Here is a 275940-nt window from a genome sequence, read left to right as displayed (position 1 = left end):
GGGACTGGGGCATCTGTGCATCTATACTAGTGCTATTACTGTACATATGCATTTTTTATATGAATACTGCCTGTCCTAAATCTATTATAAGGCGCATTATAAGGAAAAATGCTCCAAACACCCACAATGTCTATTCCAGCTGAGTGATCCATGGCATTGATTATCTGATACATAATGCCCTTGCAGAATGGAAGGCGTCCAGGCCTGCATGCTGGTTGCTATATTCACAAAGAAGCTCTTCTTTCTGCCTCAGTGGAAAATCTCTGGCTAGAGTTGCACAGGAGCTATTTTTGCTTGTTCTCTCTGAAGTAACACAAGGGTTGAACTAGGTGAAGATCTGTTTTTATCCTGGCTAAGTATGTAACATTGTAACCTAATAAGATGATAGGATTAAGGGTACTCTAATATTCCGAGAGATCGGCGTACACATGACCAGCTAATACTAAACTTCATTTAAAGACGTTTGCGCCAAAAGTCATTGGGACATAATGTGAAATATTTCCAAGTCCATACGATCAGAGTAGGATTGACCTTGCTGTGGATGGTGTCGAATTTGGGTGGTTTGGGTGGTGCCCTGTTCTTAATAATAATTCTTTATAAATTACATGTTTCCTAACTTCCTACTGTAACATACATGCACAGAATACAACATCACTACAGTAGCTAGTCAGCTTACACAATACAATGACAGGTCCGTTTTTTTTGCTGTTACAGCAAATATCTATTTTATGTGGAAAGTTTCTATGGAAAACAATTTTAGGCAATGCCCCATCAAAACAATTACTATGGCAAATAAGTGACATACTAGAGCCAAGTCCAAGGAAAGTGCATAGTACTATAGCATGCCACTGAGAAGAATGTGAGTGAGACCTTTGGTCGGAGGGGTGTTCAGGGCCTGAAGAAGAGAGGGGCCTGTGCTTTCCAGAATCCCAGTATCCCACCCAGGGTCATGACAGTAGTTTGTGTGCTGGCACAGCCTCTGCTGCAGAACCAGCCTTCATTTTCAATGATCTATTTTTACTGCAGTAGTGGAAGAGTGAGGGCACAACAGGAGATCATGCCAGCTCAGTGTACCGGAAGAGGAAGCAGAGCAAATTGTTTATTCCAGCTCAGGTCCGCCAGAGTTCATCTTCTTCTTCCTGGTGCATGTAAGTGCATTGTCTTGCAACACAATTTTAAATTTAAATCCCGCGCTCAGTACGAATCCATCAGATTGTCCGACAGCCCTCCCCCCATTTCTGTCACATGAAATCCAGCACAATTGCGCCAAAATCTGATTGCGTGCGCCACAATCCCCTTCTAAATATCTGTCCCAGCCGTGCAATACCTGAAAACATCCGGAAGTCAGATGGAAATGTGATCCACGGACCCTTAGTAAACAAGCCCCAATATATACACACTACACATACAAATACACACACATCCAGGGGCAGACTGACAATTTAAAGTGGTCCTGGAAAAAAATTGAAAAGTGGCCCCATTCTGTGGGCGGGGTCAAAACAAGTAGGCGTGACCATGTGATGGTTGGAGTTACTAAACTCCACACGCTCTGTTTATAGATGGTCTAAATTAACATGTACAGCGCAGCGAAAGAGACTCATACTTCCAGGAATAAAGCTTCTTTTTTAAAACAACACAGCTTAATACTGACTTATATATATATATATATAAAAAACTACTACAATACCTTCTCCAATAAACAAGAATGTAACTACGATAATACTGCCCCTAAGTAAAATATATTATAATACTACATTTTATTTACAAGAATATAACTACTATAATACTGCCCCCTATGTACAATAATATAACTACTATAATACTGCCCCATGTGTACAAGAATATACACTCACCGGCCACTTTATTAGGTACACCTGTCCAACTGCTCGTTAACACTTAATTTCTAATCAGCCAATCACATGGCGGCAACTCAGTGCATTTAGGCATGTAGACATGGTCAAGACAATCTCCTGCAGTTCAAACCAAGCATCAGTATGGGAAAGAAAGGTGATTTGAGTGCCTTTGAACGTGGCATGGTTGTTGGTATTTCAGAAACTGCTGATCTACTGGGATTTTCACGCACAACCATCTCTAGGGTTTACAGAGAATGGTCCGAAAAAGAAAAAACATCCAGTGAGCGGCAGTTCAGTGGGCGGAAATGCCTTGTTGATGCCAGAGGTCAGAGGAGAATGGGCAGACTGGTTCGAGCTGATAGAAAGGCAACAGTGACTCAAATCGCCACCCGTTACAACCAACGTAGGCAGAAGAGCATCTCTGAATGCACAGTACGTTGAAATTTGAGGCAGATGGGCTACAGCAGCAGAAGACCACACCGGGTGCCACTCCTTTCAGCTAAGAACAGGAAACTGAGGCTACAATTTGCACAAGCTCATCGAAATTGGACAGTAGAAGATTGGAAAACGTTGCCTGGTCTGAAGAGTCTCGATTTCTGCTGCGACATTCGGATGGTAGGGTCAGAATTTGGCGTCAACAACATGAAAGCATGGATCCATCTTGCCTTCAACAGTTCAGGCTGGTGGTGGTGGTGTCATGGTGTGGGGAATATTTTCTTGCCACTCTTTGGGCCCCTTGGTACCAATTGAGCATCGTTGCAACGCCACAGCCTACCTGAGTATTGTTGCTGACCATGTCCATCCCTTTATGACCACAATGTACCCAACATCTGATGGCTACTTTCAGCAGGATAATGCGCCATGTCATAAAGCTGGAATCATCTCAGACTGGTTTCTTGAACATGACAATGAGTTCACTGTACTCAAATGGCCTCCACAGTCACCAGATCTCAATCCAATAGAGCATCTTTGGGATGTGGTGGAATGGGAGATTCGCATCATGGATGTGCAGCCGACAAATCTGTGGCAACTGTGTGATGCCATCATGTCAATATGGACCAAAATCTCTGAGGAATGCTTCCAGCACCTTGTTGAATCTATACCACGAAGAATTGAGGCAGTTCTGAAGGCAAAAGGGGGTCCAACCCGTTACTAGCATGGTGTACCTAATAAAGTGTCCGGTGAGTGTAAGTACTACAATACTGCCCCCTATGTACAGGAATATAACTACTATAATACGGCCCCCTATGTACAAGAATATAACTACTATAAAACTGCCCCCTATGTACGAGAATATAATTACTATAATACTGCCCCCTTTGTACAGGAATATAACTACTATAATACTGTTCCGTATGTAGTACCCGAGTATATAGGCAGCCTGGTTACTGGGCTGGCCACTACTTTACAGATGGAATACCCGCTGCCTGCTTCTTCCCTAAATAGTTCATGCTTAATTTGTAGGTGCTTTGGGTCATTGTCCTGTTGTAGGATGAAATTGGCTCCAAACGCTGTGCACAGGGTAGGGCAGGCTTTGCAAAATTGAGTGATAGCCTTCCTTATTCAAAATCCTTTTGACCTTGTACAAATCTCCCGCCAAAGCAACCCCAGACCATCACATTACCTCCACCATGATTGACAGATGCTTCAGGCATATTCCAGCGTCTTTTCAGTTGCTCTACATCCCACAAATGTTCTTCTGTGTGTTCCAAACACCTCAAACTTAGATTTGTCTGTCCATAATCCTTTTTTTTCAATCTTCCATTGTCCAATGTCTGTGTTCTTTTGCCCATATTAATCTTTTTCTTTTACTAGCCAGTCTCAGATTTGGCTTTTTCTTTGCTAATCTGCCCCGAGGGCAGCATCCTGGAGTTGAGGACTTGTGAGGCGTCAGTTTCTCAAAATAGGGACTCTAATGTACTTGTCTTGTTGCTTAGTTGTGCAGCAGGGCCTCACACTTCTTTTTCTACTCTGGTTAGAGTTTCCTTTTTTCTGGCCATTGTGAGAGTTCCATAGGAGAAACAAATGTGAAGATCCAGATTCTCAACCAGCTCAAAGGAAGGTCATTTTTTATAGCTTCTCTAATCAGTCAAATGGTTTTCAGCTATACTGGCATACTCGAACAAGGGTTTTATAAACATCCATTAGCCTTCTTACACAGTTAGGAAACAGAATGTACCATTAACCCCTTAAGGATGCAGCCTGTTTGTACGTCAAGGCTCAGTCCTTTTTTTTAAAAATTTGACCAATGTCTCTTCCTGTGGTAATAACTTTTCAACACTTTAAGAAATCCCTGTGATTTTGAGATTGTTTTTTCGCAAGACATTGTAGTTTATGTTAATAGTATCATTTTGGTGATCAGTTTCATTTTTGGGGGTTGAAATTCAATAATTTGAATATCTGAAAGAACAACAGTTTTCAAAGTTTTAAATGTTCTACTTTTTAGACCAAAAATCACACCACAATTTTTTATTTTTTTTTGGTAGAAACCTTTTGCCATTGGTTTTCTTTTTATTTCCATAATTTGTTTAACATTTCCATTTTTTTACGGATTTGAGAAGGTTTCAAGTTTTAGTAGCAACTTCTCAGATTTTCAAGAGATTTGAAAAATGCTAAATTTTTGGCGACCAATTCAGTTTGGAAGTGCTCTATAAAGGTTTATGTACTATATACCCCCACAAGTAACATCTCAAACTTTTCAAATCAGTATTTGAGAAGTCTATTAACCCTTTAATTCTTTCTCTGGAAGCAAACAAAAATGGATTGGAAACTTTGAAATTTCAAGTTTGGAATAAGATTATTCTCATTTAGCCCTAAAATTGCCACATTTTGGACACATCAGAAGGAATTTGAGGTAAATATACATCCCCAAATTTTTGCCCTGCTTCTTCAGAGTACGGCAATACCAGATATGTGGATGTCAACTGCTGTTTCGTCACACACTGAGTTATTGCTATTGGGTTTTTGGAAGGCCAATTTGACTGCAAATGTTTTGTGGTGGCACAGTGTACTTGAAGAGCCCTTGAAGTAACAGTACAATAGAAAACCCCCAAAGATGTCACCATTTAGGAATCTAGACCCCTCAAAGAAGTTATCTGGGGTTGTGGTGAGCATTTTAACCCCCAACATGCTGGCTAAAATCTAATGAAAAGTAAATGGCGCAGAGTAAAAATTGCATTTTTATCTAAAAAATGAAATTTTAGTGCCTGATATATTGTGCCAAACCCATGCCACGTTAGACAAACATCCCAAAAATAATTCTGCGGATTGTCCTGAGTACAGCAATAGCATACATGTGCCAATAATTGACAGGCTGGGCACACAGCAGGGCTGAGAAGGGAAGGAGCAAAATTTTGCTTTTGGATCTCAGTTTTCACACGTTTGGATTTGGAGAGCCATGTCATGTTCGCAGGGCCCGTGAGGTACCATTACAATAGAAACCCACGAGAAATTATAACATTTTGGAAACTAGACGCCTCAAAAAATTTATCTGGAGTTGTGGTGAGCGTTTTAACCCCCAACATGCTGGCCAAAATCTAATGCAAATCAAATAGTGCAGAGTAAAAATTGCATTTTTATCTCAAAAATGTCATTTTTGTGCCTAATATATTGTGCTCAACCCACGCATCTTTATACAAACACCCCAAAAATCATTCTGCGGCTTGTCCTGAGTAGGGCAATACCACACATGTGCCAATAATGGATGGACCAAAATTTAGCTTTTGGAGCAGATTGGTGTTTGGGGTAACCATGAGGTACCAGTAAAATAGAAACGCCTGAGTAGTGACCCGTTTTAGGAAAGGGCACACCTCAAGGAATTTATCTATCGTTGTATGAGCTTTTTAACCCCTGAGATGCTGGCTCAAATGTAATATAAAGTGAATGGGGCAGTGTAGAAATTGCATTGTTTTCTCAAATGTGCCATTGTAGTGACAAATGAAATCAGACCAACTCATGCCACTGTGGATAAACACCCCAAAAATGATTCTGTGGGTTATTACGGGTATGGCAATACCCCTGTGTGGCGATAGGATACAAGATGGAGACACGGCAGGGCTCGGAAGAGAATGGCATTTGGAGCACAGACATTTACATTTTTTTTGGCATCATGAAACATTTGTAGATGCCCTTATGGATCAGTACAGTAGAAACCCCTTAGAACTGACCCTATTTGAAAACTACACTGGCCTCAGGTTTGCCCAGTGCTGGCACCGGTCCTGTTTGTATCAGTTCTAGGGAAGGGGAGGTTTTTTTAATTTAATTTTTTTCTACTTTTTTTTTATTTATTTTTTTTTACTATTTTTCAGACCCCCTAGGGCAGTGATGGCGAACCTTTTAGAGACCGAGTGCCCAAACTACAACAAAGACCCACTTATTTATCGCAAAGTGCCAACACAGAAATGTAATTTGTGATTTATACTCCCTTCTCTGTCACAGTTTTCATTGATACCAGCACCTGAGGACAACAATAAAGCAGAAAATAGTCACAGGCAGCGCTGTCACTTTAAAATAGCTCTGTACACAGCAAGTCCTGGGCTGTCTGGGACTGCAGGAAGATACCTGGAGTCATCTCTGGTGATGACCTGAGTGCCCACAGAAAGGGCTCCGAGTGCCACCTTTGGCACCAGTGCCATAGGTTAGCCATCACTGCCCTAGGGTACTTTAACACTAGGTTGTCATATTGATCCTACCATATACTGCCATACTACAGTATGGCAGTATATGGGGATTTTACACATCATGTGTGACCGGTGCTCCTGCGACCCATATCTCAGGTCGTGGGCTTACCCGTGCCCGTCTGTACATGCCAGCGTGCCGCCATGCTGCTTACTTTTACCGTGCACACTCCCTAGGAAATGAGGACGCCACATGGCCCCAGGAGTGGGGAAAGGTATGCAGCACGGGTCGGCTGCAAGAAATTTAAAGGGCCAGCGCACTGTTAATTGGAGCTGGCCATTTCCCAGAATTGTATATAAACCTGCCTCTCCCTGCACAAAACTTTGTTCCTATGCCCTGCACGGTTGTGATTTCCTGTTGTGACCTCGTTTCCAGATTATGATTATACTGGGGGGGCTGTATATATTTATATGGGGTCAGATTCTGATTGTACTGGGGGGAACTGTATTTATATGAGGCCAGAATCTTTTTTTCCTGGGGGGGGGGGGGGCTGTATATTTTTATATGGGGCTGGATACTGATATACTAGGGGAGGGGGTCTGTATATATTTATATGGGGCTGGATATTGTTTATACTGGGGGGCCTATATACATTTATATGGGGCTGGATACAGTTTATACTGGGTGGGTGGGTGGATCTGTATATATTTATATGGGGCTGGATACAGTTTATACTGGGCGGTTGTTATCCAGGAGACTTTATACTGTAAGTGACTGTGGTATTTTTAGGGACACCGGGTGGAGATGTGTTGCACAAAGCTGAAGATATCTGGTCGCGAATTCACCTGTGATACGTCATGGATTGGAGAACCCGGAATAAAGTCCTACTGATGGAAGAGATTGTCATCTATAAGGTACTAGATACCACTAATGTCTCTCAGAACCTGTAGTCAGTCACACAGTGTCAGGGAGCTGCCTGTGGGGATGTTAATTGTTAGTCTTCAGCATTTACTTAACAGAGAGCGGGCAATGGAACAGGAGTAGGCTGCTGAAGGGGAAGGGGCAGCAATTTAATATTCGCCTCAGGCAGCAAATATGCTAGAATTGGCCCTAGATAACACTAAAGTGGTTGCTGGCTGCTTTGCCATTTTGGCTCTGTGATACAGCTTACTTAAAATATCTGGCATACTTTATCATATGCTTAGACTGGACTTGGACCTGAACTATATATATATGATCATAACTCATTACACATCTAATCCCTCTAGTAGAGATGGGCAAATCGATTCTAACGATTCTAAATTCATTTAGAATTTCAGGAAAACTTCCCACGAATCCGAAGTTTATGGTGCTTCGTGGGAACAAATATTTTCCCCCCTTTAATAGCAAAATGGCCACGAGTAAAATGTGTTACATGGGGCAGAGAACTCTGGGAAGAAGAAAGGAACATGGCTGTACTGTCCCTCCCTGTATGGTGGTAGTGTCCCTCACTGTATGGCTGTATTCTTCACTGTATGGAGGTAGTGTTCCTCACTGTATGGCTGTCTTCTTTACTGTATGGAGGTAGTGTTCCTCACTGTATGGAGGTAGTGTTCCTCACTGTATTGGAGTAGTGTTCCTCACTGTATGGGGGTAGTGTTCCTCACTGTATGGGGGTAGTGTCCCTCACTGTATGGCGGTAGTATTCCTCACTGTATGGCGGTAGTGTCCCTCACTGTATGGCGGTAGTGTTCCTCACTGTATGGCGGTAGTGTCCCTCACTGTATGGCGGTAGTGTTCCTCACTGTATGGTGGTAGTGTCCCTCACTGTATGGCTGTATTCTTCACTGTATTGCGGTAGTGTCCCTCACTGTATGGCTGTATTCCTTACTGTATGGAGGTAGTGTTCCTCGCTGTATGGGGGTAGTGTCCCTCACTGTATGGCTGTATTTGTCACTGTATGGAGGTAGTGTTCCTCACTGTATGGTGGTAGTGTTCCTCACTGTATGGGGGTAGTGTTCCTCACTGTATGGGGGTAGTGTCCCTCACTGTATGGCTGTATTCGTCACTGTATGGAGGTAGTGTTCCTCACTGTATGGTGGTAGTGTTCCTCACTGTATGGGGGTAGTGTTCCTCACTGTATGGTGGTAGTGTCCCTCACTGTATGGCTGTATTCGTCACTGTATGGAGGTAGTGTTCCTCACTGTATGGTGGTAGTGTTCCTCACTGTATGGGGGTAGTGTCCCTCACTGTATGGGGGTAGTGTCCCTCACTGTATGGGGGTAGTGTTCCTCACTGTATGGCAGTATTCCTCACTGTATGGCGGTAGTGTTCCTCACTGTATGGGGGTAGTGTTCCTCACTGTATGGGGGTAGTGTCCCTCACTGTATGGCTGTATTCGTCACTGTATGGAGGTAGTGTTCCTCACTGTATGGTGGTAGTGTTCCTCACTGTATGGGGGTAGTGTTCCTCACTGTATGGGGGTAGTGTCCCTCACTGTATGGGGGTAGTGTCCCTCACTGAATGGCGGTAGTGTCCCTCACTGTATCACTGTATTCTTCACTGTATGGAGGTAGTGTTCCTCACTGTATGGCGGTAATGTTCCTCACTGTATGGGGGTAGTGTTCCTCACTGTATGGGGGTAGTGTTCCTCACTGTATGGGGGTAGTGTTCCTCACTGTATGGGGGTAGTGTCCCTCACTGTATGGAGGTAGTGTCCCTCACTGTATGGGGGTAGTGTCCCTCACTGTATGGCTGTATTCTTCACTGTATGGCGGTAGTGTTCCTCACTGTATGGGGGTAGTGTTCCTCACTGTATGGCGGTAGTGTTCCTCACTGTATGGCGGTAGTGTTCCTCACTGTATGGAGTTAGTTTTCCTTACTGTATGGGTGTAGTGTTCCTCACCGTATGGGGGTAGTGTTCCTCACTGTATGGAGGTAGTGTTCCTCACTGTATGGAGGTAGTGATCCTCACTGTATTGGGGTAGTGTCCCTCACTGTATGGGGGTAGTGTCCCTCACTGTATGGCTGTATTCTTCACTGTATGGCGGTAGTGTTCCTCACTGTATGGGGGTAGTGTTCCTCACTGTATGGAGTTAGTTTTCCTTACTGTATGGGTGTAGTGTTCCTCACCGTATGGGGGTAGTGTTCCTCACTGTATGGGGACAGTGTTCCTCACTGTATGGAGGTAGTGATCCTCACTGTATTGGGGTAGTGTTCCTCACTGTATTGGGGTAGTGTTCCTCCCTGTATGGGGGTAGTATTCTTCAGTGTATGGGGGTAGTGTTTCTCACTGTATGGAGGTAGTGTTCCTCACTGTATGTCTGTATTCTTCCCTGTATGGAGGTAGTGTTCCTCACTGTATGGAGGTAGTGTTCCTCACTGTGTGGGGGTAGTGTCCCTCACTGTATGGTGGTAGTGTCCCTCACAGTATGGGGTAGGGTCCCTCACTGTATGGCGGTAGTGTTCCTCACTGTGTGGCGGTAGTGTTCCTCACTGTATGTCTGTATTCTTCCCTGTATGGAGGTAGTGTTCCTCACTGTATGGTGGTAGTGTCCCTCACAGTATGGGGGTAGAGTTCCTCACTGTATGGAGGTAGTGTCCCTCACTGTATGGGGGTAGTGTCCCTCACTTTATGAGGGTAGTGTTCCTCACTGTATGGGGGTAGTGTCCCTCACTGTGTGGCGGTAGTATCCCTCACTGTGTGGCCGTAGTGTTCCTCACTGTGTGGCCGTATTCCTCCTCACTGTATTTTTATTTTGCCATCTTCTGGCACTAATAACTTTTTTATACTTTGGTGTACGAAGCTGTGGGTGGTGTAATTTTTTATGCGACCTTTGATGACGTATTCATTGCTATCATTTTAAAGACTGTACGACCTTTTGATCACTTTTTATTGAATTTTTTATACTTTTCAAAAAGGCATTTTTTCGTTCTCCGGCTATGGAGAGGGTTCAGCCCATGAGCCCTCTTCATGCACCCGCACCGCACGTATCATTCCGTCACATGCCGTGATGCGATTCGGCGAAAATATGGCGAACCAGACCGAATTGAATTTACATAAATTTGCCCATCTCTTCCCTCTAGACATTTAGAATCTTGAGTCCTTTAACTTCTTGATAATATTTGCTAGAAATTCCAGTTGCTCTCTTAATTATTCACACACAGTAAATATTTTCACATAGTCTGGCTTGTGGCTATGCACATAATACATGATACAGAAACTATGTCATTAATTTCCACTGCTATCTGTCTGCCAGTTGGATCTGTTCACCAGACAGCCAATACTTTTTATGAAATTATTTTTGTGTTTTGTGACAGCTTTTTTAAGGTTTACTGTCACTATAACTATTTTGGCTAAACATACAGTGGTTTCCAGGTTAAGATGTAAAGCAAGCATCCATGACATATCCTGTTTAGATTGACTGCAATGTCACAGTATAGAGCAGTGATGGCGAACCTTTAAGAGACTGAGTGCCCAAACTATAACCAAAATCCACTTGATTACCGCAAAGTGCCAACATTGAATTTTAAGCAGTAACTTATTGCTACCTGCTCTTCAACATCTATCAATCGTATCGGCCCCTTGAGGCCACTAATGCAGTTGAACGAAGGAGGGCACACTAGTTTCTCTCCAGGGTCTCTCTGTAAAGTAAGAATGTAGGGTCCAGTAGGATGACCTACAAAGATACTGCAGTTCTATCAACACATTCTCACTTTTACAGTAGTTCCAAACATCCAATGAAGTATCATTTTAAAATGGCACTGATTGTAGCATCTCTTAAATTGCCTGGGTCTGCAGGAAGATTTGGTGAATTTGGTCCTGTTTGGTGAGCTCTCTCTTGGGATCAATGGCCTGAGTGCCCACAGAAAGGGCTCTGAGTGCCACCTCTGGCACCCGTGCCATAGGTTCGCCACCACTGGTATAGAGACTTACAGACAATATTATGGAGGTATACAGGCTGGCATAATGAAAACTGTGAACCACACTTTATCTGCCTTTGGCAGTAATGTCTCCTCTAATAAGCTTCAGAGGCAGAAGTGGTGCCCAGGTCCAAGATGACAGAGAAAGGGAAGCAGCTGTCACAATGCCTTCTGGATGCAGACCTCTGAAGACTGAGAGACGTAGTACAAGCACATCCTGACAGGGACATCCAGCTCCATTTTGTAGAATTACAGTAGATACCTAAATGACAAGTATTCACAACACTTCATAATCCTTTTTAAATGACAAGCTGTCCATCTTCAATACAAGATGATACCGGCAGACATTGCTATTAGCTATATTAAAGGCTTCTACAGCTGAACACTGGAGCTTACAGGCATATGATATCATACTCTGATCATTTCCCCATTTAATAGTGGTCCTGCCTGTGCCAATATGCAGATTGGATGAAGATGATCCTATTATTGAATGTATTTACAATGACTGTGTGAAATGTGGTTGACAAGTTCTGACCGGCACACCAATAATGGCACTCATAAGTGACAGTGTATAAAAATTATTACTTACAGTTTTGATGTTGGGACCTCAAAGCCTTTCTACATGGATAGTTTTCATACCCCATTCAAATATTAATTTACCTTAAAGGAGTTGTCCATGTCATTCAGTTTTATATTTGTTGTGTAAAAAGCAAAGGAACAAATTGATACCTTTATACCTGCCCTTTGATGGTGTGATGAATATACAGAAATACACAACGGAGGTGGTGGTGGGGGGCACATTTCAGGTTTTGTCTTGTTCATCAGTGCATTACCCATGTTCCTTCAATCAACGATCCCTGCTTTATATTAAATAGCCTAAATGAAAAACAAAAACACACAAAAATAAGACGTTAGGTGTAGATGGGTGCGCACCTGGCCACCTTTTGGTTTGGTTCTTGTAACCCCTAATGGGATAATAATGGAGATGCATCCTTGTTCAAATCCAAATGCTCCATAGAGTGGAAAGAATGCCAGAAAACACCCCATCGCCCCAAAACTGTAGCACCCAAAGGCCAATAGAGATGGTCAATTATGTATGCATGAAAGAAAGAAAGATCTGCCGATAATGACGGTGCTGATATTAAGCGGTTAGAGGCAAATCCAACGAGTGATTTATTGAAACATTAAAACAATAGTAAAAGATGTTTAAAGTTTTTTAAACATGAAGGCATGTAGCCCAAACTAAAAGTATGGCGCATTTTGGGTCCACATTGACCCTTCCTCAGATACACAGATTATGGCATATTTGTAGTCTTGATCTACATGATTGAATTTGGATTAGAACCCCTTAATATCATTGTCGCCAAATTTTTCTTCCTTTCGTGCTGTCATGGGCGCTCCTGAGACCCACGTCCTGGGTCGCAGGCGCACCCATGCCCCTCTTCACTAGCCCGGACCCTTACCCAGGCCCGGCTCCAGCACCCGGCTGTCGGGGGCCCACACACATGCTGTGCATATCTTCACTTCCTTTGATGAGGAGCTGTGTCCTGCACTGTTCCTCCCCACTCGGACAAACACAGCACAGGTAGAGGCTACAGAGCTGCCTGTGTGATGCAGCACATTATGGGTTAACCTTCCCCCCTCCCCCCTATCAGCTCTTCACACGGAGCTGCAGTACAGCTGAAATCCGGCAGCTCAGAGATCGGGACGAAGAGGTGGAGGAGGAGGAGAAGCCTGAAGACTCCTCTGTGTGATGCCAGGGCTTATGCAGATACCACAGTGTGTGTGATGGTATGTGACATGTATGGATGTGAATATAGTCAGTGTATGGTATGTGTGATGATGTGTTTGCCTGCATGTGTATCTGTTTGCATGTATCTGTCTGTCAGTGTGTGTGTGTTTGCCTCCATGCTTGGCTATCTTTATGCATGTACCTGCAGCTGTATGCATGTATCTATCTGCCTGTATATATGAGAAGCAGAGAGGGTTCAGTGTAAGCAGTGATGTGTATTATGAGGTTCCGCAGAAGCTCAGAAGTGTATTAGGAGTTTCCGCAGCAGCTCAGGTGTGTATTAGGAGTTTCCGAGCAGCTCAGGTGTGTATAAGGAGGTTCCGCAGGAGCTCAGGTGTGTACTATGAGGTTCCGCGGCAGCTCAAGTGTGTATTATGAGGTTCCGCAGCAGCTCAGGTGTGTATTATGAGGTTCCGCAGCAGCTCAGGTGTGTATTATGAGGTTCCGCAGCATCTCAGGTGTGTATTATGAGGTTCCGCAGCAGCTCAGGTGTGTATTATGAGGTTCCGCAGCAGCTCAGGTGTGTATTATGAGGTTCCACAGCAGCTCTGGTGTGTATTATGAGGTTCCGCAGCAGCTCAGGTGTGTATTATGAGTTTCCACAGCAGCTCTGGTTTGTATTATGAGGTTCCGCAGCAGCTGAGTTGAAGTTTCAGTTTTATTACTTGGCAGAGTGGAGAGGTACACATTTTTAGGTTCGCCCTGTTGGTTAAATGACCTAAAAACTGCCCTGACCGTGACACAGCTGTTTGGGATGATAAATTGTGGAATATTTCAGGGAACAGGAGACAGTTTTTTAGTTTTTGAATTTTTAATGCTGGCACTGGTGAAAACCGGGTACCACTTGGACTCCGGTCCCAGGTGTCGGCTAACGCCATAGTCCGCGATGGTCCAGTGGGTCCACTATCTCTGGTGTTTGACACATGCATTAACTTGATTAGCTTAATTGACTTTGGAAGCTATAAGCTTCAAATGCCTAGGAGATGAAGCGGCACCAAGGGTATTCATTGAATTCCCCCATTCTATACAAAAGGCCACAAACCCAATAACTTTATATGCTAGTTAGGAATTTATGGCCCATCCCAGCCAGAAGTCAAATACATAGCTAGAATCAGGACAGTGGGGCAAATGCATAACTGGGTCTTAGTATGTTCTGGAGGTTCTTTGATGGGCAGATATATACCGTATATTCCGGCGTATAAGACGACCTGGTGTATAAGACGACCCCCCTACTTTCCTGTTAAAAATATAGAGTTTAAGATATATTCGCCGTATAAGACTACCCCTTTTCCAACAGCCAGCTCCCCCTGTATATTGCCAGCCTGTACCCCCAGTATACAGCCAGCCCCCCTGTATATAGCCAAACTGCCCCCCCTAGTATACTGCCAGCCTGTACCCCCAGTATACAGCCAGCTATTATACAGTCTGGTGGCCCCCCAATTGTGCAGAATGCCGGCCCCCCCAGTTTGCATCCTGCCGCCTCCCCCTCTATATAGCCAGCCTGCTTGGCACACTAATAATAAAACAGCTTCTCACCTTTCCCGCGATCCACCGAAGCTCCGCTGCTACACTCCGGCCGGCGGTGACAGCTCATTGAGCGCTGGCGGCTCACAGAATATGACGTCAGCTGCGTGCCGACGTCATATTCTCTGCGACGCCGGCACCCACGTAGCTGTCACCGGCGGCCGGAGAGTAGCAGCGGAGCTTCGGTGGATCGCGGAAAAGGTGAGAAGAAACATTACCGGCTTATAAGACGACCCCAGACCAGACTGAAGATTTTTCTGTCTTCAAAAGTCGTCTTATACGCCGGTATATACGGTACCTCTTAAATAGGTCATTCCCCATGGCCATTGTTCTTTGCCTAGGAGATATTTTATCAGCACAAGACTACATCAAGAAGCAGAAACAACCTTAAAGTGTGGGCCATCTATCTCCATTGACCAGCACAAGGTAACTGACTAAGTGAATTGCTTAGACTTGTAGTACTCCACTTGTAATATTTACTCTGTAAACTATAAATATTCTATAGTCTGTATTGTGTTGTTAGGTGTGCCATTAAGGCAATTAAATATATGTATTCAACCTGCATTGTTCTTTATTTCGACCCACAAAGCTCCACATCTGTCTCTCACTTCTAAATACGCTAATTAGATTGACTTCTGGCCTGATATAAGCCCGTTACAGACTGGGCTTTTATCAAACGAGAGTTGGTGGCAGTCTATCATGTTGAAAAGGTTCTGTTTCACTGAGGCTAATGAAAGGGGACTTTAAATTTTTCAAGGTTGTCCGTGAGTGTTGTGCCGTACCAGAATCTCAATTCTTGTGCCTCCAGGAAGTGTCTATGAAAAACAATAACTATTTGACCCTCGTAAGGGGGACTGGAAAGTCACAGATACATGTACTGTGGCAATGTGCACCCGCTGCAGCCTAATACAGAATTCAACTGCATGCTGTAGCAGGTGTGCGCTGTTGAGATGACATCACTCTAAACCTCTGTATAGTAATAGAGGCTGGCATTGACAGGAGAAGCCCGAATCGGAAAGGGAGATCCTTTTAAAAGGGAACCTGTCATCAGGATTTTATAATTAGCTTTTATAATCAACATTACTGGTTCCACTACCTTTCAAAAGTATATAAAAGTTTTCATGACTTCCTGCCAGCAAACTGGATCAAGTCATGGGGGCGTCTGTTGGAAGGTTGTGAGTCACATAGTTATCATTATCTCCACTACTTCCCCCTCCCTTATGTCAACATAAGGTGACCGAAATTTGCTTGCAGCACAGAGTCAGCTCACTGGCAATTTGCTGGCAGGGAATCAGGTACAATTTTATCTACTTTCAATAGTGAATGGAAGCAGTCATAATGATTCTAAAAGCATATTGGGAATTAGTATTAAAAAAAGTTATGGGAACCTGTCATCAGGTGAAAATGTGAAGTGACAGGTTCCAAATAAGTGAGCAGTATAATCATGCACCATTTGAATATAGATAATTTGACAGTCTATTTTACATATGTCTTAGCATTTGTTTTTTTAAACTATTTAGTGTATGGTGTAAAATAAAAAGTAAAACATAAAAATTACTACATCAAACATAATATACTAACTGCCTCTTATTTGTTATGGTGTTATTTTCTGTTAAAATCAACATGTATAAGGTAAAGGATCCATTGAATCATATTGCATCGATGCGATGATCTCATTGGTCCATGACAGGCACTGTTCAGGGGCTCAATATGGAAGGTAACTAGAGTATCTTAATATATCTCTGAGTATGTATTCTGTGCAAACTATTCCTCACAGCTATCACCAACCCCCCAATAAACATGCATGTATGGAGAGGGAGGACTATGCTTTGTGGATGCAAGTGGACTGCAAGACTTTCATAGTTTATTGATTATAAGTCTGTGTGGGCATCTTCCAACTGGATTGGAATTGTTGCTGTGAGGAACAGTTCACAGTACTGCACAATGGACTGTTCTTTATAAAGGACTATGTTGCGATTGTCTAAGCTGTGTTCATTTACAAAAACATGCAACCAAAAATTGTGCCCTCGTGAAAGACTTTCAGGAATCAGGATACTAGTTCTTCCTCAATAGATCCTATAGAGCTCAAATTGCAACCGTGAAACAAAAGTGGCGCAAACTATAAATACATGTGGGAGATCCAAAAACACTTTTTTTTAGTGTAAAGAAGATGGCGCAGACACAGTGATATATCTGGGCCATTGCCTCACAGGCTCCTCCCTGGATGAGCCCTATTTCAGTGATACCAATCAATACTTGCAAATATGGAGAAAAGATACTGTTAAAAATGTAAAACATTAATGCAGTTGAAAAGACAATACGGATGTGAATTTAGGATTTTATCATTATACAAATCTATCATATCATTGCAGTTCGGTAGGTTTCATTATGGTGAATTACTTCTTTTAGGCTGTGATATAGAAAGTGTACCTTATTCTATTGGCACTTAACATTGCATAGATAGAAGCTGTCTACACTGCACTTATTGTATGAATGTCAACATCAGTAAATGTCTCAGAATAGAAATGGCTTACAATTGTATTACCAATGTATAGAGTACAATACACATAAGTCATGTATCCTGCCAGAGGCACAGAGCAGCTTTTGTCCCTGCAATTGGTTTTATTACTACTTCAGGCTTATATAAAAGTTTTACAACTGAAAGGCTGAGAACAAAGACTGATGTCTGCCACATCAAAACCAGCTAATGGAAGGCTTGTATTCAGTATAATGCAATTATTTTTAGTTAGTAAAGACAGTTTCCTGACTTGTTTCTTGATCTGTAAGTATTGAGAACATATTAAACATACATTACTTGGCCTGACCTCAGACTCTACCCTGACAATGTCTCTTTCTGTCCTTTGGTGCCAAATATGACACCTCTTGAGCCACCTGGATTATCTCTCACTGAATACTGACATATCTAGAAGGAAAAGTTTACCTGTATTAAGAGTTAATTGGTGAAAACTAGGGGGGCCCTTGTATTAAATTCTGAAGAGAAGCTTCAAGTCAAATTTATTTAGTAACACAGATGGTCCTCATCAATGGCAGATTAAAAAGGGGTGATTGGGGCCAAAAGCTCACAAGGGACCCAGAGCAGCCAAAATCACTAGATTTCCATAAAGGTAAGAGCTTGTAATGTGGATACTTCAGCTGTGCCACCAATGACTGGCTTAAGAGAGGCCTGGGGAGGGGTGAGTGGTAGCATCAGCTCGGTCAGGTGCAGCCTTCCTGTGCTTCTGCTAGCTGAGACACTAACTGGCATTAGGACTCTTTCCCACACGTCAACTTGCATCAAACTCCCATTGTGTGCTTAACCCCTTTCTGCACCTTGACGTGATACTACGTCATAGGATGCGGGTCGTTCCCACACCCTGTTGTAGTATCACGTCATGGCGATCACCCGGGCTCAGAAGCTGAGCCCATGCGATCGCCGCGAGATCCCGGCGGTGCGCCGTAGTCGGGATCCCGCAGTAACAGCCGGGATCGTGACTATCGCGATCCCGGCTGTATAACCCTTGTGACCGCAGCATCTATGGTGAATCGCTGATCGTTGCCATGGCAACCCTGAAGCCCGATAAAGGACTCCAGGGCTGCCTTCACTAGAAGCCTGTTAGGATCGTGCTTACAGCACGATCTAACAGTGCAGCTGTCAGCCTATGCAGAATGCGTAGGCTGACTATGTAATATGCTGCAATATATTAGTATTGCAGTATATTACAATGAACAAGTGATCAATTGATTACTTGTTCATATCCCACCCTGGGACAAAATAAAAACAGTAAAAAAAAGTTTAAAAAAAAGTGCAATTAAAAAAAATTATTAAAAAAGAATAAAAGTCCCTTGAAGTCCCATCCCATGCAATAATCCAATAAAACATAAAAAAGTAATCAAAAAGTAAAATTTACCCCAACATGATACCATGAAAAACTACAGCCTGTCCCGCAAAAAATAAGCTCTAAAACATCTCTGTAAACAAAAAAATATAAATGTTCTGCCCATTGTTACACGGCGATACAAAACCAAGCAAATTTCTCACAAAATTAGTTCTTTATTCTGCAAAACAAGTTAACCATAAAAAAGCCATATAAATGGGGTTGCGGTAATCGTGATGACCCATAGAATGAAGATAACACATTATTTTTATGGTACGGTGAAGTCCAGCAAAAAAAGTGCTAAAAACCATAAACAAGAATTAATGATTTTTTTAACCACCAAGAAAGAGTTACCATATATACTCTAGTATAAGCCTAGTTTTTCAGCACACAAAAATGTGCTGAAAACCCAAACTCGGCTTATGCCCGAGTAAAAAAAAAAAATGTTTTACCAGGTTTTTTTGTTAAATTTAGGGGCTTCGGCTTATACTTGGGTCGGCTTATACTCGAGTATATACGGTAATAAAATCTGATTATTAGCTATTGAGCCCCCCCGTAAATGATGTACCTGAAAAGTGGATCTCATCCACAAAAAAAATAATCTCCCATATGTTCAAATTACAAAAAATAAACATTTTATAGCCTGTAAAATGTGACATTGCAGACCTGCTCTGAATGGCGCAGCTTCCCTTCTATGCCCGGCCGTGTGCGCGTACAGCAGTTACCACCACATATGGGGCATCCTCACACTCGGGAGAAATTCGGTATCAAACTTTGTGGAGTTTTTTGTGATTTAATACTTTGTAATGGTTTAATTTTTGGCCCAAATTTATACATTGTCTCAAAAAAATTACAGCTTGTAAATTACACCTCCATTTTGTTTTAACCCATGTGAAGCATCTAAAGGGTTAACACACTTCTTAAAGTTAAAGAAAAGAAGTAGAGGGAGCAGCACAATGAAAAGCGAATTGAAATTCGTAGTGGGTGCAAGCTTCTACGAAAATGGCTGCATAGAGACAGCTGAAACGTTGCATCTGCCCACTGGCAAAATAAAACACTGAATATTTCACGGAGTGCTGCTTCCCTGTCTTGAATTTTGACACTTCTTAAAGTTGATTTTTTACACATTGAGGGGTGTGGTTTCTAAAATAGCATGATTTATGGGGTTTTACGGCTGTTTAGGCCTCTCAAGGTCAGTTAAAGCTGAGGAGGTGCCTCTAAATAACGGTTTTGGCAATTTTCATAAAAATTTGAAAAATTGCACCCAAAATTCTGAACCTCCTAACAACCTAGAAAAAACCTATGCCAATATAAAGCAGACATTTGGAAAATGTTAGTTATAAAGTTACTTGGGTGCTATGACTATCTGCCTGAAAAGCAGAAAATTTTGAACTTTGAAAATGAATAATTTTAAGAAATTTTTGCCAAATTAAAATTTTTTTCAGAACTAAACACAAAAGATATAATCAAAATGTTTCGATTACTTTGAAGTACAATGTGTGACGGTAAAACAATCTCAAAATCCCCTGAATATGTTAAAGCGCCACGAAGTTATAACCTCCTATACACAGGGCAAATTTTAAAAATCAGGCCTGGTCCTAAAGGTCTAAAATGGCTTAGACACAAAGGGGTTAATGCAACGTCTGACCCTAACATTCAGAAACCGGAACTGAACTCAACATTTCAGCATCTTAAACTGGACAATTTTAGCAATTTCTTTAAGCAAAGGTGTTTAACAAAATTCGGGGAGATTACTGGGAAACTATCACATTCCATTTCCAAAGAAACATAAGGGTTTCAACCTTCAACCAAGAATAAGATGTGATTGGTTCAAACTGTCATTTCTACCGGCAGCTATAACACTTAGGTGTTACATGGCAGCTCTGGATGAACCGGAGTTAAAGGTAACCTGTCACCACATTTTTCACAAATACAGCTAGTGACAGGTACCCATAGAGCCCTATTAATTATCTGAGACCCTTCTTTTAGCTAAAAATTGTTTCCCTCACATCCCCATAAAATCGATTTCTTCTCTTACCTGGCATACAGCAGCCAGTCAAAAGAGGCATAAAATCCTCAGCTGAGTCCAGAGGCTCCTATCCTTTACCCCCTAACATTTGCAAAATCTATCCCATGTATGCATCTAAGCACTTGAAATTACATCATGCCATAGACTTCTAGTTCTCCCCAACCTCCATGGTAGATTTTGCAAATGTTAGGGGTAAAGGACCTCAGATTACATCACCTTGGTCACTTGACATGAAGTGCTGAACGATGTTCCAGCAAAGCACTGTATTAAACATTTATCCCTTATCCCTTCAAGGATAAGGGCAATGCTTTTTAAATCATTGTTTTTTAAGAAGTATTTGTATTGGGTGTGTTAATTTAAACGGCACATTCCCTTTAACAGTCTCAATGTGTGGTAATCTGGTTTTAATGCATGCCTTTTCATGAAGTCTGTAAAGTGATCTTTTTTTATTTATGTAAAATATGTTATTGGATCTGATGTGGCCAAAATAATTTCCCCTACAGATTATTATAAAGGGGATTGCCCCTGAAAGAAAATGTTCAAATTTCAATCTCCTAGTATCTGACACATGATGAGACAGATCAGAGATGAGGAGATCCATTAGATGCATTTAAATAGAAGAAAGAACTTCTGACGTGGGTGGTGTCAGTGCGGATCATGCGTCCTGTAATATACTATACTGGCTGAATGTAGACATGATCCAATCTAAGCTCAATAAAATCAATGTGTACAAGGCTCCTAGACCAGATGGGTTACACCCCAGAGTTCTTAAAGAACTCAATTTTGTTATTGCTGTAACACTGTCTAAAATCTTCAGGGATTCCGTAATGTCTGGTGTGGTGCCAAGTGACTGGCACAAGGCAAATGTGGTGCCAATATATAAAAGGGCTCTAGAACTTCGTCAGGCAATTACAGGCCTTTAAATATTGGAGGGGTTAGTAAAAGACTTTATACTGGAGTATGTGACATCAAATAGTATAAGAAGTGACAGCCAGCATGGGTTTACTAAGAATAGAAGTTGTCAAACTAACCTGATCTGCTTCTATGAAGAGGTGAGCAGGTGCCTGGATGGAGGAGCAGCTGTGGATATTGTGTTCTTGGACATTGCAAAGGCCCTTGACGCTGTCTCTCATAGACGCCTGATGGGTAAAATTAGGGCTATTGGTTTGGCAGAAATCATTTGCAATTGGATTGAGAACTGCCTGAAGGATCGTATCCAGAGAGTTGTGGTCAATGATTCCTACTCAGAATGGTCACCAGTTATAAGTGGTGTACCCCCGGGTTCTGTGCTAGACAGGTTCCATTTTCTAACTCAAAGCACCAAAGGCTGGGTTTTCACACTTTTTTAAAGTGCAACTTCAAATTTTTTTCCCCCACAAATCATTAGCTCTTGGGATATAGAACAATATTACTAGAGATGAGCGAGCACTAAAATGCTCGGGTGCTCGTTACTCGAACCGAACATTTCCCGATGCTCGAGTGCTCGTTTCGAGTAACGAGCCCCATTGAAATCAATGGGAGACCCGAGCATTTTTCGGTAAAATTAAAAACTAACCGAGCACAGTGAAATAACACAGTGCAGAATAGATTGCAGATGTTCGGGAACATCTGCGATCTGTTCCGGAGACACGCGTGCAGAACGGTGTTCTCCACAATAGTATTTGAAGAACAATATGTGTAGAGAACAACTTGCAGATGTTTGGAAACATCTGCAAGTTGTTCTTCACACATATTGTTCTTCAAATACTATTGCGGAGAACACCGTTCTGCACGCGTGTCTCCGGAACAGATCGCAGATGTTCCCGAACATCTGCAATCTATTCTGCACTGTGTTATTTCACTGTTTTCTTCAATTAAACGATTAAATTTAATGTTTTAATTGTATTTTTTTTATTGTTCTTCACTTCTTTTTTTTTTAATTAAATGCTCGTTATCGAGCAGGGCAAATACTCGTCCGAGCAACGAGCCGGTCCGAGTATGCTAATACTCGACCGAGCATCAAGCTCGGACGAGTATACTCGCTCATCACTAAATATTACCTATTATCTTACCTACAATACATGCATCAGTTTCTGTTACATCCTCCTCAGCGTCTCCTATCTGCTGTGATTCGATAAAGTTGTTCTGAGTTATGGTTTTGCAGAGAAGAGGGAGAGATCATGTGACAGTACTCTGTGTGTAGCTGAATGTGTTCTCCACAGAATAGTGAGGTAACATATCTACTCAGTCCCTCTATCCCAGTCTGTGATTCTGAAGAGCTTTCTCTGTGACTCGTTTTGTACCTCATGCTGAGTAATCGACTCCTCAGTAGCTCCTCCCACATGCTGCACATTTCAGAGAATCCATTAATATTTTGCTCACACAGCACTTCATGTAATGTTTCACTGCTGGTTGATAGTACTTATTACATGCTGCATGCACCTTCATGTGATAAAAGCTGCCAGGCTAATCACCGTGTAGATCCTGTATGTACACTATACAGTGTTAAGTGGATTGAGCACAGATACACATTGACATTTTTCTTTTTACATAGATTTTCCACTGAAGTCATATTGACTTCTGAACACATACAGATTTGCTTTCTCTTCCTGGTTTCAGTGTTTTTTTTACTGATGCCTTACTGAAGCACACTTTTCATTTTGTGCTTCAGTTTTTTTCCCGCTGATCAAATGTTTTCGGTGACCACTAAAAGAACAGTTTCTAATTTTTTTCCCACATACCATTGATTAGTGGAAAAAAGAAAAGGAGAGAAGGGGAGGTTGGAGGACACAGGTAAAAAACTCTTTAAAATACCGTATATACTCGAGTATAAGCCGACCCGAGTATAAGCCGAGACCCCTAATTTTACCACCGAAAACTGGGAAAACCTATTGACTCGAGTATAAGCCGAGGGTGTAGTATACAGCCAGCCCTCATGTAGTATACAGCCAACCAGCCCCCATGTAGTATACAGCCAGCCCCAGTAGTATACAGCTTGCCCCCAGTAGTATACAGCTTGCCCCCAGTAGTATACAGCTTGTCCCCAGTAGTATACAGCCTGCCCCCAGTAGTATACAGCTTGTCCCCAGTAGTATACAGCCTGCCCCCAGTAGTATACAGCTTGTCCCCTTGCAGTATACAGCTTGCCCCCAGTAGTATACAGCTTGCCCCCTGTAGTATACAGCCAGCACCCAGTAGTATACAGCCTGCCCCCAGTAGTATACAGCTTGCCCCCAGTAGTATACAGCCTGCCCCCAGTAGTATACAGCCTGCCCCCAGTAGTATACAGCCTGTCCCCAGTAGTATACAGCCTGCCCCCAGTAGTACACAGCACAGCCCCCAGTAGTATACAGCTTGTCCTCAGTAGTATACACCCTCCCCCCATCAGTATACAGTCTGCCCTCAGTAGTATACAGCAGCCCCTATACAGATAAAGAAATAAACTTAATACTCACCCTTCGTTGTCCCGATGTTCGATGTTCGGGCGGCTTCCGATCCCCATCGCGGCTCCCGGCGGCTTCTTCACTCTTCTCTGGCCGGGAGATCGCACTGGCCGTCGCACACTGTGATGCCGCGCTGTCGCCGCTGATGACGTCATCCGCAGCGACAGCGTCGCATCACAGTGTGCGACGGCCAGCGCGATCTCCCGGCCAGTGAAGAGTGAAGAAGCCGCCGGGAGCCGCGACAGGGATCGGGAGCCGCGAGGAACATCGGGGACACCGGAGGGTGAGTATTAATGTATTTATTTTTATCATTGACTCGTGTATAAGCCGAGGCGAGGTTTTTCAGCACATTTTTTGTGCTGAAAATCTCGGCTTATACACGAGTATATACGGTAAGTGCTTCTTATACAGTTGCAGAGTGAACGCAAGTGTGCATCAAAACCTTCTTCAACAACACATGGTTCCTTCCTTGCATTCATTATTCAATTAGCCTAAAATTTTTGTGCAGGAAAATACCCCTGGTCACACAGTGAAACTGGTAAGGCATCTCCTTGAAACAGAAAACATTGAAACAATGAAATTACCAGCCCAGAGTCCTGATTTTAACCTAATAGAAAACCTCTGGGGTATCCTTGGTAACAAAATTATGCCCACGAAACCCACAACAGTCACAGAACTGTGGAAGAGACTGGTAGAAGACTGTACGACAATTCCACCAGAGCAATGTGAGAGACTTGTGATTTCCTAGTGATTAGTGATTCAAAGCAAAGGCCTGTGCACTTCCTACCAATTGGTGACTGTTGTAACCTTCAAAAAATTTTATTACACAATTTCTCTGTGCTATGTTATTGCAAAATAAAGTTTTTTTTGTTGATCTACTTTGTTAACTTTGTAAAACACATTTCTAGTGGCATGGTGTACCCCTTAAAAAATTAAATGTTGATGAATGGAGATTATATACTCGAGTATAAGCCTAGTTTTTCAGCACAAAAAAAATGTGCTGAAAAACCAAACTCGGCTTATACTACAGTAAAAAAATATATCAAAACTCACCTTTCTGGCTTCCCCCGCTGCTGGATATATACTGGGAGGCTGTAACCAATCATTTCCCACCCTCAGCTTATTCTCGAGTCAATAGGTTTTCCCAGGTTTTTTTGGTAAAATTAGGGGCTTCTGCTTATTCTTGGGTCAGCTTATACTCGAGTATATACGGGTACATAATTTCTGAATAAAAAAAATCAAGTGATCATACATAGTTCTCCAAGTTTCATCTACAGTGTATATGAGTATTTATAAAAAGAGGTTACATGCTATTAGTATTATAAATGGAATATAAATACAAAGTTGCAAAGAAAGTAGAAAGCAAAAGCTGCCAACTCCCTTCAAAGATGGTAAATCCTGCATAGAACAGTAGTGTTGGAGCCTAAGCGGAAACATTTTGGTCAATGATAGGAGTCACAGGAGAGACCCTGGAGAGATGATGCAGTCTGTATACATTATTAATTGTATTTTACTAGACTAACAGGAAATAGAAGGCAGGCAATCCTTTGCTTACCTCACCGTTTCACTCTAAAAGCCTGGGTCCTGCATGAACCAGCCAAATGGAAAGCTATAATTTCATCTGGTGCATATCTAATGTGTAATGGGATATCTGGGATTCAATTAGCATTAGGCCAGAGTTCAAGGGTAAATTTCCAAGGCATAAGTCAAAATCAATGAGTCTAAAAATGCTACAAAAATTTATAACAGTGGCTGTTGCTTGATGGTAAATTGGATGTATCTTTAGACTGTGTGGCTGTACTATATCCTGTCTATAACATTTTTGACTCAACTTTCCTCTAACCACCTTACTACTTTTTCTATTTTACCAGTTGTGTTTTTTTCTCCTTCTTTACCTCACTTTTCATTTTCTTTTCTAGCTACTTCTAGCTACTTTATTTTAGTTAACAAATGCAACTTTCTCCAGTAAATGAAAGCAATAGTCAATGGTACCTGCTATTTTATTGTGACAGCTGTTATGATGTACTTTGTGTCATATGTTAGAAGTTTCTTCTTCAACCAGTTGGCAAACTTTAGTTCAGCAGAGCACTTCAACTCTGAGCTTATGGGAAAAGAGTCAGTGCTCTCCCACTTTGCAGGATACTGTGCAGGAGATTCATTATGCCTTCACCAGTTTTCTGGGGTTTAAAACACCCATTTTAATATATTCCATTACATTTCATTTACTTCTGTTGGAATGTGATTGTCAAACATGGGCCAACACAAGTTTTTTGTGGTGCTTTATTTACTCAGTAGACATTGTTGGACCTGTCTGGAGCCATGGCATCACCACTGCAAGACATTAACCCTCCTCTCTGCTTACAATGTCATGTTCAAGTCAATAGTGTAGATTATAATGGTGAACTCTGTAATATAGTCTACAAAATTAATTTGTTCTTGCATCCTTTTTCTATTGCTTTTCTTCCATATTAAAGCAGTTTGTATTAATCAGTTTTCTCTCTCCATACACCATAGAAAGCCAGAGAAAAAGAACCTTGATAAAATGTGTAATGTGTTTATCCCTTACCAACATGTGATATATTAGTATGTTACATGTTGGCTGCGGGTGTAAGAAAAGGGCTTATGGGCTTAGCCCACTCTAAATAAGGTGGATGTTTGCTGCATGTGGAGGTGAATAGTTCACACTGCATCCTGCAGATAGGAGAAGCTATTAATTAGGCGAATCTGCCCTGCCTGACCATAAAAGATTTACAGTTGGATCCCAGAGCAACCAAAATTGTATACTCCAGAACTGATAGAGACAGGTTGGAATTATATCTGTGAAATGCTGTATTATCGTTAACAGTGAATTAGAGTATGTTTTATTTTGTTGTCCTGAGTATATTTAAAAATCTTGTCTTCGTGGGAATACCCATTTAAAGGAAATCTACCATCTGATTCAGACCTTATAAAGAAGTATCACTGACAATCCACTTTGCACCCTGATGCTGGATCTGGCATTGTTTTTTTTCTGGTCTCCTTTTCCTAAAATGCTAATGAGATGCAAGTGCTCCAGGGGGCATCACCAGAGCAGCTCTGGATAGTCTCTGGCAGGTTCGTTCACCCCAGAGAGCTGAATTATGAATGGAAACATTCTCTAGGAATTTATATGCTTGGCCACATTTATTAAAAGTAGTGCAAAAAGTTGCGCACAGTCTTTATTAATATGGTGCAATCTGCACTGTTTGGGAAGTCTGCACCAACTTATTTTTGATGCACCTCTAACATAGAGCGTGTGACACAATTCTGTCGAATCGCTGTAATAAATGTGGTGAATGGTCTGACACTTTATAAATATATGTGCAAGCAGTTTACACATTCTTTTAAGTGCAAAGGCAGATCAAAAACTGGCACAAATGCTTCAATAAATGTGGCCCACTGTACTTGTGTATAAGCTGAGTTTTCGGAGTATAAAAGCAAAAAACAACTTTTATACTTACTCCAAGTCGCTTCCCGCAGCTCCACTTTTAATAGAACTGGTAAAGACGCGTCAATGCACTCTGTTCATGCCCACTATATGTCATCATCAGTGGTCCTAGCGTGTGTTTGTGGGCAGAGCACATGGACATGTCTCTGCCCGCTCTATTACACATGAAAACGAGAGAAGATGAGCTGTGGGGAGGACCAAGTCAAATACTGAATTTTTATATAACGAGGGCTTGGTGAAGGACATTTTATTTCTGGGGAGGCTGCTGGGTATTACATTTCTGGGGGAGGCTGCATGGACATTTTATAACATATCTGCAGATTTCATCTGTAAAAACATGCAGCATTTCAGTCTTGCACTTTAACCTTTATTGACAATAACCTTAAGATATTGCATTGAATTGCATGTCATGTTTGTGAACAACATATTTTGGATCTCGTGTGCAGTTGGATGACTTTCATATGGCTGATTATATCAGGATTACTGAACAACACAAATAAAGGAGACTGATGCAGCAGATATTAAAAACATGTAAGCAGAACTGTGCATACCCTTCAGTAAGCCAAATCTGCATTATTAGAGCAGAAATAATGGGCGGTTACTAAACAGAAGGGTCTCAGATAGGATGGGTGAATAATTGTCTATGTAGTAATATTATTTGGAAGTCTCTATTGAGCTTTCCATTGCGGTGTGTAATTAAAAAGGCGGCCGTTTAAACAGCAAACCAACCTGAGGCTGAGTTCACACAATGCGTTTGCATGGAAAAAGAATTGGTCAAAACACATATGTTTTTTAAGTAACATTAATTTTGGGATGTGTTTTGACCGATGCAATTTGTAACCACAGCCCTATAAGGAGAGTGAGCAGATCATTTGTAAGTCCAACACTCTATCTCCACATCCATCCTAGACTGTAAGCTCTTGGGAGCAGGGCCCTTACTCCTATTGTTTCTTATGACCATGTTATTACTCTGTAATGATTTGTCCATATATGTAATCCTTGATTTATAAAGCGCAGTGAAATTTGATTGCTAATGATATAAAGATTTATTATTCACAACAGATAGAGTTAAATGTTAACCTTTGTCTGCAAGGTAGAGCTTAAAGCGTAACTCCAAAGTTGATGATTTTACCAAATTCTCACATGTGATTAAACAACAGAACAATCCCCATGTTGTGCTGCTTACACTTCTCTTTCCAAAGTTATAGCATTTTCTGTTCTGAAAGTGGTTGACAAAAACTTTTCACAAGAGGTGAAGTGTATGGAGACTAACCTCTTCCTGTATCTGCCCTGAAGCGGAGTCCATTTTACTTTGTCCACAGATCCCATATGTTGTCTCATTGAGTCATTTAGCAGCAAATCCAGTGGAGACTCCTACAAGTAAATGCACTAAACACTGAATAGTGTACATACATGATTGTATGTAGTAATTAGCCTGGCGACTTTGATCACATGGAGGAGCATGGAACATGTAATATGTGGTAGAAATAAGTAAAGGTGGTGGCAGCATCATGCTATAGGGGTATTTTTCAGTTGCAGGGACAGAACGACTGGTTGCAATTGAAAGATTAATATCGCCGAGTACATTGCTATTCTGGATGAAAACCTCTTCCAGAAGGAGGAGGAGCATAACAAGAGCTTGAATTTGCCCTCATTGAGGGTACTGCTATCAGAACATAAAATAATCCACACCTCCACTACAGTATATAGATGAGACATTCTTAGCCCCAATAAAACATGTTTTTTTCTCTTTTGGAAGCTTAAAAGAAATTTAAAAAAATGTAATGATGCTTAGCATCAAAGGCCCCAGGAACCTTGTACGATGACACAAATAAAGTTCCTTTCTGTGCTTCTTAAAGTGTAGGGCAGTGGTCTGTACCCTGCTACTCATGCAGTCCCCCTATAGCCTCTCTTTACACAGCTTTTATTATAAGGTGACTAATGCAGTTACAGGGAAAAAAAAGGCCATCGTTTTTCAGAGGAAACATAATAAATCCAAAGCAACTTTTTAGTGTACGATAACCTTTGATTATAATCTACATGAACCAACAACGGAAAAAGCAGGCAATGCTGAAAAATTGCTGAACCTGTATACAACCCGAGTTATAGCAGAAGATAATTAAACTGATTGTTGGAAAAATAAAATAGGGAAAATGTTATTTATACAGTAGTGCTAAAAAAAACAAAAACAAAAAAACACAATCTGTTTTTGCATCCCCATCTGCTTAAAAAGACCTTTTCCCATTGAAACAAAACAATTTTTCCATTGACTGAGTCAACTTATTTGAAATGACGTGCTCTACTTTTAAAATACTATTTTGGTGTACGCAAGTCTCTTGCATCGCATGGTAATATTATCGGAGGTAAGGGGACAAAAAACATAAATGTTTTCTTTTTTTTTTTTCAGTGTTCACTGATCAGGTTAAATAACTTACATTTCCATGTCCTTAGAGAAGCAACAATAGCAAATAGTTAACTTTAAATGTTCTTCTTTTTTAAAGTGTGTATTAAAGGTGAAAAAGTGTGATTTAGTTTTATATTTTTGATCACCATCCTTAACCCTTTTTTTTGGGACTAGAAGGTGCCATGGGACAAGAAGATACACGGTGTACATAAAATGCTGTAATATTAACTTAACCATAACTATAATCTAGTCTTTAGAGATTAATTGACCATACAAATGGTATCTATGAATCCAGCAAACATATAAATTATGAAAATTAAGCAGTAAAAAATTTCTTAAAGGACACCTGTCATCAGGTCTGTGTCACTAGTCCTGTCACCTCTACCTGTTGGAGCAGCTCAGAAGGATTCCATCCCAGCCTTTATCTAGTTATTTCATACATTAATCATTGCAAAATAATCTTTTCTTTATTATGTAAATGAGGCTGGTCACATGGCAGTGATGTCACCCCTGTTACCCCTGCTCATGTCTGTATGTAATGTATAGTAAAGCTTTGCTAGTGTGTGCACTGCTTCTGCTAAGATGCTGCATCCTCCTAATACACAGACATCAGCTACACAAGTACCTGACATGTTCTGCTATAACATGGCTGCCTGGAGCTGTTGTATCTCTCCTATACACACACAGGCTGCAGGGGGCGCCAGCACCAGGAAGCACAAGGAGTAGCCATTACACCATTATACCTCACATCATTATACAAGCTGTCAGTCATGTGTATAGGAGTATCTCCTATACACAGGCTGCAGGGGGTATGGCCGCCAGCACCAGCAAGCACATGGAGGAACCATTACACTATTATACCTCACACCATTATACAGGCTGTCAGTCAAGCATTGGGGGGGGGGTGGCTGTACCTCCCACTCATGAATAAGCTGGACAGCTTGAATATGTTAATGACTCATTGGACATTTCACAGGTCATTTGCATACAGCTTTAGGACCTCATTGCTTAGGTTTACAGGCATGTAGAGGGACAATGAAGGGATAGAGGCAATGCTCTCTAATGGCAGTTTATGAAAATATATTTAGATTAGGGGGTTATTTTGCATGACGGGTTCTCTTTAAGGTCATAGGCAGACATAACTCGAAAAGCTGGTAAGAAGGGGAGACATTTTATCAACTTTCTGCAGGATAATTTTAAGGTGCAGCTTGTAGAAGATTCCACAAGTGATGCATTGTTGGACCTTGTGATTTCTAACAATGCGGAAATTGTCCTAAATGTCAGTGTCCGGGAAACCCTTGGGAACAGCGATCATAATATAATTATTTTCCTCTTAAACTGTAAAAAAACAAAAAACAGGTGGAAAAATCGAAAACTTAGAATTTTAGTCTAATTTCCAGAAATTTATGGCTGCACTACAGGATATAGACTGGGATCAAATACTATCACATGATGATACTAATGTTAAAGGGGTTATCCGGGTATAAAATTTAGGGCCGGACTGGGGCGGGCTATTTAAAAATAACAAACATGTACTTACCCCCTCCGGCGCTGATGTCCCGCACATCGGTCCGTCTCATCTGTGCGTTGATTTGTTTACAGGGACACACAGGGAGGTCTTCCTGCCGGCAGCTCCCATCCGACACCATCTCCCAGCGCTTACAACGCTGAGAGATAGGGACGGATGGGAGGAGCCAGCCACATCGCAGACCGAAAGTTCCCTGTGCGTGGCTCCTGTGCCCCTGTAAAAAACTTGGGCACAGATCGAAGGGACCGCGGCGCGGGACGAGGTAAGTTCACATTTATTATTTTTAAATAATAGGAGCTTGTCATGTATCAAAAGCGGTATGGACTCTCGGGATAGGGATGTAATATTACCACTGTACAAGGCATTGGTTCGGCCTCACCCGGAATATGCCGTCCAGTTCTGGGCACCGGTCCATAAAAAGGATGCCCTGGAGCTGGAGAGGGTTCAACGTAGAGCCACAAAAATGATAAGGAGTATGGAGGGTCTCAGTTATGAGGAAAGATTAAAACAACTAGATTTATTTAGTCTGGAAAAGAGACGACTACGAGGGGACATGATTAATTCATATAAATATATGAATGGTCCACACACAAAATATAGTGGCAAGTCATTTCAGATTAAATCAAAAGACGAGGGGCACTGTTTCCATCTGGAGAAAACAAGGTTTAATCACTAGCGACGATAGGGCTTCTTTACTATGAGAACTGTCAATCTGTGGAATAGCCTGCCTCAGGCGCTGGTCACAGCAGGGACAGCAGAGACCTTCAAGAAGGGTCTAGATGCCTTTTTACACCTAAGTAACATTGATGGTTATGTTATATAGAATTGTTTCCCATAAGTCCCTTCCTCCTCCAATCCCTTCGCTTCCTTGGTTGAACATGATGGACAAGTGTCTTTTTTCAACCCTATAAACTATGATGATACTATGAAGTTCTGACCATAGAGTTCATGTTTCTCAGAAAATGCTTCAACAATGAGCATAAAAATAGAAAATAAAAACTTCTGGAACTTACAGCATACAATATTAGATAGATTTGCAAGTGTATAATTAACTAAATCCAAAATAATAATTTACTAAAAGAAAAAAATAATTACAGATAGACATTATTACAGTGGCATGCAATCACTGCTGATGATTTACAATGCATTTTCTTCCTAGCACTGAAAACAGTAAGTACATCAGAAAATGAGGCAGGCTAGAATGCAGCCAGTACTGCCACCTGCTGTAAGGATCAAGTACTGAAGACACAAATAATTACTTATTACTAATCATTTCACCTCATCAAAATCTAACGTTTCATCATCTAACTCTGTGGTAGAAAAGAGGGATTTACAAGTCATTGGAGTCTTAATGACGGGTGGATCTAGCTGGAAACATTTCCTTTTACCCACAGTGCTCTGGTTCTCAGCTGGCTTTGGGGCAGCAGGTACTTCCGTAGTCCTGTTTTCAGGTGCCGAGGTGAAGGAAAATTGTGCGAGCTTGGCGAGAGTACTAGAGGACACCTTTCTACAACTTGCTGCCTCTGTTGCATTATTTTCCTCTCCTGGACACAGAGGTATCCTACTACTTCTGGTACCGGCTATGTTTTGGGTTCTCTCTTGGGTGGGGGTAGAGCCGGACAGATCCTTATGTTCTGCAGTGATGGACCCCCCCAGCAATCTCTGTAGCTTCCCTGCAGGAGCAGGTCTGCACTCTGACTGGTCAAGGCCTTCACTCCTGGTTTCTTTATGTACATTAGAAGTTTGTATCTTTTCACTTTCTTTTTCATGACAGGAGGTCAGTTTCGCCTTCTGTTTAAATGTAAACTTGGCTAGTTGGGCTAACCTGGCCTGCATCTCTGGATCCAGTGCACCCGATTTACCTTCTGCTGAATCAACCGGAGCAAGCCTTCTTTTTGCCCCACGTGCAGGAGTACTATGGAGAGGTCCAGTGGATGCAGAATTGTCTGTTTCGGAGACAACACCCATTTCTCCACATACCTTTGTACTCAGTGCACTTTTCAGAGACTTTTTATTTAACTTCTGCCATTTCTTTGAGACATGCTCTGTAATGATTTCATTGGGTAAATGATTTACTTGTGTGTGACTAGGACATTTTGCTTCCTCATCTAGAACCACACCTTTACTACTATCACTTATATCTCCACCTCCCGGCTGAGGTTTTATACTTGTGTAACCTTCTGCAGCTCTAGGAATGGGAGACATCTCTAGAGGCTGCTGCTCGGATGACAGAGAGTCAAACCAGCCAAGACTTGAATTGCTACCCTGGCTGGTTTGGTTTGCAGATTGGTTCAATGTAGGTTCATTGGTGTGAGTTTTGGATGGTCCTGCTTTCGGTTCATCTTCTATGCGATTTTTTGGTAATGTATCAGAAGTATCATGACACTGGTTATCACAACTCATTGATACATCCTTTAGGGCCTGAATGACTGAATGTTTTGCAGTTTCAGGGCAGGTTTTTCCAATCAAGTTGCCAGGCTGCAAACTATGAGGATGTACGTTATCCTTCTCCATAGGAAAGCGGCCAATATTCGTGCCATTACTTCCATACTGTCCAGACTCCTGGTTCCGTTGCCTGTACAGAAAAAGTACAAGTAAGATATGTTATGGATAATTTTCACAACCTCCACCGCATACATTTAGACTTGTGAATTTATTCACATGAATGACAAGTCTACAGGATGCACAACCACCTTTCAATTCACCACAGCCAAAAGATGAGGGTCGGTAACACAACCTAGAGGACAAACCCACCCCTATAAGAAACTTATGGCTGTCATAAAGGCCCAAAATGGTAATACCCTCAAAGTTCTCAGCAGCTATTACTGCCCTGTGCAGGTAAAGGCACTATGCTGTAAGCGGCAATATCATGAATCCATGGCTTTAACTAGCATAACTGTCAGTCTTATTACCAAATATTTTAGGTTTAAAGCCCCCTACATTTTCACGCTAATCCAGTGCCAGGAGTCCAAGGGGTGTCTGGACTTTATGGAGTTACTAGAACTAACAAAGCAATTTGTTACACAGAAAACAAGCCCTCACACAGTTCTTTATATGGAAACATTAAAAAGTTATGGATTTTTAGGTGGGGAGTGAAAAATGAAAACTTAAAAATGAAGAAGGGCCTCGGTGTTAAGGTGTAAAGTCTTTTAGACAGTTCTGAGAGAATTTTAAAACTTAAACAAAAAGGTAGCTTGTCTTCACAGAAAGGTAGAAATAAAGGCAAATGACCACAATAAATGATTTCCTTTAAAAGTATCTTTACTTTATATAATTTTTGTCAAAACATCAGTTACAAAAAAGACATCACATAGAAAAAGTATTATTTTCATACACAACTTCTGAGGATACCTCTCGATGCAGTCCTTTGTTTTTTTAGAAGGGTTGCATAAATGCAATTTCCATATGCACGTGTGCACATTTTTCTTGCAATGTGTCATACCTTTCTGTGAATGTATAAATATTAAATGGCAACAATTTGAAGAGTAGTGGAACACACTGGACTCCCTGAATTGTCCAGGAATATCGATATAAATAAAGGCAATAAATGCAATTTCCATATTGAGTTTCACTGTACCGTGGCTTATAGAGACATCTCACAGGTAATATTTCGGCAGAAAGTCAGGTCATCAGTCACTTCTTTAGCAGAGATGGCGCTCGCATAATTATTGTGATCTTGTGTTAACAAAATGTATACACACCTATATGCAGTTATGCTTCCGGCGATTTATGTATAAATAAGAAGGAGAGACAGAGATGCGCATGTCTGAGGAAGGAGGCGTGACCTCCGAAACGTCACATAAAATCATGCGAGCGCCATCTCTGCTAAAGAAGTGACTGATGACCTGACTTTCTGCCGAAATATTACCTGTGAGATGTCTCTCAATATGGAAATTGCATTTATTGCCTTTATTTATATCGATATTCCTGGACAATTCAGGGAGTCCAGTGTGTTCCACTACTCTTCAAATTGTTGCCATTTAATATTTATACATTCACAGAAAGGTATGACACATTGCAAGAAAAATGTGCACACGTGCATTGTTTCCATGAACTTTGCCAACAAATACACTGTAGAAGGTGCAAAGCAAGTCTTAAAGACATATGTATTTCCTGGAAGACATGAATACGGCTCATTATAAGACTTTCTGGTCTACCTAAAATTTTAGATGGCATTAGTAGATCTGCTACACTATGTAGTGAATAAATTAGCAGCACCTAAAAAAAACCCATCCTTGAGGCCGCGGTCACATGATTCAGGGAATCATATGTGATCGGTAACCAGGCCCTGCTGTCTTGCATTTAAAAAATACAAGACACCGGAGTCTACTTAACTATCTCATGTGTTTCCCTGGAAATGCAGATGCAATTGGGCCGAAACCCACCCCCTGTGCGTTAGCATTATGCTATGAAAACATAACACTAGCGGAACGTGTGACCATGGCCTGAGGCTGTATAACCATTAACGCCTTAACCCTTTCACGACCCGTGACATAATAGCATGTCACATGTCGACTGCAGGTACATGAAGAGGGCTCACGGGTATGTCTTTCCTGCATATTGCACATCGCTGCATGGGCGCCGCCATCTTGTTGGAGATAGTTGCTCCCCATGACGTCATCTGGGAGCGGCGATCTGTTGCCACGACAGCCTCAGGTCGGTCTTGTTTTAACCCTTTCACTACAATGTGCTATCAGCACATTGAAATTAATGAGGAGGAAAATACCCATATACTGCCATACTATAGTATGAACAAAGGTTCGTGTTCACACAATATAATATACACTCACAATGTACACCACCTGTAAGATCTAGTTACTTTGTTAGGGAAAAGAAAGATGAGGGAAGGGAAAAGTTGTGAGTGTGTACGCTAAAATATAGCTTTTATTAATTCTTATAAAATGGTTTATATATTTATTTGTGAAGTAGATCTAAAAAACTAGTATGGCTTCACTAGTATCACCATACTTTATGATAGCCAGAGAGGACGTCAGATGCCAGCCCGGGGCAACAACTATACAAGAGTGGATCCCCTAATTCTTCCTGTTACTTCTCCTGTAAAGATATATAACGCCCCCTACAATATTCTTATATAAGGGGGTATTTGGGAGACAGAGTATTATATGCAGCAGCGAGATGTCACTGCACAATCTGCTCTCACATGGTAGTAAATACATTCTAGTGCTACTGTTGTATATGCACCAAAACACCTTGGCTAGCAGTACAATAATTTACTTGTGTAGCAGCGTGGTTTCACTATATAGTTCAAAATCGCTGCCTCAGGGACACAATAGGGCGCTGCTCTTATGTGTATACAATAGTGCAGTTACTCCCCCTGCAACTACACACTGCCACTCAGTCTGATTACTTGCTAAGAAGGGTATAGAGATGCCGTGCTCCCAGCTGCAGGCTCCCAGCCAGTTCACACTATGTGGATGAATTTACATGCTCTCATTGTTCCACGCTGTATCGCAGAACTTCTAGTTTCTATAGTTAGTCAGAAATATAGTAACATCCATCAAAATGCGAATCAAGTATTATTTGTGATTGACTGTGAGCGCCTTGATTTAAAGAGGACATATCACCCTAACAATCTATTACTAGAGTAAGCAACTTACTAGCTCTACCCCAGGTGTAGCAGTGTTAAATTTCCAATAAAGCTAACAAACACTGCACTTCATAGCGCTGTGAACCCCGGACCAAGCTTACAGTGGTCTGGCATATTCATTCCCACACTATATGCTAGCGGAGACTGCAAGGCTTCATGCAGCAGTCACCACCTCCTCACGAATATGCCGCACTGCTGTAAGTTTGGTCCGGCGTTCTGAGGACTACACTGTGCAGTGTTTGCTAGCTTTATCAGAGGGTTCTGATAAAGCTACAAATTTGACACTGCTATTACTGGGGTAGGGCTAGGAAGCTTTTGTACAGAATGTGAAGTCTATGTCATCACCAAAAACAGATTTAGAAGGGGAACATTTCCTTTGATATGATACAAGGAGCTTACTCACCACTCCAGCCTTTGCAGTTCTTCTTGTAAAATGTTTTGTAGACCAAGCCTAGCCAAAAGGAGCTCACACTGCATTTGATACTGTTCCTGGGGATTTTCTGGGAATGCTGTGTGCAAAGCATTGACCCCTCCAAGAAGAGCACCTCCCTAAAAAGAGGCAAAATTAAGACGCCATTATCTTCTCTGAATATATGATGGGGAACTCTTCAATTCATTATCCATTATTGGATAGAGTATGGCATGACTGCTAACCTTCCACTACATGGACATCCACCTACACTGACAGCCCCAGTGTAGGACTCATCAAATGAACAGCCAAGAACCCAAAAGGTTCACTCTGGAGGAGTGATAGATCCAGAGCTCAGGTGGAAGAATCTACTCCACGAATATGGCTTTTAAGGAAGAGTGACAAGAAAGACTTTTAGGATGACAGGCTAGTGAAATAATTTTCCAGTCTTCCATTTTATTTGCAGATTCGCATAAACAGATGAAATATGGATGACACAAGGATCGTTTTTGGGAAAATACAGCTAAGTTATGGATTACACACCAGAGAAGAGAAGGGTGTGGGCCCTGTACAGCCAATATGCACCGGTTATTTTATAGACACATTTTTGTGTCTATAAAACAACCGGTTTCTTCTTGTATACAATTGCTGGATTACACACCAGTGACATATGGACCACAAACACAGAACAGATGCTCTAGAAAAGCAGACATTACAACAGAATAATATTGTAAAGAGACTGATAAATATACCCCATTTTGTCTAAAGTAAACATTTCTAACTTGGTGATTGGAATCCTTCCTTGTACAAAAGTATGAACAAATTGTGGACCATGAGTTTTAGTCTCTATTTCTGACCCATTTTCTCTGCATTAGTTTGCATCTGAAGAAGGATGTCCATCTTCCACAACTTTGATGGCTATAGACTGAAAGAATGCAGATTTTCCTCTTTGGTTACCCTAAATCAACTGCTATAAATGTATTAAAATTCCTCTGTTTATAAGTGGTAAGATAAGTTTGTGATTAAAATAAAATGCCTATATCAATACCATTTTTGGCACCAAAAAGGTGAGGTCTTACCCCTTACCGCTAACCATTTTCCTCTGGGGCTGCCAAGAATAAATAAGACTTACCCATCCGGCGCACTGGAGAGGAGGAGGTATCACCTCTCCCCTCTCCATAAAGAGATAATATATATATTATATACACTCACCGGCCACTTTATTAGGTACACCATGATAGTAATGGGTTGGACCCCCTTTTTCCTTCAGAACTGCCTCAATTCTTCATGGCATAGATTCAACAAGGTGCTGGAAGCATTCCTCAGAGATTTTGGTCCATATTGACATGATGGCATCACACAGTTGCCGCAGATTTGTCAGCTGCACATCCATGATGCGAATCTCCCGTTCCACCACATCCCAAAGATGCTCTATTGGATTGAGATCTGGTGACTGTGGAGGCCATTTGAGTACAGTGAACTCATTGTCATGTTCAAGAAACCAGTCTGAGATGATTCCAGCTTTATGACATGGCGCATTATCCTGCTGAAAGTAGCCATCAGATGTTGGGTACATTGTGGTCATAAAGGGATGGACATGGTCAGCAACAATACTCAGGTAGGCTGTGGCGTTGCAACAATGCTCAATTGGTACCAAGGGGCCCAAAGAGTGCCAAGAAAATATTCCCCACACCATGACACCACCACCACCAGCCTGAACCGTTGATACAAGGCAGGATGGATCCATGCTTTCATGTTGTTGACACCAATTTTTGACCCTACCATCCGAATGTCGCAGCAGAAATCGAGACTCATCAGACCAGGCAACGTTTTTCCAATCTTCTACTGTCCAATTTCGATGAGCTTGTGCAAATTGTAGCCTCAGTTTCCTGTTCTTAGCTGAAAGGAGTGGCACCCGGTGTGGCCTTCTGCTGCTGTAGCCCATCTGCCTCAAAGTTTGACGTACTGTGCGTTCAGAGATGCTCTTCTGTCTACCTTGGTTGTAACGGGTGGCGATTTGAGTCACTGTTGCCTTTCTACCAGCTCGAACCAGTCTGCCCATTCTCCTCTGACCTCTGGCATCAACAAGGCATTTCCGCCCACAGAACTGCCGCTCACTGGATGTTTTTCTTTTTCGGACCATTCTCTGTAAACCCTAGAGATGGTTGTGCGTGAAAATCCCAGTAGATCAGCAGTTTCTGAAATACTCAGACCAGCGCTTCTGGCACCAACAACCATGCCACGTTCAAAGGCCTCAAATCACCTTTCTTCCCCATACTGATGCTCGGTTTGAACTGCAGGAGATTGTCTTGATTATGTCTACATGCCTAAATGCACTGAGTTGCCGCCATGTGATTGGTTGATTAGAAATTAAGTGTTAACGAGCAGTTGGACAGGTGTACCTAATAAAGTGGCCGGTGAGTGTATATATATATATCAGCAAAAAAATGGCAACACTCCGAGATTTGTGGAAATCAGAAAAACGTACTCATTTATTCACACATGTGTCAAGGCTAAGTTTCGGCTCCTTGCATCTGGAGCCTTTCTCAAAGGCTCCAGATGCAAGGAGCCGAAACGTAGCCTTGACACGTGTGAATAAATGAGTACGTTTTTCTGATTTCCACAAATCTCGGAGTGCTGCCATTTTTTTGCTGTTCTATGTTTGGATGGACCTTGGTTCAGGTCCTGGGAATTGCACCCGAGTTCATAACTTTTCCTGAGTGCTGCCTCACCTCTTTGTGTGTATACATATTATATATATATATATATATGTATACACACTCACCGGCCACTTTATTAGGTACACTTGTCCAACTGCTTGTTAACACTTAATTTCTAATCAGCCAATCACATGGCGGCAGCTCAGTGCATTTAGACATGTAGACATGGTCAAGACAATCTCCTGCAGTTCAAACCGAGCATCAGTATGGGGAAGAAAGGTGATTTGAGTGCCTTTGAACGTGGCATGGTTGTTGGTGCCAGAAGGGCTGGTCTGGTTTCAGAAACTGCTGATCTACTGGGATTTTCACGCACAACCATCTCTAGGGTTTACAGAGAATGGTCCGAAAAAGAAAAAACATCCAGTGAGCGGCAGTTCTGTGGGCGGAAATGCCTTGTTGATGCCAGAGGAGAATGGGCACACTGGTTCGAGCTGGCAACAGTGACTCAAATCGCCACCCGTTACAACCAAGGTAGGCAGAAGAGCATCTCTGAACGCACAGTGGGGGTCATTTACTAAGGGCCTGATTCGCGTTTTCCCGACGTGTTACCCGAATATTTCCGATTTGCGCCGCTTGTACATGAATTGCCCCGGGTTTTTGGCGCACGCGATCGGATTGTGGCGCATCGGGGCCGGCATGCGCGCGACAGAAATCGGGGGGGGCGTGGCCGAACGAAAACCCGACGTATTCGGAAAAACCGCCGCATTTAAAAACCGAAAATGTGTCGCTTGGGGAGCGCTCACCTTCACCTTCTATGGGATGGTGCATTCCGGGGCGTTAAGATTATTTTCGGCGCTGCAGCGCCACCTGGTGGACGGCGGAGGAACTACCATCTTAAATCCCAGCCGGACCCGAATCCTGTGCAGAGAACGCGCCGCTGGATCGCGAATGGGCCGGGTAAGTAAATGTGCCCCAGTATGTCAAACTTTGAGGCAGATGGGCTACAGCAGCAGAAGACCACACCGTGTGCCACTCCTTTCAGCTAAGAACAGGAAACTGAGGCTACAGTTTGCACAAGCTCATCGAAATTGGACAGTAGAAGATTGGAAAAACGTTGCCTGGTCTGATGAGTCTCGATTTCTGCTGCGACATTCGGATGGTAGGGTCAGAATTTGGCGTCAACAACATGAAAGCATGGATCCATCCTGCCTTGTATCAACGGTTCAGGCTGGTGGTGGTGGTGTCATGGTGTGGGGAATATTTTCTTGGCACTCTTTGGGCCTCTTGGTACCAATTGAGCATCGTTGCAACGCCACAGCCTACCTGAGTATTGTTGCTGACCATGTCCATCCCTTTATGACCACAATGTACCCAACATCTGATGGCTACTTTCAGCAGGATAATGCGCCATGCCATAAAGCTGGAATCATCTCAGACTGGTTTCTTGAACATGACAATGAGTTCACTGTACTCAAATAGCCTCTAGTCACCACATCTCAATCCAATAGAGCATCTTTGGGATGTGGTGGAACGGGAGATTCGCATCATGGATGTGCAGCCGACAAATCTGCGGCAACAGTGTGATGCCATCATGTCAATATGGACCAAAATCTCTGAGGAATGCTTCCAGCACCTTGTTGAATCTATGCCACGAAGAATTGAGGCAGTTCTGAAGGCAAAAGGGGGTCCAACCCGATACTAGCATGGTGTACCTAATAAAGTGGCCGGTGAATGCATACATACATATACATACATACATTCACATACATACCTCCCCCAGACATCCATTTGAGTGTAGCCTTAGACTTTAATTACAGGAAGGATCGGTTTCCTTGAGAAAAGCAACATATTTTCTGTGTAACCTTTTCTGTGCTCTGCATTTAATAAAACACATATTCTTACCTGCATTGATGATTCCATTACAGAAACAACTGTGATAGCATCTTCAACAGTGACAATATCCCGGTACATTAATCGAGCATGTGCTAGAAATAAATACATAAATAAAAAGCAGTTTATAAAATGCATAGTAATCCAAAACTGCATTCACAAATTAGAGAGGAGATCTGGAAGTTTATGGAAGATACTATACTAACCCTCTGCAAGTCGTATCAAACTTTCTAAAAGGCGAATAGTAGTACGTGCTGCATTCCTACTATCACTTTGTCTCTGAAGTTGATAGTAACGCACCAAAATCAGGTTAGCTCCTTCAGACATCTTAGGCTGGAGGTTCTTTATCAGGCAAAAATAAGTTTTCATTTTTTCCATACTCCACAGCTTGCCAGATTTAGGAGGACTTCCTAAGAGAGAAATAAGGCAACGGCGTCAGTGACTATTCACTCAACAATATGTAAACAAACATCATGGCCCCAGTTCGTAATCCCCACAGAATTGATCTAATTTGATGAAATCCATTTATTTAATTTTTCATATAACTATATATTTGGGCATACAAATGTATTTTATATTTCAATGCACAGCAGGCTTCAGAATGAAGATTTGCAAGACATTGGGCAGCTTGATCTACATTGGCTTCTAAGAACCTGTGACTGGTAATCCAAGCTCATTTATCATCAAATCAGCTAAAGCTTTGTCAGAATCAATTTTTCCAACTAAGGTTGCACAATACATGGACATTTCAATACTTAGGTACTTGGAAGCTGAGAACAGTACAATAACAGGTTTATGTAACTTTCGATCCTGGCTTGCTTGAATTGTGCAACTGGTGGGGCTCTATGCACTTCTATAGAAAAGCTTTGGATTAGATTTCGGGCTGCTCTGGATTTCATAAGCAGAGAAGGAACCAGCTGCTAGTACAGCCCTGTGGAAATCCTACCATTTGACCATACTAGGTTAATCCTAATCCTGATTTATTATCTAATTATTTAAAGGACATCTACCATCCTACTATATATACAGTACAGACCTTCTCATTCAAAGTGTTTTCTATATTTTTCTATAAACATTGTAGATTCACACTGAAGGCATCAAAAGTATGAATTAACACAAGTGGAATTATATACAAAAAAGTGTGAAACAACTGAAAATATATGTCTTATATTCTTATAGTCTTATATTTTCTTCAAAGTAGCCATTGTTTGCTTTGATTACTGCTTTGCAGCTCTTGATGAGCTTCAGGAAGTAGTCACCTGAAATGGTCTTCCAACTGTCTTGAAGGAGTTCCCAGAGATGCTTAGCGCTTGTTGGCCTATTTGCTCTCACTGCGGTCCAGCTCACCCCAAACCATCTTGATTGGGTTCAGGTCTGGTGACTGTGGAGGCCAGGTTATCTGGTGTTGCACCACATCAGTCTCCCTCTTGGACAAATAGCCCTTACACAGCCTGGAGGTGTGTTTGGGGTCATTGACCGGTTGAAAAATAAATGAAAACTAAACGCAAACCGGATGGAATAGCATGCCACTTCAAGATGCTGTGGTAACCATGCTGGTTCAGTATACCTTCAATTCTGAATAAATCCGCAACAGTGTCACCAGCAAAGCACCCCCACACTGGTAGTTGGAATCAAAGATCTCAAATTTGGACTCATCAGACCAAAGCACAGGTTTCCACTGGTCTAATGTCCATTTCTTGTGTTCTTTAGCCCAAACAAATCTCTTCTGCTTGTTGCCTGTCCTTAGCAGTGGTTTCCTAGCAGTTATTTTACCATGAAGGCTGCTGCACACAGTCTCCTCTTAACAGTTGTTGTAGAGATGTGTCTGCTGCTAGAACTCTACGTTAATAGGTGGTGCACACCGTGAGTGCTCTATTATTTGAACACACCGCGTGTATTCATGCTGCTAGAACTCTGATCTAAGCTGGTGTTAACCTGCAATTTCTCAGGCTGGTGACTCGGATGAACTTATCCTCTGCAGCAGAGGTGACACTTAGTCTTCCTTTCCTGGGGCGGTCCTCACGTGAACCAGTTCTTTGAAGCGCTTGATGGTCTTTGCAACTGAACTTGGGGACACTTTCAATGTTTTCCAAATTTTTCAGACTGACTGACCTTCATAACTTAAAGTAATGCCGGCCACTCGTTTTTCTTTACTTAGCTTGTTTCTAGCCATAATACAGCCTTAATTCAAATAGCAGTCTATTCAGTAGGACTATCAGCTGTGTATCCACCTGACCACACTATAACTCACATGTCCGCCGTTTTCCTAGATTTCTAAAACACTTTTTCTTAGTGACAGGATTATCCTTAACCTCTTCCTGCCGAGGCCCTTTTTTGTTTTTGTGTTTTCATTTTTCAATCCCCACCTTCAAAAATCGATATCTTTTTTATTTTTCCATGTATAGAGCTTTGTGATGGCTTGTTTTCTGTGAAACAAATATCACTTCATAGTGACTGCATTTAATATTCCATGCTGTACTGGGAAGTGGGAAAAAATTCCAAATCCAGTAAAAAAAAACGCATTTTATTGTGGACTTGGATTTTTTATGGCTATCACTCTATGCCCCAAATTACATGTCTCCTATATTGTTTGGGTTGGTTCGATCACAGGGATACCAAATTTGTATAGGTTTTAAAATGTTTTCATACATTTACAAAGATTGAAACCTCCTGTACAAATTTTTTTTATTGTTTTTTTTTTAAATTTTGCCATCTTCTGGCACTAATAACTTTTTCATACTTCAGTGTACGGAGCTGTGGATGGTGTCATTTTATGCAACTTTTGATGATGTTTTCAATACTACTACTACTACTATTTGGGACCGTACAACCTTTTGATCACTTTTTATTGAATTTTTTAGATTTTTCAAAATGGCAAAAAAGTGTCATTTTCGACTTTGGGTGCTATTTTCAGTTACGGGATTAAACACAGTGAAAAAACGTAATTATATTTTGATAGGTCGGGGATTTTCGGACACCTATTGTGTTTATGATTTTTACTGTTTATTTAAATAATTTCTAGGGAAAGGGGGGTGATTTTAATTTTTAGGCTTTTTTATTATAATTTTTTTTTAACTTTCCGTATTTTTCAGACCCCCCCTAGGGTACTTTAGGTTGCCTAATTGATCCTACCATTTACTGCCATACTACAGTACAGTATCTTGCCGAGGATCGTCGTTCCCCGTGACGTCATCGGGGAGCGGCGGTCCGTCCCCATGACAGCCTCCGGTCTTCTGAAAAATACGTTTTTTAACCAGGGGAGGGAGGCACTGTGCACATGTGGGAGCTGAGATGCAGCAGAGAGGAGAGAGTGTTATTGTGTGTTATAGCCATCTCAAGGATCTCATTTCTGATCTGCCTCATCTCTCTTTTTCTGTGTGTCAGATACTAGTTGAATGTTCAGCAGCTTAATAAAGATTTAGATAAACCCTGGACCCTGATAATCTAAGGACTTTGTCAGCACACACCATCTCACAGCTCTGAAGAGATCATGAAGTGTCTGCTTACTGAGTCCCGCTCACACTCTGTTATTTTATTGCTGTTTTAGCTCCTGGGGGGGTTGTATATAGTGAATACAGGGGAGGCTGTATATAGTTATTGCTGGGGAGCAGTATATAGTGATTGCTGTTCCCTGTCTGGACGACATTCAATGAAGGACCCCACCAATCTTAATCTGGCCCTAATAGGCAGACAAACAATGCTGTAATGAGGTAATGTAATTATATTAGGAAAATGTATGTTTTCAGCTATCACAGCTATAGAAAAAAAATAACTTTTCAAATTATTATAACATAGTAAGGAAATACCTTTTACAATTTACCTTTGTTTTCCAGTATAAATGAAGAAATGATCCTGTCCCAGTCTTCATTTTTTGTGTCCAACAATACCAAAACCAGGTCAAATCTGCTAAGAAGAGGACTTGCAAGGGCCACATTTACAGAAATGGATTCCTCTGGGTCATATGCTCCCTTTGGGTTTGTAGCAGCCAGTATGGTGGTTCTTGTGTTTAGTTTACATACCAGCCTAAAACAGTAACAAAATGACAGCATATTGAATCCTGATAAGATATTACAACTAAAAAATAGAAAGATGCACTAACTTTTCATCCACTTATCTTACAGTAGATGTAACTTCTACAAGTTACAACAGCATAAAAAGTTTCATGTGTTTAAGTAACTGGAATCCCCATAATATACAGTGGATACGGAAATTATTCAGACATTAACTCCTCTCGGACCGCCCACTAACTTTAGACGTCAGCGGGCACAGGTCCCGAGTTTGCAGCGACGTCTTTAGACATTTCTGCAGTTTTCTACTGCTCCCATGTTAGGGACACCTGAAGACCCTAAAGAGAAGGGAGATGTGGTTCCTTACGCTTCTCACTTCTCCGCTCACAGCATCTTGCTGAAGGAGTGCGATGAAAGAAGGAGCAAAGCCGGCGATGCCGTCGGCAACATAGACTCGGCGGTCACGTGACTGCCGGCTCCATAGAATCGTGACCGCCAGGTCTGAAAAAGTCTTTTATGACTTCATGGGGGACATATAAAGGAAAAACACACAAAATATTAATAAACCCGCTACACTACAAAAAAACCACCGCCATAGTCACCCAGTTTTCCCAAGACTATATATGTTATATAGCAAAACGACCAAAACAAAATGGGGAATTCATTAATAATCTTCATTTTGAGTTAATTAAAAAAAAAAAGTACTATAAATTACAAAAAGACTTTTGTTCCATTTTTAACCCCAAATAAAAATGAAAAAAAAAAAGTTTAAACTTATTACCTTTTTAACTATCTGTGTCCCCCCCCCCCCCAAAAAAAACACATGCAAAAAAGAAAAAAAAAAGTTATGGCCCTTAAGAAATTTAGCTAAAAATGCCCAGTCACTAGAGCCTTTTCAGGCCGCGTCACTAAGGTACCTTCTCATTCTTTATTTACAGCCAATTGGTAAGATGAAAATAGCTCTTTTTTGCCCATTAATGTACACTTTGCACTCCATCTTGACATAAAAAAAAACATATGTAGATATTTTTGTTATTTATTAAACAAGAAAAACAAACATCATATGGTCATTAGTATTCAGACTCTTTGCTGTGACACTCACATGCTGTTTATTTCCTTCTGATCCTTCTTGAGATGGTTCTACCCTTACATTGGAGTCCAGCTGTGTTTAAATGCAGTTAAATGAACTGATTGAACTTAATAAGGAAAGGCAAACACCTGTCTTTACAAGACCTCACAGGTCACAGTGCATGTCAGACCACATGAAAATCACGTGGTCTAAAAAACTGCTCAAGTAGCTCAGAGACAGAATAATGGCAAGGCACAGATTTGGCCGAGGTTACAAAATAATTTTTTTGCAGCACCCAAGGTCCCTAAGGGCAGAGTGGCCTCCATAATCCTGAAATTAAAGACATTTGGGACAACCACAACGCTTCCTTGACCCGGCCGTCCTATCAAACTAACCCCACCAGCCGGAGCATTATGGAAGAGTGTGACGATGGAGGCTTCTCCTCCGTGCAAGACATAGGAAAGCCCACAGTTTGCAACAACAGCAAGAAAAAAAAAAAAACACGAGGGACTCCCAGACTAACATGAAATAAAATTCTTTGGTCTGATGAGACGAAGATTGGACTTTTTGGTGTTAATTCTAAGCAGTGTGGAGAAAACCAGGCACTGCTCATCACCTGCCAAATACACTCCCAACAGTGAAACATGGTGGTGGCAGCATCATGCTATGGAGTGTTATTTAGCTGCAGGGACAGGATGACTGGTTGCAATTGAAGGAAAGATGGATGTACAGAGAAAGTACAGAGTGCACTGGATCTCAGACTGGGCTGAAGGTTCACCTTCCAAAAAGACAATGACCCTAAACACACAGCTAAAACAACAAAGCAGTGGCTTCAGAACAACTCTGTGACCATTCTTAACTGGCCCAGCCAGAACCCTGACCTAAAGCATCTCTGGAGAGACTAGAAAATGGCCGTCCCCCAACGTTCACCATCCAAATTCAGGGAACTGGAGAGGATCTGCAAGGAAGAGTGGCAGAGGATCCACAAATTCTGGTGTGGAATACTTTATGTACTAGTTCAAAAGGTGCTTCTAATACTGAGAAAAGGGTCTAAATACTTATGATCATATGATGTTTGAGTTTTTCTTGTTTAATAAAACAGCAAAAATATCTACATTTGTTTTTTTGTCAAGACGGGGTGCAGAGTGTACATTTTTTCATCTTACCAATTGGCTGCATAGAAACAGAATGAAAAATGCAAAAGAGCTCTGAATACTTTGCATACACATTGTATAAATTCTGAAGCATGTTTGCGTCATGGGTTGTTCCTCCTATAAACTTATTGATAAATTGACTGTTCTTTCAATTCCCTTCTATGCACCCTTACTCAAATGAAATGCTGCAGTAGTTCTAAATCTACATTTTAGTTTCTGTACTGTAAAACAATAATTCCAGTGTGAATTCAATGGTACTATATTACACTACAGATTTTTTAAAAAAAAATATGTGTGTTCTATACAAACATGTACCCATCACCAAGGAACAAACAACTAATGCTATAAAAAAACTGCTTTGGAATTATTTCAGGGTTAATACAAGTATCAATATAATTGTCAGGCGTGCGGATCCATAATCTTTGAATGAGTAAAAATTCAAAAATACCCTTATTAGCAAGTTTTACTACTACTTTTGCAATTGTTTATTTTATAGTTTTTACCCAGCTTTGGCCACACTTATTGTCTGTTGTTCCATTGCCTCGTGGATACTTGTCCTGTCGTGCTCTTTAATACTGTTGAATTCATCAATGCAGCATAGACCTCCATCTGCCAGAACCAGGGCTCCAGCTTCTAGGTTCCACTCTCCAGAATCCTTCACTGCAGTGACAGTCAGTCCTAATATGAAAACAAATGATATCTGCAGGCTAAGCATCAAAATTGTGTCAGATTGTTCCTCAATGAGTAAATGGATGACATACAAAACTAAACAAAAATACCTCTATATGATACATTTATAGAATAAATGCAATCATTAGGAAAACTAGATAAAGACTAGATAGAAAAATTTCACCCCAAGTCGAAAAAGACACAGAATTAAAGGGATCCTGTCACCAGGAACCTAATTTTTCATTAAAGACAGGTTGCAAAAGCCCATGACACCTGCAGTGCAAAAATGCCTGTCTGCCTTTCCTAAGTATTTTCATTACAATATAATTGTGTGTTGTAACTTACTCTTGCACCCTGACAAAATCCTGTGGTAGTCACAGGGGCTGGACTTTGGTTTGGATGCATTTCAAAAAACAACATGTGACTTGCCTGAGCTGCAAGCTGCCTTCATCTTTGTGCTCCTGTACAGCTTGTCCCTCCCCCACTGATGTCAGGCTGACCAGGCTGTGACCTCTGAGAAGAAGCAGGAGGTGGAGCTAGACAGGAGCACAAAGGTGGGGGCCAAGCTCTGAGGAGTGGGTAACACAGACAAGCCACATGTTGTTTTTTGAATTGCATCTAAAACAAAGTCCAGCCCATGTGAGTACCCCAGGAATATGTCATGGTGCAAGATAAGTTATAACACACAAATATATTGTAATGCAAATGCTTATTAAAGGCAGACCGGCATTTTTGCACTGCAGGAGTCATGGGCTTTTACAATCTGTCTTTAGTGAAAAATGAGGTCCCTGGTGACAGGTTCCCTTTAAGTCTCCTACACACAATCATATGCAGTCAGTGGAACACGGCCGTATGTCAGGCGGGCTGCATGGACTGCACATTCTGCAGAGGATGGGAGTCCCTGCATTATATCAAAATATGATGCAAGGACTTCTCATCTGCTGACGAGAGTGAAGCACTGGTGCTGGATTAACGGTTACAGTGCTGAGCTGCAGGCCAGCCAGCAGACGAAAGTCCTTGTATTATAATATAATGCAAGGATGAACACCGATACAAGTAATAGGGGGCACAGGCACAATGTACCCCCATCAGATCAAACAGATTGTTCCCAAAAATCAAACACCCCCAGAAAAAAAAGAGGAAACCAAAATGTAGAAAGCATAAAATAACACTTTATTAGAACAATTAAAAAAAAAACATTTAAAAAGAAACCATACTCAGAAAAAGTCCACCAATGTACTACATAATTAATAAATCACAGTAAGCCTTTGTGGAGGAATATAAGGTATAGTCCTCAGAACTAGTCAAGGTATTTGCTTACACCTGACACCTGTTTCGCCTTTCTTTGTGAGGGGTATGATATCATACCCCAGATGAAGCAAGGTGAAACATGTGTCAGGTGGGGTCCATCCTTGGTCTGGTTATACCTGTGTATGTGTCCCTTGTCCTCTGTTATTCCTCTGGATAATGTGCAATACTTGTTTGCAAGCAAATTCATTGGTAGGTTCTGAGGACTAGACCTTCTATACACGTTATTGTGATCTATTTAGTATGTATATTTAGTTATTTTGACCATTGGTGGACTTTTTCTGTGTATGTTGTCTTTTTAAATAGATTTGTTTTAATTGTTCTAATAAAGTGTTATTTTATCTAGTCTTTACCTAAAGAAAATGTAAAGCCTGAGAATGCATTATTTTTTATAGGTGTCCCACTGTGACAGAGTTATGGTAGGTGTGTGAAAGCTTATAGTCAGAGAATAGGGTCATACAAGGAATCATCCATAAATCATTATAATGTGGCCGACGTGTAGCTTCATGTAACAGTAATAATAATGGGTGTGGTGGTTAGTGTGAGCATTAATAAAGTGACACAATGTCATGGGTGTATCACACATACGTGTCATGAGTCACATGTGGGGTAAAAGTAAAGTAAAAACAGCAGCCTTCACTTCTTTTAAGTGTTTTGCATCCTACTGTACATTGGTCCATTTTGGGCATGTCATACATGGACACCATCCATATTACAGGGAATAGAATAAAATACAATCCACATTTATGACTTGCACATAAGGGGTCATGCTTCTACAACTTTGTGAGTGTAATGTCATGAGCTGTAGTAGGCTGGCTGTATGGTGTGTGACTTGCTCCTCAGGTGCAGTGGAGAGCAGGTGAGAGATCCGTCAGCCAGCAGGGGGCGCAGGCGCTGAACCCTCCCAGCTGCACTGGTCATGAGGAGCCCGTCTTTTCCCTTTCGCGTAGCTTTTAGCGACAGGGGAGGGCCCGGGAGCAGCCAATCCGGTGACACGCAGCTCTAGCAACAGAGCAGAATGTGCAGGAGTGCAGTGAGGGGCAGAACAAGAGCTAAACTGGCCGCCTCAGCTCCCGGGGAATGACTGCACTGGAGTGACGGGGCGGCAGCGAGGCTGCTTCCAAAACCATGGCAAAGGTTCAGGTGAACAATGTAGTGGTGCTGGACAACCCCTCCCCCTTCTACAACCCCTTCCAGTTTGAAATCACCTTCGAGTGCATAGAGGACCTGTCTGAAGGTGAGTCCCCGGCACACAGCGGGTTACGCGGCAGGTGGCACAGGCCCTGGAGGGGGCATAGAAAGTTCTGTGCCGGAGAATGCGGCCAGCGCCGGGAAAGTTTCTGTAGTAGAGGGATGCCATGGTGGCAGCGGGAGCCATGATGCGTGCCTGCCATCTGCACCATCACTAAGCTCATGCTTGTAGATAGGAGGAGATGTCAGCTAAGGTCAGGATACACATGGCCTTCCCTCCCTGTGTACCATTACTTGCATCATGCACATCTAGAATATAAAAAGTATGTATCAAATTCTAACCTTTCATTATTCCGCCTTCACATCTGTGCTGTAATGGAGTCCCTGAGGACAACCCCGGCTCCCCACCACATCTGGAGAGGGGGCAGAAGAATGAACTGCACTTCCATAGATGTAGACATATAGTACCAGGCTGCAGCCTAGGGAAATTTATTTGCCATTTGTACAGGTACATGCACTGGAGGTCTTAAGACAAAAAGCAGCCATTATATTGTACCTAACTAATCTGGCTGCCTTGATGCCAATAGCTGAGGATTAATCCAGGAAGTAATATTCTAGATATTCCTCTCTAAAAGTGCATGTCTTATGCTATTCAGAGCTGCAGCAATAAATTTGGAAGTCATCCCCATATTCCAGCATGACATGATACAAAGCGCAATGACAGCTGTACGCCCAGAATTACAAAATTCACACAGCATTAAAAGCACTATACAACAATAGTTTATTTCCCTCATCGCTACTTTTGAAAGGAAACCTCCCAGCCTTGCTTTTATCATTTTTAGTTTATATAGAACATCCCACATTTTTCTAATTTACACGTATTTTACCATGTTACCGCCATTCTTGGTAAAGTTCATGTAACAGTCAGTCCTGTGTAATGCATCCGTGCCATAACAGGGCGGTTACTCTTAGGCCATGTTCATATGATACGTTATGAGACGCAATCCAAAAGACACCAACCGTGTTCTGATATGTTGGGAACATTGTGTTTTCATCGGGTTTACTAAACAAGATGAAAACACAGGTGCTAATTTACTAAGGGTCCATGGATCGCATTTCCGTCAGACTTACCGACATTTTTGGGATTTGGGCGTTGGACAATTCGACTGATTCGGACTGAGTGCAGAATTTAAGATGAAAATTGTGCCGCGACCAATGCATTTACATACACCGGGAAGAAGATGGTGAACTCCGACAGACCTGAGCATGGCAGCGACACATGCAGGATATCCGGTGCAAGATGATAGTGAATCGCGGCACAGTGCATTCCGGTGTGACAATGCACATCGGGGAACGCGCCAGGGATGCGCAAGTAAATTTGCCCCACAGTGTTACCTTAGCTTGTGATCACGGTTGGAGCCTTTGGATTGCGTCTCAAAAACGCATCGTGTGAACTTGGCCATAGGCTTCCTGCACAAGAACGCAATGATTGTCAGTTGTGGAAAAACAAGATTTTCCCAGGCAAATTTGCATCAGTTTAGCAACTGTTTTTAACAAATCCTTAGAAACCATGATCGATTTGTTGAAAAAATTTCTGAGTAGCACAGCATGTCCTTTTTAACAGATCGGTCACATGGCACGTTAAAAGATCATCAATGGGCATTTTTCTATTGAAAGGTATTTGAAGTGCATCCTTGTAATATCCATTCCAATTTTTGGGTGCATTTAGCCTTACATTCATCAGCCACTTTTTGCCCTTTCATGAAATTCTATTTACCTGTGAGATATTTTCAGATCTCTATTGTCAGATGGGTGGAGCCTGGCTGTCTCTTCCAGTTTAGGACAAACTATGCTAATGAGGAATTTTTCCAATTACTTCTAATTGACACTGAGAGGCCTAAATAATAGCGAGACTCATAAATTACCCCATTATGGAAACTACACCCCTCAACGTATGAAAAACCACTTTTAAGAAGTTTGTTAACCCTTGAGGTGTTGTAATATTTTTGACAATACATACATTTTGGATGGAAAATTAAACATTTGCAATAGTTTAAATCAAAAAAGGCTCCACAAAGTTTGATACCTAATTTCTCCCGAATGCACAAATACCCTATATGTGGTGGTAACCTGCTGTATGGGCACACGGCCGGGTATAGAATGAAAGGAGGCGCCATCCAGAGCAGATTTGCATTGCCAAATTGTACAGGCTATAGGTTTTTTTTTTTTAATGTGGACCTATAGGGGCTTATTTCTTTTACCACATGAGATGCACTTTTCTGTTACATAATTTTGGGCCATCTATAGCTAATTGGAGAGATGTTAATTAACTCTTTGTTGGAGGAAGAAATGAAAATCATAAATTTTTAGGAAGATTTTTTTTTTTTTTGGCCGTTAACCATACCATAAAAATAGTATATTATTTTTTATTCTATGGGTAACCACGATTACAAATACCTCATTTATATATATTTTTTTTAAAAAATTCCCCATTTTTACTGAATAAAATAATTTGGCAAAAATGTTGTTCATTTTAGCATCACCATCTTTCATATGCATAACTTTTTTATTTTTCTTTGAGAAATCTGGTTAGGGGCTTCTTTTTTGCAAGAAGAGTTGTTCTTTTTAGTGGTCTTATTTTGCGGAACATTTTTTAAATCACTTTTTAGAGCATTTTTTATAGGGTATTAATTAAAAATCTTTTTCTGAACTTTTTTGTGGGTTTTTCTCCAGCGTTTACCGTGCAGGTCCAGTAACGATTCTGTTTTATTATACAGATTGTTACGGACACGTCAATACCAAATATGTGGTGTTTTTTTTTGTTTTTTTATACTTTATTAAGTGTTTTTATGGGAAAGTGACATTTTAGGAGATTATATTTTGTATTTATGTATTTATTTTTAATTTATTCTAATGTATCAACTTTAGTGTTTTTACACTTTTTTTTACTTTTCCATACTTGAACCAGCGATCAGAGCATCACTGGTTCAAGTCCAATACACTGCTCTACAATACTAATTCATTGTATAGCAGTGTAAACTGTCTGAGCATGCAGACCTGGGGCAGTCGGCAGATCTCTGAGCTGCCCAGAAGTGAATCGAATCCCCCGGTAACATCCTGTACTATAACGTCCTGGTGCGCCTAGGGGTTAATGCTAATGTTTTTACCATAAAAAGTTATACAACTTTACCATATACTTTCTGTATCAATTACTCACAGTTTTCTAGATCTCTGCTTAACGTCACTCTGTAGAAAGCCATGTTTACTTCTAGTTGACAGAAATCTGACCATGGTCACACATGTGCGTGGCCACAACTTTGATAGCTCTCTGATACTAATAAGCTGTGCACCTGTGTGACCATGGTCAGATTTCTGTCCACGGGACGTAAACATTGAAGCTTTCTACTGAGTGACTGCAAGCAGAGATCTAGAAAATTGTGAGGAATTGATACTGAAAGTATATTGGCAAATCATATAACTTTTTATAATACAATAACATAAATTTGCTGAAATGGGAATACCCCTTCACGAGAGCTCTCCATAAACATATTCCCATAATATAAATAAGCCAAAATTTCTCCAGAACAACGTGAGAGTCATACAGAAAATGAATATTGATGTCAAAGCTTCTACAAGTAATTGATCCATTGGGTGCACTTAGTCTGTCACACATGGCTTTTTCTTTTTAGCTCTCTCTGTCTCAATAAATGAGGTCATGATGATGATACTAATAATAATCTTTATATAGCGCCATCAAATTCAGCTATTCTTTATAAGTGAACAGTATAAAATTTGATAAATAAAAAATCTGCTGCTTGAACCAGCCATCAGATATATATAAATAATCAAGGTGAAAACGACTGCAGGAAAGCCTGGAGCTTGCTTTATATCGGATGTTTGCTGGATAACAGACGGGAGGACAACACAGGGTGGGTTAGTAAAGAGAGAGTTGAAATATCATGCAGGTAGCGACTGATGGCTTGCCTAAAAAGATGGGTTTTAAGAGTATGTTTAAACCTTTGAAGCTTGGGCATTAGTCTGGGGAATCTGTTTTGCACGGTTGTATTCACCATTTATGACATTCTAAGGGTCTGATCGTGTTAAAAAATGGATCATGTTTTATATGTTGTAAAGCACAATTTTGTTGTGTGGGCAAAAAATGGTACATTGTGATGACCGATTTTCTTTTACCTTTTCTTCCTGCCAAAAAGTTAAAGGTTGTTAGAGTGTAAAAAAAAATATATACAGGTGGTCTAAAGGGGCTGTAAAAAAAAAAAACCCATTCTCCTGCACTGCCTGTCATTGCTGTGCCCCTGTTTGCCCTGGGCAGAAGTTGGGGGAGCGTAGAGTGCCTGGGGCTTAGCACCAATGGGCAGAAGCATGGGGCAGGGTAAGTACTTTTGGGTCTTTTTTTTATAGCTCCAAGCCTCCCCTCTCCCCCCCTCCAGGACACCTGTAGATTTTTTAACACACTTGGACAACCCCTTTTCATCAATGAGTTTTGCATTTCCCAAAACTGTGCCATTGCCACATCTTGTAGTGTTACAGGGGTATCGATAGCCTATCACATGGATTAGATACAGGTGACAAAATGATTCGGCAGATATGTCACTGAAAATGATCCCTAGAACTAGCACCAGGATTCCCTGGGCTCCTTGAGCTACAAACCTTTGACAACATTTTTATAGGTCAACAGTGCTGATGATAGTAGTACTATAGTTTATTAAAGGGGTTGTCTGGAGGTTGAAAAACATGGTTGCTTTCTTTGAAAAACAGTGTCACACCTGACCTTGGGTTGGACTGGTATTGCAAAACTTTACAAGGGTAAGTATAAGACCCTAACAGCGTCACCTATATTATACTTACTAAAAATATTATATCTGCAATACCACCAATGGCAAATACAGTGTCTTCTATATTTATTTGCAATAATAGACAATATAAAATGTTGCCCTCAAAGTGTTTCCCTGAGGCACTCTCAGTTCTAGACAACAACAAATGAATGATTGTACTAAGGCTACGTTCACAGTCACGTATGCAGCCTAAACATACTGCGGCATGCCGGAGAAGAGTAAATATAGTAAATGGCACTGCACGGCCATAGAACGGCTGTGTGAATGCGGCCTAATAAAACACATGGACAAAATACAGGCAGTCCCCGGGTTACATACAAGATAGGTTCTGTAGGTTTGTTCTTAAGTTGAGTTTGTATGCAAGTCAGAACCGTATACTTTATTATTGTAACCCCAGTCAAATTTTTTTTGGTCAATTGGATTTTAAAAATGTTGAACCAGGATAAACAATAAATCTGTATTACAGGCACCTGTAATAACTGTTAAAGCTGTTTATTGTAGCCTAGGACTAAAGTACAGTAAATTACCAAAATCCAGAGGTCCGTTTGTAACTAGGGGTCGTATTTATGTTTTCAAAATAAAATAACACCAAAATGTTTAAATATATCCAGTAGGTAGAATTAAAATACGTCCAATAGGCTCTCCAGATATACAGGGTTGTAGCATTCAATCAGATAGATCACTTGATATATATACGTGTATAGTCGTGTATAAGCAGAGTTTTTCAGCACAACAAAAATGTGCTGAAAAACGTCCCCTCGGCTTATACACGAGTCTATTACAAAAAAAATTACCCACTTAAAAAAAAAAACTTAAATACTCACCCTCCGATGTCAGTGTGTTCAGTCTTCTTTCTTCTCCGCGGCTCCTCTTCTCTCTTCTGTCATGGACGCGGTCATAGTATGCGCATGCTAGAAGAAAACATGGCCGCGTCCATGCCGGAAGAAAGAAGAGGAGCCGCGGAGAAGAAAGAAGACGGGACGTGCTGACATCGGGGACATCGGTAAGCCGCGCCAACATCGGAGGGTATCATAGTATCATAGTATATAAGGCTGGAAGGAGACGCAAGTCCATCAAGTCCAACCTTTAAGAATTAAATAAATGTTTTATCCCCATAACCCGTGATATTTTTTCTCTCCAGAAAGGCATCCAGGCCTCTCTTGAACATGTACATGTTGTCCGCCATAACAACCTCCTGCGGCAGAGAGTTCCACAGTCTCACTGCTCTTACAGTAAAGAACCTTTGTCTATGGTGATGGTAAAATCGCCTCTCCTCTAGGCGCAGAGGATGCCCCCTTGTCCTGGTCACCGGCCTAGGTATAAAAAGATCTTTGGAGAGATCCTTGTACTGTCCGTTCAGGTATTTGTACATTGTAATGAGGTCTCCCCTCAGCCGTCTTTTTTCTAAACTGAATAATCCCAAATTTTTTAATCTGTCCGTGTATTCTAGTTCCCCCATTCCCCTAATAATCCTGGTTGCTCTCCTCTGCACCCGTTCCAGCTCTACTATATCCTTTTTATACACTGGTGCCCAAAACTGTACACAATATTCCATGTGTGGTCTGACCAGGGATTTGTATAAGGGCAAAACTATGTCTTTATCATGAGAATCTATTCCTCAATGAGAATCTATTCCTCAATGGGATCTATACATCCACCAATACCCCCAAGTCCTTTTCAGCTTCAGTTTTACTAAGTAATTGCCCGTTTAGAACATAATTATACTTTTTGTTTCCATGGCCCAAGTGCATAACTTTACATTTATCTACATTAAAACTCATCAACCATTTCTCTGCCCATCCCTCAAGCTTCCACAAATCCCTCTGTAATGCTAAACTATCGACCTCAGTATTTATTACTTTACACAGCTTAGTATCATCTGCAAATATTGAAACTTGACTGTGTAAACCCACTACCAGGTCATTAATAAAAATATTAAAAAGAAGTGGCCCCAATACTGACCCCTGTGGCACTCCACTGGTAACATCAACCCAATCTGAGAATGTGCCATTAATGACCACCCTCTGTTTTCTATCACTAAGCCAATTACTTACCCAAATACACAGATTTTCTCCTATTCCCAGCAGTCTCATTTTATATACCAACCTTTTATGTGGCATGGTGTCAAATGCCTTTGAAAAGTCCAAATATACAACATCTACAGCGTCCCCCAGATCCAGTCTTGAACTTACCTCCTCGTAGAAACCAATCAGCTTAGTCTGACAGGACCGATCTCTCATAAACCCATGCTGACGCTGGGTTATAAGGTTGTGCACAGTGAGATACTCCAGGATAGCATCTCTAATAAACCCCTCAAATATTTTCCCCACCACAGCAGTTAGACTCACGGGTCTGTAGTTTCCAGGATCACTATTTGATCCTTTTTTGTATATTGGTACCACATTTGCTATGCGCCATTCCTGTGGAAGTATTTAAGTTTATTTTTTAAGGGCCGTGGTGGCAGGCTGCTGTATACTTCTAGGGGCTTGCTGTATACTACTAAGGGCTTGCTGTATTCCCACCCTCGGCTTATACTCGAGTCAGTAGTTTTTTTTTTTTGTTAAAATTAGGGGTCTCGGCTTATACTCAGGTCCGTTTATACTCAAGTATATACGGTATGTATCTCAAACAAAGACAATCATGGTAATATCCATAGATGTAGAAAATCACAATCTATATAATCACTTTCTACCATCATCAGAAAGGTATATATACTTTATAATTATCTAGTAATGTATTTGATTAAATATTACAACCCTGATTATATATGGAGAGCCTATTGGACTTATCTCTACCTTCTGGATATATTTTTCCTTTTTATTGTCATTTTACGTTGTAAAAATATTGATAGGAAGACTTTCATGTATTTTATACATGTCATTTATTAGTACAAATCAATTTGTTGTTGTCTTGAACTATCTGCAAGGGACCCTCAGAAATACTTTGTCATACAGCATGTTTTATTGTGTATTATTATTGCAAATAAATATAAAATAATATTTATTTGCCATTGTGAAATTGTGTGGCATTGTGATACCAGGGAACTATATTATACTTACCCCAGGAAAGTCTGCAGTAAGACTCGGGACTTACTGTGATGCCTGGGGGGTTCCAGCGGCTAGGGAGGGCATGCAGTCATTACTGTCTGCAATAGGATCGCACCGATACCAGAATTTTGAGTGCGATACGATACCCAGAAAAGTATTGCAATACTCGATACCGATACATTCAAGAAAAGAAAAACAGTATTATGTGATTGTTTTTAGGGTGCGGTCACATGGGGTGTTTACATTGCATTTAGGAATGCAATGCAAATGTCTGGTGGTGGGGCTCAGCCTGATCACATTTGCATTTCTATTGAAATGCATGCGATTAGTAATGGTCACCAGTGATTTGCCAGGAGAAGCTTTAGTGCTTTATGACAGTGTAGTATGTGTGTTGCAAAGGTTGTCCTGGTAATGATAATATAAAATAGTATATGGGTGTTTTTGATGTCCATATGCTATCTTTTTTTGCGGATAGGAAACAGACCAAGTATTTCCTATGGTCCTGTTCACATGTCCATTTTTTTCATGCATGTGCAGTGAGAAAAAAATTACACCATGCATTATTTTGTCTTGCATGCGGATTGAGTACATCCATAAAAGTCAATGGATCCACAAAAAAAAATGGACGGCACATGCATGACATCTGTATGCAGAGTGTTTTCTTTCTTCAAATGTTGCAACCAACTGGGCAGGGCAAGAAGTAGATTAGAAACCCAGCAGCTTTTTTTCATATGTGAAAAACAAAAATTAATTGAATTAAATACAGACCTTGTGTCTGGGGAAGCCCTGGGAGATGTAGACGCCATATATGGACACAAGGTGATATCTCCCTGATGACCTGGTCTCTGCTCTGCCGCTAACCAGACACATCTCTCAAAAGGATTCCCTGCTCGATGTCTGCTCTGCAGACAGATACAAGGAGTAACAGAAACCTGGTATGGAACCATTCTGGCTTTGAAAGCAGGGCCGGCTCCAGGTTTCAGTGGGCCCCTGGGCGACAGCGCCTAACTGGGCCCCTTAGCAGTGAACTCATGTGGTGGCATTAAAAACGCAGAACCTTAAGATACCAATATTCATATACAGCCCCCCCCCATGCTCCGTTAATATACATCCCCCCAGGCTCCATTAAATTAATATACACCCCCCTCCCCCCCAGGCCCCATTGATTAATATACACCCCCCTCCCCCCAGGCTCCATTAATTAATATACCCCCCACACACACACCCCATTAATATACCACCCAGACAGGCTCCATTAATTAATAAAATACACATTAGTGTCTACTGTGCAGCAGCAGGGACGCTGCCGGCGTGACATCACTTGCCTGGGTAAGCCAGGTGCTGGCGCCGGCCATGTTTGAAAGTATTGTATAAGTACCGATGCATCGAGCAACCCTAGTCTGCACATGCCCTCAGTAATAACTGCTCCCATATCAGTGGTTGTAGTGGAGTACCAAGAACACCTACATGCCCCTCTAATCATGGTTATGGATGTGGGATAAGTGCCTAATATCTGGGGGAAGAGAAAGTCTCCTGAAATACCTGCAGATTATAGCTATGCATCATTAACTTTTATGGCAACTCTGGGACAGAGGTCCCACAGAACTGGATGGTATGCAAATTGAGCATGCATATTTGTACTCTATAACCTATAAAACTGTTCAGGGAACTTGCAGTCCCCTTTTCTGTTTTTGTGGAAAAGAGGATGCAGCTTACAGGAAATCCATTTGATTTCATGCACTATGAACCAAAACCTACCTCGAGAATGCTGTAGCTACACTGATTCAACAGCATATCTTGTTTAATCCCGGAGTTGAATGGTTTTGCTGAAAAAACAATTATGAAATTCTGGATTACATGCTTCTGGCAGTACATAAACACATTACGAGGTTCCTGAACTTTCCAGACAGGACTAATCAACCTGAGCCTGATCACTGCTGGGGATGGTGCAGCGATTGATTACTTCTACCCGTCAGTGATTACATCATTCTCCTGAGCAGTGTAAGAAGAGAAGCACTGAGCCAGGCAAAGGAGCAACAAAAGACTCCTTATCCAGAACTTTATAATTGTTATTTCAGCAAAACCACTCAGCTCAGGGATTAAACGAGATATGATTCTGCATAAGTGTAGCTACAGCAGTCTCATGGTATGTTTTGTCCATAATGCATCAAATTAAATGGTAGATTTTCTTTAAAGTTGCTTATCTGGGGTTCAAAAAACATTGTTGCTTCCATCTAAAAACAGCTCCACCGTGTACCATGGGTGGTGCCTGCAACTCAGCTTCAAACAGCACAATCCATAGTCAGGTGTGGCACTGGTTTGAAAGAAAGGAGCTATGTCCTAGTAGTCTACGGCATTGCCAATAGGGGAAAATGCTGAATACAGCTACAGAAGTTAATCCTGATAGAACATTTCTTACATGTTCATAGTTGGGTCCAGAATTGAAGTGTTTAATATGAAGGGCTTAAATACAATAAAAAAATTTCTTCTTTAGATTTGGAATGGAAAATAATATATGTGGGATCTGCTGAAAGTGAAGAATATGACCAGGTACTGGACTCTGTGTTAGTGGGCCCTGTACCCGCAGGACGGCACATGTTTGTATTTCAGGTGAGATTCCTTGTATTAAATATAGCAATCTTTTCCAAGTACAAGAAGACATTCATGGATTACAATTGTGTCTGTGCTCATTGACATTTGCAGATAGTCTGCTCCAATTATATAGGGGGACACATGGAAAACCTGGAACTGGCACACACAAATAAATTGCCACTAAATAACTTCCACAGAAGCTTTTCCAGGCTAAAAACATTAAATCCTCCTGCATTAAAAGTTGTGTAAAGGCCATTATTTGCAGTCATTTTTATTGATACCACTTTGGGAAATGTACAACCTTTTACTCACTAAATATTTTCATGGGAGGCGAAAAAGTGGCAATTATTTCCCTTATGTCATTTACCATATTGGATATTGATTAATAAACAGGGTATTTCTGGGTACAGGGAAACCCAATGTTATTTTTGTTCTAGGATTTTATTTATATTATATTAACCTGTTTTATTGGAGCTTGCCACCCCCCATTCCAGGTAGTTTAAAACTATAAAACTGACACAAACCTTAACTTAACATTCAATGTCCATAAATCTAGATTCAATTCTGCTTTTACAGTGTGCAAAGGGGCAATCTAGTAAGATGCACATGTTCAGAAAGCTACTAAGAATATTAGTAAGAATTTTTTCAATATATTAGTAGCCAGTTGAATACACAGTGACTACCTGGCCAGCTTTAGTATTCATTTGCACCACTTTAGTCAGTGCCTCTGTTATTTGATACAGAAAAAAAATACCTCCGTTCCCATCAAATTTTCCAATCAAACAAGGGAAGTGCTAATAGAAGCCATTAAAAGTCTATTGAACTAAACAGACATTTTAATGGGTCTATTGTAGTATTGATATTATTGCTTTAGTGACAAATTAGCAGGTGTGAACTGGGCCTCACATTGGCAAAGACTAAATTCCAGCTAATAAAAATAAATATGATTGCTTTAAGACCTTGGTTATGTTGACCGGAGAGCCGGTCCTTTAAATTTCTGGTCAAGAGATCACAAGTGACTAAATACATTACATGTATTACATTGCATTATATAACTGGTGACATGACAGCTAAAAATATCTATTTTTAGATACCAATGTCCTGAATCACATATGATTTACACTTTAAAAGGAAATCTACCACATCCTTTGTGATAGATCAACTATTATGACTGATGGGTAGATTCCCAGCAGTGTGATATAGTTGAAACCAGAAGTTTCTTCTATATAAAAATACATATCCATTTTATTTCTCACAATCAGACATGAAATCAGAATAAACCTTTCCCTTGTTTATTCAATTAGGATTACCAAAGTTATTTATATTTGCCAAATGCCAGAATAATGAGAGAGAAATTTTTAAGGCATTTTACAGCTTATTCATGAAAGTTTACATAAATTTAATTAGTATTTGGTTGGTTCAAACTTTTTGGATACCCTTCCACAAGCTTTCCACAAGACTTTGTGATGGCCATTGACTTTGTTTAGCCATTTTATAACAGTAACTTTAGGTAATTGTCCATTTGGATGACCACATTTGCTCCCAAGCTTTAACTTTCTGGCTGATGTCTTGAGATGTTGCTGCAGTATTACCACTGTATGTTCTTTCCTCATGGTGCCATCTATTTTGTGAAGTGCACCAGTCCATCCTGCAGCAAAACAACCCCACAACATAATGCTGCTGTCAGACCAGAGGACAAGTCTCCAAAGATTAAGGTCTTATTTCCTGTCCATTTGCAAAAATTAATCTGACTTTATATTTCTTCTGGAATAATGTTCTTCTTTTTACTAGCAGAGTGGCCTTTCAGCCCATTGATTCAATACTCGTTTCACTGTTGACAATGGCACACTCTTACCAGCTTCAGCCAGCATCTTCACAAGGTCTTTTGATATTGGGCTGATATGCATGTTTTGGACCAAGGCATGTTAATCTCTGGAACACAGAATCAGTCTAATTCCTGACCGGTATGATGGCTGGACATTTCCATCCTGTTTGTACTTATGTAGAATTCTTTATACAGATGAACGAGTAACTTTCAGGTATCTGGAAATTGCACCAAAAGATAAACCAGTCTTATTTCTTTAGACTTTCCCATGATTGCACACAAAAAAAGCAGTGTTTCAAGTGTCTTCAAATATTTTAAAAGTGTGTCTCAAAAGATTCCAAAAACATGACATCCCAAATTGTTTAAAGGCATAGTAATCTTAGTGTATGTAAACTTCTGACCTTGCAGAAAGTCATTAAAATGACATATAACACGAAAGCTTTTTTTCTGATTTCATGTCAGATTAAAAAAAACATGCATTTTTTACATATAGTGTTATGTTAATTTCTGGTTTCAACTGTATATGTGTATTAGGAGCCGTGCTTCTTTATTTATGAAACAATCTTTATGTAGATGAATTGCAAATGTGCCAGGGCATCAATAGAGCTGCTCTGGATATTACGCAGTCCCCCCAAAGCACTAGCCAGCAGTATTAATCTACCAGAAAGGAAGTCTCTTTCTCCCACCCTCTCCACTTACATATACACATTTCTAACCTTTAAAGGCTGCTTTCATATGTATATGAGCCCAATCCCACAGACAACACACCTTGCATAGGAGTCCTTGTATTATACAAAAATATGATGCAAGGATTTCACGTCTGATGCAGAGCTGCACACGATTGTGCGGAACCAGTCTAACAATGGAGGAAAATAGACCATTTGGGAGCAAGCTGTTGCTTATAACCTTTGGTCTTGGGCTCATGCTTGAACAGCGAGTGGTTTTGGACTATGTAATTTGTCTATTGTGAGTAGATCCACAAGAGGGCAGCAGATCACAAAATAATACAGGATAATGTAATTGAGACTAGTTCTAAGTTTGCTAAAAAAGTGTCATTATTTCACCAGGCGGATGCCCCAAACCCTGGACTTATCCCAGATGCAGATGCTGTTGGTGTCACAGTAGTGTTAATAACCTGTACATACCGGAGACAAGAGTTTATCAGAGTTGGATACTATGTTAATAATGAATACACTGAAACAGAGTTACGGGAAAATCCACCTGTGAAACCAGACTTTTCTAAGGTAAGAGCTGCTTCAACAACAAGTCCCCAACGGTGTGCTGAACGAACAAACAGTTTGTCCAAGATTTTAGCATATACTGTTATTCTGCAAAAATAAGATATACCGCTAAAATAAGCCATAGCACATTTCTTTTTAGCCTTTTCTGAGCAGGGTTTAAATAGAAGACCTCCCCTTAAATAACACCTAGTTAGAGGGTGCCAACATCTATTTTCTGAACCATGTCATAGAAACACATTTTTTGTGTCATTTAACGACGAGAATCACCCTTTAAATTAAAACATTAATTTTTTAGGAGCAGAATTGGATATATTCACTGTTAAAGTTATAATTAGTAGTGCGACTTTCATATACCGTATTTTTCGGCCTATAAGGCGCACTGGCGTATAAGGCACACCTCTAATAAATTGCCTGCTCAGACATCTAGGTTCATATATAAGGCGCACTGGAGTACAAGGCGCAGGATCAAATGCAGCACCTAAAAATGACCAGCAGGTGGCAGACCTGTGCACAGTTCAAGCCAGCTACACTTCCCGGGAAACTTGTCTTCAGCGTGTCAGAGAGCTCCGATCTCAGAGGTATGGGCTGCTGGGGGTTAATGCAGGGTGATGCAGCAGGGGTTAAGCGGTCTCCCTCTGCCCCTTCTCCTTCCCTCCTCAGCCAGGGTGTTATTCCTGTGGGGTTCCCTGTGGCTCCTTCTCTTTCCCCTGTTACAGGGCTGTCAGGTATGCGGGATTGTTTACGGATGATGAGGATTGCCTCGTGGTCAGCTCCGGTCTCTCCGTGCTAGGGGAGGGCAGGATGGGCACAATGTTAGTTGTGCCAGGGCACTTCCGGAGCCAGGAACCCTGTATACTGTGTGGGAAGGTGAAGGAATTTCTGGGGATGGAGCTATTAAACACTGGTAAATGTACAGTACATCTTGTCTGTAGTACATTTCTGTATAAGTTCATATATAAGGCGCACCTTTGATTTCTGAGAAAATTAAAGGATTTTTTGGTGGGCCTTATAGGCCGAAAAATACGGTAAGCTACCTCTCCTGACTATATTAAATATGCATTTTTCTGGTTTTGTGGCACCTAAAAACACAATCCTGGTGCAAGATCATCTTTAATGCTGTTTAAAATGTGCCCTGGAATTGTGAATATTTCAGAACTTGTGCAAGCCCTGATACATGTTCCCTGTTGCCTTTATTCTACATATTGCTACAAACAAACAAAAATGAAATGACTTTTTTTCTATGTGTGCGTTTAACCCCCCCCCTTTTTTTTTTCTTTTTAGTGTCCACCTTTACATTATTTTCAATAAATATTTTTTTTACTTGATTTAGCTGTATTTTAACTGTTATATGATGCCCAGTTGATGGAGCTTTACCTGAATACCATAAGTCTTTTTTTTTTTTTTTTTGCAGCTTCAAAGAAACATATTGGCATCAAACCCTAGAGTAACAAGATTTCATATAAACTGGGACGACAACACTGAAAAGCTTGATGAACTAGAAAACAGTAGCCCTAACCTACAGTCTATGCTATCCGCAGACACTATGCCTTCTGCATCAAAAGTCTGGCCAAACTCTGAGAACTCGCTCAACATCATGTTAGAATCCCACATGGACTGTATGTGACAAACATGACTGCATTATGGAATTCCGATTTTCTAAACATTCAATAGAGAAACCATCTGCTTCAGACGGAAAGACAAACTTTGAAAACTATTTTTTAAGTGTCAAAACCAGAGCAGGACAGGTGGAGTGAAATCACAGAAGTTTTGTATTTATTTTAAAGTGTTTAAGTTCCTTTAATTTGTTCTTCATTAGTTCTTTGAAATAAACCAACTCTGTTACACCTCTTTGATCATCAGCTACTTATAGGGATACACATGCTTTGTCTTTAGTGCACAAGTAGCAGCTTCTTGTGCTGAAAGGCTTGACATTCCAAAAAAACATACATAAGCAGATATTTCAAAGTTGGGTCAAAGTTAGATGGACAGTTTTACTGCGCCAAAAAAAAAGGAATAATCCTAGTCCAAAAAATATCCTAGTCCTTTGATTTGAGGAGCCTTTGACCATGCCAGGACCAAACAGCTTTGATTCACCCAAATAAACAAACAGTCTACTATTGTTCCAAATAAAAAAGACAATAACAGGACATTTAATTTAATCACTGGTTTTAATGCTCCTCACTCTCAAACAAAGAAAATTCTGACTTCAAATAGGAATATCCTTAAGGCTGACCCATATCTCTCTGATCTCCCCACATAAACCCAATATATCACTTTTTGATGTGGTTAAAATCTAAAATGAAACTCTGCACCCAGGTATTGCCTATCCATCCTAAGCCCCAGAGACTATACAAATGGCTCTATTTTTGAGATATAAGTACTGGAATGCAAATGTGGCCACCAGTATATTGGCTGCACTAAGCAATGCCTTAGACAGAGAATAAACAAACATTGACACAATGCAAAAATAGGGGTTTTCAAAGAGCGTTTCCAAACATCTCACTGTAAAACACAGAAAAGATTTTTCCAATGTTAACCACTTCCCGGCGCGCACCGCACTAGTACGGCATGCCGGTGCATGGAGCGGGCTCGCGGGTGTTGTCATGTCAATAGTTGCCGGCGGCTTCAAAAAGATGGCGGCCATCTTGCTGCGGATCGTCGTTCCCCGATGTAAGCTGTCTCATTTTAACCCATTCATTACAACGTGCTAATTGCACATTGTAATGAATGAGGAGGAAAATCCCCATATACTGCCAAGCTGTAAAATCCAAGCCCACAAGAAAACGTCGCAAATGTGTTTTTTCACCATTTTCACTGCATTTGGAATTTTTTCCCGCTTCCCAGTACACAGCAGGGAATATGCAGTCACTATGAAGTGCAATTTGTTACGCAAAAAAATAAGCCATCACGTAGCTCTTTATGTGAAAAAATAAAAAAGTTAGATTTTTGAAGGTGGTGAGTGAAAAATGGAAGTGAAAAAAGTAAAAAAGGCCAAGTCGTTAAGGGGTTAAGATCTGTCCAGTTAAACAAATATCTGCCAACAGATTTCAAACCCTAAAAGTTATAGAATCATATTGGATATACAAATTCCAAAGCTTGTATTCCAATGGCCTCGATGAAACGTTAATTACGTCAATATACATACATTTTTCTAGTAACCGATCCCTCCAATTAATCTCTTCCACATCACCTTGTGATTCTTTGCATAGAAATATTAATAATGCTTTAATGTTTATTATCTTCATCCCCTACCTGTGCAAATTTGGTCCATCTCTGTTCAAATTTATAGAACATTATTCCAACTAAGGTACTTGAAGCGCCCTCCCTAGGAGTACTCAGTTTTAAACATCAGCGCAAGCTCTGTATTAAATGTATCTTACAAAACCTGTATACTATATTTATATATTACCACTTTTAAATCTTTTTGTATGTACTACTTTTGGTTAATTTCCATGGATATACACATGTATATATATTCTGCCACCCTTTGCTTTATTAATTCCCCATTTCCTTCACCATGTTAAAATCCACACCATTTCTGAAAAATAAGGGGACAGTGCTGTTCCTCCCCCTTCCTATAAAAAACTGCCAAATATCCTTGCCTCTTAACCAGAAGCAAACTGTAATCCTGTGCTACCAGTCAATTTGTTATCAAACTTTCTCTGGCTCCTTGCTTCTTTAATATAGGACATTGACCAATTGCTGCATATTTTTTAACCCAAGTGGATAACTCATTCCCACATGTTCTCTGCTGCCAGTTTGTTTTAGTGTAATCCATATCTGCTGACAGCGCCTGTGGCGAGTCCTTTACATACACTATATATATATATATATACACACACTATATGCCCCCATTACCTTATTATCCCCCCCCCCCGCCTTTTCCATAATAACCCCCCCTTTACCTTAAGAAAAATATATACTTTATAAACTTATACTAACTTGTAATTAAGTATAAATTCTAATCATAAACAAATCATCTCTATGGGAAATTGTGTATATATTACACAAACACACACACACACACACATATATAGATTATATATATACATACACCCCGTTTCCTTGAAAAAAAAAAAAAAAACATTTATAAATATACTGTAGCAAAATCATTCACAAACATTGGCATAACCAGCCAAACTCTGAATTCCATGACGAATTTCTTGTGACTCTATTTCTATGTACAACAATCTATGGTACATTTGCCCCTCCTTGTATTTAAAGTCATATCATCATATTCTGGAACCTCCTTCATAACTCTCCAAAACCCGAATTTCATGCTGAATTTCTTGTAACTCCATTTCTTTTAGAACCATAGTCCCCAATAACTCATGCAATAGCACTTTCCTTAAATGATGTACAAAGTCGTCTTGCAGTATGTCATTGATCTACTAATGTATGGTGTGGTGGGAGCTGTTGCATTGACTGCAGCTAACTTACTTTAAGGGGAGGACTTATAATTCTTAGCATGAAACAAATTGCACTAGGTTTTTTTTTTACTTTGAATCAAGAAGATATTGGTAAACAAAAAGTTTTATTCAGTTTATCATACTCTCCATTATTCAGTAATTCCATCCTCTATTCTTCCCCCTTTTTTCCTATACTCATAATCAATACTCATTCTACCACTACTGTATATAGTATATGGTTGCATCTCTGATCTGTCTTTCCCTTGTTTGAGATGGGTCAGACAGTAAGTGTTCTCCTTAAAGGAAACCTACCACTTTAAAATGACCCTTCTGACCCACAAATACCTTAAGCTAGCTCAGGATGAGCTGATGCCGGACCATATTTTCAATTAAACCAGAAACCGCTGTATTTGTACAAAAATGATTTTCTTGTGGTAGTAAAATCTCCCTTCGGCGCTTCTGTAAGCGTCATACGGCGCGCACCCTGGACCCTGCTCTGCGATCACGCTCTCGTCAGCGCCGCTCCCGTCACTAATTTTGCTGTGCCCGAGAGCCGGTGACGTCACCGAGGTCTCGGGCACACTAGCGCATGCGCACCACCTCCTCCCGGCGCGTCGCGGCCGCATCCCATTGCGCATGGGCGAAGCCTCGCAGTGGCGGGAACCCCCCCTTTCGTTGGTGGGAGCGGCGAGCATAGTGTGTATAGTGTTAATGTTCGCTCACCCCCACGGTCTTCTCTCCGAAGCCTCGCGATACTACGAAGGCTTCGCGCATGTGCAATGGGATCCGGCCGTGACGCGCCGGGAGGAGGTGGTGCGCATGCGCTAGTGTGCCCGAGAGCTCGGTGACGTCACCGGCTCTCGGGCACAGCAAAATTAGTGACGGGAGCGGCGCTGACGAGAGCGTGATCGCGGAGCAGGGTCCGGGGTGCGCGCCGTATGACGCTTACAGAAGCGCCGAAGGGAGATTTTACTACCACAAGAAAATCATTTTTGTACAAATACAGCGGTTTCTGGTTTAATTGAAAATATGGTCCGGCATCAGCTAATCCTGAGCTAGCTTAAGGTATTTGTGGGTCAGAAGGGTCATTTTAAAGTGGTAGGTTTTCTTTAAGGAGAGATGGCCAATAAGGGCCACTTTAAAGGCGTGTGGAGACTTTAAAGCTATAGATGCTCCACTAGGGAATTCTGGGAAGTCAATATGTTTTCCAAGGGGTTAAATGGAAACCAATGCCTCATTTTGCTTAACTGGTTGGGTCTCCTCAGTACAGCCTAAGGAACTGGTTTGGCTGTGTGAGAGGCTATTGACTAGGGTCAGACAGTAGGTGCTCTCCTTAAGGAGAAATTGCCAATTTAGGCCACCTTAAAGGCATGTGGAGACGAAAGTTTAGAGGGACGGCCGGGTCTTGGTAGATTTGTAGTGGTCTGATACTCCTTGCATTTCAATAATGATCGCTTGCACAGTGCTCCTTGGGATGTTTAAAGTTCTTTTTGTATCCAAATCCGGCTTTAGAACTTCTCCACAACAGTAACACGGACCTGCATGGTGTGTTTCTTGGTCTTCATGCGCTTTTATCAGAACATGGGAGACCATCGCAGAGCAGGTGTATTTATACGGAGACTTGATTACACACAGGTGGGTTATATTTATCATCATCAGTCATTTAGGACAAAATTTAATCATTCATAACTTCTGGAGCAAGTTTGCTGCACTGAAAGTAAAGGGGCCAAATAATAGTACAGATTTTTTTTTTTTAACAAAAGTTTAAAATATCAAATAAATTGTGTTCCACTTTACAATTGTGCCCCCCTTGTTGTTGATTCTTGCCCATAAAATTACAATTTAAAATCTTTGTTTGAAGCCTGAAATGTGGCAAGAGGTAGAAAGTTCAAGGGGGTTGAATACTTTCACAAGGCACTGTATAGACAGATGACTGGCTGGCTAGTTATATACTGGGGGGGGGGGGGTTGTGACCAATGCATTTTTAATCCTAGGCTTATACTCGAGTCAAAAGGTTTCCCCAGTTTTGTGGTAAAATTAGGGGTCTTGGCTTATGAGTCAGTTTATACTCTAGTATATACTCCAAGTCATATTGTGAATACCGCCATGTGAATGTACCCTAAGGCTTATGTCCAGTAACCCTACCCCATAGCCAAGACTTAAGAAGAATATGGGAGATTATTGTAACATAAAGAACTGCAGGAATTTCTGCCAATTACTGGTGTACTATAACTCCATGTTATTGTTGACCATGTATGGAGAGGGCTCACAGGTTGAGCTCTTTAAATCCATCGCCCTATTTCAGTTTTTATTTCCATTTTTTAACTCCCCACCTTCAAAAATCCCTAACTTTTTTTTTATTTTTCCATGTATAGAGCTGTATAAGAGCTTGTTTTATAACAAATTGTACTTCCTAGAGTCAGTATTTTATTATTCCATGCTGTGTACTCTGAAGCTGGGGGAAAAAATGCTCTGTTTTTACACCTTTCACTGTGCACTCCAACTTTATATAGGTTTTGTAAAGAATATTTAACTTTTGTAAAAAATAAATTACATATTCTGCATATTTCCTAATAACATTTCCATACTTTAAACAAACAATTAACTGATCAGCTACAGAACACTACAGATGTCTGAACGAGAGGCCCTGGAATTAAGTGGTTAACACCAGTGACTGGTGCATAATGTAGGCAAAAACCAACCTTGTATGAAGAGGTGCGCCCTCTTCATACATCCTAAATGGCACCGTGACATACAATTATATCACATGTCATTAAGAAATTAAATGGGTAGTGCCATGAAGGAAAAATTCTAATCACTAATTACATTCATGATAGATAAATATACCTGTGACATTTTTTTTTATAATCTCAATTTACAAAATGTTAATTTTCTGTCTCCATTAGTACTTCTTATGTGTAATTTAGTTTCCCATGGTTACTAGGTTACTATTATAAACTTATGCCGACTATGGTTATGCAGGTCTTTCTGTCAGGTTGGATTTCCTCACACAAACGTTTATGGTGTTCAGGTGTGGGTGTGCGCGTAGGCTTGTGCGTGTAGGCTGGTGGCTCCAGCTTGTCTCTACAAATATATATGTCCTCACATTATCAGTATATGAAAATGTAACATTTATAAATACACATATACAATATAAAGCTTCTCTACATGCATTTTGGCTCCTCCCCCATTTGAATGGTCACATGATCCTGATGACCAGGTCCTCTAGTGCCCCGGGTGTAGCACTCCCTTGGTATGGTACAGGGCAGGTGTTGGTGATGCAGGGTACACAGCTTTCCTGCAGTCATGGCTGCTGCCAACCAGCCACAGCAGATCAGGGGCAGTTAGTACAAGGGCAGATAAGGCATGCTGCAACATCTAGTTCCACCTGCGAGTAAGAGGTCACTGCTGTGTCAGGTTCTGTAGAGAAAACTAGAGGCTGCTAAAAATCACAGCTGTGCCCACCATACCATTTACCTTAACCTGTCCTCCCCCAGCTGCTGGAGAACTAAAGCTCCCAGCATGCACTGCCTCCTGTCCTCCAGCTGCTGGGGATGAGGAACTACAACTTAAAGCATACGCTGTCAAACAGTGATGTTTTAGCTACTAGAGAACTACAACTCCAGCATACACTCCTCCAGCTCTTGAGGAACTACAACTCCCAGTATGTCCCTGCACACAGCATTGCTCCATCATCACCTGTTAGGGCATCACTTCAAATATAAAAAAAACAAAACAAAAAAAGATTATTGCAGAGCTGCTGTTTTGTTTTCCTATATCCCCTGAAAAGAAGGTAACAAAAGTTCAACAATGAGTTTATTGTTTCCTAGAATTGAAGCAGGAAAAATACACCTTGTTATATGTGACATAGCAGAGGTGTGTGAACAGGTTTGATGTCAGGGTTAGACTGACTGCTCAGCTAAGCCACGCCCACAGAATTTTACACTGATGCCGAGATTAATCAATTTGAAAATTTCTCCCAGTTTCCCAGAACGTTGTACCAAATGTTGAATGGTAGGATGGTAGGATGTACAGTTTGCCCCGCAGATAACAATCTCTCATAAATCTCTACAAACGTAAAATAGTTATGTATTTTGGAAGGTGAGTAGTTTAAAAATTAAAAAGTGGAGAAATGCAGCCTTCCTAAATGCTTACGATTGCCATAGGCCTTTTGCCAGCCTTATGGACCAGTTTATTGTGGTCTTTTTAAAACTTATTGAGAGACATTCAATCCTTAGTAATGTCCCCATCTTGACAAATTATCTGCTTCTGTATGACCATCTTCACTGTGATCCATGGTATCCAATGCCTTCAGAATTATGGTTACCCTTCTACTGACTGGTATCAATGAGGTAACCTGTAACCGTGAAATCACTTTGATGTGGTTTAAGCTGTTTACCAATATAGAATGAAACTTGGAAAATCCTACTAGAAGAACTGTTCTTTATATGGGGTTAATCACAATCGCTATAAATGATAACAGCTGTGTACCGACTACTATTTAACATGATTTTAAATGTGATCCAACCGTATCCCTAATTATAAGAAGGTTTTCACACTTATCCCACTACATTATTTTAATTATTTTTATTTCCCCTAATTCATTCAGCTCGTACTCTTACACAGACATATACATATCTGTACAATCACACCCATTTATACACACAGAGCTCTACGCTTATACACAAACATTTACACACTAATGCACCTATATACACAATGTATAAAGTATATACGCTCAAACCTACAATATACAGTAAACACACCATATAAACAAAACATCACATACATACAGTACCATATACAGACATATAGTATGTATACGCTTTTCCTGGGGGCCAGTAGCTGCTGAACGTGTGTGTGTGTGTGTTAGTAGAAACGAGAAATCTCCCTCTCCCATCACTTCTAATCTGTCGGCTCAGCTGGGTCCCATAGAAGCTGCTATGGCTGCTACCACTGTAGTTAGGCCCCTAAGCAGATTATGGGCCATATTAAAAGTGGAAATAAATTTGAATTGTTTTTGGTCTAATCTTTTAACATGAAAAAAACTTGCATTTTAATAGGCTTGTGGAGATTTCTGTCCTCTGTACAGTAAGGCATGAATAGGACACATATAAAGCAGCTAAAGTAAGAGGCTCAACATTGATAGTAAAAAAACAAAATAAATGCACCAACCTGCACTAGTTGATCCAATACCAGCTGTCAGAACAGATCTAGGAGTTATCTTTACTGCATATTTCAAGAACTGTGATTTTCCTGTACCAGGATCTCCCACAAGTAGAAGATGGGATTCTCCTGCAAAAATACAAGACGGGAAACAAATACAAGAATTCATTAGGCAACTCTTTTTGATAAAGAAAATTCAATTTTACTACTTCACCCCATATGCAGCTATCTGTCCAAGCAACCCTACATGTGAATATACCTTTGCATAGTCAAATCAAGAATTTTATGAGTGACTGGAATGAATCAACATTGACCCCCCCCAAATTATTTGTATAAGGTGAAGGTTCTTTTCTGACAACGGCTGTTCTGACACCATCTTAATTCTCTTATACAAAGCGCCAATACAGAGAGAAGAGGCAGCACATGACCACCAGGATCTGGGTAATAAGAGGTCAATGACAACTGTGACTAAGGTCACTGATGGCTCTTACTCCACCATACCAGACTATGCAAGCACAACTTTTTTTTTTATTATTATTATTTAAAAATTTTAGTGAGGGGAAATAACAATTTTAAATTTTTTCCTAATTTCTTTTCATTTTTCAAATGGGGCAAAAACTACTTTATATATGTGTCCCCTGCTGTTCTTTTATACAGATCACAGATGTGTATACAGATAGAGAGATTTGTAATCTGTATACACATACAAGCAGAGAGGATACACATTGCATCCTACTTGCATGCATTTCGCTCACTCGGCACTTAGTATGAACTCTGTATTTGGTGGCTACTTTTACAGGTGGTCGATGGCACTGTGTGAAAGTGCAGAATGTCATGGAAACAGGCAGAGCTCTAAACTACTGCAGCTCTGGCCATTGTAGAAGCCCAAGCGACAGGAACATTGAATGACTGTGGTTACATGACCTTACATTGGGCCGCAAGCTACCTGTCAGAGGAGAGAAATCGACATTTTTTGAAGGAGTAAATTTGCCTGAATTAGTGTCTATATTTTGTTTTTACTCTCTGTCCCGCAAAAGATTATATATTATATGTATATTATATTTTTATCTAAAATTTGTTCGGCACTACAGTTACCCTATCCGACACACAGTTACCCTAAAGCAAAATTTGCATATTGGCAAAAAATGCAGAACATTATTGTAATGTCTATTTTATGGTAACAATATACTATAATCAGAAAATCTGTTGTCATATTAAACAGGAGACCCGCAGAATAGTACATGGTTGCTTCACAGAACTGGAGACATCTAGTCTTTATGGCAGAAGCCCTCGGTCATGAAGGGGTTAAAGTAAAAATTCAAACCCCAAAATAAAATAAGAATACTTCATTTCTCCACCCCAAAAATAAAAAAGTTAGGGCCATTAAAAGAACATGCAAAAACAGACAATTTGGGGGGGAATTTATTGTGCCATAAGCCTCTTGATGTATCCATTGGGTGACGCTGAAGGGCTGAACACTACTTCTCTGGGGGCTGTGAGCACCCTGCCATGTAGTGTGCAATACATTGTGATTATTACAGAGCTTCTGTATCAGAAGCTGGCGTTAAAAAAAAAAAAAACCCTTGGTCCTTAAGCAGGTAGTAGGGGGTACCAAGATAGCACCAATTTGTGCCATTATGATTACCATAACAACTCACAAGCGAACAAGTTGTGTGAGTTGTGTGGGGTTGTCAGTAATATTGTGGAGACCCATACCAGCTGTTGTGAATAAAGTTCTCAATGTGCAGTGAAAATTTGATGCTATATCACAGAAGGCTCCTGCCAAGGACAAAACTGCCTTAGTTATAATAATCTTTATACAGCGACATCATATTCCATAGAGCAGTACAGCTTGTGGAACACACCACAATAAAACTAATTTACAATTGTGTCCATTTTCTGCAACCCCTTCAGCCTATTTTGGCCTCCAGGACACAGTCCCATTTTTTAAATCTGCCCCGTATCAAAAGCGGTTATAGCTTTGGAACTACTGTATATATACTAATATATCTAGGGGATTTTGAGATTGTTTCCTTGTGACAAATTGTACTTCAAATTAGTTTAAACATTTGGATGATATTTTCTGTGTTTAAATTACGGAAGAATACGGAAACTTGGCAAAAGTGTAAAAAGATTCTCTATTTTCAAAGTTCTAAATTCTCTACTTTTGAAGCAAATAGTCTAAGCAACCATACATTCATAACTTACATTATCCAAACACCTGCTTTACGTTGGCATGTTTTTTTTTTTTTTTAAGAATCCACATATTTTACTAAAAGGCTTAGAATTTGGGTGCTATTTTTCACATTTTTTGGAGGGAAAAAAAAATAATAAAAATCGCCTAACCCTGTATTTACAGGGACCTGTTCAACCCCATTGTGGAAACTACACACCTCAACGTATGAAAAACCACTGCTATGAAGTTTGTTAACCCCATATGCGTTTTTTAGGAATTAAAACAAAATGGAGTTGCGCTTTACAAATTGTAATATTTTTGGACAATACATTCATTTTGGGAGGAAAATGAAGCATTCACAATGGATTAAATAACAAAAGGCTCCACAAAGATTGACACCCAATTTCTAAGAAGTTTGTCAATATATGGCCACATGTGATGGTAATCTGCTGTATGTGCACATGGTCGGAAATAGAATGGAAGGGGCGCCATTCAGAGCAGATTTGCATTGACACATTGTACAGGCTATACATTTTTTCTTTTTTTAATGTGAATATATAGGGGCTTATTTTTCTGCCAGAATGATGCAGTTCTCTGGTACATTATTTTGGGGCATTTATTGGTAATTAATGAGATTTCATTAAATTCTTTGTTGGTGGGTTTATACTCAACTTTAAAAAAGATATATATATATAAATTAAGTAATTTTTTACAGTATACAACTGTATACAACCTTGGTGGTAGATATCCCCTAAGTCCAAGATGAAAGACAGGGTACAGATGAGCCTGAGGGGTTCCAGGCTCCATAGGCATTAATGGAGTCTGGAGCCCCTCTGGTTCCTTTGCATAAAGTATTTCATCCTGGTGGTAGATGTCCTTTAAACCAGTTATGCTCTAATCCCTGGTTCAAGTCCAAGACACTGCACTCGATATTGTATATTTCTTTCACAAAAAAAACAAAAACAAAAAAACCTCTGATGGGTTTTTTATCTACTTGTTGCCCTGCCCAGTTGGTTGCCTAGTAACATTTGAAGAAAACACACTCTGGATACGGAGGTCATGAATATGTCATCCATTTTTCTCCAGATCTATTGACTTCTGTGGAGGTGCGTGGTCTGCATGCTGCAATTTTTTTTCTCACTTTCTGCACATTCGTGAAAAAATAGCCATGTGAACAGACCCATAGGAAATGGTGAGTGTTTGCCATCTGCAAAAAAAGGGTAGAACAGGGACATCCAAAACACCTGTTTACATGAGCCCTTAATTATACAGTTTAGTATACCATTACTACCTTTACAACACAAATACTATACTGTCATAAAATACTAAAGCTCTCCTGGCAAATCACTGGCTGACCATTACTAATCGCATGTGTTTCAATGGAAATGCAAATGTGATCAGGCAGAGCCCCGTCCCAAGACGTTTGCATTGCATTTCTAAATGCAATGTAAACGCCCCATGTGACCACACCCTTGAAAGTATTGTATCTGTATCGAGTATTGCAATACTTTTCTGGGTATCGTACTCAAAATCCTGGTAACGGTGTAACACTACCCGACCTTCTTCTCCACCCAAAATGGTTCTCGTCCCCCCCCTCCTCCCCGAAAGGAGAGGACCTGGTTGATTATGTTCAGTCTTTTCTTCAGAGCTCTGAAGATTTGAATGTAGAATGGTGCCCAGGAACAACTTCCGTTTGCTTGGGGATAGGTTTGACTTTTCTGCATTTAGAATCCAACAAAGATCCTGCAGAGTGTTCCTTGTGCTTTCTCTGCTTTGTATGAGCTCCGTTTTTGAGTTTGCAATCAACAAAAGATTGTCTTAATATGGACGACCAGAATGTTCCTGGTTCTCAAATGCGTTGCAACTTCTGTCATGATCTTTGTGAATAGTCTTGGGGGCGATGAGATTCCGAACGGGAGGGCCCAAAACTGTAGGCGCGTTAGTTTGCCTTCTGCAGATAGGACCACAAATCTCGGGTACTTTTGTGAGGAGGAATGGTTAAGGTCGTGGTTATATACGTCCTTTATGTCAAATTATACAGAAAAAGGCATTCTGTTTAATAAAAGGCATTGTTGACTTGATAGATTCCATCAAATTACTTATATATTATATAATTGCACTCATATTCAGTATAGCTGTCTCCAAGGCAGAGGTCGCATTAACGCCTCACCACGCGTCATAGACGCGTGATGAGGCGCCATTACCCCCCAAAATAATTGCCATGCGTAAAGTTACGCTTGGCAATTATTCCTTGCAGCGCGCAGGCTGAGCGGCTCGGCGCGCGCTGCAAAAGAGGTAAATGTCGCGCGATCACCGCGCGCGCCGGACCGCTCAGCGCGACACTTGACACAGTGATCTGTGTCATCAGCGCTCCGGAGAGAGAGCGCAGGCCCCGCGATACCTGTCGACAGCGGGGCTGCTGCTCCCTGTCCTGCTCCATCTCTACCTGCCCGCAGATCCGGACGGGTGAGTGTGTAATTGTAGGTGTAATGTTCTGTGTGTGAGTGTAGTGTGTGCTGTGTTCTGTATGTGTGAGTGTAGTGTGTGCTGTGTTCTGTATGTGTGAGTGTAGTGTGTGCTGTGTTCTGTATGTGTGAGTGTAGTGTGTGCTGTGTTCTGTATGTGTGAGTGTAGTGTGTGCTGTGTTCTGTGTGTGTGTGTGTAGTGTGTGCTGTGTTCTGTGTGTGTGTGTGTAGTGTGTGCTGTGTTCTGTATGTGTGAGTGTAGTGTGTGCTGTGTTCTGTATGTGTGTGTGTAGTGTGTGCTGTGTTCTGTATGTGTGTGTGTAGTGTGTGCTGTGTTCTGTGTGTGTGTGTGTAGTGTGTGCTGTGTTCTGTATGTGTGTGTGTAGTGTGTGCTGTGTTCTGTATGTGTGTGTGTGGTGTGTGCTGTGTTCTGTGTGTGTGTGTGTGGTGTGTGCTGTGTTCTGTGTGTGTGTGTGTAGTGTGTGCTGTGTTCTGTGTGTGTGTGTGTAGTGTGTGCTGTGTTCTGTATGTGTGAGTGTAGTGTGTGCTGTGTTCTGTATGTGTGAGTAGTGTGTGCTGTGTTCTGTATGTGTGAGTAGTGTGTGCTGTGTTCTGTATGTGTGAGTGTAGTGTGTGCTGTGTTCTGTATGTGTGAGTGTAGTGTGTGCTGTGTTCTGTATGTGTGAGTGTAGTGTGTGCTGTGTTCTGTATGTGTGAGTGTAGTGTGTGCTGTGTTCTGTATGTGTGAGTGTAGTGTGTGCTGTGTTCTGTATGTGTGAGTGTAGTGTGTGCTGTGTTCTGTATGTGTGAGTGTAGTGTGTGCTGTGTTCTGTATGTGTGAGTGTAGTGTGTGCTGTGTTCTGTATGTGTGAGTGTAGTGTGTGCTGTGTTCTGTATGTGTGAGTGTAGTGTGTGCTGTGTTCTGTATGTGTGAGTAGTGTGTGCTGTGTTCTGTATGTGTGAGTAGTGTGTGCTGTGTTCTGTGTTCTGTATGTGTGAGTAGTGTGTGCTGTGTTCTGTATGTGTGTGTAGTGTGTGCTGTGTTCTGTATGTGTGAGTAGTGTGTGCTGTGTTCTGTATGTGTGTGTAGTGTGTGCTGTGTTCTGTATGTGTGTGTAGTGTGTGCTGTGTTCTGTATGTGTGTGTAGTGTGTGCTGTGTTCTGTATGTGTGAGTAGTGTGTGTGTGTGCTGTGTTCTGTATGTGTGAGTAGTGTGTGCTGTGTTCTGTATGTGTGTGTAGTGTGTGCTGTGTTCTGTATGTGTGTGCTGTGTTCTGTATGTGTGTGTAGTGTGTGCTGTGTTCTGTATGTGTGTGTAGTGTGTGCTGTGTTCTGTATGTGTGTGTAGTGTGTGCTGTGTTCTGTATGTGTGTGTAGTGTGTGCTGTGTTCTGTATGTGTGTGTAGTGTGTGCTGTGTTCTGTATGTGTGTGTAGTGTGTGCTGTGTTCTGTATGTGTGTGTAGTGTGTGCTGTGTTCTGTATGTGTGTGTAGTGTGTGCTGTGTTCTGTATGTGTGTGTAGTGTGTGCTGTGTTCTGTATGTGTGTGTAGTGTGTGCTGTGTTCTGTATGTGTGAGTAGTGTGTGCTGTGTTCTGTATGTGTGAGTAGTGTGTGCTGTGTTCTGTATGTGTGAGTAGTGTGTGCTGTGTTGTGTGTGCTGTGTTCTGTATGTGTGAGTAGTGTGTGCTGTGTTGTGTGTGCTGTGTTGTGTGTGGTGTGTGCGCAGTGTGGTGTGTGCGCAGTGTGGTGTGTGCGCAGTGTGGTGTGTGCGCAGTGTGGTGTGTGCGCAGTGTGGTGTGTGCGCAGTGTGGTGTGTGCGCAGTGTGGTGTGTGCGCAGTGTGGTGTGTGCGCAGTGTGGTGTGTGCGCAGTGTGGTGTGTGCGCAGTGTGGTGTGTGCGCAGTGTGGTGTGTGCGCAGTGTGGTGTGTGCGCAGTGTGGTGTGTGCGCAGTGTGGTGTGTGCGCAGTGTGGTGTGTGCGCAGTGTGCGCAGTGTGGTGTGTGCGCAGTGTGCGCAGTGTGGTGTGTGCGCAGTGTGGTGTGTGCGCAGTGTGCGAGTGTAGTGTGCGCAGTGTGCGAGTGTAGTGTGCGCAGTGTGCGAGTGTAGTGTGTGCGCAGTGTGCTACCGAAATTTTCATACTCCTCCTCGGGTAAAAATACTCCTCAAAAATGGTGAGAGGAGTATTTTTACCCTTCTGGAAAAATGTTAGTGCGACCTCTGCTCCAAGGATTTTTTAAGGATACTCTCAGATTTCCTGTCCACCGCTTCTTTCTATTGGGAAGCATCCTCAAAAGGTAAGATGCTTCTTTTTTTACGACACAACAAATTTTGAGTTATGTTTGTGGAATAATAGCCTGTTCCTGAATTCTCTAGGAACAGCGATTCTTTTTTCCGGGTCTTTCCATTAATCTACAATTAACTCTCCCAATGCAGTATTAATGGGAAAGACACGTTTTCTCTTAACTTTATAGGAAGCCTACCATTTGAAAATGGACATTCTGATCCACACATACCTGTAGCTGAGATGATGCAGGAAAATATCTTGGTTAAGCACATAAACCAGCCTTTTTGTTATAAAATCGATTTTTATATTATGCTAATCGACCACTCAGCGCTTCTGTGTACGTCACACAGGCCAATCCGCGCTTGGGCATTAACATACCGTATATACTCGTGTATAAGCCGAGTTTTTCAGCACAAAAAATGTGCTGAAAAACGTCCCCTCGGCTTATACACGAGTCAATACTTAATATATATACTTAAAAAATAATAAACTTATATACTCACCCTCCAGTGGCCCCGACGCGCAGCGCTGCTCCCCCGATGTCCGCGCGGGTCCTCTTCTGGCTTCCACGGCCGTCTCCTTGCTTCTCTAACTTCGTGCCGGGCGCCGCCATTGTTTTTCTTCCAGGCGGCGCCTAGTATGACGTCAGCAGCAGCGCGTCATACTAGGTGCCATTCACGGGAGAGCAATGGCGACGCCCGGCACGAAGTTAGAGAAGCAAGAAGACGGCCGTGGAAGCCAGAAGAGGACCCGCGCGGACATCGGGGGAGCAGCGCTGCACGTCGGGGCCACCGGAGGGTGAGTATATAAGTTTTTTGGTTTTTTTTTTAACGCTGGGCAAGCTGTATACTACTGGGGGCAGACTGGGCAGTGCTGTATACTACTGGGGGCTGTGCTGTATACTACTGGGGGCAGGCTGGGCTGGCTGTATACTACTGGGGGCTGTGCTGTATACTACTGGGGGCTGTGCTGTATACTACTGGGGGCAGTGCTGTATACTACTGGGGGCAGTGCTGTATACTACTGGGGGCAGTGCTGTATACTACTGGGGGCAGGCTGGCTACATACTGGGGGGGTCTGTGACCAATGCATTTCCCTACCTCGGCTTATACTCGAGTCAATAGGTTTTCCCAGTTTTTGATGGTAAAATTAGGGGTCTCGGCTTATACTCTAGTATATACGGTAATTATGCAGGCACGTTTTATCCCCGCCTCCCCCCAGCCGTTGACATCACCAAGCCCTCAAGAGTACTAGTGCACGCGCATCGCAGGCTCGAATGGCACATCTGCCGACTCGCAGGGTGTCTGCGCAAACTAACGCTTAAATCTTGTGCAATCTCTTTCCTTTCCCCATTTCACAACAAAAAAGTTTATATAAAGTGATCAAAAGGTCATAAAGTGCCCAAAATTAGATGAAAAAGTCAGCTCACCGTGAAGAATGAAATAATAAATAAATACACCTTAAACAGCCCTGTACACCAGAGTACACCTACTTATCCCCTAGTTAAAGAAGGACCCCTTTGCCCACCTTTGGTGAAGCTCTCTGGATGCTTACTATAGTCCCAGACTGCAATTATCAGCTGTAAGGTGCCTGTTATGCTTTATTGATAATCCTTGGTCCCATTAAAAAAAATTTCAAAAAATGTTAAAACTCCAATTGTCACTGGGGCTCAAAAAAATGTTGACTGGAACTACAATTAGAGAATATACAGTTTCGACTTACATACAAATTCAACTTCCTATACAATGGTATCCCCGTGATCGTACAAAGGAACACGTAGTGAAAACTGTAAAAATAAATGAGGCCACAAGAAAGTGGTGCAGATGTGTTTTTTTAATGGTATTTTGGATTTTTTTCCCCACTTTACAGTACACAGCATGGAATATTAAATAGTCACTACAAAGTACAATTTTTTATGCAGTAAATGAGCCCTCACACAGCTCTCTACACAAAAAAACAAATGGCCACGCCATTAAGTAAACGATGCAACTGCATTTTATGTCAGTTTTATCACATTTGGGGAATAGTGCAGATTATTAAATGGCGTCATTGGAAAGTACAATGTGTTTCACAGAAGGCAAGTATTGCTTAGATTATAAAAATTTACTAAACTAACCTCTCACTCTTGTGCCAGCAGAATCGGTCCTCTGTACTCCTCCAGCTAAAACCATTGCTACTGCCAGTTTAACCACAAACATACCAAAAACTTGTGGGCACAGACTGGCTAGAATCTCGTTCCGACCTGCGGAGAGAAATTGAATAATTTGAGAAAACTAAGTAACGTTTATATTGGGTAACTTGCCATTCAGAATCTGGTGCAGATTGTTTGTATCCATATTCTTTCAGAAGTGCTTTGGAGAATTTAACATTGTGAGGAGACAATCTCACGATGTACCTGATATTGGATTATGCTTGAACTTTTCCCAAAACTCTTCATACTCTTTTCGTACTTCTTCATTTAGGACTACACCACATGGTTGCTCATTATTCACGGAAATGTAGTTAGCCTTCAAGGCGAGCTCAAGGTCACAGCGTGCGTCCACATAAAGTGGTTTCCATCGCTGCATCACCACACCATAAACGGTCACGTCATCACCTGGAATATTAAAAAAAAAAGTTTAATGAAGATTAGTAACAGCTGATACACAAAAGCATAAACTTACTGCTACTTTTGCATCTACAGTATGATAACTCCACATTTCACATAAAAGTTATATTTGAGTTTCCTCTCCAACCCCTTCCAGCTACATAAAGTCACAAGGCAGGGATGTCCCCTCCCCATCTATTAAATCTAGCTCTTGAGCCTCTAGCACACTCATTTGAAGACACACATCTCTGAACAATCCATACAGATACCATGATTCGTAGACGATGCAATACTGTTCCTGGGAGACCCCAAAACACACTTTTCCGCCAAAGTTAGACACATAGATGAAGTTTGGACATTTACAGGCTACCACATTAACATTAGCAAGAGCTTTTACATCTCCATCAATCCCCACCCACTGGCATAACACAGGCCTCCAGGTTAGATGCGTCTCCTCACACCTGACATACCGCATATACTCGAGTATAGCCGAGACTACCGACTTGAGTATAAGCCGAGGGTGGGAAATGCATTGGTCACAGCCTCCCTGGTATATAGCCCGTCACCCTCCTGTGGTACATAGCCCGCCACCCTCCTGTGGTATATAGCCCGCCACCCTCCTGTGGTATATAGCCCGCCACCCTCCTGTGGTATATAGCCCGCCACCCTCCTAGTATATACAGTAGCCTGCAGCCCCTGCCCCCAATATAATGCCTGTAAGAAAAAAAACAAACCGTGTACTCACCTTCGACGTCCCCCCAGGCAGGTCCTCTTCTATACAGCGATGCTCCGGCATCGGCTCAGTGTCCACTTGCCATCCATCGCAGGCACCATGACGTCAGCCGCCTGCTGACATCATAGCGTGTGCCGATGCACATACTAGAACGTCGGCGAGCGGCTTAAGTCACGATCCCTGCGATGGACGGCGCGGGGACACAGAGCCGATGCCAGAGCAACGCTGTATAGAAGAGGACCTGCCGGGGGGGCACCGGAAGGTGAGTACACAGGGGTTTTTTTTCTCCTCGACTTGAGTGTAAACCGAGGTGAAGTGTTTCAGATGAAAAACTCGGCTTATACTCGAGTATATACTGTATATCAATTATTCCTAGTTATGTTAATCTTTTCCCAATTTCAAGACATCTAATATCTCTCATTTTCAAGTCCTGCTTTATACTTTATGTTCACATTGTTCTTTCAATCTACTTACAGAGAAAGTTCCACTTGAAAATGGTGCTCTACATAAACATCTTATGATTTTTCACTTCCACCATCTGTATGACTGGAAGGTTCTACTGAATTTTAACGGTATTGTTCTTATTTTTAATGAACTGCCTATATGATAAACAAGTCACAAATTACCAGATTTGCAACTGTCAACGAGGTCATCTTCCAAGACCACTATCATAGATCGGGGAATACTGCCCACTGACAGCCTCTGCACCTATAAACAGATTACATACAAATGTCAGTTGCATTCTGACAAAACACATTTACTACTATTTAAAACAATATTCCAATGTCACTACCGCTGTAATCTAGATGAATGTATTGGGGCAGATTTACTATTGAAAGAGCACGCCTCCAAAGGATTTCAAAGGGAGGGGAATTCTGGCCTGGATTTTTATGATAGAGAATAAGTGACAAAATCTTCTGTGTAAACCAGCACTAAGTGTTTCTTTGTGTTTTATAGTAATATTCCAGAAGTACTGTACAGATGTCAAGTAAGACCTGATTGATCTGTTCTAATAGGTCAGTGCCAGAGGTCGCTCTAACTTTTTTCCAGAAGAGTAATAATACTCCTCTCACCATTTTTGAGGAGTATTTTTAGCCGAGGAGGAGTATCAAATTTTCAGCAATACATATAAATAACTCCTAGGCATATACAATGTTAATAGATGAATAGCAAGAAAATCATTACAGATACAACATAGCACTGTACTACCCTTTCTTACTAGCAAATCTGGGCAGTGGACCATACTATGACTACAGATTCCTTTTATACAATAGACTTTATTAGCTGTGTTCAATACACAGCTACCGGTAATAGCCCGCATGGTAGAAGGGCATCCAATAACAAAGCCCCTTACACGATGCTTAACATCAGCAATGTGAAAGAAACTTTGTTATCGGTGTTGAAGACACTGCATCCTGTGTCCTGCTCAGCCTGTGCGCTACAGGGGATTTTGGGGAGTAATGGCGCCCCATTATGCGTTTATGACGCTTGGTGAGGCGAAAATGCGGCCTCTGATTAGGACCTTGGCATATATGTAGAGAGACGCTCTACATATCACATACATTAATCCATATGACCATCTCAGCAATGTACAGGACCAAAGTCCTCAAGAAAAAGGATTGGCCTTGTCCAAGATACGGGAAGAACTACAACTCCCAGCAAGACCTGAGAGGATAAGAGTGGTAGTTCTATTGCAACATCAGATCTTTTTCTACTTATAAAACCATGTGGATAAAACTGATGTCCAACAATCTCAACATAACAAGTCAGATCTGAGGGTTTGTCACATTGTTCTGTATTGTAGATGGGATTCCTGCTGCTTCCAAAGAACCCTCAGCTGTGAAAAATCATGAAAGAGCTGCCCACACAACCACAGGAAAGGTTATGAGTGTCCCTAACCCCTTTTCTGAGCGTTAACACTTCCCACAGCTGAGGGTTCGGTACAATTGACTAGGAGAAGTGAATGAATTGGGTTTATAGGATAAAATAGTAACAAAGCCACAGCTGTGCTAGGCATAAGTATTTGCAGAGGTGCAATCTATGGTGGATGTCTCACACGCAGCTCCAGCTCAGTCTGGTGCACTCTAAGCCCCTGCAGCCCCACTGCCAGGTCACTGATGTATATGGCGGCGTTCAGCTCCTGGAGGAGGATCTGCAGACGCCACTCATGCTCCGGACCTCCGCAAATCACTCCCCCGCATGGGTCCGCTGCCAAGGCAGCCGACAGCAGTGAGGAGCACGAGATGCCGTGTGTGAGTGCCGCCTTTCAGCTCACACTGACAGAACACCCCGCTCAGCAGCAGAGACACCAACGAGCACGCCGGACCGCTCCGCCTGTGCGCTACAAGGAATAATTGCCAAGCGTACTTTGACGCATGGCAATTATTTTGGGGAGTAATGGCGCCTCATCATGCATCTATGACGCTTGGTGAGGCGTTAATGCGACCTCTGGTCAGTGCCTTTCTGAAGATGGATCAAGTGACATGAGCAATTTTGCAGTAAGGAGAAGAGTGTTTGTAATACATTTTGTCAGAGTTACAAAGTTTCATATTTTAACCTGATTTACTTAAAAATAGATTATAGTTACACAGTCTAAATTTTAGTCATATTAATAACTCAAATTATATTAGCCAAATAAGCTGCAGTTAGAATATTTAAATCACTGTATAACTAAAGTACAAGAAAGTTTATGCCCCCTTTTCTATGTTCACATGTACAGCTTATGTATATACTGCCCAGTAATATCTGACAAAAGAAGGGCTGAAAGAAAAAGGTCATTCATGGACTATACAGCACCAAACTAAAATGACAATTATAACTCATTAAATAACTAAAGTTTAGTGTAAAAAAAATCACCTGCTCCTGAATCTTGATCTCTTGGTAATCTCTGCAGCTAGCTGGAGAAGACAGGTCTGAAAGGCATGTGAATTTGTTGGAGTTGCATCCGTCTTCATTTGTACAAGAAACAGGAGGAGTGAATGAGTAATACTGCTCAAAGTCAGCTCTGACTGTAATGACATGTTTACATTTGTTGCACATAAAGTCTTGCTCATACTCAAGGACTTTTACTAAACTGGTCCGGATAACAGTTCCTGTAACTGATAGAAAGTGACCAACATCCTTGGTGCGAGGGATGTGCTCTCGTGTTAATTCTGGACAGACTGGCAAACCTGGCAGGGAAAGACATTTTATGAGAACAATTCACATGATAAAACAATTGCAGCCAATAGATGTTGTCCTAGTGGGAGACTTTTAGGTTTTCCTTGGCTGTAAGTCATAATTAATCAACATTAATATAAACAAATACTTGGAAAAGATCGGAATACCGAGCACCCGCTCAGGGTGAGCCGGTGCCAGAGCTTATTTTTGCTAGCGTCTTAAATCGCAATAAACCTCAATACAGCAGTTTAGAACACTTTTTAAACTTTACAGCCGAAGCAGCTTCGGCTATAAAGTTTTAAAAGTGTTTTAAACCGCGATACAACGGTTTAGGACACTAACAAAAATATGCTCCGGGACCAGCTCACCCTGAGCTGGTGCTCAGTATTCCCATCTTACACCTACCACGTCAAGTGATAGGTGTCCTTTAAATCTGCAGCACATCTACAGTAGTTATGCAAAGACAGTGCAACAAAAACATTTGGGGCATAGTCCTATAACTACTGTTTAAGCCCATTTTATCTCCAGCCACATGCTGAATATTCCTTAGCATGGGCTCTTATGAGTATCTTTAAGACCAGTTGCAAACACTACATATAATGCATGGAAAGTCTACAGCGTAATACAGTATCAGCGTACTGGATGGGATTTTTATTAATCTGCATCTGATAACCTTTTTCCACTGTGGATTTAGAATCCACAGCATGTCAATATATTGGTGCAGAATTCCAATGCAAAGCAAAGGTTGAGTTCTGCAACAAAGATGCAGCATAAACCACAACATAATTATAGCTGGTTTTGCCTACTAAACAATGGAAGTGTAAAGACCTCATTGTGTCCAGTTACACTAAAGTAGCATCTTTGTATGATTACAGGGTTCTTATGTAACCTTAAACCTATGTATATTCACCGGTTATTCTCGCATGCAGATTCTGCTTCATGGTCAGGCTCTCTTGTTGCGAGTTTGACTGGATAACATTCATAGCTGTCCTGCGCAGAGCATTGTCAAACACTGGTAAAACCTCATTGGGAAAAGCGTTAAAATAGTCCCCAACTTCCATGTTTGTTTCAAAAAGCGTCATGGCATTAACAACCACAGAGTAATGGGCATCCTCATCACTTTCCATAAGTATCTGTAATAGGTCTTTGTGGTGATGTTGTAACACGTAAGACTCAAACACTTGTCCCACCAGTGAGACTTGTTCTGAATGCAGGTACATGTCTGTAAACAAGGGGACCTGTAACAGAGAGGAGCTAGATGTTAATGTATCATCAAAACTAGGTACAGAGCAAAGAGTGGCTGAGAAAGTTACAATGTAACCTGACAGTACTGCACATCATACTTCTCACCATGTACACATACACGTCACAGAGACCACATCATAAAATAAACTTATACATTATGGGAAACATGGACCATAAAATACTTATCATCTACTTGAAACCAACCTTTGTTTTTCAGGTATAAAAAACTATTGTTCAGTTGGACCCAGAATTTGACAAAAAATGTTTGTACTGAACTGAATACAATAGCAAAAGTAGCAAGAGCATTCACTGGCACATTGTTACATATCAGCTTTTCCTGCGGAGCTGAAGACTCTTATGTACTAGCCTTGGCAGCCACATGTAAATGAATGACTGGCACAGTCATCACATGCACATTGAATGAAGCCATGGCCACTTTTTAAAAATTTGCTTAATCCCCTTAATGACATAAACAGTTTATAGCTTAAGGCTTAGCCCCATTTTTTGTATTCTGACTTGCATCTCTTTATATGGTTATAACTTTTGAACACTTATTTATCAAAGCAATTTTAACCACCTAGACACCTGATTGGAGAGGGCTCATGGGCAACATTTAACTGCGCGCAGGCGCCTCCATTTTGGCTCAGATCGACGCTCCCCGTGACATCATCAGTAATATCGGAGTACCATAACAATACCATTAACAGCAAACTCAGTTTTTTAGAAATATTAACCACGTAAGAAGAAACAAACTTTTCCTGTGCCGTAGTGACATGAGCAATTTTGCAGTAAGGAGAAGAGTGTTTGTAATACATTTTGTCAGAGTTACAAAGTTTCATATTTTAACCTGATTTACTTAAAAATAGATTATAGTTACACAGTCTAAATTTTAGTCATATTAATAACTCAAATTATATTAGCCAAATAAGCCGCAGTTAGAATATTTAAATCACTGTATAACTAAAGGACAAGAAAGTTTATGCCCCCTTTTCTATGTTCACATGTACAGCTTATGTATATACTGCCCAGTAATATCTGACAAAAGAAGGGCTGAAAGAAAAAGGTCATTCATGGACTATACAGCACCAAACTAAAATGACAATTATAACTCATTAAATAACTAAAGTTTAGTGTAAAAAATCACCTGTCGCTCCCCGTAACATCATCAGTAATATCGGAGTACCATAACAATACCATTAACAGCAAACTCAGTTTATTAGAAATATTAACCACATAAGAAGAAACAAACTTTTCTGTGCCGTTGTGGAGGTTATGAAAAATCCAGTTACTGGTAAGAGTAATTTTCATCCTTTCCCTTCACCTCCACAACACCACTGACACGAGGAATAACAGAAATAGACATGATTAGCGCAGGATAACTACAGACCGAACTTTTCTTGGTTATAGCAATGAGGAAAACGGTTTTGATTGTTAGAAGACGGATAGCGATATCCACCATCGGTTCAAAAGGGAGAACTTGAGAGAGCGGACAAAACTAAAAACAGATCCCACGGAGGGGCCTCAGATCAAAGCCATCTTATGATTGGCCCCCACGCGGGTTTTCCTGGTACTCCGGGAGGAGTGTTATTAGGAAGCTGTACAGACGCCCACTAGTTGGCCTTCTTACAGAGGGTCTCCGTTCCGATCTATAATCTGCCAACGTGGTAGAACACAGACGATGCGAGAGGATCGCATGACGACTTCCGGCGCATGACGACTTCTGGTCCAGAATTGACCTAAATTTGCTCCTGGGAGACAGCATGGGACGCTGCCAGGTCCAGTATACTATAAAATACATCCAGCAGTTTAGTCACAGTGATCTGAGGTGTACAGACCTGTTGTCAGAGCTTTAACATAGCTGATGAGTACTCCACCAAGCTATCATAAGTAGGTACTGTCTGGGATACGATGATGCGCTGGCATATGTGTATGTTTCGGAGCTTAATCTAGCATACTCCTTCTCTTTCTCACAATTTCTTTTCTAATGAGCATCTGGACAAGCGGTACATGACACTTTAAAATTAGAAGATGTAGTACCAGAAATGTCTATTCAGGATGAATTGTTTGGAGGATTAAGGTCTAGGAAGAGGAGGGTGTCAAATGTCTAAGGTGGTAAAAAATAAAGATCTTCCTTTTGAAGATACAGCTCAAAGCTTAACTAAAAGATCCCATGGATAGAAAGACTGATAGCATTCTAAAAAAAGATCAGTTTAAAGTCCAACATTGCAGCCACATCAGTTGCAATAACACTCTTCTTTTGGCTTAATGAACTAGAAGCTCATATAAAAGCAGACACGTCCAAGGAATTACTTCTGGAATCATTACAGGTACTGAAGTTAGCTTCAAGTTTCTTAGAAGATTTCTCTACTGAATGCCTTAGGATCGCAGTAGATTGAAGATCCTTGTGGCTAAAACAGTGACTTTGTAATATCCCTTTTTCCGTCGACTTCATATTTGGACCCGAATTGGACTCCATTCTGATAAGCAGGTCGCTGGAGCTACCCAAAAGGCCGAAAAGGTAAAGGCTTTATCTTCAGCTCTAGCAACTCAAGGTGCAAGAAAAAACAGTCACTCCCCAGGGGGGGGGGGGATGACATTACTGAACTTTGCTTTATATTGGAGTTCTGTTACCTTAAACACTTGGGTATTAGATATTGTATCCAATGGATACCATACCGAATTTTCCCATCTTCGCCCCCGAAAAATTTGTTGTGACACATGTTTCCTCATCAGCAGATTTGGACTCTACTAAAAGCCTTATCTCTCATGAAGGTTATAAAAGAAGTTCCTCAGGAAGAACAAGGACAGAGGTTCTACTCCCCACTCTTCTTAGTACCCAAACCCAACAGATCTTACAGACTAATCATCAATCTGAAAAAACTCAATGAGTTCATTGCTTATCGGAAATTCAAAATGGAATTACACACCGAAACGTCGCCACTTATTCAATAAAATTCACCTTTTTTTTTTTTTTAAATTGGAACCACAGAGTGCTGCCTGCTTTTTATTTCTTATACCTACAAGAGGATCAAGCCAGAACCTTTGGGGGCGCTGCAACCCTCCGTTGTTAGGAGTTTATGGGATTGTGCTGACTTGGTCTTTACTTCATTTCATTTAGAATCCTGGAAGACACAATCATCATTTCTCTCGATCCAAATTTCTCTCCTAAAGTAATGTCTAAATATCACAGGCATCAAGAGATACCGTATATACTCGAGTATAAGCCGACCCAAGTATAATCCGAGGCCCCCAATTTTACCACAAAAACCTGGTAAAACCTATATTTTTTTTACTCGAGTATAAGCAGAGTTTGGGTTTTCAGCACATTTATGGTGCTTAAAAACTAGGCTTATACTAGAGTATATTTGGTAATCCTTCCATCGTTCAGCCAAAATGCGAGTAACCGCATCTGAAGAATCTGAATGGAACAAGGTAGATGTAAGAACTGTTATACATTACATCACGGTAACAGAAACAGAGGAAGAACTCAAATCTGTTTGTTCAATTTCAGGGATCCAATAAAGGCAAAAGAGCATCCAAAGTATCTACAGCAAGGTGGTTGAAACTGGCCATCTCAATATGTTATGAAGTAGAACTAGCCCGGTCCCAGGAATCCTTTAAGCTCATTCAACACGTGCCATGGCTGCATCTTGGGCTGAAAATGATGGACTCCCATCATTTTGATTCCTTATAGGAGGAATGAAAAAAAATGCATGGTTTCCTCATCTTGTCAATGGTTGGTAGTTGTTTTTTGCAGTAATAAAAGAGCTAGGCGTCCTTCCTGATCCAAGCTCGGTACAGAGAGTATTGATTATATTTTGTACATATAATTTGTGACAGTTACAATAGGAGGGACCAGCCCAGTAACCACACCTCCAAAGCTTTACTGGGAAGTATAGCTTTTAAGTTATGTAGTAATAAATTAGTTAACCAACTAATCCAAATGTCTGAGGTGTTTTGCATTGCAAGCCGACCATGGAGCAAATACTTTTTCATGGATTGCATCCTTGATGGAAAAGGAAATCAGTCTATTTTTTTAATGATAGGTTTCTCTGCTAAGGGCCTGCCACAACAAATTGCACTCACATATAATGAGAAGTCAAAGAGATCTGGGATGGGAGGGCCAAGTGGTAGCCTCAGGACACCCCCACCCCTCTCTACAGGAACATATGGCGCATGGCGCCGTACTACGGAGAAAGATAGGACATGTCCTATCTTTTTCGGGGGTACCGTACCCGTTGGGCGCCGTGCGCCCATTGCCGTCTATGGGGGGACGTATATCGGCCGTATATACGTCCCCCATACGGAAGTGTGAATGTAGCCTAAGGCTGCTATGACAATCAGCTCGCTATATACTAGATGCTGCACTGTCAATATATATGGTAAATTAAATGGTCAGATGATATCAGTGCAGCTAGGCTTTGAAGATGTTGTATAGACCATGCATAGTCTGACTGTGTGCCATAGATAATCAGAGCTATCCGAGTCCTCTGTCAGATGTTCATACTTTAACTGTCTCTCTATAAATAAGAAATATATATATACACACTGACTGATAATAAGTCACTGACTGACTGATAATGAATAACTTCAGCTGCACATTAGGTGACTGTGGGACATAGGACAGATATTGTTTATAGCTTGTGAGGACCAGTTGTCACAACCACACTAGTAGCCAGATGCACTATTCAATGTTGACAAAGTACTACATTATTGGGAGTCGTGTGCCCGCCTAGCCGTATATTGTAAGGTCCATCCTCGGTTACCCTCATAAGTTAATTCTGTAGAGCTAACTGCACACGTGTGCAGCTGGTGGAAAAGGATCCGTATGTTGGTCCAATCCTACAGAATCCATTGCACAGTATGGGGGTCCTTGCATTATACAGAAATATGATGCAAGGACTTCCATGACTTAACTGTTACACTGAAGCATAATGCAAGAGCTCCGGTCCTGTGCAGTGTGTGTGCACATTCCTCTGCAGGTGGTCTAGTGTTGGGTTTTTCCTCTGAAGCCAGACAACGCTAGGTGTGAGAGCCCCTGCATAGTATGGCACTGGCCTATCAGGTGTAGATCACTTTTGGACACACCCCTTTGACAATGGTAACGGACAGTTGTCAATTGGAGATCAATACAACCTGCCGTCATGTAATGTATGCAGCGCCCTCGCCCACTGGAATAAGGAGCTGGTGCGGCTGCAATCTTATACTGACAATGTGTATCTACAGCCCCACAGGCTGTACAGGAAGAAGCTCTCTCCGTGTACATGTGTCTGAATATGCGCAGTTTAAAGGCTGCTCTGCTCATTGTAGTTACACATCTGTGGCGGACACAAGACCGGCGAACACTCACCCGCATCCACTGTCACTTCTCCACCAGCACTCTCTCATATACGCATCACGCGCGCTATTTTCTGCGCCTGCGCATTCTATTGCGGGTCAAGCCTCGTTTTCACATTAACGTGATCCAGCCATTACAACAACCGGGAGACGGTTTGCGGGTAATGTAAACAATCCTAAGCGCTTAGCACTCTATACTCTATCTACAGGTAACTACAAACACGTAATAGCCACCATAAGTACTGCTTCTCGCCACGGCTCTAACCACATAACTGGTTTCTTCAAGGCATGTTTACAGTGACACGTGGGTGCAACGTCATTGGTCAGTAGCCATTGTATGGGGCAGGACTAAAAACTTGATTGGCTAGAAGTAGATCACAGCGTATCTCTACTACATTGCGGAATATTTGCGCTGCATATCTGTGTGACACCTACATGTGAGGGTGATGGCACACGTAGCGTTTAGAACGCGAGTCCGTTAAAAAACGCATCCGTTTTTGACCGGTTTTACCAATTATTTTGATTAAAACTGGTCAAAATGGATGTGGTTTCAAAACACACGTATTTTTCCAAAACGCATGTTTTTTTTAACGCATGTGTTTCTCGACGAACTGCTTAACCCCTTAAGGACACAGGGTTTTTCGGCTCATTTCTCGCTCTCCAACTTCAAAAATCCATAACTTTTTCATTTTTACATGTACAGACCTGTGTGAGGGCTTATTTTGTGCGTAACAAATTTTACTTTCCCGTAATGTTATTTATTTTAACATGCCGTGTACTGCGAAGCTGAAAAAAAATTCCAAATGTGGAAAAATTGAAAAAAATTACGTTCTTGTGGGCTCAGTTTTTACGACTTTCACTCTTCGCTCCAAATAACACGCCTACTTTATTCTTTGGTTCGGTGCGATCGCGGTGATACCAAATTTATACAGGTTTTATTGTGTTTTAATACATTTTCAAAAATTAAACGAATGTGTACAAGAAAGAAAAAAAAAATTTTTCCATCTTCACGGAGATGTGTGAGGGGTCATTTTTTGCGAAATGAGGCGACATTTTCATTGCTACCATTCTGAGGTCTGTGCGACATTTTGATCATTTTTTATTTCATTTTTTATGTTATGTAAAAAGGTGTAAAAGTCGCATTTCGGACATTTGGGCGCCATTTCCCGCCTCGGAGGTCACCGCCGCCCGTAACCGTTTTTATATTTTGATGGATCGGGCATTTTGGGGCGCGGCGATACCTAATATGTTTGTGATTTTTACTGTTTATTATGTTTTATATCCGTTCTAGGGAAAGGGGGGTGATTTGAACTTTTAATATTTTATACATTTTTTTTATTTTTTAAACTTTTTTTTTCACTATTTTTTAGACCATCTAGGGTACATTAACCCTAGATGGTCAGATCGCTCCTACCATATACTGCAATACTACAGTATTGCAATATATGGCATTATCGCACACTATACATTACAATGAGCCACTGGCTCATTGTAATGAATATTCAGAAGCCATGTATCCTCGGGTCAAACGATGAAGTTCGGGGGCGCGGCGATCGTAACAAAGATGGCAGCGCCCGTGCGCCGCCGTCTTTTAAATGCCGCCGGCGACTTTCCAGCGGCAACGGAGGGGTTAATAGCCGCGATGGGGGTTTTCTGCAATATGCAAAAACCCCCACCTTTGTATGAAGCCAGTGAGCCCTCTTCATACATCCCTATGGCGCAGAGCGTTAAGGGGTTAAAGACTGACCAAAAACGGGTTCAAAACACCATGTGTGGCATCACCCTAAGGCTCAGTTCACACTACCCTTCGTTCCCTCCGTTAAAAATGTAACGAATGGAGGATTAACATATCAATTAAATATCCAATTAACATTAATAATGTACATTTTTTGTAATCCGTTATGTTCCTTTTAGATGTGGGTCCATTATGCGTTTTTTGGATGGAAAAAATTAGGCAGCAGTACTTTTCCTCCTTTTGAAAAAAACACATGGATAACAGATTCATGCCAAATTAACTGATGACATAAAATTGATATCGATGTCAATGGGATTTTTAATTGGTACATTAAACCTACATTAATCATCTATTCTTAACTTTTTTAAACAGAGGAAAGGAATGGTAGTGTGAATTGAGGCTCAGGGAAAGTGTTGGATTCCTATTTTTAACAACAGGAACAACTATTTTGGAAGCAAGAATTCTGTTGTGTAGCGAAACAAGAAACAGTGATACCTACTTTGATAAAATAATTACAATATTTAAATTAGAATTTATAATAATATATTTAAATCAATCTATTTGTAGCTAAAATTTAGACAATTAATAAAACTGTTTAAATACCTACAAGAGGAGGGCATTTTGGGGGCAGTTCTGCCCCCCCCCCCCCCCCGCCCCCTTGTAAAATACTGTCTGACCATGACCCAGTAACACCTGATCCCGGGAGTTTACAGTAATGGCCCTAAGTTTTGAGAATGACACAAATATTATATTTTCACATGATCTGTTGCCCTCTGGTTTTTTATGTGTGATTGTCAGATGTTTTTATCACATACAGAAATACAAGTGCAATCATATTATGAGTAACAAAAGCTTTTATTGACAGTTATAATGAGTTAATGCAGCAAGTCAATATTTGCAGTGTTGACCCTTCTTCTTCAGGATCTCTGCAATTCTCCCTGGCAGCTCTCAATCAACTTCTGGACCAAATCCTGACTGATAGCCGTCCATTCTTGCACAATCAATGCTGTATCTCCCTCACTAGGCTTATACGCCAGTCAATAAGTTTTCCCATTTTTCTGGTATTATTAAGCGCCTCGGCTTATACATATATGTATAGTTGTATGTATAGTAGTAGACATATACAGTATCTACAGTAGTAGGCATATACAGTATGTATAGCAGTATGTATAGTAGTAGGCATATACAGTATGTATAGTAGTATGTATAGTAGTAGGCATATACAGTATGTATAGTAGTAGGCATATACAGTATGTATAGTAGGTAAATACAGTTTGTATAGTTTTTTTTCCTCATAGTGAAGAGGCCAAAGACCAGGGGACATTATTGATGTGTGGGGCTATAGAAATAGGTTATTATAGTGTTCCCTATTCTCTAGACCCTTCTGTTTAGACAAATAAAAAAAAGAACACTATCAAGAGGGGCTACAACAAAGGGGGGCTTTTTTAGATTGAGAGCTGCTGAAAATGGCCCATTATATCGCAGGGAGCATGTGTGACCGGCTTCTCCCCATTTCATCATTACCTCCAAGCACAGTACATAACTCTTTGACCGTTGCCTCAGGCAGCAGAAAGGCTGGGTACAACCCTGTATAAATCTTTATGTTCTCATTTATAAACAAATAAATCCCTCTGAAGAACCCATAAATACACGAATAATGTGTTAACTGCTTAGATCCAGAAGGTAGAACACATAAAACACCAGAACCTAGTTAAATACAGTACCTGAGCCAAGATTATACAATAAATACAGCCCCAGAAGCAAGTTCAATACATAAAAACAGTGCAAGAACCAAATACAGAACTAGCACCATGTTTTTACATATTTACAGAACCAGTATACTGTATAACCAAGATCAGTATAAAAAATACAAAACAAGAATCTAGTTCAGCACATAAATGCAGCACCAGAACCCAGCTAAGTACATAAAAATAGAAACAAGCTCCGTGTATAAATATTGAGTGCAGAATTATGAGCTCATGGGTAATACCAGCACTTACTGTAAATAACGTCTTTGATCAGAGAAGACTCTTTCATTTTCTTCTTCTATTTCGCCGTCATTTCAGCTTCTTCCAGGCAGAAAATTTAGCAACTGAAACATTTTAGTTGCCTTACTTCATCATAATTTCTTCCATTTCTTCTTATTAAATGCTTAAGACTCTTTCAATGTTTACCTAGAGATCACTATTATGTCCGCACCACAGTAGCCAATATGGCGACAGTGCCCCGCGGTAACCAATATAATAACAATAGCTCCACATTAGCCAATATGATAAAGGTGCTACCACACAGTATCTAATATAGTCACATTGCTTGCAGTCACCGTTCTTGCCTCCAGTAGTCAGCATTCAAATTACCTTTCACTAGAAATCACAGTTCCTGCTTCCAAAAGCCAGTAGTCATAGAGCTTGCCCCACAGTAACCAGTAGTAACTGTGCTTTCCCCTAAGTAGACAGTAGTAGGTAGAATGGGTGGTAGGTGGATGAATAGGACGTGAGGATAGCCCTTTTTAGAGCTAATCCTCACATATCTTTTAGAAAACTTTATTAGGCCAATATGTAAATTTTGTTAAGCGGCTATGGGGCGTGGAGTAGCCGGACATGAGGCTACACGTGGTGGTAGGTTTCCTTTAATTAAGGGGCTTATCCAAGTGACCTGAAGTCATGATACCTGCCACAGTAAGTAGTAGTCACAGTGCCTGCCCCAGTAGTCTATAGTCTCAATGCCTGACACAGTAGCCAATGGAAAAAAAAAATATATATATATTCACCTTATTCCTCACAGTAGGGCAGATTTACTTACCCGGTCCATTCGCGATCCAGCGGCGCGTTCTCTGCAGAGGATTCCGTTCCTCTGACGTCCACCAGGTGTCACTGCTGCACTGAAGTTCATCGGATTGCACTGAACTTCACCGTCCTCCGCTGGGTGCAGGTAAGCACGTGTCAAGCGACACTTTTTTTTAAAAAATGCGCCGTTTTTTCCGAATCCATCAGATTTTTTTACGGCCACGCCCCCCCATTTCCGTCGCGTGCATGCCGGCACTGATGCGCCACAATCCGATCACGTGCGCCAAAATCCCGGGGCAATTCAGGGAAAATATTTGAATAACACGTCGGGAAAACGCGAATCGGGCCCTTAATAAATTACCCCCATTGTCTTTTTCTCTTGCTGCCACCCTCTCTGCATTCAGTGTGACGTAGGCTCTGTGCCATGACGTGTCCACTGGGTCATCTCCAGCCTGAGGCCTTAGCAGCCTGTGATCCAGTACATGCGAACATGTTTCATTGAGAATATGTTCATAAAGAATATGTCCTCGTTTCCCGTAGTTCTTCATATGTCTCCTGCTTTCTATTGTATTGGTGTCCTCAGGACAGGACAGGATTAAAACTTGTGATACATCAGAGATCAATAGGTTACTGCTCAAATTGTCATGTTGGCACATTGCGATATAAAAGTGAGTTTTGGTTGTAGTTTGGGCACTCCGTATCTAAAAGGTTCACCATCACTGTCGTATGGCTTCCTTCCTCTCCCAGTGTCTCTGTCATCGGACTGTAGGATACAAAAATGGAGGAAGCAGGAGAACAGGCAGATAAGGCTGGTTTCACATGTTGTTTTTGCCATATATTGTAAGGACACCTTGGGAAGATACCCATGCGGTCCACATGACACATCCCCTTTATTTTTTATGGTAGTATGATCACAATTCTGTATTTTTGGGCTCTGCTGTCACAGGTGGCAAAAGGTATGTCCCAGGTGTTCAATGTATCTGCGTGCTCCAGACAAGATGGAGTTTAGTACAAAGATGATATATAGAGCCATCAGTTCTCCATATCATCATTGTTCCTCTGTCACTGTTATGTGCGGCAAAAAACTGCAGGCAAAATGTGATGACGCCATCATGCCTGTGCAGTTTGCCTCAGAGCTGTGCAGTTTCTTGGCAGGGGAGGAGGCAGAAGTGCTGCAGAGAAGAGGTGAGTAACTGATGTTTTATTTCTTTAATTTGGGAGATGGGGGCCACAATGTGATGGGGAGGACAGGCACCCCAATATAAAGGGGAAAGAGGAGAAGGTCTACTTTGTGAAGGGGAGGAGAAGAGGGGCCACAATGTAAAGGGGAGGGGGAGAGGGGCCACAATATGAAGGGGAAGGAGGATAGGTGCCACTATGTGAAGGGGAAATGGAGAAGGGCTACATTGTTAGAGGGAGGAAGAGAGGAGCTAAAATGAGGAGGGAAAGGACCAAAATGTAAAGGGTCCATTGGCTACACTGCGAGAGGGGGGTCACATTTTGAGTTTATTATATGGGTTCCATAAGGGGGCTGGCCGCATGTAGGGTGCATTATATTTTGTGGGGGAGAGGGTTAAGAAGGGACAATTGGAACAGTATTTTTTACACATACTACACACATCATTCCTCCATTGTCCCAGTAATGTTCTCAACTGTAACTTTTTAAATTTTTAGCAAAGGTTGTATAATTTTTTGGGAGAAACTGACGTTTTACAGGAAATCTACCATGAGGAATCTACCATCTCACTTCAAAGTTAAAGATAACCTGTCATGCAAAATAACCCCCTTAAACTAAATATATTTTCATAAACTGCCATTAGAAAGCATTGCCGCTATCCCTTCATTGTCCCTCTACATGCCTTTAAACCTAAGCAATGAGGTCCTATGCAAATGACCTGTGAAATGTCCAATGAGTCATTAGCATAATGGCTGTTGCATGTGCTTGCTGCTGGCCACGCTCTCTTGAAGCCTGTATAATGGTGTGAGGCTGTATAATGATGTGCTTCCTGGTGCTGGTGGCCACACCCCCTGTAGTCTGTGTGTGATACAACAGCTCCAGGCAGCCATGTTATAGCAGAACATGTCAGGTACTTGTGTAGCTGATGTCTGTGTCTCTCACCTGTATATTAGGAGGATGGAGCATGTCAGCAGATGCAGCACACACACTAGCAATGCTTTACTATATATTACACACAGACATGAGCAGGGGGAGGAGAGGGGAGGGATAACAGGGGTGTTATCATGTGACCATGTGACCAGCCTCATTTACATAATACAGAATAGATGATTTTATAATGATTAATGTATGAAATTACTAGATAAAGGCTGTGATGGATCCTTGTGAGCTGCTCCAACAGGTAGTAGTGACAGGACTAGTGACACAGACCTGATGACAGGTGTCCTTTAATTTTCTGAATGATGGCACCACACTGGGCCATGAAAGAAACCTGATCTGGAAGGTGTTAATCTGATTCACACCCTATTAGTAATGGTTAGTTAGTCAATTTCTGATGACAAGTTCCCTTTAATACGCCTGGAACTTACCCTAACGTGTTAAAAAACAATTTATTTTAGTAATATGTAAATTAACTGCAGAGGCTACTGGGGCATAGATTAGCCATTGGCTTTCATTGCCCATACAGTACACACCCCAGTAGCCTATGCAATTAATTTATATATAAATAAAATAGAGGTGTTTTTTTTTAACAAGTTAGGAAAGGTTCCAGGATTATTAAATTACAAATTAGAGGCAGGCAGTAGGAATCTAGTATTATACAAACAATCAAGACCATCCGAAGTATTTTTCTTGAATTGAATCAAAGAATGGCAACTACTGAGATAGCTAATAAAGTCATCTAGGTCCTTTCCATAACAGGCAAACATCATCCACATAGCGGGTCCATAATACCACAGCTTCACTCCAATGGCAGGAGGAATCTACCATTAGATCTTCTTCTGATGGTAGATTCCCCATGTTAGGTTTCCTGGGGTTATCCGAGTTTACTAATAATTTAGGGCTGGGGCGAGCTATTTAAAAATAATAAACGTGTACTTACCTCCTCTGGCGCCGCAGTCCATCTGATCCGTGCCTTTGTTTGTTTACAGGGGCACAGAAGCCGCACAATGTGGCCGTCTCCTCCCATTCATCCCTATCTCTCAGCATTGTAAGCTCTAGGAGATGATGTCAGATGGGAGCTTCTGGCAGGCAGGAAGCTCCCTGTGTGCCCTTGTAATTAAACCAGCACACAGATTCTGATCACGGCGCAGGACATCAGTGAGTTGAGGGGGGAGACATTATGGGAACTAGAGAAGGGGGAGAACATAGGGGGCTGTGTGGGTACATTACCTACTCGGGGACTGTGTGGAGGACATTACTTACCGCAGGGCTGTGTGGGGGACATTACTTACTGCAGGGCTGTGTGAGCCCATTAATTACTAAGGGGCTTTGTGGGCACATTACTTACTGGGGAGCTGTGTGAGCACATTACTTCGGAGTTGTGTGGGTACATTACTTACTGGGGGGCTGTGTGTGGGACATTACTTTCTGGGGGGATGTGTGGGGAACATTACTGGGGAGCTGTGTGGCCCTTTTACCTACTGGGGGGCTGTGTGGCCCCTTTACCTACTGCGGGGCTGTGTGGGCACATTACTTACTGCGGGGCTGTGTGGGCACATTACTTACTATGGGGATGTGTGGGGCACAATACTTACTGGGGACTGAGTGGGAACATGACTCAGTGAGGGGCTACGTGGGCACATTAATGACTGGGGGGCTGAGTGGAACATTACTGGGTGGCTGTGTGGGCAAATTACTTAATGTGGGGCTGAGTGGGAACATGACTTACTAAGGGGCTGTGTGGGCACATTACGTACTGCAGGGCTGTATGGGGGACATTACTGTGGGGCTGTGTGGGCACATTACTTACTGTGGGGCTGTGTGGGGAACATTACTTACTTGGTGGCTATGTGGGTACATTAATTACTGGGGGGCTGAGTGGAACATTACTGGGTGGCTGTGTGGGCACATTACTTACTGAGGGGCTGTGTGGGCACATTATTTAATGTGGGGCTGAGTGGGAACATGACTTACTGAGGGTCTGTGTGGGAACAATACTGTGGGGCTGTATGGGGGACATTACTGGGGGCTGTGTGGGAGACATTACTTACTGGGGGTCTGTGTGAGCACATTACTTACTAGAGGGCTCTGTGGGCACATTACTTACTGGGGGGCTGAGTGGGAACATTACTTACTGCGGGGCTGTATGGGGGACATTACTGGGGGGCTGTGTGGGCACATTACTTAGTGGGAGGCTGTGTGGGGGACATTACTGGGGGCTGTATGGGCACATTACCTATGGGGGGGCTGTGTGGGGCACATTACTTAGTGGGGGGCTGTATGGGCACATTACTTAGTGGAGGGCTGTGTGGACATTTTACTTAGTGGGGGGCTGTGAGGGGGACATTACTGGTGGTCTGTGTGGAAGACATTACTGGGGGGTTGTGTGGAGGACAATACTGGGGGTTGTGTGGAGGACAATACTGGGGGTTGTGTGGAGGACAATACTGGGGGTTGTGTGGAGGACAATACTGGGGGCTGTGTGGGGAACATTACTGGAGGACTGTGTGGGGAACATTACTTACTGGTGGTCTGTGTGGAAGACATTACTGGGGGGTTGTGTGGAGGACAATACTGGGGGTTGTGTGGAGGACAATACTGGGGGTTGTGTGGAGGACAATACTGGGGGTTGTGTGGAGGACAATACTGGGGGTTGTGTGGAGGACATTACTGGGGGCTGTGTGGGGAACATTACTTACTGGGGGGCTGTGTGGAGGACATTACTGGGGGAGTGTGGACATTACTGGGGGCTGTGTGGAGAACATTACTGGGGGCCTGTGTGTGGGTACCTTACTTGGGGCTGTGTGTGGGTACCTTACTTGGGGCTGTGTGGGGGACATTACTGGTTGGCTGCATGGAGGACATAACTTACCGCGGGTGTGTGCACATTACTTGGGGGTTGTGTGGAGGACATTACTTGGGGGCTGTGTGGGCACATTAATTACTGGGGGTGTGTGGACATTACTGGGGCTGTGTGGAGAACAATACTGGGGGTGTGTGGGTGCATTACTGAGGGGGCTATGTGTGGGTACATTACTGAGGGGGCTGTGTGTGGGTACATTACTGAGGGGGGTTTGTGGATGAAATTACTGGGGGGCAGTGTGGAAGACACTACAGAGGAGCTGTGTGGGACATTACTGGGGGGCTGTGTGGGCACATTGCCTAATGGAGAAGATGGAGGACGTGTCACCTGCAGTCACTGGATGTAACACGTAGGGATTTCTCCTGTGTGTCTGTAGCTGTATATACCCTCAGTTAAGTTGTTATTGGCACAACCAAAGGTGAGGGGGTTATGTACAGGGGGGGAGGCATTACTGTAAGAGCCATACATATGCATTTAGGCCGTGCTCTGGATCTTTTACCAGCCTAGCAACGCCCCTGGCTAATAGACTGGATGGGGGGAGAAAGACAAGGTGTGCAGGAAAGTTGCACTCCCTACTGCAGTGGTGGCGAACCTATGGCAAGGGTGCCAGAGGTGGCACTCTGAGATCTTTCTGTGGGCACACAGGCCATCAACCCCAGGACAGAGTTCACCAAACAGAACCAAATCCACTGAATCTTCCTGCAGTCCCAGGCAACTTAAAGGGCACCTACCACCACAAATCTACCTATAAAGGTAGATTGGGTGGTAGGTGGATCAATAGGACATGGTCACTGCTCCGGAGCCAGAGCTGCACAGGCACGGGCCTGCTGTTCTGCGCATGCGAAGACAGCAGATTCGTTGGACGAGGGCGCGCAGCTCCTCGTAGCTGCGCACCGAAGATTTTCGGTAGGAGGAGAAAAGAGGCTACTGGGGCGTGGAGTAGCTGCCCCGTGTAACCTCAGATGCGGCAACTCCACGCCCCAGTAGCCGCATAAGAAAATTTGAATATAGAGATAATAAAAGTTAGCTAAACCATGTGTGGACGTGAGGTTTAGCCCTTAAAAGGGCTATCCTCACGTCCTATTGATCCACCTACCACCCGATCTACCTTTAGGTAGATTCGTGGTGGTAGGTGTCCTTTAAGAGATGCTGCTCTCATTGGTATTTTAGAGCGACACTTTATTGGGTGTTTGGAACTGCTGGAAAAGTGAGAAGACCCTTTAAAGAAACTACAATGATAGTTTGAATTTGTCCTCCTTCTTTCAACTGCATTGGTTGCCTCAGGGGCTGATACGATTGAAAGTTGTTGAAGAACAGGTAGCAATAAGTTACTGCTTAAAATGCAATGTTGGCACTTCATGATAAATAAGTGGATTTTGGTTATAGTTTGGGCACTCAGTCTCTACAAGGTTCGCCATCACTGCCCTACTGTGTGCCTTCAGCCGCTGCATTTACTGGGAAGCATTGCCCTTCGTCAGCTGAAGTCATGCATAACATGCAAGTGACCAAAAAAACTATAAGTAAACTGTGAAATTTGCAAATGTGCATGTATATGTGCTGTATGTAGTGTTACAGGATGTTGTCAGTATTTTATATACTTGTAGAAAGTCCAAATCAGCACATACAATTGTGAAAAAGGTGGGTGCAGGCCTATTTGGGCCGGGCACCAGGTCCACAGCAATATATAATTGGAAAAAAAGGCAGCACTCCAAGGTTCCAGTAAAAATCAAAAGAAAGTCTTCTTTATTACATATCCCAATACAGTTGTATTGTGATATATGTAATAAAGAGGACTTTCTTTTGATTTTTACTGGAACCTTGGAGTGCTGCCTTTTTTCCAATTATATACAGTATTTTATATAGATAGAATAACATTTTATGGTGTTAAGCCTGTGCCTGAGGGGATCTGGGCTCTATCAATCGCTACGGAGCCCAGAGCTCCTCAGGCTTATTTGAAAGAAAAAAAATTCTTATGACATAAAAAGGAAAAAGAAGAGTGGATCGTGCCAGAGAGGCCACACACCAGCATGTATGTGTGCTTGATTTACAGTCCTTGATCCTGGTGTTTCTTTTAATGATTATGATATCATTGTGATCATAAATTGGCCTTCTGCTGCAGATGGTTTTGCACCCCATGTGTGTATGGTATTGTCATAAATCCTTTATACTGCTACCGTATTACACAGTGGATTTACCACTCAAAAATGCCATCGAGAAAACATGCAGGTTACACACAACCTGTGCAGGTATGCTGCAATAGTTTTGGGGCCAGAGATTGGAGCACAATTTTGCCGTGGGGCTCAGCCTTTCCCAGTAAAGCCCCTAACAGTACAACATTTTGATAACTTTTTATATATATATATATATATATATTTATTATTATGGACGGCAAAAAAGTGTGAAGTGTAATTGAAAGTGAATGGTTTCCATGTTTCTGACATAAAAAAAAAATTGACTTGTATGTAACGGGGACTTTTCATATTAGATTTGTTATCCAAGTCTTATTCTGTTCATACATGCAGTTGACTGGACCCTCTTAGTTTAATGGGAGTGGCCAACTATTCTGTTGGGTCTCCTGACTTTCCTCTAACAACAGATGTAACGGGAAAGCATGACCGAGCATGTTGGCTATATAGCCAATCATTTCCCCTTTCTTCATTAAAAACATATATGCTCAACACATGCAAAGTGAGGAGCCACCACAAAGGAGAGTATAAGGATTGCTTAAATAGCAAAATAATTATATTAGAATGTTATCAAATCAGCTCATGCAAATCTTGTACATAGAATATTGACAGATAATATCATGTTCCATACACATGAGGACAAAATAGTTGGTTCCCCTTATTTAATGAAAGAAAAACCACAATGGTCACAGTAATAACTGGAATCTGACAAAAGTATTTCTATGAAAATAAACAAATGAAAGCCAGCCATTGTTTTTCAAGCATACTTCAACAGAATAAAAAAAATAAATAAAACTCATGAAACAGGCCTGGACAGAAATGTGAACAAAGGTACATGTTAAAGGAAATCTACCACCAGGATCAAGGATTGTAAACCAAGCACACTTGCATGCAAGTGTGTGCTTCCTCTGGCAGGATCTCTTATTTTAGCTTACGCCCTGTTTTTTTTTTTTTTTTTTTTACAAAGGAAGGCTTTTAAAATTATGAAAATGCTCCAGGTTTCATGGGTGTTATTAGAGCCTGGAGCCTCTGAGGATCGTTTGCATACATTATGAAACCATTTTTACTTTTACAAGGGCATAAGAAGCTTAAACAAGAGCCGATCCTGCCATAGGGGGAACACACCAGCATGCGAGTGTGCTTGGTTTACAATCCTTGATCCAGGTGGTAGATGTCCTTTAAATCAAGGTGTGTGCACTAATTAGCATCACAGGTGTCTACACTCTTGTAATCGGTCAGTGGGCCTGTATTTGGGGCTAAGGCTACTCACTGTTTTGTCCACATTTCTACTATAACATGCTTTTTTTAAGATGTCATGATTAAGACGTTTTGTTGCATGCCATGCTGTATGGATGTTTTAATCATTAAATAAAGATTATTGTATTTTCCACCTGCTCGGGAACAGTGAGTTGTGCCGGTCATTCTGTTTCTTGAATGTAAGGCCCCTTCTCCACTGGCGTTTTTCACGCGCGAGTTCTGCGCGTGCATTTGACGCTCAGAACTCGCATTGCACTCTGTCCCATTGTATTCAATGGGTCTTTCTCCATTTGCGTTGTTTTGCACGCGCGTGCTTGCGTTCGTTTGCACGCGCGTCAAAATCGCAGCATGCTCTATTTTTGCGAGTCACGCCCCATTCAAGTCTATGGAGATGCATCAAGAACGCATTGCACTCGCAATCATTGCAAGTGCAATGCGAGTGCAATGCGTTTTAAACGTAAGGGTTGCTAGGTGACCAGAATAACAGTATTTCCCCTGCTCGCGAACGATCATTTAATTAAAAAAACACAATGAAGAACAGTGAAGAATAGAATAAAACCAGTGAACACAGTGAAAACAGTGACCACAGGATCATTTAAGATAAAAACACAGTGCAGAACACAGTGCAGAATAGATTACAGATGTTCGGCACATCTGCTTACTTGTCGGGAGATACGCACGGAGCGGTGCGAACAAAATAGCATGTGAAGAACAATATATATGTGTGTAAAGAACACATTGCAGATGTTTCCATACATCTGCAATGTCTTCTTCACACATATATATTGTGAAACGCAACGCTAGTGTGCAAGAGGCCTAAGTTTGTCCGTGGCCTTAGCATTAGACTCAAGGACCTATGCAGCTCAGATAAAGTCGTTAGAGTGTGCGGGCTGAGCTGGCCCCCATTAGTATTGCTAGAGTTTCTGCAGGCTAGCTTATCCAGCCTGTTCTAAAACCCCAAAAGGCGCCGGGTGGAACATCATTGCCACATACTGATCTGTATGAGTCATTTTGTCTCATGACTGTGCATTTACATAATTTATTTTTTCATGTTTTGTGTTTACTATTAAATGGCATCTGGCAGTAAGCAGGCTGCCCTATTGGCTTGTAACCTAGAATATTCTATAGGAACAAACCCATAGTTTATAGAAGGGATTCTTTCCTGGTCCTGGGGTCTTCTTATGGAGTGATCAGAGCGTGCAGTGGAGTAAGAGAGAAGACGGTGAGGCCTCCCCTTTAGCATCAGCCGGAGATGTTACCAACCAGGATTAACCTAAGCATCTCCTTCTTGCTTCTGTGACCACACAACTAGGCCTCAGCCACCATACCACTTGCCTGCTTGTCTGGTATTGCCCAATCACCAATAGCGGGCATTTTGCATACTTCATATGAAATCAAAAACTTACCATTCACAGGTCCTGTGTCTCCAATCTGTTTCAGTGCTGCAGTTTATGGACCTTTGGAGGACATTTCAGAAGTGTTGGAAATACTGCTATAGAGATGTATGATAAGGACTGGATAACCTTCTTATTTCTACAGGGCAACATCAAACTTAGTGGATGGTGTGAGAGGCTGTGGGACCCCTTGTGTTAAGTGCCTTGTCCAAAGTGCCCAGCTTACGATCCACTACTGAATATGGATATAATGTATATAATCAGAGTATGAAAATGCTTAATAGTTTTATAGACTTTTCTCTCTGAAACCTCAGCTTAATTCTGCCTTGGTAGTAAGATTGAGAAAAGCTCACTGGGGTGTCAGATTAAGGCTTAGTTCATATCTCTTTGTTAGGTCTTCAGTTATTTCCTTCAGTTATTGTGAGCCAAAAGCAGGTGTGATCTAACACAGAGAAATGACGCTTTTATCATGGTCTTTACATTATACCTTAAGTCTGTGAAATCACAGGAAAGACTTACACCTATTCTTGGTGTTCAACAACTCCTGGTTTTGGCTCACAATGACTGAAGGAAATAACTGAAGACCTAACAGAGATGTGAAATGGTCCTTTGCAGAAGCAAATATGGTAAGTCACAGCAGCCGGATTTCCACTCTCCAGCTAAGGCTACATTCACGCGAATGTATGGGGGAAGTATGTACAGCCATAGCCGGTCGGGCATATGTCCGGCACCATGAAGAGGAGGGGTGACCCCTCCCCTCTCCATGAAATGCACAACGAATGGTCGTAACACGGGGAAAGATAGGACATGTCCTATCTTTTCCCCGTGTACAGAGCGGTACGGTGCCATATGTGTGGCAAGCTTGTGGCTGTACATAGTTCCCCCATACATTTGTGTGAATGTAGCCTAAGAGAGGACTGTAAACTACAGGCAGTCCCCGTGTTACATACAAGATAGGGTCTGTAGGTTTTGTTCTTAAGTTGAATTTGTATGTAAGTCGGAATTTTATCATTGTAATCCCAGCCAGAACTGTTTTGGTCTCTGTGACAATTGGATTTCAAAAATGTTGGGTTGTGATAAGAACCAGGATTAACAATAAAGCTTCATTGCAGACACCTGTGATAACTGTTATAGCTGATTATTGTAGCCTAGGACTAAAGTACAATAAATTACCAATATCTAGAGTCCGTTTGTAACTAGGGGTCGTATGTAAGTCGAGTGTTCTTAAGTAGGGGACCGCCTGTATTACCGTCTATCCCGGCGTATAAGACGAATTTTGAAGACAGAAAAATCTTCTGTCTTCTCTGGGGTTTTCTTATACGGGATGAGCCCTCTCCAAAACCGGTAAGTTTTTGCTGCATATTGCAGCAAAGGCTTACCGGTAACACCCGCGATCGGTGCTAGCACCGATCGCGGGTGTTTTGACAGCAATGGCTGCTGGCAAAGCTGCCGCCATCTTACCTGGGATCGTCGCTCCCCGTGACGTCATCGGGGGCGGTGATCCGTCTCCATGGTAGCCTCAGGTCTTCCAAAGACCCGAGGCTATTTCGTTTTAACCCCTTCATTACAATGTGCTGATAGCACATTGTAATGAATGAGGAGGAAAATCCCCATATACTGCCATACTGTAGTATGGCAGTATATGATAGGATCGATCAGACAACCTAGGGTTAAAGTACCCTAGGGAGTCTGAAAAATAGTATAAATAAAAATTAAAAAAAGTTTTAAAAAAAAAATTATGATAAAAAAACCTAAAATTTCAAATCACCCCCCTTTCCCTAGAACTGACATAAATATAAATAAACAGTAAAAATCATAAACACATTAGGTATCGACGCGTCCGAAAATGCCCGATCTATAAAAATATGATAACGGTTTTTCAATGCGTTTAACCCCGTAACGGAAAATAGCGCCCAAATTCGAAAATGGCACTTTTTTGCCATTTTGAAAAATATAAAAAAATCTATAAAAAGTGATCAAAAGGTCGTACAGTCCTAAAAATGATATCATTGAAAATATTATCAAATTTTGCAAAAAATTACACCACCTACAGCTCCGTACACCAAAGTATAAAAAAGTTATTTGCGCCAGAAGTTGGCAAAATCCAAAAAATAATTTTTGTACAGGAGGTTTTCATTTTTGTAAATGTATGAAAACATTATAAAACGTATACAAATTTGGTATCCCCTTAATCGTACCGACCCAAAGAATAAAGTAGACATGTCATTTGGGGCGCTCAGTGAAAGACGTAATATCCAAGCCCACAAGAAAATAGCGCAAATGCGTTTTTTCACCATTTTTTTTCTTGCTTCTGAGTACATGGCATGGAATATTTAATAAAATAAAAATTTAAGGTACAGTATGGTAACATTTACAGTAAAATGGATGATGGTAATGTTGTTGTATGCCTTATGTTTATGAGCGACAGTTTTCCTGCTATATACCTGCATGTCATAAGAATTTAAATTAAAAAAAGGACCATGTTAAATTCAAATCTGTTTTTTTTTTTTAATTTTTACCGGTGTTTTGTATGCGTTGGAAAAGGGGTAGTCTTATACGGCGAATATATCTTAAACTCTATATTTTAACAGGAAAGTAGGGGGGTCGTCTTATACACCAGGTCGTCTTATACGCCGGAATATACGGTAGATCCTATTGACTGCAGGGAGGAAAATGACTGAAAAGTAATGAACTCATGTCATAATGGCCAGAAGTAGTGGTATTGTTCAAGTACTACACATACTGGAATGCTGATTTAATCAAAGTCAGTTGAAAGGTTAGATACTTATAAGAAAAACACATGAATTTGTTGTACTTTACCGTATGTCCTGTTAAACCAACCTCTCAGGGTGCGTCCTCACTTTCAGTTTTTCAGATGCAGTTTTTGGAGCCAAAAGCAGGTGTGGATGATAATGGCATTAGTGGAACATGTATAAAGACATCTAAAAGGTACTGTGTGTGGTTTTGCCATTTTTGAACACCATCAGCACTACAGTGCAACACACTATAATAAATTTCATTTATTAACATTGTGGAATATAGAAGATTGAAGCAGAACTTCTACAGTGTGTCTGTTATGGAGACGCCATCTCTTGTTCATGGTTAGAATTCATGGTTAGCAAATATTGGGGGTCACATCCCATAGCTTACTTATTTTTTTATGAAAATGTCCCTGTTTCTGCTATTAATACCTTTAGTTTTAGTGTCCTGTGTGTAATTGAATGCATAAATAGACTTGGGTTGTCTCAGCCACTGCAGCTAGTTGCATCTCTGTCCCGTGCAGCTAACAGCGGATCACAGAAGCGATCGAGAAAGATAAGGAGCACAAAGACGTAAAAACATGAGTACTTTTATAGTGTTTAATGGAAACCTACCATCTACCTATTAAGGTAACAATGTCTAACCTAATCTACAGTTTATCCATCTAATATGCTCATTTTCCGGACAGACTATTGTGGCGTGGGTTAACATCTCCAGGGAGCGGGAGCAAAGGCTACTCCACACACCATTAGCCTTTGTGATCCTTTCTCTACCTGCGTGCAGCCAAAAATGGGGCACATTTAGTTGGGTATACCGTGGTTTTATGAAAATTTGTATGTCCAACTAGAGTAATCACAATTTATATCAGTCATATATACCGTATATACTCGAGTATAAGCCGACCCGAGTATAAGCCGAGACCCCTAATTTTACCACCAAAACTGGAAAAACCTATTGACTTGAGTATAAGCCTAGGGTGTAGTATACAGCCAGCCTGCCCCCTGTAGTATACAGCCAGCCTGCCCCCTGTAGTATACAGCCAGCCTGCCCCCTGTAGTATACAGCCAGCCTGCCCCCTGCAGTATACAGCTAGCCTGCCCCCTGTAGTATACAGCCAGCCTGCCCCCTGTAGTATACAGCCAGCCTGCCCCCTGTAGTATACAGCCAGCCTGCCCCCTGTAGTATACAGCCAGCCTGCCCCCTGTAGTATACAGCCAGCCTGCCCCCTGTAGTATACAGCCAGCCTGCCCCCTGTAGTATACAGCCAGCCTGCCCCCTGTAGTATACAGCCAGCCTGCCCCCTGTAGTATACAGCCAGCCTGCCCCCTGTAGTATACAGCCAGCCTGCCCCCTGTAGTATACAGCCAGCCTGCCCCCTGCAGTATACAGCCTGCCCCCTGTAGTATACAGCCTGCCCCCATGTAGTATACAGCCTGCCCCCATGTAGTATACAGCCAGCCCCCAGTAATATACAGCTTGCCCCCAGTAGTATACAGCTTGCCTTTGATGCTCGGCGGTGGCTCCCGGTCCTCGGCGGTGGCACCCCGTCCTTGCGGCGGCTTCCGAACCTCGGCGGCAGATCCTCTCTTCTTTGTTCACTGGCGGCTCCCGATCTCTTTGCGGGCGCACACTATGATGCGGCAGTGTCGCCGCCGATGACGTCATCAGCGGCGACATCGGCGCATCATAGTGTGCGCCCGTCGGCAGATCGCATGGACGCGACTGCCGGCTAGCGAAGTAAGCAAAGAGACCGGGAGCCACCAGTGAAGAAAGAAGAGAGCAGAGGAGCCGCTGCCGAAAATCGGCAGCTGCCGCCGAGGATCCGGGGGGGGGGGGTGAGTATTATTTTATTTTTTTTTTAGTTTTTTAGCACATTTTTTGTGATGAAAATATCGGCTTATACACGAGTATATACGGTATATATTATAATTACTGCGTGACCTCTAATATGAAATAGCATATACCAGTTTGGGGGTTGAACAGCCTGTGGCCCCATAGCCACTGGTTGGAGAACATTGCCATTCTGTTGAGTGCATCTCCCACTCCAATATTAGAACACTAACCTCTGGTTCATAAAAGAAGACCTTTATACAATAAATCTTTCCAGTCAAAGAAAATAATGACACATGCTTTTTCAATAACACTAGCAACCATTCAATTTATAAGAAAAAATATCTTTATATATGAATAATAAAGTGACTTCCATAGGAAATAACACACTGGGACTTAGGGTTGGATGTTGTTACAATAGGAATACAATAGCCATACATAGTATATACATACCAATCAGAAGCTAAGAATCTGACTCCAGGCACATTGTTATTTCTGGTGTCAAGCTATTAAACATGATTAAATGGAAACTAAAATGCTCTGCTTTGGATATTTTAGCTTTGTGTCTGGATCTAATGAGAAGGCATCGTAATGCCATAATTGCAGAGCAATGTAGTGTGGATCATTCCAGCACTGAGTAAATACACTTGGCAAAAAATAACAAAAAAGGGACTATACAGGGCAAGGAGGTAGCACAGTTATATACTACAAAATTATTTTTTTCTTTTGTAAAATGTAAAGGAGATTTTCACTGGAAGGAAAGCAAACACGGAGTGTTAGTAAACAGTGCATTTCCAATTGAGGACAGACACTCTCGTTCACAGTGTTCGAACAAACAGTAGTTACGGCAAAGCTTGGTCACATAAAGATTTGGTAAGGTCATGCTTGTACAAAGAGTCCACATCAAAGCTGTGCCACAATAGAAAGAGAGACATCAAATACAGTCTCTTAGAAAGTGAAGTACCGGGCAAACCATTCCTGGCGTTGTGGATCTGGTGATGCCACCGGTGAAGTATCAGTCTGGGGAGGGCTAAATCCCAGAGAGAAAAAGAAACACATTACAAGGGACACATGTCAAAATCACATCACAACACACGACCTTAAGAAAGCAAAGGTAAGAAAACACAAAGCAGCAGTTTAGAAGCCAAGCCAAAATCAATACTGGTTCTTGTCCTTGTCCCTGTGTAACATATCTGCACATCCACTACATTGTAATCCCCCAGCAGCGCACACTACCAAATGCTGGGGAAGCATGTATACTTTGTATCCCATATGCCTTTGGTCTGAGTTTTATCTCCTCTTTAGCTTCCTTTTTTAATTAAAACAGTAATTTCATAGAAGTATTGTTACCAGGGTCACGTCCCATGGAAATATGCTAAACAAGCACCATATACTTCTCATCTGCTAAGCACAAAACACAATAAGTGTGCAGACCAGGGACACTCAGATCATTGATATTATCCTGCAGTACCATGCATTATTTATAACACAACTGAAACAACAGATAGGATTGAAATACAGTTCAATGGAAGTGCTCATTTGCATGTTGAAATATTCTCTAAGGTTACATTTAAGGTAAAGGAATTGTGTATTTGCTGATATAAAGTGCTATATCACATCTTGTTGTATAAAAGAAGCACACAGGGACAAATCATTTACAGGGATATATATTTTATATATATTTACATGCAAAACAGATATATACATGCTGATGATGGAAAGTAATAAAACAATAACATATGACTGCCCTGCTTCACTGATAAGTATTTTCTCATCTGCAGCATTTCTATAACAGATGCTACACTGTAGACATTCAGCACTAGAGGGCGCTATGCCATTCAGCTTTATATGCAACCCACTATCATTTAGCCTCAGAGCTCTAGAAAATACCGCAAGAGCTGTTATTTAATTTTTATTTATATAGAAGAGATTACACAATAAATGGAAACAACAGCAGTCTAAGTATTTTAAGTTAACAAGTTTATATTAAGAAAATACTTAACACTGAAAATACCAAATATAAGATTTAATGGAAATTTAAATATGCCCATGCATCAGCATTACATGCAGAGAATGAAAACTGTTTGCCAACATAGGATTCACAAGTTTAAAACAAATACATGCATAAAAAGGAGCTTTAAAAAGAGGTTGAAAATGCCATATTAAACCAATAAATAATAGCTAAAGGCTTTGTCAGTAGTCCAGCACTTTCATGACCAGCGGCATTTGGACTGGCCTGGCAGTGCTCACCTCAAAAAGGTCTTGGCCTCTTTGGGTGGTACAGGCTGTGGCAGAGGCTTGCTGCTGTTGAACTCAATATCATGGATAGGTGAATTTGGAATGGGTTCCAGGCGGGTAGGATGTCCATTTCCCACGCCACTACTTTCCACAGCACTTAGGTTAGGGGAACTCACAAACCTGTTAGTGGATTTATCGTTCTTCTTCTTTTGCTGTTGTTTTTGAAAATAACACAAGTGAGGGACATTGTCATATAACAGCTTTCCCCTACAGGTCCCTATGTATTCTGTAATATACTAGCCTATACGGCACATGGCTAAATATAAGAAGATTGGGTATGGAAAGTGCCAAGTGATGGGGAGGCATAATGAGAATATTCTACAAGTGTATACATAATGCTTTAGACCTCATACTGCCCAGAAAGCTAGAAACACTCAGATGGCACCAATTAAACTGGATTCATTTAATGAACCAAAAGGGAAACATCAGCTGGATGTTAAAGGGGTGGCCACTTTTCAATATATCTCTTCCATTAGACATGTCTCTGCATGTATATGTACCTGTGTCTTCCCATGCTGCTCTATGCACATATACACAATTTCCTTTTTCTCTCTCTTTCAGTCCATCCTAATGGCAGCCTCCAGTGTGTTTTTTTCTCTCAGTCCATCCCACTGACAGACACATGGAGGTGAGTGGGTGTGGGAAGGGGTGGGAGCAGTATGAGTCATAATCTCATGCTGCAGGACCCTCCTATTTATCAGTGTTCAGACATGTAAACATACATCCTACAGAGTGTCTGAACATTGCACTAAAGGAAGCATCAGGGATGATAATCAACCCCTTTAAGGATCACCTAATTAACAGGATAGCTATAGTTGCAAGCCATTACTGTTAAGGAGTGAGGCACTTGAGAATTTGTGGTGCTTTTCATATGAAAATGTCCACAACCTTTATAAGAGTTGTCAACTTTAATGCAACTTTATGTTAAAATAATTCAAATAAATGTACCTACCCGTTTTATTCCAACACATTGGTCTAATGGTAGCCGCTGGTCATATAACATATCATTCAGGTTATCAGTGCGACAACCATTAGCCTCAGTGATGTCACCACTGAGACCAATTTTTGGCTTCAGGAGTGATGTGTTTTATGACAACAGCATAATGAGTATTAAATTTTACTTTAGGGTAGGTTATGACATTTGAGATATATGTACTCATTACATGTATAACATCTCATCTCACAATCACTACACTTGTACTGTTGAGTCAGTCGAGGTAGGTGGCAACCATCTAAAGGGAATAGCAGGTTAAAACTTCGAAGACTGAAAGTGGCATACATTTTAGCTAGCTGTTGGCCAAACGAAAGGTATTGTTCTCAACCCAATAATTTTATATACACTCAATTGGTCAGTTCCAGATACCTTATCTTCTGTGAGATTCAAGGACTGGGCATGCTGTAATCCAATATCCCTTATCAGCTCAAAATGCCAGTAGTAGAGGTCTGTGTTGTCTTTTATACTCTATGTTCAAAAATCCCATTAATTGAATGGGCTTGTGTTACATTTATCAAATCCATATGATGACCAGAAAGCACCAACAAGCACTTACAGGACATCTACCACCAGGATGAGGATTGTAAACCAAGCACACTGACATACTGCTGTGTGGCAGGATCTGCTCTTTTTTATCTTCTTTTTACAAAAGCCTAAGGTGCTCCAAGTTTTATAGGTGTTAAAATGTGTTGCCAGAGGGGGCACACAGCAGTATGTCTGTGAGCTTGGTTTACAATCCTTCATCCTGGTGGTAGATGTCCTTTAATTACTCAAAATCCGAAAACATCACTAGCTAATGCTCTGGCAAACCAAAAAGTAGAAAAAAAACCCTAAAAACAAAGGACGAGATTTTTATCCGTTATATTATTTGTAGAATTACAGATCAATGTACTTTACAACAGGATACATACCTTCACAAGAGGATTGATAACACCAACATTAGGGCTTGCATTAAAAACTTTATTGAAGTTGGTCTCTCGATTCACTAGTTCCAGTTGGTAGAACTTCTTGTCTTCCTGCAAAAATGAAAGTGTCATTCTTTCTGTGCTTCTTTCCTGCAGTTTTTCACATAATTGCTTTCAAACACATCAAGTATTAATATTTTAAGCGCAAATCGTTCGTTTGTAAATGCCGCTTTGTTTAATAATTTATCGGCACAGATATTATTTATGAGGCTCCAGTTATTTAAAGATCACTGAATTGTTAATGACCATGGTTCTTGGTGGTAAACACTCTCAATTGTTTAGTTTAAGAGGGAAAAACCCTGTAAAATGTCTCACAATTAGTTTCTTGATAAGCTGGTCCCTCTCTGCTACCATGTCCTTTAATTCAGCGATGACCTGCAGGTCCTCTGGTCTTGGCTCTCTGTTTTGGTATTTTTCATCCATTTCTGCTAACCTTTAGGACACAATACAACATGGTGAAGACACATTTGGTTTAACATGGCTAACAAAACAAAGAGAACAAGAAGAACTGATAGATGTCGATTCAGTGCTGATTAATGTTTACTGTATTCTTTTTTTTAGCAAAATGTTATCAACTGGTTCTCACTCCAAATCAGCATAACCGATGGTATGCTGATGTAAAGGTATGCTGATTTGAGGATGCTTAGTTTTACGAGGGAAACATGTGCTCTGTGCTTGAACCCTGGTACATGGTAATGGAGTGTGGTGTAAGTCAAATTTCCGATAAAAACCGTATGACTGACATCAGTCGCATGCACACCAGCGACTGTCTAAAGCTTGGAAAGGGAATCCGGCGGAGTCTAATGACCTGCACTGTGAGTGCCATCCAAACTATTCTTTGCAGGTGACCTTATCCTCTCCAGTACTGCCGAAGATATTATCTGCAAAAACAATATCACAAGTACCATCAGAGGTACTGTATACTGTGTGCTTATAGCTTTGTTACCAATAGGCTACAGTGCCATGGTATCTTGCCACTGTCTTTTATTGATATAGCAGTTGTATAACAGATTAAGTCTTACACACTAGTTAATTGGGGAATCAATTTAATTTTTTTCTTGCAGACCATTTCTACATCCTTCTTATATGCCCAAACATGCCAAGGAATCTGTGTAACAGTTAACTAAAATCAAAGTTGTAAATGTGCACAAAGTGGACATTCTCCACATTGGTCCCTGGGTTGAGCATTGCAATAGAAAACGCTTCTTGATAAGGGAATAACATTATCAGCTCTGTTCTATAAACTGTGCCTTCTAAACATGGTAAACATGGGTACCAATGAAATTTCTCTATTGAGAAGAATTGTATGACAGGTATTCCATCATTTAAGGAATAACAACTGAATCAATATTCAACCAGAAGGGAAGAAAATCAAGAACAAAGATATGCGGCAAAAAACATTTCTGTCTCCTCAGATGGTCGATCGCTCACTCAGAAGCACCAGCAGCTTCTCTAATTGCCTGAGCAGCAGCCAGAATTTTATGAACATAAATAAAGATTAAGAGATAAATGTCTTGAATTACGTGGCTTCAGCTATAACTTTACTCGCTGCATATGTCTATGTGTAGTGACCTAACCTAATCAAGATTTTAGCTTTTTCTATATTAAATGCACCCTTCAAGGAGTCTTCCTATGATCAGCATGAATACCCTACAGTACAGGTAATAAATGTCTGATGGGCATAACGCAGGAACATCCATCATATGTGTGATGATGATGACTAAAAGCATCATCTCATCCTGTGAGGGTGCAGTCACACGTTGCAGTTAAAACTGCATTGCAATCAGTTTTGAGGTAGTTTTAGGTGCAGTTTTGTTAATTTAACAATTGAAAGACATGAACTGAATAGGTGAGTTTCATGTTGATGGGGAAACCCTGATGGGGTGCACACTTCCTGAGCAGTGCAGGGCGCGGCACATAATAGAAGCCAGTGTACCAGTATTCAATAATGTGGCGCACTCTGCACACTCAAAAGGCATATTGCAAATAGTTCACTTTGCACTACTTTTGAGAAAATCTGGCTAAATATTTCTTGACAAGAACCCCATGTGATTCTATTAAAACCAATTTCAATATCATGATTTTACAGCCAGAATCTCAGGATTAAATAAGAACTCACCAAAAAGATATCATATATCTGGCCTGCTAGAAATGTACATCATACAAGCTGTAGTGAGGGTAATCTTATAGGTGGCTATATTTGTCTTATACTGTGATAGGCTCCACTCAATGACCTGTTATTGGCTATACCCCAGGACATTCCTTCTTGACATCATTACTTGCCTTCCATATGTTAAGCAGTGACTAATTTTCTTATCATATTCTGTACCCTGCCTTGGTATATTTTTGTAGGCAAGTAGCAAAAAATACAGGTTTAGCAAACATGCTGCCGCATAGACTACAGAGATTGAATAATTTCAAATGTAATGTTTTTATTATAAGAGCAACATTTTCGAGGACATTCTGCCCTCTTTGTCAGATCAAATATTATACACTGGGTGCACTGCAAGACACTGTGGGGCACATTTACTAAGAATGTAGGAAACTTTACTAAAACTGGTTTGTCTGTGTATAATGGAGGGTGCGCCAGATTCATTAAAGGGAACCTGTCACTAGGAGACCCCATTTTAGTTACCCGTCCCCAAAGAGTATTGTACATACACTGCTAAACATTTTTTGTATGAAAAATCAGTTATACAGAAGAAAAGATAAGTTATGTATTACCTTAGAATGACATGTGCTCTGTGATTAGTCAAGTCGCCCCCAGGGAGAGCAGAAGTTTCTCCCCCAACCTCGAGAAACTGCTCCTCTGTGTGCGATTTTCAATAGACTAATCCCGCCCCTCAACTGCCCTTCTCCTGTCATTTTAACGCCCCCTCCCCCCCCCAGCAGACGTCACCAATCCATGTCCCGTCCGCTGTCCGGAACTCTCACTGACCGCTTCTGGCATTCTCGCGCCTTTGCAGTCAGCATCTCTCGTAACATGCACACAGACATGCATGCGCCAAGTAAATGCTAATTTGTAGGAGTCTTTGGAGTATGCACATGCCCTAATATGTTGTATGTGGAATTGTTATCCTCATAAAATAAAACTTTTTTTTTTCCTTTGAATATAATCTATTACCCTATTACACTATCATGTTCATTATAGTTACTTTGTTTTCTTGTATCAAAAGTGGCAGGATATGCATCAGCTATTACAAAAACAATATAAGATGTAAACTACTTTCCCATAGACTTGTATATGGAAAATCTTCAGAGAAATGCACTACTATATGGGCACACAAGGTATAAAGGTACAATTCATCAAATATTCCTCAGTTATTTGTCAGTAACATTAGTATTGGTACAGGCTGCCATATTAATCATTGCTGTTTATGATTGCACAAATTAGTTGTGGAACTGTTACAGAGTAAGTCTGATAAGTATTGTTAGTATTGTATAAGTAAAAGAAGTGTGAAAAAGATAGTTAGAAAAAAAGAAGAGAATAGCTGCACTAATGGCAATTTCCAAAATCTTGATATTCTCAAACTTACGAAACTTGCAATGCAGAATTTTTTTCCACCAGCATTGCTTGTGTCTTTGCAAATTCTGCCATTAAAACTTGTTTCTCTCTGATGTGGACTGCTGTTAAGTCATTGATGTCTTCCTCATGTTTCTTGTTTAAATCTTGCTCATTTATCCTTTTTTCAAAAAAAGGTCAACATGTGTATGTTTTACTTACCACTTATACATATTGTATTAATGCTTCACATGAAATATAAACCAGCATTTCTATTATATGCGGGTGCATGCCTAACTTCACTGAACTGTCTTTCTTTTAATATACATGAATATTACACTTTATCACCAGCCAGGATTAGTACAATAAATGTATAAATGATTTATTTTTATTTAATAAAGGTTTTAATATTAATATTTAGCAGCACCATCTTCTACAGCACTGCACAAAGATATATGCCCCCAGATTGACCTGTCACTTTCTTGAGGAATTTAGGAGGAAACCTGGGTGCTGAAAGGGGTTGGTCATAAATATCATAGGTTATAATTGTAAGAACAATTCCCTAATAGGTTCTTCATCCTCATCAGAGTCTGCCTATAATAATGACACTGGTTGGAAGGGCATTCTCCATTGGAATGCCCCAAAGCAGCTGCCAAGGAGTCATGTGACCAGAAGAATGTACTGGCAGAAAGCAAAATTTTATTGATGAAATTTATGAGTAGATTATGAGTGAACTTATTAGGTGACTGCACTTAGTTGTTTTTGGCCAACCTCTTTAAATAAACCTACAAATTCCATTAACATTTTACCCATGATCGGACATCAAATGGTTGGATTCCAGTGTTGCAAGCAACAGTGGTAACCACTGAATCACTGTACTGAAACATGGTGATGTCAGACCATTGGTCAAAATACATACCAAAATGAAAGAGGTCAGTGTATCATGTGGCCACTTTTGTTAAAACTACTTCTCCAGTTGCACTCTATCACTGGAGAGCACTGGTGCAAGCTATGACACTACTACCTAAAGAAGCAGTGTGTATCATACACACTTATCGCTGAAATTATTGTATTAAAAATGTTGCCAAATTGGGTTGTAATACGTTCTCTTAGTGAGAGTAATTCTCTGTAGTATTTTTTTTTTAAAGTCTGTCTATTTGTAAGAAATGTTTCACTAAAAATTGACTCCATGTATATTGGGAACCCAGGAATAAGCCATTATCTGTGATCGAACCTGCAAAATCGGCAAAATTTTCTGCTATGTCTTACGGAGGAACTGAGGGATCTGCAGCTTTATTAAAAGGACAGGAGATAAATGTCTGATCAGAAGGCTCCAATCTATAAGATTCCTTCCAATCCTGATAGCAGGGGTTTCATGGTCCCCTGTTAGAATACAACAGCAGTTAAAGGAAATCAACCAGCAAAAAACAACAAAAAAAAAAACTAGAAATACTCACCCCCGCTCCTTTTCATCTTCATCCCGGCACTGTCCGTCGCTAATCTTGACAATTCAGGATTACCTAGAAAAGAAAGTTATAATTAGCAGCATAGAGCGCAGGGACAAGATGTCCGGCACTCCAGGCTGCTAATTACGCAGGCCCTAGCCACCTCTCGTCTGACGTCACCTCCCCCTCCCCGCATGGGAGCGGGAGGTGGCGAGGATGTGCATAATTAGCATCCCAGTAATCCTGGTGTGTCAAGACTAGCGACGGACAGCGCCAGGATTAATATGAAGAGGAGCGCAGGTGATTATTTCTAGGTTTTTTTTTTTTTGGCTGGTTGATTTCCTTTAAGGAACCAGTGGAGATGGCTGTGCACCGTAACCCAGCTTCCCTTCTGCAGTTACATAGAGATGAATGGAACTGCAGCAAGCATGTGTGAAGGCTGCTTTATTCTAATGGTTAGATATTGGTCCATCTTGTTACTGCTCAAGGCCCAGTTGTCAAACACCTATCTATGTAGTGTGTTGGTTGTAGTATATCCCATTCCTTTAATGGAGTATATAGAATACATTTCCTTACCTTATTTGCTGGTTGGCTTCACTACGTATTCGGAGGATCTCTTTACCCTTAAATTCAAGCTCTTTAGTCAGAGTGTTAATGCTTTCATGTAGTATCAGAAGCTCCTTGTTCAGATTAGAAACATGTTGCTCTTGATGCTTTTGTTGTTTCTCAAGTTCTGATATTCGCCCCAAATACTCAGATTCCTATTATAAAGATATTCTGCTCAAATAATTTACTTTTTTCATCTGTTCCTGTGCAGTTTTTAGGATTATGTCCTCTACATAAAAAATCCACAGTATTACACAGCATTTCAATAATATGTAAAGGTACACATTATATATGCCACCAGTGTGAACATAGCCTAATGAAGTATGTTCTTAATTTTTATATTACGATACCTGATGCCTGCTGAACTCTTTATGTCTCTCAAGCTCTGCGGCAGCAGCCTCCATTTCCTGCTGCTGGTGATTCCTTAGCTGGTCGATTGCAGCTGCATGCTGGTGATTCAGCTCAGAGCGCAACGATGCTACAAAGAAAACATCAGTAAATTGGCTTTATTCTTTGGCGATTATATCATGAATTTCGGGTGAAAAATACATGTATTTAAGTAATATGTATTTTTATGATTACACTAATACCCTTTCTATGGTTATCAGTTACTGGAATCAGTTTTTAACCTTCAAATATGTTGCTATTTGTGCGACTTCCAATAAACTCATCACAAGTTGGCTAAATGCTTTTTTAAATTTATTTATTAAAACGTGTTCAAATACCTTCTCAATATTGTTTTTCCTAATTTTAATGGTTGGAAATAATTCCAGTGACTTTCTCTGTTAAGTAAGAAGTTCTTGATAACTGTGAGATATTACAAATCCTTACTGACTCATTTTTCTTTTTGTTTTGCTATCTACTATGACGAGTGGCACCACAGCACAGCCAGTGGTTATCAATGTCAATGGATACTTTAAAGGGTACCCGTCACAAGCTTTGACACCATTAAACTAGTAGGGTATAAAATAACCTTTCTAGCATGCCCTTTTTATGTTAAATCGTTTGAGTATACAAATAGAAAATAGTATCTAAATTCAAATGCACATGAAAAGAGTCATTTTTTGGCCTGAGATGAGTCATATTTGGATTCTGAAGAGGGAGTTACAACCATGGTTCTGATACTGTATTCAATGTGAGAATTTTATCTTTAAATCACAACTGACTTGAGATATGGGTTTAAAGACATATTTGGGAATGCAAGTTGCAGATGAACATACAATTCCTAATGACGTCTTAATCTTCCTGATCTCCACTTGGATCAAATATTACTCGTATAAATGATCATAAAAGAAATACTGTAAATTTGCACCTAACATGGCTTTTCCATCATCTTCCAGCTCAAATCGAAGGGTCTGAAGCTCCTGTTCCATCTCTACTCGCAACATGTCCATAACCTGTTTGTGAGCATCTTTTAAAGACTGCAGTTCCTCCGAGTGCTTTTGATGCAAGCGATCTTCTAGATCCTATGAAGCAGAATAATGATATACAGAGGGAGAAAATAACCCCTATGCATCTCAAGCTGAAAGATAAATTGCATATAAAGATACAAGACAAGAAAATTGGACAAATTATCTTAAAGAACAGAACAGGCTGCTTTGCCACTAGGAAAGCAATCTTTTACTTAAACGATGCATCCTGTTAGTGAACATGAGTTTCTTCAAGGAAACCTGGAAGTTTTTTTTTTTAAAAACATGAATTTACTTTTATAATGACAGCATTGTAGCAGAGACCAGCTGACAAATACAGAAAAGCACCATAAATGCTAATATTTTCAGTTCCATCATTCTAGATCCCACCAATACTTATTACTTACACTGAATCTTAAAATAATCTTTATTTATAATACTATAGAATTAAGGTAGCATTAAAGGACTAGGCTACATGACAGCTTAATGGAGAATAGTTGTAAGAGGCACTTGCTTTCTGTTCTTGATCCTTTGCCTCCTCCATACTTTGGAACGCTAACATGTGGGCTTCCTGCAGTGACTTCTGCCTCTGCTGATGCTCCTCCTCCAACTCCTGAAGTTCTCGGGTCAGACGTTGTCGTTCTTGACCAAACTGGGACTGAAGCTGCTGCAAAGCATTCTGGGACTGACACAGCTGCATTTCAAGGTTCTGCTTCAGCAAGGAGATCTAACGCGCAGCAAAGATATCAAAAGAAAAATATCAGATTGATGGAATAAATAGAAGAAAATATGGTTGCAGCTGTACATTAACATGTAAATGAGTATTACTTTCTCTTTTCTGTGCTCATCATCTGTCAGCAACCAGCGGATTAACTATATTAAAATCCAAAATAATACTTTCATTGCTGCTATTTTTAAAGAAGTGGGAGCTATTTAAGTTATGGCAAGGAATATCAACATTTTACTGCTGAACCAGCCGTTCCCTTCTTTTAAGAGCTGAAGTGCTAAGCTTAATTCTTAACAATATGTGGTAAATACTAAGTAATAAAATGTGTTGTTTTAGTACATGTCTAAAGTAGTTCTTTAAATCCTTGAAATCCCCAAAAGGGATTAAAGGGGATGTGTTATTTGAAAAAATTGCAGTTGCTCTTTAGCTCCCAATGGAGTTCTTGTCATTTTTGATATCTTTGGTCTTCCTCAACTGTGCTTGGAAAAAAAATGTCAGGGTTATTCCTGTCTTGTAATATTATGTAGATGAATGGTGTACAACGACTCCATTTTGTATTGCCTCATGACACACAGGAAGGACCGTAGTAATATGAAGGGGAAAAAAACATTGTAACTTTAAAGCCCTTTAAAATCTATTTTAATGCTTTGAAAAGGCTTTCCATTGGGACAACAAATATGTTCCTTACATAAGGTAACATTATGACATGTATCATCTCTTTCTTGTAATGATGACAACGCTACTTACGATACCAATGAGTGAAAGGCACCAAAACTAGAAAGCTGATTAAGTGTTGAAAAGTTGCTGATATTATTGAAACAGGCTATGATAATGGGAGAAGGGTGAGGTAGAGAAGTAATTCTGAGGACAGACAATTTTCTGTGTTTCAAGTCAGTAATTCCATTAAGGAAAAACACAGTCAGCTTTTTCCCATCCAGAAAAAATCTGATAAAAATAAACACAGAAAAATACAGGTAATATAAACTTACTGTATTTTGAACACTAAAACCATCACCCAAATTACAATCCGGCTAGATCACTCCATATTGTAGAAATATATTCCAATATTCTAAATTCAAATCTGAAGACATCTAAACTATTTCTTCCAAAGCAGGTTCTAATGGGACAAAACTGTCTGGTAGAAAATATATTGCAATAAGAATTGCTAAGAAAATTGACTGGTACAAATGAGGGTTAGAGAGACAGCTATTTATCAATGCCAGGTCTCTTCTGCCTGCCAAAACTATAGAACAAATTTGTCACAAAAATGAATTCCCATGAAAAGCAAATATTTTCCCTAGACAGCATATTTTGTTTTCCATCAGCCAAAATGGTAAGAAGTTTCTACATAAAATGATTGAGAATGACAAACATGGCAGTTTATCAAAACAACATCCACTTAATAGAATTTAATTGGTTGCCCAGCTAGTCTGCACATCTTTTTAGTGCTACAATTATAAAATCTTTCCTGTCAATTCTGTCTGTTTGCTTGCTTTTTAATGGATTGGATGCACTGAAAGAACATACAGTAATTGCAGACTTTATCTCCTGCTCCAACCATTGAACCATCACTCTTTTGCATGGTTTTGGCTTCAACATATTACATAAAACATTGTATTTACAAAGCAAAACATGCATTTACTGTAGCGACACTATTATTTATCATGCTTGAAAGTTATTAGCGTTAGCTTTTTAAGCAACACACTGATGCCTCAGAATTTCTACTTGTGTCATTAAGGCTACGTCAGATTTACCATATACTTTATATTGATTATGTTATAGCAGAATCCAAATAATGCTTTATAGCAGCCGCCCAGCCTTCTGTAACAGCTCCAAGCAAATGCTGAACTTACAACTGCCAAAGCAGGATAATGGGACTCATCCATATAATATATGTTGCAGTACAATCGATATGTTCCTCTGCTGCTGATCTGCGTTCATTGAGATTGATTTCCAGTAGATCAATGGATACGGATTAAGGGCAGTGCTGTACATTTAGATAGGAAACCTTTAGCATATGACTGAATGGCAGCAAGCAATCTGTAGATAAGCTGCAGTGCAAATGATAACACGGGCATGCCTCCATGTCAAAACGGAATACAATGCTGACTTACATTACTGATGGATTTATGTAAAGCTTCACCAAGAGAGTGCCGCTATGAAAAGAAGATCACAGAAATAAAGGAAAACATTCAGGAAAACACAGGGGAAAAGAAAGGGGGACGCATATGCAACATAGAGAACAGTAATTGTACAAAACAAACGTGTGACATATGTTAAGTAAATATAAGAGGTGATTATTATCACAATGCACTGATGTCTTCTGTCATAAAGAGCTTAAAAGGCAATTTATGACTTTACTGGAAAACCCCTGCGAAGCCGTTGCAGGGAGAAAATAAAATATGTACGCGCCCTGCTCCTGGTCCAGAGTTGTGGCCTCTTTTGTCTGTTTGTTCTCCTTGCTGGAGTAGAAGGCGAGTGATCGACTACAGTTTTTAACCTTGGAACTTCCATTCTGTTTCAGAATTTAATCAGCCACACCAGTGGAGCAGGAAGCCAGAGCGGGGCCATTTATCCATTTTTATTTCCCCCCTGCCCTTAGCTCCCAGAGGTTTTTCCAGTAAGGCAAGAAAACCAAATAAAGGGGATATCACAAAATTTGATTGTTATCCCCTACTCACAGGATAGGGAATAACAATGTGTTGGTCTGTCTGCAGGGACCCCAATCAATCACACAGAGCCCCACCAATCAGGAGAACATGGGTTCTAATGCTCCCATAATATTGAATGGAGCAACTGGATGCATGCTCGACTTGCCACTCTATTCAATTAGTAAGAATGGGACTATTGGTAGGGGCGTCTGTTCTAGTGATCAGCATTTAGAATGCCATTGATGCCAGTGAAATGGGGAAAAACATAGTAAAACCATTTTAAGTATTGGGATACACAGGAAGATTCCACTGCAGCTCACCCACAGCAATTATGTTAGCTGCAGGGTGAATGGAAGTCATTCACATATCCACATGCTGAAAATTACAGCGCTTAAGAAACTATGTGCTATGGATTCTAAAATTTAAAATATGTTATTTGCTTTAGTTAAATTCATCCACCCTGCTGCAGCAAAATCGCAACTTAAAACAAGTGCAGAAAACAGGCATTTCACAACATTATTTACTAGCCATGGCTCTGGACGTGGTATTGTCCTATTCAATTACAAGTTGCATTAGCTAGCCACTACTAATAATGAAAATGGGCCACTTGCTTAGGATTGGGGTTCTTTTTTACATCAGGGATTTTTCACTGAACCCATTTTGGCTTATGGAAACATACAGATTGGTTTTCTGTTCCTGATGCCTTACTGACCCATTTCTTTCAATAGGCTTTTCCCACTTTTTTCAGTGATCAGTTTAGAACCTGTTCTTTTTGTGTTCACTGACAACAGTGAATAAGTAAAAAAAACCGAAAGTTTAATAAAGCCCACTGAAAAGAAAACTCACTGAAGCTAGAGAGCGAAATCCATAAGACAAAATGGGTTCAGTGAAAAATCAAGTGAAAAAAAACTTAGGCCCTTAAGTTCTGAAAGTTAGACTCACTAATCTTATATTGATAGATTAAATCATAATAAGTGCTGTATTTTATTGTTAACTGACAATCAAAATACCACTCATAATATAAGAATCAGACTAAAAGGCTTCGATGATTTTATAAAAACCCTTGTATTTGACATATGTTACACACAAGACTGTGGAGGTAAAAAACACATCTACAGTTAGGTCCAAAAACATGACACATGTGACACAAGTTTTGGAATTTTAGCTATTTACCCAACACATTCAAGATACAGATGCATAATCAATGTGGGCTTAAAGTGCAAACTCGCAGCTTTAAATTGAGGGCATTCACATCCTAATTGGAGGAAAGGTTTAGGAATAAGTAATTGGAAAATTAACCTAAAAGCTAGTGAATGGGCTACATGGGTTATTCCCTTACTGAGCCATCATTAATTGATAAAGTAAAAGGCCTGGAGTTGATTCTAGGTATGTCATTTTCAACATGCGCTCAAAGGAGCTCCTAGGGAAAGTAACAGTAACAAACCAGCATTGGGCTGCAAAAATTGTCCATCAGAAAGATAACAGAAATATTAGGTATTAGATATAATTTGGTAAATGATGGGAAGAAAAGCACTATAAAGAGCTCAGGAATTCAAAAAGCCTGGATGTCTGACTCCCACAGAAGTGGAGTGGATGATTGCAGAATCCTTTCCATGGTGAACAAAATCCAGCTAAGTGAAGAACACAATCCATAAAGATTACATGACAGCACATTCAAAGGGTTCACAACAGGGTGCAAAACATGAATCAGCCTCAAAAATAGAAAGGTCAGGTTAGACTGCAACAAATTTTTTTGGGTAGAAGAAACTAAGATCAATATGTACCAGAATGATGGAAAGAAGAAAGTATAAGTAGGCTTGGAATAGCTCATGACCCAAAGCTCACCACATCCTCTGTAAAACATGATGGGACAACATCACACTTTCAGGTTCCTCGGCACAGTCATTCCAAACACTCTGTGTATCATTTCCAGTGCTCTGCTCCACAGGGCATCCACCTCCCTGCATGTCCAGAACATATGAAAATCATCCGCATCATCCTTTGAACAGCTCGGACAGCAGGAATCCCCCCCTCAAGACCATCATTTCAACACCCGTGGCGTCTGATACACTCTATGGAGCAGGAACCACTGTGATCGTCTATGTGCCACATTTAATGTGCCCAACTCTCTCCTGACCCCCACCATTGGGTCCCCTACCACCTCATCCAATAATACCCTATACAAAAGAGATATTAGCCCCCTCATATGTTTAGCAGGTACTACACCATGCATAACTTTAATGGAAAAGAATGTCACCTCATCTGGGCCAAATTGAGCCTGTACAGCATGTCGAATCTGGAGGTACAGAAAAAACATCGAGTAGGGAAGCTCAAACTCATCAGCCAATTGTTGAAATGATTTCAGCACTGACTGGTCATATAGCTGTGTGAGAGCCTTTATTCCCTTCTGTTTCCACCCCTGCATGCCTTACATCATATATATTTCCCCCAAGACTGGATTATCCCATAAAGGGGTATATTTGGTAATGGGCCCTACTGCCATTATCGTCTTATAGATTCCCCAGATCTTTTGTATCAAGAGTAAAGTCGTGTGTAACTTCTCTAGCTTAATTCTGGGAATCCCCTTCTTCCAAATCAAGTCCCTAAGCAGACTATGTATTCTTCGGAACCAGAACTCCGGGAGCCAAACTGGTGCGTTATGCAATATATAGAGAAATTGTGGCATTAAAACCATTTGAATAAAGTTGGAGCGACCCAACGCCGACAAGGGCAACTTATTCCACACCAACACCCGGGACCGCATTCTACCCAACAGAGGAGTCAAGTTTAAATCAATATAATCCGCCAAAGATCTTGTGACCCGTGTCACTGGTTTTTATTGATGTGACTGAAGACAGAAGCAATGATATCTAATGGCACTTTATGAAAATATATTTCTTTTTTTGGAGTTTATTTGTATGACTCGTTCTGAAAGGATTTCTGTTCATATTCAACTAAATGCAGCAAGCTTGAATGGGCCGCTCTTCATAGTACATATAGACAATGATTCATAGCATACTGTGAAACCAAAACGTCCAAAAAAGTGGAATTTTTGCCAGATTTGAACTCAATCAAGCATGCATTTCACTTGCTTAAGACAATCAGGCCCATAAACAAGCAACAAGTGAAGCCTGCACAGTAAAACCCTGGCAAAGCATCACAAATAAAGCGTTTAGTGATGGGTTCCAGACTTCAGGTGAAGTATATAGGAGTCCTTTGTATGGATCCTGTCAATATGAATAAGGTAAGCAGTATGTAAGTCAACACTATCACCCTTTCTAATAAGTAGAGTACCTTTTTGGTTCACCTTGAACACAGCCTGCCTTGCATCAGTTTCCCAAGACAATGAGCTAAATGGAAATTCCTCAGCTGGGAACCCCAGCTATCAAATATTATTGCCGGGTGAATTTGCCGCTAAGCATTCTTTTTGCTGCAGGGAAAATGAAACCTTTTACGGCGCCCTTTGAAATCAATAGACCATACTAGCAATGCAAAATTTACCAGGTCGGCGTTCTGTGTAATAGAGAGCCTGTCCTCTGCACAATTTCTCTTCTTTTAGTTTTAAGAACATAGCCTGTAATCAGACTGTTTTTCTACATTTAATATGAACTTTGGTCATAATCCAAATATATGTGATACCAGCAATTTCATCTATAAATTCTTTAACCATTAACTTAAAAGATCTTTATCAATAATAAATGTTGAGGCTCATCTTAAAGCTATCCTGGCAGAAGTGTACAAAGAGATATAATATAGTATTAATTGCCCTACTACATGGATGGCCAAACTTTGAGCTTGTTGTATTAAAGTTCATTAAAAAAAAACTAGTATAACTCGGGTGGTGCGTCACTTCTACCAAAACTCGAGTCTCAGATGAGATGTTCCCTTCTCTCAGAATCGCTGAGCAGCAGCTGTGTTGAGGTACAGTGACAGCTCAATGAGGGCTTGGCAGGGATAACTGTCTCTGATGGGGTGTTCTCTTCCCCCAGTATTGCTGAGCAGTAGCTGTGGTGGGTATGCTGGCAGCAGGGTAAGGTTAGGAGTTGCCCCTGGTGTTCACACTGTCAGGAAGTGAAGACAAAAATGTCTCAGAGTGACACCTCTGACACGCTTGTTATAGGTTAGCTATCACTGTCCTACTAAATACAGAGATTCCATTTTATGATGTATATTGCAAATATATATGTATAGTGCAAAAGAGTGACAAGTGGATTAGAGAGTGGCAAATTGATTTTCTTTTGTTCTTTTTCCACCCCCACCCCCACCCCGGCAGGATGTATTCTATTCTGGACAACCTCTTTATTTAAAATGCAAGTAAATAACGCTTTCAAACATGTATTAAACATATGTTCAAGTTGTCATACGATCAAGTGCACATACAGCTACATGTAAATATTACCTGACACACAATGGGGCAGATTTATCAAGTGTCTGAAAGTCAGAATATTTCCAGTTGCCCATGGTAACCAATTACAGCTCAGCTTTCATTTTACCAGTGCTCATGAATATTTTAAAGGGGAGCTGGGATTGGTGGCCATGGGCAACTGGAAATATTCTGACTTTCAGACACTTGATAAATCTGCCCCATTATCTTAAAAAATGTAGACTGCTGAATGACTTGTTCCCTCTTCTGCTCACTTCTGGAAGGGGCTCAGCACAATCGGGTACATTTACTAAAAACAGTGCAGTATGTACTATGTGCAGTTTGCCTGAGTAGTGTGCAGAGGGACCCAGATTCATGAATTGTGGCGCCTGTTCTTTATGAATCTGGTGCTTTCTGCACTGCTCCAACAGAGTGCACAACTTTCTTTGGTGCACCTTTAACATGGGGAGTGCAACACACCTGTGCAAGCATGTGCAAATTTGTGTAGCGTGAAAAATAGTGCAGCCGTGACACAAAAGCATTACATGCGTCACAAATGTTGCGCAGCCACTTCTTAAATAGATGTGCAAAGTCTGAAAGAAAACTGGTGCAAGTAAATCTGGGTCAATGTTTTTAAATCATTAGGAAAATTTGCATTGCCATAATTTGCCTTGGTTTTCAAAAAAATTAAGACTAACATTATTGTGAGAGTTTTTTTCCTCTTCCTACATCACATCTTTACTGTAATAGGATTGCCAATTTTTGTGACTTAAAAAAAATGTATTTGATAAAACTTGTGGAAACCAGATCAAAATGCTAACCCACTACAACATTACCATTCACTTCAAAAGTAGGTTGAGAAACAAGCTTACAGCTACTAATGTTGAATTCCACAATTTTCATTCTCTTAAAGGGGTATTCCCATAAAGACAAGATTCTTAACTATACGCAGGATAACAAAATAACACATTCTTTAATTCACTGTTATAAACAAGTATGGCTTCTCTTGTCAGCACTGTGGAGTGCTCTCTGCCTCCTGGCCCTCCCACCTGCATTTCCAGACCAGCTCAGACACAGGCAGTGTGCAAAGACTTACTCTACTAGCTACAGACTAGATAAGGTCTTTAACTGGGAGGGAGGCTCAGCAGAGTTAAGTCTGTGTGTGTTATACGTGAGTTCGAGCTCAAGTGTGTCATTGTGTGTTATATCCATCTCATAGATCTCATAATCTCTCATCTCTGAGCTGTCTCGTCTCTTGTTTTCTGTGTTTCAGATACTAGTTGAATGTTTCAAAGCTAAATAAAAGTGTAGATAAACCCTGTATTATGATAATCTAACCACATTGACAGCACACAGTATCTCATAGCACAGATGGATCATGAATTGTCTGCTTAGAGAGTCCCTACCCAAATGCTGAAATTTTCACTTACCATCACTGAGTTATAGGAGCTGAAACTGCAATAAAACTGAGTAAAATTGTAAACTAAGGGGATTAAAAATTATCTTAATTGTGTAAACTTAACTAGGGGATTAAGTTTAAAGAACTTTCTTTCATGTGCAAACCCTTTCAAAGATTTTTTTCTTTACATCAAGTTTAAGGACTAATTCCATCAGAGACGTTTATGGTATATGCCACAGTGATAGAAGTGTGCCTTAAATATAGGACCAATGTCAATGGTCCCCTGAAATCATAGGTGCAACACCAAGCAGTCACACTAAGTACAGTGTAATTGGAGTGACAGCAGTGCACATAGAACATTTTCTTTTTAAGAAAGATGATGGATAGATTTAGATTTCTTACAACCCCCCACATAGCAAACAACCAGTATAAATCCAGAAGACCAACATGGAAATACTGAATAAAAGTGATAACTCCAAGCAGAAAAGTCATATATATATATAATGTGTATATAATGATAGGAATATCATGTGCTTAGAAATGTATGCATACACTATGTACGGCCAAACAATGAAAGGATGAAGCATGATTGTGCTTCATTCTCTTGTAAAACTCTGTCTTCATTTTACTGTAGCCACACTGGTTGATATCACCTGATTGCAAGTAAGATTTTGTAACCAAATGCACATGAATACTGCTTCAGGTTGTGCCCCGTAAGTGTCCACTATACTATGTACACACTTCATTGGTCTTGTCCAATGGATGGGGTTTAATATGCAACACAGTGTACCCAAATTCCCATATTTTAATGAAAATTTCAAAGCCAACTAGCAGTTGGTATAAACCTGGACCAAGTGTAAAACTGAACTGGTATTAAAAATCCAGCATTAGCAACTTTGGAAAATAGGGCAGATTTAAAAGTAAAGCTCAAAGTTGTAAAATTGTTGAACTATGAACACACCAATGTAGCCCCCAGCTGTTTCTAGATGACATGTCTTATACATGTCAATCATTGTAGGCCTCACAGGAGACCTATCCTAACTGCAGAGCATTAAGGGAGCATCATGTTTTAGGTAGACAAGCCCTTTAACGACAGAGACTTATGGGTTGGAATTGGAGCACACTCGTTCTGATGACTCGAAATCAATTGATAATGCCATGCACAGGTTGAAAGCCTAGCCAGGTGGATGGGATCTAGGTGAAAAAATGTCAGAAGACCCAGCACATCTGTCCCCAGACTTAAACTGTCCAGACTAAACTTGCACTATTATCATTAGACAAGATTAGTAACTGTCCATATTGTCAAAAATGGGCAGATGGAGAACAATCTTTGCTGCCAGGCTTTATAATGGAAAATCACCCCATATTAGATGTTTATAATTTTGTAGAATAATGTGGAATTATGCTTTTATTACATGTTAAATTGTTCCTTAAAAACACTATGGGATAGCTGAAATAATGTTTCCAGCACAAGCTTCTTAATTGTTAATTTATGCCTCTGAAAAGGGGATTTCAGCACATCTTGAAAAAGTCTGATATTTTTAGCTTGAGCGTGATATAAAGTCACATTTGAAATGGGTTAATCTATTCATGGGTTGCTATGACTGCAAAATACTTTGTCATCTTCAAAACATGAAGGATTAAGCAAGCGTGGTGTCCTCAGACTTTCAAGTGTCTTCACCATAAACATTGGACAGCATAGAGCAATTAAAATCCCATTTTCTCTTAAGCTGTGGATGACAAATGAGCTATTTCTATTAATCTTTTTAAGGGATAGATGAGAAGAAGCTTTGCATTGCTGCTTTTCCTAAAGTTCCACTGCTTTGGAACAATGTTGGATATATAGGATATCCCTAAAAACGGTGTTGACAATCCATTGAGCGGCCATCTGCTGGCAATGCTGTTGGGTGTTTAGCTACAATAAATGCTTTGTTAATAAAACAGAAAGATTCTTACTGTGTGATTGGGGCACTGTCTCTTACTGGAGAAAACAAGGTTTAATTTTCAGAGGTGACAAGGTTTCTTTACTGTAAGAACTGTGAATGTGTGGAAAAGCCAAGCTCAGGAGCTGGTCACAACAGGGACAGCAGAGATCTTCAAGAAGGGGCTAGATGCCCTTTTTACATCAAAATAACATTGACTTATGTTATAATATAGATTTTATTCACTTTAATCCCTAGCCTCATCCAGTCCCTTCCCTTCCTTGATTGAATTTTTTTTAACCATATTAACTATGTAACTATCATATATTATACAAGGGAGGTAGAAGATGAAGCCTGGGATTAGATTGTATTAATAAAACACCAGTGCTGAAAGGGGTAAGGAGACCATTACAAATGATGAACTTGACGGCTAGTATTGTAAACCTCAGGGACCATTTCCAGTATTTACAGTATTTCTACAGTCAGTAGATCACTTGCCACGCAAGCAATGGATAATTTTATCGGCTGGTTAGGCAATCACTCTGATTGCCTGTAAAAAATCTAGATACCAATCTTTGTACCTGCTCAAGAAGATCTTCCACTTTCTTTTGCCAGTTATCTTTGGCAGTGTGCATTTCTCTCTCCTTGAGCTGCAGTAGTTGGGCCAGAGCACACTTCTTCTCTTCGTCATGCTGCAACTTTAACTCTTCTCGTAACTTGCTACATTCCTGCCTTAAATATGCAAAAATTGAGTATATGTTTATGAAGATCTGCAGAAAAGGCATATTTTCACACTTCTACATATTTTAGTAACCAACCTGAGACTTTCAGTCCATTTCAGTTCCAGATCACGGGCAACTTTTTCAATCTTTAATCGTTCCTCTTCCCGCATGTCAGAAATAATAGCTTCATGTTGTTTTCTCTCCTTTTCCAGCTCACCCTACAATAAATAGTCATGTTCATGATGTGAAACTAGAATACTAAAAGATCCTAGAACCATATTAGAAGAAAAAATAAATAAAAAAAAATATATATATATAATCGATACTTCATTTCATTTGCCCTGTTAGTATATTGTAAATAAATAGAAAGGTGTGATATATTCAGGATTATTACGTCTTTATAAAAAAGAGCATTGACATAAAGAAAAGGTCACTCTAGTGGAACTATCCAGCATCATAAAGACAAACAGTTATACTGTAAGTCCACTTTGTCTTACACAGTATATTGTTCATCTATATAAAAAATAGAATATCTTAAAGGGGGTTTCCAGTAATTCTGGAACACCTTTTGGGGACCAGGGTAGTACTTGGATCTATGAGTAAGTGCCCCTAGTTCATCATGCTTGATTTGAGGTGTGACTTCCTTAAACATGCCTTGTCTGCTAGTATTCTGCCAGGCATGTAAAAAAACCCATTTCTGCATTTTGTTGGCTGAGAGCCAGAGTGCAGTCCGTAGAGGTAGGGGGCCTGGTTTAGGATTGCATTCAATACACCATTCTTAATAAATTCCCTCTACAATGTGTTGAACAAGTGGTTCTGGACAAGGGAAAGAGGATGTTAATTCTTAGCAGTTTGTCTTTTTTTATACTTTCATATTATTGTAGCTAGTGTTTGACTCCAATACATCTTTCAGGATAAATTTTAGTTTATGAATTGCACATTCATAACAGTGTACATAATACATTTATCTTAAAAAATTATGTTCTACTTTCATTTCAGGAAACATCATAAATCCTATTAATTATATATTTATAGATCTTTTGAACAAAATCAATTGTTATTATACTCATAGCAAGAAATTTGTAAAAACAGTGCAGCAAAATAGCAACCTATAATTGAGCATTTGTCAGAGGGATTCTATCCAATGAATTCTAAGGCTAGTTTTTCAAATTGAACTTTTTCTGTGGTTCTGTCCTACCAAATATCAGATTTTACACTGCTAAGTGCAAAAGGTTTACCTGAAGAGTGTCTTACTATTGTTCTGTATACCAGCGTCATCTGCAGTCACATTACCCATCACTCCTGAGGTTTATGTCCTGCTTGTGTGACATCATGTACATATCTTATCTTCTACCTTGCAGTACAGGACATTACATATCACATGCCACATCACAAGAAAGCGAATCATAGCTGTAATCGTTCACAATGGTAATCAGGTATACTGCAAGCCCTGGCAGTATCAATTCAAAGGTGCAGCATAAAACTGGTTATTATAATTAAAACATCTAGTTCTAGAACTAGGATGGCATAATCTAGTGAGCATTTGGACACATATTGTAACACAATGGGGGGACATTTACATACCCAGCCGCTGGAGTTCACCAAAAGTGCATTGTTCGACGATAATGCACTGTGCCGTGATTCACTAAGATTGTGCGCCCGATATCCAGCACTTGTTGCTTCCCCAATCAGGTCCAACAGAGTTCACCATCTTTTTAGTGGTGCATAAAAGTGCTTGGGCTTGCGACAGAATTTGAATGTTAAATCCTGAACTCAGTCTGAATCAGTCGGTTCCTCCGACGGCACTTGGAGGATTGCGTGCGCCAAAATCCCAGTGCAGACACTTGTTAAATACCAGTGCAAGCCGTGTAATCCCCGAAAAAAGGCGCACAGTCTGACGAAAGTGAGCAGCGCAACCCTTAGTAAATGGGTGTGGAATCAAATGTGTTCCTAAACTTTTTGGGCTGTAGACTGCTACTAAGTTTATTGTCTAATGCCTCCCCAGTTTTTAACCCTTTAAGGACCTCACCCTTTTTTGTTTTTTCATTTCCATTTTTCACTTCAAACAATCAAAAATCTATAACTTTTTGTTTACACGTAAAGAGCTCTGTGATGGATTGTTTTCTGCATACCAAATTGCACTTCATAATGACGGTATTTATTCTTCTATGCCGTGTATTGGGAAGCAGGAAAAAAATTCCAAATGCAGTGAAATTGGTGAAAAAATGCATGTGCGTAGTTTTGCTGTGGGCTTGGATTTTACGGCTTTCACTGTGCGCCCCAAAAGACATGTCTACTCTATTCTTTGGGTCGGTGCGATCACGGGGATAGCAAATTTGTATAGGTTTTAAAACGTTTATAAGGTTTCATACGCTTACAAAAATTAAAAACTCCTGTACAAAATTTTTTTTTTAGATTTTGCCATTATTTGGCACTGATAACTTTGGGGAGCTGTGGGTGGTGTCATTTTTTGCGACTTTTGATGACGTTTACAATGCTACCATTTTAGGACTGTACCACCTTCTGATCACTTTTTATTGAATTTTTCAAAATGGCAAAAAAGTGTAATTTTTTACTTTGGGCGCTATTTTCTGTTACAGGGTTAAACGCAGTGAAAAAACCATTATTATATTTTGATAGATAGGGCATTTTTGGACACTGCAATATCTAAAGTGTTTATGATTGTGACTGTTTATTTATATTTATGTCAGTTCTAGGGAAAGGGGGGTGATTTAAATTTTTAGGTTTTTTTAATTATAATTTTTTTTTATTTTTACTTTTACTATTTTTCAGACCCCCTTGGGTACTTTAACCCTTGGTTGTCTGATTGATCCTACCATATACTGCCATACTACTGTATGTAAGTATATGGGGATTTTCATCCTCATACATTACAATATGCAATTAGTAATGAATGGGTTAAATCCAAACGACTGATACGGACTGAGCGCGGGATTTAACTTTCAAATTGTGTCACAAGACAATGCCCTTACATGCACCATGAAGAAGAAGGGAACTTCGTCGGACTTGAGTAGGGAAGTGAGACATGTAAGATATCGGGCACATGACCTTAGTGAATCGCGGCACAGTGCATTATTGTAGGACAATGCACTTTCTGTGAACTCCGTCAGATAGGTAAGTAAATGTACCCCAATAAGTTCAAGGTCAGGTATCCAGGAATAAGAAAAATCAGGTAGCAGTTGTTGCAAAAGACAAGACAAAAGACAATGCCAAGGTCTAACACAGTTAGTGAGGAACAGATAAAAAAAAACAATACAGCTTAGCTGGAACTTGATGACTAGGAACTTTTCACAGGCTTCCTCATCTTCGACCTTTTCATGCACAACAAGAGCAAAAGAAGTTCCTTACTCTTTGTAGTTATGTGTTCTTTGTATCAATGAAATGACTTGGATGTCCAAAATAATGGTAAAGGAGCAATTGCCTCAAACACTTCTTAGGCATGAGTTCTCTATTTGTTCAGCGTAACGTAAGGTATCTTAGCCAACAAAATTAAGTCAAAGGTCTTCAGAAAGCAAGTGATATCTAGCATTAGGTCCCGTAGCAGGTTGGGATGTTTCTAATCAGTGAAGGATCAAGACATGGATTAAATGGCTCTAAATTGCTAGATAATCCCTATAAACACTACAGGCAGTCCCCTACTTAAGGAGACCCGACTTACAGACAACCCCCAGGACCCCTCTGCCAACTGTGACCTTTGGTGAGGCTCTCTGAATGCTTTACTATAGTCCCAGACTGCAAAGATAAGCTATAAGGTGTCTGTAATGAAGCTTTATTGATAATCCTTGGTCCCATTACAGCAAATAATTTTGAAACTCCAATAGTCACTGGGGCAAAAAAATGTTTTGTCTGGAACTACAATGATAAAATATACAGTTTCGACTTACATACAAATTCAACTTAAGAACGAACATATGGAACCTATCTTGTACGTAACCCGAGGGACTGCCTGTACATTAAGTTATGTGACTATTTTTCCTGCTTTTGCTGTAAATTCTAACCCTACAAAATGCATGGTTACATACTCCCTAGTAAGAACCATATTATCTTAAAATATCTGCACTGGTTGATGCTGTAACTATTTAGTATTCTATTTTCATCAAAATTTGTTGGTTGTTCTGCAAGCACATGATTAGCATAATGCTAGTTGAAGGATTCTCTGGGATTGTTAGCAAGATGTTTCTCGTTCCTTGGGGACAAATAACAAACAGATCTAATGATCTTTGTGCAAGTTAATACTGCTGTAATGAAGCAGTCAGCTCGACTTCTGTTTCTGCCGTTTCTTATCAACACATACAATTCCTTTCCTGCTTAAACCAGAAGGTTCTAGATTAAGCTACAAATTATTTATGTGATTAAAAACACAATCAGAATTGTAGAACATGAGAAAAAGCACCCACAACAACATAAAAATGCAATATAAGAGCCTATGGAGAATATACATACTGCATGTACGAGACATACATACATTACACTACTTATACATTACATTACACTACTTATACATTACACTATTTATATTGTTCCAGCACACAAATCGAAAAGTTTATTGTAAAAGATACTTTCAAACTTTTTGTGACTTTATTTAATATCAATAAATGCCATAAGAATTAGTAGTATTAGTTCCAATACAACATACTGGAGATTTGCCACATGTCTAGATATTTAAGGTATCAAAGCCGAAAGGTTTGATAGAGTTTTTCACAAAAATAATACATGTGTTTTTAAAGGGAATCTTTAGTCAGGAAGGTCATTTTGGATGGTGACAGGTTCCAATAACCTCTAGCATGTTGATTTTTAAAAATACCTTTGTTGTGCATCTGAATAATTCCACAGCTTTTTAATTGTTTCTTTAACATTACCTGGCTCCCTGCTAGCAGTGTGTCGTGAGTGCCAGAAGGGGGGGGGGCAGTTCAAATGAGAATTGCTTCTGGCAGAGAGCTATTATAAGCTGGGGGAGGGAGCAGGAAGAGGCTGAGGGAGAAGGAGGTAATGAGTGAGGATGAGGAGAGGAGAAATTGACTAAAAGACAACTTGTACCGTATAAACTGTCTCCCTCTCTCCTCCTCTCCAGGCCTCAGCACACACTGCTGGCAGGCAGCCAGGTAATGTTAAAAATGATTAAAAAGCAATGGAATTATTCAGATGCACTACAAAGGCATATTTGATATCAACATCCAAGAGGCTAAAAAATACCTTCTTGATGGCAGGTTAAAGGGATCTTGTCACCAGGAGACCCATTTTTAGCACTCCCCCAGTCCCCACAAGGCATAGTACATAAACTTCCAAAGTGTTTTTGTCTAAAAAATAGGTTTTACAGAAAAAAAGATATGTTATATTGTACCTTTCATTAGCATCTGCTGTGTGACTAGGCACTCGTCCACTGGGAGTGGCTGGAAAGGAGCAGTTTCCCCCCACCCTTGGGAAACAGCTTCTCCATGTGTCCTTTTCAAATGTATGAATAACTCCCCTCACTCGGGATTGGCTGAAGAGGAGCAGGGGGCGTTGCTGAGCCAAGTGATTTTCATATATTTGAAAAGGACACACGGAGAAGCTGTTTCCCAAGGGTGGGGGGGAAACTGCTCCATTCCAGCCACTCCCAGTGGACGAGTGCCTAGTCACACAGCAGATGCTAATGAAAGGTGCTATATAACATATCTTTTTTTCTGTAAAACCAATTTTTAATACAAAAACACTTTGGCAGTGTATGTACTATGCTCTGTGGGGACTGGGGGAGTGCTAAAAAGGGGTCTCCTGGTGACAGGTTCCCTTTAAGACAAATGTGCAAATGTGTTCATGGTTTAATTTGTCAATACAATTGTCAATAAATGCTTATATACAGTAGACAGGGCCTTAGCAGTTACCTGAACAGCAAACAATGAATCACTTGTCTCCCTTAGTCGCTCTCTTGTTACATCCAACTCATTCTGAATCCTGTCTTGAGCATCCTTAAGACTTGTAATGTGACACTCAGCTGAGCCAAGTCCTTGTTCACTTTTTTTTACCAAGTCTTGAAGGCGGCAAATCTATTTCAATGTACAAAGCATGATTTTGTGTTAGTGAACATTGCCTTATTAATAAGAGAACTGCATATGTAAATGATGCCTGGTATACAGAGAATATATCCAACTTTATTTACATTACTGCCTTCTTTCTTCAGCCATGGAAACCTCACCTGTAAGTTGATAACATACTGTACAATATAGACAAATAGCTCCACAAACACTACACAAAGAATGCTATACTTGCATTAACATAAAACGATGTCACATAAAATCATGTTTATTTGATTGCTAACTTTTCTAAAAACACACATCAATAGTACTAGTCAATACAAAAACTGTGTAATATCTTTTATCAGAGCAAAATGACCCTTTTTCACTTACTTTGCCTCATATCATCCTACCTTCATAACAATTGGACTTTCTCTATGAAAGCACTCCTGAATTTTGTCTAGCCAGACAGGCAGAAGCTTTCCAGGGTGTCACACTACTGACAGTGGGGAACTTATATTTGATACACTACGTATTTTTCATTTTCATTTTTCCATCTACAAAGAATGGAGAGGTCTACAATTTTGTATTGTAGGTTCGCTTAAACTCTTATCCAACTCTGGATAAATAGTAATCTTTGAGACTTTGGTCCCAGCTCACTTCACATCATTGACAAGATCCTTCAGCTTAAGACTCACCTAAGCTGCCCGACAACGTGGTGATGCATCGTGTGGTCACTGCGCCGTGACCTGGAGCCATTGAAATCTATGGGGGCCGTGAGCTGAACGCAAATCATGTGACCAGATCATGGTCCCCATTGTGGCTATGTGAATGAGGTCTTAGACCTGGGCTGATTCCTGAACTTTCTCAAAATGTCCTTATCCCATTAGGTATGAACATGTGCTTCTTGTATTTCCTTCATTTTCAAATAAGTACACCATCAGGTGCTGCCATCTCACCAAGCAGCTTACCCATCATCCTGTATCCCAGCCTAGCCTTGTGCAGGTATACAATTTTGTCCCTGGTGTCCTTAGACAACTCTTTGGTTTTGTCTGTGGTGGAGCGGATGGAGTGTTATTGTTTTTTTTTTTTGTGGAGATGTGTCTTTTATACAGGAAACAAGTGCTATTCATACAGGTAATGAGTGCAGAGTAGGAAGAGCTTCTTAAAGAAAAACTAACATGTCTGAGAGAGACAGAATTCTTGCTGGTTGGTAGGTGATCAAATAATTAATACAATAAAATGCCAATTAGTTATTTAAACAACATACCGGTACAGGATTTTCTGGATTGTTCTTTACATTCTGTCTTTCACAATTAAAATGACTTTACATTCTGTGTAGGTGGGAAAACTTGCAATCTTGGCAATGTATCAGATACTTCTTTTCCCCACTGTAAAAGCTTTATGTCGTGGGGAAGCAGCGAGTCACAGCAGTTAAGTCTCCTTCCGGGAACATTAAGATAACTGCAAAATTAGGCCAGATTCACAGTGTCAGTGACGGCTGCATTTCGGAGATGCAGAAACTTTGGGCATCATACATCAATATGATGCACAGGGTTCTGTCCCCAGCAGCTTGGTCAGTCCGTGACACAAAACATTTCATTTTCTGTGATCACAGTTGCCCCTATTTATTGTATTTATTTAGATTGTGTCATTACTCACATATAGAAAAGACTAAACTGCCATTGGCAGAAAATAATACCCATATCCGGACAAAACCATAATTGGTGTTCTAGTAGATAAAACTTAACATTTATTTGAACACAAATTTAATAAAGTTAAATAGTAGCGTTGCTACAAAAATGCTCAGGGAAAAGAGGTAATTAAAAACACAGTAAGGTCGGCTCTATGAGTCAGGGGTATATTGACAGTCTAAAGCTCCCTATCACTATCCTATATGGTGGTTATCAACAGATATATGCCGGTTATCATAGCATCCTCTGCCGAGCCTCTCGAGAACGATTGATTTCTCTCTCACCACAGTGACAATACGTGTCTCACAGTAATATGACACTCATGTCCCTGAGATCACCTAGTGCATGAACACTGTATACGATTGGTTTGCCCATCCTATAGGGGCAATATACCCCTGACTCATAGAGCCGACCTTACTGTGTTTTTAATTACCTCTTTTCCCTGAGCATTTTTGTAGCAACGCTACTATTTAACTTTATTAAATTTGTGTTCAAATAAATGTTAAGTTTTATCTACTAGAACACCAATTATGGTTTTGTCCGGATATGGGTATTATTTTCTGCCAATGGCAGTTTAGTCTTCTCTGAGTTAAATTCCCTGCCATGACAACTGGTCCACTTCTTATTAAAAATTACTCACATATACAAACTGTACTAATGATATCTACAAAGTTTGTTGAAAAGTTAGATATTCTTTAATCCTTTACTTTATTTCCGTGGATGAAAAAACAAAAACAAATAAATGTGGTAAATTAATTTTTAATAATGCAGACAAATGGTAAGCCATAATCTTACATTTTGGAATGCAAATGCCTTATTTCATTTTCTGCACATAAGCAGTAATCAGAATTGTAAAGTGTAAGCCAAGCAAAGCATTGGCACATGCACCTGCCTCTCTGCATCAGCAACAAAGTATAGGGTAGGCAGAGAAAGACTGTAACTGGTGATAGGCAGGTGGATGAGGGTGGGAAAGCAGTAAATGCTTCTCAGATGTCAGAAATTGAGACTTAATCCAAAAAGTTAAACTTAAAGCAACACTAGCAGAAAAACAATTCAATTACCCTTACATTCCCACACAAAATTCCATTTGTGTTAGCATTCAGCAACCAAATAACTAAAAATACAGCATTTAAGGATTTTGTTCTTAAAAATGAAAACAGTGCAACCCATATCAACCACTTATAAACCTAAATTCTAGATTATATAAGTATTTACCCAGGAGGCCATTTAAGCAGCTCAGTACTATATATTATAGTTTTGTCAATGGCTCTAAAATTCTTCATAGACATAAATGACGACCAATGAAAACACTTTACATACTGTAGTATCAGAATGCGAATGTGATACTGTATTGCATCCTATGTCAGGACCAGTAATAAGGAAGGTATTTGTACATTGCTTTTCAAAAGCAACATTTCCTTAACAAAATCTTCTACATAGTGGGGCAGGTTTACCGATCTGTTTAAGACAGATTTGTCTATTTGCACCTCTCCAGAAATTGCCTGGGGCCACATTTATCAGGGGTTTTGGACAGTTTTGGTACTTTTACATTAAAATAAAAGTGGCATTTACAGGAGATTGGGAGTGCATCTAATTTTGGTGCATTTTCCTGCAAAATAGGAGGTACAAAATTAGACTATACAGTCTACAGTAGCCGGGTATGCATATATCCAGCGCGATGGAGAATAGGAGGGGTGATCCCTTCCTTATCCATAGAGATACATGGCATACGGGCCATGCCCACGGGGAAAGATAGGACATGTCCTATCCATTCCCAGTATACGGAGTGGTAACGTATCACTCCGTGGGGACATTGCCATCTACAGGGGACTTATGTAAGGGCACAAGCTTGCGGCCGTACATACGTCCCCCATACGGTCATGTAAATTTTTCTCTTCAGTATGTACAGCTGTATTTAAGGGAAAGGAGTGGGAACAGCTGGACTAGGAGTCTCTCATCTCTATTTTCTGCTATCTACGTCCCCCATGTGGTCAGGAGATGCTGGGCCCGGGGATAATAAGACTACCCAACAGTGAGTATATCTGATGTGTATGCGTATGTGTGTATGTATTCTGTATATTGTACTGTATGTGTGTGTGTAAACGTTGCATGTGATGAGTATATGCTGTATGTGTGTATGTGGTGTATATATGCTGAATATGTTGCAGGTATGTGTATATGGTGTATGCTGTTTATTGTATTGTAAGTGTGTATGTATGGTGTGTGTATATTAGATATATGTGGTTTTTTTTTGCTGTATATGTGTATATGGTGTGTTAATACTGTATACATGAGTATATATGTTGTGTATGTACTGCTTGTGTAATAATACAATGCATTTATACTATATGTGTTTGTATTTTGTGTTTACATATTGTATGTGTGTATAAGATGGGAGTATACTGTATTTATAAATGTATATGAGTGAATAAATGTGTATCCTTGAGTGTATAAATGAGTGTAGAAATGTATGTGAATATGAGTATGAGTATGTGTGAATGTATAAATATATGTGAGTGTACATATATGTATATTTTTTGTAAGGGGAAGGCGGGCCCGATTCAGAAGTCTGCTATGGGGCCCAGCCTCTCCTAGTTATGTCCCTGCACACATGGCAGCATATCGATCCGCAGCCATACAAAAACATTTCTACCACAGCTCCAGCTCTCCTTGGCAACCCACTGTATATACAGGATACATCCAGTGAATAAACGCATGTTGTAAGTTTTTTTCCCATTACCATAGACTTCTATGGGGTATATGAAATGGAAATACAGGAGAAAACAGGACATGGTCTATATTTTTTTCTACCTCGCTCATGGTATGGTACATTATGGTGAGCAATACGTCCATTCATATTGATTCTTACACAGTTCTTTAGTACTAACACTGCCTACAACTTTACATGTACTAAACTGCTGACAGATTCCCTTTCAAATCAAAACCTCCATACTTAATGGGGCACATTTACTTACCCGGCCCATTCGCGATCCAGCGGCGCGTTCTCTGCACAGGATTCGGGTCCGGCTGGGATTTAAGATGGTAGTTCCTCCGCCGTCCACCAGGTGGCGCTGCAGCGCCAAAAATAATCTTAACGCCCCGGAATGCACCATCCCATAGAAGGTGAAGGTGAGCGCTCCCCAAGCGACACATTTTCGGTTTTTAAATGCGGCGGTTTTTCCGAATACGTCGGGTTTTCGTTCGGCCACGCCCCCCCCGATTTCTGTCGCGCGCATGCCGGCCCCGATGCGCCACAATCCGATCGCGTGCGCCAAAAACCCGGGGCAATTCATGTACAAGCGGCGCAAATCGGAAATATTCGGGTAACACGTCGGGAAAACGCGAATCGGGCCCTTAGTAAATGACCCCCAATATGTCTGAAATCAATGCAAAGACAATTACCCTTATAAATCTTAAAACATCATCAGAACAATTTAATTACTTTTTGGAAAGTATGTACAACTAATAGTAAAAACAAACTATGACTAATGATATATAATAGGAAACTAAAAAAAATAATAATAATAAGCTGCCAAATAAATTCAGAATTGCAGTTAACATTACTAATAGTCACCTACTGCTGCCACTGCCAGTCATAAAAACTACTGCTATAAAAACTCATGCTATACATAGAACATAGTTAAGTTGGGATCTGGTGAATTAGTTAAAATCATTATGTGTGAGGCACCAATGTTTCCTCATGAAAGAGTTTATATTCAGGTTCTCTTTTTAGGCTAGCAATAATAGTTTCCCTTTCAAAGCCCTCCAGGATCATTACTCTAAGAAGATCTAACATAACAGAGATATCTGCTGATATTCAGGCTTTTAAAGGGACTATTGTTGTTCTGGCTGTCTGGAAAGTGTTAGTAAATGTACCATTTTCATTTCCATTGTAATTGCAGAAGCACATGGAGAGCAGTGAATCATAGCAGCACAGTCAAGAAGTTAACAGCAAAGCATTATGTTGGATTTATACATACTGAGAACAAGACTGTATTTTCCAAGGCAATGAATCCTGAAAAGAAAAGGTCTTTTGTCTGCTTACAAGCACATAGAATGTAATAAAAGAAAACATTTTTCAATGAATATCAGTAAAGATTGTGCTTCTGTATAACTAACTGGCTGAACTTAGGTTCCCTAAAATGCACCACATCTACCACCAGGATAAAGGTTTGTAAACAAAGCACACTGACATACATCATCTGCTCAGCTTTTAACTTCTAATGCCCTTATTTAAAAAAAATGAGCCTGAGGGGCTCCAGTCTCCATTGACATCTATGAAGTTTGGAGCCCCTCAGGTTCATTTGCATAATTTTTAAAACCTTTACAAGTTTCTAAGAAGCTAAAAGACCAAATCCTGCCAGAGTGGGAACACACCAGTATGTCAGTGTGCTTGGTTTACAAAAGAGAAACCTGTTATGTGCTAATGTCAAAGTCTGTTGCCATTGGCTGATAGAATAGGAGGTGTTTATTGTGGGAATATGAATGTCTGATACAAAAACCCATAACTCGATAAATAAATGAATATAACAAAACCCAACCCAATTAGTCACAAAATGGAGCTTAGATACTTAGATTTTATGATTCACAAAATGTTATGGACTTTCTAAAATAGGTGGAGTAATCATAAAGATGGCCACCACTGGAAACTACAAGTCCCTTGATCCTTTTACATCAACGGTTGATGTTCACATTCTTAGTCATGTTTTGTATATGTGTGTGGATGATATAAATGGGAAATTTTAGAATTAAGGAATCTCTTTTTTAATTTGTTAGCTAGAGGTGCATCCACCTTCCGATTCTGTGAGTAAAATTAAATATTCATCTTTTGTAAGGAGTAAGTATATTTGTGGTGAATCAAATTCCTAAGGTGGTCCCTTTCTTTATGAGAGCCTGCTAGCATCTGTGTTACGCCGTGTTTGTTCTTATGTTCTAACGGGCGTATTTTGGTCAATGTGGCATTAATTTCTTTTTCACTAGCCTTCCTTTATTTGATACTAAGTGAGCAGTCACTACTCACTGTAACAGTAACATTTGTGTCGCGGATGCACATAAAAGGGGCATTCCAGTGCTGAATTGGTGCGTGTGCCACATTTAGTACCATGATGACTCGACAGGATTGTGTCGAACGCCATATGTTAAATGTTCACCACAAAAAGTGCAGAAACTGTCAGAGCAGTGCAGGGGGTGCCAGGTTCCAGAAGAACGTGCGCCACAATTCACAAATACGCTGTACTCTGCACACTGCACAGGCAAACTGCACCCAGTGGATAGAAAGCAGTCCCTGGATATGTGATGTCACACAGGTGCACGGCTCAGTATAACACACTGCTCTGATTACTCTCTGTGGTGCTAACAAGCTGTGCACCTGAGTGACATTGAAGGGAACATAGAAACTTTCTAAATAATGACAGCAAGAAGAGATCTAGAAAATCATGAAAAATGGATACAGAAAGTATATTGTAGAACTTTTCAACATACAAACAATAACATTTATCTACTGCAATAGGAAAAAAAATGTGTCCTTACAGGGTTTAGGTGTAAAACAATGAGTAATTATTATTATTTTTTAATAAAATATATAAATCATCTATGTAGCTATATATTTATGATGGTTGTTTTTCAAGTAATGTTATCACTGTAATTTACTGTAAGCAAATTTTGCATTAATAAAAAATGTACAATATAGCGAGTTCAGAGATCAAAGAGGTGACATTAAACAAAGATATACTTTACACATTTTTGAGCACAAATAAGAGTTAGCTAATATTTACACCACAGTATAAAAGTGGGTTGTGATGTTTTTACCTCCTGATTGGCGTTGCTCAGCTTGTTTGTCAGTTCTTCCTTTAGACTTTCAAGTTGTTGCCTCAATTGACTTTTATCTTCTTCCAAACACAATTTCTCCTTTTCAAATTGCTGTTGAAGTTCCTGTATATGACAATTCATTAGTGACACCATTCTAGTTTCCATTTGAGCCGGTCAAGGCCTCTCTCATATAGAACTATTATCAGTAAGATATTATACCTTTTTTTGCAGGAAGAGTTCAGCAAATTCAGTGTTATTTGTCATTTATCTATTTTTACTTCTTTTCTTCCTATACTTAGTAGCAATGATTTAGAAATGAGGGTGGGGCTGTCAGAGACTCACAGCTGTTGCTGCATGTGCATCATAGAGAGGATAGGTTATTACCAATTTCATATATGTTCCATTATTCCAAATGAATAATTCCATCGACAGTTGATATGGCAGAAACCTGAATAGATCCATATTTGTATATATTTTAGCTTTCCCGTGCTGTGTGTTGTGTGACCTTACTGGATAACAATGAAAACGATTTAGTGATGACTTAAAGGGCACCTGTCATCAGGTCTTTGTCACTATTTCTGTCACTACTACCTGTTGGAGCAGCTCACAAGGATCCATCCCTGCCTTTATCTAGTAAATTCATACATTAATCATTGTAAAATCATCTATTCTTTATTATGTAAATGAGGCTGGTCACATGGTCAGAGGCAGTGATATCACACCTGTTACCCCTCCCCTCTCCTCCCCCTGCTCATGTCTGTGTGTAATGTATAGTGAAGCATTGCTAGTGTGTGTGCTGCATCTGCTGACATGCTGCATCCTCCTAATACACAGACATCAGCTACACATGTACCTGACATGTTCTACTATGACATGGCTGCCTGGAGCTGTTGTATCTCTCCTATACACACAGGCTGCACGGGCGTGGCCAGCAGCAAGCACATGGAGCAGCCATCACAGCATTATACAGGCCGTCAGTCATGTCTATAGGAGTATCTCATATACACACAGGCTGCAGGGGGCGTGGCCAGCAGCACCAGGAAGCACATGGAGTAGCCATTATACAGGCTGTCAGTCAAGCATTGGGGGTGTGGCTGTGCCTCCCACTCATGAATAAGCTGGACAGCTTGAATATGCTAATGACTCATTGGACATTTTACAGGTCATTTGCATACAGCTTTAGGACCTCATTGCTTAGGTTTACAGGCATGTAGAGGGACAATGAAGGGATAGAGGCAATGCTCTCTAATGGCAGTTTATGAAAATATATTTAGTTTAGGGGGTTATTTTGCATGACGGGTTCTCATAAACATATCACATTTACAAGCTCTAACCTATTTTCACCAGTAACGACTCATCGCTTTTCAGTGAACAAACTCTTAGGATTTGCTACTGAATTGCTGGGGATTAGATTAATAATTTGGGATTGCAGTTTTCAATGAAATAAAAAAAACTGATTAAAGAAAAAGAAACAAAAAACAAGCTTGTCATAATGTGAGGTACTGAGCTACTGCATTATTGGAATTTAGTGAAACTGTTGGGAATCTGACAAGTTTGTTGAAGGTAGCTGGACATAACCTTTAAAGGGCACCTACCACCACAAATCTACCTATAAAGGTAGATTGGGTGGTAGGTGCATCAATGGGACGTGAGGATAGCCCTTTTAAGGGCTAATCCTCACGTCCCCTCACTTTTTTGGTAACTTTTATTCCACATATATTTAAATTTACTTATGCGGCTACCGGGGCGTGGAGTAGCCGCATATGAAATTACATGAGGCGGCTACTCCACGCCCCGGTACCCACTTTACCCCTCCTACTCACCCATCTTCGGCGCGCAGCTCCGCATAGCTGCGCGCCCTCGTCCGGCGACCCTGCCGTCTGCGCATGCGCAGAAGAGCAGGCCCGCGCCTGCGCGGTCACTGCTCCGAAACAGGCGCAGGCCTGCTCTTCTGCGCATGCGCAGACGGCAGGGTCGCCGGACGAGGGCGCGCAGCTCCGCATAGCTGCGCGCCCTCGGAGATGGGTGAGTAGGAGGGGTAAAGTGGGTACCGGGGCGTGGAGTAGCCGCCTCATGTAATCTCATATGCGGCTACTCCACGCCCCGGTAGCCGCATAAGTAAATTTAAATATATGTGGAATAAAAGTTACCAAAAAAGTGAGGGGACGTGAGGATTAGCCTTTAAAAGGGCTATCCTCACGTCCCATTGATGCACCTACCACCCAATCTACCTTTATAGGTAGATTTGTGGTGGTAGGTTTCCTTTAAATAGCTTCAAGGGATCTAAGCTAAGGGATCTATGTGGCATATCAATGGCTAATTCAACATCAAGCAAGTGAATAGCCGTCAATGGTTGTTCATTACTATGCATATCGCCATACATTAGCTGTGCTGCAACCAACCAACATAAAGATATGCTATGAGGGCTGATATGATTTGGGCTTCTGCAGATCTCAAATTATTAACCTATGGGTGGCTTTATTAGTGATGGACAGTTTTCCTTACATAAATGCATATATGTAACTATATGCAGAAATTGTTGTGAATATATCAGTCATAAGCTACTCTATTACATGCTATATGCAGTTTTGACAAGCATGTTAAGTGTGATAGATTTTCTTTAACTATCATTTTATAAAACATTTTACATGTTATGGTGACATGTGCTCAGTTCAATGGCTATACTTGGGGGTCCCCAGAGAGTGGGCAGTATGTTATTGTTTTATATGCAAACTATATATTCTTCTCCCAGCTACCAACAGATTGGGCTGGAAATTCAATGAGGCAGGTTTCTTATAAACATTTGATGTTCTCATGAATGCCCAACTGCACTCAACACATTTCTTTTTGTACAGATCACTACCAGTCTTGCATAGTTCTCCTAATGCAGCAGGACTTTTCATTTTTCATACTGCATTAATTGTGACCTCTAACCTGTATCAGCTCTAAGAAGCACCAGGTCAGTTTTCTTTTGCTGAGTTTTTTGTCTTGTTAGTCGACTCATGGTTCTGCGCAAACAACAGCCATGTGTGTGAGCCCATAGAAATTCACAGGGACGTGTGATAGCTGTGGAAACAATAACAATCACCAGGGCAGGCAGCAGGCATCAGCACCCTGGCAAGTGCCAGGGCCCAAAGGTGCTAGAGCGGCCCACTCAGCAGACAAAAAAAATTTTGGCCCCGATACAATTGTACCAGTGTCGCTTTAAGACACTGGTACAAACCATCACTATATGGTTCTTCTTGTTACCCTGCCCCTATGCTGCGCTCATCAAGAGCACAATGCAAAACTCACCTTCTCTCGTTACCACAAAGAAGCACTCCCCACTGTACACATCGGCTCTGAAGCCGACACACATGATGATGCCTTCACATCACGTGTGCTGGCTTCAGAGCTGGCAAGTACAGCGGGTGCAAGCTGAAGAAAGAAGGTGGCTGGTGGCGCTGCTTCAGGAGAGGGAGGAAAGGTAAATGTTTTTTCCCCAGAGTGGGACAGAGCAGCAGCAAGGGCTACTGGGGAAACACTGGTGGGGCAGTGTGGCTACTGGGTTGGGTATGACTACTGGGGACACTGAGGCTACTGGTGGGTCGCTGTGGCTGCTGGAGGGTCACTGCAGCTACTAGGGGGGCAGTGTGGGAGCACTGTGGCTGCTTGATGGGCACTGTAGCTGCTGGATGGGCAGTGTAGAGTCACTATGGCTGCTGGGGGGACACTGTGGCTGCTGGTGGGCACTGTGGCTTCTGAATACGAAGTGTGGGGCTCTGTAATGGCTGGGTGTGCCATGGGGCTGGTAGAGGGACACTATGACTACTTGCTGTCGTGGCACTGAAAATTGGCTACTGTGGGGAACTGTGAATATATCAGCTCTGGTCCTCTATGTAGTAAGCTCGGTTCCTTTGCTGTTTCTATGTAGTAGGCTTGGTTATGTTAATAAATATCTATCTATATAGTAAGCTTTAATTTGGTCCTGTACATATGTAGTAATCTTGTAAATGGTAATGTATTTACATAGTAATCTTTGTTCCAGTGCTCTATGCAGTTATCTTGGTTTTGGTAATGTAATGGTAAAGTCCCCATGTAATATGTTTAGTTATGGTATAGCTCCTGTGTAAGTATTGTTACTCTACTGTTTTTATGCACTAAACATCATATTATTTAAATAAATTAGTTTGGGAGGGCACACAATTTTCTAGATTGCGCCTGTGGGAAGGGGGAACTGCTGTTCTCGTGTATCACTGCACTTCATGAGGGACATGAGTTCACTGAAAAGGGGCCCACTAAGACTCTGTCGCCCAGTGGACTTCTTAAAACTGGAGCCGGCCCTGCTGTAAGTATATTGGGGAAGATTTATCAAGCTGAATATTCCTAGTTGGCCATGACAACCAATTGCAGCTCAGCTTTCATTTTACCAGTGCTCATGAATATTTTAAAGGGGAGCTGTGACTGTGAGCAACTAGGAATATTCTGACTTTCAGACAGCTTGATAAATCTGCCCCATTGTTTTACTTATCCTAGACTGATTTTGAATACTTAAGTTTGCTGGCTTCTGAGCTCAAATGAACAAACTAAATAAATAATTGATATATTATATTACGCAAGAAGTCCCTTAGGAGCTCCTTAGTCCACTTAAGCTGAACTGTAATCATGATAATTAGTGATGAGTGGACGTGAGGAAGTTCAGGTTTGGCCGAACTCACCGAAATTGAAAATCCTGTTCTGTTTGGAAACTAAACACAACCCCCCATCAATAACACCTGCAATTGGTGCTGGCACCGATCACAGGTGTCAGCTCTCTAAATTATAGCCCCTACAAGTCAGGAATTCACTTCAATCTGTGGTTGCAGAACTTTTGGAGGACCTTTAAAAGTCCTGAAATGGCTCTTGTGTACATAATTGGTGAAGGTCCTACTCAGAATAAAATTTGGTGGGTGGTTTGGGTAGCTATGGGCCCACTAGAAGGCTTGGGCCCAGGGCTACTGCCAAAACCACCTATATTATAATCCACTACTGATTTGCAAAGCTTATACTCAAATTTTATGTAAACTATTATTTTGTTTGAAGATCAACATTTGTTTAGAAGTCTGTAAAACAAACATTTCACTGCCAGAATTCAATAAAGCGTTGTGTCTGCAATGACTGTGACTCACCATCTGTAGCTTCTTCTTCTCCTTATTTGTAGAGGTTTGTGCTGCCTCGAGCACTGCTTGATGTTTCCATGACATCTCCTCTAACGTCTTTGCATGTGCCTCTTTTAGCTGTACAGTCTCCTCCTCAAATTTGATGCGCAGGTTAATCAGCTCTTTCTCATAACATTCGCGTTGGGTCTGCTTCGCTTCATTGATCTTCTGCATGAAATGAGACAAGACAAACACATTATGCAATTGCTCGCCCATACATCAATCTTTAGCCGTATCAATCAGCTATGGAAAACACATTCTGCTTATCACTGTTGTTTGCCCTGCTACAATACATATTTCTTTGAAATAAATGATTTATAACTGAAGAGTGGGAGTAAAAGAAAAAAAGTGACAGCTCAGACACATAAAATGTCAGGTGGAATTTTGAATTCTATATTTTCCCTTCAGGCACTATAAATGGAAACACAGATTTTGACATCAGATGAAAGACCATTAAGACATCTTGTTAGGCTAGCTACAAACTTGTTTGAGATGCCTGACTTGTTTACCATCTTGCTCTAGACTTATTCAAAACTTTGGTTCACTGTCATCTCCAAGGGTATAGAAAAAAAACTTTAAAATGTATCCCAAAATCTATCCCTTAATCAGTTTATATTTACATGAATTTTTGGTTCAAACGTTTAAAATGTCAAGGTTTTTTATAGTTGTTTATGCACAAATGGCTTCCATCATAATCAATTTATATTGGAACTGGTCAGATGAAAAAGAAATGTATCAGAGTTTCTCATCTTGTTGGGATCATAGGGTGCCCTACATGCAGTAGCCTGGACACATGTGGCATAAAGTAATTGCTATATTTTTTTTATAATGCTTTCTTTGGTGGACTGCCCAGTGGAAAAAACATATACACATATACAGTACAGACCAAAAGTTTGGACACACCTTCTCATTCAAAGAGTTTTCTGTATTTCCACAACTATAAAAATTGTAGATTCACACTGAAGGCATCACAACTATGAATTAACACATGTGGAATTATATACTTAACAAAATAGTGTAAAACAACTGAAAATATGTCTTATATTCTAGGTTCTTCAAAGTATCCACCTTTTGCTTTGATTACTGCTTTGCACACTCTTGGCATTCTCTAGAACGCCACATATTTTAAAATGTAATTAAGTGAGGGCCATACAATATGCACATGCCCCCAGTAGATAGGTAGCCCCCGCATATGCCTCTCAGTAGATATGTAGCCTCAGCACATGTATATATAGGTAGCCCCAAACACATGTCCCCAAGTAGATAGGTAGCCCCAGTAAATGCCCCCAGGAGATAGTTAGCCACACTACATGCCCTCAATAGATAGGTAGCCACAAAACATGCCCCTAGTATATAGGTAGCCACAGCACATGGCCCCAGTAGATAGGTAGCTACAGCACATGCCACCAGTAGATAGGTAGCCCCAAGACATGCCCCCTAGAAGATAAGTAACCACAACAAATGTCCCCAGTAGATAGGTAGCCGCAGCACATGTCCCCAGTAGATAGGTAGCCGCAGCACATGTCCCCAGTAGATAGGTAGCTACAACAAATGCCCCCCCCAGTAGATAGGTAGACCCAGCACATGCCCCCACTAGATAGGTAGCTACAGCACTTGTCCCCTGTAGATAGGTAGCCCCCTGCACATGCCCCCCCCCTGTCGATCCTGCGCTCTCTATGAGCCAGCGTTACATAGGTGACAGTGTCTGGGTCATAGAGAAGAGTGTGTGCCTGGGTCGCACAAAGGAAGCAGACATCAATGTTATTGTCTTAAACGCACCCAGCGCCGATCACTATTTATTAAAGAAGATGGCCAGATGCAGCCATCAAAATAGCCACATCTAGCTTGTGAGCCATAGGTTCGCAACCCCTCTGCTAGGTGCTCAGGGAAAGTTCAGTCTTTAATTCAGACTCCCAAGCACTTTGAAGTCGCAACAGAGCAGAGGAAGTTGCTGCATCTTGTAGTGTCTTTATTGTGGAAAGTGAGTGATCAAGTAGGGGAGAGTCTGTAGCAATAGCATTTCAACCAGTGTTTGGGTTCTACCCACATTCTCAAGAGGACTAGAAAAACTTCATTTGACTCTGACAAAGATGTTGCCTTATGTAAACTTCGCCTTACACATTTCCAAATAGTTGATTTATTATTATAATTCAATGACTCGTTCAGTGGGAATACCCATTTAGCCCATTCACAATGTCAACCACATTTCAAAGTGATATTTATAATAGCTAGCAATGAATGCTGATGATTCATTAATTACTAATTCACTAATGAACAATTCCAAACTAATTTGCTGCACCTGGCTTAGCTACTCATTATACCTGAATGCTTTCAAATTTAACTCCTTAATGTCTTTGTTGAAGAGCCCAGTGGCATCCTGTTTTCTGCATCTGTAATAATCGAGGCTAGGATATTAATGACAATACACAACTCAGGAAATATCTAGGAGTTATCTGCTTATACAGAAAGGTTACCTAATTGAAGCTCTGTAGCTTTTAAGCAATTACAACTAAAACTGGAATACATTCAAATATTTCCCTCAAATTGCTAACTGTTTGCTTCAAACTAATCTTATGTACTAATTTTATGTGTAAAATGTTCCCACTGCAATCTGTAATCTGTAGCAATTACACTATAAATTCCATATCAAAATCTGCACCATTTGGACATGGTTTGCATGGACAAACCCTGAGTCCTCATGCACACAAACATCGTTTGGTGAGTTGTACTATCTGTTCTTTGAACAGCCAGCACACAACCCCATGTATATCTATGGACTCATATGTGGTTGTGGTTTCTGAGATGAATGTCGAGTTGCAAATTATATAACATGTTCTATTCCTGCGGAGTTTGGCTTGTGAACACCGATAACACATGGAGAAGGAAACAACATAACACATGATATGCACACATTTGTGTACAGGCAGCCTAAATCTGTATGGTTATTCAGCATGTAAAACCATCCTGAAAAATTGATTTCCATATTTCCTAAAATTCCCCAGTGGAGCATCAATGGTTGTAAGCTTCACACATGCCTATATAGGCGGCCTTAAATGTCAAACTCTCTTTAAAGAACATCTACCACCAGGATCAATGATTGTAAACCGAACAGACTGACATGCTGGTGTGAGCCCCCTCTAGCAGGATCCATTGTTCTTTAAGCTTACTATGCCCTTGTTTTTAACAAAAAATTTTTTTTAAGGAGCAAAGAGAAGAGGTGACCCTGCCGTAGGTGGCACATACATGTATGTCAGTGTGCTTGGTTTACATTCCTAGAGCCTGGTGGTAACATGTCCTTTAAGGAGCGCTCTTACTTCCCGGACCTAGTTTCTAGGCAATCACTTTCTAAACCAGTTCCCTACACTCTACTGAAGAAAAAATACAAATACATCAAAACAATGCTGTCTACAGTTGGGAGTTTCCTTATGAAATAGTTACACTGGTTTGGGTTTTAACCCACTTCATGTCATTAGGTTTTCTGATTAAGTCATACTTGATATTAAAGGGGCTGCCTTACAAGATAGCCAAGAGGCAAAGTTTTCCTTATCCCATCCAAAAAAACTGATTTGCATACTTCCCAAACCTTTAATGGTTTATACTGGTCAGGGGAATTTCATTGAAGAGAATTCTATTAAAACTGCAAATAGATTACAGTGTTTATGTCAGAGAACAGTATAAATAATTCAGAGGAAACTCTTAGGAAATGCAGTAATGGCCTGTAGTGGTGAATTATCATAGACTTTAACATCTTACAACACATTAACAGAGGGGTAGAGAACAGTGATATGATAAGAGTTGCTTTACAATACATCAGTGCCCAATTACTAGCTTACAATTCTGCAGGACGAGTGTATAAGATTTACAGGTTTACAAGAAGCACTTTACATAATCCATCAGATGGTAAATGAAAATATAATATCAGAATATATTGTTTATTTTGGAAGCAGCTTTCAGAAAAAAATATACTTTGGAATTTCTGTGCTGGAAATGTATATTGGGGGAGAAAAGTAAATTGCTAAGTTTTAGTTTCCCAAAATGGGGCCACATTAAACAGAAAGAAACAACACCCATATAACAATGGACAAATTATGGTTCTGTGAAAAAAAGAATCAGTATGGTTATTAAGGCCTAAGTAATTTGGTCACTAAGGGAGTTAAAACAGGGAATCATTTTATGTAACTGGAATGTGCACTACATGCAATGCTTTCATATATCTATGCCTACAACCGCTGTTTTAAAAGATCGTGTTGACAATCTCGCAAAATGTCCTAGTCAGAATCGTTTTTTCAAGGATCACTCATTGACCATAGGAGGATCTGAAAAAAAACAAACAAATACCAAACGTATACACAGTGGTGTAACTAGAAGCAGATGGGTCCAAGTACAAAGTCTTTGCCAGGACCCCGACTATAATGTATAGTTTTATTGTACTATCCTTCTCATATGGGAAAGTGACACCTTATGGGCCCCCTAGGCCTCTTGGGCCGGTTGCCACCGCACGATCTGTAACCTCTCAAGTTACGCCCCTGCTTAAGCACATCAGCTATAAAAACTACTGCCATCTGTCTTTCACAGATTTGACACGTGCAGGTAGCCTAATAACAGACAACAAGTGCAGGGGTACAGGTGTACTTTTGGGCTCTATTGCCTGGGAGGCTTAATAACCCCTATGATACATAAAAGGTCACAATATTTTAAATAATTGAGGATAGGTCAGAGCCTTGTTTCATATTGGCTAATATACAATTCATTATAGATTCATTGTTTTGGGGTATGCAATTAGGGGTGCTAATAATCTACCGTACAAGTCACATGTCAGTATTTATGAAATGTTGCATGTTTTTAGTTTTATCCATTTTCTATCAAAAATATGGCCATTATAGTCTACCTGTGAGCTTAAAAATGGATGCTTCATCTGTATTTGCATTCACTGATTTTTGAATCCTCCACATTTCCAATGGCTGTCCTACATGTATGGCAGCTGTCAATAAAAGATTAAAGATCTGTGTTGCCGATCCATATTATCGTACATTCATGCAGGAATATTCCACCAGAAATTCCTTTTCCAAATTCATATATTTATGATCTTTCCCACATCATCTCAACCTGCTTGCTCTGTAGTCCCGTTTCTTTTTTCTGCATTTCTACATTCCACATTTCGCCCTATGAATGAATCCTTAGGGAGGTGGACAATCTCCTTGGAGAGGGAGAATATGCCCTTTGTTTCATTGGCTGCAATGAAACAAAGAGTGAAAAATTTAAAGGGATCTGAATACTCTCCGTACCCACTGTAGGTAAGCTTAATTTGTTTGAGACCCTAAACCCCTGCTGTATGAAGTCACACTAGCAGTTTAGTAGATACCAATCTGCTTGACAGCTTTTCTGTATTTAAAAGTCATACTAAATATACAGTGCATTGCAAAAAATAATATATTGTACCTGTCAGCACCTCTCCAGCAACCGCGCTTGGCACTAGCTGTCAGACTAGGTAAGCGGTGGCAAACTCACCCTGCAATGTCCCTGCGGGCTAAGGCCTTGCATAAAGCAGATAAACCGCCCTGGTAAAGGTGAACCCACTATCAGGAACCTAACTGACGGTCCCTGAGTGACCCTACAAGATGACAGGAAAGATTTACTTTGTCTGGCAGGTGCTGGATGGTGGAGCGGACAGGTAACCGGTATTCAGGAATAGACCAGTGTTCACACTGGTGCACAGAAACCGACACAAGACAGACAGGAAGGTGGGGTCACGCTAGGAGATAAACGATACTGAGGGACAAACAACGGATACAGACAGACATGCAGAGTCTAACAAACCCGGTCAAAACCGAGATGGAGGCAAAGGTACAGAATCGGATAGAAAATAGAATGGTCAGTAGGCAAAGCAGAAGTCAATACACAGAATAGCAATAGCAAGAGCACTAGAAATCGCAGGAGACTGAAATAACCAGCACCTAATGAAGGACTGGGCAGAATATAAGGCAGAAATGGACCTCCAGCACTGACTGGCTCAGCCGTCCATCACTCAAACCGCAGCTGCAGGCAAAACAAGTTCGAAGACCCAACCAGCTTTCCCAAGAGCAGAAATGGTTGTGGTTTTCCGGCAAGAAACCTGAAACCAGACCCCATCAGAACAATTTGTGAGTTCTGACAGTACCTTTCAACTATCAACATATATGACATCCATTACTCCAGATGACACACAGATCTTTCATTATTTTCTATGCATAAACTGGATAAGCATCTATTATTATCCTAGCACAGAAATGACACGACAAAGATGTAACTTGTCTAGTTATTAGAAAGCAGACAGCTGTAACTAACAAAGGCTTATCAACATGTAATACGTGCACTTCTAACCTTTTCCAGTGAAAGAATCTGCTGCCTTTGCCGTTCATCAAGATTTTGATTTTTACTTTGTAGAATAGCACGTTCCTCTTCAAGTCTGATAATTTTTTCCTTTATCCTAGCTTTTTCAGATTCCAGGTCTTGTATGGTGGCTTCTTGTGTCATCTGTGTAGCTTGCAGCATCCCAATATGACCTGTAAATAGTCATCAATGATGTTATAGATAATAGTACCAATTTATCAAACTTTTTGCGCAGCTTAGTTTTGTGCAGTAGTAAAACCTAAAACAAAATCTGAAACACATGTGGAGTCATTGTAGAGACCCGCAGAGTAGTGAAGTGGAGTGCAGGGACCATTAATGTGTGTAAGGAAATACAAAAAGCATCAGAACTAAATAGCTTCACCTCAAGAGTCCTTAAAGAGCTAGTTAATTTGATATACACATTTTTAGTACTATATTTATAGACTCTCAAATAAATCACATAGTGTTACTTATAATGATTACATAGATGGCTTATCCGCAGTAAAAAGGACTGGTTCACTTTCTATGCAGGGTTTTAATTCTATATTTATCCAATGAATAACAGATCTATGGAGATATTGGCAAACAAATACACTGCCCATGTTCATAACAGTTAAAGGAAAGCTACCACTTGACGTGGTAGGTGTAAGATGGGAATACCGAGCACCAGCTCAGGGTGAGCTGGTGCCGCAGCTTATTTTTGTTAGTGTTTTAAACCGCTGTATCGCGGTTTAAAACACTTTTTAAACTTTATGGCCGAAGCTGCTTCGGCGCACCATGCGCGTGGCTCTCCTTCACTTCTTATGTAGCTGCGTGCACGGTCGCGGGCATGGCGCGGTGAGCGCGTACCTCCGTGCGCCGAAGCAGCTTCGGCCATAAAGTTTAAAATGTGTTTTAAACCGCGATACAGCGGTTTAAAACACTAACAAAAATAAGCTCCGGGACCAGCTCACCCTGAGCTGGTGCTCGGTATTGCCTTCTTACACCTACCACTTCAAGTGGAAGGTTTCCTTTAACGGTGTAAAATATGATACACATTCCTCTTTCTTCTCCTTGTGGGAAGACTAGATTATGGTAAACTGACATATCAATACCTAAATTAGTAGAGATAGGTTGTCTTGTTTATCCTTGTCCTATCTTTCCTACCTTTCCACTTTGTTAGACTTTATTCTTGCTTGTTTTCATGCCCTATATCAATCTAGCATTTTGGAGCCCCATCGGAAAGTCTCTCTCTCTCATGCTGCACTAGAAGACTTGTTGCATTTAACTTGAGGAAATAATACAGTAGACCTTTTACATAGCTATCCTTTTTTCTTTGACTTTAAAAAAATAGCATTACTAATTTGCATAGAGAAAGCTGTGCAGGTATGTAAATGATGATGATATATGTAATGGTAATGATAATATGATAATATTCTGTTGGAATAATAATATTGGATTACTATATACCACAACTACTTCTTTATGTATAGCATGTATGAGCCTTTGTCTAGGGATATTGTAAATGTTAATAAAGTTAGGCTGTTAATAAAAAAAAAACTCTCTGAGACAGGAAGAGACAGTACAGACATCTTTCCTTCCTTGCTGCAGATGGACTGATAGAAGTACAGACATTTTATCCTGTATGCTGAGAAATTCTGAGTTCTGTTCATAAATAATGTTCCTTTTGCTATTCCACTACTGGAGAATGATCTGCATAATCTGCTGCTAACATAATTTGATAATATTTTAATTTGAAGTATGAATAAATATATGGTCTTTATGTCTTTCCAGTATACAAATATATTTCATCATAGATGTTAAAAAAGCACTCACTTGCTTTTAACACAAGTTCTGTGGCTTGCTGTTGTAGACGCTCCCGAGCAGATGCTAGTTCACTTTCCATGTCTTTCTGTTTGTTAAGTAAAGACATCTCCTCCTGCTTCACATTTTCCAGCTGTTTTTGAAGTACCTAAGGGAACATACAAAATATATGAAATAGATAACACAATGTGCTACCTGCTTGCATTTATCAAGCTTGTCACTAAATGTATTTCTATAACCTCCATACAATATAGCCTTGGTTACTGCATTTTTAGAAAATTTCAGTAAACATAATAAATCAATATGCTTCACGAAAAACAATATTTCTTCAAAGTGTTTGCATATATTAAAGGGAACCTGTTAACAAGAACAGGTACAATAGACCTAACTCACTGCCCTCTGTGCCTTTGTTGAAAAGTTTCTACCTTAGTCTATGTTGGACCCATCCAGTGCAGCTTGGTCCACCTTCTACCAATTGGCCCCATCCATCTCTGGATGCATGAAATGTTGAGAAGATGTGCAGTTTCCCACACAATATTAATTGCTACATTTACCATGCAAGAGCAACAGCATTCTGGTAAGGACAGGGACAGGATTTCCTGTCTGCTCAGGCCAAGGTATGAAGAGACACAGAGCTGTCAGTCAAAAAAAGGAGGAGGGGTTTACTGGCAGCCGGGGAGACAACTCGACTCTTCTCTACAGAAGTTGTACTCATATGCATATTGGGAGGTCTTTAAACCCTTTATCAGCAAATACTATTGGTATGAAGGGTATAATTCTGGTGACAGGTCTACTTTAAGTGATCAAAGTATAAGGCAGTGATGGCGAACCTTTTAGAGACCGAGTGCCCAAACTACAACTAAAACCCATTCATTTACCTTAATGTGCCAATGTGCCATTTTAAACAATAACTTATTGCTAACGGTTCTTCAACTTCTTTAATTGTATCGGCCGCCTGAGGCCAATTGAATCAAGGTGGGTAAATTCAGACTATCATTGTAGCTTCTCTCCAGGGTCTCTCTGTTTAGGAAGAATGGTGGGTCCAGCATGAAGACCTCCAAAGATAATGCAGTTCTTTCAACACCTTTTCACTTCTGAAGCAGTTCCAAACAGTCAATGAAGTGTCGCTGTAAAATAGTGCTGAGTGCAGCATCTCATAAGTTGCCTAGGACTGCAGGAAGAGCTAATGGATTTGTTCCTGTTTGGTGAACTCTGTCCTGGACTGATGGCCTGGGTGCCCACAGAAAGTGCTCTGAGTGCCACCTCTGGCACCAGTGCCATAGGTTCGCCATCACTGGTATAAGGTTACACAATATTGATTCTTTCACTTGTAACACAGAAGTTTCTTGTATATGTATGTACATCATAGAGCTAATGAAGAAATTAACATAATGGGGCAGATTTATCAAGCAGTCTGAAAGTCAGAATATTTCCAGTTGCCCATGGCAACCAATCACAGCTCAGCTTTCATTTCACCAGTGCTCATGAATATTTTAAAGGGGAGCTGTGATTGGTTGCCATGGACAATTGGAAATATTCTGACTTTCAGACTGCTTGATAAATCTGCCCCAATATGTCACATGCATACATATAAACTTAGAGCATGAGGAATTGATGTAAATGTAAATAGGGTCCATTGATCCCTATCCTATTTGTTTTCACCACTTAATTGTGATTGGATACATTTGTATTATTTTTCAAATAATACTCAAAGAAAACAAATTCCAATGTACTGTAAATGACTTTTTCCTTTGGTTTATCCTCTGAATTCTTTAATTTAACCCCACCCCCACCAATAGTAAGCAAGCACTATTAGTGATAGAGATGCAAATCTTCAATATTAATGCTAAGTAGAATTCTGTAATTATTCTGTTTTAAAAAGAAAATGATACAGGTAACTGTTTCCCTTGAAGTCTGCTGCATGATGTCAATCACAACAAAGGGGAGGTCCTGAGACAGAGAGAACGTGGTTTCAGTGTTAAACTCCCCACCTCAGTGACTTTATACAACCAATTTCAGGATGATGCCACAATACTGGGCCATGAAAGAAAGATGATCTGGAAGGGGTTAAGCTGCTTGGTAGTGTTTATTAGGTTAAGTATTTTTAACTATTACAATGTACAGGCGGTCCCCGGGTTACGTACAAGATAGGTTCTGTAGATCTGTTCTTAAGTTGAATTTGTATGTAGGTCGGATCTGTATATTTTATCATTGTAACACCAGACAGAATTTTTTTGGTCTCTGTGACAATTATATTTTATTATTTTTGATTGTTATAAGAACCAAGATTAATAATAAAGCTTAATTGCAGAGACCTGTGATAACTATTATAGCTGTTTGTTGTAGCCTAAGGATAAAGTACAGTAATTTAACAATATCCAGAGGTCCGTTTGTAACTAGGGGTCATTTGTAAGTTGGGTGTTCTTAAGTAGGGGACTGCCAGTATTCAAAATAGTTCCATCTCAAAAGCCAGTAGCAGTTGCATTGCATTTCTTACCTGAACATTGTTCTCCGCTGTAGACAAAGAGGTTTGTAATTTTTGGCACTTTTCTCTAAGACTTACTACTTCTTCCTGTACCACCTGAAATTCAGTTTTAAGGATTCCAAGGTTTTTCTGTAAGATAGCTTCTTGAGTTTGAAATTCTCTCTTCAATTCAGCTTCTTTCTGCTTACAGGCATGTAAGCTCTCTGCAGTAAAGTGCTGAGACCTTTTCAAAGCTTCCAACTCATGTTCATAGAAAGCCTGAGCTTTACTCAACTTCCCCTCATAATCTTCTACTAACTTTTTTCTTTCCAGTCGTAGGTCTTCCAATTTTTTATTGAGTTCTTCCACTTGTAATCGATGCATTTCTTCAAGTGTTTCCTGACCCTTGTTTAAGGTAGCGTTCTGACTGTGCTGAGCTTTCAGGAGCTCTTGCATTTCTAATCTATGTGTTGTTCTCAGTTCTTCAAGGGCAGCACGTTTATCTTTCTCAAACTGTACCTGTAGTTGCATGAAACTCCGTATCCTTTCTTCAAATCTTTTCCTTATCTCCTCTACCTCTCGAGACATAGTAACCACTCTCTGCACATGTTGGGCTTCTGCACAAAGTTGCATATCTTCTACCCGATGTTTGTAAACCTCAAATTCAGTAAGTGCTTGGTGTTTCATCTTTTTATGTTCTTCTAGTGATTCTTCCAGTGCTTGAATTTTTCTTTTTAGCTCTGTTTCCTCTGACACTTTATTTTTGTATTGTAATATCTTTTCCCTGGTTTCAGCAAGGATTTGCTGTATTTCTTCTTCATGTGCTTCTTTAATGGCTTGTACTCCTGATTCATGTTCATCATTTCTAGTATTTAAGGCATATATGACCTACAAATGAATAAAAATACAAAATTAGTGAAATGTAATAAAATCTTAAAATAAGGAACATCCTACATTTTAAGCAAGAATTATTACAAGTTTTATCCAGAATTTTATACAGAAGTAATAAAATATGAAACATCATGTTTTTTTAAAGTTATTTGATTATTTAACCAAATAAACAAATCATAGAATGGTTACTAGGCAATCGAGTCGACAAAATAATAACCAATGTACTTTTATTTGAAAAACTGGACTAAGCTAAATATGAGGGATTAAATGCAAGCTTGAAATCAGTATATTGGTAATATATTTGCATTCATTAAGGCCCCATGCACAGTGTGTTACTGTACCATGCCATTGCTGAAAAAAAGAGTGTTTCCTTATGAAGGGTGAGCACCTCTCCAGTCGAACATATGCCAAGGCTGGGTCCCTGTCTAACTTTGATTGTTCTACATTTTTGAATAGGTTGTCAAGGAATGGAATTGTCTGGACCAATGGACAACTTAGATTCTTGTAAAACACTATGAAGACAGTAAAATTATAGTATTGCAAAAATTATGATATGCGGATGTTTCTCTCCCCTTGTTCTTGTACAGTACTTATTTTTCACATGTAAGGGATCATGTTTGAATCTATCAAAAGGAGACTTGAGGAGATCATGTTGCCAACAAGACAAGAACTAAAACATACCTGTAAGCAAACAGAATTTTGTCTACATACAAAGGTAATGCAGGTAATGGAGTGGCCAATCAACTGACCCAAATCCAATACAGAAACCATTACTGAAGTACCTGTTAGAAGTGCTAGAAGTTGGCAAACTCCATGTAACACAGATATCAAGCAGTTCCTAGAAACAATGATTTTTTCTTTAAATATTATCGTATCAAATTTAACATTTTCAACATTTTTAATTTCCCAGTAAATGTATGAGATTTTCTATAACTTTGACCAACCTAATATTTCTTTTTCTTTCTGTTTAATAAAGGATTGAGGCAAACTGAGATTAAAGAAAAAAAATTCCAAGAGATAACCATTAGCTCCAGTGTATCCAGTGCAGCTAAAATCTATCTCTTTCTACCTCGCCTAATCGACTAGCTGCAGCTTGTACAACGTTAGGATGTACAGGTAAAGGAGCTTGTCTATCAGGCAACATAGTAAGAGAGTAAGTTTTGCTGGTGAACGGACCAGACTTATCAACAACTTTTACAGCCTTTAGCTGGACTCTTAAAATAATCTAAAGCAAATCAAATTTAATGGCCATGCCATTTACTTGCTTCGATAACATAGTAAAGAAGAAACAAATGTATTCCTTTATATATGACAATGCAAAAATAATATACAGGCAGTCCCCGGGTTAGGTACAAGATAGGGTCCGGAGGTTTGTTCTTAAGTTGAATTTGTATGTAAGTCGAAACTGTTTTATAATTATATTTTTATAATTGTAGATCCAGACAAAAAAAAAAATTTGGCCCCAGTGACAATTGGAGTTTAAACATTTGGTCCTTGGGACCGAGGATTATCAATAAAGCTTCATTACAGACACCTTACAGCTGATCATTGCAGTCTGGGACTATAGTAACATACAGAGACTTCACCAGAGGTCAGAGGGGTCTGTCTGTAACTATTGGTTGTCTGTAAGTTGGGTGTCCTTAAGTAGGGGGCCGCCTGTATTGTACAGACAGTCCCTGACTTAAGGGTACCCATCTTACAGATGATTCTTCATTAGAGATAGACCTATGATCAACTGTAAGGTATCTGCACTGACGCTTTGTTGTTAGTCTATGTTCTGATTACATCCCCACATTTTTTAAATTCAATTGCCACAAGAACAAAAAAAATATATTACACTCAAAAATATACCTGTTTAATAACATAATCTATCTATGTAACCCATGAACTGGCTGTACTTTCAAATTCAGAGAGCGGATGCCATTCATATTAATTAAGCTGATTATATAGACGTTCATAATTATATTTTAAACAATTCTGCTTTGAACAACCAATAAAAGCATACTTAATAACTACATGTGTTTTTACTGGAACCTCTATAACATTGAATATTGTTACAGTAAGCTTTCTTTATTTTCTAGATTTTCCCCCTCAAAGCTTCTCACTATAGTCTGCAAAATTCTTTTATCTTGAAGAATCAGCAGAGCAAGAGAAATGACTGAGAAGTACTGGCAGGGAGTAAGATTTCATTTGTCACATTGCGGAGTATAAAATGAAAACCCACTGCTAATGAAAAGACTGCCAGAATAATTTGTGAACAACTACATGAGTACATTGTGCTAAATACAAGAATTGTTCCCATAGGTGGAACTATACAGGATTCTCAAAACTATTACTTCACCGAAGTGCAATACTTAATTACACAATTGATTTATACCATACAGTAGAAATCACAAACTCAGTTGCTACATTGCTATTAAATAAACTATATGGCCAAAACTATATGGATACCTTTGCATATCACACCTTCAGAACTGAACTGGAACCTTCCTCAGTGACAGAACACATAAAATATATGTTAAAATGCTTTATGTGTATTTATGTTAATGATATAAGGCTTGGAATGAATAATTTTGGTACAATAAGGGCCATTTATTCAAAGCATATGTGACTTAATTAAAAATTTATTAAAAATTGCATAAATAAATTGTGCAGTTAATAATAGTAATGTTAGCAATAGCTTGGTAATATTCTCTGTTAAAAATATGTTCCTGCATCCTCCTTTTCTCTCTCCTTTGTTCCTTATCTAAGCAGTTTGTGTAAATGAGCTTTCTGTCCTGTATTCACTGACAGCTGGATTATAAAGATGCCTAATAAACTTTCTAATAAACTAACTCTTTACAGACAGTCCCTACATAGTCTAATCTCCTCATAGAGCTGAATCATTAGTGGACATATTCTCTAGGTATGGAGAAAGTAAATTATTTGTCTGCTTATGTGTAGCAGCAGGACACAAAACAAGGACAGTGAGCCCTGGCACTGAGACCTAATCCTACCAGCACGGATAGAAGAGACAGCAGGGAACCTGCCATTCAAATAAACTCACCCAAAATAAATACTTTAATAATATCTATGATTAAAAAGCTTTGTCCTATACTGTATGGGAGATGTCTGTATGGACGGGGTACTTTGCTCGTGCTGAAGGGTTCTCAAAACTCCTTCCACCTGCTATATCTCCAGCTTTGTCACAGCATAAACAAACAGTTCCCAGGAGACTAGTTGGTAGAGAATTCCTTTCCTGATCCCTCTATTCTCTAGGCAGTCCTGGAGACTGACCTTGGCCATTTGACACATGACAAGTGGGTCCTCGTCCAAACTGGTTTCCCCTAATTTAGGTGACAGAATGTCTCAGGTTTATATACTCAACCAACCATCTTTAACTACTGGTAGGGATAGCAAGTTCCGCCATGGTTTTCCGGACCTTTGTCCAAAGTGCTCTGAGACCTGCCCTGTGGTTGGGGGGTTCTGGGAGCAGGTTCGCAAATTTTTGTTTGATAAAATGAAGGTGGTCTCGGATGATCCTAAACTTTGTCTCCTTCTAATAGATCCTGAAATCTTCCAAGCCAATACGCAACGAACATTCCTCACTGAAACCTTGTATTGTGTTAGAAAAGGGGTTGCTAGATTTCAGATGGCCGCCCATCCGTGACTGGATTAAAGCAGTTAATGATGCTGGATATTTATTCACAGGAAAAAAGATAATAGGTTTCATGCTATCTTGTACAAGTGTCTTGAATTGCCATTTACTGCTGTTCCCCGAATTCCATCTAAAACCACATGTGGTGGGTTCTCCTCGCCCTTATAGGATTATATTGTTAGAGGAGGCACTGACGTGAAGATATGTGGCAGGCGTGGTGTTGGGTGCTTTGTTTTGTTCACATTTGTTGTTACTTTGGTTTTAACTATATACTTGAATGTATTGAGCAGTATTCTTTGCTCATATACGTGCATAACTATGATGGATGCTCCTGTATATGTCTGTGTGGAGATGATCCTTTTGTTTTTAGCGAACAGTGTATACATAAACTACAACCGTGCTTTGCCCTTTGAACCATTCTCTTTTCAGGGGTCCTGCGTGACCAGCACTTATATATGTATCTCCATAGTACTTTTACATAAAGTTTATTGTTGATTTTTAAAAAAAAAGCATTATCCTGATGTGAGTCCAATTAAATTAATGGGGTCCTGCATATACAGTGATCACTGCACTGTCCTGGCTCTCTGTTCCTGATTGGCAGGTCTCTTCTGCCAATAATCAACTACAGACATATACAGCTCCCTTTGATGCTTCCTGCTGGGCCTGTATGAAAGGTAGGAAATTCTACACAATCCCTTAATGGAATGTTGAGAGAAAGAGAATCAGGCAGGTGTTATGTGTGACTCACCAGTGCTGCATCATTAAACACTCCCTCAAAAAAGTGGAGGCTGAGGGAAACCCGACTTTGTGAAGAGAAATCAACCTCATGCCGCCCTCATGAATTGTCCTAATAGAGTTACATGTCTCTTTCATTCATGAGGGGGGCTGTGCAGGGCCACATCTGCCATGAGGCAAGATGAAAATCTTGCCTTAGGTGGAAGATGCTAGAGCCCTGAGGGAGGCGGCAGAATGTACACTGATGTGGGCGATTTGGCACCTATGGCAGTCGGAATCACTCACCAGAATAATCAACTCATAGGCAACAAAGCGCTACACAGTTTAATCTGTGTGTGTCACCGTGTACTTTCTGCAGGACGCATTCCCTGCACTGAGGCTGACAGCCGCTGCTCTGCGAAAAAGTCAGAGGGAGTTTCAGGGAAGAGGACATCTGCAGTGGTACGAAAGCACTGAAAAGTGAGGTAAATAAACTTTTATTATTTTACTGATGGAAATATTTCTTGTGCGATGTAAAATATACTTGGTGTGGGGGAACTGTATATAGTAACCAAAAGTAAGCAATTATACCTGGAAGGGGACTGTATGTGGGATATTCCATATAATTACACTGGAGGATCTGTGTATGGGAGAATTGGAGCTGTTTATAATAAAACCTGGGGGCAACTGCATATTGGGGCAAGATTTGTTTTTAAAGTTGGGTGGCTTGATATGGGATACCCTATATTATTAGATTGGGATGTTGAATCTGTATATAGGGAACTTTGTATAATTATCAATCCAAGGAAAAAATCCATTCACTCCGGCATTTGATGTCTTCTGTTCCAAATCTTTATTTTCATATATTCAAAATATGATGTCAATTAAAAGCAGAAAACATGTATGGTAACACCATCTGAAGTAGAAGGACTTAGCCTTTCGAGTGCATATAGCACTCTTAGTCTTGGCATAAAATGACTTTTATGCCATGACTAAGAGGCTGAGCCCTCTCCATACACTATGATTGTTTACTTAATATTGCTGCGATCACTACCGGCAAAGCTGCCAATGGCGGTAAAAAAACCGTGGCTCCATCTCGGCTTCGATCGTTGCTCCCCTTCGAAAGGGCTCACGGGCCAAGCCCTCTCCATGGCCGGTAAGTCTTTGCTGCAAACTGCATTGACAGCTGAATGATGTGATATTGATGTACAGTATATAGAACGAAAAAGTCAGATTTTAGCCATATGTCACGCGCAGTCCACTTAAATCCTCCATAACTTGAAGAACTGCAGTACTTGTCCTGATGTAACTTGGAGTGCGCTTAACAAAGAGTTGTAACACGTTGTCCAACCAAGAGGATAATTTTTATAGTAGGGAACCAACCCTAGAGATAATCAGTCTGAATACTCGGTGGGAATATGTCTTGTAACATTGTTAACTTTTCTTTTTAATATAATGCTCTGTTCGTGATGACTTTAGAGCCCCCTTTGTCCGATGCTCTAATGATTTTATTGGGGTTAATTTGTAGCTCCTTAATAGCTGTAAATTCACTGGGGGTTACATTCTCATGGTAAGCATTGGTTGTGGAATTGTAACGATTAGTTAAATCACATTCTACTACAGATTGGAAATGATCAATAATAGATGCATGTGAATTGATAGGATAACATTATGGATTATTAGTTTTAGCAAGTCTAGACAAATCTGTAAATCCTCCTCTAAAAATATGGTTACACTACAAAGGGAGTTTCAAATGTGGTCTTCTCTGTAAATACATGAAAGTTTCACCTTTTTTTACTACCTCTAAAACATTTCCTTTAAAAATGCAACTAAATTGTGAAAGTGAACATGTAATTCACATGGCCACATGTACTTTATGTAAAAAAACTTGGTTGCACAATTCGCAAACTCAAAATGAGGATATCGGACCACTGCACAGAAGCAACTTCACAAAAGACACTTACTCTTGGCCAAGGGTTATCAGGACTGTTTAAACATTTAGATGGCAATATGTCCATTCTGAGTGTAGTTCCAATACAGCGTGTTCCTCGCCCACAAAGGGGCAGAGACTGGACTTGAGAACTAAGCATGTGTGAGGCATACTGGATATCGGTGGTAGAAACAAGGTTCCCCATGGGTATGAATTATAAAAATGCTTTATTTGTACATGTCCTTTTTCTGTATTCTCACTAGCCTATGAAAATGTATGTATGTAGAATATATACTTTTAGTGGACATAGTGTTCTGTTGGGGGAGTGTCTAACGGAGTTTGTTTCCTTCCGCACTATAGAGAATACATTTAGTCTTTGTTTTGAGGCTACGACTAAGGACCACAGTAGGTCCAAAACACGTCAGACTAAGTGACTTTTATGACATGTTTTAAGCTCTTTGTCTACAATAACTACAGGAATTTATATAATACTAGCTGTAGCTTCCGACGTTGCCCGGGATACTAAATAGCTGCTCTTAGCTGTAACAAAATAATTTGATATGTATCTATAGACTGTCTTGTCTCTGTTACTGACCATCTCTGTCACTGACAGTGACTGTCGGTCTCGGGCACTCTCATTACAGTGACTGTCGGTCTCGGGCACTGTCATTTCAGTGACTGTCAGTCTCGGGGACTCTCATTCCAGCAACTGTCGGTCTCGGGCACTCTCATTCCAGGAACTGTCGGTATCGGGCACTCTCATTCCAGTGACTGTCGGTCTCGGGCACTCTCATTTCAGTGACTGTCTGTCTCGGGCACTCTCATTCCAGTGACTGTCTCGGGCACTTTCATTCTAGTGACTGTCTCGACCACTCTCATTCCAGTGACTGTCTGTCTCGGGCACTCTCATTCCAGTGACTGTCTGTCTTGGGCACTCTCTTTCCAGTGACTGTCTGTCTTGGGCACTCTCATTCCCTCAAGGTCTCAACATGAGAAGGGAACTAATGTATCACTACTAATCCTGTGTCATGCCGGTCTCCTAAAAATTTCCAAGTATTTCATGCTTCAGTGGTGCTGGTTCAGGACTGCTTTCAACTGTTTGCAGCCTACCCAGGACCACTGTATTCCATTGTCCATGCTTTTTCTTTTAAATGACTCCTTGTCATAATTTTTTATTTGCTCAAATTGTTGGTTTTACCAGATTGTACTTTCATGTTTTTCTAACATTACCTGTTTTATTTGCCCTAGATTTAACGCCACCTTCCTTGACGTTTGGGGGGTTTTCTCGGTTTCACCGCGAGGATCCTCGTCGTGTTCGTCTGAACCTAGTTGTTCCAGGGGCTCTCGTCCGGGATCTCCGCCGCAATGCCGACAGGATTCCTCCTCGCCACGGTCCCCCCTTTCTGTTCCTACTGTGATTTGCCTTGCCTCCTATACAGCTCTCTATGCCCGAGACTGTTGTGCGCCTGAATTGCTAGGCAACCACAAGCGTGACACGCCGCAAGATCATGTGACCTGGGTGTGTCATGTGATCCAAGTCATGTGATCGAACACGATCCGCCCATGATACCGGGACTGCGCTACTAGACGGACTATCTACAATTCAAGGAACAATATAAGATGTTTCTGTGGGCTGTTTTTTATTCCGGTCAGCAATTTCAGTACCACCAAATACCGGGCACGGTTAATATTATATGTCATTGCTATACTTTATTATTGGTGGGTGGCAACGGAAGTGGGTGGAATGCTGGGGGAAGGGGAGGTACCTCTATTTGTACTGGGCTTTAAATGTATCAACATGTCTCATATAATGTAGCCATGACTAAGGACAGGGCAACTGTCCGAAACGCGTAGGCATCACTGTCTATCCGAGTGGATTACTGAATTTTGTATATGCACTGAATAAAGAAATCCTTGGTGTTTGGAGCCTGGCTGGACCGTGCATTCCTTTTTCCTTGCCACTCTCATTCCAGTGACTGTCTCGGGTACTCTCATTCCAGTGACTGTCTGTCTCAGGCCCTCTCATTCAAGTGACTTTCTCTGGCACTCTCTGTTTTGGCCACTCTCATTCCAGCGACTGTCGGTCTTGGGCACGCTCATTCCAGCAACTGCCATCTTGGCCACTCTCGTTCCAGTGACTTTCTGTCTCAGGCACTCTCATTCCAGTGACTATCTGTCTTGGGCACTCTCATTCCAGTGACTATCTGTCTTGGGCACTCTCATTCCAGTGACTATCTGTCTTGGGCACTCTCTGTCATGGCCACTCTCATTCCAGCAACTGTTGGTCTCGGGCACTCTCATTGCAGCAACTGTTGGTCTCAGGCACTGTCGGTCTCGGGCACTCTCATTTCAGTGACTTTCAGTCTTGGGCACTCTCATTCCAGCGACTGTCGGTCTCAGGCACTCTCATTTTAGTAACTGTCGGTCTCAGGCGCTCTCATTCCAGTGACTGTCTAGGTCTCTGACATTCTCATTTCAGTGACTGTCTGTGTCTCTGACTGTCACTTTGTCTATGCAGAGATTTTTTTATAAGTGTCTGAGAGCAGAATTGCTCTAGTTGCCCATGGCAAACAAGCAGAGCTCAAGTTTCATTTTCCCACAGCTGTTTATAACAGTTTTACCTCAGACACTTCTGATAAATCTGCCCCTATCCCCTATTTTGGCCTGGATGCTTGAGTTTCCTTTTGGATTTCTTCGAATAATGAATTATTGTTTGCACTTGCAGTGCCGCTGTTTCTAATTCCTTAAGGTTATAGGCGCATCAAGCTTTTTCGTCTGTTCCGGGGTTAACCGAGGCAACAATCCTGCCACAAATCTCAACTCCACCTGCACATTAGCTATAGTGGCGAGTAAGTGTCCTGTCCTCTCCCCTTCCTCACAGTATCTCTGTCTCATAAATAGGCGTTTGTTTTCCGCCCTCTGCATATCATACTCTGTTTAATCTGTTAAGGCAGATTGCGCTTCCTGACAACTGTTAAAGTGTTCTGGAGTGGGGTCCTGAACATAGGCCGCCTCTGTCTTCCTCACTCTGTCACTCGCAGTTCTACCAAGCGCTGCATTGTGTTTCTTAACAGTTCATATCTCTTTAAACAACATTTCCCTCAGAAACATCTTCATAACGTCCCACATAGTAAGTAAAGGCACTGATTCCTCATTTTGGTTATAGTATTCGGTTATGAAAGCCGGTCTACGCAATAGAGCAGAATTCTGAACATTAATGGTCACTAGCAGTGGAGCATGGTCCAATAGAGTACAAGAAAGGTATTGCATACTGGTAACATAATACAACACACCAATATTACCCAATGATAGGTTTATACGCGAGAGCGTATGGTGCGATGCAGAATAGCATGAGTACTAGTGCGTATCCCTTTCCCGTATGTGCCACAGGTCTGTCATCTCCAATTCTAATAAGAATCGCCCAAATCTAGTGATTCCCGTTCCTGCGCCCCCAATCACAGTCGGGAATGTATCAAGATGTGGGTCAATATAATTATTAAAGTCTCCTAACAGCAGTACACCCAGGAAACCCAGTACTGAAAGTCAGGGCCTGTTTTAGCACATCACGAGAATATGGTGGAGGTATATAGATAGCAACAATAACACAGTTTTTCAAACATTTTACCCTTTATATACATAAGCCTGCCCTCCCCATCTACTCTGGAATGCAAACAAACAACTGGTAGTGTCCGATGTATGAGGACACTAACACCTCTGGAGACAGAGGAATGTGTGGAGTGCATGCCCTATCCAGACCTGTTAAGCCCATGTACAGATTCCGCAACGAGTCTCCCGTCAAATTATTGAAGGTTGGTGATCTCGGAGAGTGTTCTTAACTGCAGGATCGCCCAAACCACAAACATTCCATGTTAATACGGAAATCTTTCCCACCATGTCAATATGAACTAGGTCTGCCGATCTGATGAGACACCCCTTGCCAAACCAACCCCCCAAACCCAATACCCCAAAATACATATGAAGCCCAGATGATACCGTAGTAAATATTCAGCCCACACAAACAAGGGCAGGGGTAATTGGTAATTACACCTAGCCAGTCATATTCGTATACCATTATACAACTGTCTTCTGAACCCATGCTAACCAACAAAGTCTGGAGGGCAATTACAAAGGAGAGAGGCAATTTTAGGAACAGCAGTAGGTTAAATAGTTAGAAGGCGGGAGAGTACTCCTATCCTAACCTAAGTACAATTCAACATACGCAAATGAGAACATAAGTCATTCCTCCCCGCTGCCATCAGGCTGTTCAACAAACAAGGCCCAAAAAGAAGTAACCTGCGCCCCCCACCTAACCAGTCCATGCAGGTCCCATCCACAGACTAAACATCAAACTGTCTCTTTTTTTGTCTTTTTATCCCCCTTTTCTTTTTGTTCATTTATCCCTAATATTATTGTTGTCATATTTTGTACTTTGTACTTCACTCTCTGTACCCTCTCTGCTGCTGTAACGCTGTGAATTTCCCCACTGTGGGACTAATAAAGGATTATCTTATCTTATCTTATCTTATCTTATATAGCACAGCTATGTCAGAGTAAGTCACTTTAGCATTAAGAAAGTAACCTAAATAGAAATGCAAAACATCATTTGCCTTAATAGTCCTCAGTATTCGCACCAGCCGCCATCTCAATGGCCTGACAGGACCTTTTGCCGCAGGCGATGCTTGTTGATTTCCAGCCATGACAGCGCCTCTGCGGGTTCAATAAAGAAACGCCCTTGACCCATCGCTGCGCACGCAGTTTAGCCAGATATAACATTCCATATGAAACTTGCAGTTGTCTTAGATAATGCTTGATTTACAGGAATCTGGCTCTCTTACATTGTATTTACGCAGAATCGTCTGGGAACACGGACATCCTAGAGCCATTAATGGTTAAACCTGGGTGGTCTTGAGCTTTGCTTATAGTGCAACAATTTAATCACCATCAGATGTGGTTGCAAACCTGGAAGAAGAGGTTGAGTAGGAACATTGTGTCAACGCTCTATGGCAAATAATGGTGTAAGCATCTCTCTGTCGAACTTCCCTGTCAGACAGCCTTCAAAGAACTCATCAGAAGAAGTACCTTATGACTTCTTGGGGATACCCACCAATATTGCTGCGGTGTAACCTATTTTCAAAGTCATCCGCTTACAGTCTCCAGGGGCACCAGGGTAAAGCTGTTGCATGTCAGCAGAATGTTCCCTAACTCTGCCACCACAAGGGAGGACCAAGATGGCAGAACCTCACGCTGAGTAGGAAAGTGGGCTCTGGCAGTCTCAGAAGGCAAGGGGCGCCACAATACACACAGCCGTCGGCACCGGCGGGTAAGTGAGAGGCATGGTGTGGCATACGGAGAGAAGTATGTTAGGATCAGTGGATCCTCTGGACCACCGCGGGAGATGTAACTAGCCAACACCCGGAACCGGAGCCTAGCGGCACCTGGTTTTCACCAGAGCCCGCCGCAAAGCGGGTTGGACTTGCTGCGGCAGGATACCACTAGGTCGTTCCCAGGTGTGACTAGCCCACGGTGGCAGCCGAGGTCGAGGTACCTTAACGGATGACAAACTCGTAGTCGGGTCCAGGCACAGGGTCAGGGCAGGCGGCAGAGATGCAACGTCAGGTTCAAGTCCGGGGTCAGCAACAGGAGGTCCAGGCAGGAGGGAACGGGAACACAGGCACACAGCAACAGGGAGGAACACAGGTAACACGGCAACACAGGACTCAGGAACGGGAACACACAGGAATACACTGGAACGCAGGAATACAGGAATACGCAGGAACACAGCAATACTCGCTAGGAAGCTTTCTCTAAGGCTAAGAGGCACAAAGATCCGGCAGGGAATGATGGGAAACAAAGGGTTATATTCAAAACAGGAAATGACCAATACTAATCACCTGTGCGCTGGCCCTTTAAATCTTGAGGCAGTGCCGCGCGCGCGCCCTAGGAAGCGGGGCCGCGCGCGAGACCCAGTCCGGACGGGAGCGGGAGCCAGGAGAGGTGAGTGCACCGGAGCAGCAGTGGGGCAGCGGAGGGAGGCACGGGTGCACCCGCGATCCGCGATATGGATCGCGGGGGTGCCCGCAACGGAGGCACGGGTGCACCCGCGATCCGTGGTATGGATCGCGGGGGTGCCCGTGACAGTACCCCCCCCCTTCGGCCTCCCCCTCTTCTTCTTGGTCCCAAGAAACCTCTGGAGGAGAGTCCGATCAAAAATATTCTCTTCAGGCTCCCAGGATCTCTCCTCAGGCCCGAACCCCTTCCAATCTACAAGGAAGAACCGCTTACCCCTTACGAACTTCATGTCCAGAACCTCCTTGACTTCATATACATCTGGAGAATCAGCCTCAGGAGCCGGAGGAGGGGATTGCTGGGAGAAGCGGTTCAAGACGACTGGCTTCAGGAGGGATACATGAAAGGAGTTCGGGATGCGCATAGATGGAGGAAGGCGGAGCTTGTATGCCACTTGATTAATGCGCTTGATTACCTCAAAGGGGCCAAGGAACCGGGGCCCAAGTTTATAGCTGGGTATCTTAAGCCGGACGTATCTGGAGGATAGCCATACTTTGTCACCAGGAGAGAAGACAGGAGGAGCTCGACGTCTTTTATCAGCCTGGGTCTTGGTACGGTCTGAAGCTCGTAGAAGGGACTGGCGGGTCTGGTCCCAAACAGCCTTGAGATCCTGCACCAGATCCTCCACCGCAGGGACAACAGAGGGAGTAGACAGCGGGAGAGGTGGGCGAGGAATACGTCCATAGACCACGAAGAACGGAGCCGAACCAGTAGATCCCGAGTCCAGAGAATTGTAAGAGAACTCAGCCCAGGGCAGGCGGCAGAGATGCAACGTCAGGTTCAAGTCCGGGGTCAGCAACAGGAGGTCCAGGCAGGAGGGAACGGGAACACAGGCACACAGCAACAGGGAGGAACACAGGTAACACGGCAACACAGGACTCAGGAACGGGAACACACAGGAATACACTGGAACGCAGGAATACAGGAATACGCAGGAACACAGCAATACTCGCTAGGAAGCTTTCTCTAAGGCTAAGAGGCACAAAGATCCGGCAGGGAATGATGGGAAACAAAGGGTTATATTCAAAACAGGAAATGACCAATACTAATCACCTGTGCGCTGGCCCTTTAAATCTTGAGGCAGTGCCGCGCGCGCGCCCTAGGAAGCGGGGCCGCGCGCGAGACCCAGTCCGGACGGGAGCGGGAGCCAGGAGAGGTGAGTGCACCGGAGCAGCAGTGGGGCAGCGGAGGGAGGCACGGGTGCACCCGCGATCCGCGATATGGATCGCGGGGGTGCCCGCAACGGAGGCACGGGTGCACCCGCGATCCGTGGTATGGATCGCGGGGGTGCCCGTGACAGTACCCCCCCCCTTCGGCCTCCCCCTCTTCTTCTTGGTCCCAAGAAACCTCTGGAGGAGAGTCCGATCAAAAATATTCTCTTCAGGCTCCCAGGATCTCTCCTCAGGCCCGAACCCCTTCCAATCTACAAGGAAGAACCGCTTACCCCTTACGAACTTCATGTCCAGAACCTCCTTGACTTCATATACATCTGGAGAATCAGCCTCAGGAGCCGGAGGAGGGGATTGCTGGGAGAAGCGGTTCAAGACGACTGGCTTCAGGAGGGATACATGAAAGGAGTTCGGGATGCGCATAGATGGAGGAAGGCGGAGCTTGTATGCCACTTGATTAATGCGCTTGATTACCTCAAAGGGGCCAAGGAACCGGGGCCCAAGTTTATAGCTGGGTATCTTAAGCCGGACGTATCTGGAGGATAGCCATACTTTGTCACCAGGAGAGAAGACAGGAGGAGCTCGACGTCTTTTATCAGCCTGGGTCTTGGTACGGTCTGAAGCTCGTAGAAGGGACTGGCGGGTCTGGTCCCAAACAGCCTTGAGATCCTGCACCAGATCCTCCACCGCAGGGACAACAGAGGGAGTAGACAGCGGGAGAGGTGGGCGAGGAATACGTCCATAGACCACGAAGAACGGAGCCGAACCAGTAGATCCCGAGTCCAGAGAATTGTAAGAGAACTCAGCCCAAGGTAGAAGGTCAGTCCAATTGTCTTGACGGGCTGAGACGAAGTGGCGCAAGTAGCAGCCCAAAGTCTGGTTCACCCTCTCTACTTGACCATTCGACTGAGGGTGGTAAGCAGAAGAAAAGTCAAGGATGACCTGCAGTTGGTTACATAAAGAACGCCAGAATTTAGAGACAAACTGAACTCCTCGATCGGACACAATGGGGCAAATTTACTTACCCGGTCCATTCGCGTTCCAGCGGCGGCTTCTCCGCTCTGGATTCGGGTCCGGCCGGGATTTAATAAGGTAGTTCTTCCGCCGTCCACCAGGTGGCGCTGCTGCGCTGAAAGTAAACTCATCGCGCCGGAATGCACCGAGCTGGACCAGGTGAAGGTAAGCGGTCCTTATGCGACACATTTTCGGTTTTTAAATGCGGCGGTTTTTCCGAATACGTCGGGTTTTCGTTCGGCCACGCCCCCCGATTTCCGTCGCGCGCATGCCAGCGCCGATGCGCCACAATCCGATCGCGTGCGCCAAAATCCCGGGGCAATTTAAGTACAAGCGGCGCAAAACGGAAATATTCGGGTAACACGTCGGGAAAACGCGAATCGGGCCCTTAATAAATGACCCCCAATGTGAAGCGGAAGGCCATGCAGACGGAAGATATGTTTGAAGAACAAACTGGCAAGCTGTGGAGAAGACGGAAGACCTGGAAGGGGAACAAAATGGGACATTTTGGAAAACCGGTCCGTCACCACCCAGATGACAGTATTGCCCGAGGAGACAGGCAAATCAGTAACAAAGTCCATTGCCACGTGAGACCACGGGCGACTGGGTATCGGCAACGGGAGTAACAGTCCAGCCGGTTTGAGACGAGAGGCTTTATTGCGGGCACAGGAGGAGCAGGATCCCACAAACTCCCGAACATCTTTGACCAGGTCTGGCCACCAGTAATAGCGGGAGATGAGGGCCAAGGAGCGCTGCACCCCAGGGTGCCCAGCCAGACGAGAAGAATGTCCCCAAGACAGAATCCTCTTCCTGAGAGCAGGTCTAACATACGTCTTGCCAGGAGGCAGCTGCCGAAGGTCCACCGGAGCTGCAACAACAAGCTGATCAGGAGAAATTATGTGCCGAGGAACTGGTTCATCTCCAACAACATCTGACGAACGGGACAGAGCATCAGCCTTGACATTCTTGTCTGCCGGACGAAAATGAATCAGCAAGTCAAAGCGGGAGAAGAACAAAGACCACCGGGCTTGCCTGGGATTCAGGCGCTGGGCTGTCTGGAGGTACAGAAGATTCTTGTGGTCAGTGTACACACAAACAGGATGGAGAGCTCCCTCCAGAAGATATCGCCATTCTTCAAGAGCAAGTTTGATGGCTAATAGTTCTCTGTCTCCAATGGAATAATTTCTCTCAGCTGGAGAAAAAGTCTTGGAAAAGAAACCGCAAGTCAAAGTTCGGCCCTTGGGCCCTTTTTGAGTGAGCACCGCTCCAGCTCCTATGGAGGATGCGTCCACCTCCAGAAGAAAGGGTTTGTCCGTATCTGGCCTAGAGAGTACGGGAGCCGAGGAGAAAGCAGACTTTAACTTGGAGAAGGCCATTTCAGCAGCTGGAGACCAGGCACGTGGATTGGCACCCTTCTTGGTGAGCGCCACGATGGGGGACACCAGAGTGGAGAAATGGGGAATAAACTGACGGTAATAGTTCGCAAACCCCAGGAACCTCTGTATGGCTCGGAGACCCTCTGGACGTGGCCACTGAAGAACTGCAGACAGCTTCGCGGGGTCCATCTGAAGGCCTCTGTTGGAAATTATGTAACCAAGGAAGGGAAGGCAGTGCTGGTGAAACAGGCATTTTTCTAACTTGGCATAGAGGTGATTGGCACGAAGTCGACCTAGAACTTGTCGTACGTGTGCCTGGTGGGACTCAAGGTCTGGAGAGTACACCAAGATGTCATCGAGGTAGACCACGACACAAGTATAAAGAAGGTCCCGAAAAATGTCGTTCACAAACTCCTGAAAAACAGCAGGGGCATTACACAGTCCAAAGGGCATCACTAGGTACTCAAAGTGCCCGTCACGGGTGTTAAACGCCGTCTTCCACTCATCACCTTTGCGGATCCGGATGAGATTGTAAGCACCACGGAGGTCCAGCTTGGAGAACACCTTGGAACCACGTAGGCGATCAAAGAGTTCTGTAATCAACGGCAGAGGGTAACGGTTTTTTACCGTGATCTTATTCAGCCCACGATAGTCTATACAGGGACGTAGGGAGCCGTCCTTCTTGGTAACGAAGAAAAACCCTGCGCCAGCTGGATAGGAGGACTTGCGTATAAAACCCCTCTGCAGATTCTCCTTGATGTAGTCGGACATGGCTAGAGACTCAGGTACAGAAAGAGGGTAGACACGACCTCTGGGAGGAGTGGCGCCAGGAAGAAGATCCACAGGGCAATCATAGGGACGATGTGGTGGTAGAATCTCCGCCTGCTTCTTGGAGAAAACGTCCGAAAAGTCCCGATAACAAGCTGGCAGACCCTCCAGAGACTTGGGAGCCAGAGTCGAAGTCCTCACAGGTAGCGGACGGGGAATCTGCATACAACGTGAAGCACAGTTCGGACCCCAACGGAGGATATGCCCGGAGGACCAGTCCAGTACAGGGGCATGAAGCTGCAACCAGGGGAGACCCAGCAGTAGAGCAGATGTGCTTTGGGGCAGCACAAAAAACGAAAGTCTCTCTTGATGTAGGGCACCAACTTGCAGAAGCAGGGGCTCCGTGGGAAACCAGATGGGTACGGAGAGAATCTGACCATTGACCGAGGCAATAGACAATGGCTTCTCGAGACGAACCACCGGGAAGTGATGCCGAGAGACCAAGGCTGCATCCACGAAGTTCGCTGTAGAGCCCGAGTCCAGGAAGGCAGTAACCTGGATCTGGGTACCGGTGCCAACGCTGAGGAGCACGGGAAGAGTCAGACGTGGAGAAGCTGTATTTACACCTAGGGACGCTTCTCCCAAGAAGCCTAGGTGCTGGCGTTTCCCGGACGTTGAGGACGGACAGGACAGGAACCGATGAAATGCTCAGGGCTGGCACAGTACAGACATAGGTTCTCCTGTCGGCGTCTTGAACGCTCTCGTAGAGTGAGCCGGGTTCGGTCAACCTGCATGGGTTCCTCAGCAGAAGATTCAGGCGGAACCTGGAGCGGCCTTTGGAAGACTGGCGCCAGGCGAGGAATGCGTCTAACACGGCCTTGGGGATACTCGGAGCGTAGTTCCTCAGCTCGCTCCTTAAACCGAACATCAATTCGAGTGGCCAAGGTGATGAGGTCACTCAGAGTAGATGGAAGATCCCGAGCTGCCAGTGCGTCCTTGACCTGCGCAGAGAGCCCTTTCTTAAATGTAGCGATGAGGGCTGCATCGTTCCACGCAAGTTCAGAAGCCAGGGTGCGGAATTGAACTGCGTACTCTCCCACCGATGAGTTGCCCTGACGCAAGTTCAACAATGCAGACTCCGCAGAGGAGGCTCGTGCTGGTTCCTCGAAGACAGACCGGAACTCAGACAGAAACGCAGTGAGGTTAGACACAACCGGGTCATCTCTGTCCCAAAGCGGAGTAGCCCAGGCCAGGGCTTTCCCGGAAAGAAGGCTGAGGACAAATGCCACCTTGGACCGCTCTGTGGCAAATTGCGACGGCATCAGTTCTATGTGCAAGGAGCACTGGGTTATGAAGCCCCTGCACATCTTTGGATCTCCATCATACTTGCCGGGCAAAGAGAGGCGTAGCCTGGGTTCAGCAGCAGGAAGATAAGCCGGGGCAGCAGGGGTCGCAGCGACCGCTTCAGGAGACTGTTGCTGATGTTGGGTAGCAAGTAGTTGTTGGAGCATGGCGGTGACTTGCTCTAGCTGATTCCGCTGTGCTGCAATCTGCCGGGACTGGTGGATCACGATGGTGGCGAGATCAGGCTGACTGGGAGAAGGAGCCTCGGCGGGATCCATGGCCGGATCTTACTGTTAGGATCAGTGGATCCTCTGGACCACCGCGGGAGATGTAACTAGCCAACACCCGGAACCGGAGCCTAGCGGCACCTGGTTTTCACCAGAGCCCGCCGCAAAGCGGGTTGGACTTGCTGCGGCAGGATACCACTAGGTCGTTCCCAGGTGTGACTAGCCCACGGTGGCAGCCGAGGTCGAGGTACCTTAACGGATGACAAACTCGTAGTCGGGTCCAGGCACAGGGTCAGGGCAGGCGGCAGAGATGCAACGTCAGGTTCAAGTCCGGGGTCAGCAACAGGAGGTCCAGGCAGGAGGGAACGGGAACACAGGCACACAGCAACAGGGAGGAACACAGGTAACACGGCAACACAGGACTCAGGAACGGGAACACACAGGAATACACTGGAACGCAGGAATACAGGAATACGCAGGAACACAGCAATACTCGCTAGGAAGCTTTCTCTAAGGCTAAGAGGCACAAAGATCCGGCAGGGAATGATGGGAAACAAAGGGTTATATACAAAACAGGAAATGACCAATACTAATCACCTGTGCGCTGGCCCTTTAAATCTTGAGGCAGTGCCGCGCGCGCGCCCTAGGAAGCGGGGCCGCGCGCGAGACCCAGTCCGGACGGGAGCGGGAGCCAGGAGAGGTGAGTGCACCGGAGCAGCAGTGGGGCAGCGGAGGGAAGCACGGGTGCACCCGCGATCCGCGATATGGATCGCGGGGGTGCCCGCAACGGAGGCACGGGTGCACCCGCGATCCGTGGTATGGATCGCGGGGGTGCCCGTGACAAAGTACCTCACATAATTTGATAGGATGGGTTGGATTGTGTGAATGGATGGCGGGAGTTCATTCGCCCAAATCCGTTCACATGTCCAGCCATATGTGTATATATATGGGTGAACATTAGCCAAGTCTACTTTTTTTATATATTTATGGGGCATATTTATCAGGACCTCTGCGCTACGCCAGTGGCGCAGAGGCCCTGAAATAATCGCAAATGCTAGCTTATTGCTAGCTTTTGCAATAATTTGCCCTGATAAGCCACCTTCACGCCATTGGCGTGAAGGGGATGCGCGGCCGGCCAGCGGAGTGCGGCCGTCCGGGAGTGTACCGGCGCGGGGCGTTACTGTCCCTTTTCATATATGAAAAGTCGCCAGCTGTGTGTTTTTTTACACTAGGCCCTGCCTGGCGTGGATACACGCTGCGCAGCCGGCTGCCCTGATACATCAAGAGGCGGAAGTCTCTTGATGTATCGGGCTGCGAACATGCAGAGGTGGGCTATCATATGCTGGCGCACGAGCACCAGCGTATGATAAATATGCCCCTATGAGTGTATAAATGTGTGTGATTGTGTTAACATGTGAGACTGCACAAATATGTATATTTATATATTTTTTTTAATGAAAAGTCTTGCCATGGGGCCTTGTCTCTCCTAGTTACGCCCCCGCATTTGGGAATTGAGTTGACTTATCTCACTGGCTCCACACCTTGGCCCCTGATCGTCCAAACCCTGACTGAATCCTGGGTATACATAATGGCTTCTCCCTTATCGCCTTACCTCCCTCCTGTCTTTATGATAGTGAGGTTAGGCATGTCCTCTGGTAGCTGCTCTACTGAAACCTCCTGGACCTTCTCAAAAGTCATTCAAAGACAATTGTTTCACTAGTGGTCACATTGGGCTCGTACACACAGTCAAAATCTGGATCCATTCTGGAGGGTTTTCTGGGAATACAGGGGTGAGTGAATAAGACTAGACTCCCATCAAGACCAAATTGTTAGCGAAAGTACTAAATTTTGAAAAGTCCCACATCCTTCCATTTTTAAAATATTGTATTGCTTCATTTTATATTATATATTTTTGAGGGGGCTCATTGCTAACAGTAGGATCTTTTAACAAATTTCAGCTCATTGATAACAATGGCAGAGTGTGGATGGACAATTTTTACAAATTTATTTAACTAGAAAAGATGCTTGACCTCTAGGTTGAACATTAGCTGAGTCTACTTATTTTTTGCATCTATGAAGTCTAGCAGAAAATAATGATTCTATAGTAGTCTATTTTTAGGATAGTACCATTTGCCATCGCAGTATATCTCAGTATCTGGCATTTCTGTTGTCATGTTAAATGCCACACATTTACATGTTTGCTCAGACCGGCATACTGTCAACAACAAACAGAAGGTCATCCTGTTCAAGAGTTTGATGTTGTTTCCAAGCTTAGATAAACGAAACTGATTTTCTTGTCTTTTCCTTCAGTGAACTAATCATATAAATCTAATAAAACATCCAAATCACTTTGTAGTTTGAGAACAAAAGTAATGCACAATTAAATATGAAGTTATCTATGGGAGAGGTGATTAAAAAATAATCACTTGGGGTCTTGCTCATCTTAATAATAGGGCACTGGGCCACCTTTTCGGACTTGGTTGAATGTGGTGTGGAGAGATAATAAATTATTTGTTAGGATATCCTCTTTAAAGGGAACCTGTAAGCAGAAATTGACCTATTAAAACACTACCATTATGTTGCCTATATTAACACCTTCTAGATCATGTTTCCTTTACTGCCCAGCTTAGAAGCATCTTCCAGAAAATCTACTTTGTTGAATTCTGGCTCTCCAGAAGTTTGGAGCATGAAGTCCATTACAGCAGAATTGGGGACAGCTTGACTTGAGAGAATTAAATCTACTCCCCAAGACTTTATAAAACCAGTTTACATGAAAGCCACATGATCTGGAACGTGTTAATGTGCTTGACAACACACTGGTAGTGGTTTACCAGTTCAATATATTCTGACAAAACTAAATGTACCAGAAAACTGGCAATTTGCACCACGTTTGTTATGTGTTGCAGACATTTTTTGCCTGCTTTGAAAGGGTGCCTATTGTATGTTGTTCAAATAGCAGATTTTTTGAGTGGTAAACTATATTTGGTGTATTCTATAACTTATTTCAGAAATGCCATAAAGACTTAATCATAACAGTAAAACCATCTGCTAGTATTGCATAGGTCCAAAACAAGTTTTAAAAATAAAGAATATAATAAAGGCCCCATTCCTGCCACCAAAACAATTCAGATGTGTTGGGGTACATGTATATAATTTTTTCTGCTTTTTCTGCTTTATTTGTACATTTTTTGGCCATTGTGTGCACTTTTGCAACTTTTTTGCAAATAATACAATCTCCCTTTGAAGTTTGCCATTGTTGAATTTTCCGTAGTGCTCCCAGGTGAAAGCCAAAGGGGTGACCTTATCAGCCACAGCAAGAGAAGTTGGTATTTCTAACTCTGTGATCTGTAGAATATTGCATCTTTACAACATCGCAAACTCATTCAAGTCCCCCAAGAAGGTTGGTCAAGATTGAAAGACAAGTGCAAGATATGGGTGAGTATGTTAAAAAAAGGGTGTAGTTTGAATGCACTGATAAAATATTGGCAAATTGGCTTTGTGTTGATAATAATTTGAACATCATTGGTGTATGTGTTTCAGGCGTGGACCAACCCCCTTATCAGGTTGGTAATACACAAGCTAGTATACACACCACCCCTGGAGGCTGAATCAGAAGTACATCAGAATCCAAGAGATGCCAGGACCCATTATCAACTCAAAGCCAATTTGCAGAACCGATTGTTCTTTAAACAGTTCGCCCAACCCACATTTTTTTCTACCCACTCCCCCATATTATCCAAATCCGGCACCCTCCTGTACTAGTTTCAGGGGCAACACAGCAGTTCTACCTCTTTTGAAGTTCATACATTAATGTACCCTATGCAAAGTGTTTTCAGGTGAGCTGCTCCCGATCATTATCTTATTGCACTAGGATTATGCAGAGAATCTCCATGGGTAATCATTGTAACACTGCAGCTGGAATTTCTCACCTGTTCAGCACTGAACAGGATAAGTATCTGTGCCAGGCAGCTGCTGCCAAGGTAAATCAAATAAAATGTTAGAATATAAAGAGGCATGGATCTCAATAAGGCCTTAGTCAACCTTGATGTTATTCCTGAATGGATAGCACAATGATCTCATGTCTGATTATTTTATGTATAGACCAGTAATTATGAAAATGGGACATCATCTTCATATAAAGGAAAGTTGGTATCACCATTGTCATAGACAAGGATTTTTTTAACCCCCTTATATCTACCATACGACTATATTCGTCCTATTTGCACATTTGTACAAAGGACATTTATAAATGTCATGACAGTGGCCAACTTCAAATGGCAATATCTCCTAAACCCTGGTACCTAGAAACACAATATAGCAATCCAAACAGGGTGTTTTGAGCGGCACCGTGTATATACAAACATTCGGGTGCAGGTCTTCTTAAGAGGTCCGACAGCGACCCCAATATATAGTAGTAGACAATTGAGAAGCAGCACTCCGGTATTTCCACTGAAGAAAAAAGTTTTATTCCACCAAAATAGTGCGACGTTTCGCCAATTCGATCAAGGCATTATCAAGCATGATAATGCCTTGATCGAATTGGCGAAACGTCGCACTATTATGGTGGAATAAAACTTTTTTCTTCAGTGGAAATACCGGAGTGCTGCTTCTCAATTGTCTACTAGAAACACAATATGGTGTCATATTAAACAGGAGAAACTGCACTATATTGTATCTGGATTGTGAATGGGTGCTTCATAGAACCAGAGATATCCACTCTTAAAATTGTAGCAAAAAAAATTTAGATTTTTGTATACAGCTTTCTATTTCCGTGAGTTCAGATCTCTCTGGTTCTGTGAAGCATCCATACACAAATCAGATTCTCGTGTATAACGTGTTTCTAGGTGTACAACATGTGTCATATAGCAAAAAGTATATCTATATTCTTATATTTAAACAACACATAATATGTACACTAGACAAACAAAATTGAAAACAATAAAAAAGGGAGGGTAGGTGTCAATGGGGGGGTAGGTGTCAACTGAAGGCAAAATGAAGAAGGAGCTGCAGGAAAGAATTAGTTTACAGTTTGCAGAATTTCAGAAGCACATGCACCCTCTGCATCTAAAGGGTGATTGAATGATGCTGTACATAGTTATAACACATTTTGGCAAAAGCATATTCGGCTTTACTACTTTTAAAAAAAAAAAACTATAAAAAAATTAGAAAAGTGACAAAAAGGCTTTTTTATCAGCTAATTTTATAAAGAAACTAATATGTAATTAATAAAACTATCCTATCAAGTTAAAATCTGACATGTCATGAAAAAAACAAAATAAAAATTGTTTTGATATGTCAAGCGTTTTCAAAGATATCGACATTTAACCCCTTAACGACCTGGTCCGTTTTTGTTTTTTCCATTTCCTTTTTTCAATCCCCACCATCAAAAATCTTTTAACTTTTTTTTATTTTTACCCGTAAAGAGCTCTGTGATGGCTTGTTTTCTTTGTAACAAATTGCACCTCATAGTGATGGTATTGAATATTCCATGCCGTGTACTGGGAAGCGAGAAAAAAAATCCAAATGCAGTAAAACTGGTGAATACACTGTGCGCCCCAAATAACATGTCTACTTTATTCTTTGGATCGGTGTGATCATAAGCACAACAAATTTGTATAGGTTTTACAATGTTTTCATACATTTACAAAAATTAAAACCTCCTGTACTAAATTTTTTTGAGGGATTTTGCCATCTTCTGGCGTGAATAACTTTTTCATACTTCGGTGTACGGAGCAGTGGGTGGTATAATTTTTTGCAACTTTTGTTTCTCTTCTTATAATAGGACTGTATGGCCTTTTTATCATTTTTTAGTATTTTCCATAATGGCAAAGAAAGTGCCATTTTCAACTTCAGGTGCTATTTTACGTTATGGGGTTAAACGCAGTGAAAAAACGTTATTATATTTTGATAGATCGGGCATTTTTGAACATGGCGATACATAAAGTGCTTGTGATTTTTACTGTTCATTTATATTTATATGACTTCTAGGGAAAGGGAGGTGATTAGAATTTTTAGGTTTTTTTATTATGATTTTTTAAAAACCATCTTTTAAGTTGCTTGGAACTCCTCAAAGATTATTTTAGTCCTGCCTGGTGTGCAGAAAGGGCTCTGAGTGACACCTCTGGCACTACTGCCCTAGTGAACTTTAACCCTAGGTTGCCTGATTGATTCTATCATATACTGCCATACTCGCTTATTGGAATGAATAGTTATCCAAAAAAATTTGTAGCAGGGTGATTTGGGCAACCTTGCAGATTTATCCCCAGCTTAACAAATCTGAAAAAACCAAAATTTGACCAACAAAGATATAATAACATACAGATTATAGATTATGGATGGACACCACACCACGCAGCCCCGACACGTGTTTCACAATAGCGCTTCCTCTATTCTCCCCTAAAAGTCTTACCGGCTATGGAGAGGGCTCAGCCCGTGAGCCCTCCCCATACATCCGTAGCCAACCCGTGACATGCTATTACTTTACAGATTGTTAAAGGATTAAAGAAGCGCACAGCAGACCTGCAAATATTGACCTGGACATTCAGGCCTCAATGACCATCAGTCATGAAATATCGCAGTATGGAAGCTAGATGTTTGAGATTGGAAGTGTTTCGGTACACTCCTTCCAAGTAGGGTGTTACTTGGTGTGGTGTAGGTGAGCCTGGTTTGAGACCTAAAAGCACAGTATCACCAGAAAATGACCTATTTTTTAAATAAAACTTTTATGTTACACATATTTGTCACTATAATTTAGATTAAATATAAGGTACTGCAATTTCACTCTGACCACTAAGCCTCATAATAGACTTAAAGCGTAATTAAACTTTCTACAAAATTTTGTAAATCAATATTACAGATCATAATAGTAACTTTTTAACATACTTTATTAAAGAAATATGTTCTAGTGTCCTTTCCTCTGCCTTTCTTTAGTATTTAAGCACCTTGTGTAAATCAGCTCAGTCTCTCTGTACACCACTGTTCAGATAATAACCTGATGAAGTTCTAATGACTTAACGTTTTACAGACTCTGGATCAGGGGTCCCCAAACTTTTTACATAGGGGGCCGATCACTGTCCCTCTCAGACCGTTGGAGGGCCGGACTGAAGTTTAAAAATAAAAAAAATAAGAAATTACAGCGCTAGCGGTACATGCGACTGCATCCGTAATACATTGGGCCCCCCTCAATTAATTATTTAATATACTGCACCCCTTTGTGAACTATTTTATTTATTGGCCCAGTTAATGAATTAATTGGGTCAATTAATTATTAAATATGCTGCCCCCCACCATTAAAGGAAACCTACCACTTGAAGTGGCAGGTATAAGAAGGACATACCGAGCACCAGCTCAGGGTGAGCTGGCGCCGTAGCTTATTTTTGTTAGTGTTTTAAACCGCTGTATCGCAGTTTAAAACACTTTTTAAACTTTATGGCCGAAGCTGCTTCGGCGCAGGGAGGTACGCGCTCAGCGCATACCATGTGCACGGCTCTCCTTCACTTCCTAAGTAGCCGCGCGCATGGTAAGCGCCGAGCGCGTAGCTCCCTGCGCCGAAGCAGCTTCGGCTATAAAGTTTAAAAAGTGTTTTAAACCGCGATACAGCGGTTTAAAACACTAACAAAAATAGGCTCCTGAGCTGGTGCTCGGTATGTCCTTCTTATACCTGCCACTTCAAGTTTCCTATGCTGCCCCCCCACCATTAATTATTTCCTATGCTGCCCCTCATAATTAATTATTTCCTATGCTGCCCCTCATAATAAATTATTTCCTATGCTGCCCCCTCATAATTAATTATTTCCTATCCTGCTCCTCATAATTAATTATTTCCTATCCTGCTCCTCATAATTAATTATTTCCTATCCTGCTCCTCATAATTAATTATTTCCTATCCTGCTCCTCATAATTAATTATTTCCTATCCTGCTCCTCATAATTATTCCCTATGCTGCCCCTTCATTATTATTTTCTATAATGGCCCCATAATCCATAATTTCATATATTAGGGCACAATGTTTCTACTGCGGTTTTTAAAAAATAATAAAAACCCTGTACTTACCTCTGGCTCCTGCGTCTTCTTTCTTCGGGCTGCTGCCGGACAGGAAGCGGTGCGCGGCCGCGTGATGACGTAATCACGCGGCCGCGCATCCAGGTTCAAGGAGCGATGTGCGCCGGGGTTGTCTTCCGGCCACATCGCTCCACCTGCAATAATAGTGCTCGGGCGGCCGTTTCCGGCCGCATCGAGCACTATTCAGTGACGGGCAGGAGCTTCCTGTCCGGATGGACGGAGGCCCCTGCCCGACTGCCGAACTGGATACGGCCTGACTGCCGTACTGGAGCGCCAGCCCGGGGGCCCACAAATAACAAATCCGGATCCCGGGGCTCGGCGCTGGATGGGACGGGGGCCGGATAGAAACGGTCCGCGGGCCGCAAGTGGCCCGCGGGCCGTAGTTTGGGGACCCCTGCTCTGGATAGTCTAATAACTTCCAAGTAGTGAATCTTCAACAGATTTCTGTAAGTTGCAGAAAGAGTCAATCATTAGTCTTATCTGATTCAGGTGGAAATGGCTCTCAATGCTTACAGATATAGGGGCATATTTACTTACCCGTCCGCTGGAGTTCACCGAAAGTGCATTGTCTGACGATAATGCACTGTGCCACAATTCACTAAGATCATGTGCTCGATATCCTGTATGTGTTGCTTCTCCACTCAGGTCTGACAGAATTCACCATGGTGCATGTAAGTGCATTGTCTTGCGACACAATTTGACTGTTAAATCCCGCACTCAGTCTGAATCAGCCGGATCGTCCGACGTCCCCCCCCCCCCCCGATTTGTGTCGCATGGAAACCGGCACAGCTGTCCCAAAAACCGATTGCATGCAAAACAATCCCAGCACAGACACCTGTTAACCCCTTATCACCAACACTAGTTTTCAGCTCAATGACCAGACTCGATTTTTGGAATCTGACATGTATCACGATAATTGGTTAGAACTTCGGAAAGCTTTAACATTTCCAGGTGATTTTGAGATTGTTTTCCCGTGATACATTGTACTTCATTTTAGTTGTAAAATTTAAAAGATACGTTTTGCGTTTCGTTCTGAAAAAAAAAAAAAATTTGGCAAAAGTGTGTAAAATTTCTTCATTTTCAAAGTTTAAAATGTTCCGCTTTCCAGACAGGAAATAAAACTACCCAAAAAGCTTGATATTTAACATTTCCAGAATGTATTCTTTATGTTGAGATGATATTTTATGCATCCTCTCCTTTTTCTAGGATGTTATGAGGCGCAGAACTTTAGGTGCAATTTTTTTCATTTTCATGAAAATCCCCAAAACTCACATTTTGAGGGACAACTCAGCTAGTTACTTTGAAAGGTCTAAATAATAGTAAAACCCCATAAATTACCCCACTATAGAAACTTCACCCCTTAATGTATGTAAAACATCTTCTATTAAGTCTAAATACATTAATTTAGGCCAAAACTGACAGTTTCATAATGCAAAGTTTGATTCCCAATTTCTCTCGAGTATAGCGATACCCCATATGTGGTGGTAAGTTCTGTACTGTTGCAAGGCCGGGCATAGAATGAAAGCAGCGCCATTCACAGCAGATTTGTATTGTCACAATGTACAGGCTATAGAATTTACATTTTTTTGGTAATGTGAACATATGAGGGCTTATTATTTGCAAGGTGAGAAACACTTGTAAAAATAATTCATTTTGGGGGTCCATAGCTTATTCATGAGATTTTATTAACTATTTAAAGGGGGACAAAAACGAAATCATAAATTTTTGTCTTGTAATTTTAGCACTCCCCCCCCCACTGCTGTTGTAATATAAAACTAATATTATATTTTTATTCTCTGGTTCACTACGATTACGGTGATACCTCATTTATATAGTTTTTCTTATCTTTGCTCAATTTTACTGCACAAAACCAATATTTAGAAAATCGCATTGTTTTTGCTATCGACAACTTTTCAGGGCCATAACTTCTGTATTTTTCTGTTGTCAGATCTGGTTGAGGGCTTATTTTTTGCGAAAAGAGTCGTTCTTTTCAGTCTTATCATATTAAAGCGCATAACTTTTTTTGATCACTTTTTAGAACATATTTTGTTTGATGAAAAATTGTATATTACAGGAAGTTTTTAGTGTGTTTTTTTTACGTCGTTCACCGAGCGGGTTCAATATTGATTTCGATTTATTGTATAGTTTAATACGGTTGCAGTGATACCAAATATGTAAGTTTTTTTGGTGTTTTTGTGTATTATATACTTTATTTGCATTTTATGTGTAACTGGAGAGATTATGGGACTTTTATTTTACTTATTTATTTAATTATTATTATAGAATGATTTTTACTTTTAACATTTTTTACATTTTATATTTGTACTTGAACAAGCGTTCATCTTGTATTGCAGCCGGGTCCTGCCAAGAGGCAGAACCTGGCGAGAAGAGGAGCCGAAAGCCTTGGGTCACTCACCAGATCCCGGGACAGTGGCAGGAGGGATCGGATCCCCGGCTAAAGCACACCGGTGGGTCCGATACACTGGGGACACACGTGCACGCCGCGGTCATGCTTGACAGCGGCGTGTAAGGGGTTAAAAACCCAGGATCGGCGGTTTTCCAATCCCGGGTGTTAGTGCCGGGTCTGGGCTGTGATATCCCGGTGTCCCGAAATCTTCTTATGACGCGCCGCCGTAGAAAGGCGTTGCGTCAGAAGAAGTACCCTTAATGACCACCGTAAAAAGCCGATGGGGCGGTCATTAAGAGGTTAAATACATGTCCAAGCTGTGCAATCCCCGAAAAAGGCATACAGTCCGATGAAAGTGAGCAGAGCGACCCTTAGTAAATGAGCCTTGTAATGTTAACTGCAGACGAACAAGACACAGAGAAGTTGCTTTACTTAATCAACCCCTAGGCGCACCTGGACGTTATACTACATCCCTGCGGCTAGATACTTAGCGCACCGGGTCGTAGAATAACGTCCTGCTTCTGGCACCGGCGTGTAAGGGTGTTCCTGTTATGGATTGGATCCCCCTGTGCCGCTTACTCGGGGATCCAACCTTCTTCTGGGCAGCCCCAAAGTCTGCTGAGTGCTCCGGGGCTGCCCGATGTCCTCAGCAGTCAGATCCCTTCCAGGTATGCCTGTACACTGACGCATGCTCAGACAATTTACACTGCTCTACTATGAAAAACTATAAAAAACAAGTTTAAAAAAGTTTAAAACACAAAAGTAAAAAAAAAATGAAAACACTAAAGTTAACACATTAGAATAAATAAAAAATAAATACATAAAATTATAAGCCCTTAAAATGTTACTTTCCCATAAAAACACTTAATAAAGTATAAAAATCACAAACACGCAAAAAACCGCCACATATTTGGTATTGCCGCGTCCGTAACAATCTGTATAATAAAACAGAATAATTACTGAATCCACACAGTAAATGCTGGAGAAAAAAACGCAAAAAACGTTTCAAAAAAAGATCATTTTTAATTAATACCTTTAAAAAATGCTCTAAAAAGGGATTAAAAATGTTATGCACTCTAAAATGAGAGCACTAAAAAGGACAACTCTTCTCGCAAAAAATAAGCCCCTAACCAGATTTGTCAGCCGAAAAATAAAAAAGGTCTGCATATGAAAAGATGGTGATGCTAAAATGAACAAATTAGTTTTTATTCAGTAAAATTGAATAAAATACACAAAACCCCCACATATTTGGTATAGCTATGTCTGTGACAATCTGCATAATAAAACAGAATCATTTGGACCCGCAAAGTAAACCCCGTAAAAAACAACATCAAAAAACTCTCCAAAAAAAGATGATTTTTAATTACTACCGTTTAAAAAATGCTCTACAAAAATTATTTAAAAAAGTTATGCACTCTAAAATAAGACCACTACAAAGAACAATCCTTCTTGCAAAAAATAAGACCTTAACCAGATTTGTAAGCCGAAAAATAAAAAAGTTATGCATATGAAAGTCGGTGATGCTAAAATTAACATTTTCGCCAAATTACTTTTTATTCAGTAAAAATGCGAAAAAAATTTAAAAAACTATATAAATGAGGTCTTTTCGTTATTGTGGCGACCCATAGAATAAAAATAATATACTATTTTTACGGTATTTCAAACGGCCAAAAAAACACAAAAAAATGTTCCTAAAAATTGATGATTTTCATTTCCTCTCCCAATAAAGAGTTAATAAAATCACACCAATTAGCTATGGATGCCCCACAATTATGTACCAGAAAAGTGCATCTCATGTGGCAAAAAAATAAGCCCCAAAGAAAATTATAGCCTGTACAATGCGACATAGGAAATCTGATCTGCATGGCGCCTCCTTTCATTCTATGCCCGTCCGTACGCCCATACAGCAGGCACCACCACATATGGGGTATCAGTGTACTGTACAGTGTAATCCATTACAAATGTTTAATTTTCCACCCAAAATGAATGTATTGTCAAAAAATATTACAATTTGCAGACCACACCTCCATTTTGTTTTAACCCTTATAAAACACCTAAAGGGTTAACAAATTTCTTAAAAGTGGTTTTTCATATGTTGAGGTGTGTAGTTTCCATAATGGGGTCATTAACAATTCTAGCTATTATTTAGGCCTCTCACAGTCAATTAAAAGTTGAGTTGAGTAAATATTAGTTTTGGTGATTTTCCCAAAAATTTGAAAAATGTCACCCAAATTCTGAACCTCATAACATTCTGGTAAAATATGTGGAATCTTAAAAAACCATGGCAACATTAAGCAGGCATTTGGGAAATGTAAGTTTTGAATTTGTTTGGGTGCTGTGACTATCTGCATCAAAAGTAGAGAATTTAGAACTTTGAAAATAAAGAATTTTTCCAAATTTTTGCCAAATTTAGTTTTTTCATAACTAAACACAAAAGATATCATCCAAATTTTTAAACTAATTTGAAGTACAATGTGTCACAAAAAAATGATCTCAAAATCCTCTGGATATCTTATATTGTTCCAAAGCTATAAGCACTTATAGTGACCGCGTCCTAAAGGCCAAAAGAGGCTGAGTCCCCTAGTGGTTAAGTATATTACAAAATTTACTATTATAGCCTGCTCTAACATATCCTTTAAGGGAAATCTACTATCAAAGCATGCAAGATAAACCAGGGACATTTACTCATAGATCCAGGCACTGTGACTGTGGTAATCTTCTTATATTGGTTATCCATGGCGTTCTAAAATAAACTTTTAAAATTCTGCTAATGAGCCAGAGGTGCCATGGGGCATTGCCAGAGCCCCCCTGTGCTGCAGTTTCACAGGCTATTACACTTTCCTCCTCCCCCTGCCCCCTAATCTCTCAGCGGCTTCTGCACAGTGTAACAGCCTGTAAAGCAAGTGTACTTTTAAGGCAAGGCATTGAAAACAAGCCAGTGTTGGGATGAAGTCTAGAGGCTTTAGTCACATTACAGCTAATCTCTTTTTTCTTACTTTTGTTGAAATCATTTAAGTCAGCTGTGCTTTTTAAGCAGTGTTAATCGTATATGCTTCAACTTAATTTTTACAATGTTCCAAGTACCTTAACATGTGCTTTAATTTTAAATTTACAGCATAGCCAATTTGAAGAAAGATATAAACTAGTAAGGTCTATAACGGGTTTCTGCTAACCTGTTTCCCCACGAAAATAAGACAGTGTCTTATATAAATTTTTGCACCTAAAGAGGCACTAGGTCTTATTTTCAGGGGATGTCTTATTTTTCCATGAACAAGAATTTACATTTATCGTTGAACAAAAAATCTACTTCTCTAACATCCTTATAACTCTCCAAACTCTGAATTTCATGCTGTATTTCTTGTGACTCCATTGTTATTAGAATCATTGGCCCTTTTAGTAAAATCACTTTCCATAAAGGACTCCTTCTTATCCTGGTAACTGCTGGTATCACATTTGCAGCAGTGATTTACTTCCATGAATTCTTCCCCATGTCACAACCTTCTGCAGCATCTAAAAGTTCTACTAATACTAATGTCTGGCGTGGGGGAAACTGGTGCAATGGCTGCCGCTAGGTCTTATTTTCAGGGGAGGCCTTATATTTCTAAGTCTGAATAAAATTGTAGGTCTTACTTTCGGGGGATTTCTTATTTTAGGGGAAACAGGGTAAAAATAATCCCAGTATCATTGCTCTTGTAAATGTCCCTAGGTTGGTGCCTATTGGTGCAGTGCCGCCGTCTTTCTGTACTTAAAGGACACCTACCACCAGATTACTGGTGGTAGAGTATCCTAATTAGGCTGCTCTTAACGTCTAAGCGTTTTAATTGCCGCGCTCTCTCCACGTTCCTGCTCTGACATCACTGGACGGATCCTAGTATGCATAAATTATAGTCCTCGGAAGCCGAGAGGTCTTCCCAACCCCCAGATGTAATGAGCAGCCTATTTAGGACACTCTACCACCAGTAATCTGGTTTTAGATGTCATTTAATTGGCTATTTTAGCCATGTAAATTCATGTCATTCTTGCTGAATGAGCAAAATGAGCAAGTTTAGCAATGTAATGCTATAATTTTTACATGTATTATAAAATGTATTTACACTGTACAAACTAAAACCCTTTAAAGGTAACCTGTCATAAGATTTTACCTCATTAAACTAGCAGCATTCCCAGATAGGGTATGAAATGTCCTTTCTAGCATTCCTGGTTTAAAGGGAACATGTCCCCAAATTTTAGCACTTTAAACTAGTGACGTGACGTCACTCCAATGGGCAATTAATTTCCTCTCTACACGTACCAAATGTCATGCACAAGATTTATGATCATGGATGACTTATAGTCAAGTGGAAACTTACTGTATGATCATAAATATGCGTCTTTTTAAGTGCATAAATGTATTGCTCTTTTGGGGAAGACCTAATAGTACAAAATGCAACAGTGCAAACTAAGCTCGATAACTAGCAGAGCATGATCTGTTCATAATTTAATCCCATATGTAACTTTACAAGGGACAGAGTGCAAATACCTGTGAGCAAATACCAACAGCGGCCCATATTCTCTGTCCCTAGCCATTCAGCTAGCTGCTACATAGGCAGTGCGACTCATTGCACAAACTAATTTGTAATTGTTTCTTGTAAATTTTAAAAGAGACATCATTAGCTGTATAAACAAGGTTATGTATTTCCTGGCAACAATGTTGCCTCGGTAAGCACTTTCAATCTGCTTCTGAATAAGAACAATCCTAAAGTGACATCAGAATTTGTAGCTAAGCACTTCTGGAGACCAGGTGCAATTTAAATGATGTCTATTGTGAACCAGACAGCTGATATTAGAAGGGTTTAGAATAGCACCATGTGATGTTTATTTTCAGATGCTCCCCAGTTGGGATTAGTTTTTCTTCAAACTGGGAAGAACAATGCATCTTCCTCAATTAACTATACTGAATATACAACACCAGAGTGCCAAGCACTTACTTTGTGCTTGTATACAACTGTTACTAGCTTTAGATCTTAAAGGAAATCAACCACTAAAAAAACATTTAAAAAACTATAATTACTCACCTCTTCTCCTTGTCCTTTTCCCCGCCATCGGTGCTGCTAATTATAACGTTCTTTTCCAGGTGATCCCAGCGTGTATAAACTTGCGATGGACAAAGCCGCGATCAATTTGAAGAGGAGCAAAGGTGAGTATTTATAGGTTTTTTCATGTTTTTTAAGTGGTTGATTTCCTTTAACTGTCAAGTTAGAGAAAGAGGCTCTGAGCTTGTCCATTTCCCCTGTCTATGCCTACCCACCAGGCCCCTGTGCTAAATCACTGACGGCAACTGAATAACAGTCCCTACTTTGATTGTGTACTCAGAACAGATGCAGACAAACACAAAGAGAGAGACAAACAGAGAGACAAACAGACAAAAGTCAGAATAACTTGGTCAAAACCAAGATTGCAGAAAAATACAGAATTGTTAGGCAAAGGTGTAGTTAGATAACAAGCAAAATAGAGATAATAACACTACAAGAAGCAAGAGACCAGTATAACCAGTAATGAGTGAACTGAGGATGAGATACACATTTAACAATGTGTCTCAGGTTCCGCCAGTAGCAGGAAAACACAAGTCTATTGCTGCACCAGATTTATCACTGTGATTATGAATTCTGGTCCAGTTTAAGACTGTCGGTTCCTACTTTAGACATTTAGTTGGTCTAAACTGTGTGCCAGAATTTTGGCCACATGGACGATTCCCGGGACACTCCCCTTTCTCACATGGCCACATCCATCTCCCGAATGCCACGCTTCTTAATCGACAAAGTCGGGAAAGTGCCAAAAAAGGTCTAAAACTCTTAATAACTGTGGTGCAAGGCATTTTAGACAGCGTTTATAAATTCCCCCCATGGTGTTCCTGCAAGCCGCTATGGCCACTGATGTGATGGGCTGTCCATCACTCAAAACATTCCTGACAACCCCCAGCTCAGAAACAAGATGTAATCAATCACCTTTTCATATAACATTCACCCAACTCAGCCAAAGGAACTAACTAACAGCAGAGCAGGCTGTCAATCACATTCTTAAGCAGAGCAGCCTTAAGTGTGGTTCACAAGCCCATAACTGTGTAGTAGTCCCTGCGTTAACATTCTGCTCTAAATTTCATAATTTTAATCCATTGAAAATGTAATATGTTCTGCTTATCCTTTTTATTGTTTGACAAAAAAGCACCAACACAAAAAAGCTTGAAATAATGCAGCCGTTTCATGTCATGTTTTACAAAGAACAAAAAATCTACCTCAAAATTACAGATGTCATTTTGTCTTGAAGAAGCCTAAAGCAAAATCAGGACTGTTTTGTCAATGTTGAAATGCAATTTAATCTACAGATTAATTCCAATGCTTTTTATCTGGATACAAATGAAATGGAAACATATAGAAAGGACTTATACTGTAACCATGCTACTTGCTGGATTCATTCCTAGATATTGCACTGAAAACTACATTGAATATTAGTGCATAACTGTGCTATTTTCAATGAAAGAGGTTGCCCGAAATGAGTAAAATAAGGATACTGCACTTCTCATGGGCATTGGTCTCTTGACACCCTGTCAATAATACTACCATATATTGTACTGTGGTTGTGCTCAGGGCTGTGGAGTCAATGACAATATTCGTGGAGTACTGATCAATTGGACCAGCTCCACAAACATATAAAAAATTATATACATCTTTAAATGTCTGTTCTAAGGATTTAGGCTAGTAATGAACAACATTTACTGGTCCATGGGCCTCATTGTCATACTGCTCTACTTTAAGGGGCCACAGTAGAGCACAAAATGACAACCCAGAAATTATAAATGCCATAGTACAGCAATAAATACCACCCCAGCAACCAAACACTACAATCAGGGCAGAAAATAATACTGCAGACCCCAGAGCAAATAATACTAGTACTGGAGACCACACAGCACGCTTATAATACTGGAGACCCCATAGAGCATAAAACTACTAATACTGATAACCCCCAGAGAAGACAAATACTGGAGACCCAATAGTGGCTAATAATACCAGAGACCACCAGAGCAGACAAATACTGATGACCCCCAAAGCAGACAACAATACTGGAGACGCCATAAAGGATAATACTGGAGACCCCATAGATGATAATACTGGAGACCCCCAGTGCAGACAAATATTGGAGACTCCAAAGCGGACAATAATACTGAAGACTGCTCTTTGTCCCGTGCTGGCTGTAGGCAGCGGCATCAATACCTAGAGCAGGAACTGCTCCAGGAGAAGGAGAGGACCGAGAAGCTGAAAGGCTGACAAGTACTTACCACTCCTGTATCCTCTCCTGGGTGCACTCTGCTTTGAGTCCTGGTCTCGACGCATTCAACCAGTGTCAGGAATAAGGAAACGGAGTACAGTGGCAGGAGACGACCCATGAGAAGTAAGAACTTCTCAGTTGCATTCACGACAACCCTGCACCATTTAACGCTTCCATCAGTTAGATTGCATCAGTTATGGTAGTTTTTTAAGAATAATTCGAGTGGAGTCCCTTTTCGACCATTTTTAACTACCTTAACACCCTACGAATACTTACCCGGAACCTTGATCCAGTTTACAGAAATCCTTTCTTGCAGCATCCTGTGTCTTCTCTGATAGGAGCCTCTACCCCGCCTGGGATTGTGGATACATCATGGGAGTCAATGGACTGAGAGGAAGATCGAACTATGAATAAAGGAACTACACTGTGAAGGACTCAATTCTTCTACTGCAAGATAATGTAGCACAAATTGAATGAACAACTGTGGAAGACATTCACCCCTCCAACAAAATCAACTTCCAAATTACCACTTTTAGGGAATTTTTCTCACTAAATTGACTGCGGACGTTCTGATGTCAACATGGATGGCATATTATTAGATTGGGTTATCCGTTATATTTACGATCTATGTTGAAAAACTTATTATTAGGTTTGTCTGCATAACATGCATTTATTTTTAATTTCCCTCCCCAGGGTGCTAGCCATAACTCACTTTCTATTACCCCCTATAGGTTTATACAATACTCTTATTTGCTGAACAGGTTTATACATCACTCTAAATTATTGTAGATATTTTAACCGATTCTATATTTTGGTGCAATATAATATTCTGTATGGACCTTTTGCTTGGCTTTCAATGAATTTGCGTCATCTCACGACTAATTAATTAATTGTGTACCGGCGCCTGCGCATAGTGGGGGACGTTTGCCGGCAACGCGATGTAATGGTAGGGTGTGCACATGCGCTGTGCCGTCGGCTCACAAGTCCCGCGTGACTTGTCACATGACTTAGTTCTCGCGAGACTGGTAATAGGTCACATGACTAGCGGATGGTGGCCGCGCAGCCGCGAATCTTTAGAGCTTAAACGCACAGCTGTGATATCTATGGGAGGTACGTGAGTGGCTATAATTTCACCCTGGGGAGGGGCACATGTGCATATATGCCGGACTGTGGTCCGCCATTACAATATGGACCCCTGAGGAAGTCGCATCCAGCGACGAAACGCGTGGGGACTTTTGCCCACATCACCCTTTGCACACGCTTCACTCCAGGCTTATCATATGGATGGGTAACCTATTACTAACAATTAATCTGTGTTCATTTTTTGAGTGTGCTTCTTTTGAGTTCGATTCTGTCCCTGTCATACTATGTGCATTTTGTTTAAGGGAATGGTTAGCGGTTTATTTTGACCAACCACTGTGTCATACCAACTCACTTCTACTTATATTTCACTCACAGGGCAAAATCAGGCTACTCATTTATTGACAACATAGGGTCATGTGTTTTGTATAGACCTATTGTGGTTATATACATGGGTCAAATTGCATGTACTTTTGTACGTTTTAGGTGTTTTTAAGATTTATGCATGTTTTGTAGTGTTTACAATTATGATATAAATAAAGATTTGTATATATATTTTTCTTGGCCTATACACACTCCTCTTGGTCTCTTTTTTTGTTGATATCAGTTATGGTAGTGCTCATTGGACTCTGACTGTCAGCAGGATGGGGACTACAACTCATGGTTTGACAGGCTAAATGTGGCCAGTCAGTGCAGCTTGTGCACTCCTGATCCCCCTTTTAGTTGAGATGAATATGTATTGCATTTTAAGTGCATGCTCAGTAGTGAAGCTCCTGTGCTATGGATTAGAGGAATAACTCTATCTCAAGCACTGCTATAGTCACAAGGGAAACAGGACTGTGGAGTCGTAGTTGGGAACATTTTGGTGGAGCTAGAGTCGGAGTTGAAGTTCGTGAAATTGAGGAGTCGGAGGTTCCGCTCACCAACAACACAGCCGTTGTTGTGCTTGCTATAACATGTCAGCCCCTCTCAATTTTAGAGGGTTGAGGCCAGCCAATGTATGTATGTGTCGTCACTGGCCTGCAATGCAGAATCTCAATGCAAACTCCAAATACAAGAAGTCCCCGGGTTACGTACAAGATAGGTTCTGTATGTTTGTTCTTAAGTTGAATTTCTATGTATGACGGAACTGTATATGTTATCATTGTAACCCCAGGATGTCATAAGAACCAGGATTAACAATAAATCTTAATTGCAGACACTTTTGATAAATATTATAGCTGTTTATTGTAGCCTTAGGATAAAGTACAGTAATTTAACAATATCCAGAGGTCCGTTTGTAACTAGGAGTTACAAAGGCCAGCAATAAATGTTGTTCACTCCTGCTCTAAAAACTTAGATCAGAAATAAAATAGACATTTAAAGGAAATTACATAATTTTATAAATGTATTAAATGTTTGTGGAGTTGTTCCATTTTATCATAAAATGCAGGAGAGAAAACTAACACATAAATGTTGTATAACATTTGTGAAACCTGAAGTGTACCTCAAAGCTGTTATATGAAAATTGAATGAGCGGCATAGACAGAAGCAGCTTTACAGCAATGTTTAAGAACTTCTGTAAACTATAAATTAACAATATAATTAAAATAAAAGAAATCAATTTGATGTTATTGATATATTTTTGAAGAAGGTGGTAAAAACTGAATTTCAAAAATGAAAATGTGTATTTACCATGTTTTCTTTGTCTAATTTATAGCTTGAATGTTTTTTAATGTTTGGCCTAACAGTTTTTTTTTTTAATTTTCTAAAGGGCATTTTAATCTCTTTTTCACCTTGTGGATGAGAATTAAATAGCTTGTGGATTTAAATGAAAGTAGTCTTTTCTCTGCTGGAAGGCCTGAGTATGAAGCTGCCATCTGGCTCAGTCAGCATAGCTGGTACATGTTCAACCAGGTTTTAGAATTAGCTTAAAAGAATGAAAAATTGAGTCTGATTTCTGATTTTTTTTTATAGAGGACAGTTTTAATCATTTCTTTATGTAATCCCATGCCCCATTTTGAAATAAACTGGATAAGGAATCCTTAAAGAGCAATTTCAAACTCTTGGACTTCGTAGCTTCCATACTCAATTTAAAGCTTGGCCTCACAAAACTGCTATTTCAGTTGCCAGATGGCAACACATTGAACCAAATTAACTGATAGCTCCCATGTGTTATCTGACATTGGGGCGAGGCTGTGTTGCTGTGCTGACGGTATTTTTTCTTGAAGACTACACAACCAGCTGGAAAGAAAAATAGCTGGAAACCGAGGATAGGAAATAGGTATGTAGTGATAAGGATACTTGTCTCTCTAATAAATTATTACCTGGCAATACAGTATTACAATTATATAAATGTAAGGTACGCAGAAAGTTAGCACTGCTCAGCACACTTAGAGTATGTCCACATGTTCAGTTTCCGCATCTGAATGTGTGGACACCCATTACCCGCATCCCCATTATGTCCACACAAAGAAGTTATTGTGACACTAAGGGTGATGCCACACATGGCGTTTTGAACCCATTTTTGGTCCGTTTTTAAGCAGTCCATTAAAAAAATGCAGGTGTTTTTGAAAAACGCATGCGTTTTTGGAAAATGCATCTGTTTTTGACAGGTGTTGCCAATTATCTTAATTAAAACTGTCCAAAAACTGATGCGTTTTTTAACACATGCATTTTTGGATGGACTGCTTAAAAACTGACCAAAAACAGGTTCAAAACGCCATGTGTGGCATCACCCTAAGGCCGGCGCCACATGTAGTGCTTTGTCTGCGCTTGCAAACGCAGACAAAGTCGCGCCCACCGGGGCGGGCCTCGGCCCGATCGCATCGGCGTTTCTATGGAAACGCCTGCGATCGGGAACGAGCCGCCGGTGTTTTGCGTTAATTTAATGTCTCTGATGCTTGATTTTGATGGTAGATTTTCTTTAAGATTTTTCTTATTCTTTCCCATAACAGAATAGTGCGACCACTAGCTGTGGTGTGAAATACGCCTTTGTGGTTTAAAGTGTTTATAAATTAGAAATGTAACTGAATAAAACTTGAGTCACTCACACTAAAGAAAAATGTTTAAAGACAGAAGACTGAATATTAATAACTGCATTTTCCGCATCTGATAAATGGCTGCAAATAACATTCTTTAGATTATAGCTGGTTCAACCCACAAATTGATTCTTACAGTACAATCAATAAAATACACAAAATTGGTAGCTGGCAATTAATTTAAGATTAAAGAGGTTGTCCAAGGGTATATTAAAAAAAAATTGATTGCCGGGATGGGACAAGACAAAACAGAAACAACATAGATGTGGTCACAAAATATTTGATGTTTCTCAAAATATAGAGGTTACAGAGTTTCATTTTTATGCTTACCAACTCTACATTCAGTATTTAAAGGGGTTATACGAGAGTATTAAAAAGCCATCAGTGGCTGGGATGGAGAGGGTTAAAAAAAAATAAACATGTATTTACCTCCCGGCGCCCTCCCAGGCTTCAGCGCTGCGTTGTCTCCGGTCCGTGCCCCATGTAGACATACAGCCACGCTGCATTCAGCTTCCGGTCACCGAGATGGCCGACCATGCCCACCTGTCCCTATTCCCAGCGCTGTATCATGCAGGACAGGTGGGCATGGCCGGCCACCTCGGCCGTCCAGAAGCTGCTTTCGTGCACCTGTTTACCTGGGGCATGGGGCGGAGAGATCGCAGCACCGGAGGCCGGGAAATTAGCTCATCTTTTTGTGCACCAAAAATTGCTCCCAAAAAGTGTCTGCAAACTAAAAACGCTAAAAGTGTCAGGATTAGCAAGCTGCGCCCAAATTGAGCGTGAATGTGAGAAAAGGACCAATATTGTGGCGCTGACACTTCATATATATGGCGCGTGTATATCATCATGGCTTCTTCAAGCAATTAAGCCTATTACAAGGGGTGCTAATGGAGCAGTCACTTGTGGCGTTTAATGCATGTGTTTCAAAATGCATTGCAACAGCTAAAGGGAGATTTGCCAAATTAAGCATATGCATTACTTTGTGTTTTTTTAAACACAAATGTTAACATCTATTTAATGAGGCAAATCTCCCTTCAGCTGTTGCAATGCGTTTTGAAAATCATGCATTAAACGCCACCTGTGACTGCACCCTCACTCTCCTGTTGAAAACCCTTTTGGTCTTTTGGGTAGTCCCTATATACATACTGTGGTCTTTAAAACCTTTTTTGCAAATCTAGAAATTACATTTATAACCTCCTAAATATTTTCATCATAAAGAGTGATCTGTTTGCGATTATTGAGGGCGCAGAATGAAACAGCTGCTAGCCATAGATTACATTTCTGAGTTGTGTGTGTGAAAGATTAACAAGGCAGTGCTATCAACAGAAATTCATTTGCATCCATTCAGCCTTGCAGCAATGCTAAACCAAACCATTCCATGTTTTTATCTATTTTATTATGTGTGTTTCCAAATCTGCAAGTTTTTTTTTCTTCAAAACAACAGGGGGAGATGTATTGATGTGTTGGCTTTTAGACCAGTGCAGAGTAGAACTATACGGTTCTCTGCTGCACAAGATTAATGATTGGTGGAGATGTATCAATCTTTCCATGCCAGAAAACTGAAGTAAAAGGAGCTGTCACGCGGTGCGTTCTTGGTGCGTCTTTAACCCCTTAAGCCAGCTTATTGCTCAAGGTTCAGCCCCATTTTTTGTATTCTGACTAGCGTTACTTTATATGGCTATAACTTTTGAACACTGTTACTTATCAAATGGTTTTTACTCACATGTTGTACTTCATTTTGGTGGTAAATTTTGGCTGGTAAGTTTTGAGTTTATTTACAAAAAACTGAAAAAAATATGATTTTTTTTGAAAAATTTTCAATTTTCAAAATTCAAAATCATCGCATTTCAGGCAGATTGATTTACCATCTAAATAAGTTTCTAAATAACATTTCCCATATGTCTACTTTACATTTTCATCATTTTTGAAATGGATACTTTTTGATGTCACGCGGCTTACAAATCGAAAATAGTTTTTCCGTATTTTCAGAATTGACTATTTTAGGGATAATTACTGTTTTGAATGAAATTTTAAATATTTAACATTTAAAAAACCCCTATTTAAAAAACCATTTTAATATCTGCACCCCTCAAACTATCAGAAACTAATTTTTGGAAGATTGTTTACCCCTTGAGATCTCCATTCTATCAAAATGGAGGTGAAATTTAGAATGGTCAAAGTTTATTTAGCCATAAAATTTAAAAATTTCCAAAAGGTAAAGAGAAAAACCATCCTACAAATTGTTATACAATTTCTCCCGAGTACAGAGACCCCTCACATCTAGCCATTACTTGTTTAATGGGAGCATAGTTAGGAGCAAAAGGGAAAGAGATGCTTTTTCCAGTGTTACCATTGTGGGGTTGGTAACCCCTATTGTTGAAAATTTATGAACTTTTTCTTGAGGCCAGGAGTAGAAAATTACACTGACCAAGGCATTTAAAGGGTTAAACACCTGTGATCTGCAGGCGCGTTCTGCGACACGTTCTGCAAGCGCTGCGTTCATATCATGACGCAAGCACACAGGGGGTGGGCCTCGGCCTGATCACATATGCGTTTCCAGAGAAACGCGTGTGATTGGTAACCAGGTCCCGGCGTCTTGTATTAAAAGCTGGGCCTGGTTACCGATCGCATGCGTTTCCCTTGAAACGCATATACGATTGGGCCAACGCATGCCCCCTGTGCGCTAACGTCGGGTTATGAGCGCAATGCTAGCGAAACGTCTGGCCACGGCCTTACACTGTGCAGCGGCGGAGCTTGGTATTGCAGTTCAGCACAGTTTACATGACAACAGTCATGTTGGTCCTTTAACCCCTAAGCGCACTAGGACGTTATAGTACCCGGGGCTACATTCTAAGCGCACGGGGACGTGCTATAACGTCCTGCCTCTGGTACCGGCTCACGAACGGAGCCGGCACCAGAAGCAGCGGCTGTCAGCTGTATATCACAGCTGACAGCCTGCGCTAACACCCGCGATCGGAGCCGACTCCGATCGCGGGTATTAACCCCTTACACGCCCCTAAAATGTAACTTTTTTCCCATAAAAACACTTAATAACATATAAAAACCACGAAAACACAAAAAAAACCCTGCATATTTGGTATTTCCGCGTCCGTAACAATCTGTATAATAAAACAGAATCATTACTGGACCCGCACGGTAAACGCCGGAGGAAAGAAAACGTATAAACGTTCGAAAAAAGATAATTTTTAATTAATACCCTATACAAAATGCTCTAAAATGTGATTTAAAAAATGTTATGCACTCTAAAATAAGCACACTAAAAAGAACAACTCTTCTCGCAAAAAATAAGCCCCTAACCAGATTTGTCAGCCAAAAAATAAAAAAGTTATGCATATGAAAAGATGGTGATGCTAAAATGAACAAGATTTTCTCCAAATTAGTTTTTATTCAGTACAATTGAATAAAATACACAAACCCCCACATATTTGGTATCCCTGCGTCCGTAACAATCTGCATAATAAAACAGAATCATTATTAGATCCGCAAAGTGAACTCCGTAAAAAAAAAAACCCCAAAAAGCTCCAAAAAAAGATAATTTTCAATTAATACCCTATAAAAAATGCTCTAAAAAGTGATTATGGAATGGTTAACGGCCAAAAAAAAAACATAAAAATTTTCCTAAAAATTGATGATTTTCATTTCCTCCACCAACAAAGAGTTAATAAAATCTCACCAATTAGCTATAGATGCCCCAAAGTTATGTACCAGAAAAGTGCATCTCATGTGGCGAAAGAAATAATCCCCTATAGGTCCACATAAAAAAAGAAAAAAATTATAGCCTGTACAATGTGACATAGCTAATCTGATCTGGATGGCGCCTCCTTCCCTTCTATGCCCAGCCGTGCACCCATACAGCAGGTTACCAGCACATATGGGGTATCGGTGTACTCGGGAGAAATTGGGTATCAAACTTTGCAGAGCCTTTTTTCATTTAATCTATTGTAAATGTTTAATTTTTCACCCAAAATGAATGTATTGTAAAAAAATATTACAATTTGCAGACTGCACCTCCATTTTGTTTTAACCCCTATAAAACACCTAAAGGGTTAACAAACTTCTTAAAAAAGCTTTTTCATACGTTGAGGGGTGTAGTTTCCATAATGGAGTAATTTTTGAGTCTCGCTATTATTTAGGCCTCTCAGTATCAATTAGAAGTTGAGCAGGTTCATCTAAATACGGGTTCTGGTGATTTTACAAAAAATGTGAAAAATGATACCTAAATTCTGAGCCTTATAACATTCTAGTAAAATATGTGAAATCTTAAAAAACCATGCCAACATAAAGCAGACATTTGGGAAATGTAAGTTATGAATCTATTTGGGTGCTATGACTATCTGCATCAAAAGGAGAGAATTTAGAACGTTGAAAATAAAAAATTTTTCCAAATTTTTCCAAATTTTGTTTTTTTTTCATAACTAAACGCAAAAGATTTCATCCAAATTTTTAAACTAATTTGAAGTACAATGTGTCACGAGAAAACAATCTCAAAATCCCCTGGATATCTCATAGCGTTCCAAAGCTATAAGCACTTTCACTCACCGGCCACTTTATTAGGTACACCATGCTAGTAACGGGTTGGACCCCCTTTTGCCTTCAGAACTGCCTCAATTCTTCGTGGCATAGATTCAACAAGGTGCTGGAAGCATTCCTCAGAGATTTTGGTCCATATTGACATGATGGCATCACACAGTTGCTGCAGATTTGTCAGCTGCACATCCATGGTGCGAATCTCCCATTCCACAACATCCCAAAGATGCTCTATTGGATTGAGATCTGGTGACTGTGGAGGCCATTTGAGTACAGTGAACTCATTGTCATGTTCAAGAAACCAGTCTGAGATGATTCCAGCTTTATGACATGGCGCATTATCCTGCTGAAAGTAGCCATCAGATGTTGGCAACAATGCTCAATTGGTACCAGGGGGGCCCAAAGAGTGCCAAGAAAATATTCCCCACACCATGACACCACCACCACCAGCCTGAACCGTTGATACAAGGCAGGATGGATCCATGCTTTCATGTTGTTGACGCCAAATTCTGACCCATCTGAATGTCGCAGCAGAAATCGAGACTCATCAGACCAGGCAACGTTTTTCCAATCTTCTACTGTCCAATTTCGATGAGCTTGTGAAAATTGTAGCCTCAGTTCCCTGTTCTTAGCTGAAAGGTGTGGCACCCGTTGTGGTCTTCTGCTGCTGTAGAGCATCAGCCTCAAAGTTCGACGTACTGTGCGTTCAGAGATGCTCTTCTGCTTACCTTGGTTGTAACGGGTGGCGATTTGAGTCACTGTTGCCTTTCTATCAGCTCGAACCAGTCTGCCAATTATCCTCTGACCTCTGGCATCAACAAGGCATTTCCGCCCACAGAACTGCCACTCACTGGATGTTTTTTCTTTTTCGGACCATTCTCTGTAAACCCTAGAGATGGTTGTACGTGAAATACTCAGACCGGCCCTTCTGGCACCAACAACCATGCCACGTTCAAAGGCACTCAAATCACCTTTCTTCCCCATACTGATGCTCGGTTTGAACTGCAGGAGATTGTCTTGACCATGTCTACATGCCTAAATGCACTGAGTTGCCGCCATGTGATAGGCTAATTAGAAATTAAGTGTTAACGAGCAGTTTTACAGGTGTACCTAATAAAGTGGCCGGTGAGTGTATAGTGACACAGGGCAGATTTGAAAAATGGCCCAAAAGAGGCTGAGTCCCGTAGGGGTTAACTCTATTCCACTGCTGAAGACAACACAATTTCGAAATACACAGCCTATGCTTGTTATGAAGATGAACAGGATAAAACCAGAACAAACCTGCAAGAAGCAGTTCACATAGGGAACTCCATGTGTCTCATAACATACACTGAATCAGCGCCTCAAAAAGTCAGCAGGAGAAAAGTTGTAGAAGTTTACACACAGCAGGATCCCCTGTTTATTTCATAAAGTAAAAAATAAAACCATAACATTCTTAATATACTATGATTCGTGTAGTTTTTACTTGATGAAATAATTCTGCTTTTTATTGGGTCCCTGCAGTTCTGGAACTTCTAAAATGTGTCTTCTGGGGCTGAAACAACATAATCTGCAACTTCACATACAGCTAAACTGTGCTATTATGGTTCCACAATGCATTAACACTTCTCTAAAGACATGCTAGCACTATACAAAAGCTGGTTTTTATTAGATTTTTTTCAATTAATTAAAGTCATCTTTTATAAGGACAAATTAGTAATTACTGTCTGCAAAAAGTTTCCGCCCCCTGTTGCAGAAGAATCCCCCTTACAGCGGTTTCCTGTAAACGACTAGCACGTTTACTATATGTTCCTCTCCCTAATGAACTGTGATAAGATTCTCATCGTATCTGACAAACTTGCAAGTTCTTTTGGCTATTATAATGTGATGATTGCACAAGTAATTCCAATAACAAGTCTTTCTGAAAACGGAGTCATTCCAATGAGAACTGTTCTACTATACTTCTTATCAAATACAGCTCAATTCAAGGAAAGGGGTTGGTGCCATTACTGTGGCCCTTCAGTCTCAGGATCTCAGTAGGCCCACCACCAATCAGACAGAGAGGGAACATCTTAAAAATATGCTTTCACCACAAAAACCTGGGAATACCTATTGACTTGAGTATAACCCGAGGGTGGGAAATGCTCACAGCCTCCCCATTATATAGCCTGCCGTACCCTGCCCCATTGTATATAGCCAGCATTTGCCCTCCAGTATATAGCCTGCCAGCCCATATCCCCCAGTATATAGCCAGCCCCCTGCCCCAGTATATAGCCAGCAGCGGGGGAAGCCGGAAAGGTGAGTTTTGATATATTTTTTACTCGAGTATAAGCCTAGTTTGGGTTTTCAGCACATTTTTTGGTGCTCAAAAACTAGGCTTATACTCAAGTTTTACTTTCAAGGGAAGGACAAGAGGTACCTTAGGATAAAGCCAAGGAAGGAGGATAAGTGGATTCTGTTATACAGCAGCTACACTATGAATGCATGACAATTCTCTATTCTTAAGAGGGTGATGCCACACGTTGCGTTTTTGGACCGTTTTAAAGCATGTGTTTTCAGTCCGTTTAAAACGCATGTGTTTTTGAATGTTTACCATGTGTTTAGCTACTTTGAACCTGTTTATCTTAATTTCTAGAAGTGTAGACAGATGTGAAACAGATTAAAACCAGCCAAACACATGACAGACATTCAAAAACGTATGTGTTTTAGGCCACGGTCACACGTTCCTCTAGCGTTGCTTTCATAATGCGACGCTAGCACACAGGGGGCGGGCCTCGGCCTGATCATACATGTGTTTCCAGGGAAACACAGACGACTGGGCAGAGGCCTGCCCCCTATTCGCTAGCATCGCGTTATGAACGCAACACTAACGGAACACGTGACCGCGGCCTTAAAAATGCATACATGCATTTTTAAACGGACTAAAAACACGTGCTTGCATCACCCTCAGGGTGGTTTCACAATGGCGTGTGTAAAGTGACCCGTTGCATTTTGTCTTGGTTGTCTGCGTCCACGAAAAAAATGGAAGGTTTATCATTGCTATGAAAACATAACACCTGGTTTCTTAGCCTCAGCAGTGAAAAAAAACTGACCTGTGATCAGTTTTCTTTGCGGGCACATAGACTTCTATTGCCTTCCGTGATCTGCATCAGTGAAAATCAATGGACAAGTTTCAAAATTTTTTGCACAGACAATGGAAAATAAAAGCCAATGTGAAAACACCCATATAAATCAATGGCTCAGTGAAAATCACTGAACAACGGATGTGAAAGAGCCCCAAGTGGGTTTTTTTTTGGCATTCGGCATATCAAGACCTTTAATTCTTTAAATGGTTCACACCTGACTTACCATTTGTAAATAAAATAGAAAATAGCATCAAAGATCAGAAATAATATAATAAACAGAACACAGAACCAAAGCAAAGTAAATGACATGAATAAACAGTGCAATGATGATTTAGCCAATCATTCGCTGACAAATACTGCACAATATGGGTGTGGTCACACTAGGCATTTACTTTGTGTTTTGCATTGTGCTTGCTATTGATTGAATGAGTTTCAATGGAAAAGCAGGCTGAGTCCCTGGTGTTTGCACTGTGTTTCTAAATATAATGTAGACGCCCGTGTGACCACACCCTCATTGTTTATCAGCATGTCATTTATACTTTCGGGCAAATTTTTTGAGTTGACAATTGCACTGGGACTTCCATTGTTGTGCTTCATTATCTGTGCAGAAAAAAAATTAAGCTCCTTCGATGTGCAACAACAGACACTAATAGAGCACTAAAGATCCTTTTGACTATAATAGGTTCCATTTGGTCTTCCATTAAAGGGCATCTACCACCAGGATCAATGATTGTATACCAAGAACACTGACATACTGGTGTGTGCCCCCTCTGGCAAGAACTGCTCTTTTTTTAGCTTCTTATGTCCTGATTTAAAAAAAACAAACTAGATATTATTTAGAAGCAGACAACGAGGAGATTGCATTTGATTTGATTATCAATTGACAACCTGTACCACCATCATGCAACTTGACATACACTAATTATTTTTTTTTAACAAAGATATACATAAATTTATATTTTACATAATACTCCCATCAAAGCAGGGGTTTACGCACGAATATGAATATAAATAAATCAAAGTAAGCAGATTCATAAATACCACAATACACAACATTAACAAGAACCTGTCATAAGGAAGTTCATTTTTATATGATGACAGATTCAAATAGCCTCTGGCATTTTGATTTGAAACATGCCTTTGTGGTGGATCTGAATAATTCCAGTGCTTTTTAATCATTCCTTTAACATTAAAGAAATCCTCATCCCCACTCATCACCCTCCCTCTCCCTCAGCTTTTCCCCTGTTCCCTCCCACCCTTAGGCCAGCAATTGAAAAGAACTGGAATTATTCAGATGCACAAGAAAGGCATTTTTGAAATCAACATGCCAGTTGCTATTGGAACCTGTTATCATGTAAACATGACCCTCTGATGCCAGGTTCCCTTTAAAACAAAAGCCATGCAATATTTGGTTGTATATAATCCACAAATGTTTTTATAAATATTATAATTTAAGTAAAAAAAAGCTCCTATCCTGTCAAAATCATTTTTTACAGAAAACAGAGCCTACCATTTATACAAAATAACTTTTTAATTAATACACAACCACCTTCATGCAACTTTGCAGCAAACTGTGATAAACTGTTCTGAACTGTGCTGAATCAGCCAATCAAGCAGCTAGTAGACGCTTTCCAACCACAGGCATGTTCCCTCTATGCATGCCTGGGATTGGCTGGGCTGGACATGTGACTCTGCAGTATATGAGCAGGGTAACATGTCCAGACACCATTACACGTAGGAGTCAGATACAATCTGACTGACTCTATGAAGAGCAGCAACCTCCCCCAAGCTCTAAGGGCAATTGCTAGTTTTTGTGAAGCTCAGAGAGGAGGCTGCTGTTATTAGGGACAGGTGGAAATCTGAAATAATTGCCCTTTTTAGGGCAATGTGATAAACTACTGATAGGTAGCTATACTGGAGGGATGTTCTTATTGCTTATAGAAGATTACACAGCAGACCAGATAGAAATATTAGCATTTACTTTATCATTGACTTTTCATCTTGTGATTTAGCTGCAATTCCTTACAAAATACACAGAATGAGATGCAATTAATAACCCCAAAGTAACATACAAAAATTTTACAAAAGTTTATTAGTAAAGCCTGCTTATACTTGCGTCGGCTTATGCTCGAGTATATACGGTATATATACACACACACACCTTATACTGAGCTTAGAGAGGAAGCAGTGTAGGTGACACCAATAGCAGATTGCTGCTGTGCTTGGGATCAGTAAATGCAGGGACTATATGAGCACATCAGGTGGAAGGAGACTCTGAAGGCTGAGCGCTCTGTAGCACTGAGGTGTGGAATAACTGCCACTGTCAGTGCTAGTGTCCAGTAATTCCTAGTTCAAATGTTTGCATGTAATTTTTGGTGCAGGAATTGTATTCAATGGTGACTTATATATGATATTGATATGCTCCTCAGTATATTTATCATATGGATTGTTTTTGGATACTATACGGCTAAACAATCAAGAAAGACAGAAGTGTTATATACTCATTCGTCCCACGAACAGTAATTAAAGGTTTTAAGATACGAAACTCTTCATCCTGCTTCTTGTTTTCCCAGGACTGTAACAACCCCTGAGCTTGAGCGATAAGTTCAGGGCTAGAGCCAGTAAATTTTCAACGTTGCCTGCATGTTTCTTGATCATTAGTTAAATATATTTGGCCTTTGAATAGTCGTCATCCTTCACTGAGATGTTATCAATTCTACCCTGAATATAACCCATCAAAGAAAACAGACGAAGGCTTAACACACCAATATTTTCAGGGAAACTGTAATGAATAATGCATGTCTCAAGGAGGGGAGCACTGTCATCTGTAACCACCACTGAGCCCTCAATGTCAGATGAGAACTCCACCACTATTGCATTCTCTCATTTTTGTATCATGAGCTCCAGTGGTGGAATGAAAGATATTATTTTATCTTTATCGGGCAGATCCAGCAGCATGGCCACCCATCATTCACCACTGGAGGCTATTGGAAATACCTGGCCCTTCCTCTCACTGCCATAAAAGATGCAATGAGATGAACCTGGCACTTCTTGTCACTGCCCTAAAGGAAGCAGTGGGAATCTTTTTTTCAAGAAGTTTCACTTGATGGAAGGAGTTACTCTAGGAATTGGGAGGGAATTTTGATGACCTTCAGCATGCCATTCTGTGTTTTTCTTGTGACTGTACTGAAGCTAAGGGTGCTGGTCGAATGGATGAGGGGACAGGAGAAGAGGAAGCAGAGTAGGGTAGAAGGCAAACAGAGGCAATCCTCTTGGTGAAATTATATGCTCAGCAGCGATTCCTGCCTCAGGCCCAGCCTCCCCTTCTTAACCCAGTGGGCAGTTAAAGAGATGTAATGTCACTGCCCATGCTTACTTGTCTACATATCAGTTGTGATGTGCAACTTGAGACTAATGGCATCGCACAGTACACAGCTTATTTTCTCCTGAAGGTTTTGGTGCTGAGGGGGATGGCCTGCCATGGTGACTGGGAATAACATATTGTCGAACAGCCACCACCATAACATTTTTAAAGCTGTCTGGAATGGTAGCTTTATCAAAGGCCAAACACTTAGGACCAGGGGTAATTGATGAGATGGGTCAAACTACCAATTTGGGAGATAGAAAGCTGAACTTTTTCCTTGAATGGTGTGGACAGGCTTGGGGTTGGTGGGGGTGGTGTCACATTCTCTCTTTGCAGAGAGACGGGCGGCCCTGTCACTCGGAGGGCGGTGGTAAAAGCTTAAAAAACTAAAGCAGAAGAAGGAGACACAAGTGTTTTTATGATTTATTCTTGCAGTGTCATCCACTGCACCTCATGTTTTGTTTGCAGGAGCCTGGTCAAACAAGTGGTGCTCAGACTGTTGCTTGCTTCAGGGACTGGTGGCACAGCATACACATGTTTTGTCTTCTGCACACTGCTTAAAAAAATGCAATGGGGGGAAATCCTCTGGGATGGCTCTGTGTGCTCATCCCTGGGCATGGTGGGTGGAAGCAGGCCACGTTGTAGCTATGGGTTGTCCGATGCACCTTTGCACCCTTACACATCTTCTGCTGACTACCTATGGCTTTGTGACCAGCACCTTTTTTTTCCAAACTATTATTGTGCAACACCCCTGCCAATGTAAGGCAGAGGAGTTGTTGCGAATAAGCCCCTAATATGTGTGTTCCCCTAGAAGAGAGTCTGATCAGCTCCTCTGCAGGACACTATACATATGCTTAGGTAATATTGCAGCTGTAGATTCTGCCTGGATAGGAAAAGGTTAAAAATGTTACTTACTGTTATCATTCAATGATGTTCCACTATTGTAATAGGAGTGTGATAGGAGAGTGGGATCACCTGACCAGGGATTAACTAGACCCTTAGTCAGGGGAGGAGTTAAGACAGTGAGTGAGGAGAAGGGAGAGTTCCAGAAACTTCAGACGGGAAGAGGTCATCTCTCTGAGTGACCAGGTCTGCTCCAAGCACAGACCTGATGAGATCATCTACAGAGCACATAGTGAGAGATACTGTGTCAGTCCACCATCAGGGCTGATACTGAACCATACCCAGGATTAAAGCTGCAGCTTCCAGCATTGGACACTGCTACATCCCAGCCTGCACCTGCATCCAGGCTGATGACCCAACTCCTCCAAGATCACTCCAGTAATCTGCCTTTGTACAGAATTGTTTGGCCTGTTGCTGCTGTTGGTTCGAATAAAGAACTGTAAGTTACTTTTATGCACAACATTGCCTCCGTCTGGTCCCTGCTACGGCTGTATCAGCATCAAGGACTCCCTCATCCACCATCCAGGGACCCATACTACAGACTCTAAGGGTTGCCCCAGGGAGAACCAGTACCACAGCCTCTCCCTCACCTAATTTCTTGCACACACCACCCGCTGGAGACCTGCCAGGCTGTGGGACAGCCCTCCGGTCCCCATACCAAGCACAGTGACACTAGCGTGCCTAGGCCGCAACCGCCAGCCACTCCGGTATTCTGGGCCCCGGCTGCCTCCAGGCCCCAAGAAAAGGCTAGGCCCCGATGGGGGAAGTTGCAATTGCTTTTGAGCAATGATGGATCTAGGACATCATCATCAACAATCAGATCTCCTTCCACCAAGCACTCATTGCTGTCCTCCTTGTCAGTCTCCATGTTGCAGAAAGCCGACAATTTGGTTTCATCATCATCATCATCATGGTAGATGTCCTGCAATCGTCTGTTGTCCAACACAAGCTGTTGGGCATGTAGGAACTATGTCTGCAACTGGAGCAGGTGAATGACCCATGGAATTCCTGCTAGGAAAGATATCATAGAGTATTAATGACTGCTGCTTTACCTGTGGCTGAGATGTCCTTGCTGTTTTGAATGGGGGTGAAGTGGAGGGATGAAACTGAGGCACTCTTTTCAATGTAATTGAACAATAACTTAACTTTATTTTGCCTCATCATGCTAGAATGCACAAGCAATGCTGGTCGGGTCCATTCATCACTACTCATACAGTCTTCTTGCACAGTGACATTAAAGAAGACCTCTCACCAGAATTTTACTGCTCCCCCAGAAAATATATAAAAACGTACAGTTTGGACTTCATATGAGTTTTGAAATACCAATGATGCAAAATCAAAATAGCAATTTTTCAGGAAATATGTAATTTTTGTATCCAATATGTTGTTCTCAGCTTCAACAGTAAAAAAAAAGTCAGCTCTGTATTTATTGTGCCATTTTTCTCATCTTCAGAAACTACCTTCATGTAGTCCTTATTTGGGATGTAATTGTATCTTATACCCACGTCAGTAGAGCATGAGGAGCATGTGCTGTCTGTACCGAGTACTATTGTGGGGTTTCTGGACTCTTAACCCCCGTTTACCACCTGCTCTACCACACTGGCACCTCTGTCTGAAAAAGCCATGTGTCTGGATCATAGAGATCCATGAATATGCCTAATGTAGTTAAGAGTAATATGCATGTGATGAAAGGTAAAGCAATTTGTCTGCTAAAACAGGACTGCATACTTATAATTCACAAAATCCTCTTACAGAATCAGTATAAGTCATTTCTTAATGCAGTTGCTAAATTGCTCACTGTTCCCAAACAAGAATCATTAGAAAGAGCACCAATGGTAGAGAAAAAGAGACAAAGATAATAAGGCAGAAAAGTAGGTTATCTGTTATATTAAAAGGACAAGAGTAGAAATTTAGATAAAGGTAGACACAAAATTGAATCTTGCAGATGAACATCTAGATCAGCAGTGAGTACTCTGGAGAGAGGGAAGAAGCTTGTTCATAAGATTAATATGAGCTGAAACACACTGCCCCGTGAGGTCAAGCCTCCTGTCATCCATGGCACTTTCATATCTGCAGCACTAATAAAATGTATTTTAGTTTTATAGCATTCTATTTATCTGATGTTGACAGATAATATACAGAATCTAACCCATCGAATGGAAAATAAGGGACCTATATAAAGGTTATGGATCTAAAATATAACAAAAACATAGGAATAAATATGTGCATGTGAATTATAGAAGTGTGTCTCGATTTGGGGCCTCAGGCTTTGTACAACCTCTGTGTTCCAGAGAGCTGTATTAGAGCGTTTGTATAAGTCTAGGAGGCCCTTCTGTATCTCTGGATGTCTCTGATTTCATACAGAAGAACACATTTATTTTCTCTTGCTTTAAAAATGAAAAAAAGCTGCATGCTCCACAGGATCCTGTCTGACAGAGCAGTATCCAGTCTGAATGTTTATAGCTCCATTATGACGATCTGAGAAAAAAACAACTTCAGTAATTACTAAAGCTAAATTTAAGATATGAGCAGCTTACATCTGTCTATAGAAAAGAAATCTGAATATCTAGGTGAAATCTTGACCACAAAGTATATTTAGAAAATTGGTAGTATTGTGTCCACGTCCCAGAGCAAGTAGAAGGTTTAGAGGGCTTCAGTGCTTGTTGGTGTTCTGCTAGGATGTAGGCGTGAACTTTCGTTGGCGCTATTGTGGGGATGGTGGCGAGCAGTAGCACTACGTCATTAAATCTATAGGATGTTTCTGTTGATGGTATGTTTAATGTTCCTGCACTGATGTTTTGTTGAAAGGCAGAGAAGAGAAAAAATTGTGCGGCACTCACCGGTACTTGTAACAGGTAACGCTTTATTCTGGGGGAACAATCATAGCAGGGAGGATGCACGCCACGCCAGGATGACGGGCCGTTTCGCGCAGTGTGCGCTTTCTCAAAACCAGGCCCGAGGTTTGAGAAAGCGCACACTGCGCGAAACGGCCCGTCATCCTGGCGTGGCGTGCATCCTCCCTGCTATGATTGTTCCCCCAGAATAAAGCGTTACCTGTTACAAGTACCGGTGAGTGCCGCACAATTTTTTCTCTTCTCTGCCTTACGATTGTCTACTGCTACTTGTAGCGTGCACCACGGCAACAGACGCGACACATGTTATCCGGTTCACAATCCCGGCTCTTGGACCCGAAGTAGTCACTATTGTGACATACGAGTGTGAATTGGGTGGTGCCGGTAGCTTGCTTCTTTATTGCATAGTATCACTGATGTTTTGTTGAAGTTTGGTCATATATGCTACTTATCCTGTACTTTAGTGGGTACTAGAATGTTTTTATGGAAATTATAAACCAATAGAAGTCACAAAATGTATACTTATATCTATAGATGATGTATAGCAGATTTAGTTGGGCACTTATGGAGTCATATGTAGAAGTGCAAATGAGAAGGTACAGTATGGCTGAATAGGTGATAACATAGTTAAGTTACATAGATATATAAATGTTACGTCACAAAAAATTCTACAAATAGATTGGGAGTATAATGCCGGAACGCCTGCTTTGTTAACGTAGTCAAAGAATGATAGGAAAATTTTACTGAACAAACATTGCATCTTACAGGCCTAAGAGTATGCCTACTTGGGATGAGCACACAACAACACAGCCATCTGCAGAATCTCTGGCTGCCAGTACCAGCAGTTTAACTAATCTCAAACACATGCTACAAACACCCAAACTGAAACCCAACCAAAGCTGTGATCTTCTATCCTGCAGCACCTCCACATATGCTGCAGGTGAGCCTTGTGGCATTCACTTGCATAAAATAGGCATTGATTCGAGAAGGAATTCCACAGAAAACACCTAATTTCAAGTATATTGGGAAGCTCTGACTTTCACAAAAACCTGATGCTAAATTTCCATAATGGAAATGTATTAACATAGCTATCACATTTGCCGGAATAAAGATAAGTTACTCTTCCATACAAATAAGTATGTAGAGACTACATGTAAGATAGTTGTTACACATAGAGATGAGCAAGTATACTCGCCCGAGCTTGAGATTTCGCCTGCCCAAGATCGAGCTTTTACTTAAGGAAAAAGTGAAGAACACAGTGAAAACAGTGAACACAGGATCATTTAATTGAAGAACACATTGCAGATGTTCTTCACACATATTGTTCTTCACATACTATTGTGAAGAACACCATTCTGCACTAATGTCTTCGGATGAGTTAGCAGATGTATGGAAACATCTGCAATGTGTTCTTCAGTGTTCTTTCAATGTGTTCTTTCAGTGAAAAATGCTCAAGTCTTCCATTAACTTCAATGGGGTTCGTTATTCGATACGAGCACTTGCACATCGGGAAAAGTTCGACTCGAGTAATGAGCACTCGAACATTTTAGTGCTTGCTCATCTCTAGTTACATACCTTGTAGTCTAAGGCAATGATTTTCAACCTTTTTTGAGCCGCGGCACACTTTTTATACTTAGAAAATCCTGGGGCACACCACCAACCAAAATAGCACAAAATGACACTAAAACAGTTATAAAAGGCCTCCCTTTACTAATAAAAAACCCCTAGTGGCCTCCCTTTACTAATAAAATCCTCTAGCGGCCTCCCTTTACTAATTAAGAGCCCCTAGCGGCCTCCCTTTATTAATAAAAACCTCTAGCGGCCTCCCTTTACTAATTAAGAGCCCTTAGCGGCCTCCCTTTATTAATAAAAACCTCTAGCGGCTTCCCTTTACTAATTAAGAGCCCCTAGCGGCCTCCCTTTACTAATTAAGAGCTCCTAGCGGCCTCCCTTTACTAATTAAAAGGCCCTAGAGGCCCCCCTTTACTAATTAAAAGGCCCTAGAGGCCCCCCTTTACTCATTAAAAGGCCCTAGAGGCCCCCCTTTACTAATTAAAAGGCCCTAGAGGCCTCCCTTTACTAATTAAAAGGCCCTAGAGGCCTCCCTTTACTAATTAAAGGGCCCTAGAGGCCTCCCTTAACTAATAAAAAGCCCCAGCCTCCCTTTACTAATAAAAAAAAGACCCTAGCTGCCTTCCCTATACAAATAATAACCTTATATACTTACCCTTGATGTCTTCTTCTGCGTACCTACACTCCTAATGGCGATCCGCCCACCTTCTGTAGCTCCTGCACCGCGCGGCTCTGGTCACGTGACTTACGCGACCTGACGTCACGTCAGTCACGTGACATGGGCCGCGCGGTGCAGGAGCTACAGAAGATGGGCGGATCGCCGACGCGGGGCTTGCAGGTAAGTATGGGGGCAGAAACACGGGGGTCGCGGCGGCAGCGCTACACAGGGGGCACCATAGTTCGGGGGAACTTTCCCCGTGGCACACTCAACCATGTGTCGCGGCACACTAGTGTGCCGCGGCACACAGGTTGAAAATCACTGGTCTAAGGTATGTTTTGTTATATTTCATCTGCTCTGGGGTCTGTATTACTATTGTCTGCTTTGGGGTCGGGCTTTTTATGTATTGCCAGGTCTAGAGTGTGTATTATTATCATTGTTCGGTCTGTTGTCTATATTATTTAATGTTTGGTCTACAGCCTATGTTATTATTGTCTGGTCTGTGATCTGTCTTACTATCTATTGGTAGATCTGGGGTTTTTACTATTTAATTAGAGACATTTGTGAACTGGATTGGACTGCAGAATTTGGTGGATTTCGTGTTATTATGTTTCGCTACGTTATTTAGAATTTCTAGGGTAGTATTAGGTGTTTCTATTTTAGAAATTACTAGTGCAGCCTCTTGAAGTTGAAATATGATAATGCATCCTTTAGAAAAAAAAGTGGTAGAATATGCACAAGGCACAAAATAAAAAAAAAACCTGAGATATATGCAATGTAGCATTTTATTAGGTACAACCTCCGGTAACGCTATCAAACACTGCGGCAGGGTAGCATGTAATTGTCGGACAGCTCGCAAAGCTGTCCGATGTATTCATGAGGGGGCGGGGTTGGGGCGTGGCTAGGGGCTGTGACTGCTGCCTAGCGCGCGGCAGTCACTGCTGGCCTATGGAGCTAGAGGAGCGGTCCGGGGAAGAAGCAGCGCCTCGGACCGCCCCCTCATGAATACATCGGATTGCTTTGCAAGCTGTCCGATGATTACACTGTACCCCGCCGCAGTGTTTCATAGCGTTACCGGAAACCTCCACTATATCACTATAACACTGCGGCGTTTGAGCAAGCACTAGGAGCTGCTTACTTTAGTAAGCAGCTCCTAGTGCCGAAAATTTAGGTGACAGGTCCTCTTTAAATAAATACATATTTCTGAGTTGGGGAGGCAGCTCTCTTTTACAGTATGCCATTGTAAATCCTACAGGAAAATTCTGCATGTTATTGAAAATTGCAAGTAGCTTAGAATTAAGACTTCCCTGGCACACACGGGCATGCAGTACTTATGTGAGCTCTTAGCCAAACACTGAAATCAAGGGCACTTATATAACCACTACAGCTGAATTACACCACACATTATCTTACAGAGAAGCAAACTATGTACTGAATATACTTGTATATACAAAAAATGTGCTGAAAAACCTAAACTCGGCTTATACTTGAGTCAAGAAAAAAAAACCAAAAAGTGTACTCATCTTCTGACGCCCCCTCAGCAGGTCCTCTTTTTTCCATCGAGACTCCGGCATCGGCTCAGTGTTCCTGCGCGGTCCTTCGCAGGCATTGTGAGGTCAGCTACAATCTACTACGTGCACCGGCATCGGCACACACTATGATGTCGGCAAGCAGCTGGCGTCACAACGCCTGCAACGGACCATGTGGGAACACAGAGCCGATGCCGGAGTCGCGATAGATTGAAGAGGATCTGCTGGGGGACAGGGGGCTATATACTAGAGAGGCTGGCAGCCTATATACTAGAGGCGGCTGGCAGGCTATATACTAGAGAGGGCTGGCAGGCTATATACTAGAGAGGGCTGGCAGGCTATATACTACAGGGGGCTGGCAGGCTATACACTACAGGGGCTGGCAGGCTATATACTACAGGGGCTGGCAGGCTATATACTACAGGGGCTGGCTGACTATATACTTCAAACGAGTGCTTTCCACAGGCTGCAAACAACAGATCCATGGTCCATTGTGTGCAGCCCGTGAGTCATTGGTTTGTGAGGTCCTCTTGCATGCTTATAACAGAAGAAATTGAGTATTGAGTATTCCCAAGGTTTTTTGGCTCATTAAGTACATTAATTAAGACTTTAGACAGTCGCCGATTAGTTGTCTTTTGCATTTTGACAAGTCATGCCGTTTCCCAATAAACCTAGTTTGTTAGGGAATGGAGGAGATGTATTAACCCATTTCTTCCATATCTCTGGTGTGATTTTCATAAAAAATGCTTTCTGCCACATTTATCAAGGCTTTTAGACCTCTTTTCAACACGTTTCTGAATTGTCTAAGGGGCGGTAAAAATTGGTGTGTTCATTGAAAAGGTGGGCTTGGTCTGGTGAAAAATAATCCTTGCTTGGAACACACAATACACTTCCTCACCTCATGCCGTGGCTGCACTAGGAACACACACTACTATGCCCGTTTAAACGCACAGTCAAACTGTGAGTAATTTCCTTGTGAATGGAATACAGGCGGTCCCCTACTTAAGGACACCCGACTTACAGACAACCCATAGTTACAGACAGACCCCTCTGACCTCTGGTGAAGCTTGCTGAATGCTTTACTATAGTCACAGATTGCAATAATCAGCTGTAAGGTGTCTGTAATGAAACTTTATTGATAATCCTTGGTCCCATTACAGCAAAAAATGTTTAAACTCCAATTGTAACTTGGGCCAAAATTTTTTTGTCTGGATCTACCATTATAAAATATACAGTTTTGACTTACATACAAATTCAACTTAAGAACAAACCTCCAGACCCTATCTTGTATGTAACCCGGGGACTGCCTGTATATGTTTTTTTTAAGATCCTAGTTTTTAGTGTTCCAATGGTGGGTCATATGTTGCTGCCAATAGGTACTCCCTGGAATGAAAAAAAAAACATTTTATAAAACAATACAGCTTTGTGAGCTGCAGAGTAGAACAAAATTATTTATTAGGTAAAGTCCATTTTAGACATTCATGGCATATCCACAAGGCCACCTCTGGGTTCTGCACGTATTCCTAGAACAGGTCTCGCCAATCCCCTCCAACCACTGTGAGCTACACGTGCATGCATGGCTCCATGCATTCACAGCAAGCAAATGGTTTTGAAAACTCCTTTGGTACGGATTGAAGTATGGGCAAATAATATATAGGTCTCTATGCTAGGCTATATTTTCTTGCCTATTTTTTAAATACATCCTGTAATATTCATATGCAGTCACTGTAATACAGCATTACTTAAAACTATTGCATTGTGATTTTCTGCCTAAATATCTAATAAGGAAATGTTAAGTTGCTTCATGTTGACTGGACATTGGTTTGTTTCACATAGATCCGCATTTGTTACTTTATTTTTTACTATGTTTTAATCATATATGGTTCTTTGCTATCTATTATATATGTGTTCAACTGTATACATAAGAAATTCCAAAATTAGGGGCAACACGGTGGCTCAGTGGTTAGCACTAGAGCCTTATATTCAGTTCCATCCAGGTCAACATCTGCTCTCTCCGTGTTTGTATGGGATTCCTCCGGGTCCTCCAGTTTCCTCCTACACTCCAAAACATAATGGTTAAAGTTGATTAGATTGTGAGCCCCATTGGGGACAGGGACAAGCTCTGTGTAGCGCTGCGGAGTCTGTGTGCACTTTATAAATAAAGGAATTATTATTACTATGAATAGTAAAATTAAGGGTTTTTTTTTCATGTCTTTAGATTTTTATTGACATGTCCAAAAAATTGAGTTCCTGGCAAAAATTGGATCAACTGTCAGGCTGCCAATTCATTACACTTCTCCTCGATGATGTCAGATGAAATTCAGAAAAACTAAACAGATTATTATATCTTTTAGGAACAAAAGACTTTGAATTGCAAGCATTTTTTTTCCCAGCAATAATTATCATTTATTAAATGTGTGTTCTCTGTCATCAAAATAAGGATAATTACATTAATCAAGAATTAGGCAAAAAAATATGACAGTGGCATGCAGCAGGGAAAAATACTTTCTTTGCTAACTTTATTTATACATTAGCTTTTAAAGTGAAACTTTTGCCTACCATAGGAAAACCAATGCAGGGGACCCGATCGTGGCGGTGTCATACAGAGAAGCACTATAGACGCCACGGTCATGTTTGACTGCAGGGCCTAAAGGGTTAAATAGCTGCGATCACGTCTATCGTGACCCCAGCTGTTACTGAAAGAGCCTGTCTATCACATGCCGCCGGGTTGCCGCACTGCTGTCAATGTTGACATTTGTCAATGGTGACAGCATTTGATGACAAAAATCTACTTTCAGGGGTGGGAATTACCTGCTGACCTTCATGTACATTTTTGTCCTAGGTTGTAAAGGGGTTAAAGAGGGACTAACAGCTCCTTAGTCAACTGACAGGCAAAAACAGCACTGACACCTCTAAAGCCATAAGACTCAGCACCCAAACAGCGATGGGACATAGGGACAGGTGGGCATTCCAGTCTGTTTGGAAGTTATCAAAATGTGGAGATACATGGAGATATATGGAGATACATATAATGGGAATACTCACACAAAATGACTGAATCATTATCTCCAAACTACTGCACGTTGGTCTGAAACAGGCATTTAATTGAAACGTTGGACAATCATACGCTTATCAGCAGCAAGGAAACAATATCCTTGTAATTATAGAAGAGCAAACAGTGTCAAACTCAATCAGATCATCTGCTCCCTGAGATCTGCCTCTGTGCTCACTGCTACATTCAATTAACCATATGACTGCTTGTCTTTATCCCACGTATACTGTCAATTCATTGTAAAGCTGAAATGTGAAGAGAAATGATAATAGTATTTCTACCTGAGCATGAAATGGAGGAAATTAAAGAAAATCTACACCGAATTTCACATGAATATTGCGCTTACCTTTACAATGGTAATCAGCAGGCTCCTTCAGTTATAAAACCTCATTTTATCTTCATGTAATTGAGACAGAAGACAGTGGGGGTCATTTACTAAGGGCCCGATTCGCGTTTTCCCGACGTGTTACCCGAATATTTCCGATTTGCGCCGATTTTCCCTGAATTGCCCCGGGATTTTGGCGCACGCGATCGGATTGTGGCGCATCGGCATGCACGCGATGGAAATTGGGGGCCGTGGCCGAACAAAAACCCCAACGGATTCGGAAAAACCGCCGCATTTAAAAAAAAAAAAAAAGTGTCGCGAAAATTGCACTTACCTTCACTCAGCCCAGCTCGGTGTATTCCAGGGCGTTCCGATGCTCTTCATCGCAGCAGCGCCACCTGGTGGACGTCGGAGGAACTACCTTAATAAATCCCGGCCGGACCCGAATCCACCACAGAGACCGCGCCGCTGGATCGCGAATGGACCGGGTAAGTAAATCTGCCCCAGTGTCTTTCTGTGATGCCCCTGGTAGATAACATCACCAAGCACCTGTGCAATGGAGGGCGTATAGTGCACATGCAAGAAGTTCCAAGTACTGGGTAAGATCATCTACAAGAGTCAGTGCCAGAGGAGGCAAAAGATATGGCAGATGTGCTGTAAAAGGTGTAAAGCCAGAGCTGGAGGAGGCACTAGTAACGCCTCCCAAAGCTATTTTGCCTCATTTACATAAGATAAAAGTTTGTACTATATTAAAATGGAAGGAGCCTGGTGTAAAAGTATGCCTGCAACATTCATGTTTACCTCTACAAAACAGTGGTGGAGCTTTCTAGAGGTGAAATTCAGTGGTAGAGTTCCTTTACAGAGACTAACACAGCTCATTTCAATAAAGTGTGTCCTATAGTCTCTGAACCGAATTGACTACTGTCATGCACTCCACAACCCGGGTTGCAGGTGTACTGATGCTCATCTCTGTGCCCCCGGACCCCCGCCACGGCTCTCACCTTTCCACGATCTAGCGTTGGCTCCAGCAGGCCAGTTTTAGGCCGAGATTTAAATGGCCAGTGTTGTTCCACAACAATCTGGACTGCTCCCCCTTCAAATACCATATTATGAAGTAATCTGAGTTATTTATTAGATATGATTTTTCATTGTTTAACTCTTGGAGGGAACTAAACCACTACCAGGCTTGTTCCTTTAATTTCTGGCCCAGGATATGTGCTTGTGATAAGTGTGAATTCCCCTGGTGTCTACACTTGACTGATAAAGATTCATTCAGATTTGCAAATATGGGTTGGTACTACAAAGGATGAGTTTATTGCCGTTTTTGACTGTGAATGTAAATGTAATTTAAGGGAATGGAGGAGGCTTCACTCAATAAGTCATGACCATATTTTATACTTTTACCACAATACACATTTCAATGTAGTTTATGTTACCCATAAAAAACAAATCGCACTGATCCCCACACTGATATGTTGGTCTACCTAAAGATATAATAGTGATAATATAACCTATGGTAGATCATTAGTATATTTAAACAAAAAAAACTATTTATAGGTAATATTTTATCCCCATAAACGACTTCAATAGCTGGATTGGAAAATTGTGATTTAGAAAATTTTCTGAAAATATCTTTGTGCTGAAACACTTATGAATCAATTCAATAACACTGCTGAACTTTCAATTCCCAGACATAGATTAGCATGCAGAATATGGAGTCTTTGCAGGCTGACTGTGAAAGAATGCTAGTGATTAAAAAGAAAAAAATTAGACATTCTGAATCATATTTCCTGCCACTACTGGGTAAACATTGACAGAATACCTTTCAAGTGCACTGATCTTGAGCATGCATTAAATACACAAGCTTCAAAGCTGAAACCATGCAGAATTCTAGAATATTCACTGTGTGCACAAAACATGTCCTTATAATTATTGAAAGGAACAAAATTCAACTTGTATAAGCTCTTGGAAATGTGTCTTTTGATAATAATAAAAATGAAACAGAAGAGTGAACATAACAGATTATACTAAAGACTATATTTTACCAGATAGAAAATGCAGGACTCCTGCAGGACTCTTTTGTTCATGACTGTCAACAGAATCAGTATACGAGTACCTAAGACCCATGACTGAACATAGCATTAGCCTTTGGGCACCTGAGCCAAGTAGCAGCTACATCCTTTGTGCAGTAGTAGTAGATGACCACTATTAAAAGAAACCTGAAGAAAATGAAGCAAACATACCTTGAGACTGCTGTAGCTACACTGATGCAGGATCATATCTTGTTTAATCCCTGAGCTGGGTGGTTTTGCTGATAAAACAGATATAACATTATGATAATGAAGCTCTGTTGCTTCTATGGCTGGTTCAGCACTTTTTTGGTGATTCACTGCTATACAGGATGATGTGATCACTGCATTGTGCCTGAAGGCAGAATAATCAATTGCTGCACCATCCCCCAGCTGCTGCGTATGAGTGATCCAGCTCAGGTTGATTAGTCATGTCTTCACTAAGCTCCATGTGTAATGTATTTATGTACAGCAGCCAACCTCACCCAGTTCTGAAAGTCCTAATTATTTTTTCAGCAAAACTAGTAAACTCAGGGATTAATCAAGATATGAGTCTGCATCAGTGTAGCTACAGCATTCTCAAGCTATTTTTGCTTCAAAATGCATCAAATCAAATGGTTGTTTTCCTTTGAGACACATAAGTGAACCTAACCTTAGCCTGTGAATCGTACAATATCTTTTGCCACACATGAAACAAGGCCTAAGTATTATTTTAGATGCTTCTTTGTAACAGCATCCAGACTCATGGTGAGTGTATTACAATATGTATTTTTGGGTGACATCCCAGGGCCCATGATTAAATTACTAAAAGCCTGAGCAAAGTAGCGGTTACATCCTTAGTGAAACCACATGGTAGCACCATCCTATTCAGCCTCTTCAAACTCTACAATGTTCATGCATTTACATATGGTTCATTTATTAAATATGAATCTTAAATAAAATATACACTAATCAACAAAAGGGAAAAATGTTTTGAGCTTTTAACTTTCGTAACGCAACATTCACTTTACTGCTTTGAATACAAGACTACCATCATTTTATAGATAATCATCTTCTCATACATAAATTAGACTTGCAAAAATTTAGCATATGCTTAGTTATAGAGATTGTTGCCATGTACAGGCAGTCCCCGGGTTACATACAAGATAGGGACTGTAGGTTTGTTCTTAAGTTGAATTTGTATGTAAGTCGAAACTGTATATTTTATCATTGTAGTTCCCGACAATTTTTTTTTTTGCCCCAGTGACAATTGGAGTTTCAAATTTTTTTGCTGTAATAGGACCAAGAATTATCAATAAAGCTTCATTGCAGACAATTTTAATCTGATTATTGCAAACTGGGACTATTTTAAAGCATCCAGAGAGCTTCACCAGAGGTCACAGTGGGCAGAGGGGTCCGTCTGTAACTATGGGTTGTCTGTAAGTCGGGTGTCCTTAAGTAGGGGACCGCCTGTAACTGCATTGTTACTGTTTTGCCACTAAAAAACTAGGTCTTAATATTGATCATTTTGTAACTCCATATTTGGCTTTCAACACAGCCTATATCATATTTAAGCATGTCTCTACAGAAATAAGACCCCAGATCTCTTCTATATATTCCCCATGTGGGTACATACTGGTCACCTGAGTTGACCAACAACTCTACCTACAAGTGCTTGATTGAGTTGAGGTCTTGGGACTCTGGTGGCAAGCCCAGCAGATCTACCTCATTGTTACTGAAGCATTTCTTTGACAAACTCAATGTACGCTTAAGGTTGTTGTCTTTTGTGACTTTCATAGTTCAATAAACTTGATTCAACATAAGGTTGTTGTCTTGGTGCAACACAATGTTGTCTATTCATATACATGGTACTCAAAAGTACAAAATAACTCATCAAGTAGGATACTCACATATAACTCAGGTGAAACCGCCAGTGATCCTGGTGGATTATCCAATTTCTCTAGCTGTGAAACCACCCCATATCATAAGGCTTCCTGCACTGAACTTGACAGTTCTCTCAATTTGATCTTAGCCCCTTTTTCTCTTGATTTTCCCAGTATAATTTGCACCCATAAGAACTCAATGGGGCTCATTTACTTAGGGTACGATTCACGTTTTTACGTCGGGTTACCGGAATATTACCGTTTTGCGCAAATTTTCCCTGAATTGCCCCGGGTTTTTGGCGCACATGATTGGTGCCGGCGTGCACGGGACGGAAATCGGGGGTCGTGGCCATAAGAAAACCTGACGGATTCGGAATAACCGGCGTATTTTTAAAAAAATAAATAAAAAGCACCAACGATAGCTTGGTGAACTCCAGTGAACTCCAACGGACTTCAGCGCAGCAGCGACACCTAGTGGGCATCAGGCGCACTACCTTAGTGAATCGCCGGAAGACCCGAATCCTCCACAGAGAACGTGCCACTGGATCGCAAATGGACCGGGTAAGTAAATCTGCCCCAATATATTGACATCTATGTCATTTCTTATCTTCTACTATTACTGTATACTTCCTTTAATGATATTTAGGTTGAGGCTTGCATGGATTTCTGTCACTAGCTATTGCAAAGCATATGAGCCAACTGCACTGCCTTGTTTGGCTTTGGAATAGATTGATGGAGGTTATTTCATATTTTTCCAACTGTCATGGAAAGCTTGATTATAACTTCTTCATGGTGGTTGCTCGAGTCAAATCAGTGAATTTTTGTTTGGGAATCAACCTAATAAATCACTAAGCTATTAGGAAATGTGAGAACAGGTTTTAATATGTAGTATACGTGAAGAAAGAGACTGTTCGACCACCAGCGTCAAAACAGAACCAATGAAGTCACATGACAAGAATATTAACTCCTTAAGCCACCATAATGTTGGAAAACGTCATGGTGAGCTTGAGCTTCGGCCACTATGACGTTCCCCAACGTCACGTGGATCGCACAGGCTCAGGAGCAGAGCCTGTGCGATCTGTGCACAAGGCCAGTTGTAAATGTCTCGTTAGTCGCGATCCTGGCTGCTTAACCGTTTAGGCACCGCAGTCAAACATTAATGCAGCACCTACTGGTGTCACCGTCCTCTCCTCCCAGCCCCCAGGGCTGCCTCACATGACAAGTATGGCAGTGTATTAATTGGAACAAGTGATCACATGAAGTCCCAGAGGGAGACAAAAAAAAGTTAAAAAAAAAAAGTTAATTAAAAAAATTTTTTAATACAAAATAAAAGTCCCCTAAATGTTCCATATAGCGTTAAACTCTCAAACACAATAAAATGTGAAAATCACCACACAACAGCACATATTGGCTGTCACCATGTCCGTCACAACCAGTACAATAAAATAAAATCATTAAGGTAAACACCTTAAAAAAATAAATAAAAAAACACAGCAAAAATTATGATTTTTGCGCATCCATCCAAACAAAAAACACCATAAAAAGTGATCAAAAAGCCAAACTTATCCCTGCATGACATAAACATAAAAATCAATTACAGAATAGATTTTTTTGCAAACCCCCCCCCCCAAAAAAAACTAATAAAGATTAAACAACCGCCTCCAAATATAGGGTTATTGCAATCCTAGAGGGTTTTTTTTAAATGGATCCACTCTTTGGAGGTTTTTACCGCCCTACTATCTTAGAGGCTCAGCCAAGGTGCTATATAAATAAAGAATTATTATTAACATTAATACCATAATAGGATAATTTAAAAGGGGTGGGGGTTTACTGTTCTCGTAATGGGGAAATTTGTGGGGAGTTTCTAATACATAGAACTAGGAAATCCCTTATGAAGATGAATCTAAATTTTAAAAATCTGGAGAATCGCTGTTCGAACTGTATGCTTCCTAACGTCCTAATAAAATAAATTAACATATAAAAAAATTATTTCAGTATAAAGCAGACATATGGTTAATGTTAGTTAGTAACCAATTTGGGGGGTAAGACTAACTGTATGATGAACATAACATTTAGAAATTTTTCAACATTTTTACCAAATTTTCATTTTAAACATTTAAACTAAAATATAGTATTAATGTGAAGTACAACATATCATGAAACAACAGCCTGGAAATAAACTCGGTAAGATGAACTGTTCCAAAGTAATTACTTCATATTGTGACACAGTCAAATTGAAGAAATTGGGCTGTGTCCTAAAGGTGAAAATGAGCTGTAGTCTATGTTGAGATATGGAGACAGAAAGTCAAAAGTTCAAAAGATTGTTACTCTTATTATTTGGTCAAAGTATAGGGATGGTTTTATGTAATTTGGCAACAATTGTTTACATTTTGTAAGTTATTATATCATTATGTATGTATCACTTGAGATGTAATTTTCGATCATTCTTGGTATCTCATTATTTAGCATCAAATTTGTCTGGAGTAGTTTATTAAAAAGTGCATCAGGGCTGTACAGACTCTCTGTACCCATATACCATTCTATATGAAAACCCCAGGTCTATGGCAGCCTATGGCACAATGAATCCACCATACATAAGGCTGGTAAAATGAAGTGCTGCCTGTGCCTTCTCTTCCAACACTGAAGTGATGATAGATCAGGACACCAATGGTTTTTGGGTTATCTGCCAAAGTTCCACTTGATTCCAGAGGCATGTAGTCCTAAATATATGTGTGTTTGCCCTCACTCCTGCTTATTCACAGCGGTAGGAGTTAATAAGTGTTAATGCTTAGTACCCTTGATGTATCTGGGTCATAGTGTCTGACAGCATGATGTCAGAATGTTAAACAGTGCACTCTTCTAATATACAGTACTACTGAAACAGACCGTTATTTCACCACATCATATTAACCAAATAGCAGCAGCCTTTTCATTTTAACATTCATTAACATTTCTAGAATCTGTGCTGCTTTTCCTCTGCCAGCATAATTTGTGCATTTGTGTAAGAAACCCTTCAGCTGAGCCTGACGTACCACTGAGCCCGGATGGCAAGACAGCTAAGATTTCCCTTCTGGCTAATGTGCATTTATACATACATGCACCCTTATCCCAGGCTTCCCAGCTGCTTGTCTCCCCAGGTTTTCTATAAATATTTGGTATATGGCTGAGCATAGAAGTACAATCTATTGGAATGTTTTGTATCGAAGCCTATAAAGCAAATGAAAATAAAATAGAGGAAGCATGTTTATGTTCTTCTTCATCCACACACAAAGGGACCATCTCCATGTCTCCATTTTCCCTGATAAAGACAAGCAGTAACTGGTCTCCTGTGTATTCAGCATTCCAGGGAGGAAGCCAGGTGTAAAAGACAATATCCACACAAGTCACTGGAGGCACCTCTGGGCTTTAACTGCTATGGAAAATGTCATATAAAGTCTGATCAGGTTTATTTCATCAAGACTTCCAGAAAAGATATGCCTTAAAAAATAGAGCACTGCTGTTCAAGAACTTGAAAAAAAAGAGAATCCGGGATATGAAATCTCTGCACTGAATGAGAACATTAAAAAACTTTATAAAACAAGTTCATTTATAAGAATGTATTTAGAAAACAAATTCACACATGTCTATAGTGTAATGTGCCCTATAGTAAACAAGTGATATTACTGGGTATTTCCGCAGCAGTGGCAGCCACTGACAGTAATGGCTGCCAATGCATCTATGCCAGAGCTGGAGCCAATTTATGCAGATTACTCAACATTCTGGGCCCAGCAGAAGCTCTCTTCACCTGTGATGTGGATATATGGACTGGGTTGTTTTTATTAGTCAAAAATGGACCAATAGGGGAGGGGGATTTATCGGGACTGCCGGCAATTGCTATTATTTTCCCCTTTACTCCATCTCCATGTCAAGGAAGTGTGGAGGGGTGTAAAGGGAGGCACAGCTGGGGGGAGTGGGCCGCCACGGGGCCTTCCTGCCCCACACCTGGCCACTTGTTGCAGCAGGCAAACTTTTACAAGGACCTGGCATAGAAATAGACGGAGTGCAGCCAAACCTGATATACATCAAGGAGGCACCCAGAGGGGAGCAGATTTCATTGTGCACCGGTGTAAGCTAAATTGCCCCATAGTACATATTTAACATACAACCAAAATGATGTCATCTTTCCATTAGTTTGTCTGCACTAACTAAAGTGAATGCCCTTTTGCCATATTTGACTACTTTACTATACATCTTGCTTTACCAGTAATGAAAACCACAGTTGACTAAGTTTTTCCATAAAAAAAAACAACCATATTCCACCTGGTATATATTGGCTGAATATATCTGTCAAATGTTCAATGGATACTTGCCATGTAGTAATTGGCCCATATGAAGCAATAGGTGGGATTCCTGCCAGTGTGGTGTCATAACTCACCATGAATACTGACCCTGACTTCCAGGAACAAATATACTCTAGCAAGAATACTATAATAACTACTATAATAAATGCAGATTTACAGATTTTCACATAGTGCTAGGTATTACAGCAAGCTAGGACCAGGACAAATTCAAGTTCTCCAAAATCTGAATACAATTACCAGAACCACATTGAAAAAAGATATCCACATGGACACTGTACATTCACATCAGTAAGAGCTCCGCACATAATTTATTAATGATAAAAAAGCAGAAAGGCTAATACTACTATGCATTATAGCATTATTAACCCCTTTAACCACGGCTGCTTACCTTAGTCAGCTGTGCTATCTTCTTGCTCATCTTAAGGTGCAGCTCTGCAGTATATTCCATACTCAGTCCAGCCTGATGTGCCATCACACTGGGAGATGAGGGAACAAACTTGGCAGTACTGGTAGAAGCCCCTCCACCATAGTAATGTTGTTGCTGATGCCAGCTCATCCCTGTCGCCATCTTCACGTCTTCAAATCCCTTTTTACCTCCTCCCTATAAAATAGTTAGGGAGGGTGAGAAACTGATGATACTCCAGAGACAATAAAGCCACAATGGTGTATGAATTAGGGAAGAGCGATGTGCTGATGTGCAGCCTGAGGGTTGTGCACAGTGACTGAGGCAAGCGCAGCTAGCCCCCCTCCCACCCCTGTGTGTGGGGATAACACTGGATCACTCTGCATCCGCATCCAATGAATGAGCCGCAAAATAAGAGGGTGTGCGGAAGCAGGGATGGAGGGCTACAATCAAGTATTGGGACACATGTATCTATTTATATATCTATCTCACTATACATATAACAGGATCATGGACTGGGGTGTACGGTCAGGTGCCTGTGATGGGCACAGCCAAAAACAGCTGCCACATGTGCCAAGCCTTACAGCAGTACATGATAAAGAGTGCCCACACCTGACAAAATATGATACTTATTACATGATGTATAAAGCTACACATCAAGTAGATAAAACATTGTATAGATCTGTGATAATAATAATAATGTCATTCTCCTCCAGCCCTCTGCTCTCTGCTATGTGAATCCTGTGTTACATTGTGTAATGATGTGTACTATTTGTATATCTATTTATCTGGTTCTCTCTCAACTAAAAGAAGCATAAAAAATTACGTCAAAAGTGATAAACCCTCAGCAGATCCATAGGGTTGAGTAATATGTCCCATCAGATGAGATATCCGGTAATATAACACACAACACTTTGTGTAATGCTGAGCGCCCCCTCCTTCCCGGAGTCCCGGTACCTGAAGGAGCTCCTGGTCCCCTGATGTGACGATGGATAAGGCAGATAAAGCCACACGGGCGAGTTTTATGGGGAGCACGGGGGAACCGGGAGAAGGGAGCTGCCGGCCATGAGGAGCGTCCGCACTGCCATGGTAACGCAGGGTGCTAGGGTGCTATGGCAGCCAAGGGGAGGAGAGAGACTGGGTCCTGACAAGAGGGGCGGGGACACAAGCGGTGGGCAGGGACACAAGTGGTGGGCTGGAATCTTGCGTGCGGCTGCCATTATGTCCAGTGTGGAGACACTGGCGCCATCTACTGCTGTCTGCTTGTAAGTGCCAGCTGACCTATCAGTGATTGTGAGCCATAACCAGGGCTGCTCGGGCACACTGAGCAGGGGCACATGGAGCAGGTGTTTGATCACAATAACTGATGACTGGCCGTGTGGGGAGACTATGGCGCCTGGTGGCAGTATGGTGACCACACACGTGTGGCCAGGGGCGGACTGGGAAATTAAAGAGGCCCTGGAAAAAATTCTAAGAGTGGCCCTATGTTGTGGGTGGAGTCAAATGAAGTAGGCGGGGTCATGTGATGTGGGTGGAATTTGCAAAATGTTATAAGACACATTGTTAGTGGATTGACTTAATTCAAACAATGTTTTGCTAATAAGCTGGGTAAATCTTACAGCTTTTCTTTATTGTAGTGCAGGCAGCAGCTTCAGCGCTATATTCTCCTACAATCAATCGTGGGTTTCCAAGGATGCTTAGCTTTTAAGATCATGCATGTGCCCTAGGATACCCACGATTGCGCATGGCATCGGCTTGCTGGCGGATGCAGTGATGAAACCACTGCCTGCGCTACAAGAGAGAAATGCTATAGAGTTTGTGGGTAAGCATCCTTGGTTACCTGTGCTGTCGTATGTCCTTATGTAGAAGAATATAACTACTATAATACTGCCCCCTCTGTACAAGAATATAACTACTATAATACCGCCCCCTCTATGCAAGAATATAACTACTATAATACTGCCCCTATGTACAGGAATATAACTACTATAATACTGCCCCCTATGTACTAGAATATAACTACTATAATACTGCCCCCTATGTACAAGAATATAACTACTATAATACTGCCCCTATGTACAAGAATATAACTACTATAATACTGCCCCCTATGTACAAGAATATAACTACTATAATACTGCCCCCTCTATGCAAGAATATAACTACTATAATACTGCCCCCTATGTACAAGAATATAACTACTATAATACTGCCCCCTATGTACAAGAATATAACTACTATAATACTGCCCCCTATGTACAAGAATATAACTACTATAATACTGCCCCCTATGTACAGGAATATAACTACTATAATACTGCCCCCTATGTACAGGAATATAACTACTATAATACTGCCCCCTATGTACAGTAATATAACTACTATAATACTGCCCCCTATGTACAGGAATATAATTACTATAATACTGCCCCCTTTGTACAAGTATATAACTACTATAATACTACCCCTATGTACAAGAATATAGCCTCCTATGTACAAGAATATAACTACTATAATATTGCCCCCTATAGAAGATATTTACATGGAAAATATTAATCTACAGTGGTGTGCAGAGGAGCAGTACACAAACACTCAACCCTATAACTTTTAAATTTTTCCATGTATATACCATATATATTCGAGTATAAGCCAAGTTTTTCGCTACAAGAAATTTGCTGAAAAACCCTAACTCGGCTTATACTAAAGTCTAGAAGAAAAAAAACAAAAAGTGTACTCACTTTCCAATGCGGGGGCAGTTCCTCTTCTATCCATCGATGCTCCGGCATCAGCTCCATGACCCTGCATGGTCAGCAGCGAGCGGCTGACATCATAGTGCCTGTGACGGACTGTCGAGGACACGAAGCCGATGCTGGACCATCGATGGATAGAAAAGGACCTGCCGGAGCATCGATCCATAGCAGGTAACCTGCTGGGGGTGTGTTCGGTAATCGGAAGTTGAGTACACTTTGTTTTTTTCCTACAGGCATTATTTTGGGGACAGTGGCTGCAGGCTATATACTGGGTGGGCAGGGCTGCATGCTATATACTGGGTGGGCAGGAGCTGCAGCCTATATACTGGGGGGAGCAGGGGCTGCAGGTTATATACTGGGGGGAGCAGGGGCTGCAGGCTATATACTGGGGCGAGCAGGGGGTGCCAGGCTATATACTACAGGGGCTGGCGGGCTGTATACTACAGGGGCTGGCGGGCTATATATCACAGGGGCTGGCTGGCTATATATCACAGAGGATGGGCAGGCTATATGCTACAGGGGCTGGCTGGCTATATACCACAGGGGATGGCTGGCTATATATCACAGGGGCTGGCGGGCTATATATCACAGGGGCTGGGCAGGCTATATGCTACAGGGGCTGGCAGGCTATATACTACAGGGGGATGGCAGGCTATATACTACAGGGGCTGGCGGGCTGTATACTACAGTGGCTGGCAGGCTATATACCACAGGGGCTGGCTGGCTATATATCACAGGGGCTGGCAGGCTATATATCACAGGGGCTGGGCAGGCTATATGCTACAGGGGCTGGCAGGCTATATACTACAGGGGGATGGCAGGCTATATACTACAGGGGCTGGCGGGCTGTATACTACAGGGGCTGGCGGGCTGTATACTACAGGGGCTGGCGGGCTGTATACTACAGGGGCTGGTGGGCTGTATACTACAGGGGCTGGCGGGCTGTATATCACAGGGGCTGGCGGGCTGTATATCACAGGGGCTGGCGGGCAATATATCACAGGGGCTGGCGGGCTGTATACTACAGGGGCTGGCGGGCTGTATATCACAGGGGCTGGCGGGCAATATATCACAGGGGCTGGCGGGCTGTATACTACAGGGGCTGGCAGGCTGTATACTACAGGGGTTGGTGGGCTATATATCATGGGCTGGCGGGCTGTATACTACAGGGGCTGGCAGGCTATATACTACAGGGGCTGGTGGCCTATATACTACAAGAGCTGGCGGGCTATATATCACAGGGGCTGGCGGGCTATATGCTACAGGGACTGGCAGGCTATATACTACAGGGGGATGGCAGGCTATATATTACAGGGGCTGGCGGGCTGTATACTACAGTGGCTGGCGGGCTATATACCACAGGGGCTGGCTGGCTATATATCACAGGGGCTGGGCAGGCTATATGCTATAGGGGCTGGCAGGCTATATACTACAGGGGGATGGCAGGCTATATACTACAGGGGCTGGCGGGCTGTATACTACAGTGGCTGGCGGGCTGTATACTACAGGGGCTGGCGGGCTGTATACTACAGGGGCTGGTGGGCTGTATACTACAGGGGCTGGCGGGCTGTATATCACAGGGGCTGGCGGGCTGTATATCACAGGGGCTGGCGGGCAATATATCACAGGGGCTGGCGGGCTGTATACTACAGGGGCTGGCGGGCTGTATATCACAGGGGCTGGCGGGCAATATATCACAGGGGCTGGCGGGCTGTATACTACAGGGGCTGGCAGGCTGTATACTACAGGGGTTGGTGGGCTATATATCATGGGCTGGCGGGCTGTATACTACAGGGGCTGGCAGGCTATATACTACAGGGGCTGGTGGCCTATATACTACAAGAGCTGGCGGGCTATATATCACAGGGGCTGGTGGGCTATATGCTACAGGGACTGGCAGGCTATATACTACAGGGGGATGGCAGGCTATATATTACAGGGGCTGGCGGGCTGTATACTACAGGGGCTGGCGGGCTGTATACTACAGGGGCTGGCGGGCTGTATACTACAGGGGCTGGCGGGCTGTATACTACAGGGGCTGGCGGGCTGTATACTACAGGGGCTGGCGGGCTGTATACTACAGGGGCTGGTGGGCTGTATACTACAGGGGCTGGCGGGCTGTATACTACAGGGGCTGGCGGGCTGTATACTACAGGGGCTGGTGGGCTGTATACTACAGGGGCTGGCGGGCTGTATATCACAGGGGCTGGCGGGCAATATATCACAGGGGCTGGCGGGCTGTATACTACAGGGGCTGGCGGGCTGTATATCACAGGGGCTGGCGGGCAATATATCACAGGGGCTGGCGGGCTGTATACTACAGGGGCTGGCAGGCTGTATACTACAGGGGTTGGTGGGCTGTATATCACGGGCTGGCGGGCTGTATACTACAGGGGCTGGCAGGCTATATACTACAGGGGCTGGTGGGCTATATACTACAAGAGCTGGCGGGCTATATATCACAGGGGCTGGCGGGCTATATGCTACAGGGACTGGCAGGCTATATACTACAGGGGGATGGCAGGCTATATACTACAGGGGCTGGCGGGCTGTATACTACAGGGGCTGGCGGGCTGTATACTACAGGGGCTGGCGGGCTATATATCACAGAGGCTGGCGGGCTATATATCACAGGGGCTGGCTGGCTATATATCACAGGGGCTGGCGGGCTATATATCACAGGGGCTGGCGGGCTATATATCAGAGGGGCTGGGCAGGCTATATGCTACAGGGGCTGGCAGGCTATATACTACAGGGGGATGGCAGGCTATATACTACAGGGGCTGGCGGGCTGTATACTACAGGGGCTGGCGGGCTGTATACTTCAGGGGCTGGCGGGCTGTATACTACAGGGGCTGGCGGGCTGTATACTACAGGGGCTGGCGGGCTGTATATCACAGGGGCTGGCGGGCAATATATCACAGGGGCTGGCGGGCAATATATCACAGGGGCTGGCGGGCTGTATACTACAGGGGCTGGCGGGCTGTATATCACAGGGGCTGGCGGGCAATATATCACAGGGGCTGGCGGGCTGTATACTACAGGGGCTGGCAGGCTGTATACTACAGGGGTTGGTGGGCTGTATATCACGGGCTGGCGGGCTGTATACTACAGGGGCTGGCAGGCTATATACTACAGGGGCTGGTGGGCTATATACTACAAGAGCTGGCGGGCTATATATCACAGGGGCTGGCGGGCTATATGCTACAGGGACTGGCAGGCTATATACTACAGGGGGATGGCAGGCTATATACTACAGGGGCTGGCGGGCTGTATACTACAGGGGCTGGCGGGCTGTATACTACAGGGGCTGGCGGGCTATATATCACAGAGGCTGGCTGGCTATATATCACAGGGGCTGGCTGGCTATATATCACAGGGGCTGGCAGGCTATATATCACAGGGGCTGGTGGGCTATATATCACAGGGGCTGGGCAGGCTATATGCTACAGGGGCTGGCAGGCTATATACTACAGGGGGATGGCAGGCTATATACTACAGGGGCTGGCGGGCTGTATACTTCAGGGGCTGGCGGGCTATATATCACAGGGGCTGGCGGGCTATATACCACAGGGGCTGGCTGGCTATATATCACAGGGGCTGGTGGGCTGTATACTACAGGGGCTGGCGGGCTGTATACTACAGGGGCTGGCAGGCTGTATACTACAGGGGTTGGTGGGCTATATATCACAGGGGCTGGCGGGCTGTATACTACAGGGGCTGGCAGGCTGTATACTACAAGGGCTGGCAGGCTATATATCACAGGGGTTGGCGGGCTGTATACTACAGGGGCTGGCGGGCTGTATACTACAGGGGCTGACGGGCTGTATACTATAGGGCAGTGGTGGCGAATCTATGGCACGGGTGCCAGAAGTGGCACTCGGAGCCATTTCTGTGGGCACTCAGACCATTGCCTCAGGGCAAAGTTCACAAAGTATGACCAAATCCACCAAATCTTCCTGCAGTCCAAGGCAATTTATGAGATGCTGCTCTCAGCGCTATTTTAAAGTGACACTTTATTGGCTGTTAGGAACTGCGGGAAAAGTGAGAAGGTGTGGACAGAACTGCAATATCTTTGAAGGTCATCCTGCTGGACCCTCCATCCATCCTCTACAGAGAGACCCTGGAGAGAATCTATAATGAGTCTGAATTTGTCCTCCTTCTTTCAACTGTATTGATGGCCTCAGGCGGCTGATACGATTGAAGGATGTGGACGAACAGGTAGCAATAAGTTACTGCTTAAAAAGCCATGTTGGCACTTCACGGTAAATAAGTGGATTTTGCTTGTAGTTTGGGCACTCTGTCTCCAAAAGGTTCGCCATCACTGCTATAGGGGCTGGAAGGCTGTGTTCCACAGGGGCTGACACCTGCTCTGTATTGAGACCTCAGCCTACAAGCTTTCTCCATACAATGCCAGCAGAAATATAAGTACATACACATACATTATATATATATATGTGTATATATATATATATATATATATATATATATACTCACATAAATATGTCAATAAAATGTAAGAAAATACTTTACACATTGCACTTACTATTTATGAGAGTAACAAAGTTCTTTGTTAATCAATGTGCAGGGAAGCAGCTGCCTGGCAGGGCTGAGATCTCCATACACATGGCTTGTGTTCCTCCCCAGCCCTCTCCGTCCCGTCTAGCAGCCTCCTGCTTCCTGGTTTTGGGGACAGGGGGCTGGAGCAGTGCCCTGTGCCTGACCTCAGTGCTGTCCTGGAGCCGTGCAGAGCTCCTTGTAGCTGCTAATCAGCTGTCACACAGGGGCAGCAGCTTCCATCGGACTGTGCTGCTCACACAAGAACAGTTCATGGGCGGCCTGTAGTGTAGGTGAGGCTGCTCCCTGTGCTGATAGATTGTCAGCCTGCACTATGTCACATTCTCCTGCACGGACCGGCCCCAGATCACTCAGACAGGTTGGCCCACCGGGATTTCTCCCGGTGGAGTTAATGGCCAGTCCGCTCCTGCGTGTGGCACTGTATCGTGCACAGGAAAAAGATAGAGCATGCTGTAACGTTTCCCATGTTTATGGCTGTGCGCCATACATTGCTATAGAGAGGGGAGAGCGCCATTTTCCTCTCCGGCGCGGTAGTGTATGGCGTACCATAGTGACAGAGTGAGACATGCTGGGGAGATGTAATAATCCGTTTCCTCACCATGACGGGCCCCAACGTCATGGTGTGGCAGCGGGTATATGAAAAGGGCTCACGGGCTGAGCACTCGTCATACACACTGGGTGTTTGCTGTATCATGCCAGCATTGATTATGCCAGCAGTATTAACCCTTTACATTCCACCGGCAAGCTGCAGGCGGAATGTAACACATAGCGGCATATGGGCGCCGCCATCTTGGCTGTGATTGTTTCTCTCCATGGAGTCATTGGAGAGCAACGATCAGTTACCATGACAGCCTGGGGTCCAGACACCAGGACTAATCATTTCTGAATAACACAGATCATGTGCAAAATTCAGATATACTACTATATTGTAATATATCAGTTTATGGTAGGATCCATTAGACAACCTATGCAGGGCCGGCTCCAGGATTCATTGGGCCCCTGGACGACAGAGCCTCTGTGAGCCCCTTAGCATTGAACTCATGTGGCTACATTAAAAATGCAGAATTTAATGAATAAATAGACCGCTGCTCCAAGAATTAACCCCTTAGCGCTCTTCACTGTACATGTACACATTGTAACGAATGCTCTGTAAAAACGACATATACTGCAATACAGTAGTATTGCAGTGTATGGTAGAAGTGATCAGGACATATAGGGTTAAATTACCCTAGAGGGTCTAAAAAATAATAAAAAAAAAAAAGCTTAAAGGAAACCTTCCACTTGGGATAGGACTTATAAGCTGGACATGCCATGCACCAGCTCAGGGTGAGCTGGTGCCGGCGCTTATCTCCGTTAGGTTTTTAAATAGTTTTAAAGTGTTTTAACAGTTTATTAATGTTTATATCCTTACTAGCTACCACTTCCTATTCAGATGCACGCATGGTCACGCGCATGGTGCGCCGAGCGCGGACCCCGGTGCGGGAAAGCCAGTAAGGATATAAACATTAATAAACTGTTAAAACACTTTAAAACTGTTTAAAAACATAACGGAGATAAGCACCGGCACCAGCTCACCCTGAGCTGGTGCACGGCATGTCCAGCTTATAAGCCCTGTCCCAAGTGGTAGGTTTCCTTTAATAAAAAGAATTCAATAAGATTTTCCCCTCTTTCCCTACAACTGATTTACAACTAAATAAACAGTAAAAATCCCAAAAACAGGCATCACTGCGTCTCAAAATGCCTAATCAAAATGTAAAAATGGTTATCCCCATTATGGAAGATAGCGCTAAATTATCCAAAACGCCACCTTTAGACCATTTTACATCACATAAAATTTTTTTATAAAAAGTGATCAAAAGGTCGCACAGTCCTCAAAATGGTAGCTATGAAAACATTGGCTCATCTTGCCCAGGTAAAGCTCAAAAGTTCAAATCACATCTTTACCTAGAGCTGATATAAAAATAAATAAACAATAAAAACCATAATGGAGAAAGATGAGCACATGTGTTTATTATTTTACAGAGGCTGCACAATAAGAGGGGAAACTGCTGAAGAGGGGGGGGGGGGTATTATGAGACAGGAAGCTGCTGGGGGTGCACTATAAGGCCAGTGACAGACATTGCGTTTTTGTCACGTTTCTGTTACGCTTTTAAACTCAATGAAAACTGATGCATTTTTGCACATGGGTTTTTCAAATGTTTGCTTGCATTCGTGTTTTTAAAAAACCAATGTTTGATGTGCGGTAATTACATGCAGCTGTGTTTCTTGGCATTTTTGAAAAAGCAGTGATTTTGTTCTCCCTGCTGTTTGTACAAGCATTTACATGTGTTTCAAAACCGCATGCGTTTTAAAAAACACAACCGCTTTGAAATGCACCGGCCTAAGAGGGGAAACTGCATACCTCACGACTTTTAGACTGGAGAAAGAGGTGCAAACAATCCCTCCCTTTTATTTGAACTCCTCTCAGTCCGCCCTCTAGCCTCAGGAGCAGGACACGGTCTCCAGCTGTCAGAGACCCCGGAGACCCTAGGGAGAAGGGAGATGCAGTTCCGTTCACCCACAGGGTCGGCTGTGGGGGAATGGAGAGGGCTTGCGGGCTGAGCCCTCTCTATAGCCGGTAACTGTTTGCTGCATATGGCAATAAACACCACAGGTGTTAACCCGTCCATCTTTGACGGCGGCTTCAAAAAGCTTATCATGATCTCGGTAAAGATCGTTGCTCCCTGTGACGTCATCGGGGAGTGCCAATCGGTTGCCAAGACCCAAGGCTGTCTCATTTTAACACCTTCATTACAATGTGCAATTTTCACATTGTAATGAATGAGGAAGAAGATCCCCATATACTGCCATACTGTAGTATGGCATTAAATGGTAGGATCAATCAGACAACCTAGGGTTTAAGTACTCTAGGGGGTCTGAAAAATAGTAAACAAAATAATTTAAAAAATATAAATAAAATTATATTAAAAAAACCTAAAAATTCAAATCACTCCCCTTTCCCTAGAAGTCATATAAATATAAATAAACAGTAAAAATAATAAACAAGTTAGGTATTGCCGCATCCCAAAATGCCTGATCTATCAAAATATAATAATAGTTTTTCGCTGCATTTAACCTTGTAATGAAAAATAGAGCCCAAATCTGAAAATTGCACTTTTTGCCATTTTGAAAACAAAGCACAGAGCATGTCAGTTACATGTGTAGCTGATGCCTGTGTCTCTCACATGTGTATAGGAGAATAGAGAGCATGTCAGGTACTTGTGTAGCTGATGTCTGTGTCTCTCACATGTGTATAGGAGAATAGAGCATGTCAGGTACTTGTGTAGCTGATAACTGTGTCTCTCACATGTGTATGGGAGAACAGAACATGTCTGGTGCTTGTGTAGCTGATGCCTGTGTCTCTCACATGTGTATGGGAGAACAGAGCATGTCAGGTACTTGTGTAGCCGATGTCTGTGTCTCTCACATGTGTATAGGAGAAGAGAGCATGTCAGGTACTTGTGTAGCTGATGCCTGTGTCTCTCACATGTGTATAGGAGAAGAGAGCATGTCAGGTACGTGTGTAGCTGATGTCTGTGTCCCTCACGTGTGTATAGCGGAACATGTCAGGTACTTGTGTAGCTGATAACTGTGTCTCTCACATGTATATGGGAGAACAGAGCATGTCTGGTGCTTGTGTAGCTGATGCCTGTGTCTCTCACATGTGTATGGGAGAACAGAGCATGTCAGTTACTTGTGTAGCTGATAACTGTGTGTCTCACATGTGTATAGGAGAAGAGAGCATGTCAGGTACTTGTGTTGCTGATAACTGTGTCTCTCACATGTGTATAGCAGAAAATGTCAATCACTTGTGTAGCTGATGTCTGTGTCACACATGTGTATAGGAGAACACAACATGTCAGGCACTTGTGTAGCTGATGTCTGTCTCTCACATGTGTATAGGAGGAGAGAGCATGTCCGGTACTTATGTAGCTGATAACTGTGTCTCTCACATGTGTATAGGAGAACAGAGCATGTCAGGTACTTGTGTAGCTGATAACTGTGTCTCTCACATGTCTATAGCAGAACATGTCAGGTACTTGTGTAGCTGATGTCTGTGCCTCTCACATGTGTATAGGAGAAGAGAGCATGTCAAGTACTTGTGTAGTTGTCTCACACACTAGGGTGGAGATTTATCATTGGGCCAGCTGCTTGGGACAGTTATATGTCTTTGATCTCTGTTGCTCATCAGCCACTTATTAAAGTGGCTTTCGCCTATTAATAAATGTTCTTATGCTCTAATTGTGTCTGGGATTTTTGCTTTCAAAAAGGCGCAAAATGCACCCAATGTCGCAGCACATACACCTGCAGGTACTGGAGTGACTGTTTACAACTTTTTAAAAAAGGAGCAAGTCAGGAATCTGGCTTTTCTCGACGTTGCATTAGGAGTAGTTCTATATTCACGCCAGTATACTGAAGTGGTGGGAATAGTCCTGTGCGACTGTAGTATGGCAGTATATGATAGGATCGATCAGACAACCTAGGGTTAAAGTACCCTAGGGAGTCTGAAAAATAGTATAAATAAAAATAAAAAAAGTTAAAAAAAAAATAATAATAAAAAAACCTAAAATTTCAAATCACCCCCCTTTCCCTAGAACTGACATAAATATAATTAAACAGTAAAAATCATAAACACATTAGGTATTGACGCGTCCGAAAATGCCGGATCTATCAAAATATAACGGTTTTTCAATGCGTTTAACCCCGTAACGGAAAATAGCGCCCAAAGTCAAAAATTGCACTTTTTTGCCATTTTGAAAAATATAAAAAAAATCTATAAAAAGTGATCAAAAGGTCGTACAGTCCTAAAAATGATATAATTGAAAATATTATCAAATTTCGCAAAAAATGACACCACCCACAGCTCTGTACACCAAAGTATAAAAAAGTTATTAGCGCCAGAAGTTGGCAAAATCAAAAAAATAATTTTTGCACGTGGATACCAAATTTATAAAGTAGACATGTCATTTGGGGCGCTCAGTGAAAGACGTAATATCCAAGCCCACAAGAAAATGGCGCAAATGCATTTTTTCACCATTTTCATTGCATTTGGAATTTTTTTCCCGCTTCTGAGTACATGGCAGGGAATATTCAATAAAATAAAAATTTAAGGTACAGTATGGTAACATTTACAGTAAAATGGACGATGGTAATGTTGTTGTTGTATGCCTTATGCTTATGAGCGACAGTTTTCCTGCTATATACCTGCATGTCATAAGAATTTAAATGAAAAAAAGGACCATGTTAAATTCAAATCTGTTTTTTTTTTTTATTTTTACCGGAGTTTTGTATGTGTTGGAAAAGGGATAGTCTTATACGGCAAATATATCTTAAACTCTATATTTTAAACAGGAAAGTAGAGGGGTCGTCTTATACACCAGGTCGTCTTATACGCCGGATTATGCGGTAATAACATTAAAGTCCCCTAAACACAAATATTCCCTATACACATGCAATAAAGTGAAAAAAACACAAAATCGCCAAAAAAACCCACATATTTGGTATCGCTGCATCCATAACAATCTGTACAATAACTCAGAAACATTTTGGGACCCACTCAGTGAATGCCGTAAAAACAAAACCCGAAAAACACGCCAAAAATGTACATTATTCATAAAATCTCTACACAAAAATGTTCTAAAAAGTGATCAAAAAAAGTTATGTGCGCCAAAGTGGTACCACTGAAAAGAACAACTCAACACGTAAAAAATAAGCCCTAAACTAGCTCACGGTAATCGTAGTGACCTATAGAATAAAGATAATATAGTATTTTTAGTGAACGGTGTACGACCCCCCAAAAATACGAAAAGAAATTAAAACAAAATTGACAATTTTCTTTTCACCCATACATTCAAGAGTTAATAAAATCTCATCAATAAGCTAATGACCCACTAAAATGAAGTATTTGTAAAGTGCATCTCATGTCGCAAAAAATAAGCCCTTATATGTCCAAATTGCTAAAAAAATAAAGATTGTATAGACCAGTGATGGCCAACCTATGACACGCGTGTCAGTGCTGACACGCATAGCCATTTTCAGTGACACGCGGCCGCCGGAGAGTTAAGTTTCATCCTCGGCTCCTACACGGCCAGGTGCAGTAGCCGGGAGGCTGAGAGATTGTCCAGCACATTGTAATAAATAGATGATGTGGAAAATCCCCATATACTGCCATACTGTAGTATATGGTAGGATCAATCACACAACCTAGGATTAAAGTACCCTAGAAGTTAAATAATTATACATATTTGTTATTTAAACTATAAATATCACAAAATTATGTTTTTTTTGTCAAGGTGACACACCAACCGAGTTATGCTCGTTTTTTTGGCGAATTTTGACACACCAAGCTCAAAAGGTTGCCCATCACTGGTATAGACAATAAAAAGTGACAAAGCATAATCTGCTCTGAATGGCGCAGCTTCCCTTCGATGCCCTGGGTTGCCCATACAGCAGGTTACCACCACATATGGGGTATTGTTATATGCGGGAGGGATTGGGTATCAAATTTTGTGGAACTTTTTGGTATTTTATCCACTGAGAACTTGTACATTTTTTGAAAAACACATTCATTTAGCCGAAAAAATTTTACTTTCAAAATTGCATCCGATTTGTTTTAACCCCTGTAAAACAATTAAAGGATTAACAAACTTCATAAAAGTTGTTTCACGTACGTTGAGGGGTATAGTTTCTATAATGGGGTAATTTATGGGGTTTTACTTTTATTTAGGCCTCTCAAAGTGACTTGAAACCTGAGCAGATCCCTCAATAGCAGGATTTTGCATTTTTTATGAAAATGTGAAAAATCGCAACTAACGTTCAAAGGCCCATAACATCTTACAAAAATAAGAGTATGCATAAATAACCATGTCCACATAAATTTGACATTCGGTGAATGTTAGTTATTAAGATTTTTTGGGCCGTGTCAGGAAGGTGAAAAGTGGCTTCGGTGTTAAGGGGTTAAAAATCAGGCCTGGTCCTAAAGGTCTAAAATGGCTTAGACACAAAGGGGTTAAAGGTCTGATGGCAGCTGTCCCACAGTATGAAGTACAAAGAGCTTCAACTAAAAATTTAGATTTACATGAGGAGAGAAAAAGAACTGGACCACACATCCACACATCATACAATGATCTACTGCCGCTAGGCTAATTATATAACGAACTCGAGGTTCGTAGTTACATTTTGATCAAATTGTATAAGCCCACCAACCACTTTAAGGTGACCTCTTTTTGGTGGGTCCCTCCGCTATTGTGTGCGGCATCACATGGCGTCCACCACCGCTGTAGCACAGCTCGGGCAGGGACCAAGACCCGGTCGCCCTCCAGCACCGTACTGGCAGGCATAGCCCCCATGGCTCCAGGTCCGGGTCCCCACCAGCACCGCACAACAGAAGCAGAGGACGCCATGCAATACCGCAATATGTGAACAGAAAAAAAGGCTCACCATATGTGAACAGGTGTTGGATACTCACTGTTCCATGTAGTCTCAGGCACTAGCTGAGAAGTAGGCGGCCCCTATATGCAGTCTCCTGCTAATTTAAAAGCACCTGGGTCGAATTGGGTGGAGTGCTGGTAACCAGGCAAAAAACAAAATAAATGAAGGGATAGAATATACTAAACCAACATCAGGAGAGAAAAAGAACTGGACCGCACATCCACACACCATACAATGATCTACTGCCGCTAGGCTAATTATATAACGAACTCGAGGTTCTTAGTTACATTTTGATCAAATTTTATAAGCCCACCAACCACTTCAAGGTGACCTCTTTTTGGTGGGTCCCTACGCTATTGTGTGCGGCATCACATGGCGTCCACCACTGCTGCAGCACAGCGCCGGCAGGGACCAAGACCCGGTCGCCCCCCAGCACCTGTAATGGCAGGCATAGCCCCATGGCACAACAGAAGCAGTGGACGCCATGCAATACCGCACCATGTGAACAGGAAAAAGGCTCACCACATGTGAAAAGTGGTTGGTGGGCTTATACAATTTGATCAAAATGTAACTAAGAACCTCGAGTTCGATAATTAGCCTAGCGGCAGTAGATCATTGTATGATGTGTGGATGTGCGGTCCAGTTCTTTTTCTCTCCTCATGTTAAAAATTTAGATTTTCTGCATACCCAGAATTTGTACGTGAAATTTCTGTATTGCCGGCACTTTAACGTGAATATCAACAATCCACATTAGCAGAATGATATTTGCTTTTAGAGGAAGAATGTCTGCTTTTTCCATTTCCACTTAAAGGGGTTTTCCCCACGAAAAAAGTTAGGCCCTATCCATGCTTAAAAATAAAAGATATTTCTTTATTTTTGTAAAGTTATGTTATTACCCTATATACTTGAGTATAAGCCGAGACCCCTAATTTTAGCACAAGAAAAAATGGGTAAACCTAGTGACTCGAGTATAAGCCGAGGGTGGGAAAAAGGTAGTATATTGCCTGCCAGCCCAAGGAGTATACAGCCAGCCTCTGTAGTATATAGCCCGCCAGCCTACTAGTATGCAGCCAGCCCCTGTAGTATATAGCCTGCCAGCCCCCTCTGGTATATAACCTGCCAGCACCTCTAGCATATAGCCTCCCAGCCCCTCCAGTATATAGATTGCCACCACCCTGTAGTATATAGCCTTCCAGCCCCCTAGTATATAGCCTGCAGCCCCTGCCCCCAATATAATGCATATAGGAAAAAAAAAAAACGTATACTCACCTTCCGAGGCCCCCCCTTCCCTGACAAGTCCTCTTCTATACAGCGATGCTTCGGCATCGGCTCTGCGTCCCCATGTGGTCCGTCACAGGCACCATGACATTACAATCCCTGTGACAGACAGCGCGGAGACATGAAGCGCATGCTGGAGCATTGCTTTATAGAGGAGGACCTGGGGGTGGGGGGGCGTCGTAAGGTGAGTACACTGTTTTTTTTTCCTTGACTCAAGTGTAGCATTTTTTGCGCTGAAAAACTCGGCTTATACTCGTATATATACTGTATATACGGTATATATATATATATATACGAGTATTTTAATTACTTTCCCTAGCCCATTGTGGGCAGGGCAACTCCCCTGTTATTCCTTACCCCATATATCCTTGTATATTATATTGTATTTTTACCATTGGACTTTTAGAATCTAAATAATTATACATTCAAAAATGTATCTATTCAAAAGAATTGCATGACAAAGAACTGAAGCATAATTATAGTAATCTTTATATAGCGCCATCAAATTCTCTAGCGCTTTACAAACCAAGCATCAATAGAACTGTACTTAAGCTTGACCATTAGAAAGGAAAGAAAGTACCATAGCATTTAATATAACTTGAAGGGCCAAATATACAGTTCAAATTTTGACCCTTATAGTTTTTTATGAAATTACTTGTTGGCTAAAGTAAAAGCTCCTATGTAGACCAAATACTTGTACAAGCTGGTACAGTTCTGTTGGGGCTTAAGTGAAATAATTTCAGAATTTACAATAGAGGGTACAAAGCACAAAATGATAGAATACAACTGATACATTCTATAGAAAAAAATCATATTAAAGGACATAAATCTTATCTGCCAGGGTGCCCCTAATGTTAGTGGGAAGGGAATGTAAATTCAATGGTCTTGCAATAAGTAGAATCTTTGCACCATCTGCTGTTAAATGTGTGCAAAAACAATTGCCATTGCTTGTGCAGAATATTAATCCCATACTAGGAATATGAACCCTTCTAGCACACTGCTTCTTCAGGATCGATGAGATTTGATACTTACATATTTTAACCTGTACATTATTCTCTACTGTAAATTGTTACATGTAGTGTGTACCATGACCTTCATTTCCCCAAACTATTATATTTACTTGCAATAGTCTGTAATCATTTTCAACATCCACAGTCTAAAGTAAAACCATGATAAGCTATATACCTTTGATGCATCACTGTTATTATTATGATTACAGTTCGGTGCTGCTGTTATGTGGGGAAAAAGTTTCTACTTACATCATATATCAATATGATGCTCAGAGTTCTGTCCTCAGTACCGTGGACGGTCCATGAAATCCAGCCAACCCACTATTTTTTAAGTACCATTCACAGTCATGTGGCGCCTTAAAAGGTGCCAATTAAATATTCTCTTTAGTCTTTACGTACTTTCTGTTGATAAATAAATTACCGCTACTATTTGTAAGGGTGGAACAAACAGAATTGTATGATTTAGACCCGTAACACACTTTAGAGTGTGATGTGTCCAACTCGCAGCACACTGGCATCGTGTGTCAGAACGTCCGACAACAATGCTGAAGAACTGGAACTGAACTCAGCGCTTTCCAGCCAAACGCATCACTCTCATAAGTGCGTTAGAGGCCTTACAGTTTTGTTAAAAAGAAATTAAGCCTCACTTAATTTCTTAAACCACTCAATGTTGCTGAGTTCTCTAATTTAACTGTTTCTATATCATTCAAGTAATCTCGCAAATGGGTCATGTCTGAGCTGAAATTTAGCATATAGAATAATGTTGCAGAGAGACTCATGTATTCCCTGATTGGAGTGCTGATTGCTTTCTTTATTGATGGATGACCTGTTGCCAGAACTTTTGCTAAAACCTACTATTTAAAGTATGGTGTGCTCTTCCTTTATATATCAAGTAATCAATTTATTTTTGTTAGTTAGAGGGGTTGGCCCGTTGCACCAAACTTCAACAGGATAAGTATAAGACCCTAATAAGGTAACCTTTTAAAGTTTGTCATTTGCAGATAATGTTTTAAACTATGCAGTGAGCTATGCAAGACTTCAGAATACTGTATCTAAACTTTAGAACTTTTCATATGTTATATTGTTTATGCTAAGTTACTGGGTTATATATCGGGTGACTTTCGGTCTTCTACGAATGTTGTTCTTTGTCCTATTTCTGTGCACAGAACAGTCTTACTATGTAGGTAGTGTTGTATGGCAGTCATCTCTGTACTGTAACTGCCTTACGCTTAGTTGCTCTTTATCTAAATATAGACTTTTATTCCCTGAATTCCCTGCGGTGTACAGAGAATTATGTGAAGCTTATAGCAAACCGGGCCACATCAGTAGTATGCTAGAATGAGCATCAGACACAGCATTTTATTTATTAGGAAAAGCATTGTGACACAACAGAAAACAATACTGTGCATGCTTTCATTTACTGCTATAAACATGTTTGTTTATGCATTTTAGTGATTATTTATCATTTCTATACCTGGAATTTTATACAAGTAGGTGAAATCAATGACATTCATTTAACCTAAATCATATTCATGGTCTATTTTTGTTTAATATTTAGCATTCAGGCAGGTGATGTACATGGTATTGCAATGATGCAAGTGTATGTGTATCCCTAAGGCTACATTCACACGAACGTATGGGGGATGTATATACGGCCGACGTATATACAGCCGATATACGTCCCCCATACACTCCTATGGGCGCACGGCACCCTACGGGAGCGGTACGGTGCTAATAGAGTAAGTCTCTGCACACTGCTGCTTGCCGACATGAAGTGCCTGTGTTGTAATGCGGGGCTGGTCTTGTAATGCGGGGCTTGGGCAAGCAGAGAGCACTGTATCATGCAGACAAGAGAAGCTATTCATGAGAAGAATCTGTCTATATTCAGATTTACAGTCGTAACCAGGGACAACCAAAATTGTAAACACCAGGACTGATAGAGACAGATTTGAATGTTGTGTTTTTGTTACACAGTGAATTAGAGAATGTGTTATTTTGTTATCCTGAGTATAATTAAGAATCTTCTTGGGAATACCCATTTATGTTCAGTTCACCTAAAGGAGGACAATGCCTCTTTGAAAGAGAAATTAGTACTTGTTTACAGAAATCTACTTTTGTCATGCTGCTTAAGATTGATATGTAAGAAGTGCTAGACCTAGGAACATAAAGTGGGGTGACCATTTGTATGTTGGTAATCAATCACACATCCAAGATCCTACTACAAAATTAGGAGAGAAAACAGATGTGTATGGATAACAATAATAAACTTTATTAAGAAAAAAAAATTCTTAAAAACAATTAAAAACCCAAACTGGGTATACACCAAGGGGCTAATTTACTAAGGGTCCGCAGACCGCACAGATGTTGGATATTCTGACGATTACCGTTTTCCGACGCATTTAAAAGGTGATTGTGGCTTTCATGCGACACAAATTAGGGGGAGTGCCGTCGGACGATCTGACTGAATCGGACTGAGCGCGGGATTTAACATTTGAATTTGTGTCGCAAGCCAAGCACTTACATGCATCGGGAAGAAGAAGGTGAACTCCGGCGGACCTGAGTGGGGAGCGACACATGCAGGATATCGTGCGCACGATCTAAGTGGATTGTGGCACAGTGCATTATCGTTGGAGAGTCCGGATTGGGGATCGCGACTCGCGACCAGGTAAGTAAATGTGCCCCCAAAAGTCTCCCCAAACCCAGACCAATAGGTGGCAAATAAATGCCAACAATAATTCTGCATTCTGAGATTCTGCATTGGGGTCCACAGTGTCAGTCCCGCTGTTTGGTGGCGTCGCGGCCAGTACCCGTCTTGGTCTCTTCTGTGACTCCCAAGCCTTTGGAGGGCCTACCAATGTGTTACCGGAACTTTGCCGATGTGTTCTCTAAGAAGCAGCCAGAGACATTGCCATCACATTGTCTATATGACTGCCAGGGGGTCCAGTGTACCCTCTCTCTATTCCTGAGACTACTGCTGTGTCGGAGTATATTAAAGAGAACCTGCAGAGAGGTTTTATACGTAAATCCTCCTCTCCAGCTGGTGCAGGGTTCTTTTTCGTGACCAAGAACGATGGCTCTGCAATATCCCCCACTGGGGCATAGCCTTTTCTTGGGGCCTGGAGGCAGTCGGGGCCCAGAATACCGGAGTGGCTGGCGGTTGCGGCCTAGGCACGCTAGTGTCATGGTGCTTGATGTGGGGACCGGAGGGCTGTCCCACAGCCTGGCAGGTCACCAGTGGGTGGTGAATGCAAGAAATTAGATGAGGGAGAGGCTGTGGTGCTGGTTCTCCCTGGGGCAACCCTGTAGTATGTGTCCCTGGTAGATAGATGGGGCGCCCTTGATGGTGATTCAGCCGTAGCAGGGACCAGACGAAGGCAATGTTGTGCATAAAAGTAACTTACAGTTCTTTATTCAAAACCAACTTCAGCAACAAGCCAAACGATTCTGTACAAAGGTGGTACTGGAGTGATCTTGGAGAGGGAACCTCAGGAGTTGGGCACCAGCCTGGATGCAGGGGCAGGCTGGGATGTAGCTGTGTCCAATGCTGGAAGCTGCAGCTTTGTCCTGGTTGTCCTGTGTCACTCAGTGTAGTTGCTGAGGCCTAGGGTCCTGTAGCAAGAGCATGTGCTCTGAGTTGGTGCTTCTCAGTCAGAAGCTCGATGCTACCCTAACTCCTCCCCTGACTAAGGGTTTAGTTAATGCCTGGTCAGGTGGTCTCCTCCTCCAATCACACTCCAGTTCACAATTAAGTGCATTGAGGCATATCATTGGATGATAACATGAAAAAACATTCAACCCTTGCCTATCCAGGCAGAATCTACCGCTGCACAATTACCTAAGTATATGTGTAGTGTCCTGCAAAGGAGCTGATCAGACTCTCTATTAGGGGAACACACATATTAGTGGCTTATTCGCAACAACTCCTCTGCCTTGCATTGGCAGGGATGTTGCAGCTCCCTCTGTCCTTGAATAGATTATCGTGGACTTAACAAGATCACGGTGAAAACCGCTACCCTCTACCGTTGATCACTGAGCTTTTTGATCGCCTACGTGGCTCCAAGATTTTCTCCAGGCTGGACCTTTGTGTGGCCTACAACCTCATTCGGATCCGCAAGGGTGATGAATGGAAGACTGCGTTTAACACTTGTGATGGACATTTCGAGTACCTTGTGATGCCATTTGGACTTTGTAATGTTCCAGCTGTCTTCCAGGAATTTGTAAATTACATCTTCCGAGATCTGCTGTATACGTGTATTGTGGTCTACCTTGACGACCTTTTGGTGTTCTCCCCGGACCTTGAGACCCAACAATCTCATGTACGGCAAGTTCTTGGCTGCCTACGGGCTAATCGTCTCTACTCCAAGCTCAAGAAATGCAAGTTCCACCAACAAAGCCTTCCTTTCCTCGATTTCATCATCTCTGACCAAGGTCTCCAGATGGATCCTGCTAAACTGTCTGCAGTGCTGCAGCGACCGCGTCCAGAAGGTTTACGAGCCATCCAAAGGTTCCTTGGCTTAGCAAATTAGTACCAGCAGTTTATTCCACATTTCTCTACTCTGGTTTCTCCCATCAAGGAGCTCACCAAAAATGCTGCCAATCCACATCTATGACCCTCAGCAGCTGAAGAGACCGTCTCAAGGTTACAGTGTGCCTTTTCCCCGGTTCCTGTTCTCACTAGGCCTGACACGGAGAAGGTGGATGAGGTGGATGCATTTTCTGTAGGTGCTGTGGCGGTGCTCATTCAAAAAGGGCCTAAGGGCCGAACACTCACATGCAGATTCTTTTCCAAGACCTTTTCTCCCGCAGAGAGAAATTACTCTATTGGGGACAGAGAACTGTTGTCCATTAAACTTGCCCTGGAAGAATGGCAATATCTTTTGGAGGGAGCTCTTTTCCTGCTTTTACCAATTGGTGATACTAGAAAGAAGAGAATAAATAAAGCACTAGGTGGTCAGCCTAATGAGGAAAGTAAAGAATAAGAAGCATTTTACTAAACTCGTAAAATTTTTACCATGTATAGAGTTGGAAATCAGACTCAAATATACAGAAAAACTTATATTTTTCTTATTTATGAATTTTTTTTTAAATACCCTTCACACCGGGATCCAAACAAGGGGTGCACTTACGCCAGGGAACTATGCAAATTAGCCCTTAAGCCCACCCACTTACACAAAATGGCGTCCTTACGCTGTCAGGGAAACCAAATGCATCCGAATCCCAGACACTACACACCACGCACGCACAGCCCAGGAGGCGTACAACCACACTATGTACCCCCCTACCACTTATGGGCCTATGGAACGCTACTGCACAGTGCCACTCTGCACCCCGATACCGCCGAATGCCCACACTTTGTCACAGCTTCCACCAACCGCAATTACGGCTTACAAGACACCCACACCAGGAACGCACACATACACGCAGATAGACGCTCCTCTAGGTGCCATACTGTTCACCTGGACCCACACTATTTATAGCTACTGTTAGCAAACAAACAAAGGAAATCCAAAGCAGCGCAACCTTTTTAAGTGGGTGCACAATCTGTAGTCTGTGGCAAGGGACTCAATAGTAGACCAGGAAAGGCAGCAGCACTCCAAAGTGGTGTATCAAAACAAGGTGATTTTTATTCCAGAGTTGCGACATTTCGGTGAGTTCTCACCTTGAATGCTTCAAAAAGGTGAGAACTCACCTAAATGTCGCAACTCTGGAATAAAAATTACCTTGTCTTGATAGACCACTTTGGAGTGCTTTCCTGATCTACTGTTAGCACACAGATACACACTGCCTATAGCTACTACTAGCACACAGACCCCCACACGGTAACACAGCTTAGCTGTAACTCCAGAGTTATGGGAACGTATAGAGCACAAGGAAATACTTATTAAAGGACTATTTAATATGCAAAATAGGCACAATGGTTAATAGTTACAAAAATGGTAAAATAATATATATACATAAGAGCAAACACCAAAATAAAAAGGGATAAAATAAAGAAAAGACAGACCTCCTACTTATTGTTTTGGCATAGAGATCTGCGGTGGAGAAACCGTAAAAAACCCTGGAAAGTCCTGCAAGCGTAATACATCACCATAGACTAACAAGAATTGAATGGTGGAATGTCACTTTTAACTAACCACCTAATCCGCCCCCTTGGTCATGTGAGAGGTGCATGGCTACACCTGAATCAACCTGGAAAGTTGGGGACATATTTCCAAATTATGCAATCTTCGCACATGGGTCTCCTGCGAAGAAGATATACCCACCACATTTCTTAGCATGAATTAACAAATATAACAATACGAAACACCATTAAGAAATGTTGGCCCAATGGTCTAATAGCCATTTTCTGGGCTCCCCAACTCCGAAAACCTTGTTGCTCGACACCCCAGGATAAGCAGAGGGTGCTGATCACATATTTGATGTTTTCTTTGAAGTATAATTTTGCCATATCCTTCAGTAGCCATTGTGAAGGAAACCATGATGTTCGGGACCCCTGAAGGGCACGCAAGGTCACTTAGTTATCCTTTTATAGACACTCCCAGAACGCACGGGTTCTGAGAGGCCCAGGAAGTGATTTAAAGTTGTCCACACAACTTCCGGATATGGCACAACAATAAATCACAGTGAGACAGAATCTTATCAAACTAATGAAGCTGCCACCAGTTCTCCTTTGATATAAGCCCGGTCCGTAACGGGATTATATAGGGTGAGGAACCAACCCGGTAACATGTATATGCGAGACTCGGGCGTGGGGATTCGTGAATCGAGATAAAATAGAAACACGGGTTAAATTTTATATTTAATTGCCTCAAGGGCACAGTAGACAAAGCAATATATACAGTTGGGATATATACGGTTACACAGAGTACAAAATACAGGGTAGCACTACAAGTAACAGCAGTTCATTATCTTGTGTGTGGCTAATGGAACCTGATAGTCCACACCTTAAGATCCTTCCCTGCTCTTGATGTTAAAATTGTTCCCAGACAACATACAAGGAGCATCAGAGGTATCTGATTATATCAGGTGGAGTCACACCTCTGTGCACCTCCAGGAGGGGTCATGGGTCCCTCCTAACTGGTACTACAACCAGAGCCCTGGAGAAGCTATAGCTTCTCAAGGGGAAGTCGTAGGGTCATGGTTCTGGTATCATTGGATCCGGGTGAATCCCTGGATTGCATTGAACCTGACCCATTTGCTAATTTCCTATCCAGAGATATTGATTTCTCTGCAACCGAGTATTCTAGAGTCCCAGAAATTGGACTATTATGATCTCTGGAAAATAACTAATCCAAAAATGTATTTGTTCTTCTGGTGAGTTGGACCATAACTCCATAACTGTCCCTATTCAACTTAGTGGTTTAGGAGTTTTTATGGCTCTTTGTTTGAGACCTGTAGGGGGGAGGATTCAATCTGACTGCTGAGATCTGTTGAAGTACGGACACATGCTGTGTGATCGTAAACCACCTAGCTCAATTAGGCCAATTAAGCGGAGGCTGGGGGAAGGTGAGGGATATGGGTGGCTTGATGAACAGGACAATATCTGGCCTGTGAATCTCCCTAATACCTGTATGTTCATCACACCTCCCTCCTATAGAGGGCTCTAAGGGGTAGCACTTTTGTGCTCCATTGCCCCATTGCATCAAATCTGGGCACCTGAAGGTACGATGCAGTGTCCCAGAAAAAGTTCCTTATACCCTGCCAATACAAATGAAATAGCAAGTAAAAGCCCAGCTAAAAAGCACCAACAACATCGAGAATTGCGTGATCATATACCACCCCATACAAAAATAATCAACATACTATACCAGTGTAGATGTAGGAAAAGAGACGGGACAAAACAAAAACAAATGAACCATGGCTCACGAGTGAGGGAAAGCAGGGTAGGGGGAAGATTTTAGATTTATTGCATCTACTTGCTTCTTTTGTTGTGGTGTTTGATATAATGTTGATAAGGACTTTGTTTTTTTCTCTTATCATACAGTTGAATATGTCTTTTAGATTATGGATTTATAGATTATGGATTTTTTTAATATAATGTGGGTAAATACTTTGTTATGGAATATAGGGAATACGATAGTAGGTTGTTAAATGCTGTATAAAGGTCTTTTAGGCTGCTTTGCTGATACATCACAATGGATTGAGAGAGGGGAGACCCCCTCATGTGGATACCTGTATATAATAGGAGCATATCACTTAAAAGTTTTCAATATTGGGATTTCTGCACATTAGAGGTATGGTGATCTCGACTGTCTTGGATATGTTATATCAGAACACTAGATTGATATAGGGTATATGTATATTCCTGAGTAAAAATATTCACATTTAGACAGGTATAATACTTTTGTATACTACACTGGGAAATTACAATTGGTATATTTTTGTATTTACTGAATGAAAAACTCTCTTTCTCCCCATACATTTAACTTGCTCTGAGTCGTATTTTTAATATTTTAATCTGGTAATAATTTATAATACATTTGGTTTACTCCTTGAGTAAATTGTGAGTAACATACTGTATATAGTGTTGTATATTGGCCTTTAGTACATTGAGGTGTGTGCGGGGTTCATAGTAATCCATTGGGCGGTTTTTTTGGGACCTGGGTTGTTAGATATTGGCTTGTGGATTTACCATGGATAATATATGTGTAAAGGATGAAGTCTTACTCCTAATTATTTTTTGGGACGACTCCCGGATAATTCTCTCTTAGATTTCATCTCTAAACGGGCTTTTTTTATATGCTTTCCACTTTGGTATCTCAGCACTTGTTTAATTAGTCTCCCTCATCACCAATATTGGGTTACTCTATAGGCACATTTACAAATTCTTTCATCACCTGTACTTACCCTTCCTCACAGGGCACTATGGTCACACCATTCTCACCCCCCCGTACTCCATATTTCACTTCTGGCGTGTACTCTAATTTTCACGCCCCATATTTCACAACTGTTCTCACGGCACTTCTTTGCAATGTCTTTTCAATCAACTACTCACCTCATATGTATCTATCATGCACTGGCACAATCTTGACACTAGCCTCTCCGACCCACGTAGTTTGTTCACTTTTCACTTTCGGCTTCCAAAATTCACATTGTGTGTTCACCTTTCACTTTTGGTATCCCTGTTAGTCTGACACCTTCGTGTGTCGTGCATTCTCATATATAAACATTAGACATGTACACTACACTACCTTCTTAAACTTCATATTAGTATATGTTAAGTGGATTGTAATAGCCCTATGTAATATTATATGTTTACTATACAATGCACTTTATTACACTAATCTCATACCTGTTCATACTTCATATTTTTATTTAGTATGTGTTAAGTGGTTTGCATGAGCCCTATTTAATATTTCATGTTTACTCTACAATGCACCTTATTACACTAATGCTAATGACATTATTTGCACAATCCCAGTCTATTGTTTACACTATAGGTTTAGGCACTTTAAATCAATATATTGCAATATGAACTGCACCATCGCACTTTAATATAGCCCTGAATATACTCTGGATGTGAATTATATTGTAATTAGTTGATATATGTAGCCATACTAGCTTTATTCATGCTTTGTAATCACTGCCCTTACCCTTGCCAGGCTCCAAGATGGCGCATGCGCGCATCCGGTTGGCGGCGCCGGACTTCCGGTCACGATGAGGCGCAGCTCCTGCGCGTCATTCGTCTCCCGGAACCTGGCCCCGCCTCCGGATAGCGTGTATGGAGACCGCGATGAAGCGCTAAACCACCCACCTGCTGCCAATCCTGTCCTGCATCCTCATTGGGCCCAAGGTATTTTCTTATGCTCAAGCTCAAGATATTTATACTGGGCACCTACCACACCACAGCACACCCCCTAGAGGAAGCGACGGCGAAACGCGCGTCGGGGTGCTGCGGCGGTGGTCAGACCTACTATTTCACAATCATTGGCTGCTCATTACACCCTGGTGGGTAATATTATTGGTCATAGCCTCATTGTGTATAAATTGGTGTTTGTAATTTTGGATATATTTACATGGACTGTATTATTCGTGACCACCGCCACATCTTTTGTGGTTTTTATGTGTGTGTTTTTAACTGTGTGTTTCTTTGATGGCCGATTAAATAAAGTTATATTGGAATTTTGAAGTATTGTAGTATTGTATTGTAGTAGGTATAATGGAATATATAACAGAAATGTCACAGTCTCAGGGGAATGAGTCAGTGGACTCCCTGGACCACCGCGGGGGATAACAACTTTAGCCGCAACCTGGGACCGGAGTCTTAGTGAACTCCTGGTCTTTGCCAGAGCCCGCAGCAAAGCAGGATGGTCTTGCTGCGGCGGGGAGTTACCAGGTCGATCCGCGGCGGCAGCCAAGGTAGGGACACGGGGACCACGGGAAGGCAAGACCACGGATGGCAGACAGGACCATGGATGGCAGGCAGGACCACGGATGGCAGGCAGGACCTCGGATGGCTGGCAGGACCTCGGATGGCTGGCAGGACCTTGGATGGCTGGTAGGACACCAGGACCGCCACAGGACACCACGACCACCACAGGACACCACGGAACAACAAAACACCACGAAACACGGGAACACCACGGAACACGGGAACTCAGAGGCGTCTGGAAACGCTCAGGAAGGCTTTCTCCTCAGAAGAATGAGCTGAAGACCCGGCAGGGGATGCTGGGAGTAGCCTGGCTATATAGCAGAGCCAGGAATGCCAGCGCCAATAAGGAGGATGCTGTCCCTTTGAATTGTTAGAGAGTAGGCGTGCGCGCGCCCTAGCAGCGGGACTGCGCGGCCTACACAGGAGACAGACCTGCAGCCTGGATGGGACCGCGATGGAGCCAACAGGAACCGGGACAGGTAAGTACTGACCCGAGGGGAACGGGGCAGCGGCAGCAGAGCATGGGTGCACCATGTTGCGGATCGCAACAAGAAAATTTGTATTGTGAAATTAATTATTTATATAAAGGAGCTTGTCCTTTAATATATGGCAATATTTAAGTTCTTGTTTTAGCATTGAATTGAGATGTTTGTACTGGGTACTTTATGTAGCAATTATGTGTGCTTTGGGGTTACAGTTGATGAATTTGTAAAATTGTTGTTCATTCACCAAGGTTCATCATATACTCATTGGTACAAACATAGAATAGAAAAAGAAGTGGCACTTAAAATTAACACCCACCTGCTAGACACGTGCTCTATGGAAAACCGTGTGTCTAAACGATAAAATAGTATACAGGCTGTCCCTGGGTTACATACAAGATTCTGGAGGTTTGTTCTTAAGTTGAATTTGTATACAAGTCAAAATTATATGTTTTATAATTGTAGCTCCAGACAAAAACATTTTTTGCCCCAGTGACAATTAGAGTTTAAACATTTTTTGCTGTAATTGGACCAAGGATTATCAATAAAACTTCATTACAGACACCTTACAGCTGATCATTGCAGCCTGGGACTATAGTAAAGCATCCAGAGAGCTTCACCAGAGGTCAGAGGGGTCTGTCTGTAACTAGGAGTCGTCTGTAAGTCGTCTGTAAATCGGGTGTCCTTAAGTACTGGACCAGCTGTAAATAAAAAAAGCCACACCATATAAGGACATACTGGGGCAGATTTATCAAGCAGTCTGAAAGTCAGAATATTTCCAGTTGCCCATGGCAACCAATCACAGCTCAGCTTTCATTTCACCAGTGCTCATGAATATTTTAAAGGGGAGCTGTGATTGGTTGCCATGGGCAACTGGAAATATTCTGACTTTCAGACTGCTTGATAAATCTGCCCCACTGTATTTACATTGGACATTGTTCATGTTATAGTGGACATACTCTGTGGTACAAATTTACTCATGTGCCTATTGCATTTTCATCACAGTGTAAATCGGAGGTTATTTTATGCCAGTTTTTTCCCTTTTTGGAGGTAATGACGCTAATGGAGACAGTTCAATAGAGTTGTCTTGGGCCCAGACAACCATGGATATTCATCTTTGATACAAGATAGATATATCTGGAGCACTGTTGTTTATAACATCCCGGCCTGGAAGTGTTATATTTTTATATCGTTACTGGTCCCTGCAATGTTGGTTCTATTGTACATTGTTACAGGGTCACTGCAATATTGGTTTTATTTATTTTGGTACAAAGAGAATTTTACCCTAAAGTGTTTGCCAAACACTTTAGTAGCATCATATCTACTATAATCAGTAAATATGTATATTAGGTTTATCTTCTATACATTTACATTTTAATTTTTGATATTTTCAGACATTCATTAAATATCCACATAAGAGTAGAAACATACTCATTGGTATTACAAAGTCGCCGCTTATTCAATAACGCTAGTCATATTTGTTTGGGATTGTAGTATAATTGATGTGTGCTGAACAAACCGGCAATATGATTGGATGAGATCATTTTTACATTAGGTCATGGCTTGCTGTTTGAGCATAATGAGGGTCATTTACTAAGGGCCCGAATCACGTTTTTATGGCAGGTTACCAGAATATTTGCGCTGATTTCCCCTGAATTGCCCCGGGTTTTTGCCGCACGTGATCAGATTGTGGCGCATCGGCGGAAATGGGGGGGGGCGTGGCCGAACGAAAACCTGACAGATTCGGAGAAACAGCCGCATTTTTTAAAAAAAAAGTGTCGCACGCATACCTGCACCCAGCAACGGATCGTGAACTCCGGCGTACCTTGGCGGACTTCAGCGCAGCAGCGACACCTGGTGGACGTCGGAGGAACTGCCTTAGTGAATCGCCGGAAGACCTGAATCCACCGCAGAGAACGCGCCGCTTGATCGCGAATGGACCGGGTAAATAAATCTGCCCCATTGTGTCCTCTAGAACCCATAAATGGACTCTGATACGTTGTTCATAATCTCAATGATTTGTTGTCTTATCATAGTGCATCATCTATGATATACCAGTGTTTTGCTGTTCTCTACAGCATATCAGTAAATTATACGTGGTCTATAACATATCAGTAATTTGCCATGTGACCAAGATGCACTTACATACCAGTGGATCATAATGTATTATCTAAATATACCAGTGATTTGCTGTCTGTTCATAATGTGCTATTTATACCACACCAGTCAGGGGTGCACCTAGCCTTTCTGCTGCCTGAGGCGAGCTATAGAAAGACGCCCCCCCCCCCCGCACTCCATATATGTAATATATCAAGGAGTGTCAGGACCAGACCCAATCATATTGTTTAATTCCAAAATAAAGAAATGTAAAATACATAGAGTATGCCACCATGTACTATATTACAAACACAGTGAGCTACCACAAAGAACAAAATACATATATCGGCCATATAATATAAAATCAATACATCATGCTACCACTGTATAACATATAGTACATACAGTGTGTCACCATATACCATATAATACATAGTGTGCCGCCATATACAATATAATACATACAGTGTGCCCCCATATACCATACAATACATACAGCGTGCCCCTATATACTATACAATACATACAGCGTGCCTCCATATACCATACAATACATACAGCGTGCCACCATATACCTTATAATACATACAGCGTGCCCCCATATACCATATAATACATACAGCGTGCCGCCATATACCATATAATACATACAGCGTGCCGCCATATACCATATAATACATACAGTGTGCCACCATATACCATATAATACATACAGTGTGCCCCCATATACCATATAATACATACAGCGTGCCCCCATATACCATATAATATATACAGTGTGCCACCATATACCATATAATACATACAGTGTGCCCCATATACCATATAATACATACAGTGTGCCCCCCATATACCATAAAATACATACAGCGTGCCCCTATATACTATACAATACATACAGCGTGCCTCCATATACCATACAATACATACAGCGTGCCACCATATACCATACAATACATACAGCGTGCCGCCATATACCATACAATACATACAGCGTGCCACCATATACCATATAATACATAGTGTGCCCCCATATACCATATAATACATAGTGTGCCCCCATATAACATATACACTCACCGGCCACTTTATTAGGTACACCTGGCCAACTGCTCGTTAACACTTATTTTCTAATCAGCCAATCACATGGCGGCAACTCAGTGCATTTAGGCATGTGGACATGGTCAAGACAATCTCCTGCAGTTCAAACCGAGTATCAGTATGGGGAAGAAAGGTGATTTGAGTGCCTTTGAACGTGGCATGGTTGTTGGTGCCAGAAGGGCTGGTCTGAGTATTTCAGAAACTGCTGATATACTGGGATTTTCACGCACAACCATCTCTAGGGTTTACAGAAAATGGTCCGAAAAAGAAAAAACATCCAGTGAGCGGCAGTTCTGTGGGCGGAAATGCCTTGTTGATGCCAGAGGTCAGAGGAGAATGGGCAGACTGGTTCGAGCTGATAGAAAGGCAACAGTGACTCAAATCGCCACCCGTTACAACCAAGGTAGGCAGAAGAGCATCTCTGAACGCACAGTACGTCGAACTTTGAGGCAGATGGGCTACAGCAGCAGAAGACCACACCGCGTGCCACTCCTTTCAGCTAAGAACAGGAAACTGAGGCTACAATTTGCACAAGCTCATCGAAATTGGACAGTAGAAGATTGGAAAAACGTTGCCTGGTCTGATGAGTCTCGATTTCTGCTGCGACATTCGGAGGTTAGGAATTTGGCGTCAACAACATGAAAGCATGGATCCATCCTGCCTTGTATCAACGGTTCAGGCTGGTGGTGGTGGTGTCATGGTGTGGGGAATATTTTCTTGGCACTCTTTGGGCCCCTTGGTACCAATTGAGCATCGTTGCAACGCCAAAGCCTACCTGAGTATTGTTGCTGAGTATGTCCATCCCTTTATGACTACAATGTACCCAACATCTGATGGCTACTTTCAGCAGGATAATGCGCCATGTCATAAAGCTGGAATCATCTCAGACTGGTTTCTTGAACATGACAATGAGTTCACTGTACTCAAATGGCCTCCACAGTCACCAGATCTCAATCCAATAGAGCATCTTTGGGATGTGGTGGAACGGGAGATTCGCATGATGGATTTGCAGCCGACAAATCTGCGGCAACTGTGTGATGCCATGATGTCAATATGGACCAAAATCTCTGAGGAATGCTTCCAGGACCTTGTTGAATCTATGCCACGAAGAATTGAGGCAGTTCTGAAGGCAAAAGGGGGTCCAACCCGTTACTAGCATGGTGTACCTAATAAAGTGGCCAGTGAGTGTAATACATACAGTGTGCGATATATATATATATATATATATATATATATATATATATACACACACACAGTATACACACCCTCTACAGCATGTACACATATTTATAGCATATATACACATACTCACCACTCACATACAGTATACACACGCTTATATACAGTCATACAGTATACATACACACACTCATCATACAGTATACACATGTATACAGAGATGCAGAGATGGGCGCCGACGGGAGAGAGGCGGGTCGGGCAGCCAGGAGAGGCGGGTCGGGAGGCAGCCGCAGACAGAAGAGGCGTCCCAGGTGGCCGTGGACAGAGCCATCTTGGTGGTCACAGTAGTGAGTGACTGGTGAGTGACCTGCCCAATGCCGCCCCCACCGTCCACCAGGAGGCGCTGCTGCCTGAGGCGAGTTTCTCAACTCGCCTCATGGTAGGTGCGCCCCTGACACCAGTGGTTTGTAGTTTAGCTATGTACTTATTGATGATTGTTATTGTTATTGAACTTGTTATTTACTAATCATTGGTCTATCAATACAGCAGTGAGAGGAAAACATGCTTTGTGTTTTATTCACATATTAAAGGGTTAAAGAGAGGAGAATCAAGAATATCTCTCCTCCATGATGCATACGAGGAGATTGCTGAGATTTTCAGAGGCATCACAACAGCTTAGAAGGAGAGTTGCCTAATTACATTGTTGTCAACATTGTGTGTACAAAAATCAAATGTTAACGAGATGTGAACACATATGTTAACAAAGTGTTGACACTTAATTAAGATTGCGTAACGCAATTAAGATTGCATTAATACACACATTTTTTCTTCTTAGCTGTTGTGATGCATTTGAAAACACATGCTTCAAAAAAAGCAAAGGGGTTTATTTACTAAAGGTCATACTACTCACTTTCGTCGGACTGTTCACCGGTTTCAGGTTTTGCGTGGCTTTGACAAGTATTTAACAGGAGTCTGTCCGGGCATTGTGTCACACGCAATAGTTTTTTGGCGCAGCTGCACTGGCTTTCATGCAACAGAAATAGGGAGGCGTGCTGTCAGACGATACGATTGATTTCGTATTGAGTGCGGGATTTAACCTTCAAATTGTGTCACAAAACAATGCACTTACATGCACCAGGAAGAAGAAGGTGAACTCCGGCGGACCTAAGCGGGGAGGCAACACATGCAGGATATCGGGCGCACAATCTTAGTGAATTGCGCATTCTCGCTGGACAATGTACTTTCAGGTAACTCCAAGGAACAAGTAAGTAAATAGGCCCCAATGTGTGAAAACAGTCTTAGGTGTGAGGTAAGATGTGAAGTAATATGTGGGATAATATGAGGTAATACGATAACCACTATATACAGGAGCCATCGTCTGCTATGGCAATAAGCAACCCATCACAGCCCAGCAGCTTCTATTTTGCCACAGGTCATTAATATGAGCTCTGAGCTTTGATTGGTTACTATAGGCAATGAGTATAATACAGCTTAAAGGGGTATTCTCGTCTCGGCATTCACATTCAGTTTCATTAATTTTCCATATATAAACATTTCTTCAATTGGATGTTATTAAAAAAAATTGTTTCTGTGTGAAGATAATTTCCCATAAACATATCCATGTTGTCCCTTAGAAACGAGATGGCTTCCTCGGTTACGACCATGTCACATTTAGGCAGCAGTGGCCAGACATACTATTGAGCCCTGCCTGACCACCTGGCTTCAGCGATCATTACTACAGGATGGCTGTGGGATATGTAGTAATTCTCAGATATTTAATATGCAAAAACTTTTTGTTTATTAGTGCAATCCCTTCAGCAGAGGTGGCCATATCCGAGGAAGCCATTTAGTTTCTAAGGGACCATACCACTACATCTATGGAAAATTATGTTCACACAGGAACATTTTTTTAAATAACATCTAATTGAAGATATGTTTATTAATGGCAGATTAATCATACTGAATGTGAATGCCCAGACGAGAATACCCCTTTAAGTGTGAGGTAAGATGGATAGGGATAGTGACAGGTACAGAGAGACAGACAGGGAGAGTGAGCGACAGAGAGACAGACAGGGAGAGTGAGCGACAGAGAGATAGACAGGGAGAGTGAGCGATAGAGAGACAGGCGGCGTGAGAGAGAGACAGGCTGCGAGAGTGAGTGAGAGAGAGACAGGCTGCGAGAGTGAGTGAGAGAGAGACGGGGAGAGTGAGAGAGAGAGAGACAGACGGGTGAGTGAGTGAGAGAGCGACAGCCAGTGAGTGTAAGTGAGAGACAGACAGGGAGAGTAATTCAGAGACAGACAGGGAGATTAAATAAGAGACAGACAGGGAGAATGTGTGAGTGACAGAGAGACAGCCAGTGAAGGTGAGTGAGAGACAGACAGGTGAGTGAGAGACTGGTGGGTAGAGTGAGTGCCAGAGAGACTGGTGGGTAGAGTGAGTGACAGAGAGACTGGTGGGTAGAGTGAGTGCCAGAGAGACTGGTGGGTAGAGTGAGTGACAGAGAGATTGGTGGGTAGAGTGAGTGACAGAGAGACTGGTGGGTAGAGTGAGCGACAGAGAGACTGGTGGGTAGAGTGAGTGTCAGAGAGACTGGTAGGTAGAATGAGTGACAGAGAGACAGGTGGGTAGAGTGAGTGACAGAGAGACAGGTGGGTAGAGTGAGGGACAGAGAGACAGACAGGGAGAGTGAGTGACAGAGAGACAGACCGCGAGAGTAAGTGACAGAGAGACAGGCCACAAGAGTGAGTGACAGAGAGACAGCCAGTGAGTGTAAGTGAGAGACAGACAGACAGGGAGAGTAATAAAGAGACAGACAGGGAGAGTGCGTGAGTGACAGAGAGACAGCCATGGAAGGCTATATTTAATACAATATGACAAATGTGCACCTGTCGATACCTATCGAGTCAGGGAGAACCAGGGCAGAGAGCTTGCTCCCACTCCTTGCTTGCTGTAGCGGACCATGGGAGTTGAATGCTCCAGTGCTCTCTGTCCATCACGCAGGTCACCAGCATGCAGGCTGCCAGGTAGATGTGCAATATCCACCACCAGGGCTTAGCCTTTTCTTGGAGCCTGGAAGCAACCGGGGCCTAGAATACCGGAGTGGCTTGCTATTGCGGCCTAGGGAACGCTGATGTCACGGTGCTTGGTATGGGGATCGGAGGACTGTCCTACAGCCTGGCAGGTCTCCAGCAGGTGGTATGTGCAAGAAATATGGAGGGAGAGACTGAAGTACTTGTTTTTCCCTGGGGCAACCCATGAGTGTCTGTAATAGGAGTCCCTGGGTAATGGATGGGGGAGCCCGTGGTAAACAGCTGTATCCAGGGATCAGAGGGAGGCAAATCAACTCACGGTTCTTTATTGAACAACGGGTAGTAGGCAATGTGCCAAAATAGTCAAACTGCTGATTTCGATTCTGGTACTGGAGTAATCGTGGAGAGTGGTCCGCAGGAATAAGGAACCAGTCTGATGGTATATGCACGCTGGGATAGTTGAGATGGAACTGTGCCCAAACTGTGAAAGCTGCCGCTCTGGATTAGAGTCTCCTGACTCAGTTCCTGGAATTGGTTTCTGTAACAGGACCGAAGGTGTGTTGTACACTGACTCTCTCTTCACTCTGTCCATTTGCTCAAAGACCATGTTCTCCCACTGCACAGGGGTTTTATACTCCACCTGGTCAAGTGGTAGCAACTCTTCAATCACACTCCAGTTTACAATAAAGCCAACTGATTGGATAACATCTTACACCCATTTAACTATTGCCTTTACATGCAGCGGCTACAGCTGCAGATTACTTGAGTTCTCCCTGCATTATCCCCTGGTACAGTTGCGCAGACTCACCAGATGGATCATGAGAGGCAGTGGGTGATATTAGCATCTAGTCCCTTGCCTACACGTTGGCAGGGGTGTTGCTGATGCAGCGCAGGTAACATGTTATGAAGCATCCACCATCCATGGGTCAAAGGTGCAGAGGACTGTGACCAGAGATGACCCGGAATTGTGGTGAACAAGGCGCCAAGAGAGTAGCAACACGGTAAGTGCATAAAATGAATCATGAGTCCTAATCTGCAGCAGGTGACACCTTTAAGATTATTGGCTAAATTTTATTTGCACTGTAGGATCATGTACCAGTGATCACTAATGTAAATTAAATAATCTTCTATAAGTTTATCACCAGTAATGTAACCCTAAACAAATTAGAGCTTGCTCACCAGTCCCTGTATACAATTTACCTCCACAGTACCTATACTGATGTCAGTGTGAATGTGTTACAGCGTATAGTATAGGAAGAGAAAAGCAAAGGCTTAACATGGTAACTTCCAGTGACAGCAGCATGAGCTAGAAGGAGAAACTGTCCAGTCCTACTACTCTCAAACTATTGCCTGCAATGAAAGTTACAATCAAATTTTTCAGAAAAAAATATATAACTCTTTGAAAATAATTTTAACCCCTTTGCACCTATTTGTTTTTTTCATCAATGGCTGCTTTTTTAGAGGGACAAATTATAGTTTTTAATAGCACAAGTTTGGTTTTCATATATCCTACTGATGTTTGTTTATTAGCTTATTCTGTATGGTAAATATACAGTATATAAAAAAGTTTTAAACGTTTTTTTAACAACCCACATTTGAAATACAATCCTTTATTGGGGCGAGGGGGGGGGGGGTGGTAAAAAAAAACTTTTTGCATTGTTGCATTCAAAGAGTTATAACTTTTTAAATCTTTTGCCATGTAGCTGTGTGAGGACTTGTATTTTGTTGAAGACATTTAGTTTTGTGCAGCTGTAAGCCTGTAAAGCAATACATCTGTAGTAACTAATCTTGATCATTAGGTGGTAGCACAGTAATTCAATGCCCATAAATGCATGTATTAAAGGGGTTGGCCACTTTTCAATAAATCTGTTCCATTAGACATTTCTCTACACGTATATGTACCTGTATCTTTGCCTCCTGTGAGAGCTGCAGCCTTTCCCTGTTCTTACCATGCTGCACTTTGCATCTCTTTACAACTTCCTGTTTCTCACTCTTTTAGTCGATCCGTAAGGGCAGCCTCCAATGTCTGTCTCACTGACATTCACAGGGAGGTGGGAGGGGAGCAGCAGGATGAGTCATAATCTCCTGCTGCATGTACCTCCTATTTATCAGTGTTCAGGCGTATAAAAAAAAATCCTAAAGAGTGCATAGAGAGTCTGCACACAGACCTAAAGGGAGCATCAGGGACGATGAATCAATTGGTGAGCATTCAGGGATTATTATTGAGGCAGTAAAAGAACATGGGCAATTTATGTAAATGTAAATATATATAAATGTAAATATTGTTCTAGGTCATAAAGTCCTATTATAGGTAATTACTAGGACATTTTGAAAGGAGGGTCTGTTTTAAAAAAAAAAAAAAAGAGTGGGCTGAGCTGAACAGATTGCAGGGGAAGTCAAAAGTCAGGACACCCCTCAAGCCAAAAAGGTAAAGAGAATATCTAAAAGAAAGGCCTCTAGGAATTGTAAGTATGACTTTCCACATATGCAGACAGGTTATGAAAGGGACTGACACTGACAAGATACTGACACTTTATCATTGGAGAAGTTGGCCTGTTGTTTAAAGGACACCTACCATCAGATTTAAGCATACCAAACACTAAGTTTGGTATGAGGTGATAAAGAATGGGGTACTTATTTAAGATTGTTACATCATTATAACCATTTTCTGTGAAGAGTTATAAGTTTTTATTACAATACACAAAATGTGCTCTACTGAGTGGGTGGTATAGTCCACATTAACATATGAACATCCCTCTCTGAGTGACATCACAAGCGGCTGCAACATCCCCCACCAGGGCCTAGCCTTTTCTTGGTACCTGGAGACAGCTGGGGCCGAAGTACCTGAGTGGCTGGCAGTTGCGGTCTAAGCACGCTAGTGTCACGGTGCTTGGTATGGGGACCGGAGGGCTGTCCTGCAGCCTAGCAGGTCTCCAGCAGGGTGGTGTTGGCAAGAAATGACGAGGGTGAGGCTGCTATAGCGGTTCTCCCTGGGGCAACCCTTTGGTGTTTGGAGTATGAGTCTCTGTGTGGTGGATAGGGTGCCCGTGATGGTGACAGCCGAAGTAGCAGGGACCAGACGGAGGCAGACGTTGAACAAAAATAACTTACAGTTCTTTATTGGAACCGACAGGAACAGTAGCAACGTGCCTTGACAAATGGTAGAATGCTGGAGATGCAGTTGGAGGGAGCCACAGGAGTAGATCATCAGCCTGGATGCAAGGGCAGGCTGGGAGATAGCTGTGTCCTAGT

At 41.5% G+C, this 275940-nt stretch overlaps 3 protein-coding genes and 1 long non-coding RNA gene across 13 annotated transcripts; 2 read left to right on the top strand and 2 right to left on the bottom strand.

Moving 5' to 3' along the window:
* Positions 1-32456: 32456 nt before the first annotated feature.
* On the bottom strand, positions 32457-94781 carry MCM9 (minichromosome maintenance 9 homologous recombination repair factor). Of its 5 annotated transcripts, none has more exons than XM_072141688.1 (13): positions 94731-94781; positions 88825-89152; positions 87612-87925; positions 85382-85463; positions 83831-84031; positions 83552-83677; positions 74520-74639; positions 48713-48887; positions 45800-46002; positions 42186-42389; positions 41992-42074; positions 37424-37569; positions 32457-33987 (listed from the first exon to the last, which is right to left on the bottom strand). In XM_072141688.1, exons 1-13 carry the CDS (start codon positions 94764-94766, stop codon positions 32682-32684), a joined length of 3324 nt encoding a protein of 1107 aa, XP_071997789.1. In that variant the 5' UTR covers positions 94767-94781; the 3' UTR covers positions 32457-32681. The 5 variants fall into 5 exon arrangements, with proteins under 5 accessions (XP_071997789.1, XP_071997791.1, XP_071997794.1 ...); XM_072141690.1 differs by lacking the exon at positions 94731-94781 and adding an exon at positions 94510-94722; XM_072141693.1 differs by lacking the exons at positions 32457-33987; positions 37424-37569; positions 41992-42074; ... (1 more) ...; positions 45800-46002; positions 48713-48887 and adding an exon at positions 62953-63912.
* ASF1A (anti-silencing function 1A histone chaperone) lies at positions 51115-66783 on the top strand. Its single transcript, XM_072141694.1, has 4 exons — positions 51115-51423; positions 61772-61887; positions 64762-64938; positions 66347-66783. Exons 1-4 carry the CDS (start codon positions 51315-51317, stop codon positions 66557-66559), a joined length of 615 nt encoding a protein of 204 aa, XP_071997795.1. The 5' UTR covers positions 51115-51314; the 3' UTR covers positions 66560-66783.
* On the top strand, positions 94490-124918 carry LOC140121714 (uncharacterized). Its single transcript, XR_011854164.1, has 3 exons — positions 94490-94705; positions 111701-111782; positions 124574-124918. It is a non-coding gene; the product is annotated as an uncharacterized lncRNA (long non-coding RNA).
* FAM184A (family with sequence similarity 184 member A) lies at positions 113735-238628 on the bottom strand. 6 transcript variants are annotated; one of them, XM_072141682.1, is made up of 20 exons: positions 238297-238628; positions 237325-237537; positions 165786-166640; positions 163301-163436; positions 161477-161658; positions 155087-155284; positions 149940-150062; positions 142309-142470; positions 136523-136644; positions 136286-136436; positions 127484-127525; positions 125157-125369; positions 124546-124699; positions 123584-123711; positions 123204-123388; positions 121217-121363; positions 117996-118113; positions 117627-117731; positions 115674-115873; positions 113735-114453 (listed from the first exon to the last, which is right to left on the bottom strand). In XM_072141682.1, exons 2-20 carry the CDS (start codon positions 237502-237504, stop codon positions 114372-114374), a joined length of 3483 nt encoding a protein of 1160 aa, XP_071997783.1. In that variant the 5' UTR covers positions 237505-237537; positions 238297-238628; the 3' UTR covers positions 113735-114371. The 6 variants fall into 6 exon arrangements, with proteins under 6 accessions (XP_071997783.1, XP_071997788.1, XP_071997786.1 ...); XM_072141687.1 differs by lacking the exon at positions 115674-115873 and having other exon boundaries at positions 238297-238627; XM_072141685.1 differs by lacking the exon at positions 121217-121363 and having other exon boundaries at positions 238297-238627.
* Positions 238629-275940: the final 37312 nt, after the last annotated feature.

This window comes from Engystomops pustulosus, chromosome 3, assembly GCF_040894005.1.
Source record: "Engystomops pustulosus chromosome 3, aEngPut4.maternal, whole genome shotgun sequence".
NCBI classification, from domain to species: domain Eukaryota; kingdom Metazoa; phylum Chordata; class Amphibia; order Anura; family Leptodactylidae; genus Engystomops; species Engystomops pustulosus.
Note: the sequence above shows the minus strand (reverse complement) of the source record. Positions and strands in the feature narration are given on the sequence as shown.

What these genes read in the sequence shown, in the direction of transcription:
- MCM9 (XM_072141688.1), bottom strand. Translation starts at nt 94,766, where the DNA reads ATGTGGTTAGAGCCGTGGCGAGAAGCAGTACTTATG. An exon ending in AGATCAAGATTCAGGAGCAG is followed by an intron (nt 85,464 to 87,611) that starts GTGATTTTTTTT and finishes ATCTGTTTATAG; the next exon opens with GTGCAGAGGCTGTCAGTGGG. An exon ending in TGCTGGCACAAGAGTGAGAG is followed by an intron (nt 74,640 to 83,551) that starts GTTAGTTTAGTA and finishes GTATTTTTGCAG; the next exon opens with GAGAATCCCATCTTCTACTT.
- FAM184A (XM_072141682.1), bottom strand. Translation starts at nt 237,504, where the DNA reads ATGGCGACAGGGATGAGCTGGCATCAGCAACAACATTACTATGGTGGA. An exon ending in AGATAGCACAGCTGACTAAG is followed by an intron (nt 166,641 to 237,324) that starts GTAAGCAGCCGT and finishes ATTCATTTGTAG; the next exon opens with GTCATATATGCCTTAAATAC. An exon ending in GAGGCCAAGACCTTTTTGAG is followed by an intron (nt 114,454 to 115,673) that starts GTGAGCACTGCC and finishes TCTGGGATTTAG; the next exon opens with CCCTCCCCAGACTGATACTT.
- ASF1A (XM_072141694.1), top strand. Translation starts at nt 51,315, where the DNA reads ATGGCAAAGGTTCAGGTGAACAATGTAGTGGTGCTGGACAACCCCTCC. An exon ending in CATAGAGGACCTGTCTGAAG is followed by an intron (nt 51,424 to 61,771) that starts GTGAGTCCCCGG and finishes TTTCTTCTTTAG; the next exon opens with ATTTGGAATGGAAAATAATA. An exon ending in GGCACATGTTTGTATTTCAG is followed by an intron (nt 61,888 to 64,761) that starts GTGAGATTCCTT and finishes TTATTTCACCAG; the next exon opens with GCGGATGCCCCAAACCCTGG.